This window comes from Myodes glareolus, chromosome 14 (assembly GCF_982192425.1).
Source record: "Myodes glareolus chromosome 14, mMyoGla1.1, whole genome shotgun sequence".
Taxonomy (NCBI): Eukaryota; Metazoa; Chordata; class Mammalia; order Rodentia; family Cricetidae; genus Myodes; species Myodes glareolus.
This window is the reverse complement of record NC_142039.1, coordinates 2,532,400-2,799,282: the sequence shown is the minus strand read 5'-3', so window position 1 is coordinate 2,799,282 and position 266,883 is coordinate 2,532,400. Positions and strand designations below refer to the sequence as shown.

The 266,883-nt window shown below is 41.0% G+C and overlaps 1 protein-coding gene, 1 long non-coding RNA gene and 2 pseudogenes across 8 annotated transcripts; 2 read left to right on the top strand and 2 right to left on the bottom strand.

Moving 5' to 3' along the window:
- The first annotated feature begins 7,484 nt into the window (after positions 1 to 7,484).
- Positions 7,485 to 7,695, top strand: LOC148119746 (Nuclear RNase P; annotated as a pseudogene).
- Positions 7,696 to 40,187: 32,492 nt separating this feature from the next.
- On the bottom strand, positions 40,188 to 50,648 carry LOC125417450 (uncharacterized; annotated as a pseudogene). Its single transcript, XR_015734797.1, has 2 exons — positions 50,015 to 50,648; positions 40,188 to 40,652 (listed from the first exon to the last, which is right to left on the bottom strand). The product of XR_015734797.1 is annotated as an uncharacterized LOC125417450 (transcript).
- Positions 49,489 to 216,575, top strand: Zeb1 (zinc finger E-box binding homeobox 1). 6 transcript variants are annotated; one of them, XM_085698929.2, is made up of 10 exons: positions 49,732 to 49,843; positions 97,453 to 97,611; positions 106,769 to 106,904; positions 163,582 to 163,782; positions 195,900 to 196,061; positions 201,358 to 201,560; positions 203,499 to 203,604; positions 208,099 to 209,903; positions 212,007 to 212,187; positions 214,108 to 216,575. In XM_085698929.2, the coding sequence occupies exons 4-10, from the start codon at positions 163,692 to 163,694 to the stop codon at positions 214,707 to 214,709; spliced, it is 3,150 nt and encodes a 1,049-aa protein (XP_085555055.1). In that variant the 5' UTR covers positions 49,732 to 49,843; positions 97,453 to 97,611; positions 106,769 to 106,904; positions 163,582 to 163,691; the 3' UTR covers positions 214,710 to 216,575. The 6 variants fall into 6 exon arrangements, with proteins under 6 accessions (XP_085555057.1, XP_085555052.1, XP_085555054.1 ...); XM_085698930.2 differs by lacking the exon at positions 97,453 to 97,611 and having other exon boundaries at positions 49,765 to 49,843; XM_085698931.2 differs by lacking the exons at positions 49,732 to 49,843; positions 97,453 to 97,611; positions 106,769 to 106,904 and adding an exon at positions 49,489 to 49,672.
- Positions 216,576 to 234,179: 17,604 nt separating this feature from the next.
- Positions 234,180 to 236,448, bottom strand: LOC148119745 (uncharacterized). Its single transcript, XR_015734796.1, has 2 exons — positions 236,111 to 236,448; positions 234,180 to 235,120 (listed from the first exon to the last, which is right to left on the bottom strand). It is a non-coding gene; the product is annotated as an uncharacterized LOC148119745 (long non-coding RNA).
- Positions 236,449 to 266,883: the final 30,435 nt, after the last annotated feature.

Genomic DNA, 266,883 nt, shown 5'->3' with positions numbered 1-266,883 from the left:
CGTGTGTATGATGTGTGTCTATGGTGTAGGTATATATGGCTTATATATGTATAATGTGAGTATATATATGGCATGTGATTGTATGATATGTGTGTGCTATATGTGTAAGGCTTCTCAATGTTAAAGAAGGATCTGAGATTAGGAGAAGCTAGGGAGCTCGAGCTGATGACAAGGCCTGAAATGGCTCTGGAATTCCCTGGCCAGGCTCAATTGATGAGTCAGCAACTTCTAATTCCTTCTTTTTTGCCAGTAGGAGTGTTCCAAAGCCTTACTTAAGCTTGACTTTAAATATAAAGGCGTGGGAGTAGGGGGTAGGTGGAGGATGGGCTGTAACTTGGTATTTACAATATGTGCCTTCACATATATACATCCTTTAGTTCAATCCTGTGCATTGCAAAAATACACAATAAAGAAACCAAGATGACTGGGGATGCTTTAAATAAGAGATACTATGAAACACAGGATTCCAGTCTTCATAGGAAACTAACCTACTTGGTGAGTCGGCTATACTCCCTCTGTCTTTCTGGCAGTTCCTATGCACTGATAATTGTTACTTGCTCTTAGCTCTGACTTGGCATCTACACTCCCGAGGCTTACCTAATTGCCAATGTGCTCGTCACTTGGTGTAACATGAGGGCTGGCTTGTTGGGGTTTCCGTCCCGCCCGGTACCCCAACAGCCGGCAAATCCCAAAGAGAAATTACACACAGGACTCCATAAGGTTATAAACTGATTGGCCCATTAGGTCAGGCTACTTATTAGCTCTTATAACTTATGTTACCCCATTATCCTTACCTATGTTAGCACATGGCTCCGTACCTTTCTCAGCTGGGCAAGTTACATGCTGCCTCTTCAGTGATCTGCGCAGGAGTGGCTGAGGAACCTCCTTGCTTCCCAGAATTCTCCTGTTCTCATTGCATCACCTCTACTTCCTGTCTGGTTTTCCCACCTATACTGCCTGCCTGGCCAATCAGCATTTTATTAAAATATGATTGACAGAATATAGACAATTCTCCCGCATCAACTTGGGATCTTTTCTTCTTGGACTCTCACTTAATAAGGACAGCAGGATTCCAACACAGACTCATAAATAAAGCCAGAGCCAGCAGACCACCCTATCTCCCCACAGTCCTCCTCTCTGAGACCAGGCCCAGGATAAGCCTAGGAAGCACTATGTGCAGGAAGAGATGACATGTTTGCTGTATGCTAAGTAAGACTTGCTTCCTGTAACTTATGGAGATTTTTTTATATTACTGGTAACTTGAAAAACATTTTAAAGGCCATATTTAAATTAAAAACATTAAATATTCTTTCTTTGATTTAAATAAAGATTACTAGATTCTTCCCAAATTAATCTGTCTGCCATAAAGTTTTAAAGTATTTAGTTTAACATTGTTAAGTGACTTCACTCAACATATATAGAAATCTGGGTTTTTGGTTTGTTTGTTTTGTTTTGTTTTTGATAGGGTCTTGCTATGGAGCCCTCCTATTTGGCCTGAAATTTTCTGTGCTTCATATCCGCACTGATCCCTGCCTTTGCTTCCAGACTGATGGCTCTAGACTGTCTTCAGTGCAAAGGACAATGGGAAAAATAAACTTCCATTCTAGAGGATGACAGAGTATGCCTAAAAAGGAAACAGAGAGTTTCTGATTGAGCAGAAAAAGTAAGAAAGGTCTTTCCAGGCCACTTTGTGAGAGCTTGTGGCTGGGGAGACCACTATAGAGAGATGCATGGACCTCATCCAATGTGTGCTAAGCCACGCCCTAAGCTACATAGCCTGTGTGACCAGTCTTTATTGTTTACCCAAAAAGGAGAGGGGAAATTTGATAGGGTAAGATTATGGTCTGGAGTTTTTATGATTTTTTAAATTAATTATATCCAGAATTCAATAAAAATGTTACTCAGAAGCCATGCATGGTGGCACACACCATAAGTATCAGAGGGTGAGGCAAGAGTAGTCAAGGCCAGCCTAGACTACAAATATGTCAAGAACCTAATGAGTAAGTAAATAGAGAAGTAGATAAACAAAGACTATGTTCTAAAGATCATATGGTTTTTAAAAACCACTGTATATAAAATTACTGCAGTGGCTGGAAGTAGCAGAAAAGAACTATGAAATAATTATATTTAATCTGGTCAATGGAGAAGAAGAAAATAAAGAAATTATACTAAAATATTTTAAAAGTCAAAATTGGACTTTAAGAACACAATGTATTGATTAACAGCAGATTTCAAACAAGCTTAAGGGTGTAAACACTGAAGCAGAATAATCTGAAATACTGACATTGATGAACAGAGTACACCAAAGAATGTAATACATAGGAATGCACATAGAACACTGTTAATATGTCCAAGAAATGTATACTTGGAGTTTTCAGAAGAAATGGAGGGAGAGAATAAAACTTCAGCAATATTTGAAGAGATAAAAAATTATGATTCTAGAGTCACAAATGGCCCAGGATAATTAAAGTCACCTGCCATGAACCCTAACAATTTGACTTTGATTACTGAGATCCCCGTGGTGTAAGATTAATATCAATTCTGTAAGTTGTCCTCTGATATCCGTAGGTACACCACAGTCACATGCTTATCCCCAACATATATATATATATATATGTACACATGGACACACATATGTGCACACATGAATAAATAACATAATGATTTTAAGATGCTACTCCAAATAAGGAAAGTTTTTTAAAGACTTAGACCATTAAGCTCCAAAACCTTCAAGAAGGAAAATTCAAAAATAAAGATAAATATTCCTGGAACACAGAATAAAACTGCATGGAAAAAATATCTTAAAAACAAACAGAAGCTACCACAAGGACATTTGCTCAACTATGTTCATAGCAACATTATTTGTAATAGCCAGAACCTGGAAACAACCAAATGCCCCTCAACTGAAGAATGAATAAAGACAATGTGGTATATTTAAACATGGATAAAAACAATGGCATCTTGAAATTTGCAGGCAAATGAATGGAACTAGAAAAAACCATCTTGGGAGAGGTAAGTCAGACACAGAAAGACAAACATGGTATGTACTCACTCATAAGTAGATATTAGACATAAAGCAAAGGACACCAGCCCATAGTCCACAACCTCACAGAAGATAGGAAACAAGGAGAACCCTAAGAGAGACATACATGGATCCCCCTGGGAAGGGGAAGTAGACAAGATCTCCCTAGTAAATTGGCAGCATGGAGGGTAGTAGGGGAGTGGCGTGAAGGGAAGGAGAGCAGGGCTGAGAACGTGAGGGATTGAGAAGATAGAATTGGGTAAAGGACAGAGAGGGAGAGCAAGGAAAGAGATACCTAGGGGAACTCCCCGGAAACCACAAGGATGACCCCAGCTAAGAATCTAAGCGATAGTAGAGAGTGCACCTAAACTGCCCTTCCCCTGTAATCAGATGGATGACTACCTTAGTTGTCATCATAGAACCTTCATCCAGTAACTGATGGAAGCAGATGCAGAGATCCACAGCCAAGCACTGGGCCAAACTCCTGGAGTCCAGTCATAGAGAGGGAGGAGAAACAAAGGGGTCAGGACCATGATGGGGATACCCACAGAAACAGCTGACTTGAGCTAGCATGAGCTCTCTGACCCCAGACTGACAGCTGAGGAATCAGGATAAGACCAAACTAGGCACTGTGAATGAGGGTGGCAGTTGTGTGGCTTGAGCAGTTGGGGGGACAGCTAGCAGTGGGGCCAGTGTTTATGCCTAGTGTATGAACTGGTTCTTTGGAGCCCATTCCCTAAGGAGACATACCTTGCTCAGCTTACATGGGTGGGGGAGGCTTGGTCCTGCCTCAAGTGATGTGACAGACTTTGTTGACTCCTCATGGGAGGCTTTACCCTCTCTGAGGAGTGGATGGAGGTGAAGTGGGAAGAAGGTAGGAGGATGGGAGGGAGAGGGAACTGGACTCAGTATGTAAAATAAGATTGTTTAAAAAAAACAGAGGGAAAAATTGACTTTCAAAGAATCAATAGATTTAATGATAAGTTCTCAACAAATAAAATAGAAAACAAAATATGTTACATATTTAAGTGCTAAAGAGAATAGCTATGGATCTATAATTGTCTCCAACAAAATCCACAAAAATTAAAGTGATACAGGTGACCATTCCAATAGATGCAGAAAAGATATTTCAAAAAGTTCAACATGACCACATAATAAAAGTCCTGAAGAAGTTTGAAATAAACAGAACACATCTCAAAGTAATACAGCTATATGAAACAACCACATTGCTAACATTGTAATAAATGGCTTAAAAATGAATAAAGACAAAATGCCCTGAGCACATTATTCTACTTAAAATCTGGAGTGAGATGTGGTTGCCCAATTTTCTTCACTCTTATTCAATACAGTTATTGAAGTCTTAGAGTAATAAGACAAAAGAAAGATATAAAAGAGATAAAAATATAAAAGAAGAAATCAAATTATCCCTAATTGTAGATAACATATTGAATATTTAAAAGACCCTACAGACTCCAGAAAACGTTTAGATATGATAAATACTTTCATTAAACCTGTAAGATACAAAATAATATTTCTCATACATACCAATAGCATATTTTTTTGTGAAAGAAATTAGGAAAAGTATCTTATTCACAATGCCTCAAAATAAATGAACAAATAACACAGGAATAAACCTAATCAAGTGAAAGATATACATGGAAACACTTTAACACTGAAAAAATAAACTGAAGAAGATACTAAAGGATTGAAAGATCTTTCATGCTTCTGGGTTAGTAGAATTAGTATAATGAAATTTTTGTGTTACTAAAAATAATTTATAGATTCAAAGCCACCCCTGTCAAAATTCCAATAACATTATTCACAGAACTAGAAAAATATAAAAATGTAAAAGCAAACACAGAAACCACAAAAAGAAAGAACACTTGATCACAAATTATACTACAGAGCCACAGTGGCAAAGACAGCATGCTTCGTCATGGTACTGGCACAAAACCAGATGTGTAGTCAGTGGGATAGAATAGAAGATTCCGAAATAAATACATAAATTTATGGTCACATAGCGTCTGACAAAAGTGTCAAAATGAGGTGAATAAAAAGCAGTCTATTCAACAAATGGAGTTTGCAAAACTAGTTATCTACCTGCAGAAAAATGAATTTAGAACCATATCTCTTACATCCACAAAAGTCAATTCAAAACAGGCCAAATACCTTAAGACACAAAGTGTTGAACAGTTAGAAGAAAAAAAAATCCAGAGAAAACATTTCAAGATATAGCCAAAGACAAGAATTTCCTGCACAGGACTCCAATAATATAAGAAATAGCTCTGAAAATTGACAAATGGGATTACACAAAATTTAAAATCTGTGCAGCAAAGGAAACTACAGCAAAGCAAAAAGTCTATAGAAAAAGGTTTTCCAACTATATTTCAGACAGACACAATGTACAACCAACTGCAAAATTTAAACAAGATCAAGCAAAAACTGACAATCAATAGATGGATGAAATGCCAAATTCTAGTCAGAATGGCCATCACCCAGAAAAAAATAAAGTCAACAAATTCTGATGAGAGTGGTTCTTGCACTTTGCTAATGGAAGTGTAAACTTGTGCAACTGCTGTGGAAACCAGTAGGTAATCCTTTCAGACACCTACCCAAAAAAACTCTGTATTCCAACCACAGAGGTACTTCCATATCTGTATCTATTGTTGCCCTATTGGTAATAACAAAAAATGTTAGCTTAGATGTTCATCAACTGATGACTGGATAATAAAAATATTACAGAATACACAGTGGAATCCCAATCATCCATATAGAAAAGTAAAATGATAAAGCTTGAAGGAAAGTGGATGGTACTGGGAAGTGTATAGAAAGTGAGATATGGCAGCTTCAAAAAGATAAATACTGCATGTTCTCTTCCAACTGCAAATCTGAGATTTAATGTTTATATGTATTGTGGTGTGAGTGCAGGAATAGACAATAAAATGGAAAGGGGACCATGCAAAGAGAAAGAGGTGCTGAAGAAGGAAGTGGCATGCATGTACAATGGAAGTGGAAAGTGTACTGGGGTGGATGGGCACAAAGGAAGGACGGGGGATGGAGAGCAGCAAGATGGAAGAGAAAGATTAACAAAAACAAATACCTTTGAAAATTCCATAATGAAACCTGATGCTTTTACACTAATTTAAAAATATGTGTGTATTAAAGCTCTTTAAAATAGAAAAATATTTTAAAATCACAATAACATGATACAACTGGGCATGGTGGTGTGTGCTTATAATCTCAGCTCTCTCCCAAGGAATATCATGAGTTCAAGTTCAGATGGGCTAAATAGTGGAATATTGTATTCTTTAAAAAGTATTTTAAACACTATTTATGAAAAATGACCCCGAGATAAATTGTTTCCAGTAGACCAGCAATTTAAGGTAAACATTAACATTTCCCAGAGATAAAGAATACCATAAGACGAAAGCACTCAACACAAAAATGTCTTGAAGAGCAAGTATTGAGTATACAAATGATGATGGTGGTAATGATTGGTCTCACAGAGCTGAAACTATATGAAGAATAAAATGTATATAAAAATAAAAAACAGAAGAGGAGAAATGGAATGTAAAACCTATTAAGTCCTGTAGGAAGCCACCTGGAGGCACAGGTGGTCCTGCAGTTTGGAGGTATACAAGCCCATACCTGGCTTAGCCACGTGAGACTGAGCACCCTTGCTTGCACATGCGCAGAACAGCAAATGGCACCAACCAATCAGCATTCAAGCCTCTCCACCGTTTAAAAGCAGCTGCCCCTGGGCTCTACTTCCTCTCTCTAAGCTTTCTCTTGTCCCTGCTCTATCTTCCCTTCCCCCAATTTTCCTCAACCGAATGCTCCGAATAAAGACGTGACCAGGGAAGGAATTCTCGTTTTTAGTGGCGTTCATTCCTGCTGGTCAGGAAGCGCGTCGTAACTGGTGCTGAAAGCCGGGAAGAAGGAGCTGAAATCAGACACTGGACAGAGAGCCGTGAATTTCAGAACTCTGGACACGTGGAGCGGTGAGTGACGTCAGTTACATCCTCCAGAAAGGGGAGGAAAAAGAATGGAAAAAGTATAGGCCTAAAAAGAAAAGAAAATAGAAAGAATCAAAGTTAAGGTATCTGAAAGAAGGTACAAAAAGCAACGGGGAAGAAAAACCCCTTAAGTTCAGTGCAGGTGGAGCTGAGAAAAAGCAAGGTTTACGGTTGGGAGATCCGCGACTTCCTCCGTCCATACTCGTAGGGAGGCGGGCTTGATCATGTTTGAAGACTGCCTTTCCTGTTCTTAAAGAGCCACAGAGCTTTTGGAGGTGATTTTCACCTAATTTTGTTAAGAGAGCTCAGTCTCTGGCTCTCACATACAGAAAACTTTAATTTTGATTGAGGAAGTAGCCGGTGTGGTGGCGCACGCCTTTAATCCCAGCACTTGAGCTCTGAGCACAGGCTCTGCGAAAAATCGCGTTTCCATAGCAACATGGGCAGGCGGAGGAAGCTCATCGGCGGGGCCACGTGCTGAGTGCTCGTCACTCCCCGGCCCCTGGGAAGGTCTGAGACTGGGGCCCCCGCGGCCCTAACCGCGCGCGGGCAGACCGGGCAGGAGAGGCCCCCCCCTCGCTGGAGCTTGGAAAAGACTCACAGCCGGCGGTGCGAGTTCAATGCCTGAGGTGAGGCAGGGTGCACAGTTCGCAGGTACAGGATAAACGGCGAGCCCGCGCACGGCCCGGGGCGGGGCCATGCCTTTGTTTGGGCCACAATGGGCCACAATGGGCCGTGCCTCAGCCGTGGCCGCCAAGAATTCAGTCAGATAAAAACATTTGTCGTCAAAAATTCAGTCAGATAAAAACATTTGTCGCCAAAAATTCAGTTAGATAAAAAATTTATCCCCCAAAATTCACATCGTCCCCAATTCAGCAGGAAGCAGCCAGAGAGATTAACGACGACCAAATTCCCTAAAAGATTAAATGAGGTCCTTTCAGTGATTACAGAGCAGCAAGCCTGCTTCTCTGAGTTCTGCTTTGCTCCGTACACCGGTTTGGGCTCGGAGTGGGTGCAGCTGGGGCTGGAGGGCAGCTGGAGCGGAGCTTTGCTCTGTGGCTGTGGTGGGGGGCATGTTGCGCCAGCTCGGTTGGTGCCTGGCCTGGAGGATGTCACGGCGGTGCCAGGAATGAGAATGGTGCCACAGGCAGCCGGGCCAGAGGGCTTACAGTGTACCTGGGACTGTGAGGGTCTCTGAGGCTAAAAATGGCTCTGGTTCCATTTGGCTATGCTAAAGTTTGCTGACTTCAGGCAGAACTGGTCGTAATTATCATAATAAAGGCGCGTCAACCTGGTTACCGTATCCTAGGTAACAAAGGCGGACCTATTGCCTCAAGCAACGGGTGGAATAAACAATGCTACCTAGAGGTTTTTTCATTTGAATGCAGGCCTGGAGAGATGGCTCAGAGGTTAAGAGCACTGCCTGCTCTTCCAAAGGCCCTGAGTTCAATTCCCAATGACAACTGTTTTGGTTTTAGACAATAGAGGGGGACTACCAGTGACAGCTTCCCCCAGAGAAAGGATTTCTCTTGCATTCTTTACACTTAATTTTTAATTCAAAATTTTGCTGGAAAAACAACAGCAGACAGAGACGCTCTGTTTGAAAGCAATTCCATCTTATTCTAAGGCCTGCTTTAATGGCACAGGCAAACAAGATTTGCTCTTTGGAGCAGAGACATGCAAGTCTCTAAGTTCAAAACCAGCCTACTTCCAGTACTGATTGTGCTGAGTTTTTACACTGAGAGTTTTTAATACTCTTAAATGTTAATTTGGGAGGAGAGTTTTGTTTATGTTTTTCTAGAAATGCTGACATACATCTGGATGCCAGCGAGACTGACAAGAGAAATAAAGAAGAAAGATGACCCAGTGGATGCTGAGTGTCCTGCTGTGGAAGATTCGTGCGGAGGCAGCAGTGATGACCTTCTGGGCAGTGCCAAGAGCAGCTGTTTCACACCATCGACTTGAGCAGCACCCTGTGCAACCTCTTATCTCTTAACAATTTTCTGACTGACTCTATTTTTCCTTTTCCTTCCTTAGGAGTGGGTGGGAGCAGAGATATTCTTGGCATGCTGTGTCTAGGTGGAAGTGCTGTATGTCTTTGATTAGTGTGCTACCTGCTAGCCCAAGTGAGGAGGGACAAGGTCTTTGTGGCACAGGCCTTGGCAGCCTTGGTATGTGTATCCTCACCCCAAGTTTGGCTCTCAGCTTCAAAAGAGCTCATAGGCAATTAGCCATGCATACCCTCTAGGGACCAGATAGTCCCACAAGCACAGAGGAAGGTATGCATAGGCGGAGGGTGTGCAGACACAGCCCTAGCACTCCCAGGGTAGTTGTCCCATTGCACGGGAAGGGTGTGTCTTGTTTTTCTTTTCTTTAATTGGTCCACACATCATGAGGTGGGGACCAGATTGGAAAATAGTTTTGCCTTATTGCTTTTATTTACAGTAGAAGGGGGAGATGTAGGAAGCCACCTGGAGGCACAGGTGGTCCTGCAGTTTGGAGGTATACAAGCCCATAGCTGGCTTAGCCACGTGAGGCTGAGCACCCTTGCTTGCACATGCGCAGAACAGCAAATGGCACCAACCAATCAGCATTCAAGCCTCTCCACCGTTTAAAAGCAGCTGCCCCTGGGCTCTACTTCCTCACTCTAAGCTTTCTCTTGTCCCTGCTCTATCTTCTCTTCCCCCAATTTTCCTCAACCGAGTGCTCCGAATAAAGACGTGACCAGGGAAGGAATTCTCGTTTTTAGTGGTGTTCATTCCTGCTGGTCAGGAAGCGCGTCGCAAAGTCCTAGCATTATCCATGAAACACTGAAGATGATCATGTGCTCCGGATTACAGTGTCTGGCATATGAGCTTCTCTCTTTAGAGGAGTCATTAGAGAAAAGTTGAAGAATGGATACATTATTAACAATGAAACAAAATAATGAAAACCTGATACAAGTGGGCAAGGAGAATGGAAGAAACAATATATCACAGATGAGTTAAATAGAAGGGGACACAGATTTTAATCTAACAAAGTCAAAATTTACAAGTAAATGTAAATGAACTAAATATCCCAAACAAAAGCCTTGGATTTTCAAAACACAAAACAAAGTCATTAATCTCTATAACAGTTTACATATATGCAATATACTTAGATATGAGGACTCAACTTGAAAGTAAAAGTAAGGAAAATGATTCTTTACTTATACTATAGATGAATAGACTTTAAAACAAGATAAAGAGGGACTTTTCAAACTGGTGCAAAGATCAATCTAAAAAGAAATAAGAGATTTAAATATATAAATCAGAAATTAATACCACTAAGGAAAGGGATTCAGCAGAGTATAATCAAGTATGGATTTTAACACACACATCTAAGCAACTGGTGGAATCATCTGGTCAAACTTTAGAAGGACTACAGCAGATCAAAACAACAGAACTGAAAAACTTGGTCCAAGAAACATCGAAAAGCAGTCTGCTTGGCACAGTAACAAAATCCAGCCATATTTGGGTTCATAAAAGTGTCTCAAAAATGTTTGAAGATTGAAGTCACTTACTGTGTTTCTACAGGAAGAAATTAATACTAACCCAACTGTTTGCCAACAAACACATTATAACAAGAAAAATACTCAAACAAATAATCACAGAAAAAGTATATAGGAAATAGAACAATTCTCTGCACTAAATTATAACAAAAATAACAAGATTCATAGTTCATAGCCAAAACCTTACTTAGTAGGAAATCATATGTGGATTCCAATTCTGAAGAAAGAAAAGCATTAATGAGCAATTTTGCAACTAAAACTTAAAAGGCTAGAAAAAGAAAAGCACATTAACCCTAAGGGAAGTGAAATGATAAAAATGGTTTTAAAATACATAATAGAAATCAATTAAATGGAACAGGGAAAACTTACAAAAAAACCAGAACACACACAAACCTGAATACTAAGGAAAAAGCAGTGGCCATCATACAGGGCTCACACGAACACTCTGCGTAAACACGGGAATAGCAGACACACCGGCATCGCACAGATTTTACAAGTGCAGAGCGTTGTGAAATGACAGAGACAACAAAGAATAAATACAACACCTTAATACACAGATGTAAGTTTTAGCATAAAGGTATAACTAAACTTTTGCTAACATAAATATATTCCAGAGTGAAGTCTGTTCATGAAAACTAAGCCCAGATGATCAATCTGACAGAAGCTTCGTTAATAAATACTGCATCACATAAAGAAGCAAGAACCACAACTTTTTGGCAAACAACATTCAATAAGGAAATGGCAGAAGTTTTTCTCTTAAAAATAATTTGAAATTCCTAAGTTATGGAATTGTACATTACATTCAGTTATATAAAAACATCAAGAGTGTTACCAAACAGAGTTTATCATGGACAAGCAGCAAAGGTAAAACATTTGAAAGTCCATTCATATAATTCACTTCATTAAAGAAAAAGGAGAAAACAATACACTCATTATAACAGAGAGAACAGACATGTGATCAAATTCAACAAAACTAACTCATGATGTATGACTAGGAATCACGATTTCCCTGGTCTGATGAAAGCTCTGGTTTATTTACATAGGAGAACCTCGTCTAAAACAACATGGGAAAGGAGTGGGCAAGCAAAAAAGCATCTAAAAAAAGAAAGAAAAATAAAAACAAATCTGAACAGGACAAAATAAACAGAAAAAAAGCAAAAGAAAAAGTACAAAAGAACCCATATAGACCTAGAGACACAACATTCACACACAAAGAAATCCCATAAAAACAAAAAGGCAGAAACCATAGTATGTCGGCAAAAGACCTGCAAGCTTACACAAAGCATTGTGAGGCAAGAAAACGAAACCCCAACAAAAAAGTTTGTGTTGGCCATCTACTGATGGACATGGGCCTCCCTTAAGTGAGACTCCACTGGAGGAAACTGAGTTTCCCTTTGTGAGTGGTTATCAGCTGGAGGCAGCTCCTGAGCTAGAGATGGAGGCTGCGTCTACTTCCCCTCTCAGTGCTGGTCCCCATCTGGCTTGCATCTGTGCAGGCCTTGTGCATGCTGTCAGCGTCTCTGCAAGTTCGTGTTTGTCCATCCTGTTGTCTCTGGAAGTCCTTGCTTCTTTGGTGTCTTCCATTTCCACTGGTTCTAAAATCTTTCCAACTTCTCTCCTGCAGAATCCACTAAGACAATGGGGGAGGGGTGATTTATCAGAGCCATCCCCTTAGTGTTCCAAAGTCTCTCATTTCTTGCACATAGTCTAGTTGTAGGTCTCTGAGTTTGTACCTCTTTACTGGAAGCTTTTCTGATGATGGCTGAGCAAGATGCTGATCTATGAATTACAGCAGAATTTCATTAGGAGCCATCACATTGTACCAGGCTTTCTCTTTCGGGCCACCAACCAACTCACAAATCATGACATGGAGGATTATTATTAGTTTTGAATGCTCAGTCCTACCTTAGATCTTTTCTGGCTAGCTCTTTGAACTTAAATTAACCTGTTTCTTTCTATCTACCTTTGCCTCAGGCCTTTTTCCTTTTCCAATTCTGTCTATCTCACTTTCATTGCTGCTTAAGTCTGCTCACTGGCGTCTGCCTGGCCTCTGGCCTGGCTCTCCCTTGTTTTCTCCTCACTCTTTTTCTCTTGTTTTTCCTTCTTTTCTCACTCTAGCCTCGATTTCTCCCCCTATTTATTTTCCCTGCCTGCTAACTCCGCTATCCTTTTTCCTGCCTCTTCACTTGTCCTTTCTCCTTTCCATTGGCTGTTCAGCTCTTGATTAGACCAATCAGGAGCCTTAGGCAGACAAAATGAAACAAATGCAACACATCTTTTCATATTTAAACAAATGCAGCATAACCAAAAGTAACACCCCTTTACAAAGTAAAGTCATATTCTGACCCATAAACAAATGTAACATCTTTGCCTAGTTAAAATAATATTCCACAACATCATATTGCTACATTCCTTTAGCAGAACAGTAGTATTGGTTTTCCCTTAGGTCCGCGGTCTATCTAGTCTCAGGTTCTAACCCACCTGAAGAGTGCTGGGCATGGGTTCCATCCCATTGAGTGTTCCTTAAGTCAATCAGATAGTGGTTGACTACGCCAACAACTTTTGTGCCACTGTTTCATCAACATATCTTGCAGAGAGGGCACCACTGTAGATCAAAGGGGGGTTTAGCTGGGTTTGCTTCCTCTGGTAATGTGCCAAGTAACTTCAGTACTACGAACACTACTCCGTAGGGTTGACGGCACTAGGTAGGCACCAGCACCACTTCGCCATGGTCAGTGAGTTGTGTAAGTGTTGTCTTCAGGGATAGGGCATTACCACCAGTTTGTGGAGAGCAATCAATAGTCTAGGTTGTTTTGGTGTTACCATGGAGGCCCATTGGCCAACAATTCAATTAGATGTGACCCTTTCCTGGTACTAGAGGTTCCATTTGATAGTGAAAGATGTCTAGTTGTGGCGCTGTCTCCCCATTATTTAATGATTCCATTTAAATTTCTTTCATGTATATTAAGAAGCTTCAATTGGAATAGGTTTCTATACAACCCTTCAACCACCCCTTAGTTTTAGCTGTATTCCCTCCTTTACCCATCTTTTCTCTCTGTTTCCCTGTATGATCCCCTATTCCAGTGCCCCCACCACCACCATCTATACATAATTATCTGTACTATTTCCCTTTTCTAGGGAGATCCTCCCTGCTTTCACTCCTTTATTCTATACTTAATCTCAATGGTTATTGTAGCCTGCTTATCAGAACTTAACAGCTAACACCCACATATAAGAGAATACATACTTTATTTGTCTTTTGGGTCTGAACTCAGAGTGAAATTTTTTTCCTGGCTCCATCCATTTACCTGTGAATTTCATGGTTTTAATTTTTTTAAATATCTGAGTAATATTCTACTTTGTATATGAACGACATTTTCTTTTTTCAAGTCTTATTGATTCTTTGAGGATCTCACTTATCTCCCTATCCCCTTGTATCCACCCTCCACCCTTGCAACCTCCCCCACAAAACAAATCAAATTTAAAAGATGAACCCAAAACCAAACAAGCAAAACAAAAGGGGGATCTGCGGCAGCTGTAGTGTGGCCTGCTGAGCCACACAGTTTATCCTCTTCATCTTTACTTGCAAGTGTTCATTGCCAGGAGTCATTGGTCTGGCTCGAGGCCTCTGGATTCTGCTGCACCACCAACACCGGACTGTCACTGGAGCACCCGTGGATATCCTGTTGCTGTCCTGTGTCATCAAGATCCTGCTGTTTTGGATCTGTAGGTTCGATCCCTTCACCTGCTCCAGCAGTTCATAGATGAGGTGGATGTTGGGATGGGCCAACTTACAGCCCTGATTCTGGGTCTCGGTGGTAGCTTGGTTGGTCAGCCTACCTTCATCACTACCCAGGTGAGCTCCAGCACTGCCTCAGCTAGCGCATTCAATGCAGCCTGCAGCGCAGAGCCAGGCCAGCTTCCCTGATCTCAGGTCCTCACATCTGGCTCACCCACACTCAAAACACCAGGACAAGCTGTAAGGTACAGGGCTCTCTCCCGATTGCTGTAAGGGGCATAGGAGGTGGAGGTCAGCTCTCACACTCTCAGGACTGGCTCCCCTGGATACCCAACAACAGGTCTAGCTCTAATGTGCTGCTGGTGTAAAGGGCAGAGCTAGTTCTCTCAGGACCCTGGGGCCAGCTCTCTCACCTGCCCCAGGTAGCAAGGGACAGAGGAGGAGGGCATCCTTCCCTCACCCATGCCACCCATGGCAGACAGGGTGGGTGTCAACTCTGTTGCTATCATGCCCTCAGGGCTGGCTACCCTGCATCCCCAACAACAGAGTCAGCTCTAGTATGCTGCCCAGACAGGGTATAAGACATTTTCTCTGTTTTCCACATCTGGATATTGTGGATAACAAACAAAGAATATTATTGAGCAAGTGTCTCCATAGTAGGATGTGAAGTCCTTTGACCCAAGAGTGATATAGCTAGGCTTTAAGGTAGATCGATCCCCAGCTTCCTAAGGAATCACCAAACTGATTTCCATAGTGGCTGTATGGGTGTGCACTTCCACCAGCAATAAATGAACATTCCCCTTACCCCAGGCGCACATAAGCATGAGTTTTCCTTTGTTTTACTGATCTTGGCATTCTGACTGGTATAAGATGAAATCTCAAAGTAGTTTTGATTTACATTTGCTTGATGACTAAAGGATGTAGAATATTTGTGGTTCATCTCTTGAGAACTATTTATATCTATACACCATTTTTAAAGGATTATTTTTGATGTCCAGTTTTTAAATTATTTATGTTTTAGATATTAGCTCTCTATCAGATGTAGAGTTGGTTTTCCTATTGTGTAGGCTGCTGCTTTGTTCAGGTAATAGTGTCCTTTCCCATACAAGATATTCTCAGCTTCATGATGTCCCATTTATTAGTTGTTGCCTTTGGTGCCTGAGTTATCAGTGTTCTGTTCAGAAAGTCTTTTCCTATGCCAATGAGTTCAAGCTTATTAGAGACAAGAAATTTGGGGAATCAAAAGACCACATTTTAAAAATCTGTTGTCCATCAAGTTGGAAAACCTAAAAAAAAAATAGATATGTTTCTTGATATATGTCACCTACCAAAGTTAAATCAAGAAAAGATAAGCAATTCAAACAGACCTACTACCCCAAGTTAAATAACAGTAGTAATTAAAATCTCCCAACCAAAAAATAATCAAATTTATCAAATTTAAAAAAAAAAACAGGGACAGATGAATTCAGCATACCTCTGCCTCCCGAGTGCTGGGATTAAGGGCATGAAACACTACCACCTGGCCAGATGATATAATCATATACATAAATGATGCCAAAAACTCTACCAAGAAATTTTTACAGATGATAAATCTGTATAATACTTGAAGGACACCTGTATGAGCACTGGAAGAACACCTGAATAAATACTAGGGGAACACCTGGTCCAATACTAGAAGACCATCTGTGTGGTCACTGGGGGAACACCTGGATGAATACTGGGGGAACACCTGGTCCAATACTAGAAGACCATCTGTGTGAGCAGTGGGGGAACACCTGGATGAATACTGGGGGAACACCTGGTCCTATACTAGAAGACCATGTGTGTGGTCACTGGGGGAACACCTGGATGAATACTTGTGGAACACCTGAGTAATTATTACATATATTAGTAATGGTCTTTAGAGAAACAGAACTGATAGATTGATTTATAAATCACTGATTTATAAACTACATTTATTTCAGGAACATATGCACATATATTTATTTCTTTACTAGAGTGGTTTATAGGTTATGGTCCAACTATAGAGTTCAACAATAGCTGTCTCTCGACAGAAAGTCCAAGCATCTGGTAGTTTTTCATTTTATGAGGCTGGATGTCTCCGCTGCTCTTCAGTACATGCTCGAATTCTGAAGAACTAGGCTTAGTGCAGGGAGGGAGCAAGAATTTCCTTCTTCCATGTCCTTTATATGGACTGCCAGGAGCTGTGTCCCAGAGTTAGGGTAGATCGCACCACTTCAAAAGACAATGATTTAGGGTCAGTCTTTCTACCTCAAATAATTCAGAAAAAAAAATAAACCTCACAGGTGTACCCAGGTTCTTGAAGTTTAGTTAATTCCAGGTGTAGTTGAGTTGTAGCCAAGAATAGCCATCATATTGGAAGAACACCTAGGTAAATAGTGACAGACAACCAACCTGAGTGAGTTCTGTGAGACCACCTGATTAAATACTGGGAGAACACCCGGGTACTGCTGGGAGAACTCCCGGGTCCTGCTGGGAGGACTCCCGGGTACTGCTGGGAGGACTCCCGGGTCCTGCTGGGAGGACTCCCGGGTCCTGCTGGGAGGACTCCCGGGTCCTGCTGGGAGGACTCCCGGGTCCTGCTGGGAGGACTCCCGGGTACTGCTGGGAGAACACCTGTATAGTGGGAGAACATCTCCCAGAGTGTATACCAGGAGATATCCCTGCATGAGCAAAGTTTGCTCTGCTTACCAGTCACTGCCTTGTCCTAGCCTTTGGATATCTAGTCTCTAAAATGGAGCCTGACTTGCATGCACCTCATAGGGTGTTCAGGAACGTTTATGAGTGTGCCAGGCTCATGAGGAGTCACACACTATTTGTCATCCTGGGCTGAAGTCACTCATTTACCTGGGCTTCCATCTTATCTCCTCTCTTCTTGCTATTAGTAAGCTTGGATTATGCAGCGGAAAGATTTTGTTCTGATGCATCAAGTAGGGGAGTAGCTAGAAGCCAGAGCACTTATCTACTGGCTGTAGAGAAATGCTGCATTCTTTTGTTTTGTTTTCTAAATTCAGCTCTCTTTAGAGAAAATAAGAGCATGGACTGTCCATTGTTCATTCCTGAGAGCATCTGATGCCTTCATGTCCTGGTGTTAAACTAAAAACCACTATCAGCAGTAGGTACAGACTTAAATGATCAACAATTTTCCATTATTAAAAAAAAACCTCAATTCTTAGAACAGCAGGACTCAAGGATTGCAGATTTTTCAAGTATGCCTTATGATCTTGGGATGGGTTCTTCTACTGGCAAGAAATCTATATAAAATGCTTACTTGACTATTGATGTCATATATTGGTGACTGAGTATTATTGAATTCCAACAATGACTATAGCTTTATATTTTATTTTCTGGATTATAATTAAATTTATCCTTACCCTTTTCTACCTCCATACCCTTTCATATGCCCCTCCTTGTTGTCTTTCAAATTTATGGCCCCACTTTTCATTACTTATTGTCACGCACACCATATACACATGCACGATACATGTATGTACATATGGATATACATATATGTTCCTAATACATAAATACAACCTTCACAGTCTATATGTTACTTGTACATATGTTTTCAAGGCTCATTATTTGGTCTCAGATGTCCAATAGTCTTCCCTCATGAAGACTAATCTCTCTCTCTCTCTCTCTCTCTCTCTCTCTCTCTCTCTCTCTCTCTCAGAATTCCTTAGTTACTTGCAGTTATTAATGTAGTGTAGTGCGTGCTGCCTTAAAAAAATAGGCATTTACCTTCCACCTCTAGGTGATGGTAAGGAAAATGTGGTAAACATATGCTATGCAACGCTATTCAGATGCACAAAAATGAAACCATAAGATTTGCAGGTAAATAGATGGAACTAGAAAAGAATATATTGATTGAGATAATCAGATCTAGAAAGACAATTGTCACATGTTTTCTTTCGTCTATGCCTCCTAGCTCCAGATCTTCAGAGACAATATTTGTTCTTTGGGGTCTGTATTATCCTCACTGAGGATAATTTTTTTTCTAGCTCCATATGCTTACCTGAAATTTTCCTAATTTCATTTTTCTTAATAGCTGAATAATATTCCATTGTGTAATGCACTATGTTTTCATTATTCATTCATCAGTCAATAGACGTCTAGGCCGTTTCCAATTTTGGGCTGTTATGAATAGGGCAACAATGAACACGATGGGCAAGTGTCTTTTGAGGTCAGATGTAGAGTCCTTTGGGTATATGCCCAAGTGTGGAATAGCTGGATCTTGTGGTAGAATAACTTTCATCTGTTTCATCTGTTTCAGCTGCAATTATTTTCGTAGAGGCTGTACCAGTCTGGTCTCACCAGCAATGAATGTTGTGCTTTCATGACATCTTCATCAGAGTTTGCTGTCATTTGTTTTATTGATCTTAGTCATTCTGAATGGTATAAGATGAAATGGTTTTAATTTGCATTTTCCTGATGGCCAAGCATGCTTACTTTCCTTTGTTTCTCAGCTGTTTGTGTTTCTGCTGTAGAAAACTCTAGTTCTGTGCCCATTTTTGTTGTTGTTTTCTTGTTGTTCAGGGATTTGTTTTGTTTTAGTTAGTTATATATTCTAAATACTAAGCCTCTATCAGGTGTATAACTGACAAAGATGTTTTCCCCTTGCAGACTGCTGCTTTGCCAGAATGATTTCCTTTGTCATACAGAAGCTTTTCAGGGGCTCTCATTTATTGTTGACCTTAGTGCCTGCGCTTTTGGCGTCTGCTCAGAAAGTTCTTGTGCCAATGAGTTCCAGAGTGTTCCCCACTTTTTCTTCTACTAGATTTAGGGTATCTGGTCTTAAGTTGGGGTCTTTGATCCATTTGGAGTTGAGTTTTGCCAAAGGGTGGTAGATAAGGACCTATTTTCACTTTTCTATGTGTAATCACACTGTTTGAACAGCACCAGTTGTTGAAGATGCTGTCTCTTCTACAGGATGTATTTTTGGATTATTTGTAAAAGAATCAGATGTCTGTAGATGTGTGGAATTATGTATGGGCCTTCAATCTGATTCCATTGATCAATGTCTGTTCTCTGACTTTAGCTCTCTGGGACAACTTGAAATCTGGAGTGAAGACACCTCCAGGAGTTCGTTCATTGTTCAGGGTTGTTTTAGATATCTTGAGTTTTTTTGTGCATGTTTCCTTATGAATTGAATATTGTTTTTTTAACTTCTATAAAGAATTAGGCTGGGATTTTAATGGGGATTGCTTTTGGTAGGATGGCTATTTTCACTATATTAATCCTACCAATCCATGAGCATGGGAGATCTTTTCATTTTCTGATGTCTTCTTCAATTTCTTTCTTCAGTGTCTTAAAGCACTTATTATACAAGCCTTTCACTTGCCTGATAAGAGTTACCCAAAGATATTTTGAGGCTATTGAGAAAGGCATGGTTTCCCTGATTTATTTCTCTGCCCATTTGTCATTTGAATTTAGGAAGGCTACTGATTTTTGTGTGCCAATTATATCCTGCTGCTTTACTGAAACTTTTTATCAGCTATAAAAGCTTCCTGGTTGACTCTTGAGGGTCTTTTATAAATTCCTGTCATCTGAAAACAAGAACACTTATACATCTCCCTTTTCTATTTGAATCCCCTTGATCTCCTTCAGTTATCCTATTGCTCTATAGAAGACTTCTTCCAGTACATTCTGAACAACTATGGAGAGAGCAGACAGCCTTGTCTTGTTCCTTATTTTAGTGAAATGTTTTGAGTTTCTCTGTAGAGGTTGATGTTGGCTATGGTTTTGCTGCAAATTGTCTTTATTATATTGAAATATGTCCCTTGCATCCCTAGTCTCTTTAGGATTTTAACATGAAGGGGTGTTGGTTCTTGCCAAAGGCCTTTTTTTGCATCTAATGAGATGAACTTTATTTTGTCTTTAGTTTGTTAATGTAGTTAATTACATTTTTTAATTGCATAGGTTAAATTATCCATGTATCTCTGGTAAGAAGCAAACTTAATGTGGCAGATAAATTTTATGTGCTCTTGAATTTGGTTTGCAGGTATGTTATTGAGATCTTCTGCATCTATGTTCATAAGCTATATTCATTGACAGTTTTCTTTTTTGTTGGGTTTTTGTATGGTTTTTGTATCAGAGTCATAATGGCTTCGTAAAACTAATTAGAAAATGTTCCTTCAGTTTCTGTTTTATGAAAATGAAGAGTATTGACATCCCTTCATCTTTGAAGGTGTGGTAGAAATCCACACTGACTCCACCTGGCCCTGGACTTCTTTTTTTGGTTTGGAGATTTTAAATTACTGTTTCTATTTCACTTAACTTAACTTTGGTAAGTCATATATATCAAGAATTTAATCCGTTTCTTTTTGGTTTCCCAGGTTAGTGAAATACATGTTTGTCCTTAAGATTCTGTGAATTTCTTCAATGTCTGTTGTGTTGTCTCCCTTTTCATCTCTAATTTTATTAATTTGAATCTTCTCTCTTCGTCTTTTGGTTAATTTTACAAAGGCTTATCAGTCTTGATTTTTCTCAAAAAAAAAAAAAACCAACTCTTTGTTTTATTGATTCTTGTACTTCGTGCTTCTATTTCATCTATTTCAGCCCTGAATTTGAACATGTACTACCATCTATTCTTTCTGCATGTTATTTCTTCTTGCTTTTCTAGAGTAATTAAGTTATTAATACGGGATTTATCCGCTTTTATATAAGCATGTAGTGCTACTAACTTGCCTCTTAGAAATGCCTTCTGTGTCTCATAGGTTTGGGTATACTGTGTTTTCACTTTTATTCAATTCTACGGTTTTTGGTTTCCTTCTTGAATTCTGTCTTGACACAATTTTCCTTCAGTAGTGAGTTACTCAGTGTCCCTGAGTTTGTACACTTTTTCTGTTCCTTCTGGTTTCTTTTATGCAGCTTGGGTACAGAGTGTTATTTCACTACTTTTGTATCTGTTGTGTTTTATGTCTATGTGGTTAATTTGGGGAACAATTCCAAGGACTGTTGAGAAGAAGTATATTCTTTAGTCTTTAGGTGGAATGTTCTGGAGATGTTTGTTAGGTCTAATTAATTTATTATTTAACTCCATCATGTTTCTATTTACTTTTGTTTGAATTTACCATTTATTGGCGAGAGTAAGGTATTGGAATCCTCCATGCACTGCGTTAAGGTCAATATGGGAGTTTATTTTTATAACAGTATATTTTTCTGGACTTGGATGTCCTTGTGTTTGGTGCATAAATGCACAGAATTATAATACCCTCTTGGTCGGCCTTTTTTTTTTATGAGTATGCAGTATCCTTCTCTAGCTAGATTAGTTTTGGTGTGTAGTCTGTCTCATCAGGCATTAAAAAAAAACCTGTTTGCTTCTTGGTTCCATTTGCACGGAATCCTTTCTTCCCACCCTTTTACCCTGAGATGATGTCTTGGTGAGGTTTGTTTCTTAGATACAGTAGAAAGACAGATCTTGTTTTCTGATCAAATGTTTTAGTCTGTCTTTTTATTGGTGAACTGAGACCATTGAGTTATTAATGAGAGTGGTTATTAATTCCCATTACTTTGTTGCCAAAAGTCCCTCCACTTTAAATAACTATTCTGTGACAATTTATTTATTGTAATCTCTTGGGAATAGTTACTCTCCTTCTCAGACTAGGGCTTTATATACAGCTGGATTGGTGGACAGAATTGTTTAAATTTGTTTTTATCATTAAAAGATTTTCTTTCTCTGATGGCTAAGGAAGTTGAGCATTTCCTTAAATATCTTTCAGTCCTTTGAGATTCGTTTGTTGAGAGTCCTCTGTTTAGGTCTGTTTTTTATTGCATTAATCCATTTTTATTGGATTATTTGTTCTTTTGATGTTACGTTTCTTGAGTTTTTTGTATAATTTGGAGATCAGTCCTGTCTGATGTGGGGTTGGTGAAGATCTTTTCCCAACCTGTAGGCTGCCATTTTGTCTTGTTGATTGTGTCCTTTGCTTTACAGACGCTTCTCAGTTTCAGGAGGTCCCATTTATTGTTTCTCCCAGTGTGTGTGCTAAAGGGGTTATATTTAGAAAGTGGTCTCATGTGCTGATGTGTTCAAGTGTACTTCCCAGTTTCTCTTCTATGAGGTTCAGTGTGGCTGGTTTTATGTTGAGGTATTTGAGAAATGTAAATAAAAACAACTCTGAGGTTCCATCTTACACCTGTAAGAATGGCCAAGATCAAAAATAATGATGACAGCTTATGCTGGAGAGAATGTGGGCTAAGGGGAACACTCCTCCATTGCTGGTGGGAGTAAAAACTTGTACAGCCACTTTGGAAATCTACCCCAAGACCCAGCAATACTGTTGTTGGGTATATACCCAAAGAATGCTCAATCATACCACAAGGACATGTGCTCAACTATGTTCATAGCAGTACTGTCTGTCATAACCTGAACGTGGAAATAGCCTAGATGCCCCTCAACTGAAGGATGAATAGAGAAAATGTGGTACATTTACACAATGAAGTACCACACAGCAGTAAAAAATAATGACATCTTTAAATTTGCAGGCAAATGAATGGGTCTAGAAAACATCATAATGAGTATAGTAACCCAGACACAGAAAGACAAATATAATATGTATTTACTCATAAGTGGCTTCTAGACATAAAACAAAGAAAAATCAGCCTACAATTTACAACCCTAGAGAACCTAGACAACAAAGAGGACCCTAAGAGAGACATAGGAAGGTGAAAAAGATAGATCTCCTGAGTAAATTGTGAGCGTGAGGTTCACGGGAGAGAGTAAAAAGGGAGATGGGAGAAAGGATGGGAGTAGAAAAAATATATAGATAAATAAAAACAAAAAAAGGAAAAAAGTTTATCTTTCTCTATTGATTGTGACTGATAATTTTGCTGGATGTAATAGTTTGGAGTGACATTTTTGGTCTCTTAGAGACTGTAGAGCATCTGTCTATGCCCTTCTGAATTTTAGAGTCTCCAATGAAAAGTCAGGTAATAGTCTAACAGGTCTACTTTTATATATGACTTGGTCTTTTTTCAATGCAGTTTTTAATATCCTTTCTTTGTTCTGAACAATTAGTGTTTTGATTATTATATGTCATAGGGAGCTTCTTTTCTGGTACTGTCTATTTGAAGTTCTGTATGCTTCTTTTACCTTTTCATTCTTTAGATGGGAAAATTTTTCTTCTACAATTTTGTTAAAAATATTTTTTGTTTCAACATGAGCTACTTCTCTTTCTTCTATACCTATTATTCATAGTTTTTGTGGTTTTATAGTCTCCCAGACTTTATGATGTTTTGTACCTGTTTTCTTTGACTGGACTACTCATTTCCTCTACCTTGGCTTCAAGGCCTGAATTCTATCTTTCATACCTGTTCATGAGGTTTACCTCTGAGATTTTGTTTGGCATCCTGAGCTTTTCATTCCCAGTTTTATTTTAGTTTGAGTTTCCTTTAAATGATTCTATTTCATTGTTAACTTCTACTTTTGTGTTTTGAATTGTTTTTATTTCATTCAACGCCTTGTGATTTTATGGTCTTCATTGATGGAGGAGGGTCATCTGTCTATGTGCTACTTTCATTGGTTAATAAAGAAACTGCCTTGGCCCTTTGATAGGACAGAAAATTAGGTAGGCAGAGTAAACAGAACAGAATGCTGGGAGAAAGAAGGCAGTGAGGCAGTCACCATGACTCTTCTCTCCGAGACAGACGCAGGTTAGGATCTTTCCCGGGAAGCCCCCACCTTGTGGTGCTACACAGATTATTAGAAATGGGTTGAATAAATATGTAAGAGTTAGCCAATAAGAGGCTACAGATAATGGGCCAGGCAGTGTTTGAAAGAATACAGTTTCCGTGTAATTATTTCGGGTAAAGCGGCCCGCTGTTCCTTTTACATTTCATTAAGACATTTATATATATTTTCTTTAAAGCCTTTGAACATATTCATAACTGATATTTTATAAAATAAGTCCATGTCTTATGACATAAAAGCATAAGTTCTCGTCGTAGGCTTCGACTAAACTGCTTTCCTCAGGGCCCTGACACAATACAGTTTCTGGCTGTTGGAGGAGGCATATTGCCTTGTGTTTTTGTGCTGGGATTTGGTATCTGGAGTTCAGATGTTTGAGGTATTTCATTGGTGTAGATATCTTGTTTTTGTAGATGTTCCATTTGGGGGGTGGGTTGCTGCTTCCCTGTCTGGGTCTTATCCAAGAGTGGTGAGTGTGCGTGGCAGAGGGCAGTTCTACAGGTCTGCAGGGACTCTCAATGGGATGGAGATGGGCTGGAGGGAAAGGCTGAGAGGGATGGTGGAGAAGAGTAGAGGGACGTGAGGACTGCACCAAGATGCAGAGACCCTGGAGTCTGGGGGTGAGCTGAGGGGAAGGGTCTCTGCAGGCAGGCCGCTGTGGGGCCAGGAACAAGTCTACAGAGACGGGCATGGAGGACAAAAAGGAGAGTGGAGCTTCTCCAAGTAGAGTCCAAGTCTTGCTGTGTCAAACTCTGATTTTGATAACTGCTCACAGATGATAACTGTTTGAATTATTTTCAGTATAAAATGTATGCCCATAAGAAAGTGGCTCCTTTACATGTGCTTTCTCAAATACTCTGAAAACCCTAGAAACAATTTGAACACCTTTTAATAAGGGAAACGCTAAATCATTTACGACATTTCACTATGCTGGCGTATTATACAAGTATTAATTGTATAAAACAAGGTAACTATTGGACTTTACAGAATAAAATCGACACTTATGCAAGACAATGCATGATTGCTGCAACTATACCGATGAAAGAAGAAGTGGAAGAATACGGCCTCAAAATGTGCAAAAAATAGGCCCACCCCAAACCAAGAGATACCCACGCTTCATATATGTGGAGAGTTTATGGGGAGGTACAAAAGTATTTTTAATGTGCGTAATTCTAAACGATAGAGATGAAGGATATGAGGCTGCTGTGACTCTTCACCCTGGAACTTTTCAGTTTGAATATCTTAGTAAAAATAAATGGCATGCAAAAGTTTTGCTCTCTAATGAATATATTAATTTATTTTTTTTATTTTTTTTATTTTTTATTTTTTGAAAGTAATTTTATTAAATTATAAAAAGTTTCCATTTACGCCCCTCCTCCCAACGCCCTCCCACTCCCCCCCTCCCTCTCCTCCTCCCTCTTTGTCCCCAAGGGCAGTCAGGGTCTCCTGCCCTGTGGGAAGTCCAAGTTCCTCCCCCCTCCCTCCAGGTCCAGGAAGGTGAGCATCCAAACAGACTGGATCCCAAAAATCCAGTATATGCAGAGGAAACCAGTCCCAGTGTCATTGTCAATGGCTTCTCAGAAAGACTGCAGGAAACTTGATTATATATGGGATCCCAGGTCCAAGGAGAGATCCCCAGATTGTTCTCTGGACAGAGGAGGGGGTGCCTGAACCGGCCTTGGCCCGTGACCATACTGATGAATATTTTGCTTATCACCATAGATCCTTCATCTGGCGTTGGATGGCGATACAGATGGAGGCCCGCGTTGGAGCACCGAACTGAGCCCCCCAAGATCCAAATGAGGAGCCCAAGGAGGAAGAAAATGACGAAGGACTGCGAGGGATACTATCACCCACTGATACAAGGGGTCGGATCTAATGAGAGTTTACCAAGGCCAGATGGACCGTGACTGAACGAGCATGTGATCCAACCAGATTCTCTGAATGTGGCTGAATATATTAATTTAAAGCATATATTTTAGATGTAAGAATAAATCATACAGTAATTTCCTTAGGGTGGTCACATTTAATTAAAAAATACGTGTTAGGTGCATTAAAAAAATCCAGTTATAATCTAATGCCTAAAACATAGATGCTATAGTCATATAGAATTTCTTTAAAGTATTACCTTACAAGAATTATGGTACATTATGTTCTTTTTTAAAATAAAATTTAATTTTATTATTTTTCTCCCTTTTCCATCACCCCCATACATTGTTAAAGGAATTTTAAAAATATACTGATTTGACAAAAAAAAAAAAGCTCTTTAAATTTTGTCTCCATGGTGGCTAATTCAAAAGATCCAGTATGTCCAAACTGCTAAGGCCAATAGCATTATTTCTTTTATTATTAATTAAAAATGTTTTTATTCTACTACATGTGTTGGATTTTTGGAAGCCGAGTCTGTTTGGATGCACACCTTCCTAGACCTGGATGGAGGGGGGAGGGCCTTGGACTTCCCACAGGGCAGGGCACCCTGACTTCTCTTAGGACTGAAGAGACAGGGGGAAGATGGAGGGAGGAGGTGGAAATTTTTAATAAACAAATTTTTAAAAAACCCAAAGATGTTTTATTTTACATGTATGGGTGTTTTGTCTGCAAGTGTGTCTGAACACCACTTGTATCCCTGGTGTTCAAGGAGGTCAGAAGAGGGTGGTGCATCCCCTGGAATGGAGCTACAGGTGTTTGTGAGCTACCAGGTGGATGCTGGACAAACCTGGGTCCTCTGGAAGAGCAGCCAGTGCTCTTACCCCCTGAGCCATCTCTCCAGCCCCTGCTTTCTTTTATTAATACAGTACGGTCACTTCCAACAACTGTGCTGTGTTGTAACTGGGAGAAATCAAGTTACAAATTCCTGTTAAGGAAGGCTTGTGTGTCAATTAATTTCTATCATCTTGACACAAATCTAGACACATCTAGGAGGGGAAATCTTGACGGAGGACTTGACTCCATCAGACTGGCCTGAAGCTGTGTTTGTGGGGGCATTTTCTTAATTTCTAATTGATGTAGAACATTTAGCCCACAGTGGACAAACCAGGGAAGACAGGAGGCAGAGCTCCTCCACATCTGCTTCAGTTTCTGCCTCCAGGTTTCTTGCCTTAAGTTCCTGCCCTAACTATGCTCACTGGTGGACAGCGAGCTGTAAAGAAAAACAAGCCCTTCCCTCCCTCAAAAAGCTGTTTTCTGGCCATGATGTTTGTCACAGAAGGAAAAACCAAAGTAGGACATGTACTGCAAAACAAAACAAAAAGCAAACAAACTTCAAAAATTATTGAATGTGGCTGACATATGTTATCGTGAAAATTCTAATTGTGTAGTTTAAAGATGCTGAGAGGTTATTTCACTGTCATAATCCAGCTCAAGGAATACAGCTAGCTGCATCATTAGTCGGTGTCTAAACCAGCACCCCCCAAAAGCACCAGTTCTGTTATCCTGGATTGGTTTGGTCTGATTTTGAATGCTACAGCTCTTGGTTCATGTGCATAGGTGTGCTCATTTCTACTGAGGCATGGGGCTCCTGATTCAAAGTTACATGTCTGTTCAGCACTCACAGGAAATACGAGCTGATTCTATAAACATCAGCACCAATTAAAATTTCTGCCATCAATACCATATCCTGAGGTATTTTATTCACTAGAAGATTTATTAATGTTTTATGACTGATACTTATATAAAATAATTACAGTTTCCTTATAATGTATTTTTGCATATGGTGAAAAGTTTCACTTTTTACAACCATATAACCCAATATCATTTATTGAAAACACTTATCAGAGTCAAGGGCCCATAAATGTATATTAATTTTTGAACTGTCTTTTGTGGTTCCTGGTCCCATTTTGTGTGTGAGTATGTGTGTTATATAGGTGTGGTATATTTGCATGAGGATGGTGTAGGAGGTCCTTTTGTCTTTGTGCTGCTTTCATTGGTTAATAAACTGTTTTGGGCCTGTTGATAGGGCAGAACTTAGGTAGGCAGGGAGATGGAACTGAATGATGGGAGAAAGAAGGGCAGACTAGAAAGATGCCATGGACCTGCCACTGGAGACAGACCTTGGGAATTTTACCTGGTAAGCCATTGCCATGTGGCAATACGCAGATTAATAGAAATGGGTTAAATTAAGTTGTAAGAATTAGCCAATAAGAAACTAGAGCTAATGGGCCAAGCAGTGATTTTAATTAATACAGTTTCTGTGTGGTTATTTTGGGGCTAGGCTAGCCAGGCAGCCGGGATGAACAAGCTGGACCTCCCTCCAACATGAGTATGTATGGGTACCTTTACACAAGTGCATGCCAGGAGGCTAAAGGGAACATGGGGTTCTTCTCAACCACGGGTCACTCTTTGCCTTGCTTCTTTGAGGGTGTCTTTGCTGAGCCTGGAGCTTGCATGTCTTAAACTCTGCTGGTGTCCAGCAAACCTCTGCAATCCTCCTGCCTCTAATACCTCCTCAGTGCTGGGGTTACAGGCATCTGACAGACAGATTTGCATGGTTATGTGGGTGCTGGGATCTGAACTCTGGTCCTCATGCTTGTGTGACAGCACACTACCTCCTCAGTGCTGGGGTTACAGGCATCTGACAGACAGATTTGTCTGGTTATGTGGGTACTGGGATCTGAACTCTGGTCCTCATGCTTGTGTGACAGCACTCTCAACCACTGAGTCATTCTTCTAGTCTCCACAAACCTCCATCCCCTTATGAATATTCTTAATTGCTTTATTTTATATTGAGCAAATTGCAGTTGATGAATGAGCTTCTTTTCTTCAATATTATTCTTGAATGTTTACATTTCCATATAAACTTAAAATTCACCTTGTTTCTCATATAAAGCTGCTGGGATGTTTATTTGGTTGTTGATATGTTTAGAACATTATGCTGGCTGAATCTAGAGAAGGATTTGTGTCTTTATCATATGATGTTTTTGAATGCATACATGCTTATTAAATTCCGCTGTGCTTTTGATGATCTTTTATGTCTTATTCACATCTTTTATTATTCTTTTTCCTAGACAATTGATGTTTTAAAAAACGATTCTATGCAGTATCTTTATTTCTCTAAGTAATGTTTACTGCTAAACACTCTTACTCATTCTAAAAGTCTATCTGAAAATTCTCTTAGATTTTCTTGGACCCAATCATCTCATCTACAAATGATGAGTTTTCTTTCTTACCTAATGATTCTCGTATGTTTTGAGTCTTTTCTTGTCTTATCTCACTGGTTAGGATATTGGTTACTAGAGAGGTTTTAACCACTTCATTAGCATTATATAATGTTTGTCAGAAGTTTTGTGGGCACTTCTTGTCAGACTGCTCTTTCTATTTCTAACTTCCTACAAGGTTCCTTCTTAAAAATCATTAAAGATGAATTTAATAAGAAGCGGCTTCTTTATTTGTTGATATGACCTTTAAAAGATGAGAGTGTGTAGTATATGTGTGGTGCCTACATGTGAGTGAGTATGTGGGTATACACCCCCATGTCCCTCTACAGAGGCCAGAGCAGGACCTCAGGAGCAGGACCTCCGGTGTCCTCCATAGCTCTCTGCCTTGTTGCCTTGACACAGAGCTCTCACTGAACTGCCAGTCCACTACTGTGGCTATGCTGGCCGGCCAGTAGGATCTTGGGCTTGCCTGTCTTCTCTCTGCTCCCAGGATTACAGGCATATTCAGTCATACTGGCTTTCACATAAGAATCTGAACACAGGCCCTCACGCTTGCAGAGCCATGCTCTCACTAAAGGAGTCGTCTCCCAGTTCCCCTTCATTTCTTTACTTTGTGATGCTGTAAATTCTTTAATTGATATGTGAAGCTAAATAAGACCTGATTCCCAGATTCATTTAGCAACTAATATATCCTTTCTTGGATGCAGGTACAAAAGACGCAGTACAAGGGACACAGGTGCAAACCATTTGAGTCATCTTTAGGTTTTCTTAACACACACACACATACACACCTGTGTGTGTGTGTGTGTCATGGGTGTACAGTCCCACTTTATTTAGATAGGATGAAACCACCTAGGGTGCTGCAGTGCATGTTTGTACTTAGCATGGACTAAGTAATTTCCATTAGCATTGTGGATACTCTTGGCTGAATTACTCATTATTAGGTATGCTGTACATATCAGACATTGCAGAACCCAATTATGTCATTTTCTTTTTCATCCCCTAATTGTTTCCATTACATTTTAGAAAATAGTCCAGGAAAATGAAGTATTACATTACGAATTCCTTTAATAAGAGCATTTAAAAATTAGTATTGATCAAGGTACCACATTTTTATGAGAGTATTCTAATTTGGATTTAGAAGTAGGCCTCATGCCAAGGTAGGAATGTGTCTGGCATTTCAAGGAACAATGGAAGGCTGGCAGAGCTAGGAGAGCAGAAAGGATGGGAAGCAGAAGACAGAGAATGGGGAGGGGCCAATCACAGACCAAAGCCATTTAAGAACCTTGGATATAATTTATTAAGGAGAGGATATTAAAGCATCTCCAGCACACAGATGAGAAACAGAGTAACAAAACTGAGACAGAGAACAAAGAGCATCTGAGGACAGAGCCTGGCATCCTGGCATTTGGCTTAGGGAGAAGATTGACAATGAAGAGAGTTGTCACTTGAGAGTGTCAGAGAAGTCAGGCAAGTATGAGGTCCGCTAGGTTCGGTTGGGTGGCTGGGTGGGACGTGTTTCAAGGACAATAGAGGATCAGGTATGAAACACTCGCTGTCAGAAGGACTGAGAACTGAGAACCACCTAGTTGATGATATTTCCCATATTTCTAATGGGAAGATTACAGGAGGTCATGTCAGGGCCAAAGTCTTGATGAAGAAGATGCTGTAGGAGTCATGCTTAAAGCAAAAGCATTCACTCCATCTTGTGTCCATGTCAGAAGCAAATCAAGTTGAAAACCCTCATGCCACCAGCAGCACACCTCCTGAGCACCATGGAGGCCATCTTACTCCTGACAAAGGTCTCTAATGAGGCAGCAGGTCTCCTTATTGTTTACTAATCTCTTGGTAGATTGCAAGAGAAAAAAAAATCCAGAAAGTTCTGAATAGAAATAAGAAAATCCATTAGGTTCTAGCTTTTTTCCTTTTTTTTTTTTTCTTTTTCTTATTTTTTTTTTTTTTTTGTAAGTTTAGCTGATGGCCAGTGAGAAAGGCCCGAGGCAAAGCCTACAGTGGCTAACATTCCCTCTACTAAGAAGAGAGTGACCCAGGGCCTTACAGTGGCTAACGTTCCCTCTACTAAGAAGAGAGTGACCCAGGGCCTTACAGTGGCTAACGTCCCCTCTACTAAGAAGAGAGTGACCCAGGGCCTTATAGTGGCTAACGTCCCCTCTACTAAGAAGAGAGTGACCCAGGGCCTTATAGTGGCTAACGTCCCCTCTACTAAGAAGAGAGTGACCCAGGGCCTTACAATTTCCCATGATGATCATTAAGGGTGACACATTTCGCAAACTTGAGTTATAAAAGTTTTTGCTTGAGTCATAAATTATATACAAAGTAGTTAAAATGTGATACTGAAAATGTTCACTTTGTAACAACCAGCTTGATATTTTTAATCTTAACAATGGTGAATTGGTAAGTGTAATTCTGCAAGAGTTTCAGAACACTTGCAGTCCATATGCTAATGAACATAACAGGAAGACCACTCAGAGCTCTTGTGTGTAATCGGATGCTTCCCTTATTGGAGTTTTGTGTAGCTCTGTCCCTGAAGCCTGAGGGGTGAAGGAAAGTGGGCCTCTTCCCCCTTTATGTCCCCCTCCCCATCCCAAGGTGAACTGCTAGCTGGGCAAAGAACAGGAGAAAGGAGCAAGAGAAAGAACACTCAACCATTAAATGACAAGCTCTCACCTAGACAAACCTTGTCTGCATTTGGTCAGCCGTTACACACTTTTCCATGCTCTATAACTAACCCAAATCACCTCGGGAGAAATAATTTAGATATCTGTTAAGGCCAAAGTCATATTCACCTCAACCCAACAACATACTGTGCCCCCATCTCTGACCACTCTAGGACAGACAAATTGGTTTAGTAACCTCTATGACCCTCAGTTTCCAAAGAATCTTCCAGCCATTGTGCTGTTATGAAGATCAAGTGAGATTTTAATTAGCAAAGGACACAAAGCCTTTTAAACTGTTGCTATTGCAGTTTAATAACAATAGGTTAGTTTCCTATTTCTAAAGCCTTTTCATGAGCCTAGAAAAGGAGGCAGAAGTTCCCACACAGTTTTGAACAAGTGTTATTAACAATGACCCCAGGTGGGACCATTACAGCCCTAACAGAGCTGGATGCAATTAAGGGCTAAGCACAAGCTTGGTGAAACTGCAAGTCTAGCCTTCTCCCTTGCGTTCATTCTCTGCCAAAACAGACAAGCATACATATTCATCCATGGGAGTTACATAAATTATCCCCATTTCCTTAAGCATATGAACATAGACAATTATATTTTCATTAAATCTGATGGGGAAAATGTAAATGTTTTAGAACTAAAGTTTCACATATGTTCAAATTATTTCATTTTTAAAACAGCCGTGAATTAGTATTTACCAAAATGGAAAACAAAACTAACGTGAGTCAAAAAAACAGGTGTTAGGGATCCAATCGATAGACAACATCACAGGTTTTGTTTATTATAGACTTCATGAAAACTTGTATTTCCGTAAACACAGAGCAATCTGTTTATCTTACACCCTGTTTTCTGCTGTGACACCCTGCTTTGAACCTAACAGGAACTACTGAGGACTGAAACACCAGTCAGCTTACTGGACAGCTTCCAAATCTGGCTCCTAGGGCACCCTCTTCAATACACCTGCACCTTTCTGACAACACGTCCCAGCCCTGGGGTTTTCATAGTCTGTCATTTAAAGGGGGGTAGTCCCGAGACCTAGGCACCTCCAGTCTCTTGTCTGTGGATCTAATCCTCTAGTATTGTTCTCTTGCCCATTTGCGATTGTCGTTTGTCTCCGGAATCGATGTGTTCTGCTGGGCAGGGGCTTTAACCTGTGAGGTCCCTTGACCGGGCTCATGGTCAAGAAGCATTAGTTCATGAAATGAATGAGCATTTTCTTTGCAGTATCCTTCTTTATAATGGTCAAAATTCTCCCTCCAATCCAATCTACATTCAGCTGAATGGTGTTTTAACATAATTGGCTTAATAAATGTCTTGGGTTTTATCTTACTTAGGTACACAACTTTATTTAGTTTCTTGGGAACAACCTAGAACTATTTGCTGCAATAGCCTCCCACACTGATCTTCCATGAAAGAACAATGGTTCCTGTGCATGAGTCCTGCCAAGTAGTGGAATCCACTATCATTTACTGTTTCGTCTTTGTTAGTGATATATTTTTATACATTGTTTAAATTGACATTATAGCATGCAACAGATATACGTGTGAACTGGCTAATAAAACAATTAGCATGCTACAATCCAGCTCCTCACACTGCTCTTTCTAACCTATCTTTGGCCAACATCTTCCCATCCCTACACTCCAGTTCAGTGTCTTAGAGTGTGATGACTTTGGATTCCACATATCAGCCAGAACATGTGGTGTTTCTCTTTCTCTGCTTGGCTTACTTTATTTAACATCATGTGCTCGAGGTTCAGATTGTTGTAAATGTTAGGATTCTTTTTCTTGAAGGCTGAATAGTATTCCACTGGGTTTATGTCATGAAATTTCCTTATCAGTTCATCAGTCTTTGAGCACTGAGACTGCTTGTGTGCCTTGGTTATTATGAGTAACACTGAAATCAGTACACAATGACAGCACACCACTCATGTCCTTGGTCTGTATACCCAGAGCAGTGGGAGTTCTAGATTTGGTTTTTTCTGGAGCCTCTGCACCGCCTTCCAGAATGATCATGCTGATGTGAATTCCAATGAGTGTGCCAGGGTTCTCATTCCTCCACCTCTTCACTTACTACCCTTCATCCTTGGGTATCAGCCATCCTAGCCGGAGCGAGGTAACACCTCAAAGTAGCTTCACTCTGCGTTCCCCGGTGGTTAAGGATGGTGAACACTTCCACACATACTTGTTGATCACCCGTGGCTTCTTTTGAGATCGGTCTATTCAAACTCATTATCTGTTGAAAGTAGGTTCCTTGTGGTTCTGCTACTGAGTTGCTCCGTGTGCATTTGGAACAATATCTAATTCCAAACACAGCCTCCAGTCCTCAGGCTGTTTTTCCCCACTGTGGGTCACTCTCTTGGCTATGTGGAAGCGACTTGCTTTGCTGTGATCCCATTTATTTATTTTTGTTTTTGTTTCCTGTGTTTGGGAGTCACACGAAAACACACATTTCCCCAGTTCTGTTTAGGAGTGCTTCCTAGATCTGTCCTTCTAACGGTTTTATACTTCCAGGTCATGGGGATAGGTCTTTCTTATTTTTTGATTTATTTTGATTTGTGAGGTGAAAATCTAATTTCACATTCCTGAAGATGGAGTATCTAGTTACCCCCAGCACTCTGTGAGTTGTTACTGTTTAAATTACTGTACTATGTATATGGGTGTTTGCCTGTTTGCCTGTAAGCATGGCTGTGCACCACACACATGCTTGGTCCCCTGGAGGCCAGAAATGGGTGTCAGAGCTCCTGGAGCTGGAGCTATGGTCAGTTGGGAGTCACCATGGAAGAGCAGCCAGTGTTGTTAACCTGGATCCATCTCCCCAACCCCACTCGATCAGCTTTTAAAGGGTATTCTTCACTGATTTTTCTTTCTGGGGGGAAATTGCATTAACTTTGTCTCTACTCACATTTTTCCCAGGAAGTGCCTCACATAGCCCATAGTCACTGGTCCTTACCTGTTTATCAGAATTACCATTTTCTCTGATTTTGAGTTAATGTTTAGTTCTTTTTAACACTCTTGATCATTGCATCCTATGTGTGTTTGTGCATGTGCTTTTATTCTCACAGAAACCAACTTTGATTTACAGATACAATGATCTTAAAATCTAAACATTTACTATAAATTATCTTGGGTAGGCTTCTGAGACTTCCCTGCTCTGGAGTCTGTTGACTAATGATCATTCGGTGATGCATCTTTTTGAGGAAGTTTGCTCTGGTGCTTAAATCCCTTTCCATGACACCTTCATCTTGTGACATCTCAAAAGAATGCTTCCTTCCTTAATCCCTGCTTCTGCCATTTTCTTAACTCTTGAGTTCACCTAAATGTGCACCTTGAGGGAGAATTTCTTGAGAGTTCTACCAAGTAATTATGTGATGGAGTTGGTCGTCGACTTTAATGCAAAAAATTACTATCATTATTACCCATTGGCTTCATATACAATATAAGGACTTTTTAAAAACAGGGTCTCACTTTATACCCCAGATTATCCTTAACATGCTATCCTCCTGCCTCAACCTCCATACATGCTTGCATTACAGGCCTGAGCCCCCATCCCTGGCCAACAGCACTTGTCATGTTTCAGGAGAAGATTTGATTACAGACTTCCTTACCAATAATACAGACTTTTCTCCCAGCTCTCAGTTCCCTCTGGTAGAGGCATCCACGCTGAAACATCACTGTGTGACACTTTGTATCTCCACAATTCCAAAGATGCTCTGTCATGAGTACTAACATTAATGAGTAACAGAGACTCCTCTCTGTTCCAGACTACACACTCTAGTGGAGAATTAAATGGTTTTGGATATCTACTATCAACAGAGAGCTGCCATTTTTGTTGTTGTTTTTGCTTTATTTGGTCACGTTAAAGATGCTTATTTTGTTCATAAAAGAAAAAAATCTTTTCTTCCTTGGTTGCTAGAATTCTGGGATGTAGCGCGAGTGCACAATGTGCACGGTGCTGAAGTGTCACTGGAGTCATGGGTGATGGGCAACTCATCTGTAAAGGACCCTGTGAAGCTTTGTACTTCCTCTTCTGTGATGTCAGGTTACTCTGTGCTTGCAGACACTGCGATTAGCATCTACAGCACTCTCAAATCAGGTTCTTCTTCGTATACCCACCACAGTGGGGTAGCTATGGTGCATCTGCTTATTGTAGGCAGATGTACTCATGCTTACAACAGGAGTTATTACTCACAGCATTTATCATGTAGTCTGAGAGACAGATGTTCAAAACTTGGGCTGAGTGATGGGAGAGCAGAATAAAGGGAAGATGAAAGGAAGTAAAGGGAGGGGGTTGTAGCATTGTCCCCACAAGGAAGTCATCGTAGCAGGAGGGTATGTATTGTGTTTCTGGCAATGTCCAACTAAACAAGAGTCAAGTAAGAGTAGGATTGAACCTAGAGCCTTCTATATGCTAAGTGCCCCACCACTGAGCTACACCAGAGGCCTCAGGTTTTATATACCACGAGAATATATATGGAAGCAAACATATAGCCGTTTCTCAGTAAAGTTTAACTGAGTATTTACACACTGCGCTTTGGAATCCCACTTTGGGTGTGACTGAATTTACCAATAACAAAAGAATTAAGGGCAGGATTTGTTGCTATGGGATGAAGAGCGGACGGAAGTGGCAGGGCACAGGGTCTTCCTTTGTGTCCCTCATTTCCCCCTACACTCTAGACACAGGAACACATGATCACCAACTTAGTACAGGAAGCAGCTTTCAGCCTCACTGAGAACATGGCTGCAATCATTCTCTAGTTAGATCCAAATGACTGAGTTGCCAGGTGAACTGTGTTGGTGGCAAACTCATTTTTTCCTCACCTCCAGCACCCTCTTTCCCAGAGATCAAACAATTTTCCTGGGTAATGAACTGTGGCTGCTATCAAGTGGCCTGGAAATTAAGAGGTCCAAAGTGTCTTCCTAGTCCTTGTTTCCGTTTGGCTAGACCACTGTTTGCTGCTATACCACTGAGCTGTGTGTTCCAAGGCAGGACAAGGGCAGGATGGGAAAGGCTCTTCTAGCTGATGGCCATCACACTGCACTCAGTGCATCTGTCGGTTAGATGATGATCTCCAGTCTGTTCTTCAGCAAAGGGCGAGCAGATGGAACCAGAGTGTGCTCTGAGGCAGAGCTGTCTTCAGGAGAAGCAGCCTCGGGCTCTGATCTGTACTGATAACACACCCAGAGTCTGGAGAAAGTGAGTGTGAGGAATCACACACTTGTGATAAATGAGGCAGTATGAAAAGATAGCGATAGTAATTCAAGGCTATCTACTTTAAAATTTTTAATATGTCTTCCATAGAAAAATAAAAAGGAAATATCTATAACAAATTCACTTCATTAGCTCAGGAGAATATTTTTCCCATGCAGTCAATGTTTTAATCATTTTAGTGATAATATGAATAATTTTTTCTATTAAGCATTTTGCTATTTATAAAGTTTATGCTAAACATTTGACGTTTTATATGTTCAAGCATTACTTTTTGGCATTTGCTAAAAGTGTTTCCAGTTTGCTAATGAAAATACCTGGCATATTGCATGCTATTTTAAGAAAAAAAAGTATTTATTGATAATTTAAGCTATCAGGAAAAAGGCATTTATTTAACAACTAATTCAATACAAAGGAAGTGACTAAATTACACAAAATTTTACATTTAAATAAGTTTCAGGCTGTGATAGATAATGCTTGCCCAGAAACGACTTATCTATGACTAAAATGAAGTTCCTGAAGATGAAACAATTATTCAAACCCATACGTTTTCTATGTAGAACATCAAACGAAGATCTAAAATAAGGCTCTTTATGGGAATGTTTTATAATTTCTAAGAATGCCATTAAAATGTGCTAGAAAGAAAAATACGATCAGGTTCAACTGCATTGAAGAGTTAACAAAATGCTGCTTTAGTCTGAGTTTCTATTGCTGCTATGATAAAAGCGACACAGGGAGGAAGTTTCTGTTTCTCAAGGCAGCTTGTTAGTCCATCACTGAGAGAAGCCAGGGCGGGGACTCAGAGGGGCCTGGAGGCAGACCTTCTCACTGGCTTGCTTAGTTAGCTTGCTTTCTCATACACCCCATGACTGCTACCCAGGGGTGGCACTGCTCACAATGGGATGGGCCCTCCCACATCAGTCACTAATTAAGAAAATGCACTACAGGCTAATTCCTACAACCAACTCTTACAGAGGTATTTTCTCAGTCGAGACTCCTTCTTTCCCAATAACTCTGATTTATGTCAAGTTGACAATAAACTAGTCAGGACAAATAAACTGGCCAAAGTTTATTCAGATCATTTATGAAATAAATGGTCATATATGGAAATCAAGCTGGAACCCTACTGACTAGCAAACATAGGCTGGAAGGTGTATGGCAGGCTACTGCGGGGGAAAGTCATCAACAACCTTATCCAAGCGTGAACCCTTCAAGCCACATTGCCAACATGGCCGGCAAAATGTGCCCATGTGGTGTAAGAGTGGCATGACTGTTGTGGGAAAAACAACCTGCTGATTGGATTTGAGGCCCACGCCAATCTGGTCAAAACTCAATGGCTAGTGTGGTCATAGGCCCTAAGGGGTAACTTACTACTGTTGTTTTGCTAAATGGGCATACCAACCTACTTCTAAGCACAGTTTAGACCCATGGACAAGTGCGAGTCTCAGCCTTGAACAGAGAAGCTTCTCCTTCAGTGGAAGGCAGTGAGTGCAGAGACTCGTGCCTGTTTCAGGTGCTGAGATAAGGGAACGATGAGTGCTTATCCCTAAACAGGACACTTTATCGCCCTCCTCTAAGGCCTGAAATCATCAAGGAAGAGAGGGTAGACAGAATGTGAGAGTCTGATGATAGGAAGAAAGGCTGGGGAATGCGACTCTCTGGGCATCGAAACACAGCTACTGCCATCATGAACTCAAGCACCTGCAGATGCCCTCACTGTGCACACAGAATACTGGCCCTGCCAACAGCCACAGATGGAAGAGAGGCTCATGGTGCCTTCGCCCTCCTTGGGGAACTACTGGCTGTTACGCACCCACTGGAAAGTCCACAAGACTCAAGAAGATAGTTCCACACCCGCTGTCTTGCAGTGGCTAAATTCAGTCGGTTGCAAAACAAAGAGACATGGGTATAGAGAAGTATCCTGTAAGGAGGAAGAGGGGACTTAATTGGGGTAGGAGGGAGACAAGAGAGACGGGAGGTGAAAGAATCAGAATGCATTATGTATGTGTATGAAATTGTCAAAAGCCAAAGCCAGTTCCCTGTGAAAACATAGAAGTGTGTTAATTTCAAATTCTATCAGAGTAGAGGAGGTGGTTCATGGACAGAATACTTGCCTGACATAGGCAAGAACCCACGTTTGGTTTCCAGCGTTATAAAAACCAAAAACAACAATAATGACAACAAAAACATATATGTGGGAATTAATTTAACACAAAGTACACTGTTTATATAGGTTATTGTCACATTTAAATGCTTTCTATCTGTGCTGGCTAGTTTTTATGTCTATTTGATACAAGGTATGGGTCATGTGGAAAGACAGACTCTTCATCAAGAAAATGCCTCCACAGGTCAGGCATGTCTGCACATGTTTGTAGGCCGTTTTCTTCATTGACGACTGTTGGTGGGAGGTGCAGGCTACTGTGGATAGTGTCTCCTGGGCTGGTGATCCTGGGCATTACCGTGAGAAGGCAGGCTGAAGCAGAGGTACTCCTCCATAGCCTCTGCTTGAGTTCCCACCTCCAGGTCTGTGACCTGCTTGAGTTTACGCCTGGATCCTCATGATGGACCGACCTGAAAACTGTAAGGTGAAATAAACCCTTTTCTCTCCAGGTTATTTTGGTCATGGTGTTTTTAATCAACACAATAGAAATCAAACTAAGATACCATCCTAAAATGACAAGGAATTCAAATGCTTCCAGCCATTGTAAATAAGCTCCCAACTTAGAAAAAAAAAATAGTCATGGTGAGACTCTCCCATATACATCACACAGAAACATCCAATCCTCAAAAGCTTAGCCATGTCTTTAAAAGGCACAACCCACAGGGAGATCTGTGAAAAGGTAGATTTACAGGAAAAATGAAGAGGTTGTGTCCTAGCAGCTACACTGTCTCCCCTCTCAGCAGGCCATGGTAGTTTACACCTTTCATCCCAGCACTCTGGTGCCAGAAGCAGGCAGATCTCTGTGAGTTCAAGGCTAGCCTGATCTACATATCAATTTCTAGAACAGTCAGAGCTACGTTATATAAACACTGACAAAGGAGGGGCAACTATGTTAATTTCATTTATTAATTCATTACAGGTTTGAGGATATTTTCTCATAAAATGATCAAAAACCAAAAAAACCTGTATGGTAACAATTTTTATTCTTTATAAAACAAAACATTACAAGCAATTTAAACTTTCAAAGCATGTGACTGGCTCAGTATACTGCAGTCCGTCTATCAATTGTGGAACGTGAAAAAGCACACAAAGGTCGTGAAGACAAAAGGGAAATCTGACGGCAAGTAAAGCAGTGTAGTACTGATGCTGTGGTGACATTTATGGATATTCCCAAGTTAATATTATTATACTTATGTAAACGATTCATGTAGAAAAGATTTAACACAATCTTTAATCACACAATCCGGGCTAAGGAAGCTTGTTTCTCCTCTAAGTGCTGTAGAGTGATGCTGTGGACGTGCATTTCTCTGGACCTCTTTTCAGGACGTCCACCTCCAGGCACAGTCAGGAAACCTGAAACAGGCACAGAGATGCAGAGGCAGAGCCAGTACACCTGGAGAGGTTCCTCTAGCTCCATCCCTACACTTGGATCTACAAAACAAAAACAAAGAACAACAAGAACTCTCTTTATAAATTACTCATTCGGTGTAAGCTCATTCAAACTGGTGTCTGTGAAAGTCAAGCCAAGAAACAAATTCGGAGTTTCTCTTACAATATTTAACTTATAGATGGATAGTAAGTGCCACACGCCACCTCACCCACTGCCCTGAGTCTGCTCCCTGGAGATGCAGTTCCTTAAACAGCACGCCCCCTGACCAGCTGCATCTCCAGACAACAGCCAGCTGAAGCTCACCAGGCTAATTTCCCTGTCCCTTTGGCTCTCAGTGCAATCACTCCACCTGCTACTGAGGTGATTTTTTTTTCAGGGGTAAGAATTTGCTTTTAGCCTTGGGGAAGAAAGCACTTTGTAGGAATTCCAGCAGATTATATTGTTACTGTTTTATCAATCCTGAAGAGATTTAATCTTTGTGAACTTGATGTTTTTGTTATTGCCTTTTATTTGCAGTTTACCAAGTGCTAGACACCAGTACCAACTTACAAATACTGTCCTTCTTGTTCTTCACAAAAGCTTATTGGGCAGTGAATCACCGGTGGCGAGAACGTCCACTCTCCCACTGCACAGTGCTAGCTTAAGCATCACTAAGGCAGAGATGAAAAGTGTAGAGCAAGAGGAGAGACTGATGAAGAAACAAAACCAAAAAGTACATGCAGTAATAGGGCTGGAGACAGAGACCCAAGGTAGAGTGCTCTGTCTGGCATGCACGAGGTTAAATTTCCAGCACAAGGGCGGAAGGAAGAAAGTCTGTGTGCATGATGAGGGTTTGTAACTGGGGCAGAGGTCACTGATGTGAAATATTAAAGATGTGTTACATTGTTTATGCTGTGGAATATTTAATGATGCAAAGATGTGCTGCAGTCTTTTACGTGGCTTCTTTAACTCTGTGAAGCTATGCTACTTTGCTTGCCTAAAACACCTGACTGAGCCAATAAAGAGCCGAATGGCCAACAACTAAGCAGGAAAGGATGAGGCGGTGCTGCCAGGCAGAAAGGATAAACAGGAGACTGAGGAGAAAGAAAAGGAGGCGAGGAAACCATCAGGGGCAGCCACCCAACTACATAGCAAGCCGCAGAATAAGACGTAAAGAAAAGAGTATAGAATAGAGAAAGATAAATGCCCAGAGGCAAAAGATAGATGGAATAATTTAAGAAAAGCTGATTAGAAACAAGCCAAGTGAAGACTGGGCGTTCACAAGTAAGAATATGCCTCCATGTATTTATTTGGGAGCTGACTGGCTGGTACCCAAAGAGAAAGAGTAAACAAACAAACAAACAAAAAACAAAACAAAAAAACAACTACAGGTCACTAGTTTGCTACCAGCACCTACTTTGAGCAGCGAACCTATAACTCAAGGGGCTCCAACACCTTTGTCTGCTCTCCACGAACACCTGCATTCATGCAGACATACGTGTCCACACCCATATAATTTTAAATAAACTAAAACAAAAATATGTAGTGAGGTGAGGTATTTAGGGGTATGTAGAATGACTATCTGTGAGGAAGACCGCTTGCTGGTCCCAGGAATTCTAATATAACTGGCATGCGCAGATTCTTTTTAATCCAGAAAAAAATATCTGTCTTCTTGGAAGTAGGAACAATAGATCTCACGAGACCAGGAGTGGAACTCCTGTGTTAGAACAAACTTGCCAGTCAGAAAACAGCAAGAATTAATGGGTACATTTGGGGCTCCGTTTTAATACATGTTCATGAAACATATATATTTTGAGGGTCCATCATGGTGGTGAGGCATTATTAAAGAGCCGGTAACACAAGAATATGTAGCCTGGTGCAATTTTAGTGATATTGACAACAAAGCAAATATTAATTCTTAACTTTAAACAAAACTACTCATCCGGAAATGCTGTCCCTACCCAAGATTCGTTGGGATCCTCATGATATGTGTGTATCCACACGGCTATTCCTTCTTGATTTCCTTCTTAAATGCTTCTTTTAAGAAATGCTAGGGTTCTCTTACTGTTCATTCTGCTCATTTTTATTTCACTTCTCAGAATACTAATTAATATCTTGTCTAATGCAGTCCTCTGAAGAGCCAAGGCGATGTCCTAGAGTTACTTTCAATACAATGTTCCAAGTTCCCAATCTGTCTCCTACTTGCCCACCTACACAGCCTCATCTGGAACCAGGAATGCCTTATAGTCAAACCGACACTTCTACAAATTTCATCTGTAGAAGAGCTATGCTTTCATCCTGGGACTTTTCCTACCTTGTGATTCTTCACCTTGAATTCTCTCTGCTGCACTTGACGTCTGACAGAGTCCATTATGTCCAGTGCAGACAATCTCGCCCTTAGTCACCATCTTCTGTGTATAACCACGCCTTCCTGACATTTTTGTGTGAACACTTTTGACAAATCTGCTTCTCTCACAATCTGTAAGTTGCTTGAAGTCAGGGACTGTGCTAGATATTTATAGATCCATGCTGTGTCTATCACATAAAATGCTCTCAGGAACAGAAGTTGAAAAAAGTAATTAATACTTAATTATTAAAGATTTCTATGTGGCATGAAGAGTAATGACTAATTAGCATAATACTGGAAGCTGCATAGAAATTAAAGATGAACAAGTTAATAAAAACTTGTTTCTCACTAATAAAACTTTAAACATATATTACAAGACCTCCCAAAGTTACCCTGTGACTATATTAGTTATGTGACAAAGGGGGCATAAGGTTACAGGTGGCACTGAATGTGATTATCAGCTGACCTTAAAGTGTGGAGGCAGATGGAATGATTTAGGCAGGACTAAGTGCATCGCGAAAGCATCTATGCTGTAGGGTGATGAACAGAACAGAGGACCAGTGAGCAGGCCACTGGAGAAAGACTGTGGACGCTGGTGCTGAGTCTGAAAGGGAGAAGGAGGTCCGCCAGCTGAGCAGTATAAGTGGCCTTCAAAGCTGGACAAGGCAAAGAAATGTTCTTCCCTAAAGCCTCTGACACCCCCAATCCTGCCAAAACCTCGAGAAAGAATCATTTAGCCGCGTGACACCCATTTTGGACTTCTGTCTTCCAGGATGATAAGCTACTGAACGTGGTTTTAATTCACTGGTGGTCCAGGTTGTCATAGCAGCCAAGAGAATGCAAACACACCCATTCTGAACAGGAGTGATGCTGGCTGAGAGTCAACACACCTGATAATGGTGGCTTATCCACGCTGTTCCTCTCTCTATAAAGGAAATCTGGGACTAATTTTTTCAGTGTCAAGGCTCCTGCTCCTTCAGCTCTGTTCTGACTTCTTTTTGGAACTTGGCATAGCAGGTCTGATTTCAACCAACAGGGAGAAGTGCAAAAATGACGAGCCTTGGAAGACTGTTCTCAGCGCTGCACACGCCACTTCAGTTTCTATCACACAGTCAAAAGTGGTAGCACTTTTGGTGGCACTTAGGCCCCCTTGCAAGGAGGGGAGAAGTAGAGCCATTACTGTAAATGGCCATGTAGTATTTAGTAAAGACTAAACAGACCTTCTGTCATTACTAAACACCCTGAGAACTTTGTCTTAAGTACACACAAACTCTAATTTAAATTACTATTTTGAAGTTGTCTCACATAGATTTCAGATAAGGAGAGAGCCTTCATTCTACAGTTATGGAGTAATTAGTGTTTGCCAGATTTTGCATAAAAACATATGTTAGGATAACACACTTATCCTACATTCAAATTTTAATTTGGAATCGATGGGACTGGGACTCTTGGCTGACAAGGTTGGACACACTTTCTCATTCCAGCTCACCTCTTCCTAGGGTCCTGGCAGGAAGTAGACAAGAGTTTAACGAGGAGAGTTCTCACAGAGGTGGAGACAGCTTTTAAGGCAAGGAATGATCGAGAATCTAATCATTATATCTCCAGGCCAGAAGGTTCAAGGGAGAGAAGCAGTTTCTAGAACTTGGCTACAAGACACAGGTATCTGGCAGGAGCCCTGGGCCCTAGTGGAAGATGAAGCTGCAGTCACAGGGAGGGAGTAAATATTCTGGACTCTCTCCTTCCTTTGATCTTTTGCCAGTGCTTCCCAAACTGGCTGAAACCAAACAGACTTGGAGGGCGAAGGAGCCCGAGTGATGCTATCCACAGAAGCCAGTTTCTCAGAGCAGGGTCAAGCAGAGACTGGGTTTAACCAGCTGGAAAAAGTACTCATCACGCAAACAAGCAGGATGTCTTAGAGTTGGAACAATTTTAAAATCCTTGACCTAAAAGATAAAGGGAAAGGATCCAAACAGAACCATGTCAGACCTGGGACAAAGAAAGACAGGGAAGAGAATGATTAAAAAGTGAAACAGTAAGGTGGGGCAGTGTGCGGCCCAGTTATCTAAGATAAAAAAAAGGAGCAAGGAGGTGAGACGATGAACAAGGCCAGACCAAGGCTGTGCGTTGTGGAAGTCACTCAACATGGGGTTTTTCTATCACAAACTTTTTCATGTGACCTGAACACAGTGCTCAAAGATTTAAAACAGGCTACTATTTTTTTAAACTTTTAACTACATATGCTCCAAGGGGTAAATTCTGGCAGTGCCTGTAACTGAGACTATGGGTTACAGAAAGCCAGGAGTGTAAGCCAAACAACAGATGCACTCTGTAACAAAATCAGTCAGCTGCTCAGAGAAGTCAAGATGCCAAACAAAGAAATAGACAGAAACAAAGGGGCAAAGACTGCAATGCAAACTCAATGCCAGACCCTTGATACCGTGCTAGCAACAGTCCACTCAAAACCATTTGTTCAAACTGGGCTCTCTGGTGTTAATCACCTGAGCATAGGTTCACATTTGGTATCAATAAAGGATATCTTCTATAGAAGCTACTATTGTATTAGCTTTTGGAGATGATCACTGATATTCTGCAAATATCTCCCTCAGATAAATTTATGCTTTTATATCTGATGTTTTGAAAAATGTCACTTATGTTGACAGTCCTACCTGTTAAAAGTGGGAGCCTCATCAGAGAAATTTTGTGGGTGCAGTACATAATAAAAATTATTTGGAGGCATGAGAAAAACATGTGTCCTTTCCTCACCTCCAAGGAAGTTTAATTAGAAAAGCTGGCATGGGTCCTGAGGAGGGCTGGCTAAGCATTGCCCTGGGGTCTGGTTGCACTGCACCAGTGAGGTGACCACCAGCTTCCTTTTACCCATTGTCAACAGCAAATCCAGTCTCAGCTGAGCCATTATGGAGAAGCAGCTGGGTCCCTGCATCCTTTACAGATGTTGTGGTCAGCTTTATTATTTTTTCAACTTGACACAAGCTAGAAGTATTTGAGAAAAGGGAAGCTCAACTGAGAAAACGTCCCCCACAAGAATGGCTTGATTTGACTGATGTGAGAGGGCCCAGCCCACTGAGGGCAGTGTCACCCCTGTGATGGTGGTCCGGGACGCTGTAAGAAAGAAGGCTAAGCAAGCCATGACAGCAAGCCAGTAAGCATCACCCTCCATGGCCTCTGTAACAGTTCTTACCTCCAGGTCCCTGCCCTGGTTTCCTTCAGTAGAGTGTGATCTGAGAGCTGCAAGCTTGAAGAAACCCTCTCCTCCCCTGTGGTGGTCTGAATCCATACTTGGTGTTTACTCACCAGGGAGTGGAACTACTTAAGGGTTAGGAGGTGTTGCCTTGTTGGAGGAGGTGTCACTAGGCAGGCCCAGCTTCTCGTCCTCTCTGCCTGCTGCTTGAGTCAGCATGGAAAGTTCTTAGCTGTCGCTCTAGCACCATGCTTGTCCATTTACCCACCATGATGATCATGGTCTAATCCTCTGAAACTGTAAGCAAGTCCTCAGTTAAATGCTTTCTTTTCTAAAAATTGCCGTGGTCATAGTGTCTCTTCACAGCGATGAAACAGTAACTAAGACAGCACCCAAGCTCTCTTTGCTCATGGTGTTTTATCATAGCAATAGAAACCCTAGCTAAGACAACATGAGCTCACTGTCTCCACTCTAAAGCTGCAATGTGGAAACGGTACCGACGGGAGAAGCGGCACTGACAGACGGCTGACGACACTACCGGATACTGAACTCTGACAAGGTCTAGAGAACTGTAGTCATACTTCAGAAGTGCACTTGGAAAGTGAGGTGTCCTTGATGCATTAACACCTGATTCAAACTTCAAAATATTCCATTCATTTACAATTTTTCTCTTAAATTTTGAAAATACAGTAATCCACTTTTTCTTTTTATTTATTTTCTTTTTAATAAGCTTGGCATTTCAAGATTGGGTAAAAGTACACAAGTTTTTACAGTATTTCTTGCTCAACATGTACAATCCTAGTGTTCAAAGCAGTATTAACATTTCACTAACACATGAGCAAAGACACATACTGAAGGCATGTTCTGTGATGTGTCAGTCACTGCAAAGAAGACATGAAGCATGTCTCCTTACCCCCTTTATCTAAACTCTTGTTAATTTGAGACAGGGTCTCCTGTAGCCCATTCAGGCTGGTAACTCAGTATACAGCCTAGAATAACCTGAACTTCTGATTCTCCTTCCTCCATCTCCCAAAAGCTGGATTTAATCTAAATCTTAATAGGTACTTCCTTCATAAGTTGGTTCCAAAGATTCCCCCCTCCCAGTGCTTTCGTTAAAATATAACTATCAGACAAGAATCAGATTTAAAGCAATACTCTATATTCTGAAACTTCTGTCTGCTCTTTCTAGTATAGATTTTAAGTATCTTCAGTAACATTATGGAACTATAAATAGTCAAACATTTAATTTATAAGTTATGAGAGGCTTTTGTAAAAGTTAAACTTTGTATTAAATTTGGCTTACCAATATTTCCTGTGCATATTTTAAAAATAGAACTTAGCAGAAGTAATTATTTAGGGAAAAGGAAAAGGATAAGAGGGAGATTAAGATCAAGATTAGCATGGACATGAACGGCAATACTGTTTCACACTCCACCTCAACTGTTCCTAAGATAAAGACACACACCCTTCACTTCATTGAGGAGAGCAGGCTTAGAAAGTTGAGATAAAACTTATTTCTGAATTATTTACTCCACAGCTAGTAGGCAGTTGGGTACTCTGCTAGGTACTGAGGACACAGAAACAGCAAGTCCTATCATGTGATGTCCCCATAGTTAGTAAGAGCCCCACACACTAAGTCAGTAGCCACTGAAGGAACAAAGTATCTTGTGCTGTTTGTTTTCGTGTGCCTATGATTGTGACCCTGAGGAAGAACATAGAAAAAGGACTGGATGTGTGACACCTCCCAAGTGTAAGAGAAGGCTGGAAACAAGGTGCCTGTGAAAAGTGGAAACTAGACAATTTCTGGTAAACGACAAAAGTATATGATCTGATTGAGAAAGCAATGAGGCCAGGCCATGGCTCATTCTTGAGATCCCAGCTAGCTACTCAGAATGCTAAGGAATGGGGCTCCCAAGCTCAAGGGCCGAGTTACAGGTGATCCAAGGCCACTAACCCAAGGGTACCATTCTGACACAAATGTGTTCCAGCTAACACGGTACTGAGGAAAAGCAGCACTGCCAGTATGTACAAGGACCAAGAAGTCTAGTTTTGCAATGACTGCAGATCTGATGTGTGAAGAACATGTGCAGTCCCATTATTCAGATGCGGGGGAAGGGGGGTTTGGTTCATCTACAGGCAGCACGTTTTCATTACTGGACTTCGGCTGTACACTTACTTCGAGTTAATAATTCTTTTAACATTTGGAGGTTGGTGGATCTTTTTTTGGGGGGGCAGGATCTCACTATGTAGTTGGCCTGAGACTTGTGACCCTCCTGCCTCCACTTCCCACAAGCAAAGACTGCTAGTGTATGTCACCATGACTAGTCACACAATAAAATATCCTGCCTAAGGCATGGCAAAATCAGTAGGTAAACCTTACCAAGCAGCTTTCATGTACTTGCTCCGTGTTGGTTTAGTGTATTATTTCTTTTGGGGGGGGGTTGGGGGAGGGAGAATTATTTCTTATACTCCATGGGATGTTTGTTATTTCTGTCCATAAGTCTCACGTTTATACAATAACAATAACTACATATCTAAAATAATGGCTTAGGTTCATTTATCTCATAAAGTTGTCCCACACAATTCCTCCTTTGAAAGGGGTGGGAAGCGGGGAGAGAGGTAATTTTAAATCCTAATTACTGAAGACAGGTACAAAAGTATTTAGGTCTTGTATAAAGTCAAGAGCTTAAGATAAAAATCAGCCTCAGCGAACACTAGTCAGCCTTGTTTTTAGCCTTGAGGTCATTATACCACTCAGACGTGTGTGAGACTAGTTATTTTGAGGCAGGGTCCCACTGTAGGCAGTCTGGCCTTGAACTCTCAGCCATCCTCCTGCCTCACGTACTGAACGTTTTAGATTACAGGTTTCCAGACCTGCTCCCCAGGGTTGTTTATGCAAGTCGCAACGCCCACGAGCCTGGCCACCCTGGGACCCTGCAGGGCGGGGTATGTAAGGTGACAGCAGGTGAGCTAGGCGCAGATGAGGAAGTGAGCCTGGCACGGTGCGGGGATTACTCATGCTGCTTTCCTGAGAGCGGAATTTCTCGCCTCCTTCTCTGTCCAGCTGAAGTTCAACCCAAGTGCTGTCACTTCCCGTCTGGGTAGACCGGGGAAACCCGCGATTCTGTGGGAGGGGAGGGAGTCAGAACTAGCCAGGTAGCTCGCTGCGCGTCCCTGCTGTCCACGTCCCCGGCGAGCACGCGCGGGCCGCCGCACCGACAGCCGGAGCGCGCGGGACCCGAGGAGGGCGCACTGTCCGCGCGGGGTCTGCGCGGGTGTGGCCCATGCCGCCAGCTCCACCTGGTCCAGAAGGCCGCCCTGTCGCCTCTGGGCCTCGTCCCCAGGGTCCTCGCACCCTCCTCCGTGACCCCACCACACCTGAGCAAAACTTTTCCCTCGCCTCCGGGATTCAAACTCCGCAGCGACTGAAGCTGCCGCAAACCGCCCCGGCCCTAGCAACAAGGTTCCGGCCGTAGAGCGAGCGCCGCTAGGTGTTAGGAAGGTGATGTCGTAAAGCCGCGAGTGTCGTAAACCAGGTGCGGTGGGGAGGGGGAGGGGTGGAGGCGGCGGGTGGGGGGGGGTGAAGGGGAGGGAGGGAGGGAGGAGGGGGAGGAGGTGACTCGAGCATTTAGACACAAGCGAGAGGATCATGGCGGATGGCCCCAGGTGTAAGCGCAGAAAGCAGGCGAACCCGCGGCGCAATAACGGTGAGTGGCGGAGGGGCCCGGCGCGGCGGCGGGCAGCGGGCGGCCGGGCGAGGGGCGCGGAACCGAGCGGGCCGGGGGCGGCGGCGGGGCCGGGCCGAGTGGAGTGGGAAAGTAAAGTAGTGCGCCCCGCTGCCGCCGCCGCGGCCGCCGTCCTGGACCGTTATGTCTTACCTGCCTCTGCGCCTAGCGGCTCGCGCGGCCGCCGGGGACCGTTAGCTGCGCCGCATCCCGCCGCCGCGCCCGGCCACTTTTCCGCCCGCGGGTGGAGCGGCTGTTGCTTCTTTCCGCACTTTCTCCACTCTTGCCGCCCCTCGGCGCCTCCCCGCGCGCGATCCTCCCTCCGCGCAGGCCGCGGCGGCGGGGAACAAACTTGCGGCGGGCGGGCGCGGGCTGCGGAGCGGGCGCGGGCGGGAGAGGACGGGCGGCCGCGGGCCGGTTGCGTGTCGGCTGCGTGTCGGCCGTGCGCGCGTGTGCGCGGGAGCGGGCGCTGCGCGTCGGGTCGGGAGCTCGCGGTAAAGTTGCGCCCCGCGCGCTCGCGGGCGGGCGGGGATGGGGACGCGCGGGGCCGCCGCTGGCCAGGCGTTCAGGGGGCTGGAACCCCGCGCGTGCGGTGCCCGTCTGGGGCCGAGCAGGCTCGGGCGGCTCCTAGCTGCTGCCGTGGGGCGAGCGTGTGAGTGGACTCGCCGCCTGCGGCTCGCGGCCGGGAAGCAGCACAGACAGGTCGGGACGCCCTGGCAGCCCGCGTCCCCGCGGGCACGGGACTGTGTGCATGCGCCTTGCTTTGGCTCTTTCGGTTTGGGGAAGTTGTTACCTGGGCCGGACGCGCGAGCTGAGGGCAGATAATGGAGTTGGGCTGGCGCTCGGGGTCGCGAGTGGGGCGGATGGGGGAGGGGTCGGGCGGCCCGACGGGCGCACCGGGCTGGGGCTGCGGCTCGCGGTGCAGCTGCGCGGGGTATTGATTTGCGCGGATGTGCCAGGGAAACACACTCCTCGGCCTGACTGCAGAGTTTTTTGTTGTTGTTACTGGTCTTTTTGTTTTGTTTTGTTTTTTTAAGAAAGAGGGAAAGCCACAGGCACCAGAATAGAGCGCGGCACCCCGACCTGCATTAGTGGGTGCATCGTGGGCTCTCCCAGAGTGGGGAGACGCAGGAGTTGCTGGATGGTGCCTCTCTTAGGCGAGTGTGTGCTCTTGGCTAGCGGCGCGGACAGCCGTCTGCTCCTGGTCATTGTCTGGACAGTCCCTGCGGCGGCGGCCGGGGGATGCCCCCGCCCGGGTACCTGTGTGTGGTGATGGGCGGCCACAGCCCTGTGCTGCTGCGGCCGCTGCTATATAAGGAATTCCTCGTGCCTTTCGCACCCGGTGGCTCCGTGGGGCTCCCGCGGGGTGTTAAATGATGAGTTTTTAAGAATGGGGGGAATAAATGCGCCCCTGATGGCATCGATGTGGCGTCCAGAGAACTAGGAAATCCTGTTTAAGTGGCAACCCTGGCGCCCCCCCTCCCGCGCCCCACCCCCTCCCGGTCTGTGTTGCTCCCTCCCCTCCGGTATGCCAAACGCCAGGTTTTGTAACCTTTCCTGGCAATTTTAGATTTTGTGTGGGATTTCCTGTCTAGAAGCAGATACGAAGATTTTAGGCTGTTCCAAAGAGGTTTCCTCTCGGTTGTAAACACATTTTGAATATATCTGAACCCTCATTAAAATCTCTGCTGCCGTGAATGGCTTTCAGTTGTTCAGATAAACGTTGCATTTCAGAGAAGCGTGTTCGTTCGGAGGGAAAGGTGTGCTGGGTAGCGTCATTGTGGAGAGGTGACTACTGGTTGTGGCAAGGACCTGAGCACAGGCTACCGCAATTGTAATTTCCTGCTTCTAGCATCAAATAGTGTCTGTTCTACATTGAGCTGTTGCTGCTATTGCTGATGTGGCTTTCTTTATGAAAGGTAAGTTGGTTAGGAAAGGGCTGCTTGCTGTCCTTACCTTATTTAAAATGTTGGTCGCCAGAGAAAGGGGCTTTTCTTGTTGCTGACGACATGTGTGTGACATGTGAGTCTGAACCACCCAGCGTCTGTGCAGCTGCTGTAAACATGTTTACCTGAACAGGAAAGAATGAATTTTTCTCCTAGAGATTCTGTGATATTAATATCACATACATAAGGCATATCAACAGATGACATAAGGGTGGAAAGCTATTCCGAAAGGTGCTTGCAATCAACAGGAAAGAAATTCTTGATCGCTGCAGCAAATGGCAACTTGTGCAGGTAGAAAAAAGATGGTGTTTAGTTTTCTCCTGCATGTATGTCAGCCCCCTCCTGTTTGCCGCCTTCATTCTCAGGGGAGGGATTTATTTACCACGCTTGCTGTTAGTGTTTTTCCTTTGTGTTTAATATTAGAAAAACAGATTTGGGGCTCTTGAGCCTGAAATGTCTTGACTGCAGTATGCATTTCTCGGAGAAAACAAAAGGTGTGTGAGATAGCGCTGTGCTACCACAGGTATCTTCCATTTTCATCACTTTTGGCTCTCTCTTTGTATTTCTTTTTGTTCTCTAATGCTTTCATCCATCGCTGACCGTTGCGGCCATGCTGTTTGATTTAGCCTGCTATTTTTGCAAATTAAAATTGAAGTTATATGCATTGTGTTGTGAAACCTGGGGGTAGGTGCTGGTTGATTTTTCTTAGCAACGCAGTCATATTTAAGTTGCAGATGTTTTAGGAGAGAATTATCTGGAAAGATGTTAACTCCTAATATTTATTTAAATGACTAAATAGTGGTGTATATGGTGGGAGATAGTACTAGAGATATTTATGTTATTTATGTATAAATTATATTTATATTCATTTTTGAAATAAGGTATATAGATTTTACAGCTAAATCAGCAATAAAACATTTTTATTTCCTTCCTAGAATATGTCTGAAGGCTAGGATACTGATGACAGCATCAAAAACTGTAACTTAACAAATATGTAACAATTGAGTAGACCTACCTAAATCATCCAACCTTGTGTGGGGACATTATGGTAATGATGCTAGCCATCTAAAGGAATGGCATTAGAATTGTTGGGATTGATTTTTGCTGTTTATAATTTAATGCTTTGTTGTATTTAAAAATATTTTCTCTTTCCCTAAATTCTATTCGGCATTCCCCCATTTTATTCCTGACAAATGAGCTCTAGCTCCCAGTGACTGCCTGCTGACTAATCCACCTTAGATGGAATAGCAGGCACATACCTTTCTATCATTAGCACCATTTCTTCTTGCTGTCTTTGGAAACCACCAGTAGAGGATGCTAACAAAAACAACGATTGGTGCAGCATCCCAAGCTTGTCGGTCTTGTGTGCTGATGGGGAGTTTTCTGTGTCCTTCTGAGTCTTTAAAACCAACCTAAGTGTCTTGTAGTTTGCAGACACTAGAAAGAGGTTGAAATGTGTTCATGTGAATGTTATTTACAAATTTAAGCTTCAAAATCTTGAAATTAGTGCTTTTGGGTATTGCATTAAAACAGTTATATTATAAAAAGTTTGGTTTTAGACTTGGGCAAGAAAATGCAGTGACTACATATATTTATTTTTCATACTCACCTCCACACTTTTAAACCTTTTATTGTTGTTGTTTATGGTATGAATCTTGAAAAACACATTTTCAAATGTTAAAAGTGGTTAGGTATGGTAAAAAAAAACGTTTCATTTAAGGATAGATAGTACTGGGTAGTAATTTCCCATCGCTGTGTAAACTGAGGGCTGTAGATGGGTTGGGAGACTAAAGTAGATGCTAGTCGTCTGTTGTTGGTTGTAGGCGTTGCTTTTTTCCTTCGTCCTGTAAGTGGACCCTTGTCATCCTATGCGTACCTTTAGTGAAGAATCTGGCAGCATATTACTTTTGAGTTCATCAGTTATAAATTAAGAAGTACAATGTTTTTAGGCTTTAATAATTTATTAATTGGTTGGTTATATTCAAATAATTACTACTTTAAGCAAACCATGTACACTGAAGTTATGGCTTTGGCTTATAAATAATTTCACGAAATTTAAAGTAGTTATTTCTTTGCGTCCATATAGCTATGTTAGTATAACCTTGCGTTTGGGTTGGAAGTTAGAAGCATTTCTTTCCTAGGTACAGAATGGCACTTGTGGCCCTGCTGCAATGCAGCAGTCACACTGTTTGTCTTGAATTAAGTAGGGTTGACCTGACTTGTCAGGTAAGACTGTGTGAACTTCTTATGGACCGTGTCTGTAAATACCATTTTTCATTTTTGACAAGCATCTCTTAAATTTGTATTATCCTACTTCTTGAGATCTCTATGAATGAATATAATTCATTTCTTGATTTTGTGAGTTAAGAAACTTATCAGAGTTCACAATGTATGAAATTCTAGCATGAAGCCAAACATCAAAAGTGGATTATAAACTGAAAGCATAAGTCACTTGGTTAGATGACCCTGGTATGAAAGCATGAGGAATAATTATTTTTTGTTTCGTTTCTTTTTATAGCCTTCATTATTTTTGAAATCGTGTACATCTCTATGTTTGGAATTTTAGTGATTTTGAAATATGAGAAAACTGTATTGGGAATATTTCTTAAATATTCAAGAATATTTCTCAAGTGATTTCTTTGCTCTTTTCCTTTCTCTTTTATAAATCCCTTCAAGCATGCGATTAGAGTCCGATGTGAGCACAGATGCAGTATTATGTGGGTTGCACTGCTAGTTGCTCCGAAGTGCTTAAGCTGAATGCAGTAAGAGGAAAAGAAAAAGCATGCAGATGCTGGAAGATGTTCATTCCTTGCCAAAGTTCCAGCGAGGCTAGAGTGTGTCACGAACACAGAAGTAACATTAAGATGGAAATGGTTTCGTGCCTCGCAGCATGACTGCTGGTCTGCTGCTCACTTTTCATAGAGATGCTAAGATAAAAATGCCTGTGGAAATAAAATTCAAAAGGTTAAATTAGAAAAGCACCCTAGTTGGGATATATGATAAAATTACTTTCAAGACTATCCTTTGCAAAGGTAGATATTTTATATATATTACAAGGTAATCATAAATTGTGTGCTGTATTTTAAAGTCTGAGTGCTCTGTGGTTAAGACTTGAGAGGAGTGGCCCAGATAACTCATAGCAAATACAACTGCTGCAGATTGCTCAGTTTCTGAGAAGTGAGAAATTTTATAACAGGTGAATTTGATCACTGTGTAGACACTACCAGAGGGAATAATCTTTCCATTATATGAAACAGGGTTTTGAATACTGCATTTCTGAAGGAAACATCCCTTTTTTTTAAAAGGATTAAATTATGTGTGTCTGTGTAGAGGTTTGTACATGTGTATACAGGTGTCTGAGGAAGCCAGAGATGCGATCTGACCTGGGGATGGAGTTACAGGCAGTATGAGCCCTGGTGTAGGCGCTGGACTGAACATGGGTGCTCTGGAAGAGCAGTGAGCACTTCTAACCACTGTACGATCGCTAAGGCCCACACAAAGATTCTCCCTATAGAGAGAGCATGTCTTTCTGAGTTTTAAACTTAGTAGAGGTAAATCATACTATTCTTAACCTGAAAGTGGGTTACTGATAATATCATAATATTGATTTATTTATGTATGTATTATAGTGTTGGAGATTGAACCTTGGCCTCATGCATATTCCTTAAGTACTTTACCTCTGAATTACATCCCTACTCTTTTTAAGGTTTTTAAATTAGAGACAGTGGCTCTCTAAGTTGTCCTGGTAGCTTTGAACTTGTGATCCCCGCTTCAGCTTTCTAAACAGGTAGGATTCTAGCTGTCAGATCAGCAAGTACTCTTAACCTCCAAGCCATCTCTCCAGTTTCCTCTCCCTTACTTTTGAGAGAAGTCTCTCACTGAATCTGGGGCTTACCAATTAGTCTAGCTGGCCTGGGAGCCCTAGGACCCTCCTGTCCCCACCTGTCCAGTGCTGGGATTATACACATCCCTGACTTTGATGTGGCTATTGGGGATCCAAGCTCAGGATGTTTATAGACAAGCTCATTGCTGAACTAACCCTCTCTACCCAGCCCACATTTTAGGTATTTCAGATATTCTAATTCCGGCTTTCTTTTAATAAAAGGGGACCCCTTCAAATATTTCCACTACTATTCATGGTCACTAACATACATTTGATTTCTCTGTTCATGAACTGTTGAATTATTTGAATGCAGTATCTGGGGGTTTGTTTTTATTGTTAAATAGATTGTATTCAGAGTGTAATTAGCTTGCTGGTTTAAAAATTAATCATTCTAATGAAATTTTACACTCCTATTTGAACTTCTGGGATTGAACACAGGATGTTGAGCAACCACACTATACCCCATCCAAAAACTCTGATTTTTACTATGAAGGAGAGCCCCACTCAGAATCATTTTTCAGAAAACTGATGCAGATGAAGTGATATCTGAGATGCTTGGATGGAAACTGCAGGGAGACTTGAACACGTACTTTACAATGCAGTTCCATGTGGAAGTTAGCTCGGTGCGGGAAGTAACCAGGCTAGCCAAAGGATAAACAATTACATTTTTATTTATTATAAGGGGAAACTCACGAAACAGGAACGAGAAGTCCAATCTCAGCTGTGCCCCGTGGGAATTTCACATACGAGAGAGAGAGAGAGAGAGAGAGAGAGAGAGAGAGAGAGAGAGAGAGAGAGAGAGAGAGACGGGGGAGAGAGAGCGCACCTGGATCCCTGCTCCCGGTTTTCTCTCTGGCTCGCCTTAAATGGGATCCACCTCTTAAAGATAATTGGCTAACAAGGATTCCCCATCAGTTCCAGACAGATACAGTAATGTGTGGATAGCATGAGTAAAATCCTTAATGGAACAAGTGTCAGAACATGGGCTTAAGTTAACTGCGCTCTCTGGGAAATTCTAGAATGAACTGTAAAAATCACCATCTCTTTGATGCTTTCTCCCTTTGTCCCCAACACTGAGTAGTACATTCTTATATATGTGTCCTATGTGGTTTTATTGTGGGAACATCACAGTGAGCACTGTGTCATGTCTCTGGACAGTACAGTCGTATCGGACCACTATTGGAGATGAAACTTGTCATTGAACACATCTTCTTGTGGCGCAGTTGCAGGACTGTATTATACTAATCCCTCCTTACCATTGGGATATGCTTCAAGATGGCCCTGCAATGCCCATTGCTTGGCTAGTACTGAACAGGTACTAGCTTGCTTTTCTAAATTGATTCTCTTCATATACTCTTGAGGGGTTTTGTTTAATGTGAACAAAGGAAGTGGAAATAAGGAAAATCATTCCATATAATTAACATTTAAGGCAATAAAATAGCATATATTTAGAGCTGGAAGGATTTGGGAGAATCATCAAAACATTTTTTAAAGAGAAAAACACTAGCATGATTCATGCTTATAATCCTGTAGTTCTGGAGGCTGAGGCAGGAGGATTGTGCATTGACACTGTCATCTTGGGATACAAAGTGAGACCTTGTGAGAGAGAGAGAGAGAAAGGAGAAAGGGAGGCAAGATTAGTAAAAAGGGAAGGAGAGGTCAGGGAGCAATGGGTGGGGCAGGAGCACACATGCACAAATGTGAATACAGAGGAGCATCAACTGACTTTGCCATGTTTGTATTTCTGGCTAGCTCAGACTAAGCCCTAGTTCACACATTCCTGTTATTAAGCTATTAAGTATATTCATCTGTGAATTTGTAACAAGCAATTGGATGACAGTGTTTCTCGTATATTTATAGAATGCTCAGTCATCTTGGCACAAAGGAATTTCTACTGCATTTGCATACACCTAACAGACTTAGCTGATTCCCTCAGTTTAGCTTCATTTTGAGGAATTCTCTCATTGGGATGGCATTGTTCTCTGCTCTAGTTACAGCTTCTTCCCTGCCCTTCACTTTGCCAATCTTAAGTGCTTTTATGGTTGCTTCCAACTGTAGTTATTTCATTTGTGTAACAAAGCACTAACTAGCTAGGAATTCCTCTAGTGTTAGATCCCAGTTTGTCTCTAACTCTTGGGTCCAAGTGATTCCATCATATGCATCTCCCTGTGTGTCAGGAAGGCCTGAGGAGAAGTTTCTCTGGGGATAGTGACTAAATCCTGCCATATTGTTTTGAGAATGGTAAAACCAATCTTCACACTCACCAACAATGTATGACTGTCTTATTTCAGAATTTTTCCAGAGTATGATATTGTACAGTGTCCTGCATTTTGTACTTTTAATTAAAAATTTCTCCTTTTATATATAGGAGTGTTTTGCTTTCTTGTGTGTTGGGACACCATTTATGTGTCTGGTGTCTGTGGAGGCCAGAAGGGGTCCTCCAGGTCCCCTAGGACTAGGGTAATAGACAGTTATGAGCTACCATGTGGATCCTGGGAACCGAACCCAGGTTCTCTAGAAGAGCATCCTTAACCACTGAACCATCTCTCCAGCCCCAATTTTGCTATTTTGATAGCTGTTAAATAGGATGTCAAGGTGGTTTCATTTTACTAGGAAGTTGATCATTGCTGCATATTCATGGCTAGCAAATTGGGTTTGTCTTTGCCTGTATAACTTGTGTTTCTTGTTGATATCCTAGATTTTTTTGTGAAGTCATTATAATAGTTCCAAATATGTCAATCATCTGTTGATTTTTGATGATGGCCCAGAAATTCTTAATCTTAACTCACATCTATCAAAGTTTTGACTTTGTGGATAGTATGTTACCTTACCTAATATGCAGATTAAAAGTACTATCATAAAAGTTTTCTATTAGTTTTATTACTTTCCCTTCATATTTAGGTCTCATGTCTGTGGAGGTCACTTCTGAACATCATGGAACCTTTAGTTTGTTTACTTTGGTTGGTTGTCTTTTTTTTTTACTATTTGGAGACAGTCTCATACAGAAGTCCAGACTGGTCCTGAAGTTGAGTTAATGCTCCTGCCTCCTAAGTGCTGAGACTATAGGCATGGTTTACTATACTTGGATAGATATAGTGTTTCTTTTTCAAGGATAAGCTGGGGCTGATTCTGTATTTTACTAGTTGTCTTTACTTGGCCAAAGTGACTTAGCTTTCCACTGGAATGCTAATCTCAGAGTTGGAATGCCTAAAAAAGGTTTACGAAGCAGCATATTTATTCTGTTTTAAGCATTCAATAAATGCCATTTTAAATTTTATGTATTTGCTTTAAATACATCTTCCATCATTTGACTATTTCTTATCCATCCCTAACCAACGTAACTACTGTCTGAAAGGACGCTGCTAGAGAATGCACTCACTGCTTCTGACTTCTTCAGTGTTGACCGGTTCTGAAAGAAGCAATAGACTAGTACATTGCGGGCCTAAAGCTTGGTTATGAAGCCGCTAGATGAAAAACTTACACTGAAGCTCCATGCCCCCCCCACACGTATGCATGTGTGTTATACATGAACATCGGTGTGTGTGTGGCTGTGCCTGTGCACGTGTATGTGTGTCAGATGAGTAGAGCAGGTGTCTTCAAAGCTCTATTGCTCTCTGCATTATTCATTTGAGGCAGAGTCTCTCACTGAACCTGACAGCCAACAAGTCTGAGATCTTCCTGTTTTTGCCCTCCGCCTCCCCATAGCGCTGGGGTTACAGGCACATGCCTTGCCTCACCCTTTGCATGTGAATGCTGGAATCCGAATGCAGGACCTCAGACTTGGTCAGCAAGCATGCTTATCCCCAAGACATCTTTCCAGCCCCCTGAAACAACATCTTATGCTGCTTGAGATGTCTTTTAGCCCAAAGAGGATCATCTTGGGTGGGCTCAGTTCTTGAGGTACATTATGTGTAGAGATACTGAAGCACTTTTGTGTAAATGTTGACATGGAATTAAAAAATATATATCACTGTTACTCTGTTTTATAAATCAAAACCAAAGCCCCAGGAAGCAGTTTGAGCACTTTAGGATGCAAGGAGTCTGCTGGTTTTCATTCATTCGACTTGGAATATTTTGAAAATACAGATTTATTTTACCGTGTTCTTACGGTTTAGATCAGAATAGTCCTAAGACAAAAATTAAAGCTATATGTGGATCAGTAGGTATGGTTTAATAAACTTTATTGAGATGCTATTATATGTGATAAGATACATTCTTGTACATTTTAGAAAGTTCTGTATCTTTACAGATATCTTTATCTGCTTCTATAACCACCACTGCAATTTACCTAGGAAGTATCTCTTACCATCCCTAGAAGTACTCTTGTGCCAAATGGCAGCCAGTACTTCTCACTTCTGATTCCCAAGAAATCAATGGTCTGTCTGTTTTTGCTCATTAGAGATTGGATTTATTGTTTCTAGAATTGTAACCAGGCAGTGTGTACTCCTTCCTTTATATTTCTTATTTTGCTTTGCATAGTGTTCTTAAAATTCGTATTATCAATAAGTAGTTCATCCTTTTGGATTGCTGAGTAGTATTCCACTATATGAACAGAATACATTTTGTATAGCTATTCACCTAAAGCTGACCTATTTATTTTGATTATTTGTGGGGTTTGCTGTAATTAAATCTGTAAGCACACCCAGGTTTTATGGGATCATGTGCTGACATTTCTCTTGTATTGCTGAAAGAATAGCTGGGCCATTCACTAGGCATATGGCCGACTTGATAGGAAACTGCTGGATGTAAAGTGCTTGTCACCTTGGTGCCCGCGCCATCATGTAGACGTCCTGCTTGCTTGCATCTTTCCAGGAGTGTGCTCATGTTCTCATAAGTGTGTGACAGCACTCTGCTGCTTTGGTTTGGCCTTCACTGGCGACTAAAGGTGTGTGAAGAAAGACAGGGACGCATCATTTCAGTCATTTAATCTCCTTTGTTAAATGTTTTCAAATCATGTTCGTTTTTAGTTAGATTTCTTCTTTCAATAATTGAATTGAAAGAGTTCTTTGTATTTTCTTGACTCAGTTTCTTTATTGGATATAGGTATTTAAAAGTTTAGCCTTTTCTGGAACAACCTTTGATTTTTAATGTTATCTTTAAAGTTTTAATTTTTGTTACAAGTTTATGATTTTATTCTTTTGGACTTTATTCCTTGATCAGAGTGAAGATTTTTCTAAATACTTTAGAAGTTTAAAGCAATAACATTTAGGCCTATGGTGCATTTTATGTTAATCTTTGTCTGTACTCTGTTTTGATCTTGATATATAAATGCCCGAATCTGCTTTCAGTAATTTACAAAAGGCACCCCTTCCCCCCAAAAAATCCCTGACTTTTTTTCTATTTTCTTTGTGTATAGTATATGTGTGTGCTTATGAGTCTGTACATAAATGCCTGTAGAGTGAAGAGGCCAACATTGCTATCCTCCTTGGTTGATCCTCACGGATTATTTGAGATAGAGTCTCATTTAGTTAGGCTGGCTGGCCAACAAGCTCTAGTATTCCTTCTGTTTTTGCCTCCCCAACTCTGAAATTACAGGCATGTGCCATCATGAGCTCAAGATTTTGTAAGGCTCGTTTGAGAGCATGCCACCCAAGTGGAGCCAGTGGGTAGGCAGAATTGGATTGTTATCTGCTGACTTGTTTCCTGCATGGTTTTGATGAGCCCAACACTATTCCTTTCATGTTGCATACCTTCTAACTTTACAGAGGAATTAAACCTCTTGAGTCCATTGAGGGACATAAGTTCTTTGGCATAAGCACTTGTTCTTACTTATTATTGGTTATATATCTTATACCTTATTTTGTTACAGCTAAAGAGAAAAAAGTTGGTAAGTTGACCAGTATATTTCTTCTCACACACAACCCAATTTTCTGAAAGATGTACTATCACTAGTTTACTTCCTACCTTATTATTTCTAGCTTTTCCATTTCATTTTGTTACTGATTTTCTTTGAAAACTCTATTAGCACTTAGATATCTTGGTTTTGTTTTTAAGTGTACCATGTTCTTAAGTTTCTTTTGTGTTTGTCTTGGACATTCTACATATGATTGCATAATTCCTTTTGATCTGCTATCTATAGGTACATTTGTAGAAAGAAAGCATTGAATGGGGGAATAAAAGTTTTAGGTTATAATATTAAATTTGATATTATTTGGCCTATGAAATTTGAACAATAAATCATTTAGCCTTCATTTGCCTTCTGTGGAATTGATATGGTAGATTACTTTGTACCAACCAAAGAGCTTACAGTATAGGAGAAATAATACAAGAATTAAACTCAAGAGTTTAGTTTAGTAACTGGTCCCTTCCCACATGCAGAGGACAGTGCTTAGAGATGAGTCTTAAAGGATGTATATGACTGTCCTGGAGATGACATAGATGTGCAGCCAGCTTCATGAGACACATCCACATATTGAACATGAAGATATTTGTGCTTGAGTCATGTAAGATGAGCAGGGGTAACTAAGGATGAAGCTAGAGAGGAAGCAAATGAAGAAAAAGTTTTAATTGACAACTGAGTTTGGGTTTTGTCTTGAGAGTGATTTGGAACTGCCAATGGTCTTGAAGCAAGGATCTGTATTGTTTTATTTGTGTAATTCATCATGTAATGTTTCTTTATGTAGTAAATGTTACATGTTTGCATTATTAAAAGTAGAAAATATTGTGAAAGTAGAAGCTGACCCTTCTTTTCCTGCTGCTCACCTAGTCTAATGCTGACAGTTTTATATATTCACTGCTTTGAAATGGTACTGTCCCTACCATGGCTGTCACTACTGCCACCCAAATGCCACTGAGAGCATTACTTTGTTAGAAGCTTACTTAGGTCAGTGTTGGGGGCTGAAACTTATGTACCAGTTGGCAGTGAGTTTGTACTTTGTGTACTTGCATTGTTTTCTTCCCAGGTTAGATGGCAATCCAAGCAAATGTTAGGGTTTCAAGCCTCTTGAATGAATGAGGTATTTCTACAGGCATTAACTGTGGTTTCCAAAGACAATGCTCTGTGCTTTTGGTTATTAAATCATGCCTGTTTATTGGGATGTTTAGGTTTTTTTTTTTTTCAACTTGATACAAACTAGAGTCATGTGGAAAAAAGGAACCTGTTAGCCTGTGGGCATGTCTGTAGAGTATTCCTTAATTAGTGATTGGTGTGGGAGGGCCCAGCCTTCTGTAGGCAGTGCTGCTCCTGGGCAGGTGTTCTTAGGTTGTGTAAGAAAGATGACTGAGCAAACCACGGAGAGCAAGCCAGTGAGTAACACTCCTTCATGGCCTCTGCTTCAATGTCTGCCTGCAAGGTCCTGCCTTGGCATTCCCCCGTGATGAACTACAATCTATAAACTACATAGACCCTTCATCTTCCAGTTGCCTTGTTTCAGAGAAGGTTAGCACAGCATCTGAAAGCAAACTAAAGCAATTATTTCTGCCATTTATTAATGACTGAATAAAATTCCACCTTGTGAACCTATCATTGTGCTTCGACATTGATCCTTACATATTTAACAAACTACAGTTAGGTAATTCCTGCCTTTCTTTTCGAATAGTTAATTTATTTATCTGTTTTAAGTCACGCTTTTGCTACAACTTGCCTGTGTAGTCTGGGCTGGGTTCAAACCAGGAATTTTCCTGCCTCATCCTCATAGGTGCCAGGATACAGGCAGGAATCGCTGTAGCTGTCCTGTTCTTGTCCTCTTACACTGGCATGGTCCAGTGTCTGTTACCTGTGATAAGTGAAGGCAGTAAGTGATCTACCTGTTTTTATTATTTGAATTAAATTAGCTAGGCATTTAAAAATCTTCCAGTTCCAAATAGAATAAAAATTTGCATTAATGCTTCATATTCAATATACTGCAACTCTGACTGGTACATTATTCGTTTATTCAATCAAAAGAACACAGGCTGGGTGTGGTGGCCTTTAATCCCAGCACTCAAGACAAGGCAGGAGGATCATGAATTTAAGGTCAACTGTGCTACATAGTGAGGCTTTGTCTAGCAAATCATAAGGATGTTACAAAACAAACTTCTTTTAAAGGTGCATTGTTTCCTACAAGACACATTAAAACCTGTGCGTTTTACGGGTTGTGTGTTAGGAAAATACACTTTGGTCATGTCTTGACCTCTGCGTTGACTATTTCTCACATAAAGATGAGTGTGTTGTTCATCTTTGTATCTGTTTTTCTAAATATTTCATGTAATCCAATTTATGTCTGTTAAAGGTCTTGTGTGTTCTCTGTTGCTATATACTGTATACTTATGTTTTTTAACTTTAAAGATGATTGATTGACTTCACTGTCTGCCTGGACTTTATCAAGTGCTCAGCTTGCTGTGTATGGCCTCTTTGGCAGCTATGAGACTGAAACTGAGTGCTTCAGAAGTGCCTGAGTGCTTTCCTAACAGGGGCTGGCTTTAGTTAGGGAAACATCATCTTTCTCTCGCTCCTATATTCTTAATAAATGTAGATGGAGTTTTATAGTGTCAACTTCAAAAATAGTTTAGGTCAGTATGAGGCAGAAAGTCTGCCCTTGGCCCATCTGCCCCTTTGCAGTATTCTGTGCATGTGCTGGAAGGAATCTAGGTGCTGGCCTTTCTGGGGGTCACCACCACATTTACCCGCATCTTGTCCTTTTTTTCCTGGCTGTGTGGAGCCTGGAAATGACATGTCTTTGAGTGACGTCCTCAGTGCTTTAACTATGATCATACTTCACTGCTACTCTCTTGAGGTTCTTATTGTCTCACAGACAGGAAAAGTAGCTTCAGATGGAGGGGGAATTGCAGAAAGAATGGGGGGACAGAGAGATAAATGCCACTGGGTGTAAGTATACTGAGTAAAACTGGGATCTGGGTGAAAGCATTGATTAGAAATAGTGTGACCTGAAAATAAGGAAAAGAGGACGAGAATAAACACCCAGTATAAAAAAGCTGAGCAGAAGATGAGGAAGAGGAAGAAAGGAAACATGATAAATAGCATGGGGTTAGCAGTAAGTAATAACTGCAGATGCTGGTAATTCAGTGCACATACACTGACAGAACACCCAGGCAGTAGAGGCTAGTTGTATGAAATAAAGTAGCAAAGCCCGTTTGGATGCTTGTCACAAGTAACATTCCTTTAAGAAACACATAGAAAGTTAGTGACAGGTTCCTGAGTCACACACAAAAGCTGTAACTGTATTATAGCAATCAACATTGACTTTGAGACAAAATTGATTTCAAGAGTCACTAAGTGATACAAGGAAAATTCAGTTTCAAATTGATTTATATTGATACATCTCTATAAAATCTAGTAAGGAGAGAAAGAGAGAAAGAGAAAGAGAGAGAAAGAGAGAGAGAGAGAGAGAGAGAGAGAGAGAGAGAGAGAGAGAAAAGAAAAGAATCACTAAAGAAACAAGCAAATCCATTATCATTGTGGGTTGTTTGAAATAATTTTTTAGTAGCTGTTCAAAGAGCAGAGAAAAATCAACAAGAAGAAAGATTTTGATAAGAGAGTTTGCAAACTTAATGTAATGGGCAGGTATAGAACACTGCACCCCACAACCAAAACATTCTTTTTGAAGATATAGAGAATATTTAATCATGATCATCTACAACCAGTTTCATAAAATTTTAGCATTCAATATTTTGTGCTTATAATACCATTAATTTAGATGCAAGTGTCCTTGAAAATTAATATGCTTGTTTCTGAATAGCTTGTAATTCAAAGAAATATAAGGACAATGAAAAAAATGCCTGTTCCAGGAGAGTACAGTCAGAACTTGGAGATACCCAAAGCAGCACTTTCCATGAATTTGTAGGTTTTTAACAGTTACTCTGCAACATTAGAGGCTGAAGAATAATAGCCATGTGTCTCTGAGAACTAAAAAGGAGTAATATGATATTCTTCTAATTGAAGTAAAACAGAGGGCTGGGGAGATAGCTCAGTGGTTAAATGACTTACTGTGCAAGCACCAAGACCCAAGTTCAAATCCAAGCACCCATGTCAAAACCAAGCATGGCCATGCAGGCCCATAACCCCAGGATTGGGGTGGCAGAGACAGGAGGATCCTGGGTTCTCACTGGCCAGTTAATCTAGCTATGTGCAAGCTCCAGATTCATTGAGAGACTATGTCTCAAACAATAATGTGGAAAACACACACACACACACACACACACACACACACACACACAGGTGGGTGCACCTGCCATATAAACTTAGACAAACACCCCCCAAATAAAATAGGAATATTGAAGATGGGGTATATAGTAATGAAGTGGAGAATAACAATGACTCAGAGGGCAGCAGTGCAGCTGAAGTAGCAGACTGACTGTCAAAGCTATCAAAACTGACAGTGCTAGCAAGCTTCATCAAAGTAAACAAGTCAGCAGGATCTGGGAGGAAAATGGGGATATGGCTATGGGTGTGTCAGGAAAGATCATCTACTGACCCTTAGTGTATTAATGTAAGCTGAAGAAGTGAATGTCTAGGTCAAAAGCACAGATTCGGGGAAACTAGTAGAAATTAGATCTTCTAACAAAAAGAAATGCCAACTCTAGACAGTTTTACTAACAAGTTCTACAAAACATCTAGCAATCACCGGGTCTCATCCTGCAGGATCAGTCCAGAGTTTGGGCAAAGAGACAAATGGTTCCTATTTTATGAACATAAAAAAAAAAGTTTGAGAAATGAAAATTGAAGAATAACCTTAATCCAAATATAGATACAAAAGTTTATAAATACTGATGTACTTAATCCAGCAGTATATGAGAAAACAGCCCATACCAACCGAGTTAGGTTTCTTCTAGAGTTTCAAAATTGATTGTAAAGATATCAGTCACTGATGTGATCACTACTTGAAGGAATTGTGAGCATCTCATTAGATCCATTTCATTTGATTATCTTTAGTTAATTCTGATTTTGTATCATAATTTGTATCTCTAGTTGTAAGAGATGTTTTCATTCATTTTAAGTAATACAGGAATTTTTAATTCTTTTATATCTTTCTAAACTAAATTTAAATGATTTCTGCTTTGTCTTTTCTATTTTATTAAGTTTAAAAAGACATTAATTTACCTTGTTAGATTGTTCTAATTTAAAGTATGTATGATGTCTCTCATTATTTCTCTTGTGTTTGTGGCAATTGCATTTTCAGAATCTACTGTTTCATTTGGGTTTTGCTTATCCAGTAATTGTTTACTGCCAGGTGTTGTTCGATGCCTTCAGCGCATTAACTCATCTAATCTCCATTGTAAGACACTGCCATCCTTGTTTAATAGGTCAGGGCTACCTCCAGCATTTCTGCTTGAAGGGATTGATGGATGGTGATGACACCAACCAGAGAAAAGACACAAAAAAGCATCAGTTTAGGGAAAGATGAGGAAGTCGTGTTTGAGGTGATAGTTTCCAGAGAGTAAACAGAGGTCTAGCCCGACAGTTGACAGGATGAAGTTGCTCTGCAGGATGGAAATGGTCGTCCCAGGCTGGAATTCAAGTGTGAGAACTCACCAGTTGGTGAGAGAGAGTTGAAACCATGAGATCACACAGGGAGCACCTGTATTTTAAAGAGAGAAGGCAGGTAGAAGTTAGGATCTCCAAGGGGCATTATTAAGACCAGGTAGATAATACAAAGAATCTCTATAGCGGAGAAAGAAAAGAAAAAAAAAAAAAGAATGGGCAAGTATAATCACTGCCAACCCTGGGGTCCAGCTACAATTGAGAAGCCACACACTTTCCATGGGATGTGTTAGAGCCTCTGTGAGGAGGAGGAGGAGAGGGTACTCTAGCCTGAGGCTGAGGTTTCATCAGATGGACAGTGCATTTGAGTTTGGGAATTAAGGTGTGGAAGTTGAACTCATTTAGGTAAGATCAGTTATGTGCTGCATACTGCGTCTGAACCTGCACACATATTAACTGGTTTAATCCAAGGAGTCAACCTAGTTGAAGGCTTCGGAATATATGAGAACAGGAATGTGGGTTTTGTCTTCTGTTGCATTCCCACGCCTGGTACAGGACAAACTCAGAAATGAGCCACAGCTCTCTCTGTGGATGTGGGAGCTGGGCATGGAGACGTGAAGTGTCTTTCACAATGTTCAGCTAGGAAAGGTGACAGGAACCAGGGAACTCAGGGACTGGAACGGCTTGCTGCGTCACATAGAAATGAAGGCAGAAGGGGAAAATAAAATATTGGACTTCATGCTTTTTTGAGCTAAGATTGTTTGAAGTGATGACAAAAGTCAGATCCTGGGAAGGAGAAAGAAGACCTTTCTTTTTTTCCTTCCTTTTTCAAGACAGGATTTCTCTGTGTAGCCTTGGAGTCTGTCCTGGAATTGAATTTGTAGCTTGAACTCACAGAGATCTGCCTGCCTCTGCCTCGCAGGTGCTGGGATTAAAGGTGTGCGCCACCACTGCCTGGGGATAGAAGACCATTATTCTAGATGCTCTAGAGGCATCTTTGTGGATGCTGGAAACACCTGAGGATAGACTCGAAATTTGATTAGAGAGGACCATCGTGATTCTAGGCCTCAGGAATTTATGTGGTTGCAGATATGTAGATAAGGAGCAATGGAGTGTAAAATACATATGTCATTTTTTTGTACTTCTAACTTTTTTTGAACATAGGTTGATGTTAGATCTGGCTTGATAAAAGACTAAAATAAACTTATTTTGATGTTACTTATTCTCAAGTTTATAAATAAAATTGCTGTAATAGTTTAAAAGGTATTTAGAATTTATATACAAGTGTTTTTTTCATTCACCTGATTAGCCAACCATACATAAAATATGAATTTTGGATGTTATCTCTCTCTCTCTCTCTCTCTCTCTCTCTCTCTCTCTCTCTCTCTCTCTCTCTCTCACACACACACACACACACACACACACACACACCCTAAACCCCCAGTCTACCCACTGTCTCCTATAGTAATAGAGCAGTTTTGTTGGTGGCAGCACATCTCACCCATTTGGTTGATGGCTGCCCACTCATCCTTTCTCAAGGATGGTAACTGCTCTTGTTCTCCATACCATTATCACCTGCCCACTGGACTATCCTATTCTAGGAACCCTTGCCCCTGTCTCACCCGGGTTTCTTTTTGGATACTTTATATTTGAACCTGTTAAGAGTTTCTTTCTACTTTATATAGTAACGTAAGGAAGAAGTAAAATTCATGTTATACTAAGCTATACTTAGTATTTTAAGTTGAGCATTTTCAGAAAGTTTAAAAGACTTGATCACATTTCCATGTCTAATGTGATTCTTTTTACTTAAAGCTTTGATTTCTCTCTGTGTATTTTGATAGAGTTGTAATTTGTATCCTGAATATTTCCACTCATAAAAAATAAAAATCCATTAATTCCACAGAAATGTGTTAAAAAAGATTTTAATAATTTATCACATCGATAAGCCTTGAGCTTATAGAATTTTTAATTTAATGATTGTACAATTCTGTTCTGTCCTTCCCCACAGCTTCTGTCACCCTGGAAATAGTCTCGTGAGGGTTCATTGTCGTCTGTCTGTGTGATAAGGACTCTGGAGAGGGCCTCTAAAGGGCCTTTTCAGAGAGGATGCTCTGCGTTCACAGCTCTGTGTTCTCTACTCTTTAACCCGGTGGGTGGCAGCTCAATTGCTGCCAAGTGGTTTTGACACAGGAACCATGACTGCCCCGAATGACTTCATCTCATTGTAATGTTCTCTTGTTAAATTAGATGTAGGATTGGATGTTTTTACTGACTGTTCCTTGAGGTAAATCACAAAACCTAGGGTCAGTTGGCGTAGTTCCAACTTTTATCCTTTTCTGTTTCATAGAGGTTATTGAAGGCTATTCTTTCAACCCTCTGTAGCCTTCTCCACAGCAGAAAGCAAACCCAGAGTCAGTGGACTTGCGGCCTGTCCTTTCTTCTTCCCTGAGCAGTGCCACTGGGAGGCTCGATGGGTATCCTGCAGATCTAAACCTCTTCAGCCATTAACTCTAGTATGCATGATGGTCAGGGGTGCTCCATGTGGAACAGTCCCACTCTTTCCTTACCAATAAACTAGGTGAGATCTCATTGTGTAAGCTGCTCATGTGTACATATGTACTATAGAGATTCTTACATGTTTCTGTATTCATTTGCTAACTAACAATTTGCACCCTCAAGTATAATGTTCTTAAGACCAGATTCTCTGAATGTGGCTGACATGGGGGCTGACTGAGTAGCCATTTACAATGGCACTGGGTCTTGTTTCGTCTGCATGTACTGGCTGTTTGGGATCCAGTCTGTTTGGATGCTCACCTTCCTAGACCTGGAGGGAGGGGGAAGGAACTTGAACTTCCCACAGAGCAGGAAACCCTGACTGCTCTTTGGACTGGAGAGGGAGGACGAGAGGGAGTGGGGGGAGGGAGAGGGAGTAGGGGGAATGGGAGGGTATGGGGAGGAGGGGAGGAAGTGGAAATTTTTATAAACAAACAAATTAATTAATTAATTAAAAAAGAATATTTGAATATATTGAATAAGTAATATTTAGTATTTATCGGAATGAAATTGAGTAATTTACAAATTTTGTTTTTTAGAGTTTCTAGTTTATTTTCTGATACTGTGTTAGAAAACCAGGGATATTCTTAGACTCCCTTGCCTTTCTGCATAGAAACTGCTAATGTCTTTGCTGGCTGTGCATGGATGGAAAGTAGGAGGCTGTAGATGACAGCACGTCAAGTAAGGAAATAGCTGTCATTGTTGCTCACTGACCTGTACACTGTGCCCGAAACGTTCTCTGAGCTTGATTGAAAAGACCCTTCCTCTCCCTGAAGTGTTTCTACTACACTGAATGCTCTGTCTTCTTCAGAGTGACTTTGAGGGTATTGAGCTGGAATGACTTCATGTTTTCTTATATTGCTAAATGAATAGTTTAGGTTTTAAGTGAAATAATTTTATTTTAAAATAATATTTTTATTAATCCTTTGAGAATTCTGTACAATATAGTTTAGTCATATTCACCCACCCAACTTTGAGTATTTTCTTTCTACCTTTTCCTTTCTCCCCCTCCATCCCTTCCTCCCTCTCTCTCAACCTTACCCAGCTACTCTTGGGAGTGACTGTGGTCCTTATACCATTAAACAAACCCAGCTCTCCCTCTCCTAGCAGTTATCAAATGCTGGTAATCCCTTGACTAGTGGTGGGATCTCGTGACTAGTGGTGGGATCTCGTGACTAGTGGTGGGATCTCGTGACTAGTGGTGGGATCTCGTGACTAGTGGTGGGATCTCATGCTCCAGCCACTGTGATTTTGTCTGGCTTTAGGTCTTGACGCAGGTCTTTTGCATGCTGTCACAACTACTGTAAGTTTGTATATGCAGCTGCCATGTTGTGTCTATAAAGCACCTTTCTCTTGAAGTTATATTCCCTACACCTGGCTCTTACAGTCTTTCTAGCCCATCTTCCACTAAGATCCCCGAGACTTGCAGAGAAGGATGTAATATGTATGTACAATTTAGGGCCGAACATTCCTGTCTCTTACCCTCTACACACTGAACAATTGAACATCTGTATTAATTGCCACCTACAGAAGAGTAGGTCTCCCTGATGAGGGTTGAGAGATGTGCTGCTCTCTAGGCATAGCAACATGTCGCTAGGGTTGGTTTAATGCTACGTGTCCATTTAGCAGGATAGCAGTAGTCAGTTCGCCCCAGGGCCTATGACCTGTCTGTTGTTACAGTGCCAGGTATGAGTTTTACCTCATGAAGTGGGTCTTAGGTCCTCTCAGAGTGGTTGTTTACTCTCATAATGAAGAATTTTTCTTAAATTAGAGTTAGTAAATATTAAATTAATGAGAAGCATTACATAAAGATGACCTTCAATAGTTTTCTTTTAAAGTACAGGTCAAATATTTAAAGATTTTTCTATATAAGACCTGACAGTTTCTACCAGAAGAATTTGCTATGATTCAAGAATTAAGTAAGGAGTTGGAGGTATGAGAGGTGAGGGGTTGGAGCAGAGCTGGTCAGCCTTAATTAGATGTTTATCCAGATGTAAATAGATATTTCCCCAAATGATTTCTGCATTCTGCATTTTTGTCATTTAGTGTTTTCATTTTCAGGGCCCTCATGTCACGCCATATATTAGGGACAACATTTAGTTGAAGAGTAAAGTATATGTGTTTTGAGAGGTGAAGGCAGCTTGGGAGTGTTGTATTATACAATAAGCTCTTTTAAATCTTTTTAAGATAGAAAAATAATTTTAACTTTTGGAATTGTTTTTGTAACAAGAATGCTTGGGTGACCTAGAATTGGTTTTTTCTCTAGACCTGTTGCATATTGTAGATATATTGTGAATATAGATGTTGGTGCTCTGGTTTGTCTGCAGGCACAACTATTTTTCAGAAGCTTTGGCATCTTACTAACAGTACTAAGACCAAGCAAGCTGTGCTGCTCTGTGAGACTCCTCTAAGTGGGACCATGGGGGAAGCTCCCCATTGAAGCATTAGGTGGCAATAGTCAGGAAGGAAAATGATTAAAAGAGATTCACTAGCAGAGACAGCTCATTCATTCATGGGATCTTTTGATAAAAAGTGAATCACGTTTTCTACATCCCCAGGGTTTGACAGTACTGGGATAGTTAGCTCCCAGAGCACAGGTCTGTGGACAATGACACATTCTTTAACTCCGACTTGGGACATTTGAGGAAGGTTTGAGAGGGAAATGAAGTAAGGATTCTTAAGTGGGAAAGAACCTTTAAATTCATCTAGTATGTTTCACCTTATAGAGAGGGCCAAGATGTCCAGAACATTATATGGTCTACCTTAGAAGCAGAAACTGCCATTTCCTTGCTGCATTTGATTGGTTAACAGAGGGACAGTCACTGTTGAGGACCATGTGACAGAAGAGCTAGTAGCTGTTGCCCCGTGTGCACTACACTCGGCATCCCACATCACAAGAAAAGCACTGTCAAGTCTGTGGAAGACATTGATCACTCTACAGACATGGTCAGAAGAAGTTTCTCACTGAATCGGGTATTCCAGCTACTCCCAGATTATTTCTAGTACATAGCTGATTTTCAGAGCTCTAGTTACAGAGTAGTAATGTAATTCTGAAAGCTGGTGTGTATTTGAGCACGCAGAAACCTGAGGGAAACACAGTGCCTTTGCCTTAGTAGTTTGTGTGACACATATGACACTGGTGATAATAATGTCTCTTTTAGTTACTTTTAAACTTTATTATTATTGTTGTGTATAATGTGTTTGTGTGGGTGTGTTTATGCCGTGTCACACATGTGCAGGGCCACAAACAACTTTGTGGAGTTGGTTCTCTCCTTCACCTTCATGAAGTCTCCAGGGATCAAATTTGGGTTATCCTGCTTTTGTGGTAAGCCTCTTTCCATGCTGAGTCATGTCACCAGTCCCTAGTGTTTCAGGAAATGCATAAGTGAGACTTGAGAGTCTAGTTTATTTTTTTCTTTTTGAAGTAAAACTTGCATCTTGTTGTTTTTATTATTTCTTAGCAAGGTGAAGAACAGAGTACTTAATGAAGAGTGCAATGAAATATCAAATAATGAGAAAAATAATTGTTAAAATTGTTAAAAATTTTGTTATAAAAATAACCTTTCTTCACTACCTTTTAATGTATTTTCTTTCTAATGTGGAAAGGGAATTTAATAAATCTTAAATTTATTACCATTAAACTATTAAATAGTTTACACATATACCTTTTCAGCCTTAAAAACATAATCATGCATGTTTAATAAGTCATCATTCTAAGAATATATTCTGTTGACTCAGCCTGTTCCTTGGTGTTCAGGTGAGCTTTGCAGGTTTCTGTAGCACCTCAGTGTAGCTAACCCTTGACTTTAAGTGACACGCAAACTTAGTATCTCCCCACTTCTTTTTCACCAAACTTTCAGTACATATCTTCGATTGGCTTTGAACTCTGTGCAAACCTGGGTGGCCAGAGATCCACCTGCCATCGCCTCCTAGGTGCTGAGATTAAAGGCATTTACCACCATGCCTGGGTGCACTCTTCTAGAACACCTTGTAGAGGTTTCTGTTCTATTGGTACAATATAGTTCAACTGTAATAGTGTAGACTTGAAGTCTGTCTCAGGTGTAGGAAACTTTCTGTATTATTATTTTTGGTCTCATAAGGTGACAGGGAGAAAATTAATTGTGCAATACTAGTTTTTTCTTAATCACAGTGGGGCTGGAATAGTGCTAATGTAATATGCACAGTGTCCTAGGTATCATCCCCAGTACTAAGAAAAGGGTTTTGTGTGCATGTGTATAGACAACCGATAAAGGGGCTCATCCCTAGAAGAGGCTAATTTTTCTACCAGTGGTTGTCAGTTGCCTATAGTTCTTTGTCTAGAGGAGAGACCCTGAAGAATTTTCCTCCTTCCATGCTAACGTGTACACTGATACTACTATTGTTCTGGTCTTATGTTTGTGGCTCTTTCTAGGAGAGACTGTTTCACAGAAGACACTTCCTGGTTTTCTGGTTCTTCATCCTTTCTGCCTCATCTCCCACAGTGTCACAGACGCAGGAGCTGGATATAGATGTATCCATTGGGGCTGGGCTCCTGACAATCTATGGATCTCTGTGTTGTGTCCAATTGTGGTTTTCTGTGATGATCTCCATGTGCTGTACAGAGAGGTGTCTTTGATGAAATATTTATGAAAGATTTAGTTAACATTTAGAATGTAGTAAGGAATTATACTGGTCTAGCAAACTGGTGGTAATAGATTGTTTTCTAACTCCATGAAGCTTGTTAGGTTTCCAGAACAAGGTATAATTGCCCTCCTGTTGAATGGGGCACCCACATGTGAATGCCACGTTAGGGTTAGGTATCCATGTTGGCCATTGTGTTCATTGATATTACAGCTGGGTAGGACTGCTGTTTCCCTTCCTTGGCAGCTTGCCTAGTATTTTCTGGTATCATGGAGGCTAGACACAGGAAAGAGGCTTTCAAGTCAGAGCCAGTTTGAATCATCCAAGTTTTGTGTCCTAGAAACTCACCTTTGACCCCTGAGAGTCAACTAAGGGCTGCATCAGTAGCCTATGTTGTTCTGAGAATCCCCTGAACCACCCTGACCCATGGTGTGAAAGATTTCCTGTGCCTGGTACAGGGGTTATATGACTTTTTAAGGTAAATATATGATTTCTTGAGGCTTCATCAGATAATCTTGATATCATTTGCCCCTTATTCCTTCTCTCTTTGTATTGAAAGAGGTATGTCAGTACCCCTGGCTTTTTATGTGGATCCTGGGGAATCCCAACTTAGTTCATCATATTGTATGACAAGCACATTACTGACAGAGCCATTTCCCTAGATACAAGCAAATGTATATCTTACACAATGTAAATCATTTTCTTTTCACATATAATTAGCACCTATTTAAAGTATAAGATTCTACCCATAGCTTTGTGAATTTCAACGTAAGAGAATGTGCTTGGTTTGAATATATCCTTAAAGATGCATCCACAGATACCACTTGACATTGGAAAATACCATTTTAACTAAAACTTTCATAAATATTTCATATTGCTCCATTATAGTTGTTTGGTGGTAGGTAGCATTTCTTCTTAGACCTACTTTTTCTCATCATAAATACATGGCATGAATATTTCTCAGCCAAGTGTTCTACTGCTGAGCTCTACTCCATCATAAGCATATGCACTAAAAGTCTGTATCTTTATTGTGATAAAGTTCTGGGATGAGAGTTGTTGAACATATACCTCACAGTGAATAGTCTTAATAGTCTTTGAAATCATTAATTCATGGCTTCTGATAGGAATCCAGGATCCTATCACAGGATTAATGGAGACATATAGAGAACAGCAAATGTGAAATGTGTCAAAAACAAAACAAAACATTGTTTAACCTTTGTTGTGCCTGAGTGTCAGTACCTGGGTAGCAGCATATCTTATGTGGACTGCATAGTCCTCATCATGATGCATAGGGGAGTTCTGACTGGTCTACCAGTCCCCAATTTTCAATGCATAAAAATATGGTTTAGGACTGACTAGTGCTGATATCTTACTACCTGGTTTTTCTGGGGTAGAAATAGAAGTAAGGAGAATTAATGTACCCAGAGAGGCGAGAGAGTTAGGAATATTACACAGAATATATATATATATATTTAAAAAAATTGGTTTTAAACTATTTTTATCATGTGTACATGTATATGTGATATGACACACATGTGGAAAACTGAGGACAACTTGTGAGGGTTTGTTCTTCTTCCATCGTGTCGGTTTGGATGATCAAACTCAGGTCATAAGGCTTGGTGGCAAGGATTATTACACTCCAGCCACCTTGCTGGCCTTTTTCAGAGAATTTTACATATTTTTTAACATGTTCTTTGGTAGGGAGGGCAAATACATGTGCCGCTGTTGACGTATGGAGATGAGAGGACAGATGGCAGGAGCTGCTTCTTTCCTTCCACCTCATGGATTCCAGCTAGAAAACTTGTGGTTTTATATCTTAGCAAGAACGAAGTAAAGTAAAATTGTGTGGATGCTTCTGAGCTCAGGGAATTCACATAGTTTCAAATAGAGAAAGTATAAAGATGCATAAGATTAGAGGTGTGTAACTCTCTAGGAAAAGGTGTGTGCTTTGTAGGCTTTACCTTATAGTAACCCTGTATAAGCACAGATCATTGGTTCACAAAAGGATGGATGTTTTATTTTCAAGTGGAAAAAATAAATAGAATATACTATGAAGTGGTTTAATTAAGCTAATAAATATATTGCTCTTAGTTCTCGTGTTGAGAAGGCTTAGTCTTCCTGGTTATCTTCAAATCTATATTATATTGTCATAAACCATAGTGACTGTGACAGCTCTTGCTTCTTAACTACAGAGAAGTTGTACATCTTTACTTGTGAACTAAAAGTTTGCTATAATTGACCCAGTGTGACCTGCCCTCTTCTATCACATTCTGTATTTTAGCTCCTTTTCAAAGTTTTTATCAGATGTAGACTTGATTCTATCTATATTTTATATATTAAGGTTTATCACATACATGATTTTCAGAAATTCTCTACCAACTGGTAGGATTTTCCTCTTCAGTCTTGATTTTTTTTCTTTGCTGTGAAGATATTTTAAGTTTATAATCCTATTTGTTAAGTTTTTCTCATCTGTCTTTTGAACTTGTCCCAAAAAGTTATTGCAAGGCTAGTGACAAGCCACATCTGCCCATTTTCCTCTGGTGTGTATATATAATTTGCAGTCTAAAGTTTAGGTCTTTAATCTAGTTTGAGTTGATTTTTGTGTGTGGTATGAGGTCAAAGTCTCATTTCATCTGTCTACATGGAAACACACATTCAGGTTCCCAACACCTTCTTTCTCAGCTGTGTAATGCTAGGCTCTTTGTTGTAAATATGCTGTGCATTTCATGGACCTTTGTTCATATGTTTAAGGTAAACTGTGTTGTGGGAAGATGGGGCAGGGCTGTCCATCCATTGGAGTGCAGACTAGACCTGTTTTTCTTTCAAGAAGCAAGGGCTTTCTCTCTTCTCTTATCCAGAGGAGATTTAATCTCTATTAATAATTTAGAGAAACAAACATTATTAATGGTTGTGGGAGAAATCCGACTCTAGCTTGTCTCTGCTGATCAAGAGCCAGGACTTCCTTCCTAGAGTTGTCAGTGAGATAAATCTCGACAGCATCGGTAGAGAGATTTGTCTCTAGCAGTTTAAGATGCTTGGTTATCTGTCAGGCACAGATAAGAGGGCTCATAAATAAGCATGCCTACACTTGGGTTCCTAAATTAAGTTTGTTAATGCCTAAAAACTGGTCATAAAAGCTGCTTGCTAATTTTGGGTCAATTAAAAATTGGCATCTTGGTGTGCTTGATGAAATTTATAATTAAGGTGTAAATTTTGGATACACTATAATCTGTTATGTGGTTAAAATATTCCTAAGCAGGGAAAAACATTACAGGTTGTCTAAGGAGCGATAAACTTGCAACTTTTAATTCTTGGGGTTCACTATTGAGAGTGTCCTGATAGAGTGTTAGTTAGGAATGGTGAGTTCATGGCTTGGCTGAATAAATAATTCATACCGTACAAAAGAGGCCTTTTCTCTTCCCCAGTTCCTTTCTCCCCATTATGTTCACTTTCTCTCTTTCAAAGGGCCCCTTTACAGCCCAAGAGCAGCTCTGTGTGAATATGGAAGGGCTTGGGCATGATTTCAACCTCAGGCTTAGCAGAGTCTAGGGGTCATGTCAGAGAATGAAGAATGTCTTCAGTGTGTATTCTGTAGTAGCAATGGAGAAAAATACACCAGTAGAAGTTTGGAGGACCTCAAATCCTCATGATAGAAAAGCACTCAACACTTCTATATACTTCAGTATACCTATTTTTAAAATTGTTTTAAAGATGAGTAAATCACTAGTTCTCTCCTACTTTTTTCAGAAACCTTTTACTACATTAAATGAAATGTCTGGTAGATTGTTGGATTTTAAATTTTCTTTAATTTTAAAAATTCTTTAATCTGTGAGAAATTTGAAGATTTATACTGTTTATGTTGAACTGTAGCTTTTCCTGCTTTTCATTATACTACAGAGTAGGGTTCTGCCATATGCTTTTGTCTGTTCTGTAGCTTGTGACTTTCAGTGATTTGTTGGCACAAGACTCTGCCTTCTAGTTGGATATTTATTGAGGGCAATACTATTGGAGATAATATTTACCCATTATCAGTAAACTTCGCCCTTGGTCTTGGTTGGAAGTATGTAATATCCAAAGCAGCAGTAGAAAGTGAAATTTATGTTTATTAAGTACTTTTCATGGTATAAGATTTTGGGGTTTATTAACAGACATTTAAAGTCAATGAACTATAAACTATCAAAGGGAAATAAATATTTGTGAGTGGGAGTTCTGCTGGTTCTACAATATACCATGCTTCATCAATGTATTTGTCCTTAAGGTTTTAAGTAAGATAAAATAGGATGTTTGGTAGAATTCAATGCTTTATTCTCTATCATATGCTAATTTGTCATATGATGTAGGCTACATGATACAGAATATGTAGGATTCAAAGCTAATATAAGTGCTGTATTTCTATAGAAATAAAATCTGTTACCTATTTTCCCTTTTCTCAAACTTGAAATATTGCTCCTCTTTTCTTAGAACTTAATAATTTTCTCTAATATTAACTTTAGAAATAATAATAATTTCATGGCAGGTGATTTTAAATACTAAATCGTGTTTTGTTTTTTAATTTAAATTAAATGAAACTATCAGCAGGTCTCAAAACTTACTGCTGCATAGAAAGCAACCTTGAAGTTCAGTGACTCAAAACAGCGGTAATTTGCTACTGGAATTTTGAGGGCTGACTACTTGATTCTTCTGCTCTTTGTGTTCTAGCATGGGATGCTTGGAAGGGCAATGGCAAGTGTCTCGTTCCCTAGCTAGTCTTGCGCACAGCACGAAAGGGATTTCAGAGTGCTCCCAAGAAAAAGGCAGACACTGCACCTTGTTTGTTTGTTTGTGTCACTGTGAATTTCTAGTGATGTCCTAACGGGTTTCATGAATAACTACAGCCGACCAACCCCGTGTGCCATGGAAGAGCCTAGAATCACTGATTTCCTGTATGCAGGACAGATTAAAGCCACACTCCAAAAGTTTCCCTGTCCCAGTGACCCACCCTGTGACTTGGTATTCTGACTTTGTGTTCCAAAAGTTGGATGGCTTCTTTTTCCTTTCACAGAACACATCATAGCCCTGGCCCTCAGCATGGGCTGTGCAGGTTCTGTCGGCCATCTTACCAGAGGACACCTGGCTGGAAAGCCCTGTTGGCAGCCTTCATCCTCTGCCTGTGCCTCACAGATCCCAGGGGTTCTGTGGTGTTCAGAGCAGCAAAGGTCTTCACCAGGGTGACCTGTGTGTCCACATCTGAGAAGCTGTACTTTTCAAAGTCTAGATTCTAAAGTTTCCCAGAGATCATTCTGCCCATTTTATTTTCTTTTTCCTTTGGTTAAAACAGGTTCTGTAAATAGTGTAAATCAAGAAATCTGCTTTTTATGGCAAAGACACTGAACAAGAGTAAGTGGATGGTAATAATGTAACTTGCATGTGCTTCAGGCATCCATTGGGGTCTCAGCACATACACAGTAAGACAGTAGTTACAGATATTTTGGTAACACATTGTAATTATCTCAAGTTTTTATTCTTTATACTTACCACTGATATATATTTGTCAATACTTTCTGATAGTTCCAGTCTGAAAAAGTTATATCAACTATATAATTTATAGGTCTTCAAGCATCTGCTAATGCTATATATAACTAGTTACACACTATACCATACAGGCTGTACAAAGCATAGTGGGCTATTTGGTAAAAAGTATTTTAAATACTTGATTGTCTCTTTCTATTTGCCATAATTCTACATTATACAGTATATTCTACTTTCCACTTTCCAGAACAATCTTGGGACTTTATTAAGCAGCCATCCCCACCTCACTCCCAACCTGTCAGCTCCAGAAGTGTTTTTATGATCTATTTTCCAGATCACTCGCCATTTGGATTTAAGATGCTGAGTAATTAAAGATAGTAATTTTCCAGTGGCCAGTTTTTCCTTTTCTCCCCATTCCCATGGTGATGGAAATGAAGCCCAGGGGTTTTGTGCATGCTAAGCTGCAAACACTTTATCAGAGACCTGCCCCTCCACCTCAGCAGTGATAGGTAATAAGGACAGAAACAGGTAACACTTCCTGTGATTAAAATTGTGGAGCTAAAGTTTTCTTTATTAGTCAGCTGTTGTTTGTTCTAGTCTTCTTCCATCCTATAACACTGCAGTTTCGTCTACCAAGTCAGAGTCACAGAAACTGACCTTCTTCAAGAAAGGTAAATACAATTCATGTCCTGATTTGCTCTGGAAAATAATATTGAGAGCTAACTTGGTTTTAAACAATGGCTACAAAAGGCAAAACTAAATAAAATATTACTGTTACAAAAAAAGAAAATTAAAAGAATGGATCTAGGCATAATGAAGAACTTTGGAACCCTACAAGTGATCAGCTGTATATCAGAAAGAGAGGTAGGTGTATGGGATGGAGGGTGGAGGGGAGGCTTGGGTATTTGGGATTTTTCTGTTCTTGCTAGTTTGACACTTAGAAGAGAAACTGAAACAGTTTTGTTTCAGATACTATTCTATGAAGAAACAGTTTTCCATTATGGTAAGAGTTCTGGAAATAGACTCCTAGCTAAACTAAGAGGTTTAGAAGGAAAACATTTTGCAAAGATAGTTTCAAAAATTGTTAGGAGTTGCTGCAGTTTCTTAAGCAGTGGTATTTCTTGTGGTCTGTTTTTATCAGGTACTGCGAGTCAGATCCAGCGAATGCCTAGCGAAGGCATTCCGCCATTAGGGAAATACCAATGAGGCTACAGCAGCGTTTGTGCTCACCTAGTGGTGAGGGCGCCAGTTGTCGTTCTGTCCCACCGCACTGTGGCCATGTGCCATTCAACATTATTATTGCCAACATTCTGGGAAGGATCCTGAAAAAAAGATTTTATGTGTGTTAGTTGCTAATTGTTTTCAAATGTCTTTAAAACATCCTGTGCTGATCATTGTACTAAGCATATTATACCGTTGACAAATACTTGACCCTTGCTTGTATCTTAAAAAAGACTTCAAGAGACAATTTAAAGAAAACTATAAATATTGAAAGACATAAGAAAAGAAGGTAAGGAAGAAATACTGTCTTCATGTATAAAATATGCTGTGTTATAGTTTTACTGTAAGTTCAAGAAGCCATTCACAGTCACCAGAAGAGTTTTTATATGCTTTTCAGTGTTTGCCTCACAAGTTGAGCCATCTGAAACTGAGAATGCAAAACTGGTAACCCTAGGGAAGAGAGTATGTAGGATGTGGGAAGCTAGTGAACTAGTTAGATGAGAGTATTGTGTTTTCTCTTTAACTCAGAAATAAAGAATGACAGCAGTGCATCCAATATCAGCCTAAATGGAGAACAAACTTGAAGTAATCCCACTGAAGTCAGGAATGAGATAGGATTGCCCACTGTCCCCACTTCTTTTCAGTATTGTACTCAGAGCACTAGCTGGAGCACTAAGGCAAAAGAAGGAAATTAAAGGGATGCAAATAGGGAAAGAAAGAGTCATCCATCCTTATTTGCAGATGATGTATTCTACAAAGAGGTCACAAACTCTACCAGAAAACTTGTAGAGCAACTCATACAAACCAGTGGCTTTTCTATATAGCAACAGCAAATGCAGAGGAAGAGTTCCTGAACACTTCAATTCACAATAGCCCCAAAGAAAATAAATGTCTAGGAGTAAGCCTGACTAAGGAGGTTAAGGACTTCTAAACTGAAAACTTTAAGCCTCCAAAGAAAGAGATCAATAAAAAATACCAATAGAACAAAACATGAGTACTTATGACCTCAGATATTAAGAGATGCCAAAAACCTATATTGAAGAAAACAAAGCATCTTCATTAAATAGAAAACTGGATGTTCACATACAGCAGAATGAAATTAGAGCCATTTCTATCACCTTGCATGAAAACTAACTCCAAATGGATCAAAATCCAATTGTGAAACCTGAAACTACTAGAAGAACACCTAGACAGTCTCCATGATATAGGTGTCGGAACACCTAGACAGTCTCCATGATATATGTGTAGGAACATGATATGGGTATAGGAAGAACTTTCTGAGGAAGACTCCATTTGCTCAAGGATTAAGCCTGTCAGTTGAAAAGTGAGACTTCATAAAACTAAAAAGCTTCTATACAGCTAAAGAAAAAAAGAGAATCTTTGTCAGACATTTATCTGACAAGGGATTAATATCCAGAATACATAAAGAACTCAAAAAAATAGTTAAAAAAAAGTTTAAAAAAATGGGCCTAAGATCCAAACTGAGAGTTCCCAGAAGAAACAAAAATGGCTGAGAACTGTCTCAGAAGTGTTCATCATCCCCTGAAATTAGGGGAATGCCAATCAAGCAACTTTAAGGTTTCATCTTACCCTGGTCAGATGGCAAAGATCAACAAAACAAGCAATAACAAATGTTAGAATGGATGTGGCAGAAATGGAACCCTCATTCACTATTGATGGGATAGCAGACTGGTCCAGTCACTTTGGTAATCAGTGTGGGAAATCGTCAACAACTAAAAATTTATCTACAGTGTGACCCAGTTATACCACTCATATGCTTAAGGGCAACATTCTACCCCAAGGATACTGGCTTAGTCATGTTCATTGCTGCTCCTTTCATAAAAGCTAGAAAATACAATTTAAATGTTTTTCAGCAGATGAATGGATATTGAAAATGTTCATAAACACTATTAAATATTATTCAGGTGTAAAGAAAAATGAAATCATGAAATTATAAAGGAAATGGATGGAACTAGGAAAGAGTTTGGTAACCCAGACCCAGAAAGACAAGCATCACATATTCTCTTTTATCTGGGGTTCCTAGCTCCAAATCTGTATAAGTGAGTCTATAATCTAGATTACGTGCAGAAACCAGGAGAGTAAAATGGGGCCATTGCTGAGGGAGGAGTATAGGGGAGTAATAGAAAGGGAAATAGCAGGGTACAAGTGATCTGATCATGGAGATGGGAAAATATGGGGTCTCATTAGGAAGGGGCAGATAAGTACAAAAGAGTGAGGGAGGAGGATAGAATAACAGTAGGGTTCCTGAAAAAGTCATGAGGATTAGCTACCTAAAAATACCTATAACATTTGTAAGTTTGTGTATAAATATGAATATATATAAAGTTTAAATGACATTTTTACATCTGGGTTGACAGTGCTCCCTGTAGGAGCCATAGGCTAACAAACCCCAATATGAGGCATGAGAAACTTTTTGTGAATTGTTGATCAGGGTTTTTCAGAATATTATAAGTAATGCTGTTGCCCTTGTTTGTCTCCTGGAAGTAGAAGGTGAGACCCTATTTAAGAAGACACTGTGTATGTCAGACCCAGGGCCCAGAGGACCCTAGGCTAGGTCTGTCCTGAAAGCCTCCTTATGTAGGACTAACTTACAGGGTATCAAAACTTGCAAAACCATGCAAGTTTCTAAAGCAGGGAAGCAACCAGTAGTCCTGCCTAGCTATTATGCCTGTCGCCATCACAACTAGCTCGGCACAGTAACCCTAAGAGTGGAGTGTGGCATGTAGACCTTGGTGGTGACCCACAGCTATCTATTTGGACTTACAACCTGTTAAGCAAGAGAAAAATCATACCTAGCCAAACCTAGCCAATCACCAGAACTAATGAAGTCATGAATTTGAAGGAAAATCCAGAATTGCCACTTTACTAAGCCAGCAGAACCTTACCTACTTCCTAAATATTTGTCATTATACTTACATATAAGTGTAGTCCTTTATCCTCATGCAGAATCTTCTCTTTGTAATAGACAGAGACCATTGTAGAAAACAGCAACAGATCAAAATGCAGTTGTGGAGCTCAATCCCAACCAGTACATCAACAGCACAACTCCTGCACCTTAGGTTAGGGATCCTTGTGGAAGAGGGGGCAGAAAGATTGTCAGAGCCAGGAAAACAGAGTTTGCTGTGATATTGTGTCTCCTAGAAATGTCAGAAGCTACAGGTATGAAGCTTCACCAGCATGGCTTCCTAAAAAAAGGACTACACCAGTAGACAAGCTACTGTGGAAGGAGAGCTCACGAGCCTTTGACCCTAGCCAGTATCTGGGGAAAGCTGCGAGTGGGAGAAGTAGTCTTCCCCAGGACAGAGCAGGCCACATGGTCATGTAATGCCATATGGCCCTGAAAATAGGCATACAGGTTACATTATACCATCTGAGCAGGTTGTGCTTTTTAGGATTACACACACGTACACACACACACACACACACACACACACACACACAAACACACCATTAAAGAAAAAGAGGCCATGAATTTGAAAGAGATGAAGAAGCTATTTTACACAGTGGTTATAATCTCAAAACATAGAAAGAAATTTTTAATTTTTTTCAGAAGACTAGCAATTTTAGATTCTTTATTTCATTGTTGCTGGCAAACATTATTTTAATTACATATTTGAAGGAGTTTTATTTATTTTTTTAAATTTATTTATTAAAAATCTCCACCTCCCTTTTCCCTCCCCCTCCCCCACTCCCTCCCTCTCCAATCCTAAGAGCAGTCAGGGTTCCCTGCCCCGTGGGAAGTCCAAGGTCCTCCCCTCTCCATCCAGGTCAAGGAAGGTGGGCATCCAAACAAACCAGGCTTCCACAAAGCCAGTCCATGCAGGAGAATCAAAACCCAGTGCCATTGTCCTTGGCTTCTCAGTCAGCCTTCATTGACAGCCACGTTCAGAGAGTCCGGTTTGATCACATGCTTTAATTTTTTTTAAAAAAGCAAGAGAACAGCCGGAACAAGATACAGCTGGTATCAGAACAAAGACACCTCTTCAGACCTAGTGATCTTGAGTACCCAGTAGCCCATGAAGATGCTGATGTCATAGAGGATAATGTGGGTGATAACTGAGCAAAAAGAGGCCAAATTGTTGGGAAGTCTGGTTTTTAAATATTCCTACTAATGACTTAAAATACACAATCATTGTAGGGAAATTTGACAACCTAGGAAATAACAGTATTTTGAAAGTCAGAAATGAAGCATAATAGATTGTATAATTTTCTAAAAAGCAGAATTTGTCATTGCTGGTTCCTTAACAACCAACTCTCCATCATATGAGTCCAATTTAAGTCTAAGTAAAGAGGCTATCAGTTGACTCAGATGATCCTTATTTCTAGCCCTGTCCAAAAATGTCAACATAAAAACTGACCAAAGACCTTATTGTAAGAGGTGGAATTCTTAAACTAAGGCAAACACTTAAAGATATGTACACAGACACAGACATACTGGAAAAAACTCCAGTAGCTTAGGCAGCAATACCAAGAAAAGACATGGGGCTGCCCAAAATTTAAAAAAAAGTAAGTAAGCTTGTAAAGAGACTGCCTGGGAGTGCAGAAAGTCTTCCAGCTCTGTGTCTGACAGACACTGTCTAGAGCACACAAGGAACTAAGAAGCAGTTGATGCTTAAACCCTTAAAACAGTCTAACCAGCAAAGGAGCTAATGAATAGTTTTCAAAAGGTGACCTGTGAACATGAAAAATGTTCAATATCTTTTGTAATTAGGGAACATGTAAAATAAAACTGCAATGAGATTCTAACTCAAGAGAAGTAGAATGACTTTCAGTCTAAGAAGACAGTAACAAATGCTTGGATGGAGGTGGAGAAGGAGCTTACAAAGTATTAATTTTTTAAATTGTGTAATTTCCTCTTTTAAATCCAAAGTAAGAAAAATTGAAACTCACTTGACCCTCTTGTGAGCAATGCGGTTTCCTTTATGGCAGTACCCTTGCCCCTCAAACCTGCTTCTGTCTTGTGTGGTGTTGTTTTAGCTCAGGGTAACAGACTGATCCTTGGCACAGGATGCTTACCGTACTGGGCTTTGTATAATACAGATTCCTGTAATGTATGTCATTCTGATTCCCCTGAAGCATATTGACTACTGGAAGAGAACCTCTTCAACAGCTGGCAGACCTTGTTACATACCGTAGTACCACCAGCAAATAAATGGATGGATGGATAGATGGATGGATGGATAGATGGATGGATGGATATCTGATAGAGTATAATACCTACAATGTGTGCTTTCTTTCCAATGACTCAGTCATAAAAACAAAGTTCAGATAATAGATCATTTACAAAGCAGAAACATTTTTTTAAGCTCTTAAATCTCCTATGAAGATGTTCATTGCATTGTGCCATTTTGACTAAAATATCTTAAACTAATTAACTATATATTTCCTTTCAGTTTTTAGATTTCTGCATATCAATATTAAGTTTCTGGGTCACAAATGGTTTGTATATTTCATTGCCAGCTTAGTTCTTTGACCATTCTCTGACATCTCATTATTTACTTCTCTTTCAACTAAACCTGTTTACTTGTATTTGCACAATACCCTGTTAGTTCTTTGCACAGAACTGGTCTGCTTGTGTGTGTGTGTGTGTGTGTGTGTGTGTGTGTGTGTGTGTGTGTGTGTGTGCTGTGTTCCTCCTTAACTAAGAGTGACAAAGTGAGTGAATGCCTGTGGTTTGAATTGAGATGTTTCAGGATTGTGGTCATACAGAAGATCACACCTGTTAAATCACCTACTGCCATGCTAATTGTCATGTGAAAGCTCGCTTAAAAAAATCTAGGAACACTTTCAGTCTCTGTCACTTTTTTCTTCAGCACTGTACATTGAGCCACCTAGGCTTGCTGCATGCTCGTACCTTGCCCTACTGCCGTAGCATGTCTTCAGACACAGCCTGTGGACATTGTGGTACTGAGAAACTCAGAGTCAGCACCCTACATACATTGAAAATGTGAAGTTAATTTTCATGCTAGACAGTAGAGCCTTTTCTTCAGATAAAATGTGTGGCCTTACTATCTAGAGCATTGATTCGCTGCCTGTGGGTCTCAATCCCATTGCGGTTCAAATGACCCTTTCATAGGGGTTGCCTAAGACCTTCAGAAAACAGATTTTTATATTACCGTCCAAAACATAAATTACAGTTATGAAGAAGCAATGAAATAATTTTATGGTGGGGGTCACCCTAACATGAATTGCATTAAAGAGCCGCAGCATTAGGAAGGTTGAGAACAACTGGTCTAGAGCTTTTTTAGGAGAAAAAGATAAAAGCAGAATCAGATCAAGCACAGCTTCACCTTCATACAGTGCTATAGAATCTCAAATTTCATTTAGAATTTTGTAAAACTTTGTAAATAATATAATTTACTGTCTGAGGATTTATAAAATTAAGCTGAAATTTAAAATTTTTAAATGAAAAAAACTCAGTTTCTTAAAATTAAAAATTTTATACTTCCAGAAATTATAGTGGATTTTTATTTAACTCATCTATCTCTATGTACAGTTCATCTTGAATATATAGCTAGTGTTGTGACATTTCAGTAGGAAAGCAAAACACAGCCTCTACTCTTTAGAGCTGTTTCTTGGTGATGTGAGCCATTGGATCTGGATATATGTTATTAAACTCAACAAAGATTTCCGGGATCAAGATGCCCTCAAATCATGGATGTGATTTTTGATTTAAGACTTCCTTATGTTAAAAGATTACATGATATGGTAATAAAGATTGGTTCAGTCTAACTGAACAAGAATGCCTCCTCTTATCAGAAAGATGATCTTTGTTTTTAATTGAAATTTGACTACAAACACTTGATAGGTGTGTTGGCATTAAATACAACAAAACTTTTTGTTGACTGTTTTTGCGTATTTTACATTATTTGGTTGCCAAAACACATTTGTTGTGCATAATTTAAGGTTATAACTCTAGATTGTTCATTTGAAATCTGACATTTTACTAAGGCCCTGAGGTGCATCAGTAGGTATTAATTTGAGATTTTTTTTGTGTATATGAGTGTGTGTTTCTTTTACTGAAAATAGTTTTTTCCCCCCTCATAATATATCTTGACTATAGTTTCCCCTTCCTCTACTTCTCCCAGTTCCTCCCCACTCTCCATCCAGATCTATAATATAATAAAACAGAAAGTAGCGCATTGGAATTGGACAAAACAAATAGAAGAAAAAGAACTCAAGAGATGGCACATTTAGGAATCCTATAAAAACACTAAGCTGGAAGTCATACACACATATAAATACATGTATATTTACACATGAGAAGGACCTGTTACAGGCCCTGTGCTACCTCAGTCTCTGTGAGTTCATATGTGTTTTGATTATGTTGATTTAGAGACCTTTTTTTTTTCTAGGTATCCTCCATCTCCTCTGGCTCCTATACTCTTTCTGCCTTCTCTTTTGCAGGATTCCCTTATATCACGGGAGGGATTTGATGGGGATTTCCCATTTAGAACTGACTGTTCCATGGTCTCTGGGTCTCTGCATATTCTCTGGTTGTGTATTTTTTTTCATCTGCTGCAGGAGGAAGCCTCTCTGAGGATGGCTGAGCAAGGCATTGATCTATGAGTATAGTAGGTCATTAGGAGTCATTTTATTGCCCTCCCTCCCTTCCCCCCCTCTCAGTAGTATTTGGTTTTCTCCTAGGTCCCTGGGCCATCTTGTCTCCAGTTTCTGGCCATCTGCAGTCTGGTTCTGTCTCGCAGAGTGGGTCTTAAGTCAAATCAGATATTAGTTGGTTACTCCGACAAGCTTTGTGCCACCCTTGTCCTTGCATTTCTTGCAAGGACACCGTTGTCCTTTTAAGGGTTTGGGTTTGGGTTGCTGTTTATGTTTTTCTTTTATTAGAGTACAGAATACTTCCCTGTACCAAAGACACTAAAACATGGGTGAAGGCTCTATGTAGGCACCAGCTCAATTTCTGTTCAATGAGTTTATAGGTATTGTCTTCAGCAGTGGGGCCTTGCTGTCAGTTTATGGAGAGAGACCTATAGCCTTGGCAGCAGCCTGGGTTGTTTGGGGATTCCCATGGGACCTTTTTGACTAACAACTCAATTAGATGTAACCCAGGCCTGGTACTGGAAGGTTTGTTTGGTGACAAGAGATGGCCTGTTCGGGTTCTGTATTCCCCCATTATTTGGTGATTGCCTTCAGATATGTAAATGTAGGCATTTTTAGCTTTAAACTAGTTTGCCATTATTTTCTAGGTATTCTGTGTATTAAACTGTTTTGCCTTTTATTCTCAGTAACAGGACTTTTGACATGTGTGTTAAAAAGGTACTGTGGGAACTGTCTGCTTTGTCCCTCAAATGAACACTGTTAAATCTGAGGACTGTTCCACATGTCCCCACTCCCAAGTCTCTGCTCAGGCTCCTCTCTGCCTTTAATGTCACAGCTTAGTTCTTTGCTACTCTGAATTCTCTGTGACTACTACTAAAGCCACATTTGACAGTCTACCATTTCCTTTCTCCTGAATGTACCAGCATAAAGTAGGAAGTTGCCAGAAAAATAAGAAAGCCTTCGAAGTTTGTCATCTTTGTTACCTGTTTTCTCTCTATAGTCAGTTGATAAGTTTTAATGATACTTTGGATTCCCATCTCTCACTACTGTCAGAATGAGAGTCTATCCAGACACCAGCTGACATAATCTCTGGGAGTACCTTACGAGGTGTTCATGCTGAGAGTGAAGAGAACATCTTTTCAGGTTGGCAGACACCCAGTGTGTGATGATGCAGAAATATCTACAGTTCCTCCACACTTCTGTTTTATGCCACCCTGTCTTCTTTAACTTCAAAGTAGTTTTCCTGCATGTAAAAGTGTTAGTTGTTTTAATGCCTACCAAAGATCTTGGTGACGTCTCTCCTGTTGTCCCTAACTAAAGCTCTTCCTTATGTCTTTCTTGGTTAATACTGCTAACAAAAATCTCTTCTCTATTCTTCTGGTTCACACTGTTTGTTGAACTGAAATAAGCTTTCTGTAGTACCTAAAAACTTGGAAATTTTGAGATTCTAGGAGGACATAATGTGTTGCGCCCCATTCCCTTAACACTGAGCAGAGCTTACCATGTCTAGTAATACTGATACTCGTTTATTTGTAGAATTTTTGCATAAAATGTTTTGCTATTCTCTACCCAAGAAGGGATTAAATAAGCATCTTCAATTCTTTATTGGCTCAGGATCCCCTCATTTCTGTTTTCATGTGCTTCTGAGCAGTGGGCACACTGGGGAATCACGGTGGGCTTCTGGATTGGCCGCATGTGCTTTGGAGAAGGAAGTTAGGTTGTCACTGAACTTCTAAAACTCCAGTTTTGCCAGGTGTGGTGGTTCATGCCTGTAATCCCAATACTCAGAAGGCTGAGGCAAGAGGATTACAGTGAATTCTAGGCCAGCATAGGTGTATATAGAGTGTTCCCAGCCAGCCTTGTCTAGACTGAAACCCTTTCTCAAAACAACAAAACCCACTAGATTTTAAAAGGAAACTTCTGCTTCTTATTGTAGATGATAATATAGTATTGGTATAAACAGTGTGTTGCATATATATTTGTGATCTTTCTATTTAATCTAGTTCTAACATTGAACTAATTCTTTTGAGCTATACACACATATGCATATACCAATATAGACACACAGACATATAAAACACTGAGGTTGTGACTTTGTGACCAAACAGAATGTAAGTAAAATGCCTTATATGCACATGTAGTTTTGGTATCATATGATAATCTTTTGTCTTTTAAAATAATAGATACCAAAATGTTGCATGCCCTGTGGGTTTTTGTAGCCTTTGCTGGTGTAGAGGCTGACCATGGTGAGTGTGGCGTGTATGGCAGCAGTGACTGGTTCAGCACTGCTCTCTGTTCACAGGTGGTTTGGTGATTTTCAATATTGCCTGATGAGTGCTCTTTTGAGACACATGAGACAGAAACATGCTGCACTTCGCTAGAAACGCCTGAGTTACTGCAATGAAGTGGCAATTGAACTAACGGTTGGGCAGCTCTTTTTATTATAACTAAGTCTAAACCAGGGCTTCTTAAACTCCTCATACTCAAGCTCCTTTGCACTCGAGACAGTTTGTGTGACCCCAGGCTAATCAGCATATAAAGTGGCATACAATTCACATACTGGTACTCACAAATACATTTGCAACAGTTCTTTGATGTACTTGTAACTTTTCTTTTATTGATAAAATATGAAAGCAAATATGTATACTAATAAGATAGATGGACTTGTTTATTTTTTCCTACAAATTAAATTCTGATTGAAAATTTGATACTGCAGGACAAAGAACATGTTCATTGTTTTTCCAAGTTGACTGATGTTTTGATTTTGTAATTATCAATGATGAGCCTGCCATTCATATCAGTACCTAATGCAGAATGGCTAAAGTAAGTGTAAGATAACTTCAGAAAATACTGGAAATTCTCTTCTAATCCCAAGCCTGAAAACTCATCAGCAACACAAATAGTAATTTAAAAATTAAACACACTCTTAACATAATGAATTCCAAAGATACGTAATTTTGATACATGGAGAGGGATGGTAGTAGGAGAATATTTCAAAGTCTTTATTTTCTGTAATTAAACCACCGTGCTCGGTAAGAGCAGAAATCTGTGAGCAGTGGCAGCACTGCTGTCTGTACTGTAGACTGGAGTCAGGCAGCATGGAGGGCATCACAAGTATGGCATGTGCAGTGTAAAGTGCATCCAGTGTATGTTGAGAGCCTCAGTGCCATTGTGAGATGCAGCATGAACAAGTGCTGCCTTTGTTACTGTTTGATTTCGAATTAACTTGTGATTGTTGAGCATTCAGAAACTTATTGTTGCTAATTTTTGCAACTCCCACATTGTTATCTGCCCCATCTGGAGTCATAACTCCAGGATCCAGTGTTTAAAGAATTTCTTCTTGTATCTGAACAGTAAAGTCTAAAGACTGTCTCTTGTTGCCCAGGTGCATATATATATATATATAAAGAACAAATATGTCCATTATATTGAGAGATTTTATGTCACCTGAAATAGTGAGATCTTTGTTTTTCCAATGCTTTACATATGTAAAATTTAGATATACATGCATACACACAATAAAATAGGGTACCAAGAGTGAAAGAAATGGATGTGAAGCCATGGAAATTTTAGGGAATTTTATTTCATAAGTCCTTTTTCTCTAACTTTATGGATTATATAACTTTCATCTTCTAAGGCTTATGGGCCATCTGAAAATGTAATAGTAACATGGATGTTAAAATGTTGAAATTTCTAATATTCCTTTCTATGGCATCTTTTTCTTAATTGCAGTAAATGTAGCATGTATTGTTCTTAGGAGTCCTAATTTGATAACTGTGTGACTTTGGCCTAACAATGGCAGGTTTCCAGGTTTGTTTATTTATTTATAAAATGAAGAGATGGTGTCAACCTTTAAAACTGTTGTATATGTATTAGAAACGTTCATCTACATACAAGCACATGCATGTGTAAGCCAGTCTATGAAACTCACCTGCTGATCAATTACATGTAATCACATGCATGTATAAGCTAGTCTGTGGAACTCACCTGCTGAAATAGGAAGTCCTTGTGCTAGCAGCAGTCATGTGTTCCTGATCTTGTTCATTTCAGAGAGACTTGCCAGTTCTGTGCTCTTGTATTAAAAGTGAACTTACAGCCATGATGATTGTGATCATTAGTGTGAATGAGTGTGCTTAGAGCTGCTTCTCTCTGGCTGAAAAGCAGTACTTTGGGTGAGTGGCAGGGGTGGCTCTATGTGCTATCATTTCTTTTGACTAAGGAATTTCTCCTGATCTTCCAGACTTGAGAACATGAATATTTCCAAAGCCATATTCTGTGTTCAGTCACTGTTTACTTTCCAGATTTTATTAAACTAAATAAGAAAATTTAGCTGATATTTTTCACTTCAGAGATGGTTCTCAAATTAGGCTTCTCAAATTGGCTCCATATGTCATCAGTCTGTTCAGAACATTTACATTGGTACAGTGTGCTGTGTGTGAGAGTGTGTGTCTGTGTAAATCCAATCATTCATGCAACATACTTCACACACACGTGTTTCAATGTGCTTGTTTCTGTGGTGGATATCCAGTCATTTGTGCAACATACTTCACACACATGTGCCCCACTGAGTTTTATATTATAAACCCCTTAAGAAAATAACCTTTTTTTTTTGGCAGGTGCATAGCACCTGAGAAGGAAATTTTTTTCTGAATAGTTTGAACCTATTGAGGTTTTTGGGTAGAATGTGCTGTTCTTAATGATAGCAAGCTGTTTGGAGATAAATATTGTTAACTCTATTGAGGTCCTGTGTCTGAAGCTCATTTTTTTTTTGGTTTGGTTCTAAGCTGATTCAACCTATAGCCTTTCTTACATAATATCTATGTAGTAATTTTGGGTTATGATACAGGAACATTGGATGGGTGTGTGGATGTGTGACTGGCTATGTGGGTGGGTATGTGGATGGATTGTAGATGTATGTATGGCTGTGTAAATGAATGTGTGAATAGGTGGATGGATATATGTATGGGTGTGTAGATGAGTGGATGGATGGATGACTATGTCGATGAGTGGATGGATGGATGAATGGATGGGTGGGTGGGTGGAGGGGTGGATGGATGGGTGGGTATGTGGGTGGAGGGATGGATGGATGAGTGTGTGGATTGGTGGATAGATGTATGAATGAGTATAGGGAGGGAGGGAGGGATGGATGGATAGATGGAAGAATGGGTGTGTGCTTGGGTGGATAGATGTGTGGATAGCTGTATGGATGGCTGTGTAGATGGTTTAGTGAATATGTGGCTGGGTGGATGGATGGATGGGTGGATTAATAGATTGGTGAAATGATGGATGGGTAGATATGCATCTGCGTGATTGTTCATAAAACCGGAGATTTGAGGTCTTGTTGCTGTCTAGATATCTGCACTTAATTTTGGATCTACTATAGTTGATATTCAGAAAGTATTTAATCAGCCATTTTTAATGTTAAAAGTATCAAAACAGATTGCACAACTGAGTAATAATAAAGACCAATAATGATCACAGATCATACATGATAAGCAGACTCTCCAAAGAATAGCTACCAATTAAATGGACAGAGGTATGGAATATTATATTATAATTGCAAATAGATAACTATATTATTCTTAATAGTAAGATGGTATTTTCAGTCAACCCAATGTCTGAAATGTAACTTTTAATTTCTTTTATGGTATATAGTACTGCAGGTAGTTGATTGTAACACGAGAGCTGGCTTGGTGGGGTTTCTGTCCCACCCAGTATCCCACAGCCTGCAAGCCCCAAAGAAAATCAACCACACAGATCTCTATAAATTATAAAGCTGATTGGCCCATTAGCTCAGGTTTCTTGTTAACTCTTATAGCTTATATTAACCCATTATTCTCATCTATATTAGCCATGTGGCTTGATACCTTTTTCAGCTGTCAGCTCACATGTTCCTTCTTTGGTGGTCTGGGCAGGAGTGGAGGAAGGAACTTCCTGCTTCTCAGAATTCTCCTGTTCTCTTTCCTCCACCTCTACTTCCTGTCTGGTTTTCCCACCTATACTTCCTGCTGGCCAATCAGCATTTATTTAAAATATGATTGACAGATTGCAGACAATTCTCCTGCACCATTTCCCCCTCTTTTTTTTAACAAAGGAAAATATCCATAGTCCATTATTTGGGAATGTGGGCGTAGTTTTCCAGGCTACTTCCTGCTGATTGGAGTGCTGATAATCGTATGGGGACCTAAAGGAAATTTAGAGTTATAATCAAGTTCTGACTGGAGTATCCTGTGAGTCTCAATCATTTCAGGCAGCAGTCTTCAATCAGTTATGGATGTAGAACTCAGATATCTGGGCCATCTGTTTCTACCAGGGATTTCTTGGGTGGTCTGCCTTGATCAAATCTGATTTTTCTTAGCTCAGAATGAATCCACAGCCTCTCATTTCCTGTGGAAACAAAAACAAAATCTCTTCTCCAAAGTAGCATACCTTTTGACTTCAATTTTGAAGCCAAGGTATTTTCAAAATATCTATCTTGGATTAGTTCAGCCGCATTTATAAACAAATATCTTTTAGCAGCTGTTGCTCCTTCCTCAGCATTCAAACAATTCAAAGAGAGCATAATCGCATACAGTATCAAGATTCTCTGTGTATTTTCCATCTTTATGCGCCTTTATTTTAACCTCTATTTCTCTTATTTTTACTTTTACTTATCTATTTATTTATAAAAATTTCTAATTCCTCCTCTCCTCCCAATACCCTCTCACGCCCCCTACTCCCTCTCCTCCTCCCTCTCCAGTCCTAAGAGCAGTCAGGGTTTCCTGCCCCGTGGGAAGTTCAAGTTCCTCCCCCCTCCCTCGAGGTCTATGAAGGTGAGCATCCAAACATACTAGGATCCCAAAAGCCAGTACATGCAGAGGAAACAAGTCCCAGTGCCATTATCAATGGCTTCTCAGTCAGCCCCCATGTCAGCCACATTCAGAGAATCCGGTTTGATCATATGCTCATTCAGTCCCAGTACAGCTGGCCTTGGTGAGCTCTCCTTAGATCAGTGCCCTTGTATCAGTGGGTGAACGCTCCCCTCGCGATTCTGACTTCCTTGTTCATGTTCTCCCTCCTTCTGCTCCTCATCTGGACCTTGGGGGCTCAGTCCAGTGCTCCAATGTGGGTTTACTTTTACTTTTTGAGACAGGTTATCTGTCTATCTTTGTCCTGGAATAACTCTGTAGACCATGCTGTCCTTGAACTCACAGAGATCTATCTGTTTCTACCTCCCCAGTGCTGGGATTAAAGGTGTCTGCCACCACACCTTGAATTCAGAGGTCTGTCTGCCTCTGCCTCCCAAACTTTGGAATTAAAGGTGTGTGCTACCACACCTTGAAGTCACAGAGGACAATCTACCTCTGCCTCTTGAAGTCACTGAGGTCAATCTACCTCTGCCTCCCAGGCATTGGGATTAAAGATGTGTACTACCACACCCAACTACTCTCTTTCTTTTTAACTTTAAGAACTTAAACTTTTATCCTGCATATATTTTTAATACACTGTAAAACATTTAGGGGTTTCCTTTGTCTTTGAATCTCTCTTTATTGTATATTTCTCTTTTTTTGACTACATGAGTCTTTAATTTGCTAAGCAATATGGAGAGCCATGGCTTTGACTGCTGGATACAGCCCATTCCTTAGCTTTCCAGCCTCATGGCAGAGGTACTAGCTGTAGCCATTTTTATTGCCACAACTCTAAGGCGTTTCAAGGTCCCTGCCAGCAAGCAAGCTGCAACTTTCTGCTCACAGACCACACTCAGTCGGACTGCCTGCCTAAAAGAGTCAGAGTTTGCCCTGGCAGGATGGCCGGCATTTTAAAACAGTGCAGCTTTTTTCCTGCTACGACTGAAAACCAAAAAGCATGCGTTCAGCTTTTCCTCAACACAGTTTAAGTGTTTAGTGGCAGGACCTCTTAAAAGAGCTGCAAAGTTTTGTAGCTAAAGCTGAGTCAGGAAGCCTCTCTTAGATGAGAGTGCTTGCTTGCCTCTAGCAAGCAGAGCAGACCCGAGAAATTGCTGCTACCAAGAAAATATGCTTTATTCTTTCCCAAGCTTTCTCAGGCTTTCTGTGGATTCAGTTATCCATGTCTGGGCGGCGCCATTTGTAACACGAGGGCCAGCTTGTTGGGGTTACTGTCCTGCCCAGTATCCCACAGCCGGCAAGCTCCAAAGAAAATCAACCATACAGATCTCTATAAATTATAAAGCTGATTGGCCTATTAGCTCAGGTTTCTTGTTAACTCTTATAGCTTATATTAACCCATTATTCTCATCTGTGTTAGCCATGTGGCTTGGTACCTTTTTCAGCTGTCAGCTCACATGTTCCTTCTTTGGTGATCTGGGCAGGAATGGAGGAGGGAGCTTCCTGCTTCCTACAATACTCCTGTTCTCTTTTCTCCACCTCTACTTCCTGTCTGGTTTTCCCACCTATACTTCCTGCCTGGCCAATCAGCATTTATTTAAAATATGATTGACAGATTACAGACAATTCTCCCGCACCAGTTGATGACTCAGTGAGTGTTTGTAAAATGAATGTTACAGTCAGGCAGTTTGAAGACATAGTTAGCTTAGGTGAAGGCAATGTTTGGTGGCATTTAACTTTGTGACTTAATAATTTATTGTATCAGCAAATAAATACCATCTTTATTATATGTTTGGGATGATTGTGAGGACATTCAAGGGAGAGACTGAAACTTAGTTAAACCCATTATATGAAGATATTACAAGTTTCAGTTTGGGGTCATAGCATTTCTTCTCAAATATAATATGATCTCTTAAAAAGAGATAGACCGCATATGCATTTTTTCCAGTTTAGTATCATTGCTCATTATCAGCTGGTGGACATCGGAGTAACTTAATAAAGTTTGGGTAATTTAGTTTTCAGTTTAAATTCTCAACTGAGCTGGCAATTGGCCGAAAATTCCCATCTGAAGAAGGGAGCACCCACATGCATTTTGTGATCTGGTTACTGTCTACTTGACGTAGGAAGGCACCATCAAGAATAATGGAGTGACTAGCATCAAAAGGAGATCAATGGTAAGAATTTTCACTTAACTTATTTGTGCAATTATGTATATAAAGCATATATATTTAAAATAAATTTTAGAGTGTTTCTATTCTAGAACATAAGGTCAAATGTATGTTTTTTACATGTCTGTAATACTTTTTATAAGATACATGTAGGTAACAGTCTTACAAGAGAGTTTATAATGCAGTGTTGAGAAAACTAATAAAAATGTGTAAAAATTAGTTTATATGATTCATGCAAAGTTTAACAAGTTTAGCTTTGTAGTTGTACTTACCTAATTATCTTTAAAATAGCACGTTATAAATATTTCTTGAATAAAGTTAAGTTTTTAAGAATATTTATGCCAAACTGAATTTGTCTCTGTAATTTCTAGATATCTGTATCTCAAAGTATACATCATAGAGTTTGTAATAGTCATTGAATAAGGGCTTCTTTTTGCTCTGATATCAAAATAGTATAAATAAAGGAAAAATGTTTATCTTAAAAATTCTGCTATAGAAGTCAGGTATGGTAGTGCACACCGATAATCTGAGCAGCTCCTGAGACTAAAGCAGAAGAATTGAGAGTTTGAGATCAGCAAACCTCAAAGAGTTTCAGGTAACAAAATTCTGTCCAAAACATTGAACATTGTTATTTTGTCTTTGTATCAAATACTAATTTTACAAAAGGTGTTCCTATAACCAAAATAAATCAGATGATCTATCTATAATACCAAACTTCAGTGATAAAAATCAGACATCTCTGTCCTGTCTTTTAATGTTTTCACTGAAATATGAACCCCAGATTGCTTCATTTTGATGTGCTGAAAATGAATGTAAATACATTTTTTTAGAATGTATTTGGTGTCTACACATCTCTTCATATGGATATCTCCATTCTGTTGAACTCAGAGTTAGCTTTAACTTTGGGTAGAAGTGACCGTTGTGATTTAAAGCCAGCTTTTATCAAAGCTTATGTTACTGCCTCCATGAGCACAGTAGCTATATGATAACTAGATAATGATTGACAAAGACCAGCGTAGTAACAATGCGTGGTTAGTTGGGCAGTGGTGGCACCCCAGCACTCGGGAGGCAGAGGCAGGTGGATCTCTGTGAGTTTGCTGCCAGCCTGGTCTATATAGCTAGTGCCAGGACAGGCTCCAAAGCTACAGAGAAACCCTGTCTTGGAAAAAAAAAATAATGCATGGTAAGTGAGTTGTCAGTTTTGCTGTCAAACTTAGGATTTTTGAGACTGAAATAATTCAGATAATTTTCTTACCTAGAGGTGTGAATATTATATTAATTGAATTTTGCCATGTTTATAGCTGTTTCACAGCTTAATGACAGATGTATCAGAATGTCCCCTATGACAAGCACCTGCCTCAGCATCTCTCATGCAATCATTAGATATTGACATGCCCTGAGTGAGTACTCTAGATCACATCTACCCTTAGTCAAAGGTAGAATTGTAGTCACACAGTTCCATGAGAAAGCATATGTTTCTGCGAGCAGAGAAGCAGTAAAGTTGGGATATAAAAAGCCATGTTTAAAAAATAAAGCAATAACTTATTTCTGAACTTTGATTTCATAATTCTACTAATTGAACATCTTTTAAATAAAACATTGAAATGATTCAGTTCTGGCCACGGAGACATATGCTATTATACTTCTATTATAGTTTCTTAAATTTCTTAAGTATTTGCCACACAGACTTGTGAAAGACTAATTACTAGGTGAGAATTTCATCTGTGGGAGAATTCAGACTAGATTCTTCAGTATTTCAGAAATTATGCATGGAGAACTTCAAATTCTTCATTGATAAAAAGTTATATGCAGACATTTTAAGGTATGATTTCTTCATAAATTTTATCCCTGTTTAAAATGTAAAACTTGTGTTTTTATACAATTAAAGGTTTATGCAGCATTAACTTTTAAAAAATAAAATATTAGGTCATTGGGATATATGATGTTGGCACTTCTGCCATGATGCAATTTCATTTAAAGGAGACACTAGTAATGTTTGAAAAATAATAAAGTTATTTTCATGTGTTACCTCATGAATGTTTTGAAAACTGGTCAGCCTAGGTGTTAATTTTACCATGTGTTAATTGTACTTACACTGGCACTGAATGTGCTCCTTGCATGTTCATATGGAGCTATCAAGTTCAGGTAATTAGCATTTGCCTTTGGTTTTCCTTTATGTTTGGAGCCTTGAGATCTTTTCTCTGACCCTGTCTAAACTAAGCAACATTATTATGAACTGTTCATCTCACATGTGAAACTAAAATCAGAATAGTTCATGTTTTTATAACTAATGATCTTTCTCTAACTTACTACTGAAATATTTAAACATTTAAACTTGAAATAAGACAAATATTTTTCAAGTATTAAAGTCCAAATTAAGTACCTTATTTTTTTCCTGAAAATTAATGTGATTGTATCTGCATATACTTAGACGTCACCAAGCTGTCTCTTCTGTACTCTGATTTGAAGATGTCAGTGCAGAGATGCAAGACAGTCCTGTCACTGCTGGAGAGCCTCCCATAGAGGTGTCTTGGGACATGCCTTGTGATGGCCATAGCGTGCCGTTTTCTTTGACCACTCCTCTGAGTTCTGTGAATTAGATTTGACTGATCTAAGATGTCTGGTTGAGAGTTTCACTATATGAAGGAACTTGAAACACAAGTTTCAAGTGAGGGTAATGTAGAGTGAACATGATCACTGCGCAATGTATGCTTAGCTGAAACTGTCACAACGAACCATTTACTTACTACAGTTAAATATGCTAGTAACCATCTTTTTTAGAAGCACTGTTGCTCACATAACACAGATGGAGGTGATGCGCAGCATCTTTTTTGAAATGCTTATTAATGACTTCCTAAATCAACACAGGCTGTTAGGAATCTTTTCGGGCACCTCTAGTGCAGCAGATGCAGTGTATGTTTTAATAACTTTTGTGTGGATCTTTAAAGCTACCACTTGAGAAGAAATAAGTTACATCTAAAAATGATGAGAAACTGGGTGTTTAAATTCTTGCTGCTATGAACCATGAGGGTTCATTTCAAAGTTGTCCTATCTTTAAAGTTAATATCCTGGTAGTTACTGTCAGCATGTTAAATTTTATGTGAGGTAGATATTACCAGTTATATTAAACTGCCACTTATGGTGGCTCTTTACTCAGTAAACCTAATAAGAGAACAAATCCCATTTATGCGTCAAATGACTACTTATTGGCAACCTGCTGAGTGTTGGACATTGCATTGGACACTGGGGGGCTCATGCTTGGGTTGTTCCTTGGGTTGTAATTGAATACAGAACACAGGCATTGAAAAGGTAATTACCACCCCAGTGTCATGTGACATTGTAAAAACAAAGTTCTTTCTTAAATGTACCTCAGAAATTGGTCATCTGGTGTGTTAGTAAAGTTACTTAACTAATGAATAAACTAACAATTCACCTTCCTCCTGAAATAGGTTTCAGTTTGGCATAAAAATATTGGCAGGAAGTCTTTAAAAGTGTTTCTTAGAAAGCAAACCAGCCTTATTACATATATATTATTTAATATGAGAACTTCTGTGGGAGATCTTTAAGTTACTAAAACATAGTGAATATGGCAGAAATTACACGAACTGCCTGCCATGTGTGACATTCACTACAAACCCATAGGGCCTATCTTGGGTATTAAACATTAGACATGTCATTTGACAGAAGGATGCCAGGCAGTTTTGCAGAAGCACTTCCATGCTGTAGTTAAGAAGTTTGTTGTCTCTAGAGCAGACTAGCTGGATTTGTTAGCAATGCCTGCACTTGGAAGGTTCACATTCTTAAGAGTTCCCTGTGCCCTTGCACCCATCTCTCTAAAATGGAACAGTATACATTGTACAGAAAATTAGATTGTTTTATACACATTAAATGCTTGGAACAGTATTTCACATGTCGAAAGTGCTTATCGCTCCATATGTTGTTGTTCATAAACAGTAACAATAATGATAACAAGTCTGTTATCAAAAATGTTCCACCTGGGTTAAGGACATAGCTTAATGGAGAGTGTTTCCCTAACATGCCCAGAGCTCTGGGCTAAATCCCCAGCACCAGAAATTGTCTTCTGCCTGATTCCAAAGTTAAGCCGCCTGAAATGATTGCAGAATAAATGGATTTGTGTGATGTGTATGTTGTCATTTACTCCACAAAGAATTTGCCCCTGATACATCTGCCGTAATCACTGCCAAGACCTGTTGTTGTTACTGCTGTGCAGTAAAACGTTCTCACGCTGTCTATGGCTCCTCCTTAGCTGCAGTTCAGCAGCCACTCTACAAAGACCTCCATAACTGCATCTTCAAGACCAAGGTTACTTCAGCATTTAGCCTGTCTCTTGACTTTCCCAGCCACATGAGAATGGTCCTTCTTCTCATCTAAGAAGGAATAGCAAACACCTGTTATTTACTTCATGAAGGATAAACCAAAGTATAATAAGTTGGTAAATGAAAAGATCGTGCTGAATACCCCTCCCCTGTGAAGACCCCAGTACAGCATCTTTTCACCAGTAGGTCCAATACTATGGACTTGTTACCTTAAAAGGACACAATGATGCTTGTTATTTTATTAGGAGACAAAGTATTCTCTTAGCACAGTCCTCTGTTACCATGAGATTGATGTTGTAAGGCTTTCTATAAATTTCATTTCTTTTAAGTTGATGTCCTATACAGATATATTCAGACTTAAGTGATTTTTTTTCCAAGTAATGCATTTTTAAAAAACAATGTCAGGGTGAAATTTCAGACAACACTTTCTTTGAATTGTGTGATTCTATGGCCTTGAAGCTTACACAATGCAAAAGAGAACATGTGTAGTGTGTAAAACATGTGGGTCAGGCTTGTGAGGGTTTCTGTCCTGCCCAATTCCCACAGCCGGCAAGTCCCAAAGAAAATCACACAGAGGTCTCCATAAGATTATAAACTGATTGGCCCATTAGCTCAGGCTTGTATTAGCTCTTATAACTTATATTAACCCATTATTCTATCTATGTAGCCACATGGCTCAGTACCTTTTTCAGTGGGGCAGGTCACATCCTGCTTCTTTGGTGATCTGGGCAGGACTGGGGAGGGAGCTTCCTTCTTCCCAGAATACTCCTGTTTTCATTGCCCCACCTCTACTTCCTGTCTGGTTTCCAGCCAATCAGCGTTTATTTAAAATATAATTGACAGAATATAGAACTGCCCCACACCAGTAGTGAATTAACTCAATTGTTTTAAGTATAAACCTTTTAAATTTAAATAAAAATAGGGGCTGGAGAGATGGCTTAGCAGTTAAAAGCACTTGTTGCTCTTTCAGAGGATCCAGGTTCAAGTCTCAGCTCCCTGTGGTAGCTTTACAACAAGTAGTAACTCTAGTTCCTAGGGTTACATGACCGTTTCTGACCTCTACAGGCACCAAGCACACACATGTGGTACACACATACATACATACAAGTGTACATACACATATACAGGCAAAACACTCATACATGTAAAATAAACATATCTAAAATTTTTAATACATAAAACTACCTAAATCTATATTTTATAATATAGTATATCTTTTTTTTTGCAATATAGAAATCTTCCTCTCATTGTAAGATTCTACATGAAACATATTTCAGTATAGTCTCCACCTCTTAATGTTGATTCTGATGCAATCTGTTAACAAATTTCAACTGGGCGTTATGATGTATGTATACCAGTACTCTTAAACAGAAGAGATGCATTTAAAGGATCTTAAGCTTGAATCATGAGCTCCAAAATATGTTTTCTGGCCTGCTGAGAATGAACAGAGTATGAGTCTTCTGAGATTATAAGTCCCGTAACATGTTAATTTTCTTGTTATTTACAGAATGCATATATTTCTGTCTTAGACACACACATACTGGCATTCCAAATTCTCCACATTAATGAAAAGCCATGAAATTACCAGTTGTTTTAATTTATAGATTTATTAGTAAAGAATTCTTTCCTGAAAAGTAGCATGTATTCATACTGTCAAATGAAAATATATTTTTGGTTTTTACATATATTATCTGAGAGCTTCCCAAATATCCCAATGTGAATCATCTGTTTCCAGTTTACAGTCTTTGGACCTGTTTGCTGAGATTGAGTGTGATGTTTCCTTTTTTGTGTTTTTATTAAGATATTCATTATACATAATAGTGAACTTCATTATAGCATTTCATACATGTATACCACATACTTTGAGCATATTCAACCCAGTTACCCTCTCTTGTCCTGGACTACTCCTGCTGATTCCCTTCTTCTCAAATAGCCTCCCTTATACTTCAATGGCTGCATGTGGGTGTGAGTGTGCGCATGCGTGTGTGTGTGTGTGTGCGCGCGCGCGTGCGCGTACGCGCGCTTGCTTTTATGTCATGGTGATAATTTATTTAAAAGAGCTTGATCAACTTCAGTGTGTGTATGACTGAACAAAACATCTCTTTTTTTTTCCACAGCAAACATTTAACTGCCAGTGATCCTCAAGGAAGGATGAGGCCTTGTGACCTTCTCATTTATGACAATGTCAGGGAGGGGAAGGGGCTGTGGTGGAGAGGAGCAGGATCTTGTGAAGGGCTTGTGTAGATGATCACAGCTGCTGAAAATGTGGACGCACAGTGGCCACATGATTATAACACATCATTCTACAGCACTATCCCTTCCTGTTGAGGGCTTATACCTTCTTTCTGCCTCCTCCTCCATAGTGTGTCCTGAACTTTGGAGGAACATTAGATAGATGTTTCATTTGAGGCTGAGTAGATAGCTGGATTAGGTGGTAGTTCTATCCTTAGAGCTTTCGGAAGTCTCTACACTGATTCCCATGGTGTCTGTACTGTTTTACACTCCTGTTCACAGTGTGTCCACAGTATTGTCAGAATGTTGTTATTGCTTTTGATCTTAGCCATTCTGACTAGGTTGAGGTGGCATCTCAAAAATGGTTTTAATTCACATTTATGAATTTATGGCTACAGATGTTCAACACTTTTCATAAAGGAAATATAAAAGTTCTTTAGTAGAATTTTCAGGTTGATTTTTTGTTCTATTGATTAGGATTATTTTGTTCTAATAATAAATTGTTAAAAGTAGCAAAATGTTTTCACTTTGTGCTAAATATTTATAAACATGTCTGCATAGCAATAGTATTCATTACAAACCCTCTGTGTGAAACACTACAAGACAGTTCTAAGGTTTCAAATAGTGTCAATCAAAAGAATACTTTAGCCTTTTACACATAGTGATGTGTATCATAAAATGTATATGAGTGCATGTTTGTGTGTGTGCAGCACATATGTATGGTCTTTTCTGATTTACCAAATGATCTCACTAAATTATTTAAACAATATTCACTACTTCCGAGAAGAGTAGATGGAGGCACCATTTGCAGTACCAAATCCAGCTGTAATTTAGTGTTAGCTAAGTCTGGGCTTTGTTAGTTTTAGATCACTTGGCTATTTGTATGTGTGTACATAATTTGTATGCTATACTCACACCATATTTTACATACTATTTATCATTACTAGTAGTTGGATACTATACCATTAATAATGTGCATGTGTGTGTGTATAAATATATATAGTCACACACACTAGCTTCATAAATTGGTATGCCTGTTGAACTAGGTATTGATATAAGCATAGTTAGAATAATTTTTTTCAGATTAAAACAAACTTCAGGTCAGGCTTGGTGGTACATAGCTATAATCCTAGCACTTAGAATGTTAAGGCAGGAAAATTGCTAGCTACATGGTGAGTTTGAAGCCAACCTGGGCTATATAACATCCTGTCTCAAACAGACAAAGTAGATGTCCTTTAAGGCCACTACATTTTAAATGTCAAGAAGTTTGCAAGGGAATTGAATGTTAACATTTTAGAAAATTTCATCCTGCTATGTTGAAGCAGAATCTGTCATTAACTCAGTAATTCTGAGTTAGCATAAGTCCTGAATTTCCTGCCATTTCCACATTGTGGATCTGGAGCTTGTGTCCTGAGATGAAGCGTACTGTTTGTTAACTTTCCAGTTTATCCTGAAGACCAACACCACACTTTGAGAGTGTGCAGTCAACTAGTATCCATTGTGAAGAATTGGTTCTTGAATCTGGTGTCCTTGCAGACTTGATTATTTAAATTATACACAGTCTCCTATCAACAGCTTTGATCAGGTGACTTCTGCGTTTCTTCATTTTCTACCAAATTGATGAGTCTGAGTAGTTGAACAGCACTTTAAGAAGGCTGTCTATTTTTAGCAATATTCTGTAAGTTAATGGAAAACAGAGTCTCTGTTACTAAGTTTTACATCTTTAAAAGTGAGCAAACTAAACATACTCTTAGAACTATATGGAAATTATACTGATTGGATGCATCTTCTGATTTCAGTGTGATGTCACAGCTTATTCAGGCAGAATTAGAGCTATAGGTAACTATTTTATCATGGGGCTCATGCCCAACTACCCATAGGTTGCAAAGAAATGCTAAAGTATAATTAGGCATATTGTATTCCATCTGCTAATATTCTTATACTTTATAGCTTGTCACATAGTTTAACGTGTGCTATTCCATTTTTGTCATAATAACAGATAATGATCATTTTTCATCATTTTGAAACATTTTCTTAACACTTGCTATGTGGTTAAGATTTATAGTATTAATATTTGTAATTTTAAAGGACATATTTTCAAAATCAAAACTATATTTAAGTTCATTTTATGTACGTTTTGACTTTGCAAATATTGACTAGTTTGTTAATATTCTTTCTATTTGTGAAAAGTTTTAGTGTTTATTAAATATACCAAGACTAAAATTAACCCAAATTAAGAACAGAAGGGGTCTATGTGTGGCCCTTGCTCTCTAGCAGGCTGATTCAGACTTGGTTCTGGGTTATACTAGACATACTAGGACTGTGATCATTTTACAACACAGATTTTCCCCACATTTTACTCAGTTTTTTAATACCCCAGGGATAAGACAGAGCCTAAATTCTCCAAAATCTAGTGAAGGGCATAATATTTGCATATGCAGTATTACAGAATATAATGTTTTAAATAAAAATGTGCCTTTTAGAATTGTCACAATTTGACCTATTCTTTTTTCAGAGCCTCGTTCTGTAATAGAGGATAAGCTTGGCCACTGAGTGTGGCCTCAGGGTAATGTCTCTCTTCTCTCCTCCTTCAGGACAATCCTAAACTCCCACCACAAGAAGACTGTAGAGGTCCCTCCTGCACCAAGAACCGTCTGAAGGGCTTTTTCAGTGTTCTTGGAGGTGGCTGAGAGCTTGCTCAGCTTGTGTCAGCCACCTTGTTCTCTGCAGGTAAGCCCTGGGCAGTGCGTGCACACGTGTGGGCCTCAGCTCCTAATGCAGTACTGGTTTTGGAATGCTCTGTTGAGTGCCTGAGCTGCTCAGACCCGGACTGCCCACTCATGGCTAGGATACCACATATCCGTCAAGAGTTTTCATTGTGTAGGTGGAATATGTCCTAGAGATTATAATTTTTAAATTTTGTTCTATTATTTTTTCTAATTAGGGCCTGGGGATATAGCTTCTTTGTCAGTAAAGTGCCCGAAACACAAGCACAAGGTCAGAGTTTATATCCCAGCATCCAGTGTGAGATGCCTAGCTGTAGCAGTCTGTCTAACCCTGGGGAAGTGATGACCAGTAGATCCAAACTTTATTGTCCAGCCAGCGTGGATACTTGATGAGAGACCTGTCCCAAAATCAAAATGGAGAGTAACCCAGAAAGAAACCCAGAATTGGCTTTTCACTGTACTTCCATGTACACACACACACACACACACACACACACACACACACACACAGAAATCCAGTTGTACTAAAGCTTTTTTTCTTCTGTTCAGTTTGCTTCTAAATCAGTTTATAACTGCTCAGTTTAATTCCTCAGCAAGACTCTTGAATGTCTTGAGATTTGAAGTGAAGAATTTTGAAATAATCACAGAATTTAGGCACTGTGGTGACACAGCTGAAATTGAGAAAACCAACTGTAAAGCACTGCTCTCTGATCCTCCGAAGCCGTGTCTGTCCTTGACTCCAGAGGAACTTGGAACTTATTTGCAGTCAGCTTGAACTTCAGAGAGCACGGAAACAAAGGCTGCCGTATGTTTAAGACACAGATGTCTGTGACTTCTATTATGGCAGTTCCTAGTAGGAAGAAATGCTGGAAATCACCTTTTTCCCTCTTAGACTTTTTTTCTTCAGGAGATAGAGAATAAACACACTGACTCTAGGAGGAGAAACAGAGCAGAGAGAGAAATTTGTGCTTCAGCTTCCTTCCAGACGGTATCAGCAGAAAACCTCACGCTTCTCTTGTCCAGCTTTTGATACCTCAAAATGGCTAATCTTAGATGAAAATGTCATTTAGGGGTCACTCATTTTCTAAGAAGGACAAGAGGGTATGTGCTGATTTTGAAAATGCTATCTATGTTAGAAGTAGGTTAGCTCTAGGTAGATAAGTTTTGCTTTCAAAAAGAAGGTAACTTCTAGCACAATAGCCTGGGTGCTGTAACACTGGCAAAAGAGAGCAGCGCTGAGCGAAGAGGAATGCCACCTGTCCATTCTCACTTACCTCTCGCTGCTCTCGGAGACAAGCTACACATGATGTTACCTTGTGGGACACCAGCCTTGGAGAGAATCCTGGTGACTTTGTCAGCCCTCCATCACCCTAACATCACCCTCTTTCAAACCACTGTCTTCCTGTATCTGCTAATAAAATGTGTTGAAGGCAAATGACCCTTGTCCCTGTTCTTTGAATGAGAAAAGGGAGCATTTAGACATCCACAGAGAGGCCTTGAGAACCAGTTCACTTTTTAGTATATAAATAGTTCAGTGGTCAGAGCTAGTCTCATTGCAGATAATTTAAAAATTAAAAATCCTTAAGAAGTTCTAGATTATGTAACATAGAAGCACCAGGTATTTATAATTTAAAGATTATATGTAGGCATACTCTTAATTGCTTTTTTTATTTCTAAGAGCACGCCTAATATTTTGAACCTTTATAGTGGCATCAAAGAGAGTGGATAAATATAACTCTTTACCTAGCTGGGAAGAAATTTGGAAATAAAATATAAACCTACTGAAATTGTTAGGTGATGCTTAGTAATACAGGTTAATTCTTATTATTAAAGCTTTATTATGAAATTTTTGTTGTAAAATTATATTTAATCTAATAGTTCCCCATACATCTTCTGTTTTTAAATGAGTGCGTGGGGACTAGAGCGATAGCTGAACGGTTAGGAGCACTTACTGTTACTGCACAGAACATGAGTTCAGTTCTTAGCACACACAGAAATTCTCATTGACCATTTGTAACTCTGGTTCCCCAGGATCTAATAATACCTTCTGTAGGCACCAATATGCAGTCAGAACACTTAAATGCATAAAATAAAAATAAATAAATCATATAAAAAGGAGTGTTGTCTTACAATAGCACTGAGAACCTATTTTAAAGATAATTTTTCATCATTTAATAACTTGTTTAATTTTGTATCAGTTGTATGGTATGTGTATATAACACATAAAGCACTAATCTTGCCAATCTCTGTATTAAAAGTAAGATCTGTAGCAACCCTTGTCAACAATAATGCATATCACATCCACAGGGAGCAAGATGGACTGTTACAGATCCTGTGACTGTGCTAAAATGTTGGCATGACAGTTTGGCTCAATGATACTAGTTCTTTGACTGAACCAGAGTCAAGACAAGCATCTTGTTTTCATGTGAGCATGTATATAAATGTTAGTCTGTACTACTACTTTTGAATTGTTTAAGAAAGGTTTGTTAAAAATTCTGTCTCTGATTTCCTCTTCATTAGTATTTCGATCTATGTTTGTTGTATTTTTTTAAAGCAACCCTAGCCAATCCACGCAAACAGTCCCTAATGAAAGCTTCATTTCCTTGTTTTGACTCTGCTCCTGTGCTTACCAATGGGACAGGGAAAGCTCTTTGGAAACATATAAATCATCACTATTTGGTAAAGATTGAAAGTAATAATTCAGGTCACAAGTAGAAGTTATACTTAATGTTACTAGTAGACACACTGAAAAAGTGAAACAGCCAGAATTAATTGTAATTACATTTTATTTGACCAAGCCTATCAAAATAATGTTTTAGCATAGTAATGTAAATTTATGAGACCCGTTACTTTTTATACTAAACATTCAAGATATGGTATATATTTCACACTATGTGTGTCTCTGTTGGCCTAGTCACAGTTCAATTGCTGTGGAGCCACATGTGACTCATTTATTTGATTGGATGGATCTAGACAAAGAATGAATGAAACCCCATCATCTGTTCATTAGGCAGGCAGCCTTGAGAGTCCACATGGTTTTGAGGTTCCAGTTTTAACAAGAAGCAAAAATCAAAATAGGGTACCCTATTTAGCTTGAATTTCAGATGAATAGCTGTTTAGTATAATTATTACTCCTGCTTAATTTTTCTAAGTTGATCTGATTATTTAGTATTTTATCTTGTTCTGGCTTTAAAAAAAAAATCACTGTGCTGTCTGGAAATTTATAAGGCTGGGAGGGTAGACTGCTCCAAAGCAGTAACCTACACAGAGAGAGCTTGGGGAAGGGAAAGCAGAGGGACTTTCCGTGACAGGGGTTCAGTGTTTACATATTGAAACATTTAAAATCCACACCATTACGTTAAGGTATAAGGTTTATGAAACTGAATGATTAGTAACTTAAGTTTATAAAATGCAAACTATTGAGTGTGCATCACGATTCTGTACTTTCTGAGGAACCTCTCACCTGGACAGTCATCTCAGGAGGTTCCTCAGGACAGTCATTTCTAGGCCTTGGCTTCTCTAAAAACCTCTCCTGGCTCCGGTCACCACTGCAGCTGGCAATTGACTCTCAGATCACAGAAGTGAGCACTTGCTGAGCAGCAGGGAAACAAACCTGTGCAGCAGGTGGTGACCACAGGGTTCCAACACAGTGACAGCATCTTCATTTCTCTTTATACTTCTTTTGCAAAAGAACAAAAATCTCAACTTTACTCTTTAGCATTAAAGTGTATTTTAGTAGCATTCTTGACTTTTTAGTAACCTCTTTAGTTATGCGAATCTGACCACTGAGGCTCCAAAGAGAGCACCGATGTTCCCTAAGGACGGTAGGTTTTTGTACTGGCTCCACACCCTCACTAAAGAGAAAAGAGCTGCTGGTGTTCCCCTGCAGCATGGCCATGTAGACCAATACCCCAGCTGCCAGTGCAGTGCGGCCGTTTCTCCACTCAGCATGAGTTATCGTGCATTGTGAATGCATTCACATTTAGGAGACTGTGTCCAAGAGAGGGTATGTTTCTGATTCTGCATCTTTCAGAGAACTAGAATTCAGATAAGTCTTTTGAAAAAGTAATTATTTTAAAGATATTCTAAGATAGCTCTCCTCCTAAAACAGTTAGCTGGAAGGTCTCAATCATGATGACATGGTACATTTTCCATCCTCGCTCTGAAAAGGAATTGAAGCTGGTTGGCAGAGGTGGGCTTGTGTGGAGGATTATTGACATCTGAAAACTGAAGTATTTCCATTTCTGTGTCTGGAAATACTTTAAATTTATGTAAGAATCTTGTTTTGCCTAACTTCAAATTTCTAAGGCGTGAATTATTTTGTCTAGTTGACACCTACATCTGTACATAAATAAGGTCTTTAGCCTTTCCTAGCTAATGTTTTTACAGCAAAGAGTATATTAATGACTTGTGTTTGGGTTTTCACTTTTGTTTACAAGACTGGTTTTCTTTTGTTTAAAGACTTCAATATTATTTCTAAAGCTATAATTTAAAACTGCAGAAAAAATCTCCAGTCTTAGTCCCTGTTTAATAGAAGGATCCTTTGGTCATCATCAGTGGGTCTGGGAAACACCTGATGAATTAAGCATTGTCTATGTATGTGCCTTGTTGCCATGCATCAGATTCTTAACTCTCATCATATCCCCAAAGGATTTATATCAAAACTTTTATCAAACCACCACTGATACAGTGTCATGGGGTCATTTCACTTATAGAGAAACTGAGGAATAAAGAATTTAATAATTTGCAATTATTCTTTATATTCACCATGTAAAACTTTAAAACTTTTTTAGAAACATTACAAATACGTATTCACAATTTCTTTTAAAGTTTAAGTAGGCACATTAAATATTATCCTCTCATTCAATCACTGTTCAACTCATGAAGATAGTGGTGGAGCCTTGATTTTCCTATCATCAGAAGTGATGATAGCGACTTCACAATGAATTATGTTGTAAAGAATAGTATTACTACAGGCTGCTGTCTGCTCTAGGTCTTCCAGGCAAGTGTGAAAACCATTAAACACATCTTTACCCATTTGCATGTCTTTCTGTGCATCAACAACTCCACATTTATCTCTTATTTTCTTCACGTTCATGGATCAAAAGCTCTTAACAATTTCAATTTTTACTGAAATATTTAGATTTCGAAATTCTGCCATAGCTCCCTTTCATATTTCTAGATAGAGAATAATCAAGCTTATCTAATCAACTATTGGATACGTGAAGAACTGTGACAACATAATAATAAGTAAACACGTTTCCTACCGCGTGTAACTCAGTTCATGGATGTGTGCTGAAGAGTTGTGCGGGGGAGCAGAGGACCCAGGTCAGGGAATAGTTATTAAATTTTAATTGAATCTGAGACATCAGTGGGAATTAGCAAGACAAAATGGGAACCAGAATAGGGTTCTGGATTGAGAACACAGCAGATGTGAAGCCCCTGAAGGGTAAGGGAGGACAAGACATACTGAAGACCAGAGACTTTCAGACATGGCTGACAAGCATGCATGGGAGATGCCTTCCCAGTCTATTAGGTAGTCATCATTTGGCCTTCATATTAAGAGCAGAAAGAAGATGCTGATGTTAGATTTGTATTTTTCCTATAACTTTTTACTGAAGCCTGCTGCACACATAGAACAGTGAGTGCTGGGGACCAGAGCTTTAAGGATCTTCACACTTGAACACATTTGTAAGCAATACTAGCGTCTCAAAGTCCTCTTTCTTTTTTCTCCTTGTCAGCCCTGCCCCCACATTCATCAAGGAAACTTCTTGCCTGGATTCCTAACACATCCATGGTGTGCCTGTGTTGTACTTTATATAAATAGCAACATGCAGGATGTACCCATTTGAGTGAAGGAAGCCAGATACAAAACTGTAAGATCTATGTTTTTGAGCAAGTTACTAGTCATTGTTGTGGTTGTAGAATGTTCTGTAATCCAGGTAAGTGCCAAGGGAAGCTAAGAAAGTGAAATAGGTTTAAGCTAGTACGGTAGCAATGAAGATGAAGAGTAGGCAAGTTGTGAGTTTGATAGCATGTAGTATGGATTAACTAGATAGGAAATGGGGAGTGTAGGGACACCTATGGCTAGCTTATAGGCTCTGACATGGACAGAAGTTAGTTATGGTCTCTCCTATTAAGTCCAGATACTGGGGAGAAAGTGGGTGGCTTGACTTTTAGTTCTAGAGAACAATAATGAGTTTGACTTTTGATATTTGAGGTACATAAGAAGCATTGCACTGTTCTGCTTTCCACAAATCAGTGCTCATGGCTTAGTCAGTGAGTAACTGTGCACCCTTTAACACATGTGCCAGTAAACTTACTTCCGCATATGAGAAGCTTTTCTGTTCTCCCTTGGTCTCCACAGATGCTTCTGCTCAATGTTTGTAGGAGTGACCTTGTCTCACAATGTTTTTCCTACTATGTATATAGTATACCTCTCCCAGCGTGTCACCAAATTTATGTGCAAGAATAGCGTTTCTTATGTATTTTTCATGAAGGGCATTATTAAAATGTTTTCATGCTTAACAATTTTGTTTTTACGATTCTATATGGCCTTTAAGTTAGCATCATCACCACACCTGGAAGTGAGCTTCTTTATGGGAAGTGGTTACCTAGTTCTGCAGGAGAACTCAATAGATTGAAATAAATGGTCATCAGATTTGTTAGCGAAGGAATGAAAGATGGAGCGTTATAGCCTGAATTCATGCATAGGCAGAGTGTCCAAGGAGAAAACTATGACCACGACATGCAGTTGGAAGCACTGGCTCCCGAGAGTGCGAGGCAAGCTTTGTCTGCACCACAGAACTGCCTGTCAGAGTTGAGCCTTTGAAAATTTTCTTGTAGAGATGAGATGACTACCTCAGGAGGCGTGGACTGCTGAGTAGCCATAGCAGCTTACAGCCATCAGAAATGGTTCAGCTCTATCCTTAGACCACAGGTCAAGCTAAAATCAGAGCAATTTATTATCTCATCACAATGTGGGGGGAAGGAAACAGCAAAATAGTTGTGGTTATGCTTTGCAGTTTATAAAATTTCATCTGACTTTGTGTTTATCACTTATCACTTAAAATTAAATGTTCAAGTTTATTGTGGTTTTTTTCTTTCAAAGTTTTGCCTTTAATTTGGATTTACTTTCAATAGCCAAAGATTGTTTTTATAGGCCATTGAATAAATTCATTTAATAACTATTTGTTAAATATGCATCATGTTTGTAATAGTGCTGAAGCCGAAGATGATGATAGGAGACTTGGAACATAGAATGACATTGTAGCAATACAGATTATTATATGACTAACCAATTGTACTAATTGAATAGTAGTAATATATTAAAGTATGCACTATAATATCCAAAAGAGTAGGGGCAAAAGTAGAAGAATTTAGCTGAGGTCTCTGTGGGGATGTACAGTTTGAATAGGTATGGTAAGAACATGGTCACAAGACAAGGGCCAGCACCTGTGACAGTGGGTACGGAAGAAATACAGCATATGTTAGACGGAGCGAGAAGCTAGCCAAGCTCAGAAGCTACAAGCTTGAGTAAGGAAAAAGGAACTGGTGAGTAAGGTTTGTGCAGGTTGTGAGCTTTAAATCACTCAAGCCTCCACCAGACATCCAGTAACAGCCAGAGTTACTGTCTTGTTTTGCAGTGGTTTGGGGTTGGTGCTGAGACCTCGCTTGGTAAGCACACCCTCTCTCCCTGAGCTATGCCTTCAGCCAGTTAGTCCTAGTTTTTGGTTGTAAGTATAATTCACTTTGTCAACAAATGGTAGTCATGTAGGTTTATCTTTGTTCATAAACACATGAAATGAAAGGTGAAATTATTGTGCATGCAAATTCACATTCTGGACCCGTGGACATGTGTCACAAACTCTGGATCTCTGAAATGGAAGTGTGTCTCTCTCCTTCTAGAGTAAGAGTGTTTCTTGGGTATGAAGAAATAGGTCAGTGGTTAAAAACACTGTTCTTTCGGAGGACCTGGGTTTGATTCCCACATGTACATGGTAGTTTAGAACTGTTTGCTAACTCCAGTTCCTGGGAATTAGACTCCCTCTTCTGGCTTCCCTGGATATCAGTATACACATGATACACAGACAGTCATGCAAGCAAAATTCTCGTACACACAAGGAATAAATAAGTCTATAAAAAAACAAGTATTCTTTTTTTTTTTTTTTTGATTTCTCACCAGGTACCATTCAGTACTTCAGAAAAAAATTCTAACCGGTGTAACCACCCAGTTATGTAATCATATGTGATTATCTTATCAATTCTGTGGTTGTCTTATTTTTTTTTTTTAGAAAATTCTGTTATAAAACACCATGACCAAAGTTACTAATGAAAAAGACAGTGTTTAATTTGGGGCTTATGGTTCCAGAGGGCTAAAATTCATCACCATGATGGTGAGGAGTGTGGCAGCTGGAAGGCAGGTGTGGGACAGAAGGCGAGAGCTTTCGTTCTTACTCCACAAACACAAGGCAGAGAGAGCTAACTAGGAATGGCATGGAATTTTGAAACCTCAAAGCCCATCTCCAGTAACACACCTCCTCCAACAAAGCCACACCTCCTACTCTTTCCTTCAATAGTTCCACCAACTATGGACCAAGCCTTCAGATACAGAGTTGGGAGGGGAGCATGACATTATCATTCCAGCTACCACAGTAGCTCTCAGGACAGCAAAATAAAGTTTCCTTTAAGATCTGGTTTGGGGGCCTGGGGAGATGGCTTCGTGGTTGAAGTGCTTGCTCTGTAAGTATGAGGACTGGAGTTCAGATCTCAGCACCCACATAAGTGCCAGGTAAGTGTACAGCAAACATGTAGTTACAGTCTTGAAAGGTGAAGACAGGACACAAGCTAAATAGCAAGACTACTATGTCACCATGTCTTGGTTTGATTTCCTCAATGAAGCAAAGTGGAGGAGCCATCGAGGGTTATTCCTAACATCAGCTTCACACATGATCACAAACATGCAAATATGTATACACACATACACACAGAGAAAACAAAATAAAGCTCTGGTTTTCACCCTCCCTCCCATTCTTTTTCTTGTGCTGCCCTTCCTTATAATAAGTAGCAATGAGCCATTCACTCAGCTCTCATGCAGACGATTTCTCTTTTTTCAGCTTAGCTGGTAGTCATTGGCGATTTCTTATTGCATACCATGTTTGGTGATCACACTCCCCATCCCTGCTTATTATCTTCATACCCCCTCCCATCCTCAATGAGTCTTCCTTCTTACTAGTCCCTCCTGCCTACAGGTCTTGTGCAAGTTGTCACATCTGCTGTGTGTTGGTGATTGCAGTAGCCATGTATGTCCAGAAGACGGCACTTTAGAGTATTCCTCTCTGTGCTCTGTCTCCTACAGCCCTTTTACCCCTCTTCTGCTGTGTCCCCTGTGTCTCAGAGTAGATTATACAGATGCTCCATTGAATGGTGAGCACTCAGAAGTTTCTTAGTCTCAGCCCTTTGTCTAGGTTATAAGTCTCCACTTTGTCTATTACCCAGTGACTAAGGCTGGGAGCATCAATAGTCTATGGGTATGAGCTTAAATATTTAGAAGGCAGTTTTAACCACATAAATAACAGTAGTAGACTCTACCATTATTGTCTATGTTCTTCCTAGCTGTGACCTTTGACCAATAAAAAGTCAATACTCTCCTTGATGGAGCAAGCCTCAAATCCAGTCAGGAAGTGGTTGATGGCTGCCAGAATAGTCATGCCACTATTGCACCAGTGGGCATGTCTTATCTGGCAGCACTCAGTATTTCAAGTAGGAGTTGTTTTGTTTTTTCTTTTACTGTTTTTGGTTATACGTATTATAGATTTTTCTACAATATGCAATGTATTTTTAATTAAAAGTTTAATTCAAAAATTGAACTCATCTGTATTGTGTTTAATCCTTTGTACAACTATTGAAAGCAGAAGTCAAATAATGGGTAATGCACCAAACCCATCTCTCAGCTTGATTTTTATGGCCCTCAGAGTCAAGAACTGTTTGGACATTCTTTTGAAAATAGATTGCATAGGATTCCTTTTTTTAAAAAAAAAAGAATGTGGGGCAAAGGCAATTTGTTGGTTGGTTGAAGTTTATTTTGACAAATTTTAATTTACCCATAAGGTCAGTTTTCCTTGGTGCATTGTTTTAGGGTTTTTATTAACTATTAGTGAATCTCTAAGTTATTTAGCAGTAAAATGCTGTAGTGAAAATAGAAAGTTCAATCCTATGAGGATGAAAAAGCACATTTACAATGGTTCTAACAATATACCAACACTTTCCAATTTCTTATCATTCAGTACTGGAGCCAGGGAAGCTACTCTGGTTGTTTAACTAGAGGAAGGTCCCTAAGGCCTCATGGGAAATTTATTTATGTAGGGAATTAAAATATATGTGTATCTTTGGCTTGATTTATTTCTTTTAAAATGAACCTAGAAAGATTTTTGTTCAAAAACATTGAGGAAGTAAAAGTAGTGAGGGAACAAGGAATATGTAGTTTCAAAACCAAGAAGGAGAGATGAAGGTTCTTTGATGTGGTTCTCACAGCTGACTGTGTCTCATCAAGCAAGAAAGATGCTAATATGAAAGCAAGCAGAAACAAGAAGAAAAGTCTGGAACTGCAGAAGACTCCAGTATACTGATTGTAAATAAGAACAGAAGTGTTCCTATAATAAAAACACAAAGATGCACACATTCTTGCAGATGGTCTGCATCAGACCTGCATCATGCAGGAGCTTCTGTTGACCAGGATGTGGTAACCTGTTGCCTAGCGAGCAGGCACCGCCCTGTGTTTTGTTCATGTGCTCTATGCTCTGTGTGGATATGATGTGATTAATCCCCCTTTGATAAAATACATAGTTGTTATTACATGTGGTCATTTTATTATTTCTGTTTTCTCGGCTGCTTAACTTACTGAAGACGACTATTTTATAATAATTCCTCCTGTGTATAGTTTATGGTGTTGCTGAAAAGAATAGCTTTGGGATTTGTGTTTGTATAATTGTTTTTTTCTTTTTGTTTCTCTTATATTGTGCATTTGGTCTATCCATAGATGCTGTTAAGTTAATACAAAATTCAAGAAAATTGATACATCTTTGAAGACATGCTAAGCCACTGGTTTTACAGTTCTGGTAGCAAAATCACCTGGAGAGCTGCCCAGTCATGGGTTCTGCCTTTATTGTTTCTGATCATGTTGGTGTGACATGGGTTCTATGAATATGCAAAAAATGTATCAAATCCACAAGGTGATATTGAAACTGTTAATCCAGGACATGTTTTGAGAATGACTGAATTTAACTAATAAACACTCACGTGTTTGGGAGGATTAAAAACCAGAAATGTTTGAATTGTACAAATTGAGTATTGTGTTACTCTGTTACCTGGTTTTACCATAGAAACCAGCAATGACCTCATCTCAGGTAAGGGGAACAAACTTTGATTAATAATACCAGCAATATTACTTCTTGCTTGGAGGAAACTGTGAACTTAGAATGCTTCTCTTCTATTTTATGCATTTAAAAATAGCACTTTGTTCTGTGACAAGCCCATGTGAAGTTCATTTTTCAGGTTACAGTCTCCAGATTGGTCATCTCTCATCTGACACCAGCAAGTTGAGTCCTGTGGGGCTCTACTTGTTTCTTCCTGGAAAGATAGCAAGGCAGGAGCAATAGCACAGCATTCTGGAGGGCTTCCTGCTCTCCAGAGGACCCGTGCTCAGCTCTCAGCACTCATATACTGTTCACAACCACCTGTAACTCCAGCTCCAGGATCTAATGCCTTCTGATCTCCATGGGAATCCATATGTGTATATATAAACAAAATAAAATATATGAATCCCAAGATTTTTCCAGAATATTATTTGCATTGCAAATTCAGTTTTTACTGTTGTTAAATTAATTTTAATTTTTCAAAGAATTGCTACAAAATTTTGATTTTTATTTTTGAGATTATAATTTAACTGCAATATTTCTCCCTTCCCTTTCTTTCTACCAAGTCCTTCCAAATACCCCTTCTGTTCTCTTCCATTTTCATGGCCTCTTTCCATCAATTGTTACATGCATATATGTCTATGTATATACATATATATTCCTAAATATGATCTGCTCAGTTTTTTTCTGTTACACACACACACACACACACATATACACATATGTGTGTATGTGTGTAAGTATGTATTTTTCAGGGCTGACCATATACTTTCCAATATATCTAATTGATTTTAATTTAAAGAGGTTGTTAATGAAATAGTAAATTAACATGTCTTTGCATAAATTGTATTCTGGTATCTTTTAAAATAAATGCAGATAATAGGAAAAGAAAATTTCTGAAAATTTATATAATTTTAAATAAATAAAACTGTATTTGCTATGAACAGAGTAGTTAATAATAGTAAGATATTAAACATTAAGTGTTTTATCCTTTTGGATATTTAAATTTTTAAATCAGAATTTTTAAAAAGGAAAAATTAATCAAAGCAGCATATTAATTTTATAATTATGGTTAGAAGTTTATATCTTTGTGTGTGTTGCATGTATGTATAGGTATAGAGGTCACAGGGTAACCTTAGGTATAATCAAGATGCCACCCATCTTGATTTTTGAAATGGGGGTCTCTTAGTAGAACCTGGAGCTTGCTGATTGGACTGGCCAGTCACTGGCAGAGAATCTGCCTTCCCGGTGCTGGGATTGCCAGTGTGTACCTCACACTCCCTTTTCACATAGGTTCTGGAATCAAGCTTAAGTCTTCCTGTCTGCATGACAAGACTTTACTAAATGAGCCCCTTCCTGGCTCCTAAAAGTTGTTTCTAGTGTGACCTTCACTTCTCTGGTTATCATGTGTTCTTTTCCTAGACTCTGTTAGCTCTTGGTTTTTCTTAATGTCTGCATTCAGTGATTCTCTTGTCTCAAAAGTAGTAATTGTACTACTTTTACCCCTAGCCAAGAAGCTGTCTGCAGTGTCCCAGGGTTTGTCAACCACACGTCAGGGCAGGCCGGATGCCCAGGATAATTGGCAAACACAAAACGAAGTCAGTGATGTTTTTGTGGCCGTGTGTGTGTGTGTGTGTGTGTGTGTGTGTGTGTGTGTGTGTGTGTGTTAGTTATTGGGTATTTGTCTTGATTTTTGTTTTTGTGGGATTTTTGTTTGGTTTTCTTGGGTTGGTTTGTTTTTTTTGAAAAAGAGAAAAGAAAGTTGGGTGGGTGGAAAGGTAGGAGTATCTGGGGAAGAGAAAAACATGGGAATATATTGTGTGAGAAAAGTCTAATAGAAAGTGAGAAGAAATCATCACAGCTGAGAGCAGTGTCTCCCCTCACACGCCAGGCCTCTGTGATGGCTTTCCATAATCCAGCAATGATGAAAGTCAAATAATAAATGTATTTACACAAAAATAACAAATGCTTCTTAATTTGTTAATAAGACAGGCTCTGGTTCTCTGCCTTATATATTTTTACTTACCTATGCACAGCACTATGGAAATACTCAGTTATAGAAAAAGTTACCAATTTAGTGACCCTGTACTCTTTTTTAAAAAAAAAACAAAAACAAAACAGCTAAGCTGCTTGTGATGCTCAGATTACAAGCAAGGGCTTGTCTTCCAGCTGACATGACTCTACCTCACCGTTCCAGATGAGTGGGAGGCGGCCATTCTGCAGTTCCACTTGCTTTCACAGGAACCATCCCATCTCTCTGTGCACTGGGTTAGACTAGGATGCTCTGATGTCATAGGGAAGCATGTGCTAAGCTGTGAGCCCTGCCTTTTATCTTGTTCAACCTGCATTCCTCCTTTTATTTGTTTGGTCTGGAGGTAGGAACAGCATAATGGAGGTCTTGTAGGCAAGAGGTGGTGACAGAGGAGGCAATTAAATACAGTCAAGGTCACAGAAAACAAAGGGCAGACCTTCTCAATGGGTGTGACCTGTGTAGAGGACCCATTCTATATTGGGTCAAATGCTCAGTGTAATTCTTCATTTTCAAATGAAAAGTCTGGAAATTTCTGTGTCCCTGGAGTCCTATGCTACAACTGAAATACAACAAGAGAATGGGAATCAGAGATTTCTTCTCTTTAACTCTTCTTTCCTTCTCATAACATGACCAGACTGAGAATTATTTTCAGTTAATGACTCAGAAACATCAAAAAATTTGGCCTAATTTCAATTTAATTATATGGGTAATTGAAGAAACGTGGTGAAATTTTCTTACGTGATATCAAAAGTAATCACATTTTTCGTATAGAGACTTCATGAAGTCAGATATATAATTTGAGAAGCAAAAGTGATTGGAACCACAAATTTGTACTCCTAAATGTTCATGTATCCTAGGATAGTGCTTTCTTTTTTTCCTTTTGTAGTGCTGAGAATTTGAACCCAGGGCATCACGTATGTCAAGGAAATGATACTTCATTTTTAGTACAGTGCTTTTATTATGTGATAATTATTTCCTCTTACGGTTGTCCTTAAAGTAGCCACTGTCTTATGAATTTATGATAGTACTAGTAAATTTTATTTTTATGAAGAGTCTAGAATATGAAGTATGAAAACTCAGAATCTCAACATTTTGATTTTTAAGGAAGCTTGTTTCCTATTTTTGATAGCCTTACAATGCTCGGATATTTACTGTTTGCATCATACCTAGACTCATCTTTCTAGATCTTTCTTGCTAGCATTTCCCTGACTGTATTGACAACAGAACAAAAGGAAACAAACCTTTTCTTTAATGTTAGCTACCGTTTATTCTAATAAACTGTGATACAGGGTGAGATACAGGGCTGCCCGAATCCACAGGGATCTGAATAGCCTGGAGTGAGTCACTTTAGATTATTTTCCAATTGTGTTAGAACCCTGCTGGTGAAGGCTACAGCCTTGTTCCCTTTAAGGAGTAGAAAAGAATAGGGGAATTGTTGGCCATGTTTCTCTGCAGATGTAGTAGAAGCATGTGGCTACAAAGTGTCCTGTGTCTCCATCTGTACACAGGTCACAAAGAGCTAATTTTTTAGAAATAGGTAAGAAGAGAATAGTAATTTTTATTATGATTTTTCTTGTAAAATCTTAGCTTTAAAATTGAATAAATGTCTATATTTAAGATGGGGGTACATTTTAAGGACTCAGTGCCTCAGTTTTACATCTCTGTGGCTTCAGTGAAGAATACCATAACCTTTAGAAAACCTGTCCTGAGCTTGTGCACAAGTCCAGAGGGATGCAGGAGCCAGCAGGCTAGTGTAAACAGGAGTGTCATTGTCGTCCTGATGACAGTGTTGAAAGTCTTGTGCCTTGGATGTATAACCTAGAGCTGAAGCCTGGCTTAGCTAGTGCACTTACATACAGCCATTCCTCAGTCATAAGGACATGTTCATGAGGCAAACAGTCTAAACTGTAGACAGACAGCTTTATTTCATTGATTTTTATGTAAAATTATAAAAGATTGTATATTAAGATTATTCTGCACAACATTGCATAAGGCACTGATTGTATGGGTAATGTTAAATGTAACCTATGTCAGCAGATACTTAAAACATTGTCCACATGGACACAACAGAATGGCTGAAAAAGAGCATGGACCAGAGAACAGGCTAAGATGAATGTATGTGTGCCTCTAGGTGGTAGGCATTGCTTGCTTTGAACTAGGTGAACAAAATCACGTCCGTCCCCCCCACCCCACCCCCACACACACTTAGCCTAAGGAAATTTTCTGCAGGAGAGAAATGTAGTTGATGTGAGAAGTTGCTTTTGACATGTTTTAGTGAAATGAAGGGAAGGTGTGATGACAAATTCAGGGGTAAGAAAGCACTGAACTTAGGATATGGCGACAAACATACGATGGTAATGGTGTTAAAACAGAATGCAAAAACTATTGAGCAAAGGGACTACATGCACCATTGTCAAAAGAAAGAAGGATAACAGAGAAACAGGGAAAGAGCTTTGCAGAGTCCACTGGGTGTGCCGAGTTTTTCTTAGAGACAAGTGATGGTCTTTAAGGGCACCTGTGAAAACCTGGACTGCTCTCCATCCTCAGCAGGGTCTTTGCAAACTGCTGGACTCTCTAGGCCTCAGCTGTTCCCTATGAGGTGGGTCATTGAAGGTTACTAGTGCTACTTCAGAATTAATGTTTGGCTACTGTGTATGGCACATGTTGTTTCTCTTCTTTTCAAGTAATAATATACAAAATAACTTTAATGAATTATATTTGCCAAATTTTTATTTTGTATTTATATGGTTAATGTATTTTCTTTTTATAGTTGGTTATTTCAAGGACAAATTTGGGGGCATAATAAAACATAGTATCATTATGTCATGAAGGTCTCAAGTGACATAACTATCTCACACAGAAGTTCAAGAGTTAGCTAGTGGGTTCCTGTGTAGGACTGGCTATACTTGGTCTGACTTTCAAGTAAAAAATGTGTAGTTCTGTGTCACCATCATTGAGCTGGTATCTCAGAGAATTTTGAATACTGTGCTATTTTTACCTATAATAATTCATCATAGAATACCTGATGGTGGCATCCTCATCCTCTATACACTCTGTGAAACCTTTATTCATCATTAATTATCTCTGTTTTGTAACACAGGGTCCCTCAGTAACGTAAAATTTAGTCTTTACTTGGTTAGAAATAGTAGTATTCTCAAGTAGACTTTTGCTATATTAAATAAGGAACACAGATCTCAAAGGTTATCGGAAGCATTATTCATACTTTGTAAAGCCTAAAAATTGATGAAGGATTAGAACCAAAGCTTAGCATGAGGGGATCACCTGCACCCAAATAAGTTAGCATTCCTGTTTCACCAGAATATCTCACTGCTTCTCAGCCACAGTCTTCTTTACATTTACTGCCATCACCACACTCTCCACAGAACATGGGTCGGGTAGGCATTGCCAGTCGTGGAATGCGATACCTTGCAGTTTCCCATGTTGAAGAGGATGAATGTGACTTGGAGTTGTTTAACCCGCATACACTCTATGGATTAAGCATGAGCTGCTCTCCTGCTGCCGTTACTGGCAGTGGTGGTACAGGAAGGTATCTGACCTTCAGATATGAGGGAGTTTAGGTAAAAGGGGTCAGTGGACATTGGGATCCTCTTTTAAAACCTTTTTATTTTCTATTTCTTACGTGAAAAATTATTCCACACTTTCTAAAAGTTATAAATTTAAAAGGCAAAAGAATCTTCAGCTGGTTTTCATTCCTGTAATGAGTTCTGGCATCTATAGAACCTGTAGTATTTGATCAACACTTCACCATTCTTTGGTCAGCTCTACAAATATAGTTTTAGGGGTGTGTACTAAACACATAAAGCAAAACATTTATTTGAATGTGAAACCTACATTTTGGATACTTGCTGCCCTTTTTCTTCTAAAGGGTAATTTAGAGACACTACTGTTGGTTTGTAGTTTTGTTTCACAGCTCTTCACTGGTTACTCCTAGCTACTCCAGTTCCCTTCCAGTGTGCATATTACTCAGAATTACCTACTGTTTAGAAGGTGTCCAGGATGTTGAGGGCTTTAGAACAGGGGCTAGTTGTTGATTGTTTGTGATGATCTTAAAGGTAAATGCGTATATCTTGTCCCTCTGACCCCATTCCTATTGATAGAAGGATGTATGGCATGTTTAACGTTAGCTCCACAGTTACTGTCCATGCCCCATCCAGAAGCATGGTTCTTGAGAAGTGATTTTCCCAGATTTTACATGTTTACTCTTAACATTAGTCACAAGTACAATTCTTTGTTTTTCCTTTTTGTGGGAGGAGGGTACTGGAGGTTGAACCTAGGGTCTCGCATATGCTATGCAAGTGTTCTTTTACTGAACTATATTTATATTCCCAGCCTATGCATATATTGATTACATATTCTTAATGATTGTAATTTAATGTTTATTATGTTTAATTAGCCTTATCTTTCATTTATTTGTAAACCTATTTATAAGTGTGTTCCTTTTCTCTTTCTGCTGTAGACTTCCAGGCCAAAGTTGGTATAATTGCATATTAAGCTTATTCATTGTTTGTTTCAGCATTATAATAATACAAAGTGCAATAAAGCATTAAATTTGTTGTCACTCTCCGATGATGATGCCATATTAAGCTTGAGTTATTTACCTCTTTTACCAGACATTGAAATGAAGATCCACAAATTTAAAATGTTAGCTATTTACCCTCATTTTCCTCTGAGGAGTGGAGGCAACTTAAGATGATACTTTTATTCTTTAAGAATTTCACACAATGTATTTCGATCATATCCATCCTCCCTCCCCCAACTCCTCCCAGATCTACCACCACCTCCCTACCCACCCAACTTTAAATACAGAATTTCCTCAAGGGTGTGAAAGAAGCTTAGAAACTAGGGTATGTTGGACATGGACTTGACTCCTGCTCCCATAGCACCAGAGGGATGCAGTGCTTAGGAAAAATGAATTAGTTCAGTTGCACATTTTGCAGTTGATTCAAAAACTCAGCAGCGCAGGGCACAGTCTTACCAGATAAAATACTTCAGCAAGCTTTCTCCCGATTGTGCTGTAACAACCCCCCAAGTTTGTAGTATCAGTCTGATAAGTGAGATGAGCTTCAGAGCAAACACATTGGCTGTCACAGAGTATGCAGACCCATCGCTGCTGAGCTACCACGCCAGCCTGACACATGTTTCAGTTTAGTTTGGCTTCAGTCTTAAACTGTGTACCTCTAATCAGAAACCTGTGGAACACACATTTGAGGACCTGCCGTTTGCCACATACTCAGATTAGTACTGTGCTTGTGTTTTCCATTACTAGGTGGAGAAATAGTCTCCTGCTGGCTACCAAGTTAAAACTAAACAGACCGGAATTCAACTCAGATTCTCCCCCATCACATCCTTCTGGCCATACACATGCCCATTCTCACCTTCTGTCTTCACGTGCCGACTTTGTACCTCTTCTCACTTAACTCTCTAAAACCACACGTGAATTTCGTGGTTTCAATCAGCTTAAGCCTCTGATTTGGGTCATTCTGCCATTGGGATCCCTGAAAGTACTGTTAGGAAACAAGGCGCTACAGCTAGTGAGTGGCACATCCCACACCACTGTGCAGTGTTCCAGACAGTGCTGGGTCCCCTCATGCAGTGAGATGCACAAGGTAGCAGCAACCTGTTGAATGCTTGCTTCCCTGATGGTGTACCAGGTAGCTTTGAAATAGAAATATACAGGTGCTTTTTTAAAACATGAAAATCTTTACATTTTTATGGCATAGTATTTGCTCATATTTGAGATTTTGAAAATATTTTAAATGTTTCATATTTTTAAACCAGGTTCTTTCTCCATATCCCTATCTTAGCCCACTGTGGTTCTGTTTACATCACGGTTTTCATAAAGTGTTTGAGTCACATAATCAAAAAAAAAAAAAAACAGTGAACATTTGTTTTATGCCAAGCATTTTGTTAGAATTTGGGACCACAACCTCATAATGGCAGCCTACTCTGGCAGCTGCTTCTGGGCTCATAGAAGAGATATGCAGGTGGGCAGACAGCCCTAGTGTAGCCTCCGTTCTCGGAGGCAGAGGGATGGGCAGTGTTCAGCTCTTGTGTGTTCTGCAACCTTTAGACAAACTTCTCTGGTAGAAGTGGTGAGAGAATAAAGGGTGAAGGATGTCAGTGTCTCCTCAGGTGACTCCTCTGGGTTCTATAAAACCCAGTAGTCAAAGTAACATCACTTGCTTTGCAAACACTATTGTCAGACAAAGCCCCAACTTGCCTTCCCTAGCATATACTCTGATATCTCCCATGCAAATATTTTTGAACCCTTTCTGAATACAGGGTTTGTCTAAGATGGGGTGAGTCTGAGTTGTCCTGAGCACAGAGGGGTTTCTGTGGCAGCAGGAACATGAACAAAGGTGTGTGTGTGTGTGTATGTGTATTATAAGAGGGTGGGAGAGGAAAAGGAGCAGGTGAGAGCCAAGATTAGGAAGCAGTGATTCTCTTAAGATTTGGGTGGAGCAGGCAAATAAGGAGAGATGTAGACCTAGTCATAGATGTATTGTAGCAATGGGCAAGCCATGACATGAAGGATTTTTAAATCAATATAAAATCTTGGTTTTCTTTTTTTATTAGATTTTTTTAAAAAAAATATTAATCCAAATTCCCACTCCCTCACCCCTCCCATTCCCTCCACACACTCTTCCACCCCACCCCAACCTAATCCTAAGAGAAGGTAAGACACATTGCTTTGTGGAAGGTCCAAGGCCCTCCCTTTTCTATCTAGGCTGAGCAAGGTATACATTCAAAGAGACTAGGATCCCAAAATGCCAGTACATGCAGTAGAGATTAATCCCAGAGCCACTGCCAGTGGCCCCTCAGTCTTCCCCAGCCATGCAACTGTCAACCACATTCAGAGGGACTAGTTTGGTCCCATGCTTGTTTATTCCCAACTGGAAGTTCGTGAGCTCCCATTAGCTCAGGTAAACTGTTTCAGTGAGTGAACCCTTCATAGTCTAGACCTCTTTGCTCATATTCTCATTCCTTCTACTCTTCAGCTGGACTTTGGGAGCTCAGTTCAGTGCTCTGATGTGGGTCTCTGCCTCTGTTTCCATCTGTTGTTGAAGATTCTAGGGTGATATTTAAGATAATCATCAGTATGACTACAGGACAAGTCAAGATCGGACCCCCATCTTCTATGCTTAGGGTCTTAGGTGGGGACATTCTTGTGGATTTCTGGGAATTTCTCTAGAGCCAGGTTTTTGCTAAACCTATAATAACTCCCTCAATCAAGATATCTCTTTCCTTGCTCTCATCTCTGTCCTTCCTCCATCTCAGCTATCCCATTCCTTCAAGTTCTCCTCTCCTCTTGACCTTCTACCCTTCCTTCTTCCTCTGCCCCCATGCTCCCAATTTTGTCAGGCTATCTTGTCTGTTTCCAATTTCCAGGTGGGTTTATATATCTTTTTCGTTGGGTTCACCTTATTACTTAGCTTCTCTAGGATCATGAACTATAGGCTCAGTGTCCTTTGTTTATAGCTAGTATCCACTTATGAATGAGTAAATACCCTGTTCATTCTTTTGGATAATGTTTTCTAATCCCATCTATTTGCACGCAAAATTCAAGGTGTCATTGTTTTTTACCGCTGAGTGGTACTCTAATGTGTAAATGTACCACATTTTCTTTATCCATTCTTCAGTTGAGGGGCATCTGGGTTGTTTCCAGGTTCTGGCTCTTATAAATAATGCTGCTATGAACATAGTTGAACAAATGCTTTTGTAGTATTATTGAGCATCTTTTGGGTATATGCTGATCCCGAGGTAGGTTAATTCCCAATTTTCTGAGAAACTGCTGTACTGATTTCCAAAGTGGGTGTATAAGTTTGCATTTCCACCAGCAATGGATGAGTTTTCCCCTTACTCCACATTCTCTCCAGCATAAGCTATCATTGGTGTTTTTGATCTTAGCCATTCTGACAGGTGTCTGACAGATGGTATCTCAGAGTTGTTTTGATTTGCATTTCCCTGATAGCTAAGGATGTTGAATATTTCCTTAAATATCTTTTGGCCATTTGAGATTCTTCTGTTGAGAATTCTCTGTTTAGTTCAGTATCCCATTTTTAATTGGGTTACTTAGAATTTTAATGTATAATTTCTTGAGTTCTTTATGTATTTTAGAGATCAATCCTTTGTCTGATGTGGGGTTGGTGAAGATCTCCCATTCATTAGGTTGCTTTTTTGTCTTAATGACTATGCCCTTTGCTTTACAGAAGTTTCTCAGTTTCAGGGGGTCCCATTTATTCATTGTTGCTCTTATTGTCTGTGCTACTGGGGTTATGCATAGGAAATAGTCTCCTGTGCCCATGTATTGCAGGCTACTTCCCATTTTCTCTTCTGTCAGGTTCAGTGTGGTCGGATTTATACTGAGGTCTTTGATCCATTTGGACTTGAGTTTTGTGTATGGTGATAGATATGGATCCATTTTCACTTTTCTACATGTTGACATCTAGTTATTCCAGCACCATTTATTGAAAATGCTTTCTTTTTTCCATTGTATAATTTTAGCTTCTTTGTCAAAAGTCAAGTGTTCATAGGTGTGTGGATTAATATCTGGGTCTTCAGTTTGATTCCATTGGTCAACATCTCTGTTTTTTGCCAATACCAAGCTGTATTCATTACTGCAGCTCTGTAATAGAGCTTGATGTCAGGGATGGTGATGTCTCCAGAAGTTACTTTATTGTACAGTATTGTTTTGACTATCCTGGGTTTTTTGTTTTTCCATATAAAGTTGATTGTTGTTCTTTCAAGGTCTGTGAAGAATTATGTTGGGATTTTGATGGGGATTGCATTGAATCTATAGATTGCCTTTGGTAAGATTGCCATTTTACAGTGTTGATCCTTCCTATCAAAGAGCATGGGAGATCTTTCCTTTTTCTGGTATCTTCTTCAATTTCTTCAAAGACTTAAAGTTCTTGTCAGATAGGTCTTTCACTTCTTTAGTTCGTGTTACCTCAAGATATTTTGTTATTTGTGGCTATTGTGAAAGGTGATGTTTCTATGATTTTCCTCTCAGCTTCTTTATCCTTTGTGTATAGGAGGGCTACTGATTTTTTTTTAGTTGATCTTGTATCCTGCCACATCACTGAAGGTATTTACCAGCTGTAGGAGTTCTTTGGAGAGTTTTTGGGGTCATTTATGTACACTATTGTATCATCTGCAAATAAGGAAAGTTTGACTTCTTTTCCAATTTGAATCCCCTTGATCTCCTTTTGTTGTCATAGTGCTATTGCTAAAACTTCAGTAACTATGTTGAGGAGATATGGAGAGTGGACAGCCAAGTCTTCCTTGAATTCTATGAAAATGAAGGCACAACATATCCAAACCTATGGGACACTATGGAAGCAGTGCTAAGAGGAAAGTTCATCGCACTAAGTGCCCACATAAAGAAAACAGAGAAAGCTCACATTAGTAACTTAACAGCACATCTGAAAGCTCTAGAACAAAAAGAAGCAAACTGACCCAGGAGGAGTAGAAGACAAGAAATAATCAAATTGAGGTCTGAAATCAACAAAATAGAAACAAATAAAACAATACAAAGAATCAATGAAACAAAGAGCTGGTTCTTTGAGACAATCAACAAGATGGACAAACCCTTATCCAAACTAATCAAAGGGCAGAGACAAAATCAGAAATGAAAAGGGGGACATAACAACAGATACTGAGGAAATTCAGAGAATCATTAGGTCATACTACAAAAACCTGTACTCCACAAAAATAGAAAATGTAAAAGAAATGAACAATTTTTAGATAGATATCATATACTAAAATTAAATCAAGGCCAGGTGAGCAATTTCAATATACCCATAAGCTACAAGGAAATAGAAGCTGTCATCAAAAACATCCCAACCAAAAAATATCCCAGGGCTGGATGGTTTTAGTACAGAATTCTACCAGAACTTCCAAAAAGAGCTAATACCTATACTCCTCAATGTGTTCTACATAATAGAAACAGAAGGGACATTGCCAAACTCTTTTTATGAGGCTACACTTACCCTGATACCAAAACCACACAAAGACTCAATCAAGAAAGAAATACAGACCAATCTCACTCATGAACATGGATGCAAAAATACCAGATCCAAGAACATATCAAAAAAAAAAAAATCATCCACCATGATCAAGTTGGCTTCATCCCAGAGATGCAGTGCTGGTTCAACATATGAAAATCTATCAATGTAATCCATCATATAAATAAACTGAAAGAAAAAACCATATGATAATTTCATTAGATGCTGAAAAAGCATTTGACAAAATCCAACACTCCTTCATGATAAAAGTCTTGGAGAGATTAGGGGTACAAGGAACATATCAAAATATAATAAAAGCAATATATAGCAAGCCGACAGCTAACATCAAATTAAATGAAGAGAAACTCAAAGCGATTCCACTAAAATCAGGAACAAGACAAGCTTTGTTTTCTTAACAGTAAAATTCTTAAAATTATAACAGTTTTATCAAGTTTCTCAGTATTTTTTAAAGGATAAAACCAGAACTGTGTTTGCTTTGGGTGCTATTTGGAGTTTGTTTTTGTTTTGTAATCGGGATGTGACGTCGGCAGATCTGGTGAGAGCTACTCTGCGGGCTTGCTTTTCTCTGCGGAGTTAGGAGCTGTGCTCTGGAGTGGGATGCATTGCTGATTGGGCTCTGTGGTTCAGACTTGTGCTAACAATAGCTTTCATTCCTTGTGGTTGGATGGTGTCTTAAACTTCACTTTTATTTATTTGACAAACTTGTCAGTTGATAGATGTTTAGATAGATTGCTAGATACCCATGTTCTTAGTATTAATCATATCTTTCTGAGCAAAACAGATATAACCAGTGACTTCATGGCACTTAGCATAATGTAGGTGGCAGGCATTTAAGAGTTTCCTAAGATGTAACTATAAGTTCTGTGATTATTGCTATGTTATTTATATCAAGAGATCTTTGAAGACATGGCATTTAAGTCAATATTTAAGTTCAGGTCTGAAGGATGAGTAGGATGGTAGACAAAGGCAATGCTCCAAGCAGGGAGTATAACATTTACAAATGCTCCAGAGTGGTAAGGTGAGTGACAGGGAACAAAAGTGAAGAGTGAGGCTTAGCCCAGCTTATAGAGAGCCAAGGGGAGGACTCTGGATTTTACCCTAGTGCAGGAACGTCAGCAAACAGAAGTATCCACAAGTTTGGAACAGAGAAATACAAAAGGATTTTCTTACTAGAGTACTCTGGCTTATGGGACAACTAGATTAAATGCAGAAACACTGGTTAAAAGACAAGTTTTATTCTAGCACATAGTAGGGTCCTTAGAAGAGATTTTGATTAACTAACTAATGACTGCTATTGCCTCCGTTGTAAGAGCTCTGATTATAAAGTGGACAGTGAGACTTACTTCCCGGTGGGGTATTACAGCACACCAGAGAAGCAGAGAGAGCACTAGCTGTTTGCAGAAAAGGGTATATTTGGGGTGGCTTTTATTGCAGCCCGCTTTAACAATAACTCAGGCCATCATTAGTCTTTCCAGTCATGGTGCTTCCAAGACCTGATTACCTTGCTCTAGCCCTATGTATAAAAGGCTCCGATCATTTCAGCATACCCTACAGTTGCAGCGCCCAGAATATGAACCTTATTAAACCACGGTGCACCCTCTTCCTAACTGAACTACATCTTTCTCCTACATCCTTTCCAGACTAACTACATTACCAAGTTTCTTTTTTATTATCTTCAATGAAACTATACACATGTGGCAGGATCTGACAACTTAAATATTGAATCCCAGTTTGCCTCGTTCCAGTTTAAAAACTTAACCTTCGATTGTTTCACAGCTCATCGCTACACATTTCATGAGCAGAACAGTGCGTGTTCATTATTTCACTTTCCATGATTCAGAAGTCTAGGCACTGCATAGTTCGTTCTCTGCATGACACTGGAGTAAGCGTGTCAGTGGGCTGCATCCTTGTGTGGAACACAAGGCCTTCCTGCAAGGTAATTTGAACTGTTGACTGTATTCACTTACCTGTGCTTTTTAAGATTGCTCTTGACCATGCAGCTCACAACATAGTCCTCTGCATTTCCAAGGACAGCAGGGCTAGGTAGGGAGTACTTACTGTTGCTTCAAGTCTCTGAGCTTAGTAAAGGTTTAAGTCCTATTTTGAAGAGTTTGTCTTGGGGCTGAGACTGCAGGCTCACCCAAGTCCATGGCCAGCCTGGGATACATAGTCAATCTAAGCTAGTGTGGGCAGCAGAGTAGACCCTGTCTCAATGAATAGCACAAAAATCAGGCCAGGCCCACCCAGGATACTCTTCTTTGATAAGCATAGAGTCACCTAGTAGGAACTTAATTACATGTGCAGAATCGCTTGACACTTCCTGTGACAAACTGTCATCTTCACAGGTCCTGTTAACATCCAAGCAGAGGGAACAGTATCAGGAACAGTGCCCATGGGTGTTTGAGTTCAGTCATCTTAGAATGCTGGTCACCCTTGACCATTTTAAGACTCCTAATGTCTGGCCTCCAACAAGGAATGCTCATCTTAGACTCTTCATATCTTCTGTGACTCCTCAGCTTTCATTCTCCATTTCATAGATGTCCCATCAGCTATTTGGTTGTTTCTGGCCCTTGTGCCTGTTGTTTTATACTGACTCAGGACCAGTTTATTTACTCTAAAAATGAAACCAGGAGGCAGCACCCTTTCCTCCAGTCTCTTGATGAACAAAGATACATTAGATAGTGAAGTAAAGCAGCCTGTAAAGCTTAACAGGGCATAGCTGTTACAGCTCCTGCCACACACACACACACACACACACACAAAAATCACACACTAGGGAAGTGTGTGATTGGCATAAGTGTAAGGATGCTGGGGAAGATCTAATATATTTGGGAACAGGTGCTGGTGCCTGTGCCATCTGGGGATATAATCTCGCTGTCATGAAGGGGTATTGGCCTGTTATGCTAGAATGCCTTTTGAAAGTACTCACAAATTTCATTGGGAGGGGAAACTTGTCCAAAAGTTGGGGCAGCCCTATGGTGTTAATGCACAGGTGGTTTCAAGTCATATTGACCAATTACAGATACTATTTTACAACTTAAAGTAGCACTTGCATTTGCATTCAGCCTTCTCTCTTCTAGCAAAATTCTGTGCCTTGCATTTAATTTAAGGCATCAGTTCTTCTGCAGCTAAAAGGTAGCTTACTGGCTTCATTGAGAAAGCATTTTGATTTCTTCGTACTAAAATGACCTTTCTCTCATTTTATCAGATACATTAAAACCTTGCTTAGGGAAATAAGCTTCTATGTTTCCTTTGTATGTTTCCTCCTTGCTAAAACCTTTTCATTTCCAGAAGTCTGCCCCCAGTAATCTGTACTCTCTCCTTTTTTCCTCTGCTTGGTTGTGGTATGTCCTCTCAGTTGTGCTGAGGTCTCTCCACCCTGCTGGAAGTCCCTTGGGGGTCAGAAAGTGATATCATTTTGGTAACATTAGACTCTGACAGATCAGGTGCTCAGCAGACTGTCTGAATAAAGGAATGTGTCAGTCCTTGTGTCTCAGTAACCACTGCAAGTGACCATTTCTGATTCCCTGTTAAACGTAGGTGCAGCTCCCAGTTAAGTCTGTGTTTACTTTCTTCAGTGGGTATACATAGGGTGTTATTTAAAATGGTCACCATCTTTTCTGTAGCTATCCGCTTTTTACTTCCTTATCCACAACACATTTTAGTCATATGACCAGTGTTCAAAACAGATGTTATGTCTGAGACAAAGCCTCTTTGTTTTGAAGACTTACAAGTCATTCCACAGTCTGGGAAAAGCTAAGTTCTTGGCGTGAGACACAACAGCAGCAAAGGACAGTAGTGACAGGTATTCACATTTGGTGATGTTCTGAAGGGAGGAGAGAGACAATATCTTCAGGAGTCCCCACATCTTGAAATGTCAAACACAAGTATAAGGCTGTAGATAGAGTAATTTCTTTAGTGAAACATTTGAACCACCAAAGAGAGTGATTTTCCTTTCATACTCAGCAGAATTAAGTCACTCAGTGTCACCATCTCCCTTGAAGAGCCTCATAGACTTCTGCTGTTGGCAGCAGCATTGAAGATGGCATACCACTGGAAGAGCAAGCTTACGCCTCAGCCATTGGCTTTAACGGTGAAAATCTTATGAAATCCATTGAACTGCAGCATGTGGTAAAGACATGTTTTCACGTGGCTCAAAACTCAGACATTTCAGAACAGTTATGTGCCATTCCTCTGGATGTGGTAGAGTTCTGTATGGTCAGCCAGTATTTGAAAACTTAGCTTGCTAGAAGATAACCAAAATACTGCAATTGACTAAAAGTTTTTATTTTTACTTTATGGATGAATGAGTCTAAAAGGTCACTAATATTTTATTTTTTTAGAAATGTTTTTGAACAAATCGGTCTATGCATAGATAAAAAAAATGGGTGACTAAGCAGAAACTGGACCGTCCCTACAGTTTCTAAAGGCCAGGAACCTTGCTTTCTATTATCCATGGGTTCCAGTTTATGTGTTCAGATTGTTCCTGAACCATGGTTAACACAGTGGTGTCCTTCTAAAAGGTGGTGTTGCTGCCCAGAGTAAGTTAATGGGGTCTGTGTTTAAGCAACTAAGTGGACTTTTCCCTGATTTTTCTGCTCGTCTTTGTGCTCGTCTCGGGGCTGTAAGAACGCACGGAAAAGTGGGCGAAGTTGGCTATGCAGCAAGTTTGTTCATTCAGAAAAATTCTAACTAAAAGGCCTTTAGTTATAAACCTTTACTGGAAATTTTAAAATAGCCAAATAAAAGGAAATCTGATTATAGTTACTTAATGTAAGTTGTTCTTCTTTTATTCTTAAATTCTAAAAGAGGACTTGAAGAATTTGTGTCATTAATGGGGATGCCATAATGCTTAGGATGTTCTTAGAGATTCTATGAAAGTTCCTTTTTAAAAAATACCTTTTGTGCAAGACCAGCTTTCTGCTTTAGTCTTGTACCTTCATGTTCTTTGGACAAATGGCTCAGCTTGTGTTAGATTTCTGTATATTCTTAGTAGTCAGTTTTACTTGTGTCCCTGAAAAATGTTCTGCCACTTCATTAAGACACTTTTCATTTTCTTCCCTAACATGCATTTATGCAAACTTGTGTTAAAGACTCACAGTTAGATCTGTGCAGTTCTTCATAGCCTTTGTCAGCAGCAAGGTTATATGTTTTCCTTGTAGACTGTTCTTTGATCGTAGCATCATGCTTCTTCAGCCAGATTAGCAAACTGACTGCCATATTTACTAGATCACAAGTGAGTCCTAAAGCTATTAACATGAGTGAGATTTACTCGAGAGGACATTTCTTTGACGTCACTGTTTTAAATGTGATGCAGTTTAGTTGCCACTGGATCTGTGCGAATACGTGGCATGGTTAGTAAATGCTTTTGTTAGCTTTACTTAAAATGTAAACAATACAATTATGTTGTCCCTTAGAATTTGAAACCCTTATGTTCAGGAACATTCAGTAGCTTGTTTGTTTCATTTAAGAAATGTGTATGATTAAAGGTATGAATAGTGCGTTACTGAGGCTTGAAAGCTCCTGACTCGGTAAACTTACGTTAGAACACTTACGCTGCTCTCCTGAACTAAGACAGGAATTCCTGTTTGACGTGTAGATTCAGGTATAATATAGTATGTATTAGTGTTTCTCATTAAAGTGATAACAAATCTTGGTTTATTACTTTGTTTGCATTTTAGAATGTAAAGGGCTTATGCTCTTGGGTTAACTCATCAGTGCTGTATGCTTGCTGACTTACATGTTAAGTCAGAATGGAATGCCAATCCTGTTTGTTCATAGTCTGTTGTTTTCCTATAAAGTAAATATAATTAAGGTTTCTTTGTTGTTTGATGGAAAAAATCCTCTTTTGACAGGTGACTACTTAGAGGTTTCTTTTGGAAGGATCATCAGTCCTCCTGGGAAATGGGGGATCTTTTGATATGTATACAAAAGAACAGACATGCTTGATAGTTTACTAAGTTCTACTAATTCAAAATGCAAGAAGAAAGGTATGCATTTACTCTTTTGGTTATTAGATCATTTTACTTAAAACCATCTTGAACAAATTTATTTAATGCGCCTCTACTACTGTATCTCACCTATTCAGAGCGCTTTGCCTTTGGTAACACTTGGTGTACACAAGAATTACCAAATTGAAATTCACTTTCCCTTACCAGTCAAAAAGTTGTGTTTCTGAAAAAATACAGCCCAGAAGTTTGGATCTTATGAAAGAAAAATCCTAGAGAAATAGTAAGAAAGATTCTTATGACATTCTACAAGAAATCTGAGAAATTCCTTAGTTTAACAAAAACCCAGTTTCATTTGTGTGTTCAGCATCTAGCAGGACAAGTTTCTGCCAGATTCATTGTCACCTGACCCACTATTGTTCTTTATAAAGAATATGATGATGGGATGCCCCGGGCGGCTTGCAGAGCAGCTACTAGTCTGACAAGGATGGCTGTGGGTCCCTGCAAGATCTCCAGGGTGGTAGCGCCATGCGGCCGGGGGAGTCAGGCGGCCGGTTACGGCGGATAAAAGGCTCACAGAACATAGTATTATTTAAAGAAGAGGGAGACATTTATTGCTTAAAGAAGAGGAAAACAGAGAGACATAAGAAAAACAGAGAGAGAAACAAAGACACATGTACACACAACAAGAGACAAACATAAGAGAGAGAAAGATGGCAACGGGGAAGGTCAGAAGTGGCTGGGGAGTGGGCGTGGCTAGCTCTTAAAGTGACCACAAAGGAATAACACCCACTGTCCTAGGTTGTAGTTACAACCGTCATCAGAGTCTTTGAGAAATTTTGAATTAGGCAAATTTCATTTATTTTTGAAGATTTAAAAATATCTGGTGTTAAATCTAAATGTCAGTTGATATTTGTATAAGCCTGGAAATTTATCATGTAGCAGTCTGTATTTTAATGGGCTTTGAATGGGGGTTCTCTAGAGGAGTAGAACAGATAGAATTAATACACACAAGGGTACTCAATTAGATTAGCCTTCATGATATGGTCTGGACAGTCTAACAAAGACCATTTCCCACAGCAAACCTGGTAGCCACTTAGGTCAGGACTGGATGCCCCAGCAGTCCCAACCTGCCTTTGATGGCCTGAACATCCCTGGGGAGTCACCAGTCTTCAGCCCATGCTGGAAGCCCAAAGAATCTGGGTTGTGATATCAAGAAGAATGTGTAGCAGCAACAGGGTAGATGGACTCACCAGCAACACACCAAGTCAGTCACCCTCAGACCTTTTTTTATCCAGCTGCTACAGAAAGTGCCACCCATAGTTCAGATGAGTCTTCCTACTTCAAATAACATGATTGAAAAGTCCTCACACGTATGCCTCACAGGTATGACCTCTTAGGTGAGTCCAAATGTAGTCAGGCTGGCATCCAAGATTAAGCATCACAGTATTTGGGTATATCTGAGACCTGGACTCCTGTCCCTGTGAGAAGTTCAAGTACACGTGTCTAATAAGTAATAAATAGTTTTGAAAAAACTTGTATTTAATTTTTTCTTAGTCTTTGTGTAAATATGAAAAAATTGCTTAATATTGCTAAGCTTCATGTTCTTTTCTAGACTAAGTGGTGATAACTGCAGTAGCATCTTAGTTACCTTTCTGCTGCTATGACAAAACATCATGACCAAGGCAGCTTATAAAAGGAAGCATTTAACTGGAGATTACTTGCAGTTTCAAAGGGTTTGTTCATGATCATTATGTCTGGGAGCATGGCAACAGGTAGGTGAGGGTGGTGCTGGAGCAGTAGCAGATTTCAAGCAGAGAGAAAGACAGAGAGACTGGGCTTGGCATGCGTTTTCGAAATCACAAAGCCCACCCCCAGTGACTCACCTCCTACAACAAACAGTTACTAACTAGGGACCAAGCATTCAAACATGTGAGAGCCTGTGTGGCTATTCTCATTCAAAACATCACAACTAGGCTGACCATATTGTTCTGAGCCAAAGTGTCCTGTAGCCTGTAAATTGCAAAGATGTTATGGGTTTGTTAATTTATACCTTACCTATCTGAATTGCAAGTTGAAAACAAAATATGTGGCCTAATCTTAGCCTGGTGCCTCACTCCTGTGACCCTATCACTCATTAGGGTTGCTGCAAGTTTGAGGCCTGCCTAGGCTTGGAGTGAGACTCTCATAAAAACAAAACCAAGGAGTGGGGATGGCTTTTCCAAGAGTTTACTGTACTCCTCTCCACTCGGTCTCTCTTGATGTTCATTCTTAAATCTACATTAGAACTATTTATTAATAAACACCAACTTTATGTTTTAAAAAATGTAACCAAACAAGTGGAAGACTTGTATGACAAGAACTTCAAATCTTTGAAGAAAGAAATTGAAGAAGACACCAGAAAGAGGAACGATCTCCCATGCTCTTGAGTAGATAGAATTAACATAGTAAAAATGGCAACAATCAACAGATTCAATGTAATACCCAGCAAAATTCTTCACAGACCTCGAAAGAACAATATTCAACTTCATATGGAAAAGCAAAAAACCCAGGGTAGCCAAATCAATCCCGGACAATAAAAGAACTTCTGGAGGCATCACAATCCCTGACTTCAAACTACTACAGAACTACAGTACTGAAAACAGCCTGGTATTGGCATAAAAACAGACAGGAGGACCAATTGAACCAAATCAAAGACCCGGATATTAATCCACATACTTTTGAACACCTGACTTTTGATAAAGAAGCAAAAAAATATAAGATGAAAAAACGAAAGCATATTTAACAGATAGAGCTGGCATAACTGGATATCAACATGTAGAAATGAAAATAGATCCATATCTATCACCATGCACAAAACTCAAGTTCAAATGGATCAAAGACCTCAACATGAAGCCAGCCACACTAAACTTGATAGAAGAGAAACTGGGAAGTACACTTGAATGCATTGGCACAGGAGACCATTTCCTAAATATAATCCCAGTAGCACAGACACTGAGAGAAACAATTAATAAATGAGACCTCCTGAAATTAGAAAACAAGACCCAGTAATACCACTTTTGGGTATATATCTGAAAGGATGCTCAATCGTGCCACAAGGACATGTGCTCAACTATGTTCATAGCAGCTTCGTTTGTCATAGCCAGAACCTGAAAACAACCTAAATGCCCTTCAACCAAAGAATGGATAAGGAAAATGTGGTAAATTTACACAGTGGAGTACTACACAACAGAAAAAAATAACATCTTGAATTTTGCAGGCAAATGGATCTAGAAAACATCATTTTGAGTGAGGTAACCGAGACACAGAAAGGCAATTATCACATGTGCTCACTCATAAGTGGTTTTTAAACATAAAACAAAGAAAACCAGCCCACAAATCACAATCCCAGAGAACTTAGACAACAATGCAGACACTAAGAGAGACTTACATAGATCTAGTCTACATGGGAAGTAGAAAGTAGAAAAAGACAAGATCTCCTGAGTAAATTGGGAGCATGGGGACCTTGGGGGAGGGCTGCAGGGGGGAGGGAAGAGGCAGGGAGGAGAGCAGAGAAAAATGTAGAGCTCAATAAAAACCAACTAAAAAAAGAATCATCACAGCAAGCTGGTTGTTGTTGTGGTTCATAGGCATCATAGCTGTGTACATGGAGGACTGTGGGCAACTGAGGAAAGCTGGGAGTAGAAGTGGCTCTCCTCAGTGAAGAGCACACCAATTGGCTGTCTCCCTGCTCTAAGTCTGCAGTGCTGCTCATGGTGCAGCTACTGCACTGCTTTTATGCAAAGTATTTTTGTTTCTCTCACCCAAAATTCAAATTTAAGATGAAAAACATTCTTTTTCTGGAAGGAATATGTAGAAATATGGAAGGGATGATATAGAGCCTAAGTTGGCAGAGTTCGAATGTGTATAAAAGCACTTGCTTGCTTCCCTAGTTTCAGGGCCTTGTCTAGAAGCCACACCTGGTCAGAAGCCCACATTTCTTCTGTTCTTCCTCCAAATGTGGCTCATTTGTCTAGGTGCATTTCCTTGAACTGAGTAGAAAACAGTTCATGACATTCTATCCGTACCTGTTCACTACCAGGCCAGGCCAGCCCTAGTAGTTTTGTAATTATTTTGATAAAGTAAAGAAAAAATCCCAGACATACATGCAAATTTCAAGATGTCATTGTTTTTTTTTTTACTGCTGAGTAGTACTCTAATGTGTAAATGTGCCAAATTTTCTTTATCCATTTTTCAGTTGAGGGGCTTCTTGACTGTTTCCAGGTTCTGGCTATTACAAATAATGCTGCTGTGAATATAGTTGAACAAATGTCCTTGTAGTATGATTGGGCATCTTTTAGGTATATGCCCAAGAGTGGTATTGCTGGATCCTGAGGTAGGTTGATTCCCAGCTTTCGTGAGAAACCGCCATACTAATTTCCAAAGTGTTTGTACAAGTTTACATTCCCACCAGCAGTGGATGAGTGTTCCCCTTACCCCAAATCCTCTCCAGCATAAGCTATCATTGGTGTTTTTGGTCTTAGCCATTCTAACTGGTGTAAGATGGTATCTCAGAGTTGTTTTGATTTGCATTTCCCTGATGGCTAAGGATGTTAAACATTTCCTTACATGCCTTTCAGCCATTTGAGATTCTTCTGTTGGGAATTCTCTGTTTAGTTCTCTACCCCATTTTTAAATTGGGTTATTTGTTTTGATATCTAATTTCTTGAGTTCTTTATGTGTTTTGGAGATCAGTCCTCTGTCTGATATGGGGTTGATGAAGATCTTTTCCCATTCAGTAGGCTGACTTTTTATTTTATTGACTGTGTCCTTTGCTTTACAGAAGCTTCTCAGTTTCAGGAGGTCCCATTTATAAAGGAGAGTGGGAAGAAAACTTGAGGGAACTGGATAGTTGAGATGGAGGAAGGACAGAGATGAGAGCAAGGAAAGAGATATTTTGATTGAGGGAGCCATTATAGAGCAAGCAAGAAACCTGGTTCTAGAGAAATTCTCAGGAATTCACAAGGAAGACCCCAACAATAGAGGAGAGGGGGCCCAAACTGGCCTTGCCTTGTAGTCAGACTGATAATTATCTTAAATATCACCATAGAACATTCATCAAGCAACAGATGGAAACAGAGGCAGAGACCCACATCGAAGCACTGGACTGAGCTCCCAAAGTTCAGTTGAAGAGTGGGAGGAATGAGAATATGAGCAAAGAGGTTCAGACTATGAAGGGTTCACCCACTGAAACAGTTTACCTGAGCTAATGGGAGCTCACCAGCTCCAACTTGACAGGGAAGGAAACAGCATAGGACCAAACTAGTCCCTCTGAACATGGGTGACAGTTGTATGGCTGGGGCAGACTGTGGGGTCACTGTCAGTAGGATTTATCCCTACCGCTTGTGCTGGCTTTTTTGGAACCCATTCTCTTTGGAGGGATACCTTGCTCAGTCTAGATATAGTAGGGAGGGCCTTGGACCTTCCACAAAGCAATGTGCCTTACCTTTTCTGAGGAATGGATGGGGGGTAAGGTTGGGGGAATAAGTGGAGGTAGTATAGGAGGGGAGGGAATGGGAACTAGGATTGGTTTGTAAAATGAAAAAAAAGTTTGTTTCTTAAAAAATAATAAAAAAGTGAAAAAATAAAGTTTATGTATCATTTGTTTCTGGAAAATTCCATTTAATAGTTTTGAACCAACATTAATTCTAGGTAATTGACTCCATGAAAAATAAAACTGCTAATGAGGAAGGAATCATGTTTGTTACTTTGGTTAAAGTATGTTAAAAGCTCACACAGATATTGTAATTTAAGTTAGCCCCCTTGGATAATTACATCATATAAAAACGTGGTGAGGAGCAGGTTCTTAAAGCTTATTTGCTGACTGGGGAGTTGAAAGCCCCTGGTACATTTTGTGACTTGTCACAGTGTGTTGAGGTCCACCCACCCATTTGGAACTTCAATAGTCTTTTTCACTGATAAGTTTGTAACCTCATGCATTAAATAGTAATTTGGAATAGATCAGTTCACTAAGTGTACAAACTTTTCAAATGTTGACATTTAAATCGCTGTACTTTAAAAAGCAGCAATAGTAGCACCAATTGTTTCAGAAGTATCTTTTATATTGGAAATCGTGGAATTTTTATGACAATTAACAAGTTTTTCAAAATTCAGATTTAACATCAAATCTCAAGTTTTAGTTTAGGTAACATACTTAGCAGTTGTTTTCTTATTAGAGTGCATGGTTTTCTTGGTAAAGTTTGAGAAAATGTCCCTAAGTACTTTAGTCTGCATAACAGTCCGTTGTCCACCGTTTCCTCTCTACAGTTAAAGTGGTGCGGCTGGGAAAGGGCGGCTGGGTGGTGGAGAAAGCCTGTGATCTCAGGGTAGACTCTGGAGTCAGGTAACTCACTTGTACCTAACGTTTTGTTACAGGGCGTTAGGAGGAGATAAAAAGGGCTTTAGGCCTTTTAGGGCCCAAGTTTTAATGGGGTGATTTCATTACTTCTTCAAGGACATTGTTAAGTAAAACTACTGGGGTTTGGGTTGGTTTGCTTTGGGCATTTCTGTTTGTTGGTTGGTTGGGATCTTGGCTTTTTGTTTGTTTTTCAGAGTTGCAAGGGCAGGATTCGCTTCCCCTACCTTGATTCATTCTGAGATGTCAATGGTTTTAGATCCCATCAGGTGAATACAGATGTAAAGCAGAAAGGGAAAATCACCCATGTGGGTACAAATGTAAAAACAGGAATGGCAAATGACACAATGTTTCCATTAGAGATATGGCTTTGACCTTTCTGTATAGACGATAAAGGCAAGGGGAACTGACTTAGAGTCATTAGGGAAAGCTCCCTGATAGAGGTTGATGTCATATAATGGTGAGTCTCTTTTCTTTTAGTGTGTTTCCTGTAAAAATAAAAGTAGGAATAATTGCCATGTTAAAAATCTGTTTAATCTTATTTTTTAAAAAATCATCCAAGGATTCAGCAAATGTTTACTGAGTACTTTGTGCAAGTTATTTTTAATTGTTAGGAATGCATACAGAACAGAATAATGATAATACCAATAATCCTATCTACAGAGGCTTTGTAACAACAGTTTCTCATGACAACCCCAGAATGTGAGTTTTATATAAAAGCCACTGAATTTGGGGTCAATCCTAACATTTTTTTCCCCATGTAATTGGGCAAGTATTTACCTTCTCTGGCTTTCAGTTTTCCTAAGTGTGAATTATGAAGCTAAGGTTTATCTTTACAATGTTTCTAGATTTCAAATTAATTAATTTGATATGTTTTGCAACATAGACACTCTTTGCTGACACAGCATGTCATAAGACCACCACCAAATCATTAACTCGTGTTTTTTTTACATTTTATTTATTTGTATTTATTCTGTGTCTTTTACATCATGATCCCATTCATTTCCCCATCCCTTCACATCTACCCTCTTCTCCTGTAACCCACCTCCCCTAATAAATCAAAATTTAAGAGAAAAAGGAAAAAAAATAAAATTCTCATCATGGAAGCTGCAGTTTGAGACAGCGAGTCACCCAGCAAACTCCTTTGTAAACTCCTTTGTCCACGTACTTGCAAGTGTCCATTGCAAAGAGTCATTGGTCTGGTTCGAGGCCTCTGGTTTCCACTGCACACACTATCGATGCTAGACCCTCATCAGGACTCTTCTTTGGTATCCTGTTGCCCTGTGTCGTGGAGATCCTGCAGCTTTGAGTGTGTGGGTCAGATCCCTTCACATGCTCCAGCAGATCATAGATGGGGTGGATTTTGGGGTGGGCCAACTTATAACCTTTGTTCTGGGCCTTGACAGCTGCAGGGTTCGTCCCTTCTCCCCTGCCAGTTCTTTCTTGTCCTCACCACCAGGGTGAGCTCTCCAGCACCCTCCTCCCCAGCTAATTCACCTCTTACAGCAATAAGGAAGGGGGCAGGACCAATTCTCCTACTTCAGCACAACTATACTGTGGGGCCAGCTCTATTGTGAGATACAGGGGCCACTCTCCTGAGTGCTGCAGTTGGTGTTCTGACTCCAGGGCCAGCTCCTCCACCAATCTCAAGCATTGATGGGCAGGGCAGGTAGGGGGGTGTCCTCTGCCTATGCTGCCACATGTCAGATGAGTTAATAGGAACAGCTCTCCCTTGCTCACAACATGGGGGGAGGCTGGGTCACCCTTCCGCTGCTCTGCTGTGCTGCCTACATGAGAGCAATGCTTGCTTTCCTGAATGCTGCAGCTGGCAAGCGGGGAGATCAGCTCTCTAGTCTGTTGCAAGCAGTAAGGAGTCAGGGAGGGAGCATCTCTCCCACTCCCACACTGCCCATGACAGGACAGCCCTGCCACACTTACATCTTCAGGGCTCGCTCACCCACACCTTCACCAACAAAGTTGGCTCTTGTCCAGGCACAGTGCAGGTCCTGTTCTCTCCAAAGGGGTTGCAGCTGGTGGGTGGTCAAGGATAGCTCTCAAATTCTTATGACCACAGGATCAGCTCTTCCACCTGCCTGAAGCATTGACGGGTGGGTTGGGGGAACTCTCCCCAGCCCATGCTGCCACAAGACAGATAGAACTCTTGTTTTTAAGTCATTGATTCAACGTAAGGTTTTGGAGTACTTTATTCTTTATTGATGTGTTAGTCAGAATGTTCCGTACTTCCCCAAAGACCTAGAGGTCTATGAACATGGTGAGGATGTGGGGACTGACACCGCTGCAGAGTCTGGAAACCAAAGGTCAAGTGTTATCGCAACAGTGGGCTGCATGTCTCCATCCCAGGGCTGGGGGACCGTCATCAAAGTGTTTGTGTTTTAGTTTGTTCACTAATTTCATAAAATTTTACATGTATGTGTATGCTTGACCGGATCTGTAAAACATGGAACTTATACCTAATGGTGTAAAAATAGTATCTTTATCCTCATGAACCTTATTTCTAATAAGGGCATAGCAGGTAGAATAATGGCCTTCTAAATATATCCATGTCCTAATCCATACAACCTGTAAATATGGTTCCTGACAAAGAGAATTAAGTAGGAATTATACTTACTAATTGCCAAATCTTAATTTTTTTAATTAGTGTACAAAATAATGGGTTTCACTATGGCATCTTCACTACCTGGCTAAGACTGACTGGCCGTGAACTCCAGAGATCTGCCTGTCTCTACTCCATACTCTTGCAGTTCTAGAGCTATAGGATGCACCGTCTTGTCTAGCTTACATGGGTGCTGGGGATATGGTGTGGATCTTCTTGCTTGTATGACAGGCTCTTTGCTAACTGAGATGTCTTCTAAGCCCCAAACATGCAGTATATTAATTAGTAGTATCTCCAGTTCCATCCCTCTTCCCACAAATGACATAATTTATTCTTTATGGCTGAATAAAATCCCATTATGTATATACACAGCATCTTTATTCATTCATCTGTTGATAGGCATCTAGACTGGTTCCTTTTCCTGGTTACTGTGGCTGCTGTGAATAGCACAGCAGTAAATATAGATGTGCACATGTCTCTGCGGTTCTCTGATGTAGATCTTTGGGAATATGCTAGGAGTTGTATAAACTGAATCTTATGGTCATTCAATTTTTAATTGTTTGAGGTCCCACCATGCGGATTCCTAAGGTGGCTGTACTAATATAGATTTCTACCAGCACAGTGTTAGCCTCCCCTCATGTCCTCACCAGCTTTGTTTTCTGCTTACATTTTTTTTTCTTGAAAATTGCAGTCTTAGTTTGTTTCCTGATGATATGATGAACACCATGACCAAACTCAAATTGAGAAGGAAAGTGTTTATTTTATCTTAGAGCTCTCAGGTCAAAATCAGTCATGAGAGAAGTTAGGGCAGAAACTCAAACACAAACCTGGAGGCAGAAACTGAAGTGGAGACCACAGAAGAACGCTGCTTATTGGTGTGTTCCCTATAGCTTGCTCAGCCAGCTTCCTTAAACAACTCATGACCACATGCCTGGGGTAGCACTGCCCACAGTGGACTGGGCTTTCCCATATAAGTTATTAAACAAGACTATGCCCCTACACACTTGCCTATGGGCAAGTCTGTTAGAGGGATTTTCTCAGTTCAAGTTCCCAAATGACCCTGTTTGTGTCAAGTTGACTAGTTCATCATCTAACCAGAACATTCTGACTGGAAAATAGGATATCCTGTGATTTTAACTTTCATTTTCCTGGTATCAAAGAATGTTAACCAATCTCAAAGGAGGCAGATCATTTAGGATTCTCTGGGCAAGCTCAGTGTAAGGATGCAAAAAAGTGGAAGCTGGAGGCCAAAGAAGGGCAGTGTAGACACATGTGCTATAAAGTTTTCAGTTGGCCATTGCTGGCCATTCATCAAGGCCATTGCTGGTCTTGATGATAGAAGGAAGGGCTTCAAGATAGGGAAAATGAGATTTCTAAAGTGTTAAGCTCTGGAAGTTTAGAAAGAACATGGTGGATATTATGGTGGACGGTGATATGAATACAAATGCCCCCCCATAGGCTTATACATTTGAGTCCTTGGTCTCCAGTTGGTTAACTGTTTAGGGAGAATTAGGATATGTAGTCTTTTTGAAGGAATTATGTCACTAGGGGTTGGCTTTGAGGTTTCAAAAGACCATGCAAGGCTGAATCTCTCTCTGCCTCCTGCTTGTAGATCAGATGTCAGATGTTAGGTTCTCAGCTACTGCCCCAACACCATGCCTGCCTGCCTGCTGCCATGCCATGCTCCCCATCATGGTAGACTCACCCTCTGAAACTGTAGGCAAGCTCATATATATATATATATATATTGCTTGGGTCATGGTGTCTCTTCACAGCAATAGATCAGTGACTGAGACGGTGGGTTAACCCAAGTCACCGGCAGAGCATTGTTCTTCAGCACTGATTTGTTTAAGCAGCAACAGGAAGCTGATATACAGAGAAACTAAAATAGAAGGAAAAGAGCAAATAACTAAAGATAACAATTCCAGGTGATAATGGCTACCTGGAAGGACATAGACAGGATGGCATGAGAGTGTAATAGTGGAGGGCAGGTCTGAGGGAAGACTGGCAAAGAGACTATTCCAGTCAGAGGGAAAGGCAAGCAAGTACAGGGGTGAGGAAAGGCTTGACATTTGCAAAGAATAAAGAACCTCGAGTGAAAACATCTGACTGTGCAGGAGGCCAGAACACATGCAGAGCCAGACAGGCACAAGAGCACAGAGAACAACAAAAGGCTTCAAAGAGAAAGACACACTGTGTTTCATGTTTTCAGATAGTCACCTGGCTCCTTCATGGTGTGGTTCTGGTGCAGAGGATCTCTAAGTTTGAGATAGGAGCAATAGCTTTAGAGACAGTGAGGTAACCAAGAGACATGTTGATGGATAGGATATGAATTCTAAAAATGTGTTGAACTTTGGCGCTAGACTAAAGGATGGGGAAAGGATGCCTAAAATGAAAGGGGAGTGTGTGGACTAGGGTGTGCTAGTGAGTGATGGGGTAAAGAGAGCACGGGCTCTGGAGAGGCTGAGCGACGATGAGCTGGTTTGGTATGTGTGAGATTTTTTCAGTGGAAAGTTGTTAAAAAAATTTTTAGCAGGGAAATAATCTGAACTGAGTTTATGATTATATATGACCTCTACTTTTATTCTGAAGGAAAGAAAAATGATAAGAATATATAAAATTAAAGTGTATTAGAGTCAAGAATTAAAAGATGTGATTAAATGTTTGTTGAGCCTTTCACAGTTCACCAGGAGCCTCACTCTGCTCTTATATTGCTGAGGTTGTTCTTTCTGTCACTCACAGGCTTGACTTCTGTTTCTTGAGGCTGTTCAGTAGCCTGGTTCTGAGTCTGGTCTGCAGAGCCAAATGGCCCATGTGAGTCTCATGGCCCATGCTAGCATCTCATAGCATGGCCGATGCTGGCGTCTCATGACCCGTGCTGGTGTCTCTGACTGCAATGCTAACCAACCTCCCTCTTGATTATGAAAAATGTTGGTCTCCTTAGCAGAAAAGTTAATTTTTAGGGGTTTGATCCCTCAGTACATGTAAAGCACGAATACCAAATTGTTGGTGCAGGGGACAAAGCTGCACAAGGGACATTGATTGACTAAACTTTTCTTTTGATGATAGTAAGAATTTGAGTTTGTATTTCACTACACTAGAGAATAAACCTAGAAAGATTTGTCTCTGGCCTTTTAACTTTGTATTTGATGTCACTCTCACTGGGCTGTTCAGGCTTGTCCTGGTCCTGGTCTCATTCTGTAGCCCAGGGAGCTTTGAACTTGGTCCTTCTGCCTCAGCCTCCTGAGTTGCTCGGGTGACAGGTCTGTGCTCCTCCAAGCCCAGCTGATAAACATATCTTTTAAAACTTATGTCTTAAGGGAAATAGACTGTTCTGTTTACTTTGCATATGGTATTTAGTTACTGTCTGTATACATTTCACAAGAGTGGCCATATCCAGCCTCATTGTCTCTTTACTCTTTAAGATAAAATGTATAAGAACATGTTTTCTGTTTCATAGAATACTGCTGATTCTCTGAAATAGATTATGCCCAAAAAATCTATTCTAGTGAAAATAGTGTGCCCTTTGCCTTTCAGGTAACTCACGTAAAGCAAAATGTCAAGAACTCCTTCATACTTCGATTCATATCCATTTAATTTGCTAGCAATCATTTCTAATTAAAACAGAAATAAAATATTTGAAATTGTGTTATATGGCATATTACCAAGGCATAGATGCTTGGTGGACATGTTTTGGGTCTTAGAACCCTTGCTTCCTTTGTCATCTCTACTTCAGTTTTTAGTTTTATACTATCACTTACCAAAATATTTGGTCTGTAAGTCTAGTTTTAAACCTTTGTGTCTCTCAGAAGTGGAATCTTCTTTTTGACACCTTGCAGACATTTTTAGAAGAACTAAGGGTTGGGCTCGTGTGTAGTGCTGTGTGCACAGCAGATCTTAGTACAACCAGACTCCAGTGCCTAAGTCAGAAATAAACATATCTTTAATTCTAGCATTAGGAGGAAGAGGCAGATCTGTAAAGTCCAGGCCAGCAACATATTGAGTTGTAGGACAGCCAGAGCTGCATAGTGAGACTCTGTCTCAAGAAAAGAAAACAAAAAGAAGTTCCTCAGCCAGGAGGTTGACTCAGCAAGTAGGAGCAATGGCATTGCCAAGCTGAATGACCTATGTTGGATCTCCAGAACCCACATGGTGGAAGGAGAGAACAAGTTCCCCCAAAGTGACCTCTATATGTGTGCCTCCTTCTCATGCACACCCACCTCACACACAAATAAACAAGCAAATCAGTGTTTAAAAAAAAATGGAGGACTAAGTTCCAGGTCAGACTTTATCATTGTAACCTGACCTTCTGAGTCTGTATAGTCTCCACAGCAGTACTGGGTACCTCAGCGCTGAAACTGGCCTTTGGAAGAGCTCCCAGGAGGCAGGTGAGAGCTGTGCCTGGGTCTCAGTGAGGCACTTCACACTCCTGCCACTCCTGGAAACAGTGGAGAGTCGGGTCAGACTGGTACTATGCACTTGGGTTCATGATCAGTTTTTTCTTCTCCCTTACGTGATTTCCCTTGCATCCCAGCAACTTCACTTCATCAACTAGTCTAAAGGCATCAGGGAGAAACAAATGAGATTAATTATTAGGATAGAATTTTTGTTCCCTCCGTGGTATTTTTATCATCATTTCGGCTACTAATCAACAGGCGTACGGAAAACAAGACGCGTAGTGCTTTCTGGTTTTGTGAAATGAGGAAAAGCCTCGATGCAGACACCTATAGTTGACTGTGTACGGGAGCTTTCTCTTGGGGACTGAAGGCACTTGCCCTCTGCAAGGTGTGAATGACCTCCTGTGTACCATGGGAAGGGGCAGAAACTCACCCTGCTCCTTGCCTCCTATCAAGTATTGCCTTTCTCTGTGTTTCATGTACTTTCATGTCTCATGTGGCTATGAACAGAAAACATGAGTGTTATATGTACTTCCTGACACATTGGTACCTTTCATACAGGAAAAACATTATTAATTAAAATGGAAAAAAAATTGTCCAGGTGGTGGTGGCACACATCTTTAACTCCAGCACTTGAGAGGCAAAGAAAGATCTCTGTGAGTTCAAGGTCAGCCTGGTCTACAAGAGCTAGTTTCAAGAGCTAGTTATGACAGCTAGGGCTGTTATACAGAGAAACTCTGTCTTGAAAAATCAAAAAAAAATTAAAGTTATATAATCTGTCCCTTTCCCAGTCCTTACTCCAATCCTCCCATGTCTCCTTCCTCCAACTTTACCCATATCCTCTCCTTCCTCCCATCAAGTTCATGACTTCTTTTTCTTGATTATTATTTTTACGTATATGCGCATGTATCTATAAATATATTCAAAGAACCTGCTGAGTCCATTCAGTGCCGCCTGTATGTATATAGTTTGAGGGCTTGGAATCAGATAGCTAGTTAGGAGGTTTATCCTCAGGGAAGACTATTTCTCCTGCTCTCAGCAATCAGCCATCACTAGTTGGCTGTAGTTCTTTGTCTCGGGGTGGGGCCCCATGAGATTTCTCCCTTCTGTGTTAGGATGCCTGTTGATGTTATCATTGTTCAGGTCTTGTTGAAGTATCCTTGGTGCAGCTTCCCTGTAGTTTCTCGGAAACACAATCTCACAGCAGACTTCCTGGTCCTCTGGCTCCTAAATTCTTTTGTTCTTCCTGCTGGGATGTCCCCTGAACTGGGAGCTGTATTGTAGATGTGTCTACTGGGGCTGGACACCCATGACCAGCTGTGCTTTTCTGCAGTGCTCTCTGTCTGATGCGGAGAGAAGCTTTGTTGATGATGGGTGAGAGGCACACTTACCTGTGAGGATGAGGATGAGTAGACTTCCCTAAAGTGATCGATTCTCCTCTAAGAAAGAGCCTTAGTGTCATTAACCCTGGGAAGGTGGCTAAGTTTTCAGTATCAGACATCATTTCCCGCCTGTTGAACTAGAAATTACAGAGCTGTTATTGCCCTCATACGAGTGTCCCTGTTGTGCTGCTAGGAACACCTTGCTGTGTTGGTCATTGCTGTGGCTCCTCAGTGTCACAGTTGGGTGGGACTGTTGGTTGTTCCTGCCCTCGGCAGCTTGCATAGCACTTTCTGGTATATGAAAGGTACTTTTATTTCAATGTTCACACATGTAGATTTACATTTATTGCCTTCTTAAATATCATTTTAATTTTTAATTTTTTTAATTTTCTCTTCAAGATTTCAGTTTATTATCTTAAATTTTTGTATTTTTTATTTTATTTATTATCTCTTAAATTTTTTAATATTTATTTTTATTTATTGTGTGTATGAACACATGCTTCCACAGCATACGTATGAAGGTCAGAAGACACCATGGGAGTAGAATCTTTATTCCACCATGTAGGGCTGAGGTATTAGATTCAAATCTCCAGACTCAGTGGCAAGTATCTTTACTTGTTGAGCCATTTCTCCAGCTCTCATTGCCTTATGATAATTACTGGGGTTTTTTTGTTCTCGTTTGGTTTGGGGTTTTGGGTTTTTGAGACAGTCTTTCTACAGCCCTTGGTTATCTTGGAACTCACTCTGTAGACCAGGCTGTCCTCAAACTCAGAGAAATCCGCCTGCCTCTGCCTCCCGAGTGAGTGCTGGAATTAAAGGCGTGCGCCCCTGTGCCAGCTTAATTACTGTTTTCAATTGTTACTTCTACTTATTATCAAAGTTAAAATTCATAATAAAAATATTAAGAAACTTTTTCCTTGAATTCCAGTTAAGTTTCCTGAAGTTTTCCACAAGTAACAGTGTACTGAAAGTTATTTCAAACTTTAACATTTAAAATTTATCTTTGTTAAAATATTTCAAGATAAACTTTTAAATCATAAGAATAAAGCAGGAGAGTTTCATTATCTCATTTCCTCATTTGTATATTCTTCTGGACAGTGTCAATTAATATTGCCCTATATATATGAGGGCAAATGCTATATAACATTTGTGTGATCCCTTCAAGGATGGAATCAAACTTTTATAAAGGACATTTGTATGTATTAGTAAAAGGGGCTAGATCTCCAATGAGTGTTAATGGGTTTTGAAATTAAAGTAAGTTTACTGATAGAGATATGTATGTTTGTACACACGTGTGAGTGAGTTTATTACAGAGGCATGTGTGTTTGTAAACATGTGTGAGTTTCCTATAGAGAGATGTGTGTTTGTACACACGTGTGGGTGAGTTTCCTATAGAGATCTGTGTGCTTGTACACATGTGTAGGTAAGTTTTCTATAGAGATATGGTGTGTTTGTACACATGTGTGAGTGAGTTTACTGAAGATGAGATGACTATAAAAGGCCAAAAGTTGGTTTTGGGCGATGGTGAGTCTCTACTGAAATAGAGCTGTTTGGTCAGTGTTTCATACACCAGCCTGGATTTACAGAGCTCTGGGCTGGGGTGAAATTCAGTGAACAGCATCATTGAGAGAGAAGAGGCAGACTGAAGTCTAGGAGATGAAAGGCTGACAAAGCAGCTTTCAGGGAGCTGAGAGGAGCCTAGCCAGCCACGAGGAGAGTCATGAGATGTGGCAAGCGTGCAGTCATTGGATTGGTATGACTGTCCTTCACAGTCATGACAACAGCTAGTGCAAGGTTATGACTGGAGTGTGTTCACTACAGTGAACAGGAAGAAAAACTCATTTGTAAAATTTCCAAGAAACTTTGTAATCAAGAGAGACAGCCATGAAGTTGGGAAGAGTGAGAATTTTGAGATCAGAAAGTACAAGAAGATTAAAAGTACACGTGAGAGGACAGCAGAGGCCAGGATCCACCCGTGCTGCTCCGTTAGGAGGACAGCTCTTCGGTGCATGTTTGGAGGCCATTCCTGCTGCTGTGTGTATCTATTTTGCCTATTATTTTTTGTGACTAATCTTTTCCTTATGGGTATTAAAGGGTTTTTCCATATCAATAAGACATTGGCTTTCTCACATGTTTGCGGATACTGTTCAGGCTCTGGGTTTGCATCCTTCTTGCAGCAGCCTTTCTTACATGAAGCTGTAAGGTTTTGCTTTGTTTTCTTCTACGGTTCACCAAGGGAAAATCTGACTTGTGTGGATTTCACTGTGGTGGAAATAGTGAGCTACAAGCTTCTGGGTTTGCTGTTCCCACATGATTTTAATTGAAAACGTCTTCCCTACACTGATCTAGACTTCTGTTTGTATGGGGATCTAATTTGGACTGTAGCCAAGCCAGCGGCTGTCTATGCCTGTGAAACCTTCTTTTACTGTTAGTGACAAGTCCGTGTCCACCCACAACTGTTGTTGCTGTTACTTTTTCTGATTTACCTGAATATTTTTATTTTCTCAGATAATACTAACAATATTCCTTGAGACTATGTATATCGTACTCTACTAAGTATTTTGCATATATAATAGTTTCCATCACTATGGTAACCATGCTAGAAACATCCCCATCTTATAGCAGAGGGAGTTGGGGTGTACAAAGATTAGGATACATTGCAAGGTCACGGTGTGGTTGGTAAGTGGCAAGGCAACCTGACAAGAGACTAAGCTTCTCCTGCTAGAGGAGCTCTGGAGGACTTGGGTCCAGATAACTTACATTTGTCATCAGTATGCCAAGCTTCGTATCTTCATAATTGTGCTGTTATAGAATATTGTAGGTAGAATTGGTGTACTTATAATATAAAATCATCCTTATTCAGTAGGATGGACCTTTTTATTTATTTATTTAGCCTTAGGTCTTCATGCAAACCTTCCTGTCCTTCAGCTTTCCCTTCATGCACTATCTTTGGTGTGGTTCAAAGCAGTGAAATTTTTCTTCCCTTGTGTTTTCAGCTGGTTGTTGTTAACATATTGGAAGGCTGTTAATTTTTTTCAGTTTTAGTCACAAGTGTTTATCATTTTAATGCTGATATTTAGTCCTATTTTCTGAATTTTCCATAAATATTATAATACCTACAAATAAAAACTTAACTTTCTCATTTTAGTATAATTTCTTATTTTTAAAAAAAATAACTGTTTTAGAACATTGTTAATAATGACAAGAGTTTTTATCTTATAAATATCTCTAGTACATAAACATATATCATGATACTAGCTTGGTTTATTTATTGCTGTATTTTGTGCATCGTGTGTGTTGAGGGGGGTGGGTGTATGTGTGTGTAAAACTGTGGTGTGTAACTGCATGTGTGTGCAGATGCAAGATCCTTATATATATACAGGCCAGAGGGGAACATCAGTGTCCTGCTCTATCCCTCTCCTCGTTCCCATGAGGCAGTGTCTCTTGGTGAACCTAGAGCTAAGCTGGCAGCCAGTCAACCCTCCTCTGCCCTCTCTGCACCTCCCCAGTGCGAGTATCACAGGCAATCACAGTCATGCCCGGCATTTTACTTAGGTTCTGGGATCCACACTTAGGCCTTTGTTCAGCAAGCACTTATGCAACTATCTCTCCAACCTAAGTGTTGTTTCCTTTGCGTATATCAGCAAGGAATGATAAATTATTTTTCCAAATGCCTTTCAGACTGTATGGGAGTCATTCTTTCTATTTCTGTGTTAATAAAGTCTCATCAGTTTCCTGGTGTTGAATAGTGTTTGCTTTATTCTTTTAATAAATTAGTGACATTTTTAGTTTTCATCAGTTGTGACTAGTAACCTGCACCTCAGTTACACGGATAGGCCTGCGTGTGCTGCCTCAGAAAAAGGCTGGGGGTGCTCCTAAGCATCAGAACTATCAGGTCTTGGAAGAAAGTATCCAGAGAAGGCTCTGGCAATTTAGGGGTGGTTAATTAGCTTTTGGGCAACTTTCCAGTTTTATTCTGAAGTGTCTGTGTGTACTGTCGCCTCTCTAAAATTATAATCATCTCTATTTTCCTAGAACGAATTTTTATCTAAGTTATCAAATTTACTTGCTTAGACTTATGAAAACATTTATTTATAAAACACTTTAAATTTCTTTATAATTGCAGTACTTTAATTTTACTTGGTTTTTATTCATATGTATGTACATGCATGCATGTGTATGTGTGCTTGTGTAGTTGCTGGGGATCAAACCCATGACTCACATGCTAGGCAGACACTCTTATACTGAATTCTATCTCCAGCCCACTGCATTTTGATATTGAACATTTTTCTTTCTTAGTTTTTCTCCATAATCAACTAGACTGGTGGTTCATTTATATCATTTGACTCTTACAGACAGAATTTTGCTTTGATTCATCACAACATGGACTGTATAGTTTCAATTCAATAAGTCTGTCTTGTTATTTTCAACTCCATTTCACACTTTTTTGGGTTTTTCATACTAATATTCTGTAACTCACAATTCATGTTAGTGAAAATCATTCTTTTTATAAAGACACAGTTTGACTATGAAGAAAGTATTAGTTATTGATAAATTAGTATGAATTATTTTAGTTCAAATACTTTGTGACATGCAGCCTCTGTTTCTGGAACTGAATTAGTTCAAAATGTTGAGCCTGTCCTCACTGACGTGAACCCTTGTATGAGTGAGAGCTTTGAGAAGGTGTGTTGGAGTGTAGGTAGAGGACTTGTGGAGGATGAGAAAAGACCAGAGTAAGGACTGAGGTGCTGAAGATCAATCCTGTGAATTTCTAGTAGTTTTGTACATAATGAGAGACAAGGAAACACTAAAACTGTGATTCTGCAGCAGTTGTGTGCGCTGACAACCTCTGCTTTGCCTGTCAGTTTTCCTTCTGTTAATAGCTTGTATATGAAGGCAGTGAAAACCACCAGGCTTCTGCCGGGACAGTTCACCACCATTGCCTTTCATTGGAGTTAGGTTTTAAGAGATACTTTGAATATATAAAAATATCTTATGATTACTGTTCAATTGGATGTGTAGCCTTTATAAAGGACAGTCTCTACAGTTACTCAAACCAAACTGGCAAAACCACTGCTGTTATTAAACCTGGCGTGTGCTTGACCTGTGAGTGTGCTAAACCTAGCTTGATGCCAGTTTTTAAATTTTTTTAAACTTGAATAATATATACCTTGTACATTATTATGTTATCTATGTATTACATTAAGCATGTATACTATTATATCATTATATAGTGAAATGCATATAGATAATAAGTTAATATTATCCGTAATAGAGGTAAAAAGCCAGGTCAAGTCATATTTTGATGTGCACCAAGTATAGTACATATTTACATCTTTCCTGGAGTACTATCATGTACAGAATGTTTCTCTGACCTGTGGGTCATCAGATGGTCTCTCCCTTTTTTTCTGTGTGTTTATTCATTGTGTCTGGCAGGCAGAAAGGTATCTCAACCCTGTTTTCTGGAATCATCAATAACATTCACTTCCACTGTCTAGTTTCTTCACTGAGAAAAGTGTGGGCCCGTAATCAACTCTACAAATGAGTCAGTGCTTACCATACAGAAGGCAGATCTCTAGGTACTGTCTTATAACATTACACACATGCATACACACTCACATGTAAGTATATGTTATGTATTTATAAATGTTATTTTCACCCCTGCTGATAGAACTTCTTATTCAATTTTCCTACCTTTTTCTTCATAGTACATGTCTAGATTTGTGTTGTTCTCAGCATCATTATAACACATGTAAAATATTCTTAATAAAAACTGAACCCATTGGCTCTGGAAAATACTTCAAAACTTTTCTAAGCCTCTTACCCAATGATCGTACCGTAGCCTGACGAATACAGAGCTGTTCTCTCTCTCTCTCTCTCTCTCTCTCTCTCTCTCTCTCTCTCTCTCTCTTCATTATTTGTTTAAAAAAAACCCTACCTTTTCTCAATTTACATACCAATCCCAGTTAGATGCAGTCTTTGTTAAGATTTGTAAGATTCACTGGTAAGACTTTCCTAGAAAAGGTTCTGTCTTTCTGCTGAGCAGATAAGCATTTTAAGGGACGAGGTGGGAATGGGTAAGATGTAGTTAAACATAAATTAATGTTCTCACATAATGAAAAATCTCTGGAAAGGAAAGCCTTTGCATACCAAAGCATGTATTGAGTTGTGACCTTTGCTCATGTCATGTATAATCTGAGAATAACTGAAGATGCCAAAGTTAAGATTTCCTCTCCTGTCTCCCAAATTGGCGTGAGTCACTATGGTGAGATTCTTTCTTTACCAAACACAAGTGACCGTGCAGTGGGTAAACTGAAGGTACCACACTCTGTTCTGAAACCATATGCTTGCAATATATTGAATATTTTCATTATAATATATATTACTATATCACTTAAGAAAATGGGATTTATAGAGAATTTTAGTTGGGGTAGTTTATACAATGCTATGTGCAAGAAACTAAGTAATTTAGGACATATTTAAAGTTTTATTGGCTACAATGATGATATTACTCAATAGTATACTGTCATATCATTATAAAATCTAGTGGTTAAAATTATTTTGTCATTTGGAAATGTTGTCATCAGCAAATTGTTCAATGTGGAGCTGAGAATCCCTAGAACAGAAAAGAAGCAAATGTACTTACCAATATCTGTCACCATGCAACAACCTTCAGTGAGGAAATGATACACACAGCACAGTTTGTAATGTTTAAGTCCGGCTCTGCAACCTCTTCAAATTTCTCATCTATTCTAATCATGTGTCGACTAAAGGGAGATGCAGTAGTGTCTGCTTAGGGGGTGGGTTCACTAAAGATTCGGAGAGGAGGGGGAGCTGGGGAAGCCACAGCAAACACAAGAGCCATAAGTACCACCAGAAGAGCAGTCTCTAAGTCAGTAGTCATTAGCCACATGTGGAGATAACAGGCATGCATTCACATTTCACATTTCTCAGTGGAAACCTTGTTCTATATTGTAAGTCACACTGAAAGATTTTTATTTTATTATTTTATGTGTATGAGTGTTTTGCCTGCATGTGTGTCTGTGTACTACATGTGTGCAGTGCCTAAAGAGTCCTGAGAGGTCTTTGAATTCCCGCAACTGGGGTTTCAGACAGTTTTGAGTCACCATGTGGTGCTGGGATTCTAACCTAGGTCCTCTGGAAACACAGCCAGTGCTTCATTATTATTATTATTATTATTGTTATTATTATTATTATTAACATTATGATTATCATCATCATCATCATCATCATTATCGAGACAGGGTACACTGTGTGACAGTCCTGGCTGGCCCAAAATTCACTTTAGTAGACCAGACTGGTCTCAAACTCACTGAGATCCACTTGCCTTTGCTTCCCAAATGCTGGACTTAAAGGCAAACGCCACCACCGCCCAGCTCAGCTAGTGCTTTTAACCACTGAACTATCTCTCCAGTACCATGTTTAAAGATTTTAAAAACTGTCTTTTCTTTTATCCTTATTTTCTTAATATCCATTGTTTAACTAAATTCATAGTCAGGATAATCTCCTGTAACTTGAGAATATACCTCTCCTAATGGTGATAAGGGTACCAAAATATGCTTGGAGGGAATGAAGTAACTATATTGACCTGTAGCACAGTGAAGCAGCTTTACTGTACAACAGTGTACTTCAGAATAACTTAGAGAAGAATTATAAGGTTCTCAACACATGGAGGAGAGAGTACATGAGAGTATGGACATGCTTCTAGCCCTGAGTGATCATACATATATGCTGTACTTGAATTACTATGTCCTATATACCGAGACTTTGTAAATGTTTCCATTTGTGACCTTTTGTACCCAGAGTATTTTTACATGTGCCTGGTATATAACTATAGAAATTAGGTGTGTTGGTTACTTTTCTGTTGCTATGATAAAACACCTTGACTGAAGGCAAATTATAGAAGGAAGAGCTTATTTGAGTTACAGTTCCGTATTGATGTGTCTGCAGCAGGAAGCTAAAAGGTCTCATCTCTTATTACAAGAATGAAGCAGAAAAAGCAAACAGGAAGTGGCATGAGGCTTTAAACTCTCAAAACCAATGTACCCATCAGTGTCCTTCCTCCAGCCAGGCTGTACCTCCCCAGGAGCTTCCCAACAGCACCGCCAACTGTGAACAGATTTCCAGTGCCTGAACCTGTGGGGGATATCTTGTTCAAACTACCACATTAGGCACACAAATCAAGGATTTACTGAAAAAAATATAAAGGACTATTTTAAAACAGTTCTTTGGCAGACATATAATTTTCTGACTTATAAAAAGAAACTGGCTAATGATCTTGAGATTCTTGTTTCTTTTCACATGAAAATTAAATATCAGCTGAGCATTTAGTCCTGCAGGATGTATAGCATTCCCACTGCTTTTCAGAATTGATCATTATTTTGATTTTTACAAAGTTAATTCTGTGAATGAATGCTGCTTCACATAAATATATAATACAACAAAGTGGAAGTATGTTTATGGCTCTTTCAGAAACTGCTGGAAATTCTGTTCTAATCTCAAGCCAAAAACCATTTACTATATTTTATGAACTCAAATCAACAGTTCAAATGACAGTTTTAAAAATCAAATAGTACAGCACAATCCAAAGACAATACTGAATTGATACTTACATGCTGAGGAACAATAGTGTTGTGTTTCTATACAAGCAAGAAACTTGTAGATACAGTTTAAACACTGTGGTGTGGTTCAGATGTGCATTAGTGAGATGAGGGGTTTCACAGGCAGTGTGTGCCATGTTGTATGTCTGGAACCAATCCTGTTGTGCTGAAGCTCATGATACATCATGGGTGAGCAGTTCCCAGAGCATCACAGATTCCTTCTGCATTTGATTGTAAAATAAGTTTTTGTTTGTTCTACATTCACAACCCTTTAGAGTTGTCAAATCTTTTAAGACCCCCCCATACACATTTAACACATAGTTTATGAAGCAAGGCTATAAGTGACTGTGTTGTATTGTGTAAAAGTATGAAAGAATACCCCTCTCTCATCAACTGTGCATTGCTTATTCTAAGCAGAGATTAAAGGAGATACAGTGGGTAGAAAACTAAAGTGCTGGGGTCTCCCATTAGTCTGCAGACTCTGGCGGGGCCTACGTTACTTTGTGTGTGTCAGTGATGCTTTAGGAACACCCTCTGTAAAAGTCCACAAGCTTTATGGGCAGTGGTGGCGCATGTCTTTAATCTCAGCACTCAAGAGGCAGAGGCAGGTGGATCTATGTGAGTTTGAGGACAGCCTGATCTACAGAGTGAGTTCTAGAACAGCTACACACAGAGAAACCCTGTCTCAAGCTTTAAAAAGACAGATCAGAAAACAAGGAAATTTGACTGGTTTCTTCTACCTGAGTGATTGAGGAAAAGGGTAGAAAAGAAAAGGGAAGAAAATTGGAGAACAATTGTTGAACTTTTTCTGCCTTATGTAATAAAGTTCGGAACTTTGGGTGTTTTTCCAGTTTTATCCCACTATAAAAATATGATCTGTAATCGTACATGTATGCTGCTCCTGTGTTCTGGCGGTTCAGCTTATCTTTCATCAGCAATGACAGTTCACACAGGGAACAGGAAAGTCCTAGAGGATGATAAGTGGCCTTTGGAATACCCTGCAGTCTAGGTTACAATGGAACCTGAAAAGACATGGTGTGCAAACAAATATTTAAATATAACACTCTTAGGCCCTAAAGCCAAATTCAGAGGAAGCGGCCAGGTTTAAAATACTCCAGTTAATGCATTAAATATATGTCCTATAGATGAACAAACCATCTACAACTAACAAATTAATTATGGTAATGCTAAAGTGTAGTATTGGTAGGGCCGTATGAACCAATGGCCAGCTTGGATTCCCTAAAACACACCAACACCTTCAACAAGTAGCAGGAAAGTCAGCTGTCTGTTTATTCCTCTCGCTGTGCAGAAGCGGCGTCAGCCCCGCCTCCAGAGCAGCCAGGGGTTATTTTAATTGAGAACTGGCTGACCTTTTAGCTAACTGCTTTACCTAGCCATCAAATGCCTTCAACAAATCATTTAGAAGGTTGTTGATAAGGAACCCTTAAAAGTCAAAATGAAAGTTTATTGCTTGAGTTGTCATTTGCACAGTCCCCATTCTGTGTACACATCCATGGCTGCACCTTGTTGTTGGTTAGATCCATCGTGAGAGCCGTCACCAGTTTTGAGAATCATCTTCCTTTCTTCACACATTCCTCACTCTGCTTTTCTAGAGTTATACATAGTATGTAGTTGCTTCTCAACTGTGTGCTTTGGCTTATCACAAAGAATCCTCCTATGTGTCCATCTTTACTAAACTTAAGGGAACTTTTCTTTATTGATATATTAAACAGACTTTCTCAGGTAATACCTTAAGAACTGTTAAGTCACTTTGAAGAGTGGCAGTTGAACACTGTCTGCCAAGCAAATCGTCACCCCTCACCCCGATCCAATCGTTCTGCCCCACAAAGTGTCTGATAATTCTCTTTGAGAGGAGGCCATTGTATTGCCTGCTTTTGTGTTGCTTTGGTCGAATTCCTAACAGAAACAGCTTCCATTCAGTCACTGGTCGGCCTCACGTGTCTAGGCAGACTAGCAGCAGGAGCATACTGCAGAGTGGGATACACTTCATGGTGTACAGGAAGCCAAGGGCACAACAAGGAGACATCAGGAACAACCATGTGTCACCAATGTCTAGCCTGTCAGTGCACGAGTCTTTGGGGGACAATTCATAGCCAAACCATATCAACAAAGAAAAGTTATTTTGATGTGTGTGCTTACTACCAAAAACAAAGTAAGTTTTACGGAGAACTGGGTGGGTACCGGGGATGTATCTGCACAGTGGAATTCTATCTGACCAACCCTGGGGAGAAACTGAGTTTCAGATACATTGGCAGGGAAAGTGCTCCATGGCACACTGTAAAGTGGCCAAACAGTAGAATACGATGCTGTATGTTGCTTTTGTAGTAGATATCAGGCCCAAGCAATGGAGGGTTTTTATTATAGTTGAATAGGATAAGGAATGTGATAACATTCAATATCATGTGTGCCTAGTGCATTAAAGCAATATATTTGGCTGTTATTACTTTTATAATGTAAGTCAAAAGGAAATGGTTGCTTTGCTTACTTTGAGAGTTTTAGTTCTGATTTTTTTTATGATGAACATGCATTTTATAATGAGAGAAAACCATTTTCTCTTAGACAATCTAGATAAATGAGTTCATGCTAAAACACCTAACAGTGTTTTATTTGGACCTAAACTGAAAAAATCCTGCTTTAAGTGCAGTGACACATCAAGTACTTTTTTTAATAAACTGGGTCTTCCTACAGCCTGCAAAAGCAATTCTTGGGGGTTGGGTCATTTGCTTTCTCCCTTTCATGCTTAACTAGACTTTCAGTTATGTTTCTTCATGTCGACAGTGGTGTGTGTATATCTGGGTGGATCGGTATTGCTGTGTGAGGGCACATCCAGTGTGTGCATCTACTTACTTGGGGAGAGAGGGTTATGGGTGCCTGGCATCTAAACAATTGGGTGGTTACTTTCCGTCAAGAATGGCTAGCTGAAAAGAGTCAAGGGGAAGAATCATGGGCAGTAACTGTGTTAATTATCTGGAGAGGATCCAATATCTTTTCTTCCTTTCCTCTCAAACGTGGCAAAGAATGATCTTTCTGCAAATAGTTGAAACAAGGGCCTTCAGTGACTTTACCCCGTTAGATACTAGATCTGCCACCAGAGCGATTATTGCATACTCCAGAAGAAAACCTCATTTCTTATGGATTGTTTAAAATATTTTATTTTCTACTGTCTCACAGACTCTACAAAGTATGGAAGCCATTTGAAAAATTTTGTTTATAATTCTGATATTAAATTCATTAAAATTAGTTAGAAATTCTATTACATAAAAATTTAACTAAATTAGCTGATACTTTCAAAGTCACTGTGGGCTTACTATGCAATGTGTGTGGCTGACAACAGTCCTTCTTGTAGAGCAACTTTGATGAAGAATGTGTTTTTATTGGAAAAAAGGCTCCTATAGATATTTGAAGCCTAATTGTATGTAGTAGTGTTGCACTCAGTAAGATGAATGCAGATGACTCAGACTGTTGGGCTCCAAATCCTGGCTGCATGCCAGAGGTGTTCCCTCCACTCCCCTGTCTTTCTTATGTGTAGAATAGGACTCAAGCAGTAACTGGTAGAACTCTGTTGCTAATATTTGCAGTGTCTGCACCAGATATGAATTTTTAATAAATGCAGATACTATTATTTGTCACTCTGACCATCTAGTATCAGATGTGTTATCAAGTGAGTTGCTTACTAATTATGGTCTTTTAAACGCTATTGAATTGCAATCTGTTTTTAATTTGTATTTATTATATTTAATTTGTATTTTTGTAAGGGTTAAAAACTGATTTTTACACCGATTTTGATTATTTGTTCCTTTGTATTACAGTTACAAATTATAATACTGTGGTAGAAGCAAATTCAGATTCTGACGATGAAGACAAACTCCATATTGTGGAAGAAGAAAGCATCACGGATGCAGCTGACTGTGAGGGTGGCATGCCAGAGGATGAGCTACCAGCAGACCAGACAGTGTTACCAGGAAGCAGTGACAGGGAGGGCTCCGCCAAGAACTGCTGGCATGAAGACGGTGAGTGTAGTTCCCTAGAAAACTCTCTTCTCTTTACTCTTTTTAAATGTAATAAATGAAAAAGATAAATTGGGTAAAAGTTTTAATAAACAGTAAAATTATCTGTGTATTAACCAATATTAGATATCCTACTTAGTTTTTAAAAGTAGACTTTGAATCAGAATGATGTTGTTTTGACTGTTTGAACAGTACCTAAAATATATGGAAGTTTTTAACCAAGAGCTAGGCTTTCCCCATATTGTTGAAGTACTTGTATCTTCCTTTAATTCTCTATTGGGATACCCAAATTAACAATAAATTTATAAAGTAATAATATAACATGTATAAAATAATGATATATCAATGTAGTAGAATAATTCAGTATGCAAAAATCTCAAAGGTGTGTTTTTAGTCTAACAATGAGCAGAAAACAAGCTCCCTACTGTCTGTGCCCTGCCAAAGTTAGCAAGTAAAGTTGGCTAGACTAAGCACTAGGGAAGTGGAAGACTGTCTGAGACGTTGTTCCACACTCACTCTTGTGCATGGATTTGAGCCCCAGTTCACACTGGTGAATGGTAACCTAAAACATCTTAAGCCATATTTGAATTTAAAGTATAAGTATTACAAATATCCATGGTCATTAAAAATACACTTCATGCTAGTGCCTCAGAAGTCTCTCAATAATTTAGTAAGCAGATAGAAACATGAGAAAGTAAAAGAAGCAAAAGTTAACTCAGACTATCTTAATTATGAAATGCTCCATCTTATTTAAAGAAAAAATAAATTTAAAAAACAATGAATGATTAGTTCCAAACCCATGAGCATGCAGATAGCCCTGGCTGATCTCAGTGGCCACAAAGTAGACATAGACAGGAATGTGAAAGAGGGATCTGTGGGTAGGAGTGTCAAGAGTGGGGGTGAGAATGGTTAGTATGTATTGCATATTTGTGCAGAATTGTCTAAAAGCACATTTAGTAAATGAAGTATGTTAAGAAATAATATAATTTCCAAAAATTAAAAGAATTAAGTGATAAGTACCCAAAATGAATTTAATAGCAAGTCAAGAGAGTCAAAGAGAATAAATAAGGTAGAGAAAATTGCGTACAAAGTGAAATTCAGACAGACCTTCTGAGAAGGCCTTCTCAGAATTGATAGATAAGACATCTGTGTGTGGAAGCAGGTGCAGGTCCAGGCAGGGGAAGGGGAAGACATGGCACCTGCTGCAGTGAGCTAAGTGAGCAGAGCCCTGCTCCTGGAGACACAAGCCAGACACAGGGAGGACGTTAAAAGCACCAAAGAAAAGTGACTCACTGCAAATAAGGGAAACTTTGCAAGGCTGTAAAATTTCTAAGCAGAAACTTTTAAAGGTGAGGATAAAGTGGGATAATATATTCCACAGGTGCTGAAAGAGAGAAACCCTGCAAACCAACATGCTATCCCCAGCAGAGCTGTCCTTTAGGAGCAGATAAAAAGTTTCCCCACACACTCGATGTAAGAAACATGACACTCACACGGGGAAAACATTTCAGTAGATATAGGAAACAAAAACATCAAAATACACTCGAGATGAAAACATCCAATGACACAGACAGATAGCAGGAACAAGGAACCACCAAACAGCAAAAGTGGTTAACAAAATGACATTATCAAATGCTGTTTATCAGTGATTTAGTAAGGGGGTTGAGCTCTAATAAGAAGTTACAGGGTGACTTACTTTTGCTTTGAGTACACAGGCTCAAAAAGATAGGGTGGAAGAATATTCCATAAGAATGGTGGTGAGACAGAATGATAGAATGTAAGTTAAACATGGTTATCATGGGCCAAAAAAAGTCACCAGTTAGTGTCAGAGTGCATTTACAAATATGTTAGCAGTCAGCAAGACGGCCCGACTATAAATTCAGTCCACCTCGTGGTGGAAAAAAGACCAACTCTAGAAGTTGTGTTCTAATTTCCACACAAACTGTGACAACTGTACAAGTGCTCACTCACTAAATATTTACAGATTTTTGAAAATATACTAACGTGTAGGCTAAAGGTTCTATGTATTAGTGTTTGTTTCCTGCATGGAACCTTTAGCCTCACTGATGCATCAGTGAGTTCTACTAAACATCCAAGGACATAAACATTCTAGTCTCAGTCCTAAATTCTTCAAAATCTGAGAAGAAAGATTATCACCCACCTCTTTAAATGGACTGTCATATCTAGAACCAAATAAAAGAAATTGCTCAGTCCAAACACAGTTCCCAAAATCCCAGAGTAAGTATAAGCTATACAATATATGTGCATGAAAAACTTGAATAATATTACAAATGTTCAAAATGAGAAAATATGTGCATATTCATTTGTGGAATGCCATATCAGGATAACTTTTAAGGGAGTTTTTAATTGTCACTGTGACAGACTTCAGAATAAGCAAATACTATCTGAACAAAAAGGAAAATTTTCAGTAAAACTTAGTGGCTATCATAAAAGCAACCAACCTAGGAATAGTGAGCAGTTCCTTGTCTTAAAAGAACACATCTTTGTGACCAGAAGCAAATTAAGGATATTCATTGTCATTACTTTGTCAACCTTTTGTTGAGATGTTCTCCATTCTAGAAGGCTAGAAAATCAATCAATAGAGGTAGGAATTTGAATGGGGACAGCTATCATTTATAAATGATACAGTTATATACTTAATGATGGATATAGAGATAAATAAACATTAGAATGAGTAATTTGCTAAGTTTTCTGAATATAGAATAATAAACTTTTGGGGATATAACTCAGTGGTAGAGGTCTTGCCAGGGGTATGTGAGGCCCCAAGTTCAGTCTCCAGCACTATAAAATAAAGGATAACTGAATTTAAAGTAATCTTCATACATCAGTAAGAGCTGTGAAGTAAAATTAGGTGTGTATGACCACAAGAAGAGACTCTCAACTTTCAGTCGTGTTAGAAGACACCACAGTGAGTAAAAGAACATTGTGTTCATGGAGCAGAATCGGTTTGACTTACCTCTAGACCTTATTTCACCTTTACTGATGTTCCAGGGATCCTTATAATGTATCACCTTGCATGTGGTTGCTGTAGGTTCCTACATTCTCTCTGCTGTATAACAGGTCCCATTCATCCTTTGTGTCCTGTGACTGATGGGTTTGAGTAGAACTGGTTAGGTATCTTGTAGAACATCCATCAGTTTGAGTTTTTCTGATTTTATTCTTTTGGACAGGGGTGTGGAGTCTGTGGAATAACAAAGTAGCAAACTATTCTTCTTTGACTTCATATGAGCTGTATGGGATAGCTGCCAGGCTCCACTGCAAACTTTCACCTGTTGTGATAGGAACAGCCAGAGGCTAAGAAGCAGAAAGAGATTAAAGGCAATAAAGCCAGAGTGGTAATAAAATGCCGGAACATCTAAAGCACTTTTGCAGAGGGAGGTGCGAATGTTGTGTCCCCAACCTGAAGACAGGAAGGAAGGCAGCAGCTTAAATGCAGGTTGAGAGCCGTAGCTTGAGTCAGGATGATGGCTAGAGAAAAGGTGAGAAGGTACTGCGTCCTGATTGTGTTTTCACAGGAAGTTTTAAAAGGTGTGATGTGGAGTAAGATAAGAAAGCTTAAGATGATCCCATCCCCACTATTTATTGAAATTTGAAACTGAATGATGACATGTTTATTACTCTCAATCTTGTTGAAATCAAAATTCCATAGTTTTATTTTTTGTGTGTGTTCATGCATGTGTGCACATGTATGTACAGGTGCTCACATAGGTGTATAGTATGCATGTGGAAGTGGTTTCTGGTATCTTCCTTTATTTCTTTCCACCTTATCTTTTGAGCTGGTCTCCCTGAAACTAAGCTTGCTGGTTTAGTGGGCTGCTAGGATCCTCATGTCTCTGTCTCCTAACCCATCTGTACTGGGGTCACAGGTCTGCCACTGTGCCCAGCCTTTGTATAGGTGCTGAGGATTGAACGCAGGTCCTGTGCACTCAGTTTTTACCCTCTGAACCATCTTTCCCACCCTTGTGTTTTGGTTTTGCCTGATTCTGTCATTCAGTGTGTTCATTTCCCTCGTGTTTCTGGGATATTTGCTAACCATGGTCATGGACAGAGCTGTAGCGGCTCTTGCTTTCTTCTGTAAACCGCTACTTCCTGTCAGCAGTTGCCTAGGGACTGTTGTTTTGTTTAGCAGTGCTGGGGCTTGAACCTGCAGCATCATGCATGTGAAACAAGAGTTTTACCACTGAGCTGCCATTCCAGTCCTGAAACCATTGTAACATATTCATTCAACAATTTTGTAATCCATCTGTCTCTTCAAAAATAATATAATAGAAAATCATGTTAAATGCCCATCTATACTAGAGCTGCATGCTTTCACCCATACTGAAGTAATGTTATCAAAATGGGTATGAGACCAGTTTATAATTATTTTTCTATTTGTTAGTAAAGTGATGTGGCTGCTGGTGATTAGGTTTTTGGGCGGAGGTTGTTTTTGTTGTGCTAATTTTAGTTTGGTATGTTTGTTTTTATTTAATTGCTTATATTAATTATTGACTTATTCCATATAAAATTCTATAGTTTGAAATTAAATGTTTTATCTGAAGTTAGGGGAGAAATTCAGAAGCAGACATACACAGTGGATGGCATTTGTCTGTTGTTTTCACTGTTCCTCAGAGGTCACGACCACTCAGGGCTCAAAGACACCAGCACTAAATGACCCTGGTTTTAGATTTTCTGACCAGGAACTTGAGCTAGTATGGTAAAAATGCCTTAACTATGAATATGGCTTGAAACCAAGAACAGGACAGCAAGTGTTTTGGTGGAGACTTGTACCCTAGGTTTGGGTGTCTGCGGATCTTGAGCTTGATGCTTTCTGAAAGAAATCAACTCATTCCTGCAGCTGCTAGCTGCCTTGGGATCTGAATGAAAATGTTAGTCCCTTATAGTCGCCCCTCTCAAACCGGCCCTTATCATCACTCTTTTCCTATCCTTTCCCTCTGCCCTGCCCATGGCCTGACCCCTGCCTGCAGAACCACCTCTTCCTTTTCTGTCTCCTCCTCTTAAACCTGAACTCCCTAACATAGTGGATGCTAAACTACCTGCCAGTGTCCACAGCTGCTTTGTGATTGGGGCTGTGAGTTACTGAGATCTGTATCTCTCCTCTGAGGCCTGGTGCACACTACATGCTGAAGAGAAGATGTCTAAAGTACCCTAAGACATTTTCCTTTTTAATTATAAGATCATGATCTCAGAAAAAAATGGGTTTTCCCTTCTTTGCTTTTCCTTTCATTTTGAGAGCTTCAGTTCTTTGTCATTTTTATCTGACACTGTTTGGGTATTACATTGTTTAAATTACTTACTATATTCATCTTTAATTATGTGACATTCTATCTGACCTTTGTAATACACTTATGAAATGTGAGCTGTGTAAAAGCCTCCTCTGCAGTGTTTATCTTTCCTAAAACATGAATAGAGAATACAGCAAATTAAAAATGCTAAGTTTTCTTAGCTCATGAGTAAAATATCTAAAAACTAAAGAAAGATAATCATTTAATCCCTGATAGACTGTTTTTTAAAACTATTGAAATCTCTGCTTCTGGAAGGATAGAATAGAAATTTTTCTCTGCTTTTCCTGCAAATAGAGAGAGAGAGAGAGAGACAGAGACACAGAGAGACAGAGAGAGACAGAGACAGAAATAGGAGAGAGCGCAGAAACCTCAAAAAGCCCAATAATGGCATAGCAGTAGAGCCCCTGGACTTTGTGTTCGCTCTGTCTCATAGATGAGACTGTGTGCTGGAGAAGCCTGGTCCAGACCTCAGCAAGCACACACATGACCCAATAGCTCAAGCTCTCTCTAGCCAGAATTCAGGAAAGCAACAGCCTTGTGACACAGAAAACTTTTAAATAACCAAATCCCACAGAGGAAATTGCAGGTTCCTCAGTCAGGGAGGCCTGTCTTCTAGTCTCACTAAAGAGAAGCGTCCCAACCCCACCAAAGCGGTGGCAGACAAGACCAAGTGAAGACAGAGCATCCCATAATCTTCCTGAGTAGGGCAGAGGAACCTCCTGGAGAGTCAAACCCCAAGAGCTTCACTCAAACAGTTCTCAGTCTCTTTTGGAGTCAGGAATGAAGCCTTCCCCATCCAGGGTGATGCAGATGGAGCTGGTGCAGAAAAGACTGACGTCATCTGCTGTGCAGGAAAGAGCAACCTCTTCCAAGAAACCATTTCTTCCCATCAGGGAGCAGATGCTGAGAGAGTGTCCTGGAATGCATTTCCCTCTGCCTTTCTGCTGGTTACTTAAATAAGAGCCACTGTATATCTTCTTGAGTGATAACTAAAGACATCCATGTTTCCTTCTAAAATACATGCTACCATGAATGAGGAAATTTCAATTTGAATAGAAAAAGCAGCAGACACCAGAACTTAAGTGACCCTGGTATTAGACTTTGTGACCAGGAATGAAAGCCAGCAGAGTAAAAATCAACAATTATGAACATGGCTTGGAACCAAAACCAGAAAGCTCCACCCATCCAAAGCAGGGAAAATAGAGGAACTTAATGAAGTTATAACTGAAAATTGCATTAACAACAACAGCAACAGAAAAAATAGAAAGAGTTGATTGCAGAAGGAAGAGGGATTGGCAGATGAAAGAACAAGTGAAGCAGAATCTGCACAGTGGGAAGAAAGAGGGGAGCCTCCGTGTGCTTTGGGGGGTGATCTTTATGACATCAGCTCTCCAGCACAAGAGGAGAGAGAAGGCAGGACTGGAAAAAATGTTTAGAAAAATTACTGAAATATTACAATATTTGATAGAAGACATAAAACTGTGCCCTGACTAGAATAAGTCTGGAGAACCCATGCCAGAAAACACCATAGTCAACCTTTGAACACTAAGGATGGGCAGAGTGATAGAAACAAATACGAGAGACTGCAGTTATGGAGAGAACCCAGTTGAGTGACAGCCACTTCTAGAAACACTGGAGGCCAGCAGGGTGTAGCTCACTTCTTAAATGCTGAAAGTTGTGAGCCTAGGGCTCTAGGTCCAGAGAAACTACAAGGAGCCTCCCCTACATGAAACACAGAAGCTTCCTGAACAGAAGAGGATTGTAATGGCCTTTCTTGGTTGTCACCTTGAAACATCTGGAACTAACAGCAAGCAACTGGGCACACCTAAGACAGATCATTTAATTAAATAATTTGAAGTGGGAAGATCCACTTTTAATCCAGATTGTTTGAGGTGGGAAGATCTACCTTTAATCTGGACCACACCTTCTGGTGACAGCCAATAGCCAATATAAAGAACATGGAAGAAGGAAACTTTTGTTCTTTGCCTGCTTGCCCTTGCTGTCAATGGCAAGTCCTTTGCTTCATTGGCATTGAATCCCACTACTTTGAGATTCCAACATATACTGAAGACCAGCTGAGACATCCAGCCTCATAAACTGAATTCTTGGACTTTTTGTTAGTAGACAGCTATGGTTGGACTAGCTGGACCACAGCCTGTAAGCCACTCTACTAAATCCCCATATAAAAACCCTGACTAATACAGGGGTGAAGAAGAAGATGAAGGATCTAGGAAAAGAAGAGGTGTGTGCAGGGATATGGAGTCACGTGTCCTCTTCCTGCAGTCTCTTCAGTTATCTCTGAGGACTGAACAAACATAACTAAAAATATTAATACATGAAATTAGCAAAGCCAGCCTAGAGATAATCAGTAGTTTTTAATTTATAATATATATATATATGGTACCTGCAAATATATATTCAACATGATCTTATGGTCAATTTAATACTCAAGTCACAGGATGTATAGAGTTGTACATTCATCCTGCATAGCTACTATTGATCCACCGTGAGAATGGATTACATTGTTGATAATATTCTCAAGCACTGAAAATTACTTAAAACTCCTAGAAACAAAATTCTCCAGTTAACACATAATTTTCAACAGAAACTCTATTTCTAACCTATGTAAAGTGAGAATTCTAGGCTTTACCTCATTTGAAATGATGGTCTGTTAGTTTGGATATGGTTGCTATAATCACCCTGGTCCTGAATCATCAACAGAATTTGTTTCACCACAAAAGGAGCTTTCTTCACAGAGTAATACCCACCCTGCTGGGCAGGGCTTACTAGCATCATTGTTGGTGGCGGGTTCTCTTCCTTGATCAGAGCTTCCTGCTCTGCTATCAAAGTGTTCTTTCCTTAGAGTGGGGTCTCAGGTCATCGTAGCTTCAAGAGGATATGGTGTGAACATACTGTGGTGTTAGATCAGTACACTTTGCTGAGAAAGCAAAGAGGATGCCAGATTTTCCACAGGAGCTGGAGAAAAGCAGTTGCTCAGTGAAGTTCTAATGCAGTGTTTTCTATAGTACTTGTCAATGCATGCTTGGAGAAGGGGATATGATTAAAGAGTAGACAAAATACCTATACTATAACTTCTCTATGAATCTAAAAGGTTTCAAATTAAAGACCTTTAATCAACCTAATCAAAATAAATCATAAAACATTTTTATTGGGTTCTGTTTCTCTGAGAAAAGTTGAATTTTCAACTTTTTAAATAAACCTTTAATAGAACAGAAGGAAATGTGGAAGCCTAACAACTGAGCTTATATAATCTATATACTGCTGGAGGATCAGACCTGTGATTCTCAGACCTGTTGCCCTTGTTGCTTCACGGTTGATTCCACATCCAGGGTAGTCTCAAAAGACTTGAAATCAGGATCAATAGAAATCAAGCTTTTTCTACTTTCTTTGAGATTTTTTTTTAAAATCAGGTCTGGTTGGATTTTAAAAAACATATCATTTACCTAAAACATTGAAAATTGGGAAGCATGTCAAGTACAGACATCAGTTAAAATGCTAACACATTCACTATGGAAATGTTCACGAGCAGGTGAATCATCCTTCCCTTTCCTCAATATATTAGTCTTTTCATTCTTACAACAGGGCTGCATGACAGCTATTAACTCAGAAACTAAATGGAAGTACAAGAATCAAACCAAGTGTGTGTGATCCCAAAGTATTCAATCTTCTTTTTCTACTAAATCCAACAGAAAATATATATACATTAAATGTGGCACTCATACAAAGAGTTAACAACAGGTGGGGAGTTGGGATATGTCATTAGTGCCCATCCATAGAGAAATATCTTAAGAACAGTTACCACATCATATTCCACTCCGTATTTTTTATGGCCTCCAACAAGGGTTTCAGATTCAGTGTCAGGAAAAACTAAAGTAGCAAAATGGAAACAAGAGCACATCTTCCCTGTGACTAGCAGAAAATAGCTGCTAGCCTCATTCCTGTCCCTACATTAACAGTATCTCGTCAGCTGTGTGTTTTCTATGCTGCCATGACAAAGTACCACACTTTGATGGTTCAAACTATACATATTAGTTTCTTTCAGCCATTGCAGTGTCTCTTCTCAGATGTTAGCAGAAGTGCCATCCTTTTGATTATGAAAGGACCTGATTTCCTTGCTGGCTCTGGGCAATTTCTGGTCTCCAGAGGGTACTTACATTCCTTGGTTTATGACTCATGTCATAGTTTCTCTACCTGTTGCTGTGATAAAACACTGACAAAGCAGCTTGAGAGAGAAAGCACTTATTCTGGCTCACAGTTCAAGGTAGAACCTGTCAAAGCTCAGAAGTCGAGCTGACAGAAGGTTGAAGCAGCTGGACACGTGGTGTTCGTAGTCAGAAACAGGGATGGATGAACACATGCTGCTTTCAGATTGCTTTCTCCAGTTATATAGTCCAGAATCCCAACCAGGGACCGGTAACCCACAGTGGACAGCTCTTCCCACTTCAATTAAAGCAGTCAAAATAACCCCCACCTCCACCACCCCTGTCCCTGGGGCATGCTCAGAGGCTTATCTCCCAGATCATCCTGGGTTCTGTAACAGTTGCAACCCTTTTCTGAACCTTTAGAGTCAGCAGAACAAGTCAGGTACCTCTCACGTTGGACTTTCCTACTATTCCCATTTCACCTTCCACTCTTCTGGCCCCTCTTCCACTGTTAAGAATCCACAATGAGCAACCAACCTCCCACATAATCCAGGAAACCCTCCCTATCTCAAGGTCTGTGACCTTAATCACAGCTACACATCTGTTTTGCAACTTAAGATTTTTGTGGAATTGGAGAATTATAATGTTGACATCTTTGAGAAGGCTTTACTGTATAGACTATACACATACATACATGTAAAAATTTCAGCACAGTCCACATATTACAGCCTGATGTTAATAATCATCATAGTGCACTGTTACTATATGCTTTGTATGTGTATGTTCTATGTGCCCATGTTCTAAACTGTGTTTGACTCTCATTCAGTGAAACAGTTAACATCCCTGCTTTGTAGATAAAGGAACAAATACAAAAGTGGACACTTTTCTGTGGTCACTGTTGTGTAAGCAGAGGCTTAAAGCCCACTGGTCTGAATTTGGAGGTTATGCCATTAACCTCTGCACTGCCATAGGACACGCATATAATTCAAAACTTCTGGTATTTGGTTTAAAAAATGGCAACTTGCTTGTGTATAGGCAAGTTATTTATTCTTAAGTCTTTTAGCTCACAGAATGGAATGGTAGTTAAGGAACATAAATGTCTGGAAATGTATGTAACTTAGCTGATTTTACTCATCATCAATGTTGTATTGAATGCCACTGCTGCACAACAGCTTTGAATGCCTGGGACAGAATTGGAGAAATAGGATAGAAAATTGAGTCATTTGCTAAAGTTATGCAGGACCCAGAGGAAGCCTTTACAGTTTTCTAACAAAGATGGACTTCAGCATTAAATAGAATGGTACAAAATTCAGAAGCTAGACAAATTGTAATTGAATCTCTGACTTTTGAAAGTGCCAATTTTCTATGCAAAAGGATAATTGGGCCATTAAAGGCAAGGTCAGCACCTTTGGAGGAATGTATTCAAAATACAATTAATATAGAATCTCATGAACATGGTAATACATGGATAGGAGAGGTGATTTACAGAGGTTTGGAGAAAAATCAAAATGTCAAATGTTATAATTCTGGCAAGCAAGGTCACATTAAAAGGTATTTTTAGACAAGGCAGTCCTAGAAAAAAAATTTTTTGAATAATTCATTTAGAATGCTCCTTCCTGGTGTGGGAAGTCATTCTATGTTCTGCTTTTGTTGGTTAATGAATAAAGATGTTTCTGCCAGTGGTTTATCGGAATAGGACAAGGCAGGGGTTCCAAGCAGATAGAGGAGGAGAGAGTAGGTGGAGTGAGTAAGAAGCCTTGTAACCCTGCAGGAGACAGACACTGGACACTGGATGGAACTTTACCCGGTAAGCCACAGCCACGTGGAAATATACAGATTAATGGAGATGAGTTAGTTTAGGATATAAGAGCTAGCTAAAAATATGCTTGAGCTATTGGCCAAGCAGTATTGCAAATAATATAGTTTCTGTGTGATTCTTTAGAGTCAGAGTAGTTGGGAAATGAACTAGCAGCCTCTGCCAACAATTGGTACCAACATGGTCTACTAAATCCACTTAAAAACCTGAGAGGCATGCCAATACCTTCCTTCTGGTTTATACAGAAGGTGTAGCAAAGGCAGGCATTGGACTAATGAATGTAGGTCAACAAGAAATATTCAAATATTCAAAGGTAATCCTTTGCCATTGGGAAACTCCATGAGGGGCCTCACAATTCCCTATGCCAAATTTGGCCCCTATGCCAAATCCAATTCTGCCACTTTCAGCCATCATAGAGGAAGCTCCTTTCCAGAACAGTTAAAGAACCTAATGCCTATTGAAAAAACAAAAAAGCAAAAGACCATACTGCTCTGGATGATAGAAAAGCTATAGAAAAGAGAACAAAAATTCATAAGAGGTCATAAAGCAAGTATTTTGACAAACTTCTATAAATAAACAAAGACCAAAATTAAAAATACAAATAAATGGCATTGCCATTGAAGGTCTCATAGACACATGTGTAAATGTAACAATGATTTCATCAGAATCTTGGCATCTAAATTGGCCTCTTCAGGATGTAAATGTTCAGATTTTAGGGATCAGAACTTTATCTCAGGTAAAGCTGAGCACAAGATGGTTGAATGTATAGTACCAGAAGGACAGAGAAGAATATTAAAACTATATGTAGCTAGTGTAACAATGGCTTTGTGGGGACATGGTTTGTTACAGCAATGGAATACTCAGATTAAATTTTCCAATCTTAGAAAAAACCCATAAACCAACACATGTTTCAGAAAAAAATATTAGAAGATTTTATAAAGAACAGTCACCAACTATTCAGGTTGTACAAGAACAGAGTACAAGAGCTGCTGATATTTCAAAGGCACCAATAGTCCTCCCTTTAAAATGGTTGACAGACAGACCTGTATGAGTTAAGCAATGGCCTTTAACAGTAGAGAAACTGCAGGCTTTAGAATAGCTGGTACAGGAGCAACTAGATACTCAGCATATTGAAGAATCAACCAGCCCATGGAATTCTCCAGTATTTTTTGCGAAAAAGGAAATCTGGAAAATGGAGAATAGTAACAGATTTAAGAGCTGTTAATGCAGTGATTCAGCCAATGGGAACTCTACTGTCTGGCACTCCTTTGTTTTCTCTATTGCCTAAAGGATAGCCTCTTATAGTTATTGATTTCAAAGATTGTTTCTTCAGTATACCTTTACAAGAAAAAGACAGGAAAATTCACCTTCACAATGCCTACTTACAGTAATTCTTAGCTTGCTAAAAGATATCAATAGAAGGTTCCCTCACAGGGAATGTTAAAAAGCCCCACCCTTTGCCAAAATTTTATAAGTCAGCCATTGGAAATGATACATAAGCAATTTCCTGAATCTATAGTTTATCATTACATGGACAATATTTTGCTATCTGATTCAAATGTAGACACTTTAGAAAGAGTGTTTGAAGAAATAAAGAAAATTGTGCCTTGTTGGGGATTACAAATTCCTCCTGAAAAAAAATACAAAGAGGAGATGATGTGGGATTCCCTTCTGTATATGTGTTGCTTTCAAATTGGTTAATGAATAAAGAATCTGCTTTGGCATGTGATAGGGCAGAATAGAGCTAGGTGAGAAAACTAAACTGAATGCTAGGAGAAAAGAGGCAGAGTCAGAGAAAAGCCATGTAGCTGCCTGAGGAGACAGATGCCAGAACTTTGACAGTAGGCCATGACCTCATGGTGATACACAGATTAATCAAGATGGGTTGATTTAAGTTAGAAGAGTTAGCTAGAAATATGCACAAGCTAATAGGACAAGCAGTGTCATAATTAATATAGTTTCTGAGTGATTATTTTAGGTCTGTGCAGCTAGAAAACAAATGAGTGGCCTCTGACAACAAGGAGACACTATTAATTATTTAGATTATAAAATAGGGTTACAGAAAATTAGACCCTTCAAAAGGTGCAAATTAGAAGAGATCGATTGTAGTCTCTTAATGACTTCCAAAGATTGCTAGGAGACATTTCTCAACTGTGTCCCACTATTGAGATAAAACCTGATGAACTGATTCATTTAAATAAAACCTTAGATGTTGATAAGGACTTAAATAGTCCCAGGGATTAGCCGAAACTGAGAGAGAATTGACTTTGATTGACTAGAAATAACAGAATATACATGTAGATCTGAATCTTAATTGCATTCTGATCATGTTACCCTCCAAATTTTACCCTACAGGAATTTTAATGCAGAGGGCAGATATTATCTTAGAATGGATATTCTAAGATATAATCTTAGAATTATCTTTTTACCACATAAAAACTCATGTGGAAAGGTTGCTGAGGTAATTCTAAAAGGAAAATTGAGACATCATCAATTAGCAAGAATAGACCCAACACTAATTGTGGTACTATTTACTAGTGATGAAATTAACAACTTATGGGAAGACAATGAACCCTGGCAAAGAGCTTATAGTAATTTGGGGGGAGAAATTAACAATTATTCCAAAAGTGAGAGAATTCAACTTACAAAAAGAGCTAATTGGATCCTTCCTCACATTGTTCAGGACACACCACTAACTGGAGCCCCTACATCCTATACTGATGCAAATAAATCAGGAAAGGCAGGTTACAAATCAGAAAGCTTAAGTAAAGTGGGCCAAAGCTATAGTGATACTTCATTTCTGTTTTAATAAATAAAACTTTCCTAAAGATAGGAGAGTAAAATGGCCCCACTGGTCAACATTACAGACCAGGCAGTGGTAACACACACCTTTAATCCCAGTATCCACACTTGTTGTCATAGAAACTGAGAGATGCATGCCTTTTATCCTAGCCCTAGAGAGGATTATAAAACAGGAGGAGATAGCTCTCGGTCACAGTCTCATTCTGAGATTCTTGGAGACAGGATCACCATTTCAGACTGAGACAGGGATAAGAGCCAGTTGGCTGACTGATTTGCTTTTTAGCTCTTCAGGTTGAACCCTAATTTCTCTATGATATTTTATTAATTGTGCTTCCAAAGCCCTTCTGATTCTGTACAAAAGGCAGAATTTGCTATTCTCAACGGTACTAGGTATTTTAAAGAACCTCTCAACATAGTTTACAATTCACAATATGCAGAAAGAGTTGCTTTGCATATTGAAACCACTGAATTTATACCAGAAGGTAAATAATTGACTTTGTTATTTATTCAGGTACAAGATATAATCAGGAATTAAGTTTCATCCCATATATACATAACACATATTTGATCCCATATGGGTCTGCCAGGTCCTCTAGCACAAGGTAATGCATAAATTGATCAATTATTGATTGGAAATCTGCTGAAGGTCTCAGTATTTCATTAAAAAATCACATCAATAGCAAATATTTTAAAAAGGATTTTTCTATTACATGGCAACAAGCCAAGGAAATTATAAGGAGATGTCGTACTTATTCTTTACACAACCAAACACCCCTCCCTGCAGGAAGTAACCCAAATGAATGAAATTGAAGTACTAAAAGGAATGAAATATGACAGATGAATGTGTTCCATTTTGCATAATTTGTAAAATTAAAATATGTACACCACACCATTGATACCTATTCAGGTTTTCAATGGGCAACTGTCTTGAATTCAGAAAAGGCTAATTTGATAATTACACATTTGCTAGAAGTTATGGCCATCATGGGTATACCTGCACAAATAAAGACAGACAATGCTCCAAACATATGTCTCTAAGAAAATTAAACAGTTTTTTTGCTTATTGTAATATAAAGCATATTACAAGTATACCAGGACAGTTATAGAAAGATCAAATTGAACTCTAAAGGATATGTTAAATAAACAGAAAGAGATGAAAAATACCCCCAGAAATAGGTTGCATAATGCTTTATTAACTTTGAATTTTCTAAATGCCAATGAGAAAGGAACAATAACTGCAGAAAGATACTTAATAGAAGAAAAAAAACTGCAGAATTAAATCAGCTGATGTACTTTAAAGATATACTGACTTCAGAATGGAAACCAGGACATGTGTCACATTGTAAGGGGTTTTGCTTTTGTTTCCACAGGAAATGAGAGGCTGTAGATTCATTCTGGGTTAAGAAAAATTAGGTTTGATTGAGGAAGACTCCCTGAAAAATCTCAAATGGGAATAGATGGTTCAGATGATCCAACATTTTAGAACACCTCTGTTGCAGTTTCCTCTGAATTCTACATCCAGAACAGGCTCAAGACTGCTGGCTGAGATGTTCTAGCCTCACAGAATACTTCAGTCAGGACTTGACCATAATCCTAAATTTTCCTTGGGTTCCCATAAGATTGCCAGTGCCCCAATCAGCAAGAAATAACCTAGAAAACTATACCCACATTCCCCAAAAATGGATTATGGATGTTTGTCTTTGTTTAGAGTGTTGTCTATAAGTTGTTATAGATAATAGTCAAGAAATAAAAAGCTTAACAAAGGAGATTAGATTCCAGATCTTGTTTTGAAAACAAAGGGAGAATGCTGTGGGAGGATGCACTTATACCCTGTAAAGATTTCTCACTCGTATCGGTTTAATAAAACATTGATTGGCAAGTAGCCAGACAGGACATATAAGTGGGGCAACCAGACTAAGAGAATTCTGGTAAGTTGAAAGGCTCAGTTTTTAGTCACCAGCCAGATGCAGAGGAAGCAAGATGAGAATGCCTCACTGAGAAAAGGTACCAAATCATGTGGTTAAACAGAGACAAGAATTATGTGTTAATTTAAGTTGTAAGATGTAGTTAGTAATAAACCTGAACTAATAGGCCAACCAGTTTATAATTAATATAAGCCTTTGTGTGTTTCTTTGGGACTGAACAACTGCGGTTTCAAGCAGGACAGAAACTTCCTCTCCCTTAAGTTGCTCTTTGAGGTCATATTTTAGCACCTAGCACAGTTTCTAGTTAGTTCATGGTCAGCTCTCAGGTAACAAGCAGTGACTGGATGACTTAGTTAATTAAGTCATTCCTGTAACTGTCAATCCTCTTGACCCTGCTCTTAGAATTGAATGAATTAATTTGAGGTCACAGGGTTTCAGAATATCATCTTCAAATTCTACATGTAGTGAGGGTAATGATCTCCAAACAATTACTGTGTCTTCCTAAGATCCACTACAACAGTAATAACTTACTGAGAACTGGATGTATGCTAGGCATTTGGCTGAATACTTCATGTTCTCATTCTGTCTTTAGACAATCCTATGAGGTGATTATTAAAACTAAAGATAAGAACTCATAACTATCTCCTAGAGTGTCTCATGGGCCCAGTAGAACCAGGATGTTAACTAGGATAACTGATCTACCTGGATGATTTAAGACTTCTGATGTTGTCTGTTTTCTGTAACGAGAGGTAAAAATTGGCAACCTGCACATATGTAGATTCTGTGTTGCTAGTCTTGTAGACACATGGTGTTTCTTCCTTCCTGGCCTTCACTCTTATCCCTGGCCTTTCTATTTCTTGTCATAAAAGTATCCCTTTGTTTTCAGGGTTCAGTGTCATTTACTATTTGTTTATTGTTCCATATTTTTTAGACAGAGTCTGACTATGCAACCCACATTTGTCCTGAACTGAACCTATAGCCCAGGCTGGTCTTAGACTTGCAAACAGTCCTCCTGCTTCAGTCTCACAGAGTGCTGAGTTCACACACGTGGCACAACATCCAGTTTGAACTCTCTTTAGTTTATTAATTAAATAAAAATACTACTGAATATAATTATCAGTTGGTGTCAAGAAACTAAGATAACAAAATAGGTTTTTAATTAGACATGTAATTCTACATTTCTATTTATAGAACTAGAGATAGAGCCTTTAACTAGAAAGCTGAGTTTTTCTAAATATTAACCTAAAATAATTTTTTAAATTAATCAATTTTTATTATTTATGGAAAGCCTTATACATTTTAATATGCACAGAGTCAGGACAAAGAATGTTTCATTAGTAAAAACTTAGAAGTGTGACTTCTTTTAGTTCTCTTCCTGCCACCTGCCACTGGCTACTATAACTTTTTTCATTGGGGAAGTTGTAAAAAATGGACCCATCTAGTGTGATCAGGCATCTATGCCTTTCACTAAGCACTAATATGTGATCCTCTCTGTGTGATGTGCCAGGTGCATTGTGTTCCATGGTAAGGATATGAATTGTGTCCACTTTGTAGAGCTGTAGATGAAGCATAGGCTTGTCTAGAGGTAGGGTTGTTGCAGCATATGCGATGTGTATTTAATAGTGCCATCTCACAGAGGTCCAGCTTCTCTGCAGCCCCACAAGCCTTTTTCATTTGGTTTCGTTTTCCATGCCTCTGCTCTTTTCTGGTGCTGAGGCTCAAACCCAGGGTCTTGCACATCTCAGCCATGCTCTATCCCTGATTGATAACCCTAGCCCTGAAATAATTTTTACTTTATTATCCATCCTTAAATGTATGCCATCATGATAGCTGTGACTTGATTTGCTTTTCCTTAATAGCTAGTGAAGTTGGTGTGCTTGCATAACAACCTGCCCTTTGTGAAACATCTGTTGTCCTTTGTGTGTGTTGTGAGCTGTTTTACTGCAGATTTGAGATGTTTTACTGCAGATTTGAGAGTTCTTTAGAGTTGTAGTAAATACCTGCCTTTCTAGGGCTGGGGCTGACCAAAGTCTCAGCACATGCTAGACAAGCACCCTGCCACTAAGCAACTCTCTCCCAGCCCTCGTCTTGAATTTTCATTCTCTTAGCCTAGTCTTCCCCAGGACAAAAGTTTTATCTGAATTACTAGGTTTTTCTGTGGTCGACCATGCTTTGGTGTCATACCTAAGAGCTCATTTAAGATTTTTAAGATGTGAAGTCATGGGTCATTCCTTGTTTGATATAGATATATAATTGTTTCGGCACTTTATTAGAAGGACTAACTTTGTGTATTGCACTGGCTTTGTCAGTAATAATCATCTTTATTTAGGTGAACCTATTCCCACACCTGTTCTGTTCTGTTGTCACCCTTCCTTTGTCAGCACTGGCCAAGCAGGACTGCTGTAGTTTAAAGGATGCTCTCAAATTAGGACCACACCCCTGTGCTTTCTTTTTTCCAAAGTTGTCTTGACTGTTAGGATCCCTACTTCGCTGAGAGTTTGCATCGTTAGTAGTGAAATTTTTTTCATTGACTTGTTTTATGTTAGTTGAAATTATGAGGTTTTGTATCTTTAACCCATTTGTATGGTAGATTATATTTTAATGAGTACTCAGAAATTAAGCTGACCCTGGTTCCCTAGAAATCCCAACTTTGTCATTTTGTTTGTTACTGAATTGACTGGCAAAATTTTGTGGGATCTTTTTCTGTCTGTGTTTATGGATGATAATCTGTGTCTCTCTTTAGGCAAGTTACATGATTTTGGTATCTGAGGAACACTGGAAGCCTACAATGTGTTGGGAAATTTTTTTACTCTTATTTTTATGCATAATAAAAATTAAATTTGATGTATTTGTTCTTTAAATGTCTAATCAAGTTTACTAGTAGGATAATCTTATCATGGAGTTTTGTTTGGGGGAATGTTCTACAATTTAATTGTTCTGTGGTGCCCACAGTCTTGCTAGATGGGGGTTAAAATCAATTTCTAAAGTAATGATAGAAATGTTCAGGTGATCGATTTCATTGGGGTGTTTCTGGTTTCAGCTCCATTTCAGAAGTTTTCATGTGTGTGTACTTGGCTCAGGAACTACTGAAACACCCCCACACACCTGGCTGTGGTACTCGTCTGTCCTCTGTGTTGGTCTTTATCGAGAATCAGCTTGTTTCAATGACCTGCAGTTTTATATTTTAATTGTATTTATTTCTGGTCTTTAGAAACAGACTCTCATCTGTTCCTGCCTTATTTTCTTTTCTGTTTCTGTAACACAGAAGTCTTATACCTTGGAGATGTGTGTGTGTGTGTGTGTGTGTGTGTGTGTGTGTAACATTAACATTTAATGCTATAATTGTCCCTTTAAGCACCAATTTAAGGTCATTCCAAATTTTTTGACATTTTAAAATTTTTACTTTCGACCCATGGATTCTTTAAAAGTGTGTTTATTTTGATGACTGCGGATTTCATAGCCACTTTCTGATACTGGTGTCTAGTTAAATCCATTGTGATCTTGGAGATGTATTTTGTAGGACCTCAGTCTTTAAAACATACTATTTTGTACTCTAAGTATAATTGTATGCATGTGTGTTCGTGTGTGTGTGTGTGTGTGTGTGTGTGTGTGTGTATACTCATGCAGAACAGAGGCCATCAGTAGGTGTGTAGACTTACCTGAAAGCCCAAGGAATCCTTCTGTCTACCTTCCCAGTACTAGGGTCATGATTACATGCCACTGTGCCTGACTGTCTGTGTAGCTGCTGGGGTCAAACTCAGTTCCTCATGTTTGCATAGCAAGCATCTGGTCATCGGAGCCATTGCCCGGCTTCTTCCATCTCACATATTTTGTATCTTCATGAATGTTCTCTGTGCACTTTGTAGACTGTGGCTTCTGTTATGGACGGGTGGAATGTCTATAAATGCCTGCTAAATCTGGTTGTCATGGTCATGTCGGCAGCACGATGGCCTGGGTTTCCGTCACTGCTGGTTTTCCCTTTACATGGTTTCCAGTTGTTAGTGTGAGAGGACTTCTTCTCTGTCCATTTAGATTTCTGTCTTATGTTAAGTGCATGTTCTCTAAGCATTGGTACATTCTCCAGCTGGGTCGAGTGTCATCATATGGTATTTCTCTGTTACCCTGGAAATGTCCTTAGCACCACACACTACTTTTGTCTGATATTAATATCATCTCTCTAGCTTGCTTTTGATTGATGCTTGTGTAATGTGATTTTCCATCATTTTAAGTTTCTCAACTGCCTCTACTGGTATATTTAAAATAAAATCTTGTAGCTAGCAGGTAAAGTGAAACTAAGGTTTGTTTGCTTGCTTGATTTCCATTTTAGTCTGAGAAGGTCTGTTCCTTCATTGCTTGTGATGGGAATGGCCACAGATTATCCTCAGTTTATTTCTGAAGTTTAGTGAATTTCTTGTACCTATTGGCTTTTGCCTTTTACTTAATTTTAGGGACTTTTTTTTCCTTTTCTCTGGTAATCCTTTTTCATTGTTCAGATTGAATAATCTTTCATCATTTTATTGTAAAGTTTACTGACCTTTGCTCTCTTGTATCCCTTTAGCTAGTGAGCCCAACTGGTAACTGGTTTGTTTTCATTGCTGTCACTGTGATGTTGGTTTCAAAGTTTCTTTTTGCTTCTTGAGTTGGTCAGTGTTCTCTAGAATAACAGAACTTACAAAATGAGTCTGCCTATATATACAGAAATGGGGTTTATTAGAATGACTTACAGGCTGTGGTCCAGCTAATCCAGCAGTTAATGGCTGGGAACAGAAAGTCCAAGAATCCTGTAGTTGCTCAGTCCACAAGGCTGGAAGTTGATCTTCAGTAAGGGATGGAATCCCGAGGAAGTAGGCTCTAATGCAGGCAAAGGAATGGGCTTGCTAACAAGGTGAGACAAGAAGGCAAAGAGCAAAAGCTTCCTTTTTATGTCCTTATTTAGACTTCCATCAGAAGGCATATCCCATTTTAGATCTGGATTAAAGGTATATCTTTTCCCACTTCAAAAGATCTAGACTGAAGGAGTGTCTTCCTATCTCAAAGATCCGAATTAGAAGTGAATCTTTCTACTTCAAATTAAACAAAATTCTTCATCCCTTAATTCCAGGTATAGTCAAGTTAACAACCAAGAGTAGCCTATCACATGATTAATTTTCAAATGAAAGCAATAGCTAGATCATAATAATATCTAAACATGATATAACTATACCACATATACTCGAAAATGTATTGTGTATTTAACCAGGTCATAATTACACCTGACATGATATAACTATCCCTCATACAATTACAAATGCATTTATAAATTTAGAATGGGTGACAATGTCCCTTGAGGTACATTCTTTTAGTATCTCAAACTTAAAAATGATAACCATTGATATTCCCTTAGTTGATGTTACATCATATGATAAAGAAATTAAGGGAAGAAAATACAAATATCTGTACAAACACATTCTTAACAAAATATGATGGAAATACTCATGTCAGTTATAATCCTTTTTTCTGCAATAGGTCATACAGTCATGGCTGGTATTTAAGACAACTTTTCTATACTACCAATTCTGTATTTCCTCCAGCCTCTGCAATCAGCTCAGCGGTCTTGACTCTTGGAGGAGGGACCCATACCTTCATTCCTGATGTGTCTGTACCCTCTGTCATCCTGCCTGGATTAGGCTGCTGGAGCTTCCCATTGACTTTAATGACAGAACATGATAGCACCAAGAGATGCCCTAAAGGGTCTCCTACCCTCCAGACATAGTCTGTCTTACTTCAGTTGTGGAGAAGCAATTCAATTTCCCCTGGTTATCTCAATCTATCACCGCCCCTAACACTGTTATTCCTTTCTTAGCCTGTGTTTAAGATCATTAGAAGCCCAAAGTGGCCAGGGGGAAAGATTGACTTCCTGTCCAATGGAATGTTTACTGTGGCTCCTAGTAGGAGCACTCCCTGCTCTGGTACCAAAACTTCTAATCCAGCAGGATTTAAGGTCACAGGAATAGGAAACAAAAAAATCCCCTGGTACAAGTGATAGTAAGTGGAACTATTCCCCTTTCTACCCTTTGGTTCCTGATCTGTGGATTCTGCCTATGGGAAAAAGCATACACGTATTTATCATTGAGTCAAAGCATATACTGCCTTCTGGAGAACCCTGCTGTCACCTATTTGGGCTGTAGCTGTCTTTTAAAGATGGAACTAGACCTTTCCATCTTTCTATCAGGCCAGCTGCTTCAGGATGGTGGGGAGCATGGTAAGGCCTGTGGATTCCATGATTTGGGGTCCATTGTCACACTCTCTGGCTATGAAGTGAGTTCCTTGATCAGAAACAATAATGTGTGGGGTACCACACATTACATCAGTAAATCAGGCATTGTGTAAGTCCATGGAAGGTGGTTTTGGCAGAAGTATTAGATATAGGAAAGGCAAATCCATAACCAGAATAACTATCTACTCAAGGACAAAATGTTGTACTGTCCATGGAGCACATGGTTCAACATAGTCAACCTGCCATCAAGTCACTGTCTGGTCATCCAGGGAATGGTGCCATATCCGGGGGGTGGAAGGCTTCCCTTGGTCTGGATTTTCAGATTGGTCATGCTCAGCCTGGACCACAGATACTGGTATAGAATTAGGACCTAAAAGATACAAAGTGCCAAAAAACAAGAAATAGCCTGGAAAACAATGGTAAAATGTGTTAGTACCAGCCAAAGTTTCAACACTTTGAGTTTGAATTCAGGAATTTGCTGGCATTTGCTTTCTCCATAGGTTTTCCTCAGTGGGTCAGTATTGTTGGCCAGGTATGGAAAAGCTGACGCAGGCCTTTCACTGCCCTTTAGACATGGCTGTGAACATTCCCATGACAATCTGCAGTGATTACAGATGGATGAGCATGAATTTCATATGAAGGTTGGAGAGGTCAGCACATGTGCTAAATAAGAAGTCCTGATGTGACAGGCTCTGCCCTCCAATTGCAAACAAGCCTTCTGGATTTTTAATTAAAATGTGCTGTGTTTGCCACCTTTGCTTTCCCTACCAGGAATTAGCTCATGGCTAAAATAACACCTGTTACTTCTTTGGCTGTGTGTGTAAGTTTCTAATATTTTTGTTTGACATATTTTAATTGAACTTTAATTTATGCAATTATATATTTGTAGAAATTTCACAAAGTTATAGATTCATAAAAATTCAGAGACCCTGTGTGCTATTTATATGATTTCCCCCAATTCTGCAAAATTGTGATTGAAGTCACAACCAGAATACTAACATTTAACACTCATAGTCAAGACAGCACTCTCCAGCTACCACACATGGCCCCGCCTCACTCCTCTCCATCCCCTCACTCACTGGTCCATCTCTGCCATCACTCAGGAGTGACATAATAGACGCATGCAGCTTGTTTTCACTTTCCATAATTTCTTGGTGATTCATCTGATTGCTGTGTGTATTGTATGCTGTTCCTTTTCATTGGTCAGAAGTAACATAAAACTTACTTACCAGGCTGTATTTTTCCATTATTTGAAAAGTCTTAATCTAAGAAGTTTTTCTTGTTTATATATTCACTTTGGGCAGACAACCCTCAGGACACTCTTAGTTCCCCGTTTCTCCTCCCCTTTTTCCTTACATTTGCCAGGAAAGTGTTCCACCTTTGAGCCACATCTCCCGCCCATCGTTACTTTATAAACTTGTATATAAGTAACCATCATAAGGAATGGACTTTAGTGTCTTCTAAGAAAAAAATTTCTGTATGCAAATAGATTTTGTTGCTTTATTCCCCTTGTATTCCAAGAACTAGAAGTGAGACCCAGAGGGAGAATTCTCGTGTCTTCCCCAGGCAGGAATTGGGTGCACACACTTGCAATGCTGTCACTGTGTGCCCACCCTCACGCTGGGCCTGTGGAAAGAAGGAAGGAGAAGATTGCTGGGCTCTGTTGTTGTGCAGCAATGGAGTGGGCTCACGCTTCACACCAGCATCACAGTTTCTCTGTGCACTGAGTCAGCTGTTTTCAGTGCTTTAAGTTCCCACCCCAGTGAGGGAAAGAGGAGAGACTTCCGATTTTAAAGCAAAGGAAACTGTCAGCAGGAAAAAATATTTGCCAGATATAATTGTGAGAAGGTATTAATATCTAAAATTATAAAGAACTACAGAAATTAAACACAGGCACACAATAAACATGTGGTGCTGATGAATTGAACAACCAGTTCTCAGAAGAAGAACTACAAACAAATGGCCAATACATACTTGTAAAAGTGTTTGCTGTCCTTAGTCATCAGGGAAATACAAACTATGCTGGGACTCCAACTCACTGCATTCAGAGTGGCTGTCGTCATGGAAACAAATGATAACAAGTGCTGGCAAGGATATGGGTAAAGAGGAAGGCCTCGTCACTGTGGGGGGGGGGGGTAGATTGCTGCAACTACTATAGAAATCATTGTGAAGACTTCAGAAACCACAAGTAGAACTTACATATGATTCAGCTCTGCCACTCCTGGACATATGGCCAAAGGACTCTTCCCGATGTGACTACAGACATACCTTCATTTCCATCTTCATTGCTTCCCTATTCACAGTAGCAAAGAGATGGAATCAGCCTATATGTCTATCAACTAATTAAATGGAAAATGAAAATGTGGTATGTGTGTTCATCATCCATAAAGAAATTGAGTCTGCAGGAAAATGGGTAGAAAACACTGTGTTAGAACAGATAGCCCTGTTCAGGACGACAGTGTGCACCTGTTCTCACTCATGTGCAGCTCCTAAGCTCTGTATGTGATTATGTGTCTGGGAGTGAGCGTGGATAGAGGCCGAGTGGGGGGACGAGCTGTAAGTAAGGGGAATGGGGAGAAAATGGAACACGTGAGATGACAGGGAAAGGGAAGTACATGGCATGGGAAGGGAGATGGGAGTAGGGAGGGAAGAGGAGTGGGGGAAACAACCAGACTGAGCAGGTGTGAAAGTGCCCTAAGGCACCTTTGACTGACTTGGGGAGACAGCCGAGTTAGGAAAGTGCCTGTCCACTTGCCCAGAAGCCGAGGTCCTGAGTTGGATGCCCAGAACCCATATTTACAAAACAAAGACTAGGTATGGCAGTGTGCACTTGTAATCCCAGCACTGGGCAGGCAGAAAGAACATCCCTGCAGCTCACTGTCAGCCGTGCAGCTAAATGAGGAGCTCAGGTTCTGTGACAGACCCTGCCTCCAAAATATGGCTTTGTCTAAAAACAACAAAAAAAAGGAAAGAAGGAAAAGAAGGAATGAGGGACGAAGAGAGGGAGGGAGGGAGGGAAGGAAGGAAGGAAGGAAGGAAGGAAGGAAGGAAGGAAGGAAGGAAGGAAGGAAGGAAGGAAGGAAGGAAAAAATGAGGGAACTGAGGAAGACAGTCAACACAAACCTCTGGCCTCCACTCATACATGTCTATTAAAACATAAAATAAAAAAAAATAAAATGCCAAGAATAAAATCATGAGTAATAAATATAACTCTAGGAATAGACCCTGAAGTATAATCTAATGAGCATAGGTTCTTATACCAAGGGGCAATGAAGGAGAATAAAAGAAGAAAATACATAATTTAATCACAGATTTTTTAATTAGATATAATAGCTATACATAGAAAGCCAGTAATAGTCAAAAGTTAACTATACTATTAATATCAGTGTTCATGTTGTTAGTAAGTAGTCACTGTTTTGTTTTTCAGTTGAAAAACAAATGACATGCACAAGAAGTAACTGTAACCATTTTTCAATTACACAGTTGGCATATTACCATGATGTTTTAAGTAGATACATTAAAAAGAAATAATGAAATAAGGACAATAAGAAGAAGGAATGAGGATGAATGCTTAGAGGTTTACACACACACAGCAGATTTGGTGCCTGTCCTATAATTCTGTAAGTCTTGTCATTTTGTCAGTGGGAAGTACGAACTGAGAATTCTTTTTTATAACTATCTCATAACTTTCTCTATAACTTTAGACATAATTTCCATGTTTGTTTGAAAAGTATGTATATTTTAACTGTTTTTCATATAATGATTATCCTTAAGTATTAATGTAAATGTTAATAAATAAAAATCTGCTGACTCTGCATGGCGGGCCATTCCTGTAATGCAATCACAACCCTCACAAGGCTGAAGTGGAAAGATTTCTATGGGTTCAAAGCCAACCTAGGTATAAAACCTTTTCCTCAAAAAATGCAAAAAGAAATGTGAAGGAGAGGCCAAACTTGAAGGACATGCTGAGGTCTTGGCCCAGTTTGTAATCCACGGTTTTAGAGGATGAATGTTCTAACGGGTGTTCAGATGTGTGGTTAGTGCTCTTTTTCTTAACAGGCAATCTTAAGAGAAATAAAAATCAGGATTTCTGACTGACATCTTCAGTGGAATTTAATTAGGGTATAAATAACTGTGTTATTCAATATAATTTTGTGAATATTCTGATTATAACTAGGACATGTACTCTGCTCCAACTAAAAATCATTTCATCTTTTAACCCTGTATCTTTTGTAAATGCACATTCCAAATTATGATAATATAGAAAACAGAAATTCTTTCTGCTCCAATGTAGACATTTATTTATAATATCTTTATTCCGCATCTATTCTGTGCCAGATTTTATAATTAGACCACTATGAGTACAGAGGTGGCCTGTGAGAATAACAAGCCTCCATTTCTATTTGTTATAGTCTATCAGTTGATATGGTGCAGAATAGAGGAGAAGGAATCCTGTAGTACTTTGTGTGTGTGTTTGGGCACCACAAGGTTTGATTCAGTTCTGCACCAGGTTACCTCCAGTTTGAAGGGCAGGGTGTGACAGTCAGGTCAGCCTGCTTTCAACCTCTTCCCCCAAGTGACTGTGTGTCTAGCAAGTTGTTGGTATCACCAAAACAGTTTTGCTTGAGTTTTTAACTTATAAAATGGGATGCTGTGGAGACTAATAGAGAAGTTGGTGCAGCTTCTTATGCAGTGCCTGGAGCCCAGGAATGTGTAGTATGGAGGAGAAATGGGGGGATCTCTACTACTTCTAAGCTTTGCCCCCCAACCTATAAATAAAGTTGTTCTCTAAGACTCCCAGTGTCCCTTTATGTTAGAAATCTGAGACTTTGTGTGTAATGACAGGTTACCACTAACAAATTCACACCTGACCTCATAACTGGTCAGAGTCCAGCTTTGGGTGCTCTAAGAATATTGTAGAAAAGTATCTTAGGGCTGTGTGTATAAGGGGTATATGAAACAAACATTTTAAGTTTGATTTGCTTCTCTCCCAAAGTTGCCTCATTTATTTGCATCAATATTGAAAAATCTGAACTCTCAATTACTTCTGGTCCCAAAGAAGTCTAGGTAAAATGTACTTAACCAGCAATTCCAAAAACAAGTGTATTTCCAGAAGTATATCCAAAACTGGTCTGATTTTTCTTTTGAGATATCTTCATGACAAAGCGGTTTACCTGATTTCTTTATAAAGCTCTATTTTCAAAATCACACTACGTATTTTTAAAAAGGAAAATTCAAAATAAAATATAATCTGAACTCAGTTTTCTTTTCATATTTCAGAAGCTAAAAGTGTGGATCTGTCTTAGCCCCTTGTTCTTTGCTTCGGTTAGGAAATGAAGGGAGGAATCCTGGGGCCAGCAGCTCAGGCAGGTGGTGCAGGAGGTGCATCGGTCACTGCTGCCTTAATAGAGGGCTTTTGTGACCCTGGCTTTTATCCTTGTGAATCCTGGGTTTAGTCTGTTTCCTTATCCGTTATTTTGCCCTCCTTAACTGGCAAAGAACTTTAGCATATGGGGCACTATAGAAAAACCTAGATGTTAGAGTTATTTAAATATAGAATTTTAGGCTTATATAATACAGATTTTCCATTTTATACTTATGAATATAATCTACAGATTATAAAATCAAGTGTTAAAATGATTCTTTGAACATATACGATGTTTTTACCAAAGTTATAAAAGTGCAGAACTTTACTACCTTGAACTGAGTTGTTAGTTGCCAACGTGCTTTGAGTTATCCGCAGGATGGAAAGCAGGGAAGAGAAAGTAAGCAGTGTCTTGGGTTCTCTGTAAACTTCATGGTAATCATGAGTGTTGATGAGTTGAGTGAACATAGAATAGCAAACAAGAACTCTGATTGCAGTGACCAAAATGAAATTCAGTTATAGTAAACAAGGACATTTGCTCCTAGGCAAGTAAAAGTACACATTCCCGAGATTCAAGGCTGTCCCACTGTAGTGGATTCAGACCAACGTTCTATCATCTCATCTCACACTTGTATTGTCATCAAGCATTCTTCCACGGCCCATAAGCCAGAACCAAACCAGCGAACTCCATAGAGATGTACTTCCCACAAAATGATGTGTGTGTGTGTGTGTGTGTGTGTGTGTGTGTGTGTGTGTGTGTGTGTGTGTACACACACTCAACCTTGGGTTAGGTATTCCTAACATGTTATTTCAAATATTTTTATGTTTGTTAACTTTAAAATGCGTCTTCAGGGCAATCCATAGCATCTTATAAATGATCTGTGACTTGCAAGTGACCAAAACAGATATTGTTCATCTGTAAGCATTATCACTTATAATCACTATTTCCTTCAAATGAAAGTAAACTTTGAATTTCAAAGAATTAATTAATAATGAAGCATATGGTGAATTGTGCCTACTGCCTACTTTTTGTACCTTACCTTGGCCATGTGTAACTTGCATGAATAATGTATTCAGATCTGCTTGTTATCAAATATTTGTCATGCTACCTTACAAATTAAGGTATTTAAACTTGACATATAGTATTTGAAAGGTAATAATGTCATATGAAATATTTAAAGTCTTAGTTTTGAGTAAAAAAAGTAATGCTGTTGAACACAAAATAGGGCTGTTTGTTGCCTTTAATGATAACTTTTATGATTTATAAATCTTGTATTACCAGAGTTAGAGGACCATTCCCTCATCCATACAAAATACTGTCAAACAACACACCCGTAGCTCCAGGTTCATAATGTTTTATCTCAGTTTGTTCTTTCCTGTAAAAGTCATCCTTTCAGTTTAAAGTCCTGACATATAGATTTTCTCTCTTCAGAAAACCATGTGTGGAAAGCAGAGCAGCTGCAGAATGCCAGGCCCTCCCCCAGTGAAGGTTCCTCTGCCGCAGCTGTTCTCAGCCTTTAGCACAGTTCCTCGTATGACCCCCAACCTTAAAATTATTGCATTGCTACTTCACAACTGTGATTTTCCTATTGTTATTAATTGTAATGTAAATATTCTGTTTTCCAATGGTCTTAGGCCACCCCTGGGATAGGGTCATTTCTCTGTCCCTACCCCAAACAGGTTGTGACCCACAAGTTGAGAACCACTGTCCTAGAGGCTCCTAAATGGACTTTGCTGTTTCTTCCTTTTAGTTTACAGGGACCAGGAGGTGGAGTCAGGAGCAAGTAAGCTTATATATAGTAAATCCTAGTGAATGTGGCTCTTAGGGAAGGATGGCAGTGGAGCTTTGGAGACATGACTCTTTGATACCAGGATTAGGTCTACATTCATGGCTCAGGGCCAGCCAGGGCTACATAATGAACCAAAAGAAACTTAGAGATTGCCTTCCATTTTGCAGGGAATAGGGAATAGCTGCAGACAGAAGGACACTGTGCAAAGTTCACTGTTTGCTTTTTCTACAGCTTACTTCTTTTAGCTGCTCATGTATTAAGAGAACTATTGGCCAAGCCTCGTCTTCAGACAGTGGGACCCTTACCCCAAACACCCTTCGTTGCTATAAGCATCCCATCAGTGTCTATATAGGCAATAGTTCACAAAGCTTCACAAATGGAAGGTGACGATGTCAGCATAGGAGAAAACTTCATACTGAGGACGAACTCTTGTAGCTTTTGTGTTAAATATTTGCTCCCTTTAATTTGTATTGATAGTTCTGTAATTCTGACCTTGACAACCAGTGCTGTGTTTTCTCACCTAAGGGAAAACTGAGTTTTCCCATTACTCTAATGGTTATATACACAGTTATAGATTTGCTTCGCATTTGACCTTTTCATCATGTGTACTCCCCAGCACTTAAAATAGATGGATAAAATATGAATTGTTCATGTCAGCCTAAAACTAAGCATGTAAATTCCTGAGCACAGTGCACTTTAGTGCAAGCAGCCCAAATGTGTGTGTGTGTGTGTGTGTGTGTGTGTGTGTGTGTGTGTGTGTGTATAGTTTTGCTACAGGGTGTGGAAAGTATTACCATTTTATAAAATAAATTTAAATTTTTCACAGCTATTTGAGAAAAAATAGGTGTAACTATCTTGGCAAATCTAACTCTAGATAATCTGTAAGATTAAGATAAAATCTAAATGTCCTTCTTGAGTGTATCCAGAATGTGATGAGTTGAAGCATCACAGGTCTCAGTGCCACTGCTGAGAACTACCTTAGCTATTCAGAAATCCCAGCTAACAATGCCCTAAGAATGATGTTTGAGAATGCTCTTTGTTCCCTCTAGCAGCCTCCTGGCTAGCAATTAGGGATGAAATTCATGAAGACATCACATGTCTTCCTCTATCTGTAGTGTTACATAGTTTGCTTCAGCTTCCAGGTTAGAACCCACACACTTCATGTCACATGCATCACACCTCACAGAACCCATGTAAACAGGGAGACCTGCTTTGCTTATATGTCACTTTGGTTAACTTTGTGCTTGGAGGGTGCCTCGTTAAAGCAATGGACGAGAAGGAACACGCCCTTTTCTCCCTTTTCATATTAAGAAAGTGAGACCAGAGGATCCTATGAGAAGTAAAGCATGAAGAGAACCCAGAAAGCACAGATGACACTGAGGAACTGTAACCACAAGTTTCTGGCTTACCTCTGCAAAGCATCCTCCTGCAGGCTGGTGACTGACATGAGTGAAATCGTACAATACAGGAGAGGCTAAGTCATGTGGTGCTGACTGGCATGGATTAAATGATACAGTTCCCAGTGTACAAGAAATGATTTCTGTATTAAAAAGCTGAAAAGCAAAATAAATAAATAAATAAATAAATAAAGCTGAAAAGCTAGTGACAACTGTAATTGTATCATTGGTTCTCAAGTCCTAGACAGGATCCATCCTAAGAAGATCCAGTCTTGCAGGGTCAGTCTTGGACTACTAGGAAGGGGCACTTTATAGAACTAGCCTGAAGTCTGTATGAGGTCTAGCTTGACTCCTGTAGACTCGTTAGTCACGGCATGACTAACGCCATGGAGGAAATGGACCATGGAGTGGATGATATCCTCTAGAACCACAGAGGAAATGAACCATGGAGTGGATGATGTCCTCTAGAACCACGGAGGAGACGGACCATGGAGTGGATGGTGTCCTCTAAAGCCATGGAGGAAACGGACCATGGAGTGGATGATGTCCTCTCGAACCACGGAGGAAACGGACCACGGAGTGGATGATGTCCTCTAGAGCCATGGAGGAGACGGACCACGGAGTGGATGATGTCCTCTAGAGCCACGGAGGAGATGGACCATGGAGTGGTTGATGTCCTCTAGAGCTTTGGAGTGGCAGAGCTGCTTTAGAGGCCTCAGGGCATCCTGGTCACCATTCCAAAGGGAACATATTCGAGTTCTCTTAAACCTTTGAACTCAAGAAGAAGGTCCCCACCATAAACTAAACACTACTGGGGCGGAAGCCAAGAAGGAAAGCCTTGTTTAGAAAAGAAAGTTTACCGATTTGATACCTTTGGCTCCTATTAGATGTCTAGCTACAGATGATTTGTCAACTTTCTAGGTAATCACACAACTAAATTGAAAGGCTGGGGTATGTGGGAATGAGTCAGAGTTAAGGTAACTTTCATGGTAGGTAACTAAAGACAACTGAGATATATTTTTCCCTGGTTTATCATTAAGTTATCTCACATGACTTTCTCTGAGTTGTGCTATTAGTGAGGTGGAATGAAGTTTGGCTCTGGAACTCAAGAGGGACTTTGAGAATTTCATATATTTATGGCATTTGAGATCTATAAAACAAATACTGACTAGATTGCAAGAATAAGTAGAATACATTTTTAGCTTTCAGGTATTTTCTATCAAGATAAGTAAATTCTTAGAAAAACGTTAAGATAATTTTGTGGTAGAATAGCTTTTTATAGAGAGTATGTTTCTTTCAGTAAAAGATGATGAGTGTGACTCAGATGCAGAAAATGAGCAAAACCATGACCCTAATGTGGAAGAGTTCCTGCACCAACAAGACACGGCCATCATTTACCCTGAGGCGCCCGATGAGGACCAGCGGCAGGGCACACCAGAAGCCAGTGGTCAAGACGAAAATGGTGAGGACAGCTTAGCACGCTGTTTCTTTCTCAAGTTAAAGGTTGTTATTTCTGTTACTCTATTGCAGGCACATATTTCTGCTAAAGGGAACACTATGAGAACCAAAAAGTCATGGGTGCTCAAGAGAATCAGTACAGCGTTGAGTTGTTGGCTGCTCTTGGATGCACACCAGGCACTGACTCACCAGGTGTTGACCTGCTATCAGGCAGCTTCTTCAGTGCTTATATCACCTCCCATTGAAATAGAAGCTGCTGGCAGAATTGAGGAGGAATTTGACCCATTCTGTCCTTTGATTGTTTTGTTTGTTTGTTAATATTCTTTTAGCAAGTGAAATAGGGTGGTCCAGCTGAGAGCACCCAAAGTGGAGCAGTAGTTCTCGGGGTGTGCTTTAGTCCACATCAGTATGGATTCTCAGGGAGTAAAGCGGGGTGAAAGGCCAATTCAGAATATATTCAGAACTCCTAATCAGAGACAGGCTGCCAATCTGCCCTTCCAAGAATAATAACCAAATGCTAATCACATGTAAGTGTTCCTGTATAAGTGCTGTGATGTCATATTTGTACCAAGAATAAGAAGGGTCTTACAATTTTCCAGGATTCATCGAGTGTTAATTTCCTAAATTTTTCTTCAGTTTTCTGGAGTTCTCCATTGAGTGGATAGATATAACTTAATATTCAAACAATCAACTTTGAACTTTTTTGAGGAAATTGAGAAAATATGGCATGAAAAAAGAAAACAGGGAGTTGAGACGTAGCTCAGTTGGTAGATCACTTGCCTAGCATGCACCAAGCCTTGAGTTCAGTCCTTAGCATGAAATAAGCCAAGTGTAGTGGCACACACCTGCAATGCCACACTTAGGAGATGGAGGCAGGGAGATCAGAAATTCAGGGCCGTCCTTAACTGCATTGTAAGCTGGAGGCCAACCCAAGCTACATGAGTCAACCTGAGCTACATGAGAGCTTATCTAAAAACAATGAAGAAAGAAGATGTTATAGTCACGTGTAAAGACTTGTATCTTTTGTTGAATCAAGAGTCAACTGTATCTTTGTTAAATGACAATCGACTCTAAGAAAAGAGCAGAGCAAGAAGCAAGTGTGGTAGTGTACACATGGAACCCCAGTATGAGGGCAGCTGAGCTAAGGGTATCATGAGCTCAAAGCCCGATTGTATAAGATCCTATCTGGGGGCAGGAGTGATGACAAAAAAATGTATGATTCAGGCTAGAATGGACAGAATTTCCTGTAATGAAATCTGTGATAAAGGAAGTAAACGTAGGGTCTGCTCCTCTACCTTGCTAAGCAGGTATATTTGAAGAAGGTAAATGTCAACTCAAGGATCTCTGTAATTCAGTTGAATAACTAGTGCTTTGTGCTCTGTTAAGGCACTCAGAGAACCCATGGTCCCTCTTGTTGTAATACTGAAAGACTCCACTCTTTCTGTTTTCAATTCCTGACTGTTTGTTTCTAATATGTTTGCATTTCAGTCCAAGATGCAGGAGGTTATAATAGAAATGAAAGAGAAACAGAAAAAAAGTTAAACCTATTTAAATATATGTAAAACTTTTATATAACAAATAATTTGAAAAAAGCCCCAATGAAAGAAAAACACAAATATACAGATTTGTTCCATAAATAATAAATCAGGCTAGTATGTTCATCCTTATGAACCTTGTTGTTGCCAGTAAACCTGGTAAAAGGTCAGGGGTGGGGGGCTAACTACTCTGAATTAGTAAAGTATTTGAATTATAGAGTATGTATATAAACAACCATATATATATATGTGTGTGTGTATGTATATATATATACATATATATGTGTGTGTGTGTGTGTGTGTGTGTGTGTGTGTATTTGAATTATAGAGTATGTGTAGCCAGTTGCTGCAAGGAAGCGGGCTACTTGTTCATCCCAGCCGCCCAGCCAGCTTAGCTCCCAAATAACCACACAGAAACTGTATTAATTAAATCACTGCTTGGTCCCTTAGCTCTAACTTCTTATTGGCTAACTCTTACATCTGAGTTTAACCCATTTCTATTAATCTATCACCACGTGGCAGTGGCTTACCGGCTAAGTTTCAACAGCATGTCTTAACTGTGGCAGTAGATCTATGGTGTCTCTCTGACTCTGCTTTTTTCCTCCCAGAATTCAGTTCTGTCTTTTCCGCCTACCTAAGTTCTGCCCTATCAGGCCAAGGCAGTTTCTTTATTCATTAACCAGTATAAGCAACGCACAGAGGGGATTCCCACATCAAGTATGTATATAAACCACTGTGATTTAATGAGAGCAGTGACCATGTCATACCAGAAGACAGCATTTGACAGCACGCCTTCCTGTCTGCACTGAGTACATTCCTCAGTCTTCCTCTCCACACTGTTCCATGCACTTCAGGAGGCTTGATATTAATGTACTGTTTTGGGTTGAGCATGTAACAGTCACTTATTCTCAGCACTTTGACTGGTTGTGAGTCTCTGCATTTTACTGCTGCTTGCCACAAAAAGCAGCTTTTCCAGCAAAGGTTGAAAACAGCCCTAATTGGTGATATAGGCAGAAATACTCAGAAGGCTGCTTGACAGCCCATTTAGCAAAGTAGTGATGGTGGGTTCCCATCTGGTACCAATGACCTCCCCAACCACAGGCTTTGACCAGCTTATCAGTATTAGGCATGAATTCCCTCCTATGGATAAGGCCTCGGAAAACTATTGATTATCCCCAAAACAGCCATGCCACTATTTCTCCAGTGGGCACATTGTTCCAGACCATTCAGTATTATAATGTGTAGGTTCTACCAGGGGGTGAGTTGATTGACAGACAGCTTTCCCTCTCTAGTGACCCCTACATAGTAGCACCTTCCAGAACTATAATAGCTAGCTAGCCTGCAGGAAGTTTCCCAGTAAGTTTGAGATTGATTTTCGTATGTCCTGAAACCAAAGTGTGTGGTGTCTTCAGGAATAGGGTTTTACCATCTAATTCTGTTGAGCAAACAAGAATAATGGCAATAACATGTATTTGGGGCTCCTGAGGTCTCCCAGACCAGTCAACACCTAGCGCTATGGTTCATTTAATGTCCATGTCTTCTGAGGAAGCATTGTCCACCTGTGCAGACTACCCCCATTCAGACTCTTTTTATAAATTATTTTTTTCACAAGACTTTTTCATATATCCATAGTTTTGATTAACCCACCCTTGTTCCTTCATTCTGTGATTCTTAAAACACCTTCACATTTACTTTTTATTGTTTTTGCTAGTGACCAAAAAGAATAAGTCCATATGTTTAAGGGAATCCAATACACTGGTTTAAGAAAATAACTTGCTATCCAAATAGCATGAACAGCCCATGAACGATTTGCTTAATGATTGTACAGATGAATCATGAAGACAAACTGTAGCACATAGTGAGTGTGCATAGCTCCCTGGCACAGGGGGAAGAGCAGTTTGGTTAATGGAACCATGGGACATTGCCATGCCAGCAAACACCAAGAGCAGCAGATCTTACCTTTTGATGTTACCATTTCTAGAATCAGTCAAATTCACTGGGCATCCTGGCAAGGGAGAGGTCCAAAAATGCTAGTTTCCCATTGTCTTGTGCAAAATAAAATATGGCTTTCTCCAAAAGAAGAGTCTGCACTAGAATGGTGCCTAACTAAACTCTCTGGATCAAGTGGCCTTGTTAGCTAGCAGTTACAGATGCCATAGTGAACTTAGGAGCTCTGGTTATTTGATTTTTACTCATATATTTGTAGATATTTCAACATACTTGACTAATCATTTAAAGTTCAGGTTTCAATCTCTCATCTGTAGAGTTGTCTTAAAGTAAGACAATTAGTTTATATGGACTCACTCCAGTAAAGTAGTATGTGTGTATGAAGCATCTGAAGATTATAAACTACCTTAAGTTGCCTATTTTCTATAAAGAATTTAAAATTGAAGAAAATAGAGAGTATATTTACAGTAAGGTGTCACTTATGAACTAACTTCTTTTTTTTTAAAGTTTATTAAATTATAAAAGTTTCCATTTCCGCCCCTCCTCCGAACACCCTCCCACTTCCCCCACTCCCTCTCCTCCTCCCTCTCCATCCCTAAGAGTAGTCAGGGTTTCCTGCCCTGTGGGAAGTTCAAGTTCCTCCCCGCTCCCTCCAGGTCCAGGAAGGTGAGCATCCAAACAGACTGGATTCCAAAAAGCCAGTACATGCAAACGAAACAAGTCCCAGTGCCATTGTCAATGGCTTCTCAGACAGCCCCCATGTCAGCCACATTCAGAGAATCCGGTTTGATCACATGCTCATTCAGTCCCAGTCCAGCGGGCCTTGGTGAGCTCTCCTTAGATCAGTGCCCTTGTATCAGTGGGTGAACACACCCCTCGCGGTCCTGACTTCCTTGTTCATGTTCTCCCTCCTTCTGCTCCTCATTTGGACCTTGGGGTCTCAGTCCAGTGCTCCAATGTGGGTCTCTGTCTCGATCTCCATCTATCGTCGGATGAAGGTTCCCTCTGATCCTGACTTCCTTGCTCACATTCTCCCTCCTTCTGCTTCTCATTTGGACCTAGGGAGTTAAGTCCTGTGTTCCAATGTGGGTCTCTGTCTCTATCTCCATCCATCACCTGATGAAGGTTCTATGGTGATATGCAAAATATTCATCAGTATGGTTATGGGCCAAGGCCAGTTCAGGCACCCTCTCCTCTGCTGCCCAGGGAACAATCTGGGGACCTCTCCTTGGACCTGGGAACTCCTCTAGAATCAAGTCTCTTGCAAACCCTAAAATGGCTCCCTTAGTTGAGATATATATGTCCCTGTTCCCATATCCATCCTTCCTCCCTCCCCCCATCCCATTCTCCCAAGCTATCCCCCATCCTCCCCTTCTCCTTTCTCTCTAACCATCTCCCCTTACTTCCACCCCCCACTCCCCGTGCATCCAAGTTTGCCTGGCAATCTTGTGTACTTCCAATATCCAGGAGGATAACTATATGATTTTCTTCAGGTTCACCTTCTTATTTAGCTTCTCTAGGATCACGAATTATATTTCTTCAGTTAACCAAACACCAAAAAGGGAAAGAATTAGGGTTCTGAGACAGGGGATTTGAAGGCTGTGGTTGAATGCTAAGTTAATCATTTGCTTGCTGTATAACTTTTAAGCAACTTAACCTGTGTTTATTGTCATTCTTTTTCTTTCATAAGTGGCAATACCTGTCCACTGTTTGAGGGCAGATGTAACGGGAGCAGCACCGCTGCTGTGTGGCCCAGGTGGGTGGGAGCTGAACATATTCCTTGGATGCTTTAAGTTACAGCATCTCCTCCCATCACAGGAACACCAGACGCATTCTCCCAGTTGCTCACCTGCCCATATTGTGATAGAGGCTACAAGCGCTTTACCTCTCTGAAAGAACACATTAAGTACCGCCATGAGAAGAATGAAGACAGCTTCAGCTGTTCTCTGTGCAGTTACACCTTTGCATACAGGACCCAGCTGGAACGCCACATGACATCACACAAGTCAGGAAGAGAGCAAGTAAGTGAAAGAAGCAGAGCGGCCACCTCCCCACACTCAGGGAGCTTTGGGAAAGGAGGCCTGTGGGTACTCCCAGGGCATGCGCGGAGGCTGCCTTGTGTGCAGTCTTACAGAGATGAGAGGGTGGTTAGTGAGTGTTCTTCTCAGGGAAGGGCCTTGTCATCCTAATTTGTTTTGTGTAAACCATAACAAGTATCCCTCCGAGTCTGAGAGACTCCAGGCTGTGTTCTATCAACATGTTTTGTGTAGGAAAATAAATATTGGTCTTTAAACCACATGACTTCAGCACTGAATAAATCAAGCGGAGGCTGCAATTTTTTGATTTTTTTCCTGGAGGTAGTGACTACACTAAGTATAAAGTACTAAGTTTGTCTGCAGTAGTCAGGGAAGCTGCATCTCCATACAATTTGAGAACTTTAAGCCTGAAGACTCAACTTTGATGGCTTAGTCTAATTCTGTCACCATGTATGTTTTCTAGAAGTATAAACTGAGTGTTTTAACTATAAATTACACTTAAAGTGTGGGCTTTATATTCAAGATGAAAATCAAAGGATCTTTAGTAATTGTTCTTTCTTTACACTGTCCTGGTTGGGAACTGTCAGCTACCATCAAGCAAGCTACTACCCATTTGGCATTAACTTTACAAGCCAAGTAACAGTGTAACAGGATGCTGGGGCACAGATCTGAATTTCAGCACATGTCAGCTCATTTCGGAGAACTCTGTATAGGGAGGGACCTTATAGAAGTCATTGTCCCACAGAGTCTTTGTGCCTTTGCTAAGCTGATGGATAACCTCTGTTAAAAAAAAAAAGTCAACAGGAAAAGAAGAAACAGTCAACCTGTTTGCTCAGGACCTTGGCATCACTCACAAAATCTGATACTAAGAGGAGAGTGGTAGTGAGGCAGGAGAGGACCAGAGTCTGCAGCAGTGACCTAACAGTAAAGGCTGAGAGGAGCCACTGAACATGGGAGGCAACAGAAGAAAAGGAAGGAGTTCCTGGGGAAATGACTACCTGCTCCTAGACCTTGCTGAGGAGGTTTACCAGGGAGAGCACTGATAGCACCATACAGTGCTTTCTGTGTTAGAGACTGGTGCAGCCATAGCATAGACAAGGCTTGGTGAAAGAGCTGCCCATGTGACTTTTGAAAGTAGACCCACTCTGCTACAGCTGGGACCATCTTGGCTCAGTGTTGAGGGCCCTTGCCAAAGAGCAGGTAGACAGCAAACTTGAAGCAAATCTATGAAAACAAACTCCTAGAATCTGCAGTGACCATGAGGGCCACATGTGTGAGGATTTTTTGGTGGGTGTGAATAAAAGGAGCTGTGATGCAGCTTGGGGGTGGGGAGCAGTGTGAGGAAGGGTGGCTGAGAGGTCCTGGAAACCATTCAGGAATGTTGGCCTTTCAGGCCTTTGGAATCAGATTATGGCTAAAGGATGAGCATTTCCATGTCTTACAAGGTATGTGCTCGATACATATTTCCATTTCTGTTATATGTCAGGCCCTATTCTAGTAATAAGGACCTAAGAAGGAAGAGGACAAAGTCCTAACATCAGGGAACACACACAACTGATATAAACTATAGGGAACACACACAACTGATATAAACTAAACTAAAATGAAAACAAAATATTTTCAAAATCATGGGATTAAGGCACGTTTTGGAAACATCAAACATGAGAGTTGTACCATCCTATTGAAATGGGCCTGGTACTCTGGTGAGGTCCTTGTTCTGCTGACAGGTCTCTATAGAAAACTTGCCAACTTCAATCTAGAGTGCAGACAAGACCATCCCTAGATCCTCATAAAACACAAACTACTCTTCTTCTGGGAAATATTCTGTATTTGTGACTGCTATGACTTCAGGCCTGTAACAGACAACGAAATCATCAAACTCACCTGGAGTGTGAGATGTAAAACACCAGTTCTTTCTTGCAGAGACATGTGACGCAGTCTGGAGGTAATCGTAAGTTCAAGTGCACTGAGTGTGGAAAAGCTTTCAAATACAAACACCACCTGAAGGAGCACTTACGCATCCACAGTGGTGAGTATGTACTTTGTTCCTGCATCCTGTGCAGCGTGACAGCTGTGTCAGAACAGGTTCTAACCTCTAAAGTATATAATACAGCAAGTACCATTTTTCCTATGTGAATATAATGTAAATGAAGATAGACTTTACATGAGAGAAGTAAAAAAGGAACCTAATAAAATTCATGGGGCGACAGTGTGGACCCAGAGAGCTTAAGTAGCATCAGTCAGGATTTAAAAGAAAAACGTATTCTCCTGAATCTTTATCTTTCTATTCCACATCAGTTCTGCATTGCTTTCTAGATTTAATGACAAAGCTTATAAAGAAAATTTGACAATCCCACATCACACTGTAAAATCTGTTCTTTTGATTGAATTCAAATATGTTTTTGATTAAGTAATTTTAGTGGTATTATCTACCTTAAGATGGTTAATTCATGGGTGGATCTCCCGGCAGTTGTCAGGTGGATGTGTGAGTGCTGATAGTTCTCTGTCTTTTGGAATTGCATTTCTGGAACTTTCATTGTATCAATAATTGAATTAGCCCTCAGTAATATACCTGCCAAAGTCATTCCTTAAACGTGCTCAAGTCAAGATGCTCAAAGAGAAATTTTATTTTCATATGTTTATTAATTTATTTATTTATAATTTATTTATTAATGTTTCTAGAATGTTAGAGTATCTCCTGCAACCTGCAGGGTACTGATGTACAGTGAACTATTCCTTAGCCCTGTGCTACGCAGCAGGGCTCACTCAGGATAGATAATCTTCCTTCTTACTAGAGATGATTCAAAATGTTAGCTAAACATGAAGTTTGGGGTTAAAGAACAAAAATAAGATATAAGTTGATTAAGATTTATGCTGTAGTTTTATATTAGCATTTATCATCTCTTCTTAATGGAACAAAGTTGGGATGCATAGCTTATTCCAGAGATCAAAACACTGGTCTAGAAGCAAGACATTGAAATTAATGGGGAAATCCTGCTTGGTGATGGAAGCCCTGTCTCAGTCGGTGTCTTAGTTAGGGTTTCCTTTGCTGTGAAGAGGCACCATGACCACAGCAACATAGCTAGCAAGGAATTAGGCTCTCCTACCATTTGGGTCCCAAAAATCAAACTTCGGCCACCAGGCTTGGTGGGAAGGACTTACATCCACTGAATCATCTCACTGGATCCATTTTCTTTAGATTTTACAAAATTACAGACAATAATGTATTGAAACTTTAAAACAAACCAAAAAAAAAAACCCACCAAACTCAAGTTCTTCCTTCAGGTGGCTTGAAAAGCAACCACTGTTCAGGGCACCTAATAAGGAGTGACCTGCACACTCCTCAGGAAGCATCTGCAGTGATTCCTCCTTAGTTGTTTTCTTCAGCTTTTAAAATTTGTTGAGGATCAGAGTCTGTAGTTACATTTTCTAACATGACCTGGATTGTTACTTTGTTCTCATCACCATAAAGCTTTAGCTGTGAACCCTGGACAGACCATGTGCACTACTGGGCAGACCTGTGTGCACTAATGAACAGACCCATGTGCACTAACGGGCAGACCTGTGTGTACTAATGAACAGATCCGTGTGCACTAATGGGTGGACCCGTGTGCAATAATGGGCAGATCTGTGTGCACTAATGAAAAGACCCGTATACACTAATGGGCAGATCTGTGTGCACTAATGAGTGGACCTGTGTGCATTTATGGGCAGACCCATGTGCACTAATGAACAGACCTATATGCACTAATGGGCAGATCCGTGTGCACTAATGGGCAGACCCGTCCGTGTGCACTAATGGGTGGACCCGTGTGCAATAATGGGCAGACTCGTGTGCATTTTGGGGCAGACCCATGTGCACTAATGAATAAACTCGTGTGCACCAATGGGCAGACCCGTGTGCACTAATGAACAGACCCATGTGCACTAATGGGCAGACCCGTGTGCATTATTGGGTAGACCCATGTTGTTAATGGGCATATTACTATATTAGGAGCAGAGCTGTGCCCGTAAGACTCTGATGTCTCCACTCAGGTAAGACAAAGGCACCCGTGCTCAGGTACAAACCTTGCCACAGAGTACTGGCATATTCATTCTGTGGGTTCAGTATTCTAGCCTGCAAATCCTCACGTAAGATGTGAGCACCCCTCTCCTCAGCCCTTAAAACTCAGTCTGTAGCTCTGCTTTAGTAGCGCCACTTCCTGACAGAACTCCAGGCTGAACTGGCGGCAAACCATCACCACAGTAAACTGGGTCACTCTGTAAACATAAATAAAGCTCTGAAGCTAGAAGCCAGCGTTCCAACATTGTAACTTTGGTTTAGAATAATTATTCTGTGTACCATCCTTCCTCGCAGCGATGAAGCATGGGGTTCTGACAGTTACTTAGGTCTCAAATAACACCATAATATAGATTCTGTTACATCCCAAATTTTCTGATACAGACAGATAGGCTCATAATGCTTAACAAACTTCTCCAAGATTGCTTGGCTAGTTCATGACACAGCTGAGTTCTGTCAGCGGCATCCCACCTCTGAGCCACGGTCTCCCCCACTCTGGTGTCACACATCTGTCTTCCTGTCTCTTTAGTGGGGAGACACTGCTGTGACTCATTCAAGCCATTATCAGTTGGACGGAAATGATCTCGAGCAGAACCCTTGTCAATCAGAGCTGCATTGGCACACACCCTTTATCTCATGGCCACTGTACACTTCTATCTGATAGCATTCTCGCGCTGAATCCTATTCCAAGCAGCCTGTTGGCAAAATTTTGATAAACTGAGGAACATCCAGAGATAGGATAATAAGCAGGTAAGGGTTAAGAACCCTGTCCCGAAAAAGCTTGTGAAGGGTCCTGATTTCCTTAGTATACAGGAAGCTGAAGACAGCATGTAGTGGATGAGAAGATCTGCTTGTTAAAGAAAAAAAAATTAGCCCTGTTGTGTGCATTATGAGAAAGGAGAGCAAGAAAAGACCTGAGCATGAGAGCCAGCAGCTGGCCCAGACCTCAGGCTATCCCGTGGTAAAATTGCTTTTTAAGTGAAACACGGCCGTTTGTAGGGAGTATACTGGAAGTTCTGCTGTGTATCTCATGACCTTCATAGCAACCCAGCAAGAGTATGTTTATCTGCTCACGTGCCAAAGCACCGAGGTTTGGAAAGATTAAGGAAGTGGTGTATGATGGAGCCAGAATCTAAACCCATTCTGTGGGAAGCAGCCTGGCTGTGCTCCCCAGGACTCCTGCAAGAGTCACCCACCAACCTTGTGCTAACAGTTTAAACAGAAACTGGTCAAATATGCAAACTCACCCTATTGAAAGAGTTCTGGGCTTCTTAGATCCCTTCAAATGCTAGTATCTGGTTCTTCAAATAAGCACATTGCTGAGAAGGCGGGTTCATGTTTCCTCGGCTTATGGCCTTGACCCAGAACACCAGCTGCAGCACCGGCCGTGGCACCGCACCGGCGGCAGCACCGGACCGGCGGCGGCACTTACACTGACCTCTCAGTGCTTGCTACAACTCTGCTGTAACCCTAGAGAGATCAGCACCATTGCATTTCCTAAGGAGCTGCAAGTCTCTCGTGGTGTCCGAGTGTCCATGTGGCCCGTGCTCTGATGGATGTCTGCACAGCTAATAGAATGTAACTGAGTTAAAATCACAATTTTAAAATTAGGCTTGTGTGACAATTTTGCCTTTATCTCAGTACTTCTCAAATTTTTCTCCTAAAGTGTATCTGATGGCCAAGGAGAAAGAATGCCTTGTGTCCGTGTCCTGGAGACTCTAGGTAGCATTTCGAGGGAGGCCTCCACCAGCAGGGGCTTCTCTGACTTCACACTGTTTTTCCTGCCAGTTCACACAAATGTTGGAGTTAACCAAATTTAATGTGTTTGAACATAAAAACAAAGTTTTACTATACCCATTAGCATGAGAAATTAAGCTGATGTCTTGGGCAGAACTCCCCACAAGAGCCTGTTCTCTGGGTGCGGGGGAGGAGTCAGTGGTTACAAATGCTTCTATTAAGGTTTCCTCCCCATAATGGAAAGATTTTTGCAATGGAGCCGCAAGGACGTGGGAATTTTTATCAATCAAGGACATGCATTCTTGTTAAGTCTGAAAGGAGATTACATTTATTTTTCTTTCCTCCAACATTAATGTCTTGTACAGATGCCCGAGTGGAGTGTTAGCATCACACCGAGTGATGCCTGGGATAAGGAAAAGGGTGGACTGGGTCCTTTTGATATCTGAGCGTTATTGAAAGCTACAGAGCATGACTGGAATGTTGTGCACATGTTAAGAAGGGTTCCTGCTTGGCTAGCACACTGGTCAGAGGAAGGTTCTACTTTACATGTTTTTAACATTTCTGTAGGTTTTGAACTTGAAATGATGCTGTAAATAATGTTATGAGCACACAGGAGTGTCTTGCTATATTACTGTAGGGCAGGGTGGATCTGTTAGGTTCCTGTGTTTTACTGTAGGGCAGTGTGGGAATGTGATGACTCCATAATGGGTCTGTTTTGTTGTTTAGGAGAGAAGCCATATGAATGCCCAAACTGCAAGAAACGGTTTTCTCACTCGGGTTCCTACAGCTCACACATAAGCAGTAAGAAGTGTATTAGCTTGATGCCTGTGAATGGGAGGCCCAGATCAGGACTCAAGACATCACAGTGTTCCTCACCATCTCTTTCGGCATCACCAGGCAGTCCCACGCGCCCACAGATACGGCAGAAGATAGAGAATAAGCCTCTTCAAGAACCGCTTTCTGTAAACCAAATCAAAACTGAACCTGTGGATTATGAGTTCAAACCCATAGTGGTTGCTTCAGGAATCAACTGTTCAACCCCATTACAAAACGGGGTTTTTAGTGGTGGTGGCCAATTGCAGGCAACCAGTTCTCCTCAGGGTGTGGTGCAAGCTGTTGTTCTGCCAACAGTTGGTTTGGTATCTCCCATAAGTATCAATTTAAGTGACATTCAGAATGTACTTAAAGTAGCAGTAGACGGTAACGTAATTCGGCAAGTTTTGGAGAATAATCAAGCCAGTCTTGCATCCAAAGAGCAAGAAGCAGTCAATGCTTCATCCATCCAACAGGGTGGTCATTCTGTTATTTCGGCCATCAGTCTTCCTTTAGTTGATCAAGATGGAACAACCAAAATTATCATCAACTATAGTCTTGAGCAGCCTAGCCAACTTCAGGTTGTTCCTCAGAATTTAAAGAAAGAAAACCCAGTCCCTACAAGCAGCTGCAAAAGTGAGAAGTTCCCAGAAGACCTCACTGTGAAGTCCGAGAAGGACAAAAGCTGTGATGGGGCTGTAGATGCTAGCACTTGCCTTCTGTGTGACGATTGCCCAGGAGACCTCAATGCACTTCCAGAACTAAAGCACTATGACCCAGAACACCCTGCCCAGCCTCCAGCCCCCGCCCCAGAAGCCGAGAAGCCGGAGTCCTCTGCTTCGTCAGCCAGAGATGGCGATTTGTCTCCCAGTCAGCCACCTTTAAAGAACCTCCTGTCACTCTTAAAAGCCTACTATGCTCTGAACGCACAGCCAAGCGCAGAGGAGCTCTCAAAGATTGCTGATTCTGTGAACCTACCACTGGATGTGGTTAAAAAGTGGTTTGAAAAGATGCAAGCTGGACAGATTCCAGGGCAGTCTCCTGAACCACCTTCTCCAGAAACGGGCACGGTAAACATCCCTGCAAAGAGTGATGAGCAGCCTCAACCTGCAGATGGAAGTGAGCCCCAAGAAGACAGCACAAGTGAACAGAGCCCCCTCAAGATGACTAGCTCCCCAGTTTTACCAGGAGGATCAGCCATTAATGGTTCCAGAAGTTGCACATCATCCCCATCCCCTCTGAACCTCTCTTCGGCCAGGAACCTGCAGGGTTACTCTTGTGTGGCAGACGGTGCCCAGGAGGAGCCCCAAGTAGAACCTCTTGATCTCTCACTACCAAAGCAACAGGGAGAGTTACTGGAAAGGTCGACTATCAGTAGTGTTTACCAGAACAGTGTTTATTCTGTCCAGGAAGAACCCTTGAACTTGTCTTGTGCAAAAAAGGAACCACAAAAGGACAACTGTGTTACAGACTCAGAACCAGTTGTAAATGTAATCCCACCAAGTGCCAACCCCATAAATATTGCTATTCCTACAGTCACTGCCCAGTTACCCACAATCGTGGCCATTGCTGACCAGAACAGTGTTCCCTGCTTGCGTGCACTCGCTGCCAACAAGCAGACTATTCTGATTCCCCAGGTGGCTTATACATACTCAACTACAGTCAGCCCAGCGATGCAGGAGCCACCGGTGAAGGTAATCCAGCCAAATGGAAACCAGGTTAGTAAAGGACTAGCTAACTATTTCTAGTAAAGAAATCTCCATCCACTGTAGTGTCAACCAGATTGCTCCAACTTTCATGTTTAAAAGGAACTTAACCAATTTGCTTTCTTTGTGTGGCCGAATATGCCTTCTTTTGCATACTAGTCTGAGGTAGAGGCATCAACTATAGTTGAAAGTGATTTCTCCTCTGAAAAACAGTGTAAAAACTTGTGCTGGAGACACACTTGAACTTAAAAGAATGAGAGAAAAGTTGTAATACTCATTAATTAAGTTTCTGGTTTTCTAGTTGAATTCTCAAATTGATAAGTTTTTACTTTGCTTATGATCAGTAGTAAACAGTCATGTTCCTGTCCACCATAAAACACCAGAAAAGCCTCTCTAATGAGTTGCATACCAACACCTTTGTTAAGAGGCTTTGGTTGAGCAGAGGATGCTGGAAGCTTATTAGCTCATGCATCCGTGAGCTGTGAATTGAATGTTGAGTCACAATTACTGGTGAGGAATGGCTATGGCCCTTGTGTGCATTCCCTTTTAGATGGGTTTTCTTTGCTTGCTTTGGTTTGGCTTTGGGTAGAACTCAACTGTGTGGCTGTATGTTTCTCAAACTCTGTCCAGAATTTTCCCATGTCACCAACCTTAGTGTCACCACCTTTTCATCAGTGTTTATAACTGAACCAAATACCAGAGGCAGCTGCTAGATCTTTACTGCAAGTACAGATGCAGTTACCTACGCAGCCTGCTCAGATGTGCCTTGCTGTCTTCAGTGTCCCTTCAATACTGCTACCTATGGGCTCCCCATAACTAGCAACCCTTGAAGAAAACATGACCAATGACACTAGATTTATGGTGTATAAAAACCAGTAGAGTGTGTGTGTGTGTGTGTGTGTGTGTGTGTGTGTGTGTGTGTGTGTGTGTAAAATGTATACTACTGTATATACAGGTATATCTACCCATGAGTGTGCATGTAGAGGCCAGAGATTGACAATGGCTGTCTTTCTCAGTTACTCTTATTTTTTTGAGCCAGGGTCTCTCATTGAACCTGGAGCCTACCATTTTGTCTAGATGGGCTGACACTGAGTCCCCACTATCTACTTGTCTGCACACACTCACATACACCCCAGTTACACATGAGTGTCACACATGCCTGGTTTTTACATGTGTGCTAGGATTCTGAACACAAGTCCTTATGCTTGCCTAACAAGCATCTTCTCTACTTAGCCATCTCCCAGCCCTTTAGACTCATGATGAATTTAAAGGAAACAGAGCTTTTACCATTTCAGATGACTGTGTCAAAGAACTGTAACATGGAGCCCCTTCTGCACTGGAGCTGCAGCAGCAGGCAAACCCGCGGGTTTAGAGCCGGAACTCGGGGAGATTCTAGGAAAAACACAAAGCTCCTATTTAAAATTCACAGACCCTCTCACACTGCTCCTCCTCATTCCACAGAAAGTGTGGACTAAAGCAAACCTGTCTTTGTCAGACCAAGGCAGCTGGTGCGAAGACCTCCCGAATGGAGGCACAGTTTAAAGACATTTTCTAAACACTGTGTCTTAATATTTACTTAGTGAAACCCAGAATTTTTATGAAAAGTATGGCAAATGATGAAGTTGTAAATGAACGATGAATTAAAAAGCTCCGTGATTAACCTTTCTGCAAAGATACTGTGAAATCATAGCTTCCAGGAACAAGTAAATGTGGCTGCTGTCCTCTGACCCACCTTCTTCTGGTGCCCTCTCTGTTTGCCCCTGGGAGCCTATGTGCAGTGTCCTTGTAGCATCTCATTCCTGGGTCGGGGTTTTGGAAGCAACCCCCTAACATGAAGTTTCTCTCCCGTGCATTGTCTGGTTTTCCTTCCTTTCTTTATTTATGGACAGTGTGGGGCTTCACGCCCACCACTCACACAGGAAAGTCAGAGGACGGCTTGGAGAAGCGGTTCTCTCCTCCCCCATGTGGATCCCAGGGATCCTGCTTGGGCCATCAGCCTTGGTGTCCATTGCCTTTAGCTGAGCTGTCTCGCTGACTCTTGTGTGTATTTTAATTTGAAATTTAATCTTCTTTTTCTCTTTTTTTCTTTTCTTTTTTTTCCTTTTTGCCCCTTAGGATGAAAGGCAAGACACTAGCTCAGAAGGAGTCTCCACTGTGGAGGACCAGAACGACTCTGACTCTACGCCACCCAAAAAGAAGACTCGAAAGACAGAGAACGGGATGTATGCGTGTGACCTGTGTGACAAGATATTTCAGAAGAGCAGCTCACTGTTGAGACACAAATATGAACACACAGGTATGTCAGTGGACCCAAGCACAGGTTCTAAAAGTGACTGTGACCTGTTGCATAGAAAGAACACTGAAGCAACATCTGCCATTCAGAATCTTACAGGAAGCAGTGTGTAAGCCTCCTTCATTTCTACACTAACACAACATTCGCTCTGTGTGTGTTCGTCATCTTCAGTTCAGCTTCTGCTGTGTTCACAGTGTGGGGACAGTGGGCTGAAGTGACAGGGAGAGAACCCAACTTCAGGAAGCAGATGCTTGAGGAACATCATCCATCCTGGCTCAGGGCTCACCTCCAGCTCACCTGAAGGTTTTAAAATGAAAGACCTTTGCTGTTTTAGATAAAACTTCTGCATAAGAGGCTGAACTTGATTTTAAGATTCCCTTTAACTCTGAGTTTCTGTAATTCTCCACAAAATACACAGCCCTAGGCTTACCGAGGGACTGACAATGTCTCACAGACCAAACAAGGCTCCACTCGTCTCTCTAATGCCTGTGAGCCAAGAATGGAATTTTCATTTTCAGTGATTAAAAAAGATAAGAGGTAAAAATGAAAACCGAGCATCCTAGCAGATGTCTTACTCCTCCCAGTCGCCCCTGCTTGCTCGTTGCCCAAGGCTGCTTTACTGCTCCGGCCAGTGATAAATTTGAGTGCTTGCAGTGGGTACAAAGGCCAGCCAATCCCAAGATGCTTCACTAGAGGACTTTTACAGAAAACTGCCAACCTGGGCTTCCTGGTTCCCTCTCTCTAAAGCCACACTGGTCAATTTCAGTACAAGTGTCTCTTCAGACTGAGAAACCCAGTCAGGAAGACTGTGCAGATTCCTGTGACCCGAGAGCCTCCGTGACTGATCTCCACCTTGAACTGCTTTCGGAAAGCTCACTTAATTCTCATGGTTTCGCACCAGACTCCTAGCTGAAGAGAACTGCACAGCCAACCAGTTTCTCTCCAACAAGATGCATTGCTGCATGAAGGACTGGTTTAATCTTAAATTCTAATCCCCAGCCTCTGTTCCCTGGTCCTTCTCAGCCATTTTAGCTGCAGTGTCCACACGGATGCCTCTCATCCTCTGTCAGCTGTACCAGCTCCCTCTAGTGAGAAGAAACACAGACATGTGCTCTTTCTTTTTCAATCTGTATGTTGCAGGTGGCATGCTGGCAGTTTTTGGAATTAAAAGGTAGCACCCGGTAGGGAACTGGGCCTCTCTAACAAGACCTTTGAGCACAGCCCTCTAGCTGTTTTCACTGAGAGAATCAGAAAATCCCCTTATTCTTTAAAAAGAGTTAAATATTAGCAAATACCAAAATTAAAATTACATCTTCTCTGTAAAAAGAGATATCAGAAGTCATTTCTGCGCTGTTGAGGACTGATTCCTTCATGATACTGGAGTTACTGATAGCCAGTCCCAGCCATGCCGGAGCTGTTGCTGCCTCTGTCTGCAGTGTTGGTCAAGCTTACACCCACTCATCAGGAGCAAGATTCTCGGGGCCAAAGCAACCTTAGATATGATAATTTCCAAAGAACTTTAGTACATAAACTATATTTATGTGAATTTGGTCATAAGTAAGGAGATACATGAGACATTAAAATACTGTGGAAACAGGGATTCCCTGCCTCCTGTGCTTAGCCATGGCTCGTGAGAGCCTCTCTCTTAAGCCATCTGCCTTGTCCTGACGCATGTATTTTTGGCATTTCAGCCTTATGTACTTCCCACTGAACTCATCAGCAAAGTACAGTGTATATAGCCTTGAATTTTTCACATATAAAAGATAAACCATAGTATTATAAGTACAGTTGGGGACCTGCTAGCTTTTTAAGCATGAAACTGTAACCGTCCACTTTCACCTGAATATTCCGTAATGAGAGGTCCACAAACTCTTTATTCCTTATGCCACTGTTTTATTTCATATCTGTATTCTTACTTTGCAGGTAAAAGACCTCATGAGTGTGGAATCTGTAAAAAGGCATTTAAACACAAACATCATTTGATTGAACACATGCGCTTACACTCTGGAGAAAAGCCCTATCAATGTGACAAGTGTGGAAAGCGCTTCTCGCACTCGGGGTCTTACTCTCAGCACATGAATCACCGCTACTCCTACTGCAAGAGAGAGGCCGAGGAAAGAGACAGCACGGAGCAGGAGCAGGAAGAGGCTGGACCAGAAGCCCTGATGAATGAGCATGTGGGTGCGCGCGCATCTCCCTCACAGGCTGACTCGGATGAGAGAGAAAGTTTGACAAGGGAGGAGGATGAAGACAGTGAGAAGGAGGAAGATGAGGAGGAGGATAAAGAGATGGAAGAATTGCAGGAAGAAAAGGAATGTGAAAACCCACAGGGGGAGGAGGAAGAGGAGGAGGAAGAGGAAGAAGAGGAGGAGGAAGAGGAAGAGGTGACTGAAGTCATGCATGAGGCAGCAGCCGAGACTGATGGTGCAGTGGAGGACGGAGCTGCTCCGCAGGCAGGCAGCTTAGAGCAGAAGGCAGGCGAGGGCAGCGAGCAACTGTCAGAAGAGAAGACAAATGAGGCCTAGGAGTTCTAGAAGGAAATTCTACTTGGTAATAAAATTTGCTCTATATTACCCACGCTTTTCATGGAAGCACGGCCCCTGTGCTGTGGCTCCTGCTCACTACTGTGTAATGTCAGAACTGAGAAAAAAAAAAAAACAAAAACAAAATACAAAAAAAAAAAAAAATCCGGGTGTGCCTGAACCTCAGACCTAGTAATTTTTCATGCAGTTTTCAAAGTTAGGAACAAGTTTGTAACATGAAGCAGATTAGAAAACTTTAATGACTCAAAAAACAGAGGTTTCTTAGCAGGTTACAGGAAGCTGGATGGGCATCTGGCATGGCTCTCAGTATTATCACTCTTACGTTGGTTCATTCTTAAGCTGTACAATGGGAGAAATTTTATAATTTTTTTTATTGGTAAACATATGCTAAATCCGCTTCAGTATTTTATTATGTTTTTTTAAAATGTGAGAACTTCTGCACTACAGAATTCCCTTCACAGAGCGGTAGAAAGCTGTTCCGGCCGTGCTGACTGCCTGTTACCAAGTCAGTCAGGAGGTAGGACCTCTGCGTTAGACGCCATGTTGTCATTTAACATGCATTGCTCGCCTTAAGGAAGCAGCCGAGAGAACTGAAGTTTCTTACTCATGTGATTTTAAGTGGAGTTCAAAGGTTGTTGTTGAGTTCTGACTGCAGGGACGAAAAGTGTTTATGTGGCAAGGACGGCAGAGTCGGCAGAATCAGTGTTCGTGATTGTGTTTGCGCACGTGGTAGCGACTATGAAGGATCTATAGGAAGCGTTGTGTCTCCTTTGGCCTTAAGCAAGACCTGTGTGCTGTAAGTGCCATTCTCAGTGTTCCAAGGCGCGAACTGCCTTCACTCAGTGTGTGGCCTACAATAACTAGCATTTGTTGATTTGTTTGATGTTTTAAAATTCCCAAATAAAACTCAAAACCACTGACTCTGTCAGAGAAACTGAAGCACTGGGACATTTCATAATTTGGTTCTCAGTATTCATTTTACGTTGATTGACTTTCAGAAATCTCTACAGAAACAAAAGGGAAATTCTCTAAACTACTTAATCCATGTACTTCGTGTCAGACATGGATAAGCCATTGGTATTTGGCTCACAACCGTTTCCAAATGTTAGTTATTACGGACCCAGTTGATGAACAACATTAGCTGATTTTTACCTATCAGTATTACTTTATTTCTTTTAGTTTATAGATCTGTGCAGCATTTTTGTACTGTACATCTTCAAGCCTGGCAGTATTAATACCCTTCTTACTGACACGTACCTTTAGTTTTAGAAAACTTTTATATTTATGTGTCTTATTTTTATATTTCTTTATTTATTACACAGTGTAGTGTATAATACTGTAGTTTGTATTAATACAATAATATATTTTAGTATGAAATTTTGGAAAGTTGATAAGATTTAAAGTAGAGATGCAATTGGTTCTCGTGCATTGAGATTTGATTTAACAGTGTTCTGTTAACATTTATACTCGCCTTGGGCTGTAGAGCAGAGTTTAAATGGGAATGTATTAGTTTTACAACTACAATCAAGTCATTCTCCCTTTACCCAGTTTTTAATATGAAACTCTTACACTTTGAAACTCACTGTGTGACTCATAGCATGACGCTCTGCAGTTCTTCTGTTAAGAGTTAACCCAGCCATATCTCATTCCCTTAGCAAGCCAAATTAGAATTGCCTTCTGTAAACAGTGTTGGGAACAATGTCTAACATGTTGTGCCAATTTGTTCCTGTATCCATGTATGTAAGCTACCAATCCGACTCTTCCCTTAAGTTCCTTATTACACCATGGTCATTTTCTAGTTTTTTACCAGACTCCCCAGCTCACAATAAAATGCATCAACAAGCCTGACCCACTGTCATTCTTTGGATCATTGTCGAGATTTTCTTGGGAAAATTGTCTATGAAATGGCATCACATCCTACAGCATTAGTCGTCTCGAGCTGAGTTTGTTGGCACTAAGTACTTTTCCTTTTCCTCTGGGGAATGGTCCTGGGGAAGCCCTCTGCAGAGGCTGCCTCTTCTTCTGGAATTGTCCGCCCACGGCCCAGGGGGCCTCACCCTTAGAGTACTGTGGGGATGTCTGAGTTTTGATGTGTGTTGCTTGTGTTCTGCTGCTGTTTGTACCCTCTCATCAGCTCCTGTCCTGTCACTGATGTCCCTTCCCTCTGTCACGGTCACCCCTCACTTGCCCACTGCCCAGCAGACGCCTCTCACTAGTTGCAACAGCAGACATCCATTGAATGAGCACAGAAGCTGTGGTTTGAAGACCCTGGCCGCGCTCACTGTTTGTCTGCTAATCTGAGAATCCATATGGTAAAGGACTCCCACAATATGCCAGTGGTCTTATTTGAGTTATTAGGCACTCAGCATAGGAGATGTAACAAGGTACTTCCTTTTCAGCTGCTCTGTTATGCTGTGTGGAGAGCCTATTTCTAGGTGTTTCTCTGGCACTCAGTTTCATGGTACATGGTACAGGCTTTGGAAGTTGAGGGTGGGACTACCTCAAATTTGTTAGACCCAATACTAAGAGTCACTTCCCGTGTCAGAGCTGCACATTCCGAAGTGCTCCCTGTCTTCCTGTGCCAGGGCCCCGCCCCCTTTGTCTCTAGTCATCAGACTGCCTGGCTTCCTCCATCCCTGACACCAGACACCCCATAAATAAACCCGCAAAGGGCATTGTAAAACTAAGCTGCCATTCTTAGGGGCGTCAACTAGTTATGATGGTAAAGCTTGGCTAGCCTGGTGCCTCACCCATTAGCTAGCGGGCCCATGAGGAAATCATAACTAGGCGTGGTCAAGGGGCAGTTCTTCCCACTGCTCCCCCACAGCGTGAAAAGCAGCAGCCATGCCCTCATACATATGCTCGCTGCCTGAGCCTTAAAAATGCACAGAAAAGCCGCATGCTCTGTCTTTAGAGTAAGGGTCTGCATGCAGGTCTGTCTGGCCCAGCCTGTACCGCATTTCCTGTGCAGATAGATTCTCCTGGCCACATAGAAACTTAGAGCCAGCCCTAGATAAGAGGAACAGACAATATCCCGAAGGTACTCAGGCTGACAGAGCTGAAGGTGGAGACATAGGAATTTTCTCAATCTTGATGCAAACTTAAAGGGCAGCCTTGAGGGGAGGACTATGAAAGTAGTCAAGCTGGCAGAGAAATTTAATGGCTTGCACCTAAGATCAATGGAAGCTATATTAGGACAATCGTGTATTAAATCTGTCTCGGGCAGAACATCAGACCTACAGAAGCACTTCTGCTCAGAAAAGAAAAACTCAGCCAGAACACATCTACCCCAACAACTCCTGGGCCTCTTATGCAAAACAAATTATAGGGTATAACAGAACTCTCATATTTGAGAGGATTGGATTAGAAGGTTGCCCTAAATACTCAGTGGGTAAAAGCATTTGCCAACAATGCCTGATGACCTGACTTCCATCCCCAGAACCCACAGTAGATGAAAAAAACTCTTAATGTTGTCCTCTGACCACATGTATGCCATGCGTGTGTACACGCACGAGCACACACACATATATATAGTTTATAAGTGTTTAAACTATAAATCAGTAATAGATACATTTTTAAGATCTCCCAAAATATTACAAAGCCAAAATATGTCGTTCCTGATAGAAAAGATGGTTCTCAAATGATGGTGTCTTATGTCAAAACCTGAGGCATAAGGTTAAAGTGATATATGCAAGAGAATGCTATCCTTAAATATCGGCAACAGGAAAGAAGAACTCATCTAAGTGAAAGCGCAGACGAAGCAGGAGAGAGCCAATCATCAGGAAAAGAGGAAACAATGGCTACAAAAGCCATGTAAATCAAAAAGATAGTTTTCTAGCCATGGTCAGGGAAGGCAGGAGAGATAGAAAGTGCCAATCTTGAAAAAGAAATGAGGCCATCTCAGACCCTACAGAGTAAGGTAAGGAAGTAGTAACTCCATATCTGTGCATCAGACAGCTTCGGTGGGAGGCGCATTTCTTAGAAGGCCCTAATTACCAGAACTCATTCATTAACCCAAGTGATAAAGAAATTAAATTGATAGCTAAAAAGCCTCCCTCAAAAGAAATTCAGCCCAGATGGTGCCACTGGTGAATTCTTTCATACATTTAAGAATCTTTTAATAATTTCGGCAAGGTCATCTCCTTCTTCACTTGCATGAGAAGCTCAGATTAACCAGCAATGGTGTTTCAGTACAAGAGATACAGACTTAAGTTCTAAAAAACAAAAAGATGAAAGGCCTAACTGAATATTAGAAAGTTACTTTGAACACCTTATCAAAAGGAAAAAATGTATTGTGGTTAAGTGGGATTTGCCCTAGAACTTAAAGATTCGTGGAACATCCAAAAGCCACGTAGTATAACTCCCATTAACGGTAAGACTGGCGGGGCGGAGACTGATTACCTTAGTAGGAGTAGGAGAAACATCGGAAAAACTAACACCAAGTCAGAAATCACCAGCAGTATAGAAATAGGAAGTGATCTCTGTAATAATTGGCATTTTCAAAACCTTCACAAGTAAAACACTCAGTGTGAAAGACCTACACCTTCTGGATGAGGAGCAAGCCCAGAGTGCTGTTCTCGTGCTCCCTAAACCTCAAGCTTGGTTCTGTCCTTCACACAGATTGCAGCAACCTGTTGCGTACAGGCACCTAATTGACTTCACAGGAAACAGGGGATTTGGAAAGGAAAGACAAGAAGCCATGAGAAACTCAGTCACAGTCTTCTAAATAGTCCTAGATGTGGGAATTTACACCTAGGCACAATACTGTAAAAGCTAAAATATTTAGTGATGATTTAATAAAATACAAATAAAACCTGAAAATTCCAAAATAATTTTGAAATATATTAAAAATAAACAGAAAATGAAATTCCATGTTCGTGATTTAGAAGATGAAAGACTGTTAAGGAAAACGGTTTGCCCAGATTGACTGTTGGCATGATGCTGTTCTAAGCAGTGTGTTATAGTCAGCACATGTTGAAAGTTTGTGGAAGAACAAAGAACTAAGGAAATCATCTTGAAACAAATTTGGAGGGCTTGGAGTTTGTAGTTTTATAAAGCTACAGTCTTCAAAACAGTTGACTGTGCATGAGAATAACCGCAGATGAAGAAAACAGAATGAGTAGCCAGTACCCACACACAATGCCAACTGAGTTTTGTCAAAAGTGCCAAGACTGTGAAATATTATTCAAAATGTGATATTGGGCCTGCTGACTGGTATGTGATTCATTCCTGCAATCCCAGCACCCAGGAGGCCAAAGAAAGAGAAACAAGAGTTTTGAGGCCCACTTGGGCTACATAGCAAACCGCTATTCTCAAAAAGTAAATAAAGTTCTCAGGAAATGAACGTGCTCCTCAAAACAAGTCCAGAAACTGAAGAAAGCTGGTGGTAAGCCTGATTCTAAGGGCTAAACCTCTAACCAAATGAGACCCTTGTGTGACCTGGAGTTAGATAGATAATCCTAGATAAGAAAAACAAGGCAGAATAAAAGCATTGCTGATGGGACTTTATCAAAATTCAAAGCTTTTGCCCTTAAATGATTTTAAGAAAACTAAAAGTCAGACTTGGATAAGCTGTTTGCAGAACATACATGTGTATATTGTATACCTGTAAGAAATCAAAGCATGTCCACAAATAACCTACACATGAACGGTAACAGAACTGAGTCAACTGTTATTTACATACAATAAAATATTCAACCATGTGCAATGGACTGGATGAACTTGTGCTAAATGAATGACATCACTGACAGAATCTATACTCTCTCTGACCCCATGTATGACATGTCCAAAAGCAAGGAAATCCATACGAGAGAAGGATTTGCCTCAGACTGGAAGCTGGGAAAGGTGGTGATTAGTCCTGTGGGTACAGATTTCCTTGAGGAATAACAAATGTTCTAGATTGTGGTGCTATTTGGGCAACTCTGTACTGATCCATTTAACTACATTCCAAGTGGGTCATTCCAACTGTATTAATAAATACATACATTCCAACTGTATTAATAAAGCTGTTAAATGTGTGTGTGAGTGTGTGCACGTGTGTGCACATGCTAAGTATAGAGGAGACTAACGCCATCTTTCAAATACCACTATACACCCAACAAAATGACTAAACCTTTGGAGACTTAGCAAAACCAAATGTTGGCCAGGGTCTAAAGCAGCCAACATTCGCACGTGTCTGGTGGGAATGTAAAATGCCTTGACCCCTCTGGAAAATTACCTGTCTAGTGAAGTTCAACCCCACTCCTTGATATCCAGCGAAGATAGAGGAAAGCACAGTTCCTCCTGAAGGATTTCAGTCAGAATAGCCTTCCAGAGTTAGTCCAGTGTGCATTGCCGGTGATGGACCAGACAGGTCAGTAGGCTGCTCTCAGTAAAATGTACAGTGTGAATGAAGGCAAACAAGGATGCAAGGACTACACAAGGGTGATACATTTTCCAAACCCATGAACTATTTAAGTTTGAACTGGGAGAGTCTTAGCATACGCAAATTACAATAGCTCAATAAAGCCAATTCTAAAGTAGGTCCTTACCTACTTTTTTCTTAGAGATCATAGACACAAGGGAAACCTAACCACCAGATAAAAGACATAGCCACTTCAGAGTGCAAGCCAGCATTGAATATTGTACCCCAAACAGTCTATTTTTATTGATTTGAAAGGAAACAAATCAATTATACTAAAATTAATCCTTAGGAAAAAACATTCTCAGCTTAATAGTGGTTTACATAATGATTATTTAGCCACAGCACTTTTCAGTTTCTCTTTGAAATACATCATTGCTGAAAGCTTTAGGAGTGTAATTATGGAAGGTTTGATTTTGGCTTAAATAGGCACTCTCCACCAGCCGTTAGATGTGTCTAAGCTAAGGTAACTAAAGATCAGCACTTACTATTTTACCTGCAGGGATGAGTGCAGTCAGGGTACTAGGAGGGCATTGGAGGATAGATTGTGCTTGGGGCTGGCAGTGTCACAGAACCCTCATCTCCTCCATCAAGTAGGAACAGACCCAAAGCAGACTTGGATTTTGAACACAGCGGGCCAAGGCCTTGCTGCACTGGGAGTGGTTGGGGTTGGGATTGCTTTTGGTCAGTAACACCGTTTCTGTCGTGAGACGAGTGGGATTTTCTTTCAGTCGTAGAAGGTGGGAAAAGAACGCAGTATCTCCAATCTAGGAGTCTTCTAGGCTGACTACAAGCTACATTTTCTATCATCTGGATATCCAGAAAATGCTGGCCTGTTGCTGAAAACCAGTCCCAGGCTTTGTTTGGCCAAGAAGAGCTCTGATCTGCACAGTGGGCAGGCAACTCAGTCATATCTCCATGCCAGAAATGATGTGGAGACAATGGGCTATTATATTCATGAAAGACCAGCATGGACAAATGGTGTGTGCCCAGCTCTTCCTGCAGTCATCCCAGCCCAAAGCCAAGTTGTAGAACCATTGTCTTAGAGTTTTATTGCTGTGATGAAACACCATGACCAAAAAGCAAGTTGGGGAGGAAAGGGTTCATCTGCCTTACCCTTCCACAGCACTGCTCATTATGGAAGGAAGGCAGAAGCTGGAGAGAAGCAATGGCAACGTGCTGCTTACTGGTTTGCTTCCCATGGCTTGCTCAGCCTGTTTTCTCATAGAACCCAGGACCACCAGTCAAGGAATGGCACCACCCACAATGGGATGGTGGGATGGTGGGATGGTGGGATGGGCCCCCCTTCCCCACTGATCACTAATTGAGAGGAAGTATCTTACAGCTGGATATGATGGAGGCATTTCCTCAACTGAGGCTCCTTCCTCCCTGATGACTCTGGCTTGTATCAAGTTGACACAAAACCAACAATTACAACCATCTTCTAGAGTGAGCAGCTCTAAATTCTACTCTATTTCTAATCCTGCTCTAGGGTTGCCCCAGGGCTTCTCTGGCATGAGCAGCCTGCTTTCTCTGTGACTGAGATGGCCATGCACTAAAAGACAGGAGTTTAGAATCGAGGTAATTTTATAAAATGCTTCCCTCAAGAGTCCAGTTCACTTTAGCAATAATAGTGCGAAATCCTATTCAACCAAATGCAGCTCCCCAAAATAAGTAACTAGAAAGTGTTTAAGCTTCATCAATAGAAAATCATTAGGAATCCTGCGTGAGTTGTTTCCTCTAATGAGCATTTTCCCAATGAAAGCAAATGATGGTGCTCACACTGCTGTAGTTAGTGTAGTTGTGGTCAGTGATTATCTTTCACTGACTAATGAGGATGAAATCCATAATCCAGTCAACCTCAGAGAGAAATATGACACAGAACCGATGGGGTCGTGCTAGACATTTGGAAAGGAGGCAGGTCCTAGAGCTATAGTCTTGAGGTAGTTACATGTATGTCTGAATGTGTGCTTATGTGTGTGCCTCTGTACACATGTGTACTGAGTATGTGTGCCTACATGTGTGCATGTGTATGCACATGTATATACTCATGCACATACACATGTGTATGTGTTGTGCACATGTATTTAGAGACTTACGGGCAGCTATGGGTTAGATAGAGTTTGAGTGTCTTCTAGGACGTCGCATACTGGAAGGTCATGTGTATGAGAAGGTGTGGAGCTTTTCATTGCCACCCCAGTCCTAATTCTGCATACCTCTTCTTCTTGTCTCTTCCTGAATTGTGTCCTTTCTAATAAACTAGTCAGACCTAGAATTCTTTCTTCCATTCTAGAATTACTCTAGACACTTAGCAAACCTAAGCTTTGGCAGTGGAGAACGATGAATTGATGGCCACCAGGGCAGAGAACCACAGAATGAACTCACCCAGCAACAACCACCGGATTGGTCTCCACCAGGTCCGGTGGACTGTCTTGATTATAGACCCTGAGACTATACTCTCCACAGGCTGCCCCCAGGAGGTTGGGGACAGCTCTGACACTGGCTTTCCTTCAGTGACTCCCAACAGCCTGAAGAGTCCCCTTCATCTCTTGGTGGCCCACTCTATCAGTGACCCTTTTCTGCCTTCAGTTGGTTAGGTTTGCATGGTGGTGTATGGCTTCATGGGCCTCTCCAGGGCTGGCACTGAACTGAGCCCTCGCACACTCAGTACTGTGCTCTTGTCCCAACTACACATGCCCTGAGTGAAGGTGCCTTCTCTCCCCGGAGCCTTGGTGCCACATGGATACCTCCCTGATGATGCCATGGGAGGGAATGTAATGGATGCTGTTTCTGTGGAATTCCACAGCTGGGTTTTAAGCATCTCTCAAAGCTTGAATGTTGAAGTGGGGTTTTTTTTCTATTTTACATCCCATAGGTGGCAAACAATTATTTAGCGAGTAAATCGATGAATAAAAAAGGAGGAGGAAAAAAGAGATGAGTGTAGAGGGAAAGATGCTTTCAAACCTTCCCTTGCAGGTCATTGAGTGTAGTCAAGGGGCACACTGGTGGCCAGACAGCTCAGTTAGGCACTGCTAGGCTAAGAGAAATGAGCAGGTGACATATGGTAAGTTTCCCAGGCTACACATTCTGCTCTGTGGCTCTTCAAGAAGCAGTCTTGTAGAATCTTGGAACAGGTCTGTTTTTATTTTGTTTTTCAGATCTATTTATATGTAATTATGCCTATGGGTGTATTTCTTTATGGTATGTGCACATGAGGACGTCAGAGTTGTCCAGTTCCCCCTGGATCTAGACTTACAAACAGAGGAGCCACTGACATGGGTGCTAGGAATGAAACTAAGGCCCTCTACAAGTAGATTATGTTCTTAAACACTGAACTGTCTCTCCAATCCCTGGGGTGATATTTGTGGGGACTTACTTGAGTTAACTTAATTAGGCAAGCCCAGTAGAGCTTTCAGAAGCATGGTTCATCTCATTTTGGCTCATCTTGGAGAACTGCCAAGGGTGGAGAAGGAAGGGGACTCTTATGACAGTATATCATGAGTGTCGGGTAGAAAGTACAAGACAGTCAGAGAGCACAGACTGTTGGTCTCCAAGGTTCCCACGTGAGCTTTAGAAATAAAAAGACTGAAGTCAATCACGGGGAACTGTGTTTGGGACTCTGCTTGAGGGGCAATACCCTGTGGCACCGGAAGGTTTCCAACTGAGGGAAAGATGGCATAATGGTGGCAGAGGAATCCCTAGTTCCCAGTAGAAAGGCATCCTCATGTGTAGAGGTTCAGCAAGAGGAATTCCATGTGCTGAAACCAAGTGAAGCCATCTTGAGTTTCCTACCTAAGCTCTTCATTTACCATCTACTCTACCCTAAGTGTGGTGGGGGCAGCTTTTATAAGCTCAGTACTTCCCAACAACCCTGTCTGTGGCCTGTGCTTACACACACACCACATACACTATGGCCGTGAAGCCCCTCCTCCACCTACTGTTACTAAAGGTTGCATAACATTACTTGACTCAGCAAATCCTGCTTAGTTGTCAAAAATAATTACAAGGCAGAAAAAGAAAGAGAAGCAGCTCACAGTTCAGGAGACTAGAACCAGACAGAATGCAGAGTGCTAACCAGAACAGTACCTGTGATTGGTATGCAAAGGCATCCAATGAGCAAAGCCCTCGGTATGGAAGAATAGATGAGTAGCGTAGGCAGGGAGTTAGATGCCCTTAGAACTAACCTCAAAAGGTGCCCCAGTGCAAAACTAACAGGCATAATATGTGTATGTGGAAATATAAATAGCAGAAATAAGAAATATTTGAAACAATCACAGCTAAGAATTTCTCCAAATTAATGTCAGACATCAAAACACAGATCCAGGAAGTTCAGAGAACACTGAGTAGGATAAATACCAAAATCCCTACAGGCACACATATTTCCAAACCACAAAATACCAAAGATCAAGGAGACTAGAAGCTGAAGGAGCAGACAGATCACCTAGAGGACAGGAGAAGTAAGACCTCATCAGTTTCTCCTCAGAAACCAAGCAAACCAACAAAATTAAGAGTGGGATAAAATATTTAAAGTATTGGAGGGGGCAGCTAAGGATCTTTACCTTAGCTGAAAACAAAATTTGAAAACTGAAGAAGTTCACTGCTGGTAGACCTGCCTTGCAGAAAGAGAGAGAGAGAGGGAGAGAGAGAGAGAGAGAGAGAGAGAGAGAGAGAGAGAGAGAGAGATTTTTTTAAGTGACAAAATAAATGTAACTCAGAAGTTTGAGACTAATATAATTCATAAAGGTGTTGAAGAAAGAATAAAGTCAGTGTAAACATTTTAAACTCATTCTTTTATTCTTAATAGATTTAGCCAATGTTAGTTTACTCTAATAATGGCAATAGACCAAACTGGCAAAACAGATTGACCCCAGATCTTAATGCCGCATAGACAAGAACACCAGGGAGGGAATCCAGACCTGGGATGCTCCTGAGACAAGCGAATGGGCAGAAGAGATGAGTCAATCCTATGCTAGAAGGCTAAGAAGAGATGGTTTTTCTTTGGCCACACTCTCCCCTTCTTCCCCAAGTAGGGACAATGCTGCTGGACAAGTTCCCTGGGAATTCACAGTGCCAAGGGCCATCCACTCAGCCAGCATCTCTGATACTTCTCAGAAGCTCACCCTGGCCTCACCTCACAAGCAAAACCAAAAACTGATACAAAGAGTCAAAAAACAACATGAACCATTTGTAACTATAGAGAATTCACCAATATTGCAAGATAAAATAAATATCAATTCACAAAAATTAATAGTATTATTCTTTGCCTATGAAAGCCTACAAAGAAATAAAATAGAAAACAAGATACAGTTTATGACAATTACAATTTTAAAAACTGTAAAGTACCTAGAAATTCACCTAATCAATAATATAGAAGAAAAGTGTTTGTGTTTTTAACTGTTGTAAAATAAAATCCCTGAAATGATGAGTCACATTATATTCACAGATGGGAACTTAATACTTGAATGTCAGTTATTTCCTTCTTCGTCTGTATCTTGATGTGATGCCTAACAGAGCTCCAGATGCATATTTGAGGAGTTCAAACTGCAAAGTAAGAGTCCACAAAGTAGGAAAATCAAGTTTGAAGACACAGGAGGACATGGGGAGGATGTTGGAGGAGATCATACTGTTCGGTACCAATCTGCTTCAGAGACAGCAGAACCCAACACTGGATCACACCAGCAGGCAAAAAATGCAAAAGAGACCAAAACCCTTAGTCATCTTCTTGACTTGTGGATTCTGTGCTTGTCAATTCACCTGCTGCTAAGATTTAATGGTAACACCAAAATCAATAACCTCAGGTGTTAGCAGCCGTTCCTAGACTTGCTGAGAATGAGTCCCCAACCAGGACAGGTCATTTCAGGATGAACCACGCCACTGGCAATCTTTCTGCACCAATGATGTAAAACTCATTTTCTCAATGATTTGCTCCATGTTTTCACATTTGTCTGCTGGTTTCAGTGAATCTGCCTTCTCCCCAGCCAGCAGGCACAGCTAGAGTGTTAGCAAATGTTCCTGAGCCAGGAACTGTGGGCACCTTCAAGGGGCACCTGTGGTAGATAAGCCTGAATGTCAGCTCAATGAGTCAACCCAGTGTTGAGAAAAAGGGGAATTTCACCCATCTATATGGTGGCTGACCTGGAAAGAGTCCAAGTACTACAGGAGGAGGTCATGGGGAAGTAGGGTAGAGCCGAGGGCGTGGGCGGCCTGCTGTGGAGAAACTACAAGACGACTGCACTGTGGAGGGCTGGGAGGATGTTGACTCCCTCTTAGCTGTCCTGAGTGCCTCCTGAATTTGTAAAGGTGGCAAGGCATGAAAAATACGAGGGTGCAGGTGAGGCGATCTCTGCAGATCAGGACGCAGTGCAAGAAGCAGAAGAACCAAGGCCAATGGACGAAAACGTGGGAGGATGTCTTTGTGACCTGATGCAGCAAAAGCTGTCTTACCTAGCACCTGAGAGAACAAAACGTCAAGTAAAAATGATGTATTTAGTAACATAAAATTAAAAATGACTATCACAAAAGATGTTAAAATCAGAACTGATCTAAAAGAAGCTTCGGGGCTGATGGCACAGCTCCGTGGTAGAGTACTAACGTTGCTTGAATAAGGTCCTAAGTTCAATCTCCTGCACCACAAGGCAAAACAGAAACAAGAAAGTAAATATGCAAGAAAAGAAACAGAATTTGCAGGCCCCATAGGTGATTTTGGAAAAGGATACAAACAGCTGCTTCCAAAAAAATCAATGAACAGGAAACAAACAAAAAGGATTCTTTGTACCACGATGCACATGTGTGATCTGAGTCTCAGGAAGTTCAGAGCCAGCCTCGGTAACTTATCCCGTGATGCACACATGTGATCTCAGTTCAGAGCCAGCCTCGGTAACTTATCAAGACTTCATAAATGATCGGCAATCTATCAATGGAAAGCAAGAAAGACTGAGGAAAGGAAGGGAGAATGGGGGTTGGGAGACAAACTCAACCAAATAAGTGCATATGAGAATTAGATAGCATGTGGGGGGGGATAGGTGGTGAGAATGTGAGAAAGCAGAGACCCTCACATGCTGCACAGAAGAATTTAATGAAATGAGGAATTCCCATCCTCCTGATCCAGCAGCCTGCCCATGGGTACACATCTCTGAGCCTTTCCCACAAAGGTCCTTCCTTCCTTCCTTCCTTCCTTCCTTCCTTCCTTCCTTCCTTCCTTCCTTCCTTCCTTCCTTCCTTCCTTCCTTCCTTCCTTCCTTCCACAGCAGCTGAAAGCGCTGTTTGCAGTGTCAGGAACACAAAGAAGCCCAAGTATTTGTTACTATAAGAATAAATCAGCCACATGGAATGCATACTACTGAATTCTGGGGCATTAAAGACTACAAAATAGACCAGCATTAACTGATAAGAGATCTTAAAAATAGTGTTAAAGCCATGTGTGGTGGCACACACCTTTCATCCCAGCACTCAGGAGGCAGCGGCAGGTGGATCTCTGTGAGTTGGAAGCCAACCTGATCAATCTACAAACTGAGTCCCAGGACAGCCAAGGCTGTTACACAGAGAAATCCTGTCTTGAAAAACCAAACAAGAAATAAATGAATTAAGAAGAAATAAAATCACAAAGTACATAATATATACTTTACATAAAGCGGTTCTGGAAATCTGAAAACACAGATATTATTACGGGTTTTTACATTGTGGGCCTCCTTGAGACCAAAGCACACACTTATTCAGTATAAATCATAGACAAAATTAACAAAGCCAGAGTCGACCGCTGAGGAGGTGATAATAAAACACCACACTGCTTTTGAAAATGTATTCCTCCCAATTCTGTGCTGAATATTACAGACTTTTTGGTCTTACCTTGCAACCACGGGCTGGTGTCAAGCTTGTAGCCCTCCAACCTCAGGGTGCTGAGTGTTGAGACTACAGGTGTATGACAGCACACCAGTTTTGTAACATATATTTTAGTGGCATCTCAGCAAAACATTTACTCGATAGACTACATGCTGCTTGGCTTTCTACCCTCCACTCTGCTTGAACTTGCAGCCCGACTATAGCTTTGTCTCTGTGAGGTCTGCTGAATGTAGACTCTCCTTGTCATTGAGAGACACCAATAGACTGGAACTCTTTTATCTACTGCTTCTTAAAACAATCACAACTGTGAACCATTTTTGCATCTTAAAAATCACTATGGCTTTATGTAAACTGAAAACTATGAACTTTCTAGAAAATTTAGAAAACATAGCCTAAAAAATTTTGAGACCATGTCATGTGTTATACCCAAATCTACGAAGTCCCCACAAAAGCCAACAAGGAGACCGAGTCCTGTATATAAAAGCAAAGAGCCTTTATTTTAAGCACATTTGCAAACTCGATCTCTCCACATGTCCAACGTATTGAAATAAACGAAGATCCCCAAGCTCAGTTACAGTTGGGTTTTATAGTCATAAAGGTGGGGGTGAGGGGTTTCTGAGGTTCAGGACCCCTGATTGACTGACATTTGTCTAGGGGTATTCTGGTGAGTGTGTGTTGGCAGGCGGTCCTATCTACAGCGGTTGGAAAGTTAAGCATTTTCTTTGAATAGTCTGTTCTTGGGTGGTGGTCGGGTAACCTCAGCTTGTGATAGGCATGATGCTAAAAACCTGATTTTTAAGGGGGGACTGTAAATTGGATTTTATCAAAATTTGATCTTCAAAAGATAACATGAAGGGACTGTGGAGCTGGCTCAGTGAGTAAAGCTACTAGTGGGCAAACATGGGCACCTGGGGTCCAACCCCGAGCACTAAGGGGTGGAGCCCACTGGCCAGCCAGGCTGCCAATCAGTGACCTCCAGATTCAGTGAGAGACCCTGTCTCCAAAACTAAGATGGAGGACACAGAGGAAGAGGTCCAACATAGAGTGCTGGTCTCTAAATATACATACTTACAGGTTAGTGTGTGCACACACGTGCACATACACACGCACACACATATGCACACACACACATACACACACATATGCACACACAGTTTTTAAGAGACATTTTTAGAAAAAATCACAAGAAGAAAATATTTGCAAATCATGTTTAATAAAGAACTTGTGCACAGAATATATTTCAAAACTCTCAAAATTCATAAAACAAACCACTCAATTTTAAGAATGTAAAATATCTTTAACAAAGATATTTCACCAAAGAAGGAACACAGATGCAGATGAACCCAATGAAACACACTCAGCATCATCAATCAAGAAGAGAATGGCAAGTTAAGGCCAGAGCCAGACAAACACCACAGAGACTCAGCTAGAATGGAGGGGACAGGGTCAGAGCGGGACACAGCCAACTGTCTCTGCCCCTCCACACACTGCACAACATGCCCTCAGAAAATGGTGGCATTGCCTTAAAGAGTTAAATATGTGCTTGCCTCCAAATCTCACAGCCTCATACATGAGCATTTGCCCAAGAGAAGTAAAAACCCCTTTACCTAAAACCCAGTCTGCAAATGTTTTCAGCACACCCATTCCAAACTGGAAACCACCCAACCAGTAACTGCAGTGAAAAGGAGACATTCTGGTTCAGCCACAGAATAAGAGAAACCTGCAACAAGAAAAAGGCATAAATGAAACAAAGCTGAAAGAGGAGGTGAAGAGCCAGGCACAGAGGGACATGGTATCCCAGGGCACTAACAGGAAAGGCCAATTTCTAGGTTTGAGACCTGCTGGTCCATACCACCCGGTGCCTGTGTGTCTCCTGGTGGTCACCTATGGTCCTGGCAGCTCCAATATCCTGGAGTTCCGAGGGGGTGCACCTTCACCATGGCCTCTCCTGGTCTCTTCAAAGACTCCAGTTCTGCCACATGGTGCCAAGCCTCAACTTCTCTCCAAACTCTTCCTTCCTTTTATAGTTTCCATGGTGTCAAAGCCAGCGCCATGGAAGAGAAGCTTACATATAATCAATTTTGGCTGCCTTGTTACCCTTTGGACTTTAGCTACTGTCTGCTGACCCTGAGGAAACACTTCCAGAAGATTTCAACTCAGTGGTGGTGCTGGCCTCTTCTTAACCACAGCTGACTTCTCAGCTCCCGCTGACCAGCTTGTAACCCAGGAAAGCAAAGGTTTCACTCCAGTGGGTCTGATCTCTCATTAATAACGGCTGTTTTTTCAGCTCCCGCTCACTAGAAACCACACATTCTTAATTCAACTAGATCATACAAGCAGTCCCTGGAGAATTAAATTAAAATTTTAAATTTAAATCTAAAATTTCCCCCTGAAACTTGACGATCCATCCCTCCATCATCTGCATGGCTCACATTCTTATCTTCCAAGTTCCCACAATGGGTCAGTAAGCTCTGAACTCTCAATGACCTTTCTACCCCAAACTTCCAAGCTTCTACAATCTTTCCCAAAACAACATGGTCAGGTCTGTCACAGCAGTACCCCCAGGATCCTGGTACATATTTCTGTTCTAATTCATCTTCTATTGCTGTGATAAACCCCATGACCAAAAGCAGGTTGGGACCCTTACAGCTTACAGTCTATCATGAAGGGAAATCAGGACACGAACTCAAGGCAAGACCTGAAGTGGAGGCCATGAAGGAACAGGTTTATTATGAACTAGCTCTTTTTTTAAACATTTATTAATTTATTATGTATACAGTGTTCTGTCTGACTGTATGTTTGCAGGACGGTACCAGATCTCATTATAGATGGTTCTGAGCCACCAACATGGTTGCTGGGAATTGAACTCAGTACCTCAGGAAAAGCAGTCAGAGCTCTTAACCTCTGAGCCATCTCTCCAGCCCTGAACTAGCTCTTAAAGTTAACCCATATTCCTTATTTGTGCTCTGCCATATGGTAGTACCTTTGTCAGCATGGCACATCCATCTCCTGTTCCTTCTGCCTCTAGCTGGGGACTCCTGACTCTGCCCTTTTTCCCTCTGAGCTTTCTCAGTTTGGCTTCCGGGACTAACTTTATCCTGTTCAGTTATTGGTCAGGTTCTTTACTAAACCAATCACATTGACAAATCTTCACAGTGACCAAAGGGTTATTCCACAGCACCTCTTCTCAGGTGTCTCTATTGTGTCAAGTTGGCAAAAAATGTACCAGTATAATTGCATGCTGGGCAAGTAGCAAGGCTGTGGTGGAGGCCTAGATATCACCTCACTCCTGCCCTGCTACCCTGAGGGGAGACACCGAAAGGCTGAGCACAGCCAACTAGACGAGCTGAGAAAGACTGGAGTCTCAGCCTCTCCTCTCTGCTCCTCCCCCACAACCTCGGCCCTCACACAAACTCTTCTGTGTATGCTGCAAAGCCTCCAGAGAGTGAAGACAGACCCTCTAGGATCTGCCCTTGGTCTCAGTCTCTCTCCCGAGTCTAAAGATCATCCTAAGACTGCAGACACGAGGCTACCCCTCAAAGCCTGGGTCCCAACCCTGCTGTGATAAGACACTAGCATAATATGAGTCTGTTTTAGAGTCTCTATTACCAAATATCCTACCAGAAGAATGCTGATCTTCTAGAGCAGAGCATCCCGGGTGGCATGGCCCTGTCCTGGAGCCCCAGCTCTAGGACTGAGGAGGCAGAGCTGTAGTAGGAGGGCCCTTGTTTATTCCCACCACCCGGCTAGCTTACACCTGATATAACCACACAGAAACTGTACTAATTGAATCACTGCTTGGCCCATTAGCTCTAACTTCTTATTGGCTAACTCTTACATCTTATTTTAACCCATTTTTGGTAATCTGTGTATTACCATGTGGCAGTGACTTACTGGCAAAGATTCAGCACATCTGATTCTAGTGGCTCCATGGTGTCTCTCTGGCTCCACCCTTCTTTCTCCCTGCATTCAATTCTGTCTTCCCTGCCTACCTAAGTTCTGCCCTATCAACAGGCCAAGGTAGTTTCTTTATTCATTAATGGTAATGACAGCGCACAGAGGGGACTCCCACATCACCGAACATTTTCTTTCCTAGGCTCAATGTCCAACAATCAGAAAGATCTGTTGTGGATGTATCAGCACTGTCCTGTGTGACAGTGACTGGAGACTGATAATGCGCTTGCTGCCTGCCTGGCTGGACCTGCTTAGGAGTTCCTGGGGCCTTCATTTTCAGCACAGTCCCTTAGAGCATGACAGATATTCCTGCTGGCTTCATGCTTATCCCAGTGTAGGCTCTGCAGCCTGCAATCAGCAGGTCCTGCCCTACCTGCCCTTTCCATTGCTGAATGCCCAGCTGCCTCTCTCCCACCAGGCCCTACTCAGACACCCATTCTGGGCCCTCTCAGGAAATGTCATACACTTCCCGACTGCCAGCTCCCATCAGGGTCACCACACAGCACCATAAATCCAGTCTTTCTTTTCATGCCCATAGTCTTTACAAATAGGTCAGACTCCCCCTGCCAGCAGTGACTGCATGTGTGATGACTGTAATGGTCTGTCCTGTCCCTTTAAGAGACAAACCCAACCCACTCCCTCCCCCATCTGCTGAGGGAGGCAGGTTTTCCTTTGGCTTCCAGTCTGAGCTCTTTTCCTTTCCGTCTCTCTCCTGAAAAGGTAGCTGCTGCCGTGGCTCCCCTCCTCTCCCCACCTTCTCTTCTCTTCTCTTCTCTTCTCTTCTCTTCTCTTCTCTTCTCTTCTCTTCTCTTCTCTTCTCTTCTCTTCTCTTCTCTTCTCTCTCTCTCCCCCTCTCTCCCCCTTCTCTCTCTGTCTCTCTCTCTCTATTTCTGTTTCTCTTTCTCTCTCTCTGCCTCTTTCTCCTAGTCCCCCCTTCTCCTTCCCTTCCTCTCCCCTTTCCCCTTCCCTTCCATAACCCACTAAATAAATATCTGCATGGCGTGCCTATGTGTCTCAGTCTCTCACCCACCATGCGGCTCCCTGCTTGGGACTTGCTGCTCCTCATGGTCCACTGCTGCCACTTGGGGAATGGCACCGTTTTACTTTTACCATAACAATGACCCCTTCAGGCTGAACTAAATGCCATCATGATCTAGCTTGAAGGCTAAGCAGCTAGCTTCCTTTCATCTTGAGCTTGAGAACAGCTACAATGGAGACTCTCTCTCTCTCTCTCTCTCTCTCTCTCTCTCACACACACACACACACACACACACACACACATACACACACACACACACACACACACACACGAAACTTCTTCAGAGTGTCAATATGGTCCCGGGCACCTCATGTTCATAAAACCTTTGGTGGGAGCCCTCATTTACAGACCTCACCTCTGGAGTCTGTGAGGCTTTTTGAAAGCCCTGAGCATCTGGGCCATCAGATACTGGCATAAAAAGCTGGCAGGATATTAAATGAGGTCACTACTGAGTCATGAGCCACAGGACCTCACTTCTGCTGCAGTAAGTCTCAAGCTTGCCATAGGTGACCTACGACAAAGGAAGATTTTAGAATGTCTAAAACTGAGCCCACTCTATAATGAACACTTTATGCACAGGTCTCCTCTAGCCAGACAAGACTCTGAAGAACCTGCTGCTACTTAACATTCCCATCCTTGCTGAGGACGTGGAGCTTCCAGGCGTACTGGGTCCACCTCTGGCCCATCTAAGGATGGCCAAGGCCAAAGCTGGCTGAGGTGAAACCTGATCTCTGAAACTTTACAAATGTGAGAAATTGGTGCTATTCCAGGAAGAGAAGGGATGAAAAGGCGCCTCTGGACCTCTGGGGTTTGATCTCTGAAAGAGAAGGCTCAGCTGTGACCTCCGATGTGTGTCTTGAGCATTCCAGACATGGACGTCCAAGTCAGTGGCCTCAGTAGGGTAGATGACGATCTTAAAGGGGAAATGTGATGAAGACGATCACAAAGCATGACAAATACCAAGTAACTCCCTCCTTGCTGGTCCACATGGATAGCAGTGTGTGTTTAGGTAGAATCGAGGCTCACAGGTACCTGGGATGCAGCAGAGAGTAAATGGGTTGAGCCTGGGCTGCTGCAGCATTGGACAGGAAAGAGCTGGGTGAGTCATCTTTCCAGTGACACAGCACAAGGTGAAGGAGGGGACCTGTGTGGTCACGCGACCTGCATAGATAAAGAAGTTCAAGCATGTCCCAGAGTTGGTTTGTACCAGTCCCCAAATCACTATGCGGAGACTTCTTATCAATTATGCATGCTCAGCCTAACTTACCCTCTTTTAACTGAAATCAACCTATTTCTCCTTATCTATGTTTTGCCTCAGGGGTTTTTTACTTTTCGTTCCTTCTGCACATCTTACTTTCACTGCTTCTCACATTTGGCTGGAGGTTGCCTATCTTCTTGCCCCAGGCGTGTCCTCCTCTTTCTCTTCTTCCTCTCATTCTTTGCTCCTTGTCTGTTCTAGATTCCTCCCCCTGTTTATTCTCTTGCCTGCCAGCCCCACCATCCTTTCTCTGACTAGCTATTGACTGTTCAGCTCTTAGATCAATCAGGTGCCTTAGGCAGGCAAGGTGAAACAAATACAATACAGCTTTACACAATTAAACAGATACGGCGTAAACAAATGTAACATATCCTTATGTTGTTAGCAAAGGTAACAGAAACAAATGTAGCACAATTTTACACAATTAAAGAGTATTAATTCCCCAACATAAACAAATGTAACACAGATTTGTCTGGTTTAAATATATTCCTCTGCAGTGGTGTGTGTGTGTGTGTCTTCTTTGTATCTGGACACCTCCCTGGGAAGTTGGTCTCTGTCCCTCCTAACATCTGAATCTATGTTGGATCGTTGTAGTACAGCCAATCACAGCAAGTGCAGAAACCATCACATGACTGGGCATGGCTACAAAGGACCTCGGGGCCCTGTGAAAGCCTCTCTCTAAGGAACCCTTCCAGAGTCCCAGCCCTGAATAAAAGGAGTTGGAGTCACCACTACAGAGATGGAGGGTGAGAAACCAAAACACCGAGGCAGGGAAGAGGCTGTTGGGAAAGGACAGAGCTCCCACCACCAGCACCCCCTCCCCAATCATCCAACAGAGCATTCTTCTTGACCCTCACAGGAGACCTCCCTGTCCCCAGTGGCTGTTTCCTCACCTGGAAAAACAAGATGTTGAAGGTGGAGAGAGTCTGAAAGAGGTCAAGGGCAGGAGGCAGGGCAGAGAGCCCTGCCAAGGACTTGGAGGGTAGCAAGGCCCAGAAAAGTCTAAGGAAACTCCCTCTTGCTCTTGTCCTGAGTCTTTTTCTGCATAACGCTTCTAAAGACTTGGCTGAGCTTGTCCAGATTTTGAACTCTCAGAGGCCGGTGTTTGGTTTGTCTCAACTCTTTATCTTGAGAAGCATTCTGAGGTTGTCCTTTTCTGCTTTCTGTCTCTTTTTTTCCCTCTAGTCCCAAGGGCTGCCTGCTTTCTCAGAACCGCTCTAGGACAGTGACTAAAAGCGGAACTTGGCTGCCTGGGGTTTTTCTCTGCATAGCTGTCATTTCCCCATAGGGCAAACCTGGAAAGATGAATGGCCACAGCTGGGCCGAGCTAAGCAGCCGCCCCAGGGCCTCAGAGGCTACACTGCTCTGATTGGTCAGCCTCCCTCCCTTAGTTCCTGTCTGTCTGTCGGCTGATTATATAAATGTAACATTTCATGTGGGTTGGCTCCTAGTGTCCTGGGTATCAGATTGGCAGGAAGGCTGGGGAATCAGACTCCAATCCACTTAGGGGACCAGGAATGGATCAAAAATGTCCTTTCTTTCCCTGTGGGGGCACCATGATGACATTTACACAACATGGGATAAGATCTTTTTTTTTCCCAGACTCTGACTCTGTGTCACAGAATGAAATTAGCTCAATTTAATCACAGATAACAGAGGGCCTAGCTGAGACCTCTGACATGCAGCAATCCAAGTCCTCTGATGCCCTCTACCCACCCAGATGGTCAACCTGTGGGGGCTAACCTGTCTTCCTCAGGACCATCCCCCACAACCAAAGAAAAGGTGAGCGCCAGGCCTCCACTACTGTTTGTTTATCTTGGCAACTGTTGCTAGGGTCTGTGGATGTAAATCACTAAAGCAGAGCAGGAATGAAAGAAATAAAGAGCCCCAGAGAGCATCCAGGGTTCAGGGCTCCCAGCCCATTGCCTCAGAGAGCATGAGGCTCTTTCTTGCTGGCGGCCCTGGCTTCCCATCGCTTGGTACAACCCTAGCTTCCCCATCAGGCATGGTTCAGCCCTAGGAAGTCAGTGGGTGAGCCCAGAACTATACCCTAGTGCCCTGCTGCCTGCACTGTGCTGTGGTGCCTCCACCCCCGGGTGTTTTAACACAAAGGGCATTGTACAGGAAAGGATCATTCGTGTAGCTCAGGGGTAGAGGGCCCAGAGTTCTAGTCCTATTACTTTAATAAATAAAACCTGTAAGTGCTGTGTTCGTGAGCAGTCATTCCTGGCCACAGCCTGCCTATGAGCCCGTTTCTCTACATTTGTGCAGTAATGTTTATTTAGAAAATTCTCTGAAGGAGTTCTCTGCAGACGTGTGCCATGGGTTCCTAGTGAAGTAAAGACAGTCTCTGCTCCTCAAAGCCCACAGTCGGAGGAGAGAAGCCCACGGCTGCTCCTGTTGCCCTGAAACACTCCGGGCTATCCCGCTGCACTGCTTGCCCGGCTTTCGGAGATTTAGTAGTACCCTTAGATGCAGCATCTCCCCGAGGTGCTGAACAAATAAATATTTTAGCTATGCCTGGGGGGAGGGGAGGAGGTTAGTACTGCCCAAGTGTGGGAAAATAATAGGTTGGATCCACAAGTGGCAGCACTTAGTTGATGTAAATCAAGTGTCTCTGGTTAAGGAGAAGGTAAGATGTGGGCCATGCAGTGGGAACACTCCTCCAGCCCAGCTCTGCAGGGTGACTGACGGGCGAGCCTCACTCTTAGCCACCCCTGTCTGTGCGGCACAGGAGACACACAGCACCTTGGAGATAGAAAACACTGCTGTCCTTTTACCAGCCTTTTGCTCTCCTTTGCTGGCTTGGACAGTGCTCAGCTTACTGATGTAGGTCCCAGACACAATCTGCTCGGAGCTGGTGGTGGCATCTTTCCATGTGGTGACCTTGGGAGAAGAATCCCAGAAATCCAGAAGGCAGGAAATGAATTCCAAAGGGGTCATGGTTGTGTGAGCCGTCTGAATTTGTGTGTCAGGCTCTGCACCCCCAGGCTGAGCACTCTAACATAAAAACATTAAGCCCTGACTCCTTTAAGGTTAGTTTTATGTTAATTCACTGGCTAGTTTTAAGTTAATTTGACACAAATGTGGGAAGAGGAAACCTCAGTTGAGAACATGCCCTCACTAGATTATGTTGTGGGCAAGCATGTGGTACATTTTTATGACTGATGATTGGTGTGGGTGGTGCCACCCCTGGGTTGGTGGTCCTGGGTTGTTTAAGAAAGCAGGTTGAGCAAGCCATGAAGAACAAGCCAGTAAGGATAACAGCTCGATGGTCTCTGTATCAGCTCCTGCCTCCCAGTCCCGCCCTGCTTGAGTCTCTGCCCTGACTTCCCTGGATGATGGACTATATAAATTGTGAAATTAAATTAACCCTTTCATTCCCGCATTGCTCTTGGTCACGGTGTTTATCACAGCAACAGAAGGCTTAACTAAGACACTCCCTAATCCTACAGAGAAGTTGAATGCTGGGCCCTGTATGGAATGGGGAAGTTCAGCTCCCCATTCCATTGTAAGCAGGGCTGGACTGGGAAGAACAGAAGAAACCCAGGTACTCAGGACATGCCAGCTCCCACCCTGCCTCCACCAGCTGTGGAAAGCTACCCTGTATAAGCCTGCCCTGTGGGCCTCTCTGCTGGATGCATGGAGCAACCAGAGCAGAATCAAGGGAAAGGAGAAGTGGGCCAGCTCTGCCTCTGCCCCTAGACCCCAGAGGTATCTGTGCCTCCTTCACAGACCCACATGTAGTCAGCCTGAATACTGTTGGCTTCACCAGGCTGCCGCCTGAAAGAAGCAAAGGACAATTCAAGCCAAAAAGTCTGGAGACACTGGCTGCGTGTTAGAGTGGGAACAGAGAACGGAGTCCTTATCCCTGGGCACTGCCTGAATCTCCACTAGTGAATGTGGGTGGGGCTGCAAAGTCCTAAGCCTTGGTTCTTTGTCTGGACCATACAGAGCTGGGTAGTAGGCATGCATGACAGGGAAGCAGACACTACAGCCGTGTTCCATCTACTGGCGGGACAACAGCTGCCTCCACCCCAGCCCTCCCACACAGGAGCAGAGAGTTCCAGTTCCTCCACAAGATGCAAAGCTCCTCCCAACATTAATCTCCATTCCCCAGGGCACAGCTGCCTGCACAGAGGCGCTGTGACTTCATCTGCTTCTAGGCAGCCAGAAGAGGTGACCTCAAGGTTTCCGTCTCTGCCAGCAGAGAGGAGGAGATAAAAGCTTCCTTCCACTGACCCAGACAAAGTGTTCCTGGAAACTGTAGTCTCCCAAACACACATCCTCACCTCTCTCCTGTTCCTTCCAACAACAAAGAGGTGTGCCAACTCCCCAGTTATTTGCAACTAATGAAGGTCTTTTCCCAAAGTTACCATGTAACATCCACTGCAATTTAAATTGTTCACACTTCTTAATTGAGTACCCTACAGGAGCACTTCAAGATGTATGTACTGAGTTTTTATTGCAACAGTGTTTAAGTGACAAAAAATGTAAACAACCCATGCGATGTATTCAGTTGTTTAGTTGGGGACAATAGAAGAAAACACAGTGTGTTCGTAAGATAAAATCTATACTTTGAGATAATCATGAAGTCAGTAATCTGGGTGTGACGGCACATGCCTACGATCTCAGAGCTCAGGACTGAGGCAGGAGGACCCTGTGTCAAAATTGTATATTATTCAGTTATTAAAATGATATTTAAGAGGCACCAAATCATATATACACAGTCCACTATGTCCTTCAAACAAAGAGAAAATATTGTGTGCAGCCAAGTTTCATTCTTTAAGGATACAACTCACAGTGGGTAGAGACAGGTGTTTGTGCATTTTTCAATGGCTCAGGGTAGATGTGAAGAATGCACACTGAATTATTAACATCTATTCCCTCCAAAACTTGGAGTTTTCACTGTTGTATCTTTGTATTAATTGATGAGTCGTAAGCTTTTTAAAGCTGAAACTAAAGGGTAGAAAAACTGAAGGAAAGGGGTAGCCAGAGCTGCTTGCTGCCCCCTTCTCATATGACAGACTAGCCCCACGCTATTCCAACCGCTCTGTGGCCACCTGATGACGGACTGTCTTAGTCAGCAATCTATTGCTGTGAAGAGGCACCGTGGCAACTCTTACAAAGGAGTTGGGACTTGCTTATGGTTCCTGAGGTTTAGTTCATTATTAGCATGGCAGCAAGCATGACGGTTGCTGGAGAAGCAGCTGAGAGTTCTACATTGGATCTGCAGAGAGTCACTGAACCTGGCTTGAACTTTTGAAACCCCAAAGCCCGCCTCCACTGATTTCCTCCACAAGTCCACACCTTCTGATCCTTTCCAAAGAGTGTCACTCCCTGACGACTAGGCAGTCAAACATATGGACCTATGGGTACCATTCTATTCAAACCACCACACTGACCAAAGGGATGTGAGCCACAACTTCATCTCCTCTGTGCTTCCTTCCTCTTGTTCATAAGACATCAAGGCGAACTGTTGATAGTCACCTAAATGAGGTTCAGAATCATGTCTGCAAGACAGCTAGCAAGTGACCTAGAAAGCCCTATCTAAGGATAGTAGAGCACTGTCTTTCTCCAAAGTGCCTTAGCCCAGACTTTCACAGAAGAAAAGGAAAGTTGCTCTTGTTTAAACTATTTATTGGGGCCTCTATTCATGAAGCCAAATAAATTCCACCTGATATGAAACACAGAAAAGCCCCTCCTCCTTCATCATCAGAAATTCTGCTTAGGCAACAGGCCCAGAGGGTAGATGGGAACAGATTTGGGAACTTTCATTGTGGGCAGGAGATAGGGCATATTCCCTAAGAATGAAAGAGGAAAGGCTAGACAGGGGAGAGAGGAGGGCAAGGAAGGGAAAGGGAGAGAAAGGGAGCCGGAAGCCCTGGGACTCACCAAGAGGCATCCAGCTAGGATCATGGCCAGCCTTGCCCCGATGCAGGGCCCCAGGTCCCGGCACGCACGGCATCTCAAGGGCTGTGCTGCTTGAAGACCCAGCTTTGGGTTTTGTTGAAGCAGAGGATGGGAGCCTCAGGGGAATATGGAGCAAGGAAAGTCCCCCCTGAGGAGCATACCTCCCTGACTGCAAAGGGTATACCTAGATTGAGTGCCCTTCTAGGTCTGCATCCTCTCTTTGATTCTTTCTCTTCCTCCCCTGAGCAAGAGCTGAGTCCTTCACAGGGATCCATGCTTCAGCCTTCCTCTAAGAAAAGGTGATCGGTGGTCTCTGGCCAGAGCTCTGTGGATCCTCTGTGAACTGGCCGGCTGCTGTTGAGCCCTGGAAAAACAAAGCTCAGGACCCTCCCTCAGGGAGAAGCACTGACCTGAGTATGGGAAGAAAACGTTGCCCCCTTCTCAAGAGCAGCAGTTTGGGGCTCCCTGAATGATCTCTAGAGTAACAGTAGCAGGGACATTATCAGGAGGCAGAAAAACAGAGGCCTAGAAGGCACTGCCATTCTTACCTCAGGATGCAATGCCAAATGTTTCTGACATCTACACACATGGACTTCCTGGAAATTTCCTTCTGGGGAATAAAAAGCAGCAGGCAGGCCCCTTAGGGCAGCTGATGCATAACTGGATGGAAGGATGAAGACTCACTCTTCTTCCCTCTTCTGGTACCACCAGCAGCTTCATGGAGGGTGTCTGGACAGCAAGATGGGGTTCAGGCCCTTGGAACATAGAATAAAGGTTCTGTAATTTGTGTAGAACTTGCTTGTGGTTGGCTATGTAGCGGCTGTCTTGTTTACATTCACATCATTCCTGTGTCTTATTTTAAAACATCAGCTAAGTATATAATGAAGATGAAGTTAATGTTTAGTCTATATTTTTAAAGAGCATCTAAAATTGGATGTAGCTCAGTGGTAGACCTCTTACATAGCATGCATGAGGCCCTGAATTAATCTCCATCACCATAAAAAGGATAAAAAGGTAAAATTCTTTAGGCTTTCACAAGAATATCGGTAATTACTGTGCTAATTGCAGGCCCCTTTGGGTAAGGCCTGAGTTCTGTTACTGAATCAAAGGTGGAAGGAAAGAAGAGACTCCTGAAAAGTTGTCCCCTGATCACATACAGGCACCGTTGTGCTCACACACTGCCTCTACACACCTGACAATAATTTTCTAAAATTTAAACTATACTAATTACAAAGTATACCCATCTAATAAGAGCAATTCTAACAAGAATTCATTAGCCTTTGAAGCCTTTAATCACCTATAAGTTTTAAGAAATAACTTATTTTGAAGTTTTGTCATTGACAACTGCCCCTGTGGGTTCTGCCCACCGGCCAGTGTCCTTGTCAGTGTGTCCCTGCACTTGAATTTCAAGTGGGTCAGTGCATGCTGAGAAAGCAAAGAGCATAGCCCATTACAGCAACTGCTCGGGGTTCTGGGTTCTCAGGCAAGGCTGGCTAACACTCCCCATCTACTCACTGGACACATCTCTTCTAGCTTCCTATGAGCATATCTGAATGGCGCAGAGTGACATGTATTGGTGACTTCCGGGGTCTGTGGAACCTGAGGCTCCCCTTCAGAGTCCTGAGGTTCCAGCACTGTATTGGCTGAGCCTCATCACCTGGAAGCCTGGCTGGAGAAGAACCTGTTCCAGGTGAATGAGGTTGTTGGCAGCTTTTATTCCTTTGTAATTGTTTTGTTGATTATCTTAGTCATTTGCTGGCTGTTGGCCAGGGACTACCTTAGTGATCCACAGGTGCTTACATTTCTTTGACACGTAGCCTTTTCAACATGCTGTATCGTCTATTAAACTCTGAGAGTGTCGAGGACTAGATTAAGAGATGGTCTCCTTGAATCATATTAGCCACCTCTGCATCACCGCAACCAAAATGCCTGACCCAAGCAAAAAACAAAAACAAAAACAAAAAACAACAACAACAAAAAGACCGATTTGGGTTCATGCTAATTTCAGTCCCTTGCGGTAGGTAAGGCATGGCCACTGCTCTGTTTGTGGTGGTGGGAGCCTGAGGGCGGTGGGGAAGGCGTGGCCACCTCTCTAACTTCTATGGTGGTGGGAGCCTGGGGCAGCAGCTATTGACACTGTGGTGGACTGGGAACGTGGGCCTGAACCAGGGGTAACCCCTCAGAGAACCAGCCCTTATTACCTACTTCTGCCAAACCAGCTTTACCTTCCCCAAAATATCACCACCAACTTAGGAACAAGCTCTCGAAACATCAGCCTGGGGATAGCAGTTCAGATTCATCCCAGGACATTTACCATGCAGACATCAGTTGAGTATCAAGCTATAGGAAGTCACGGCCAAAGGAAAGGGAGCATACAGGGTCATGAAAACCAGGAGGAGGACATCAATAGGCAATGGCCCTAAGTCTTCTCTGGCACATGGACATTAAATGAGACTTTGAGCAGTGTCCACAGAAGCACTCCTGTAACATTCAGAGAAAGGATCACTTTAGAAAGAAGAGGCAGAGCCCAGTGAGAAGAAATTGCTAGATCAGAATCTAGAAAGGAGTCTGCTAATTAGGCCTTCAGAGGTTCCTTCCCCAAGCCTAGCTCAGGATTGTGTGGCTGGAATGAATGAAGCATTGGCCAAACCAAAGGGACACAACTAGCAATTTTACCATTCAAGGAAAAAGCAACTTCTCACCATTAGGACATTAGCGAGAGCTTCCTTAAAGATGTGGAGCTCAAGATGAGGCTGTGCGCGTACTAAGGCAGGAGAGAGAGGAGAGGACAGCTGGAGGCGGCTGTCAGCGGAACCTGGCTGCAGCACGCAGCAGGGAGGTGTATGTCAGCGGAACCTGGCTGCAGTGTGCAGCATGTTGGTGTCTGTCAGAGGAATCTGGATGCAGTGTGCAGCATGTTGGTGTCTGTCTGAGGAATCTGGATGCAGTGTGCAGCATGTTGGTGTCTGTCTGAGGAACCTGGCTGCAGAGTGCAGCATGTTGGTGTCTGTCAGAGGAATCTGGTTGCAGCGTGCAGCATGCTAGTGTCTGTCAGAGGTCTCTAGCTGCAGTAGAGGGTGACAGTGAAGAAGTCACTGGAATCATACTATAAACTGCAAAGCATTTATATTTTACCCTGTAGGTAATAAAGGACCATTGAATATTATAAATAGGCTAATGTTGCCAAAGTACAGTCTCAGGACAATTAATATAGCTATGCAGACTGTGTGTATTTCTTTAGGAATAAGCCTTGTTAGATGCCAAATTCTCATCTTATGTTTTTTGTGTGGTGTCTTCTATCTAGTCTGTAGTCACATCTGCCCTTCATAGTGCCGAAGCTCCTTAAATTCGAGCAGTGCCCAAACATTTTTTTTTTCTTGAACTCTTTCTCTCACTCTGCCGTCTGTAACCGGCACAGCACTAAGCTGGTCCACGGAATGGTGCTGCACCACTTTCTATGTCCCCTTGTTGCTGCCCTTTCTTCCATTGCTCAGATCTGCTGTTGTTCCCATCTGCTGGGCGCTTTACTTTAAAATGTCCACCGTAGTCATTGTGTTCTTCATCCCCAGAACTTCTGTTCCATCCATTTTCGTAATCTTCCACCTCAATCCTAATTTCCTTCTTCTCTTGGCTTAACTTTGTCCAGGTTTTCTGTTAGCTCTTTAATCACATTAGAAACAATTACAGAATGGGAACAGATCATCACTACCCCCACATCAGACAGAGGTCTGATCTCCAAACTCTACAAAGAACTCAAGAAATTGGACACCAAAAGATCACATAAGCCAATAAAAAAAATGGAGTACAGACCTAAGCAGAGAACTCTCAACAGAGGAATCTAAGATGGCTGAAAGACACTTAAGGAAATGTTCAACATCCTTAGTCATCAGAGAAATGCAAATTAAAACAACTCTGAGATTCCATCTAACACCTGTAAGAATGGCCAAGATCAAAAACACTAATGACAACTCATGCTGGAGAGGTTATAGGGAAAAGGGAACACTCCTGCATTGCTGGTGGGAATGCAAGCTGGTACAACCTCTTTGGATGTCAGTGTGGCAATTTCTCAGAAAATTAGGAAACAACCTTCCTCAAGACCCAGTAATACCACTTTTGGGTATATATCCAAAGAATGCTAAATCGTACCACAAGGACATGTACTCAACTATGTTCATAGCAGCATTGTTTGTCATAGCCAGAACCTGGAAGCAACCTAAATGCCCCTCGATCAAAGAAGAATGAATAAGGAAAATGTGGTACATTTACACAATGGAGTACTACACAGCAGAAAAAAATAACGACATCTTGAATTTTGCAAGAAAATGGATGGAGCTAGAAAACATTATTTTGAGTGAGGTAACTCAGACACAGAAAGGCAATTATCACATGTACTCACTCATAGGTGGTTTTTAAACATAAAGCAAAGAAAGCCAGCCTACAAAACACAATCCCAGAGAACGTAGACAACAATGAGGACACTAAGAGACCTAATAGATCTAATCTACATGGGAAATCGAAAAAGACAAGATCTCCTGAGTAAATTGGGAGCATGAGGACCTTGGGGGGGGTGAGAGGGGGAGGGAAGAGACAGAGACGGGAGCAGAGAAAAATGTAGAGCTCAATAAAAATCAATTTAAAAAAAGGAAAAAAAGAAACAATTGTTTCTTTAGTCTTAAAGTCTTAAAGACTTTAGTCTTTATCTGGTAGATGTCTGGGTTAACTTGGAGAAGGGCACCCAGGCCTCTCAATCAAGTTTGAGTGGAGCATGTGTTGCTACGGCTTCATATATCCTGTGATTTAGTGGAAAATGAGCATTTGATTATGATAATGTAATCACTCTGGAAGTTACCACCCCCCGCCCTTGAAAGCCACAGTTGTACTCTCGTTTTGCAAAGGCTGTGTGTGACTTTTTGTACGGGAGTTTATGCCCTTTTGTTTGTGTTCAGACAACATTTTAACAGAAATTTCTGAAACTGCCAAAAAGTGAAACAACACAACAACAAAATGCCTCATCCCACAAGTAAAACAAAAGACAACGTCCATCCGCGGCTTCTCGTCCTCGCAGGATTGCAGGATGACTTTGTGTCACAGTCGCCCTTCCCTAGGCCTGGGTTCATTAAAGTGAAAGTCTAAGCAGCCCTTCCGGGAACTTCACTGATGTCACCCTCTGCACAGGACTCTGGGTAAATGCTGGGGACCGAGCCTGGAGAGGAGGGGACCCGAGCCTGGAGAGAAGGAGGGGACCCGAGCCTGGAGAGAAGGAGGGGACCCGAGTCTGGAGAGAAGGAGGGGACCCGAGTCTGGAGAGAAGGAGGGGACCCGAGTCTGGAGAGAAGGAGGGGACCCGAGCCTGGAGAGAAGGATCTGTGAAGACAGAAACAAAGAACCAAAGTCTGACTTCTTTCCTCTCTCATGCCCCTGGTCTCCTTTTGTTGTCTTATTGCTCCAGCTAGAACTTTGAGTACTATATTGAATAGATTTGGAGAGAGGAAACAGCCTTGTCTTGTTCCTGTGATCCCAAGAATTCTACCCAGAAACTCCTACAGTGATAAACATCTTCAGTAATGTGGTGGGATACAAGATTAACTCAAAAAACTCAGTAGCCCTCCTATTTACAAGTGATAAACTGGCCGAGAAAGAATCAGAGAAACATCACCCTTTAGGATAGTCACAAATAATATAAAATATCTTGGGGAACTCTAATCAAACAAGTGAAAGACCTGTATGACAAGAACTTTAAGTCTCTAAAGAAAGAAATTGTAGAAAATATCAAAAAATGGAAAGATCTCCCATGTTCTTGGATAGGTAGGACCAACATAATAAAAATGGCAATTTTATCAAAAGCAATCTACAGATTCAACACAATCCTCATTGAAATCCCAACACAATTCTTCACAGACCTCTAAAGAACAATACTCAACTTCATATGGAAAAACAGTAAGCCCAGGATAGCTAAAACAAATCCTATACAATAAAGGAACTTCTGAAGGCATCACTATCCCTGACTATAGAGCTATAGTGGTAAAAACAGCTTGCTATTGGCATAAAAACAGACATGAGGACCAATGGAATCGAATTAAGACCCTGACATTAATCCACACACTTATGAACACCTGATTTTTTTTTTTACAAAGAAGTAAAAACTGTACAATAGAAAAAGGAAAGCATCTTCAAGAAATGGTACTGGCATAACTGGAAGTCAACATGTAGAAGAATGCAGATAGATCCATATCACCTCTATCACTCTGCACAACTTAAGTCCAAGTGGATTAAAAGCCTCAGTATAAATCCAGTTACGCTGAACCTGATGGAGAGAAAGTGGGAAGTAGCCTTGAACACATTGGCACAGGAGACCACTTCCTAAATATAACCCCAGCAGCACAGACACTGAGAGCAACCAACAATAAATGGGACCTCCTGAAACCGAAAAGCTTCTGTAAGGAAAAGGGCATGGTAAATAAGACAAAAAAGAAGCCTACAGAATGGGAAAAGATCTTCACCAACCCCAAATCTGACAGGAATGATCTCCAAAATACATAAAGAACTCAAGAAACTAGACATCAAAGTACCAAATCATCCAATTGAAAAGTGGAATACAGATCTAAACAGAGAATTCTGAGCAGAAGAATGACCAAAAAATATGTAAGGAATCCCTTAGTCATCAGGGAAAAGCAAATAAAAATGACTCTGAGCTATCATTTTACACCTGTCAGAATGGTCACCTGTCAGAAAGATCAAAAAGACTAAGGACAGCTTATGTGGAGAGGATGTGGAGTAAGGGGAACACTCCTCCATTGCTGGTGGGAGTGCAAACTGGTACAGAAATTGGTATGGTAGTTTCTCAGAAAACTGAGAATCAATCTACCTCAAGACCCAACATTACCACTCTTGGGCATATACCCAAACAATGTTCCATAAGGACACGTGTTCAACTATGTTATAACAAAATTTTTCACAATAGCCAGAACCTAGAAAAAATATAGATGCCCTTCAACTGAAGAATGTCTAAATGGAGGTTTCTCTATCTCACCTTGTCCCACAGTTTCTAAATAATCACTCAGAGGCTTAATATTAATTACAGATTGTTTGGCCTGTTGTTTAGGCGTATTACTAACAAGCTCTTACATTTAAATTAACCCATTGTTGTTGCTGGTTCTACTCCTTACTCTTTGTTTTATTATTTTGTTTTGTTTTGGGGTTTTTGGGGTTGTTCTTATTTATTCACTTGTTTGTTTGTTTGTTTGTTTGTTTGTTTGTTTGTTTTGGCTCTTCCTCTTTGGGACCCCACCATCCAGTTCCCAAATAAGTACACACAGAGACTTTTTCTTACTTATAAATGCCCAGCCTTAGCTTGGCTTGCTTCTAGTCAGTTTTTCTTAACTTAAATTGTCCTGACTACCCTTTGGCCTCTGGATTTTTTTCCTTTTCTTACTTCTGTATATCTTACTTTGACTCTTACTCTGTAACTGGCTGGGTAGCTAGATGGCTGGCCTCCTCCTCTCCTTAATCTGTCTTGCTTCTTCTCCTTTCTTTCCACGTTTCTCCCATATTTATTCTCTCTGCCTGCCAGCCCCACCTGTTCTTTTTCCTGCCTTGCTATATTGACTATTCAACTCTTCAGTAGAACCATCAGTTGTTTTAGACAAGCAAAGAATCACAGCTTCACAGAGTTAAACAAATGCAGCATAGACAAAAGTAACACACCTTAAAATAATATTTCACAGCAGCTCATTTCTATTAGTCTATGAATCACCATGCAGCTATGGTATGACCTGTCTGCTTGCATCTTGCTTCTAGGGCGGCTGGCTCACATCTCCCTCAACTCCACCCCTCTTTCTCCCTGTATACAGTTTGGCTTTCCCACCTACTTATTTTCTGCCTAGATACAGACCAAAGCAGCATTTATTATCAACCAATGAGAGCAGCAAATATTCAGAGCATACAGAAGGGTTGTCCACAGCAGAATGGATAAAGAAAATGTGGCACATTTACACATTAGAGTACTACTCAGCAGAAAAAACAATAACATTATGAAATTTGCAGGAAAATGGGTGGAACTAGAAAAAAATCATCCTGAGTGAGGTGATCCAGACCCAGAAAGACAAACATGGTATGGACTTACTCATAAGTAGATACTAGATGTAAAACAAAAGGTAACCAGGTTACAATCCACAGCCCCAGAGAAGCTAGGGAACAAGAAGAAATCTATGAGGGACCCATGGATCACTCTGAGAAAGGGAAATATATGAGATCTCCTGGGTAAACTTGTGGGGGGGCATTAAAGGGGAGAGGATGGGGAATAAAAACTTGAGGGAACCGGATGGTCGGGTTGGGGGAGGGACAGAGTGCGAGACAAATGAAAGGTATCTTGATAGAGGGAGCCATTATGGGGTTAGGAAAAACCTGGTGCTAGGGAAATTCCAAGGAAGCCACAAGGATGACCCAAGCTAAGACTCCTAGCATTAGTGGAGATGGTGCCTGAACTGGCCTTCCCTGTGATCAGATGGTGACTACCCTAATTGTCATCACAGGACCTTCATCCAGTAACTGACGGAAGCAGGTGCAGAGGGCCAAGCTCCAGAAGTCTAGCTGACGAGAGGGAGAAGGGATTACATGAGCAAGGCAGGGGGGGGGGGCTAAGATCATGATGGGGAAACCCACAGAGACAGCTGACCAGAGCTCATGGGAGCTCATGGACTCTAGACTGACAGCTGGGGAGCCTGCAAGGAAATGGAACTAGGCATGTGGGTGACAGAATTGTGTGGTTTGGTCTGTTTGTGGGGCCCCTGGCAGTGGGACCAGAATCTATCCCTGGTGCATGAGCAAGCATTTTGGACCCCATTCCCTATGGTAGGATGCCTTGCTTGGCCTTGATGATCAGGGGAAGGAGGGAGATTGGTCCTGCCTCAGTTTGAAGAACCAGGCTTTGTTGACTCCTCGTGGGATGTCTTACCCTTTCTTAGTGATGAATGGAGGTTGGGGGGTGTGACTGTGATTGGTATGTAAAATGAATAAAAAATTAAAAATAAGAACAAAGATTTGTAGCACGGCTAAAAAAAATCAAGAAAACGAAAAGATACTTTTATTATTTCATTATTGACTGAGGCTGGAGGCTTGCCTGACATGTATGAGGCTTGGGTTACCCATACACACACACACACACACACACACATCACATCAGATACACATGCACACACACACACACCACATCATACACACACACACCATATCACATATGTATAAATATACATGTTAATTATTTACTAGGAGGAAGGCACAGGTGCTAGTACTCAGAATAGAGCAAAAAATGAGAATATTATTATTCATGTATTAACTCAGATAAAGAAACTTCCATTCATCTCTACCTATGCACCAAGCCCTGGTTATACAGTGATAGAAATACAAGCACCATCCCTGAGGCTTGTGATTCAGGGAGACAAGCAGTTAATCAATCCATGACTTTTTAAAAATGAATATCAAATGAATTCCTGCTAAATTGCTAAAGAAGAGGAAATGAAAGAAAAATTGTCTTTAAAAACACAGGAAATGGAGAGACGAAAGAGAGATAAGGAAAGGTATAGAGAGAAGTAAGGTGAAAATTTAGCACTGTCATAATGAGGGATACAGGTACCAAAGCCATGCTTCTAATGCCATGTGATGAAAGAGAAGATGGGGGGTACAATGAGTTATGGGCATCTGGAGCAAGGAGGAAGGTGCAAGTCTAGAGGGCACATGGTAGCTTGGAAGGGAAAGGCAAGGCAATCGCTGAGAGATAGCAAAGGGGCAGGAAGCAGAGGAAGGTATGAAGGAAGAAGCTGAAAGTGACCCTTGTAGCTTGAAGTCAAGAGGAGTGAGGAGTGGAACCAAGGTCATGCATTGTTTGGATCATTTAAAACACCATACAGTGCCGGGGATGGAATTCTGCTGGCAAAGTGCTTGACTAGCATGCACAAAGTCCTGGACCTGGTGAGGAGCTGTCGTCCTCTTACTTGGGAAGTAGAAACAGGAAGATCAGAAGTTTAAGGTGACTCTCAGTTAGAGAGTTCAAGATAAGCCTGGGCTCGTGAAAGCCTATCTCAAACAAAGTCTAAAACTTCATGCAAGTCATGGAAGAGTTAAAAAAGAAAATAACATGAAAAGATGGGGATTTTAGAAAGGTGAATTTGCCTGCCTATTATCTATTATCTACAGATAATAAACTAGTCACTTTCAGAAGAGCTGTTGTAGTAATATAGAAAGTAGAAGGCAGTGATGTCAACTTAGATAATGACCACAAACAGAAAAGATTAAACGGGAGCTAGCAAGATGGCTCTCTATAGGTAAAAGGCTCCTGCTGCCTAGCCAGATGGCCTGAGTTCAGTCCACAGGACCCATGCGCTGGAGGAGAGAAGCCACTCTTGTGGGTTCTTCTCTAATCCCCCACCACACTAAATAAACATAATTTCCAAAACATAGAAAGAGTAAACAGCAGTTAGGAGATTGAGTTTGAATCTTGGAGAGTGACAGAACTGGACAGAGAAAGGCTGAAGGAAGGAGATGATGGACATGACCCTTAGATTTCTAATTTCGGCCACTTGAGTGCATCATCTGTTCTTAGGGAGCTGTCTCATAGAGCAATCACACCCACACACTCCAGGAGCAGAGAACCTACAAAGGGCCTCAGGGTTCCGTGGTGCTCCTGAGTGCCCAGGGATCAAGCTGTGTCTGGGCTTCAGCTGAGGTCATGGCCCTGCTGAGTCCTTTCTGTCCCATCCAGCCTCTCTTTCACCCTAAGAGTCTCAGTAAGTCATAGACTTCCACCCCTGACTTTGGGAAACACTTAGGAGATGGCTGGGATGAGAGCAATGCTGATGAGTCTGGAGCGGATCCTTTGCCAACTGACTGGCAGTGTTCCCTCCACTGTCACTAGTGGACGGCAGCCCCATCCAGAAACAAACATACCCAGAATAATGCTTCAACAACCATTTGGCCATTCCACATTGCGGGGACAGTGACAAACACTGCTAGTAAGTGGTGGGTACAGAATGGGAACTCCGGGCAGGAGGACAAGGGTATTTTAAATTAAAAATCACTATCTGGGAAGGCAAGAAAGAGACAGATATTTGGGGATCGCTTACATAGTGGTATTGAAACAAATTCTAAGCCACAGGAGTGAATGAGGTCACCAAGAATATGAAGCTTGAAAAAAAAAGTCACTGGAATAGAAAGAAACCTGAGTCTCGTCAGTATTCAAGAGAGGTTAGAGCAGATAGCCCAGGTAGAAAGGGAAGAAAGGAGGAAATCCAGAAGAGAAACTAGGGAACTTGGAGGGCTAAAGGAGGCTTATATGTGGAGAGGGCCCCAAACTGAGGAAGAGTAAAGAGCCTCGCCTGAGAAGAGTCACCTACTGGCCTTAGTGGAGCTGCTCCTGGGCTGGGATGGAAGCTAAAATTGCAATAACTAGGAACCGCCAAAAGAGGATACATCAAGTTGGGGCGTCCATGCCTCCTTGGTGGCAGGAAGGTGAGGAAAGGCCAGACACTAAGGGGAGCACAGGGAGAGGCTGGTCAGCTTGTTTGGGAGATAGAGTGACTCCTGTCTTGACTTAGCAGGATGTGGGACCAGCCTGTGACTCCATGGAATCTCCAAGAAACACAATAAGCTCAGGATGTACAATCTGATGTGCTGCGAGCTCCCTTCAGCCTGGCCGCTGTCTCTCTCCTCTGTAGGACCATATCCTTCAAAGTCCACCGGGGTTAACTCAGAAATGCACATCCACCATTCTAGCACACATGATATCCCCCTACCGGCAGCCACCATCACCTCGAAAGGACAGAGATGTCTGCATTCAAGACTCCAGAAAGCCTTTCAAGCCAGAACATCTGGGAAATTGCAACATGGAAATCCTGGCAAGGAACTTTGGAGAGGGAAGGGTGACAGGTTGGTTTGTGCAGACCATTGCTGGGTCATGGCAGGACATCAAACGCAGAAACTCTTTGCAGATATGTGGAGACAAGGACCAGATGTTGAGAGAAGTCAGGGTAGCGCTGGCCCTTCTCCACCCAGAGGTGAGCAGGGAGGCAATGGGCCATTGGATAGTATGCAGCAGAGTCACCATGGATACCTACAACTACCACGTAGCACCATGAACTTGGGTCTGCCCCCACCTACGCTATTTTCAAGCATCATGATGCTCTGCATTTCACAGTGGAGAAGACGGGGACTCACAGAGGTTACCCAGCTCGTAAACGATGCAGCCCAGAGTCAAACACAGTTGCTCTGGCTCTGAAGCCTGCGTTCTTTCCACTCCTTCATTTGGCTTGAAGGGCAGTGTGCTTGGGGAGCACTGTGATTCGGAGACAGGATAGACCCAGCAGAGGACCAGGTCTGTGGAGGCCAGGAGAAGAGAAAGGTTCGAAATGGTGGGCCTGGAAACAGACATGGCCAAGGGAGATAGTGAGAATTGAGACAAGGTCACTAGAACAGGCCAGCAGATGGCTACTGGCCACAGTGGCTGGCTGGAGGGGGCTGTGCAGGTAAGAGAGACCCTCTTTGTTCCTCCCTATGGTATTGGCAGAGAAACATAGTCCATCTGACCATCTTCCATGACCAGGCATTACATGAAGCCAATCAAGGAGGTGAAAGTCGCTGCTGTCAAGCAGCCCACAACTTAACTGGGGACACTCATTCCTTCCCAATGTGAACATAACCAGAGGGCACACAGGCTGAAGGAACTAACCTCGCTCCAGATTCTTCCCCCTCTTCCCCCTCCACCGGCTTCTGGGTTGGGTGGGCAGATTTTAGCTGTGACCCCCCTAGTCCAGGTCCTCTGTTCTCTCCACCTATTTAACAGTCCATCTACTCCCTCTTGGCTGACCATCTCGCCCTTTTTCCATTCCCTTCAGCAACAAATTCAGCCCAGTTTCCTCTGGCTGCCTCACTTTCTGGGCTGAGGCTGTGGTGGGGGTGAGGGCGCAGTAATGGTCCCGGCCTCTCCCCTCCTACGCTGTTCTTACCTGCCCCGCCAAGAAAGGACAGACCTCCCTTGCTGGACCAGCCTCAGGCTCATGCGGCCCCAGCCAAGGCCTTCAGCTGCTACCTCTTAGAATCCTTTCAGTTAAGAGTCTCCCTCCCCTTTGGTTTCTGTCTTAAAACATTAATGCACCTGGAGAACTGCACATTTTATTTCTGACCACCTAAACTGCTGAGATGGCCTACATTCTCACCATGCCCTGAAGAGTTAAATCATTTGGGATCCTGAGCAGCTGGGGTTGGCACCAAGAGAAGGCTTAGGGAGCAGAGAGAGAAGGTGAAGGGCCAAATGAAATCTTAACCCATTATGCAATTTTGTCCTGGATTAACCTCACCCCTTGGCATGGGTTCGGGGAAAGAGTCATAATTCATTTGTAGCTGAGGTGCTCTGGGCACATCCCCTTGACCTACTTGAGAACGTACCTGCCATACTTTCTAACCAGCAGCAGGGACAGGGATGGGTGCATGCTGTCTGCAGTCCCTAGTGGGGCACTGTGAGGGGTGCTCTCCTTCTCCTGCAGGACTGAGCCCCAGGTGCTCGCAGCAGGGGCCTGTTCATTATTCAGAGTGTTTTCTGAGCTGCATTAGAAGTGAGGAATTAGCCATAAAAAGACACTGTGTGTAATGGGCCTTTCCCTGTCATTCTCAATGTGGGTGGAAACAATAAACTCTGCTGGCTCCTGAAAAAAATTCACAGGCTCCAAATAGAAAAACATGCATCAAAATGTTTAAATGCCTGTGTCCTTTAACCTACTGATTCTACTTCTAGAAGTTTATCTTAAATCTAACAGACTGAGCATTCAAAACTATATGTATTCAGGTATGGATCGCCAATCAGAAGAGTAAACTTTGTGAAGCAAGTTAAATTTGCAGCGATATCTGTTTGTTTATAGACAGCAGTGTATCTTATGCCACTAGAGAAGATGGTAGAGATTTTCTTCATCTTCTCATGCCTTCCTCATGTTGAGAGAAAATGCAAGCTACAAACATGGACAGCGTAATCTTCTTCTTCCAAGAATCCAGAAAGTTGAAGGCTTGTGTGGGCATGCATGCTGTAGACCTAGCACCCAGAAGGCAGAAGTAGAGGGTTGGGAGACAGGAGGCCAGCCTGGGCTACATGATCACAGTTATCAATGAGTGGTTGTAGGTCTTTTTCACCTTTTTATATTTTTCCAGAGAGTTTTTTAAAACTGTAATTTAGGGTTTTAAAACCTTTAAAACCTGAACAGTTTTGCAAAAGAACTCAGTGCCCTTTGCCACACAGAGTTTAACTTCATAGTTTCAACTGTCTCTCAATGGTCTAGGGCTATTAGTCTCTGCATCTTACCACCTACTGGAGGCTGGATCTCACTAAAGCAAGGCCACTAAGCCCAGGCCAGTGCTTGCCAGTCGCTGTTCTAAGCAAGCACATCCTGCTCACTGGCCCAAAGGAGAGCGCCTCGTGTCACATGCCTAGCATGTGTGGCTCCATCTGACTCTAAAAAACGCGGCCCCATCCAGTTTAGGATTGTGGATCAGACTCATCAGCCCCACCCCCACCCGGTAGACCTCACCTCCCTTCTCCCGCCCGGCAGAGAGCCCCAGCTGGCACTCAGGCGGCCCCTTTCCAATTTGCTCCACTTTCGGGACTTCCCTATTCCCACGGGAAGAACTTGTTGCCATGGCAATGGAGCCTCTAGACCCAGAAGCTGGCCCAGAAGGCCAAATTCTTCCCTCCGAAGAAGCCCCGTCTCCGTGGACCACCTTGCCCTGCAAGAGAGAAATCTTGGACTCCACACACTGGGTTGGAAGGGGTGGCGTTGTTATATGAGAACACAGGGTTAGAGAAACGGGGAGGGGGAGGCGGAAAATGGGTAAGAGGCATTTATTCAAGTCCATAGTCACCATGGGCTCCACCCCACAAGGACTGCACCCCATCCTTCACCCCCATCAGGTGCTGTCTCCCGTTAAGAAGCGTTTGGGGTATCAGACACTCCGCTTTTCTAAAGTATTCCAAGAACCCTGGGCATTGCTGAAGTTTCTGGAATGAGGCCTTACTCAGTCCTGCTTTGTCCAGTCTGGGACCACAACGCAAGGAGGAGTAGGGGCGCTCTGGGCTTAGGCACACAGAATTCTGTATCTCCCCCGCCCCCGACCGTGGTCCCACCCTCGTTGGATACCCGCTCTTAACAGGCGCTGGTGTCCCCAAGACCCACCCAGGGTCGAGTTGCGTGGGCGGCCACACCCAGCCCCAGGTCGGGCGCACAGGACTAGGGAACGTGCAGGAGGCCACGCCTCACTCCAGCTCCGCGCACCTCTCCCTGCGCCGGCCCCGCCCATCGTCTGCCCCTAGCGGCTCCCTCCCTCTATCCAAATCTCAGCCCTCAAAGAGCTGTGCTGCTCCAGTTACTCGCCCCAGGGTGGCTGCCCAGGGAACTACTCGCGCTGCACTGAGCAGACTGGAAAGCCTTTTATCTTTGCTCCAGCAGCAGCCGCGCTGGGACTCCTGTCTTTGGCGCCTCCCACAGTACCACACTGCAAAACCCTGGGTGCCTGCTGGTATGCCCGGGTACGCCCCTTTCCCTCTTCCTGCAGCACCCCAGTCCCTCAAGGACTTTGGTCTTAAATTGCAGCAAGCTTTAGACACACCAAAGCCTTTTTCCATACTGCTTTTCTGTGCACCCACCCACTCCGACACCTGGCATTTCCCATCAACTGCCCTCCCTCTTAGCCCAGAGAGCCCTTTCCTCCCTTTCCATCCTCAATCTTCTGAGAAGACACCAGCACCCCCCAATAGGAAAGGGCCCAGACAGTTCCGAACAGCTGCCCACTAGCCCTGAAGAGGAGGCCTGCTCACAACAGTGGCCCATTTGAAAATACTGCCTTGACAAGCCCAGGCGTCATATTTCCTAGGCAAGCCAAGTGCAGAAGGGATTAGCTGTTTCACCCAATAAGCCCACATCTGTAGTCACATTTTGGCTGATGTAAAATTACCCTAGTTATTAATCCTTCTGCTTTAGAGTATAAGGTGATCACAGGCCTGAGGCCGGAAAAGGTCCTCCCCCAGCACCAGCCAGCCGCCTCCTCCTCGCCAGCTACAGAGGCTGTTGTTGAGGTCTGCACACCAAGATCAAGGCCACCAGCTGGGGGCTTCAGATGCAGCACAGCTGTAGTGTGACCTGGAGAGCCATCCCTATAACCACGAGTCCAGTACTGAACATCACCTCACAGGAGACATCATTGGCTGCCCTGTGAAGGGTACCTAGTTATATCAGAACACCTCAGGGAATCCAGTCTTGAGAGCAGGCAGTCTCCACACCAGCTGCTAACAATGCTGTGATCCCCCTGCCTCACGCATATGCAGCCTCTCCCTATGGAAGCCAACATGTGAGGCCAGGCCAGAGTCACCGGCTTGGTCCTTCTAGTTTAGACCCCAAGTCTTCAAGTGCTCCAGCCCTTCCAGAGTCTGGCAGGACCTAGTGGCAGGAAGCAAGAGCTAGGCTTTATTCTCTACACCACGGGGTCTGGGCCTACAAGGCACAAAGACATGGCATCCAGGAGAGACTATCTTCCGCAGCTGCTTCAGAGTTGACCCAAAGGAGACCTGTGATAACCAAAGGATGTGCGGATGAAAAGGTCATCAACTCCTCCACACAAACCAAGATGTACATAGAACCTTTGGTTCACCATCCAAATGAGTCCTCTTGATAACCAAAGAAGGCCTGGCTGATAGGGCATCAGCTCCTCCACACAAACCAAGACATCCCACCTACCTGTCCTTTTCCCTGCTATGGTAAACACCAAGACCAAAAACAGCTTTTGTTTGACTTACATTTAATGTCACAGTCCAACGCTGAGGGAAACCAGAGCAAAAACTCAAGGCAGGATGCAGGAGGCAGGAACTGAAGCAGAGGCCATGGAGAAGCTCTGCTTACTGGCTTGCTTGACCTGTTTTCCTATAGAACCCAGGGCCACCAGCTCAAGGGTGGCTCTGCCTACAGTGGGCTGAGCCCTCCCCATCAATTGTTTAATCAAGAACCTGCCCCTACAGACTTGCTCACAGACCAATTTGATGGCAGCATTTTCTCATTTGAGGTGCCTTCTTCCCAGAAGACCCTGGCTTGTATCCCATTGGCAAAAATATTAGCCAGCACATTACTGAAGGTCTTGTCTCTGGCAGCACTACTAGATGGCCTCCCCAGTTCAGCTCCTGCACTTAGAACCCCTCTGCTTCTCTCCTCCAACTTCGCGTTGACCCGACTCTTATTTTGATTGCTACTGTGCCCAGGATATTGAATCATAGCCAAGCTTGCCACCAATGATGACAACTAAGAAGATCATGCATTCTGCCCTCAGCTTCTTCTCGGGGATTCTCACTCATTCAACAGGGTGCCGTTGCCCTCTCATCTCAAATGATAAAGTTCTAAACCTTCAAAAACATGGCTTTCCCTCTACTCTTAATTCTTGGTAGAAGCCTGAACTTTAACAAAGAGAAAACAAATGAACACCCCCCACCAAAAAAAAAAAACCTTCACAAGTCTTTGAGACAGGACCTCCAACTATAAACAACCTCTCTAAAGAAAATTGTCCATGAGACTTTCTGTCACTGAGACAAAGTATCTGAGAGCAATAACTTCAGTGAGAAAAGATTTTTTTCTGGCTCATAGTTCTAGAAGTTCCAGGCCACAGGAGTGTGGTTCTGTGTTTTTGGACCTTTAGGAAGGCAAAGCATCATGGCCGGAAGGCCTGGTGTAGGAGAGTTGTTCACTACTATGTAGCCAGGAAACAGAAAGTTAAGAAGAGTCTGGGGCAAGGTATATCTTTCCAGGACACTGCTCTACCCCAAGTGACCTATGTCCTCCCACTAAGCCCCACCTCCCAATAGTGTTGCACAAAAGGAAATTAAACCATTGATTAGGTCTGAGATCTCAGGACTCAATTATTTCCCAATAGCTCATCAGTTGGAAATCAAGCTGGAATACAGGAACCTCTGAGGTGTGGTGGTTTGAATAGAAATGCCGCCCACAGATTCCTGTGTTTGAATGCTTGTCCCATAGGTAGTGGCCCTATTAGGAGGTCTGACCTTGTTGGAGTAGGGGGTTTGTTGGCAATGTGTTACTGTGGAGGTGAGCCTTCAGGTCTCATAAGCTCAAGCTATGCCCGGTGTGAGACACACTGCTTCTGCTGTCTGGATGCCACCAGGCTTCCCTCTATGAAGACATGGACTAAACCTCTGAAACTATAGTTTAGCCCCAATGAAATGTTTTCCTTTACAGGAGTTGGGGTAGTCATGGTGTCTCTTCACAGCACAGAAATTAAGACTGAGTGGTTATTTCATGTCCAAGCAAGAACACTCTCCTTCCTCTCTACTTATGTGTCCCACAGGCCAAGATTAAGGATTCCCTGTCCGTAGCCTGGGCACAGCATATTGCTCCATTACTGTAGTCCTAAAAATACAGTATGAACCATGAGTCTAGAACTTGCGGTTTCCAGCCAAGAATGGCAGTTCAGTCTTTCTTTATAAATGCAGCTATCAGGTGTCACCCAAAGGACTTACAGCAGCCTTCACTTCTCCAGCAGACCAGGGAAGCTGAGGGCCTGAAGGCAGGGCCTGAAGAAGAGCGAGGGGGACGTGAAGAGGATATGAAAAGAGTGGAGAAAGAAGCCCTGGTTCTTGGATATTCTGAAGACCCCTCCTCGTGTTTGTTCCTTCGCTTGTTTGTTTTTAAGTTAGATTTTAACTACATTTTTATGTATTCATTTTATGTGCATGTGTATGTATATATGTGTGTGTGTAGGCACACAGGCCACAGCATTGTATGGAGGTCAGAGGACTGCACATAAGAGGCAATTCTCTCCTATAAAGTGGGTCCCGGGGATCAAACTCAGGTTGTTGGGCTTGGCTGAACTTGCTCTTACCTGCTAAGCTATCTTATCAGCCTACACTTGGATTCAAATTTGCTTCTGAAACCTTACAGTGACTTCTCCTGCCATACATTATAACATCAGTAGTGTTTGCCTGCTTCTCAGAGGGTGACGCTCATTTCCTGGTAGGTCACCCTGCCTACAATCTCTTCCTAGAGTCTGCACTTGCCGGCAGCGTCTGGTGTGGGGAGAGCTTTCTTCATTCTGGAAGTTCTCATTTCCCTTGCCGACTTCCTTCCTTGTTCTTTTCCTGATACAGAGAGCTCTAGCCGCAGAAGGGGCACTGCACCTGCACCAGAAGCTTCCAGGACCCCTCCCCCAGCTCCAGGCCTTTCCAGCCCTCCTCTATCCCGGAAAACTGCAGCTGGGGCTCTTGGCAGCTCACCTCCTGCTCTGCAAAGCTGACAATCCTAGTGAGGTCACGGAGCTAAGGTGTTGATGGGCAAATTAGTTCAATATTTTGACAATAGTTTTTGAAGACTAACCTCAATGTCTTGTAGCTCTGGGTTTACAGTGGGAAGGGGTGGGGAGGAGCAGGACTAGCAGAGGAAGGAAATCGGGGAGAGTCTACTGATTTGGTTTTTCTTCCTGTTGCTGTGATAGAACACTCTGACCAAAGGCAACTTAGGCGAGGAGAGGATTTATCTGATGTAGGACATTTTCCATCATTAAGGGACGTCAGAGCAGGAACTCTAGCAGGAACTTGAAGCAGAAATCACAGAATACCGTTTGCTGGCTCCATCTCTGGTTCATGCTTAGTCAGCTTCCTTACACAAGCCAGGCCACCTGTCTAGGGAATGATGCTGCTCACAGTGGCCTGGGACCTCCTGCATCCATTAATAATCAAGACAATCCCCCATTGACATTCTCGTAGGCCAGTTTGATCTAGGCAGTTCTTCAGCCTATGCTTTCCTCTCAGATGATGCCAGGCGTGTCAAGTTGGCAATTAGAACTAACTCGGACAGGGATGCCTTTGGGAGTCTGCTTTATGAGATATTTAAGTTTCCTGTTTTCACTGTGTTGTAGCACATCTTTGAGCCTGTGTACGATGGGTGTAGTATGTGTGAGTACTGATGTGTCTGTACCATGGTACACAGATCTGAGCTCTACGGAAAACTGAGATTCTGCCTCAAAGGAAAGAAAGTTCCTGGAAACATCCAGCATCAACCTCTGGCCTCCACATGCATGTGCACACATATGCACAAGCATATATACTTGTACACATAGACACGAGACACATATACATGGAAAAAGTACCAAAAAAAGTACAAATGGCTGATGTATTGCCGTGGTGTATATTTTAAGCAATGTGTATAGCACTATCTAGCAGAGCAGAACGTTCACTCTAAGGATAACCACTGGAACGCTTCTCGTTCGGGAAGGGTCTTCCTCAGGGGGAGATGATAGTGATATGCGTCTGGGTGTTAAGCAAGGCTTTCACTGAAAAAGCAAAGTTATAAACCAGAGAGTAGGGGATTGACAGTAGAGAGCAATTGGTTAACCTGTGCTAGGCACAACAGAAGCCCGAGGGCCTGTGAGGACTGGACCACGTCTTACAGCACGTCCGTCAGCCTGTGATGCAGTCGATCTATCAGCACAGCACAGGCAACAAATGTTTTGCTTAAAAGCATTCTGAAAAAATCAGAAGCATCAGATTTCATTATCATTATGTTGCAGTTGCACCATGGAAGACAGAAGGGAGATGCATCCCGGCTTAGGGCCTCAAAGGATTTGATGCAGGCCCCTTGGTAAAAGAGGATATTGGGAATCTGGAGAGATGGCTCAGTGGCTAACAGTTCAGGCTGCTCTTGTGGAGGACCCAGGTTCAGATCCCAGCACCCATATGGTGGGTCACAGCCGTCAGTAACTCTAGTCCCAGGAGATCCAGCACCCTCTTCTGGCTTTCACAGACGCACACGGGGCACAGGCATACATGCAGGAAAAACACCCATACTTATAAAAATAAATTTTTTTTCTTTAAAAAAAAGTAAAGCTGGGCCATGTTTTGGAAGACTTGAATTCCAAGTGAGGCAGCCGGAATCTGCTGGCTTGATACACTTGGGGTTCACAACTCTGTGCAAGTGTCCTGGGTCTCTGCACTTGGGATTCACAGCTCTGTACAAATGTCCTGTGTCTCTGCACTTGGGATTCACACTGTGCAAGTGTCCTGAGTCTCTGCACTTGGGGTTCACACTCTGTGCAAGTGTCCTGAGTCTCTGCAGTCAACTGATCTCTTGATGACATAGCACTTGCTGACACAGGGCCTACAGTTGCCAGTGGAGTGCATGTGGATTCTTTTTTCATGATAATTGTTGATAACCAGGCACGTGAGATGGCTCAGCTAGTAAAGATGCTTGCGGCCAAGTCACATGCTGAGTCTAATTCCCAGGACCCACATGAGGGAAGGAAAGAACCAGTTCTCACAGGTTATCCTCTGACCTCCATGTTCACTCTGTGACATACATCCATGCACAAATACCATATGTACACTAAATAAATAAACATAATTTTGAAACAATTGTTGACAGTTATTGCTTAGATGAGATGATGTCCTTTCAAATGCAAAGCCAACCTTTCAGAATGATGCCTAAAACATGTGACAATGTTTGCTGTTTTTTATAAACTTGACAGTACTGAGACAGTCCACAGCTTTTCTACCCCTCCGTGTAGCTGGGATACTGCTTCACCAGGATGCATGGTCACGCGTCTCAGGACAGTGGAGATCTGGTGTTTGTATTCTGAGCCATAGGTCTTTGTGAGGGGAGTGACCAACTGGATGATCACAGTGGCCTTGTGCTGGACGAAGGCATGCCAAGATGGGCACGGAGGGAGAGGTGGTGGCAGAGGTCGCGAGCACCTCTGAGAACCCTTCGTGATTGCGGTCGATTGGAAAGGGACCATCTCCAAACATTGGAGATGTTTTGGTTCCCAGAAAACATCTCTCTGAGAAGATGGGCCATCTTTCTTCCTGCCTGCCTCCTTAGAAAGTTCTCATCTTCCTCCTCAGACTTGAACTGTGGCTCCTACAAGCTTCAGAGAAAGGGTAATAGCCCACACCCTCCCACAGCCTGAGGTTCCAGTTCACCCATCTGCTTTTTTTCAACAAATTTGTTCTCTAGTCAGTGTGAGACTTTGGTTGATGCTGATCTGGGTTTCAAATACAGGGAAGGACACAGTAGGAAGGAGAGGCATTTACAGAAAAGTGACTCTAAGTGGCAGGGCTACTGGAAGCCAAGGAACCTCAGTCAGTCAGAATCCAGAGTAATTGCATTGCACAGAGCAGAGCTCAGCAAGGCCCTGGCTGCAGTTGGCTCCATCAAGTACTTGGGCATCTTGAGGAATGGGCACTGCATGTACTTTGGGGAATGGGAGGAAACTAGCCACAGATTAATCACCAAGCACCCCACCTGGGAGAGTTAAAGCCCCCAGAAACCCAAGGGACAGCAAGTTGACAGAAACAGAAAGAGAAACCAGACCTAACTTGGCCACCGTCACAAAGGGTAGGAGAACTGTAACTCAAAAATACATCTTTTAAGGGAATTTGCAGAGCAACAGTTGACAGTGAATTAGCTCACATACAAATGGATTGTACAATTCTGGCCCGAGGAGTGGCCAGACTAGAGCAGGGCTTATAGGAAACCCTAAACCAGAGAAGGGGGTCTTAGAGGCCAAAACAGGGTAAATTGGGAACTGAGAGTGAGTGGCTGTAACTCCTGAGACTCCTAGAAGGTAATGTAGTACAGTCCCTAGCCTTACCCAGAATTTTAACCACTGCTTGTCATGAGTGTGGGCCAGGACTTCTCTGTTCCCATATTACTATGGTGTGTATTTTTAAATAAAGAGAACTTTTTCTCTGACATGTTGTATATATTACAGATGTTTGTTCACTGAATAATAGCTAACAGGTTTTGCACTACGGCTATGTTGGGTAACAGCTAAGTGCTTTTGTGAATAATTTATGTCAATCCACATAGTTATCTGAGGAGGTGGTTTTTAAACTTTTCTTTGTGGGGGAAAAAAGATACAAAAACAAAACAAATCCCCGTGTCTCAATGAGTAAGTTAAATAACTTGCTCAAGTGAATATATATGAAGAGGAGGGAAGGTACCAGGGATGGAGGGAGGGAGAGGGGAAGAGGGAAGGAGGGCAGAGGAGAAAGGAAGAAGGGGTGGACACATTTTGAGAAGTCTCCCAGACTTTCTTTTGAAAACCATTTGTCTTAACATGCCCGAGACACATGCCTCTTTGCCACCAGGTGTTGAATCCTGCAAAGAGCTATGAAACCCATCCCAACTCACATGGGCTGAGGGAGAAGAGAACCAGGGAACACAGGGCAGGTCCTGGCTGTGACATTAGGGTTCTGGGGTCTGTAGCCATGACATGAAGACAACAGGGCAGAGACACTCGCTGGCCACCTGTTGATTAACAAGACGTGACTCCCAGTCATATAGGCCAGTTTCATTCAAAATAACAGTCTACTGAAGGACTGTGTGTGTGTGGGGGGGGGAATATAAATTTGAAAATAAACCCTGCATAAACACATGCCACATAGCACACTCAGAAGGGGCAGAGTTTGAACTCTGAGCTACCCAGCAACCCTGAGGGAGACAGTTGCAGCAGCCGTGTCCACAATAACTCAGTGGGTTAGGCCAGCTTCCTAAACTGTGGGTTCTGATTCCACAAGGGACCTCAACAGAATGCGGGCGGGCGTTGCAAACACTTGGGCAATAGCGAAAGGCTTCTCAATGTGTAAGTAACAAAAATTATTTTGAAACCAAGTAAGTAATAGTTCCAGGGTGTTTCTGGTGGCGATTCCCGGTGTGCATTGTGCCACTTCACTGAAGTGTTGGCTCTGAGCATAGCACGTGTACTTTGTGCTGTGCGCGTTTTCACAAAACACACACAATAAATCCAGCCTGATGACTATGTCCGCTGCAGTGATCTGTCCTCATGAAGCTCCTGCTCTTTTAGAAACAGAATTTACTTACAGAGAACAAAGCCTCTTAGTATTTTTCAACTCTTGTTCCTCAGCATGTAAGTATAAAGTTAGTGAATCTTTGGATTGTGTTGTGTCAAATTTTTTGATTTTAAAAATCGCTTTTTGACATACTTGAGTTTAAAAAATATCATTCAGTGAATCTTGACTTCAGGTTAGGATTTAATTTCCAACCATTTGTGCAAGGCCCCTAAGCATGCTTTTGATATTTTATAGTATGTATTAACAAAAAAAAATAGTATTCACAACATTGATGATTATAAATCAAAATATTGATCAACTCTGAAAAATGTTGAAGATATTGAACATTCTGCATATGAAATATCATCCAAGATTTAATTATTGATGTTAAAATAAACTAGCCTGTACATCCCATTGGTGTGAAAAATTCCTTTCATCTTTAATAAGTGGTAAAAACTACATTTATACCAAGGAATTATCTTAAAATAAATTTCTTAGGCTGACAAGATGGTTCATCAGGTAAAGGCTGAGCCTGACGGTCTGACCTCAAAGACCAAAATTGTAGAAGGAGAGAATGAATCGTAGCAAACTATCCTCTGATTTCCATATGCATGCTGTGTCATGTGCACTCATGCGTGAGCGTGTGCTGATGCACATGCTCCCATATGCACTTGTGGTCAAACACATACTCGAATGAATGCACACACACACACACACACACACACACACACACACGAAGGAGGGAAATGCAATAAATGAATAAATTTCCTTGATTGATGATGGATACATATTTGTCTTGTATACCCATTTTACGCACCTGCGTGCCCAGTGTCAAATAAAAATTTCTTGGGTGAAAATGGGCCATGGGTCGAAAAATGTCAAAGAAGCTTTGGTTTAAGGATAAAGGAACATCCTTGAAGAGCAGGGTTATTGACAGAGTTCAGACAGGACTCAAATGAAACAGTGTCTTCTGGACGTGACAGTATGGCCTCGCTCGTGAGTTCCTGAACAACACCTACATTCCAGCATGGGTGGGAGGGGTCTGAGTCCCCGCCCCTTGCTGAGCAGATATTCATAGTGAGAACCATCTTGTTTTAAGGGTGTGGCGTTTGGTAAGTATACTGTACTCCAATGGATGACTTCATAGCCGTGAGTGTATGTGGGCTGCACGCGCTGAGTTCAGTGGGACTTAAGGACAAAACGACAACAAAAAACACCCCACAGGTTATGAAGTTGGAAGGTGAGGTGAATCTGGGAGAAGTTATGGGGAAAAGTGGAGGAGAAATTCTCACAAGATTAGTAAAAATACTAATTTCTTTTTTTTAAAAAAAAAAGAATTGATTTAGAGGAAGTGGACTTTTTTCTGAAGCTGTAAGTGTGGTTTACTGGTTGTTGTTGCTGTTGTTGTTCTTGGCCAGCAGCACCCTGCAGTATTCCACTCAACACATTTGCTGTTGGTATCTTTGCACACCAAGGCGGACACTGCTGTCTTGCACCGACAGCAGCTGCACATTCGGAGAGCCAGGCACAGAAAGTGCTCTGACCTCTACAGCGGCTCTCCTTACTGCCACTTCCTCAGAACAGACGCCAGAATCAGAGAAGCAGGGCAGTGGGATTCAACACAGAAGTAACTGCTGTTCCCCCATGGCCTCAGTTAGCTAAACACCACCGCACACAATATGGAGGCAGAGCCCTACCGAACCAGAGAATTGCCCAGTAAGCGATCAGATCAGGTAGGGATTGTCCAGAAAACGTAGACTGCAAGCACACAGCCAGCCAGGCTTGGAACAAAATAAAGCAACCGAGCAAAGGTCTCCAGCGCGCCTTTCTTGGGGTGCTGGTGTATCTGTCTCCTGTTTTTCCACAGCTGGGCAGGACCCC

Coding starts and splice junctions, on each gene's coding strand:
- Zeb1 (XM_085698926.2), top strand. CDS start 49,786: ATGGCGGATGGCCCCAGGTGTAAGCGCAGAAAGCAGGCGAACCCGCGG. Junction 201,561..203,498: donor ACAAGTCAGGAAGAGAGCAA/GTAAGTGAAAGA, acceptor TCTTTCTTGCAG/AGACATGTGACGCAGTCTGG. Junction 209,904..212,006: donor TCCAGCCAAATGGAAACCAG/GTTAGTAAAGGA, acceptor TTTGCCCCTTAG/GATGAAAGGCAAGACACTAG.